Source organism: Emys orbicularis, chromosome 10 (genome assembly GCF_028017835.1).
Source record: "Emys orbicularis isolate rEmyOrb1 chromosome 10, rEmyOrb1.hap1, whole genome shotgun sequence".
NCBI lineage: Eukaryota > Metazoa > Chordata > Testudines > Emydidae > Emys > Emys orbicularis.
In genome coordinates this window covers 82,366,584-82,580,879 of record NC_088692.1, presented here as the reverse complement: position 1 = coordinate 82,580,879, position 214,296 = coordinate 82,366,584, and the positions used below count along the sequence as shown (strand labels likewise).

General features: G+C 41.6%; 2 protein-coding genes and 1 pseudogene across 2 annotated transcripts; 1 reads left to right on the top strand and 2 right to left on the bottom strand.

The window, feature by feature from the left end:
- The first annotated feature begins 400 nt into the window (after positions 1 to 400).
- Positions 401 to 4,524, top strand: LYSMD4 (LysM domain containing 4). The gene is made up of 2 exons (XM_065412682.1): positions 401 to 673; positions 3,871 to 4,524. The coding sequence occupies exons 1-2, from the start codon at positions 401 to 403 to the stop codon at positions 4,522 to 4,524; spliced, it is 927 nt and encodes a 308-aa protein (XP_065268754.1).
- A 10,548-nt stretch (positions 4,525 to 15,072) lies between these two features.
- MEF2A (myocyte enhancer factor 2A) lies at positions 15,073 to 160,445 on the bottom strand. Its single transcript, XM_065412847.1, has 11 exons — positions 160,368 to 160,445; positions 112,107 to 112,315; positions 96,517 to 96,720; positions 59,058 to 59,189; positions 58,855 to 58,992; positions 55,194 to 55,413; positions 46,404 to 46,463; positions 31,197 to 31,387; positions 24,181 to 24,307; positions 17,608 to 17,734; positions 15,073 to 16,831 (listed from the first exon to the last, which is right to left on the bottom strand). Exons 2-11 carry the CDS (start codon positions 112,158 to 112,160, stop codon positions 16,501 to 16,503), a joined length of 1,584 nt encoding a protein of 527 aa, XP_065268919.1. The 5' UTR covers positions 112,161 to 112,315; positions 160,368 to 160,445; the 3' UTR covers positions 15,073 to 16,500.
- On the bottom strand, positions 119,616 to 119,748 carry LOC135885228 (U1 spliceosomal RNA; annotated as a pseudogene).
- Positions 160,446 to 214,296: the final 53,851 nt, after the last annotated feature.

The window sequence follows — 214,296 nt, the reverse complement described above, 5'->3', positions numbered from 1 at the left end:
GCATGATCTTTCTTTCATCTCGGACTTATTTGCAATAGTGCTAAACTAGAATTTCTGGAATGAACCCTTATTAAAATGAGCACTGTAGCATCATGCAAAGTTTTTTCTGCCAATGATGAAACATTCTAGGCTTCATAGGTTGCGACAGTGACAGCCTCCCTTCCTGAAGTGGATACAAATGCCACTGTCAGTGCAATTGTTGAAAAGTGATGCGTGTTGCAGAGCATTCTGGTGACTAGATCAGTGTATCAGACGTGTACTGGCTTAATTGTGTGCATATTGCCAGGGTGCTGTGCTTTTGGTCTGTTGTCACTGTTCTTCAGGGTGGTGAATAAACCTGTTGTTTTATGACCAATACAACTAAAATGTCTGTTTTCTCTTACAGGCTTTAGTATAAAACATGAGGCTCTATGAGGGACGAACCAGATCTTTCCAGGCTCCTGTCACTGTCCATAATTATCCCAGCAGCCACGTTTATGTGTTTAGAAATGGCCGATCAGATCCAGATGAGTCATCAGAGGAGGAATCTGAATTCATGGAATTACGTCCAAGGGGCAAGGAGCAGCAGAGAAGCAATTCTTCCCAAGAGAGAGCTGGGGATGTGGTGCTACTGGAACGAGAGCTCACCGAGGGCGATAACCTTAACAAGCTAGCCCTGCAGTATGGGTGTAAAGTAAGAGCCGCAGCTAGATGATGCAGCTGCTTTAATTTCTTCCCTTAGTCTTGTCTTCATGTGTGTTTGTTTTGTAAGCACTTGTGTTTAGGGATATGTTATGTGTAGCTTAGTTTCCGTGCATACAGAGAGAGGCTCCAGTTGTCTGACACAGAAAGATGACTGCTTGTGTGTGTGTCCTGTATTTATTGATACCCAGGTATAAACCAAGGTGATGCAGGGTGCAAATAAGTCTTGTAATTAATAACACAAGGAAAGTGTATTCACTCCCACGCCCAGCATGACCCGGATTCCTGTATAATTCGGATGACTAAGTGTGTTACAGCTCTCAGGTAACGCACAATTATTATTAACTTGTTGAGGAGGACAACATCTGTACTGAAAAAGGGAAACGAGTGCTGATCGTAATGAGTTTACACTCTGTTAAGCAAACAGAACAATATACTCTGATTACAGAGGGATCTCATAAAACTGAGTGGGCAACAAAATGGCAGTTTCAATTCAATGTTGATAAGTGCCAAGTAATGCACACTGGAAAAAAATATTGCAACTATACATATACACGGAAAGGTCCAAATTAGCTGTTACCACTAAGAAAGAGATCTGTGAGTCACTGTGGACATAGGCGCCGACTCCGTGGGCACTTTGGGGCTGGAGCACCCACTGGGGAAAATTGGTGGGTGCTGAGCACCCACCGGCAGCTCCCCGCCCAGCTCACCTCTGCCTCCCTTCAGCGCGCCACGTGCCTGCTTTTCCCCACTAGCTCCCAGCGCTTGCGCCGTGAAACAGCTGTTTCGTGCGGCTGGGAGGGAGGGGTGAGGAGGGGGAACGAGGCGTGCTTGGCGAAGATGTGGGGTGGGGATTTGGGGAAGGGGTTGGAATGGAGGCGGGGCAGGGAAAGGGTGGAGTCGGGCCGGGGCTGTGGGTGTGGGGGTGGGAGCACCCACCGGCCCTGGGGAAAGTTGGCGCCTATGACTGTGTATAGTTCTTTTAAAAACTAACTGCCCCCCGGGACTCCACCCCCTATCCAACCCTCCTGCTCCCAGATGTCCCCTTACCGTGATGCTCAGAGCGGCAGGACTGGCTTATTGGAAAGCCTGGGAGGTGGGCACAAGCCATGCAGCCCGGCAGGAGCGGTGGGCCAGAGTGGTCCCCACGCGGCAGCGTGGCTGTGGGGGACAGCAAGGGAGGTCTGGGGGTTAGCCTCCCCGGCCGGGCGCTCAGGGGCCGGGCAGGATGGTCCCGCCAGCCGTAGTTTAGACTAGAGGTGGGCAAAGAGATTAGGGCTGTTTACCTTAGAAAAGAGACTACTCAGGAGGATCTGGTAGTCTATAAAATCATGAATGGTGTGGAGAAAGTGAATAGAGAAGTGTGCATCCTGCATTCTCATCTCCTCGCCTCCTGTAGCCAGCTGCCACCTTACCTGTGCTGATTGCTGGCTTGTGTCTCCAGTGCTGGCTATCCGCCAACTGGCAAAGAAAAAGTCTTCAAGTGTCCATTGAGCATCCACTGCATTGACAAAGGGACTCCTGCTGCCGCTGTTGTGAAGCTGCTGGAGGGCTCCCTGTACTGTATTTACATATTGTTGTTTAAAAATGAGTCTGTGCCTTGATCAGGCAATGACGATGCAGCTGACGGTGCATATTGGCTCATTCAGGAAGAAAAATGGGTGTTGTTTTTTTCTTTAAGAGAAATTTACTGAGTTCTTAGACTGATTTTCAGTGCCAAATGCATATACAAGTGTTAGTGCAGTAATGTGCCTAAATGCTAAGAAAATAACACCTGGAAAATACTGTCCCGAGTGCTGTTTCTGCTGCTGGGTTTATTGCAGTTGGTTAATTTGTTACATTGCCCTTCTGTCCTGTCTTGTCCTTTCTCTGCTCCCCCCACTTGTTATCTTGAGGCACCTTTGTAAGCCTCCCCCAACTCAGGTTTGATGGTGTCCCTGGAAACTTGACACTAATGCTCTTTTCTCAGGCAGAGCATTCACCTTTTGCGAGTCACCTTTTCTTGCTGCTTGAGGACCAGAACCAGGGCCCAAGTTTGAGCATCACATTAGGCTGCACTTGTGGTTTACTTTGTTGCCTTTTCATCTCTCCCATGATGTCCCGAGGGTCCAAGGTTCCACAGTGTGTATAGTGCCTCCTACAATGACACCCAGTAACTCAACCCCAAGGTTTTGTTTCCCAGGCAGTAACCAGGCCTGAATTCTGTTCAGGGCCAATTTCGGACCCTTCTTATAAGTTTGGTAGTATTGATGGGTATGTGAATGCTAGGTTTGATCATTATAATTTAGATTATGGGAGTAACTAGGAGCTCCCATTCGGTTCAGGTCCCTATTATGCTAGGAGCTGTATAGACACAATCCCTGCCATGAGACATGAATGAAAGACAAAGACATAGTGGGGAATAAAAAGCAGTGGGAGGTTCTGGGTAAACAAGAAATCATGTTACTGGAGAGATTATCATCCAATTAATTTTTCCAGCTGTGTGCTGTTATCTGTATTAATTTGATTCTCTCCATCCACCACTATGTCATGCCACCAATCTTTGCTTTTTACTCTATTTAGGCAATTACAGGGTTTGGGGGGGCAGCTACACAAGGGATTAGTGAATCTCAGGTGCCTAACTCCCAGAATCAGGCCCTACTAAGTCTTTTTGTGAATCTAGCCCTAGGAACCAAAATCCCTTTGACAGTCAACATGCAGACATCATTTTTGAAGATGAGATGTAGGCTCCTCGGTCAGACAGACATCACAGCACTGAGAACAGCAATACTTAAATATTTTTAAATATCTGGGCCTGACTGTGTCCCAAGGATTTCCCCAGCTGAGTTAAGACAGGAACAGTAGAAAACCTAGGGATGGGAATGACAAAGGTGAAGACAAATACAACTGATGGTTCCTGGAGACACTACTGAATGTGTCTTGAAGGTTACAACTTTCAATATGTGAAGGACTGTAACTTATAAGATTCACTGGGGGTCTTAACCTTGCTAGGAAATCTCTGACTGCAGAGTCAGAGGGCTGCAAGAACAGTGTTAGGACAGTGAGCCAGACTCCCCAGAGCAGCAGGTTTCAGGCAGTGTTTGTTTTCACTGTTGACATTTTGTATTTTCCTGGTTTGTTCTTGAGTCAATATTGGTAAAGGATGGTGATGCCTTAGGTTTACGTGTTTCTCCTTCCTGAATTCCGTAGGTTGCAGATATCAAACGTGTCAACAACTTCATCTGTGAGCAGGACTTGTATGCTCTGAAGTCTATCAAGATTCCAGTCAAGGCCCACGGGGTGTTAACGGAGACCAGCAAAGAGTTAAAACCTCCTCAGAATGCTCCTTCCCAGGCTGGAATGACACTGATTGAACTACCAGAGCCTGATGATGGAGCCACCAGCAGCAACTATAGTGAAAGCAGATACCTGACTGACTACTTTAAGGGGATTGACCAGACCATTGAGGATGTAGTGCAATCCAAAGTCCATTTAAATGCAGATTATTGCATAGAAGCACCAAACTGCCCACCATCAGGTTCAGGGGGGCAAAAGAAGCCCAATAATGGTGCAGACTGTGGAATCCAGTGGTGGAATGCAGTTTTTATCATGCTCCTGATAGGAATAGTCTTGCCAGTATTTTATATTGTCTATTTTAAAACACAACAGACTGGGGCAGCAGCCCATACCTCAAACACAACCTTTACCTTGAATAGCTCAGCTCATGAATTGGGGGGGAAATTGTCACAGCACCTACCAGTCGTGGAAACCCCCAAAGCGAAGATACAGCCCAGTACTGCCTCACCGCCCAACACTGATACCCATAAACCAGTAACTCTGACCCTACTGGATTCAGGTGGCTAATTTTTTTTTTTTTAAGTGAGCTAATGATCTTGACTGAACATAGGGTGACATGTTTTCTCTAAATGAATAAAGATGTTTTGTAGCTTACCAAGTGCAACAGACATTTGCCTCTGCGTTTATAAACGCTTCCAAGGGAAAGTAGCTTGCCCCAGCTTACTCTCAAGAGTGGCCTTGTCTAAAAATCTGAACTAGGCAGACACATCGCAGTGTGTGCTCTTAAATATTGTATGGGTTATTGATTGGAATGATGCAGTCTAATAGCACATGAGAAGACACATTTTATATGGACGGAGCATTTTTTCCCCCACAAAACAACATTTTTCATTCTCTGGCAGAACCGAGTGGGTCCTGCATATTTAACCCTACGTATGCCTTTATAGCTTGATAGACTAGCTCTGGTACATGGCACTATTAAAACTAAACAGGACACTTGCTACCTCCATATCCCTTTACTCTTATCAATGACAGTATTAAGCTAAATTGAGCTAGAATGACCGAGGGTCTGAGCCTGCTGTGAGCGCCCTGGAGGCAAGGATCTGCCTGTGCAGGGAGGCCCTGTGACTTCATTAGGGCTCCCTGCAGCTACCTAGTCAGGCCAGAGCTCTCTGCAGGAACTGGTCCTTAGGTCGGTTATTCCTCAGTAACAGCCTTTGCTCAATAGTGATAGCAAAAGTTCTGTTCAGCCCCACAGTCCAACCTGCCAGCAACCTGTAGTGGCCGACTTGGCCTAAAGGCATCTTGAGCCTAGCGTCACTGGGCTGGCTTCGTGGACTAGTCGGCAATCCCTTTGTCTAGGCACAGTGAGCCATCTCAAGCACTGCGTTTCAGTCTAAACAGGGTATCCTTGCTCTTAAGAGTTTAAACTAGATGGGTCAGTGAGGAGTTTTCCATTCTGTACAGTAATAAAAAGTCAGGGGAAACAACCCCCCCCAGCTATTTTAGGAGTTCATGAGGAGCATAACTTGTACAAACCTGGTGTAGGCTAATTTTAGGGATTTTTAGTGCCTGTGTAGAGAGTCAGCCATGTTTCTGATCACCCATCTCCATCCTGAAATAAGGTCTCTTGCGTGAGTACACATGATTGTGACAGAGCCTAAGATGTTCTTGACGCATGGAGGCCCACAGGTTTCAGGTATATTTTTCAAAGATTTGTTTACAGTAAATGCTGAATGCGCGGAAAGGTTCCTTACAGTATATGCGATAAATGTGGATGAAGACTAAGCTTTGGGTTGTTTGAATCGGCAGTAAAAACCTCTTAATTAGTGTAGCCATTTTAAAAATAAATTCAGAACTGTTTCTCATGGCTAACCCCTGCCACATAAATTGACATTTTGAAGTTGTAGAATTGAACATACTTAAGGAAACATTGTGCATAACATAAGCAAAATCCCCATAACATATTGCCTAAATATAAGCTAACTTTCAGCATAGAGCAAACTTTAAGGATGTTAGACTTTCCCCAGGCCTAGACACGGACATCCCAGGAAGTGCAATTATAATACATTTGTTTACCAGCCTGATTGTCTTAAATGATACTAGCTGAAATTATGATATGAAAAGTACAAGGGTGCTGAATGCAGAAGGTAGCTGGGTTCCACCCCCACCCCCACCTAACTGGAGGATGGTTATAGAATTAGTACTGTTGTAACAGGGTACAAATCACAGATTAATAAGATGTTCATTAGAAAATACATAAAGGTTTAAAGCAAACTACAGGGAAAGTTTTTTTCTCTCTCTCTTTCAAACACTCAGATATAAGAGTCAATAGTTTTAGATGTATTTAATAACACAAAATTAAGCAGGTAAAGGAGGAAATGATAGAAGACTGAAAAATAACTTTTGAAATGGTTTGTCGAATTAAGGAATTGCCTGCTATTGTCTTGCCACTAGAGGGCACTGTTGTCACAAATACACAAGTCCATGAGGCAACGTGAAGGAAATTCAGAGCTTAAATTTATGAGCACCGTGGTTAGTACTAACCACCTCTGTCCCAAATTAAGGTTCTGAGATGGGTGTTGAAGTTAAGAGAGAGAAGTTCTGTCTTTAAGATCGATTATGTCTGTAATAAAGTCTTGCTGGCCTGAGACAAATGCATGGACAGCATTTGTGTTTATAATGACTCAGATGAAAAATGTATCTGAAAAACGAGCTTCTTGCTGCAAAGGGAGCTGGGAGGTACAATGCATAAAGTAAACAGCCCCTTCCTGAGTTACAGTGTTAAGTCTCGGTCCTGATAAATATTTTTCCTGCAGCAAGTAGGAAGCTCTTGTCGGGGGCTTGAGGGAACATAAAAGAAATGACCATTTTTCTTCTGTGAAGGAAAACTGGGCCCTTCTGTAGGTTCATATTACATTTTTAAATGAAGAAAAATTCAATAAAAACACCATGGGAACTATCCTGGACTGCTGTCTGTTTCTTTAGCAGCATATTTTGAACTACACGCTGTTGTTTAATGTTGCAGTTTTCCTTAAAAAGAAAATCGAGTTTTAGGACAGAACGGTGGCCAGACACTGGTCAGATTAAGCATTTGTTTCAATTATAAACATTTACTTTACAGGGAAACATAATCACAAAGAAGGCAGAGTAGTATGGCCATTAGTTGTGGGACCAAAATATCCAAGCATATCCAGTTCCACATTGCAGAATGCTGGCTAAAAATATTAAGTGTTTTTAATATGTACATTCCTGTTCACTACTGAAGTGGAAAACATAATATAAAATTTAAATCTTTCACTCTAGGAGGCAGACTAGAATGTTGAAAGTTCAGCTCTGAAATGTGACTGTAAAAATCACCCTTGTTTACTGTGTTTCCTTATCAAACACGTTAAGTTTTCAAGATAATCCATCAAATTGCCACCCATGATTAAATTCAGCCTGGGACTGGAGAATCAAGCTGGATTCCTCCTTTGTCAGATAGCAACACTTAAAATAAAGCATTTGCAGGCTAATTGTCCCCTCATTGATAACCTGTGCCAGCAGGGCCCTTGCTTTCAGGGAGTTACACGGGTGAAAACATTTGGAAACCAGCGAACAATTCTGTTGGCACACAAAGAGGACCAGAATCCAGAGCAGACGCTCTCAGCCATGTTGGCTTAGCAGGCGTAACAGGAATAAAAAGTAATAAACTTAAACCAGTGGTTCTCAACCTGTGGCCCCCAGGCCACTTGCAGCCCAATCAGCACACAGCTGCGGCCCATGTGACAGCCTCAGGGCCAAACAGGTAGTATTGGATGCGGCCCACAATGGTAAATAGGTTGAGAACCACTGACTTAAACACTGAAGTCAGCACGGCTGAGTTCAAGGTGCACGGGGAGCTGAGCTGCTGATTAAGGTGGTGCCATTTTCACAGAATTGCTCTTTTGGGATCATAATCCCAGTTCATAGGAGTCCGTGTGCCATGCCTCCCTCCCTGCCCCCATGACCAATCTATGTTATAATAAAAGCAAAGTCTTTATCTCCAAAACCTCAGAGCTACAAGATAAAGAAAACTGCTATCCACCACCCCTACAAAAATGTATTTAGAAACAACTAAACAAACTTGCTTTGCCTGTCAGTTCTAGCTGCCTATTACAGCCTTCCTTAGCTGTGACAATTACATGTTCACCAAAATCCATGTTAAGAATTGTTCAGCGAAGCGTCACCTGAACAGCTTGTTCATGCCCCTTTGGAGGGAGCCCCTCTAGGCACTACACACCTGGGGAAGAGAATTACCTGTGCTTCCTCCACCACTGCAGAGCAGGAGTCCCAGCTGCACATCTTAGAGCAGTGAGTCTCAAATTTTTGTACTGGTGACCCCTTTCACATAGCAAGTCTCTGAGTGTGACCCCCCCCTTATGAATTAAAAACACTTTTTTATATATTTAACACCATTATAAATGCTGGAGGCAAAGCGGGGTTTGGGGTGGAGGTTGACAGCTTGCGACCCCCCCCCCCCAAGGGATAACCTTGTGTCTTAGAGCATAGACTATCAGGGTTGGAAGGGACATCAGGAGGTCATCTAGTCCAACTCCCTGCTCAAAGCAGGACCAATTCCCAACTAAATCATCCCACCCAGGGCTTTGTCAAGCCTGACCTTAAAAACCTCTAAGGAAGGAGAGTCCACCACCTCACTAGGTAACCCATTCCAGTGCTTCACCACCCTCCTAGTGAAAAAGTTTTTCCTAATATCCAACCTAAACCTCCCCCACTGCAACTTGAGACCATTACTCCTTGTTCTGTCATCAGCATGCGTGTAAGGGAGCCACTATGACTTGGCTACTTCCCCTCTAGGCAGCTCAGTTAACCCCATCCAAAGCTGTAGTCATGACATACCACATGTGAAAGCTACTGCATGTGTTGAGAGTGCAATTTGCAGAGGCTCAGCGCGCTGGCCAAACAAAATACCCTGAGACCATACAAAGGCACTTTGCCTCAGCGAGGCTGGTTCTGTGCTGCCAGCTTCAGCTTTTGATGCCCCGCAGTTTTCGCTTCAGTTGCCTTCACTTTCGGGTACTCAAAACTAGGTAGGAAAGGGTTTTGCTCACACGTCCTAGCAAAGGTAATCGTTAGGCAGAGGCAATGAGAGGCCCATTTCAGCATCAAAGCCGCACGCTTTGAAAAGTTAGTGGCAGCTGACGATAGAGTAAAATGGAAACTGTTAAGCAATCACAATTGTAGTCATTACTGCTCCTGTGATGACATATTTTTATGTTGAACGTCACTATGTTCATGCATTTTTAAAGCTACTAATCTCATAGGCTTAGGCACTGCATCCCTTTGTGCCTGAAGTCACAAAAATGGTGGTTTGCTTCATGACGAGAACGGCACATCTGGGTACTGAGCAGCATTTGGCTGAGCTGAAGTTTTACCATCAGCTGAAAACTAATGTACAGTATTAAGCTCCAATCCTCATCGACTGGTGTTTCCACATTTGGCAACATACTGATTTTATTGCTCTTAGGCAGAGGTGGCCAACCTGTGGCCCCGGAGCCACATGCGGCTCTTCAGAAGTTAAAATGCGGCTCCTTGTATAGGCACCGACTCCGGGGCTGGAGCTACAGGCGCCAACTTTCCAATGTGTCGGGGGGAGGGGTGCTCACTGCTCAATCCCTGGCTCTGCCCCCTCCCCTAAGCCTGCCTTGCCCTCGCTCCTCCCCAGAGCCTCCTCCCCACCCTGAAACAGCTGATCAGGATGTGTGGGGAGGCGCTGATTGGCAGGGCTGCCAGTGGGGGGGGGGGGGAAGGGTGCTGATGGAGGGCTGCTGACGTATTACTGTGGCTCTTTGGCAATGTATGTTGGTAAAGTCTGGCTCCTTCTCAGGCTCAGGTTGGCCACCCCTGCTCTTAGGGCTGCAGAGGCTACAACCCTGCAACCTTTCATTCACTATTTCTGAATCTGGCCATTACAACACACAGTTAAAAAAAGAGAGCGAAAGTAGCCCGTACAGCAGATCAGCCTGTGCTAGCGGTGGTTGTCAGTTGACCAAATTTGATCAAATATATTTCAGTAAAGCAGTAACAGTCACACTGCAGGTTTCAGACTGCAGTGAATTGCCTGGGAATGTATTGCTGGCAGGGACGAGGTGATTGTCACAGGGCCATTAACTACAGCGTGTCAGTAATCCCCAGATAAGGCTTTACTCCAGTGTTATCACTGCTATTAAAGAAAACACAAGTAGGTGGGTGACATTATTTCACTTGGGATGTGCTGGGCATTGCTATAGTCTTAAGGCCCTGTATGTTAGCCATCACTCACTACTGCAGTCACCTTTTATTAGTCACCAGGTTGTGCTGTATTTCCCGACAGGTCAGCAAACAAGTGAAAAATGCAGATCAAGCTTACTGGAAACATTCTATAAAGAGATGGAAGATCCCTTATCTACAAAGGTACTCAAACTGGTGTCTTTGCAATACTAACCTGGGCCCAAGGAACAATGTTACAGTAACAAGCTGGAAGTGATAAGATAAGCATGTCATCACCTCCACGTTAATGCCATGTGTGCTGTAAAAAATAATCAACACAGTGGATTTCCCCCCCATGTGCATGGTGGACAGGTGAACTGTCTAGACTACTCAAACCCATCCCACAAATCACAGCCAAAGACGGCACATTGCTCACCAACCCCTCTGCCCCCCCCCGAAAGAAATGACCTCATGATGTAGTCTCTTGCTACCCAGGAGTCAACAGACCCCCAGATGCATTAGGCCGCTGCAGAAAGATGAGCAGGGAAATTTCTTACAAGACTATAGCCAAACATGAAAATGTTGCCTCCATTTTATGAGCCTCCCAAGCCCGTTTTAGGTTTCCAAACTGTAGCAAGCATTGCTAATCCAGAGCTTAATACAATTGTGCTCAGTTCAACATGCGTTACAATCTGCCTTAACGCTTGGATACTAGAGTCGTTAATACAGGCGACTGCTGGTAGCTGTGGCATTGATTACTATTTAATTCTATTACTAGGTGCCACTTTTGTACTCAACACCTGCCTTTTCATATGGTGACATGGTCATTTCTACGATCACAGTTGTTTGACCAGGCCTATTGCACCATAGCATCTGACTGGATAGGACTCCTAGCACACAGCAGAGACAAAACCAGCTTTAAAAAACCATCAGAAAGCCTAGAGCAAGGTACTTGTGGGAGCTAACTAGGAAATAACAATGAATTCATTTTCAGCAGCTGTAGCCGCACTTTGAATATTTTTAGCCATAAGATTCAACCAGCTTCAAAACCTGCCAATAAGAGCCCTCCGCCAGAGTCAGGAATTGTAACTAGCACCCAGACTCCAGCTTGTAATGGAATGTGAGAGCCAGAAAAGCTGTTGCTTGGGCAAGATAAATTAGGAAAAGGAGAAACCGAAGCGGTTTTCAGTGGTGACGTGCAGAATTTAGCCCAGTGGGACAGATAAGTTTTTTTTTTTTTTTTTTTTGGAGGGGAGGGGGGTTTGGGTGCAGGCAGGGGCTCCCTGTGAGAGATTCACAACCAAGCACCGAACCTGAAATTGTGTGATAGGGCTCTTGGGAGAAAGAGGTTTCTCCTGCTTTGTTAGCGGAATTATCAGTAGCAGGGAGTTGACTGCTTGCCAATTGACCATTCTTCTAGCCCAGCACCAGAAGTTGTCCATGGTTACCAACAGTTGTGAGCTTTCACTCCTCCATTGCTAGGGCTGCATCAAGCTCTCTAGGAATTTGAGGCAGCAGCAGAAACCCAGGGGAAGCAGGAGGAAATGAAATGCAGGGTAGAGCTGTCAGGGTACATGGGCAGAAGCTTCCAGAAGAGAAGAGAAGTCTGGAGCATTGGAGGGTACTGCTCTAGGGATGAGTTCCAGCGGAAGGGAAGCACAGCCATCAGGAGAGCCCACATTTTGTGGTGCTAAAGAGGAGTGGCACCTAAAATAATCTGCGGAACGACTGGAGAAGTGAGGCAGGGATAACTGATGAAAGCAAGGCCACTGCCACCTACAAGGAAAGGGTGAGCCAGCAGTAGCCACAAATATACCTAATAACATTTCTCAAGGGGAGCTAGAGGCTAGTACACGTCACCAGATATTATTATTTCCAAAGCACATTTAATTCTTCATGGGAGGGGTTTTTTTTTTTTTAACCCCGTCCCTCCTCAAATGCATTAATACTTTTTTATTTAAATATATCAGCAACCCAGCATTTCTGAGCATCCTTATCAATGCCAATCCAGTATGCAAGCGCAATGGAAGCGCAAACATTAGGGGAAGGAAATATGCCCATTTCAACATTACAAAGGAGTTATTTAAATTATGAAAATTTCATTTGCACCAATTTTTGTATTTGTCGATTCATAAAGTGTTATTCATATTTTACCATATTTCTTTTATTATATGGATTTATGTCAAAACTACTCTTAATTCTGGCTGCAATGAGAAAAATATATGGATGGATATAATTCTATCAGCTTAAGAAAATCCATCCGGATGAAAATGGGTCCATGATTCTATTACCAGGTGCTCTTTAGAATCAAGCTGAAAGTATTCTTTCAGGCACTAGGGAGAAGGAGAAATTGCATGATAAAAACACTATACTCTGCAAATACGACAGAGTCTGGAGTACACAGTAAAAGCCAGTATTTTTACTTTAGTGAATGCAGGATACAAATATTTTACAACAACTTCTAGCATTTTCTTAACCATTTGATAAAAAGTTCACTAGAATATTTATTGTATAATGAAGAAAAACAACACATTCAGGGAAAAATTGAGATTAACTTATTTTTTTCTTAAAAGATTCGTCTCAAGGATGGCAACAAAGTCCAGCTTGTGCCGCCAAACGGCTTATCATCATTAAACCGTGAACAGCTTCTTGTGTGAACTGTTGACTACAAACATTTACCAAATACATAAATCTCTTTTAAAAAAGCCATTTTAAATATAGCAAAGCAGTGTTCTCTTGCACAGCAAAGTGAAGAAAGTTTCTACTAAGAAGTAACTGTTTACATTTATAAGTCTTTCTTTCACATTCTAATTTAACTTCTTCCCACGATCAACTGCTAGGAGTTATTATGTTCCTTATTTACTATATATTTCTTGTGCGCATAATAATTCAGAAAAGTTTTTGATGCATTAGTGTCCTTTACAATAAAAGGAAATGCTAAAGCATTTTTCTCCAACAAACCCCTGATTTATATATATATTTAAATACTATTAGTTAGAGCTCAAAGATGATTTGTCATTTTAGCAGGTACAACTCTCGTGAATCAATACCAGCCAAGTAGGTTCACACTAGATTTGATCTATCTGCAACCCTACCTTGAACTGCATTTATTAAATTTACTTAATAAAAAATGCTATATTGATTTTTTTAATTGCTGAAATGTTCTCCTGTGCTGTGTCCTTTCTTCTACAAAACACTTTTACATCTCCTAAAAAAAAAAAAAAAGTATGTTCCAAACTTACACGATTAGTGTTATTAAAAATCTGAGTTCCCCTATGATTTTCATGGTGTGGACTTCTTCCACAGATAGATGGGATGTTGTTGCAGAGACTTATCTACTGGAGTCCATTACAGGGCTATGGGCAACAGGTTAACAGTCTGATCCTCAATTCCTAAGAATTGCACAAGTTTTACATTAGTCAGTTGGTGTGATTTAAATACAAACTCCAAACCTTATGTAACATTGTTTTAGAAAACAGTAATAGTACTGCTTACAAACCTGCATAGAAATAAAGACTATTGACATACAGTCAGCAAAGCCATCTCATAAGGCACACAAGAAAATAGACAGTAAATGTGAATGCAGAACTCCCACTCAAATGTACAGCAAAGTTCATATACGTGCATAAATAACAAAAAAAAAATCACATAACTTTTCAAAGCATTAAAGGTTCCGTGAAACGGTAAGTGAACTGAAATACTTTGGAAATGCAGTTTTCATTTGAAAATTGAAATCCTCTGTAGGCTCTTCTGTTGCAGTGACTACTCTAGTTTCAATTTACTAAATGTAGATTAATTTGAAAGGAAGTCAAAGTTTGCCTCAAATGTTTTAAAAAATTCTGTAATTTTAAGTTACACTGACAACACAACAGATTTAGTCTTGAAATCCACCTGTAGTACATTTGTTCTTGGATCATTCCGTGTACAAGCAGATGTCAAGGAGATGGCTATACACATTGGATTTCCATTTCTACCTCATGTTTTTTTTAATTATAGCATCAACTGAGTGACGTTACTAGAAAATTTCCTTAAAAAGTGTTGAATGCCCAAGAGAAAAATGTTTCAATAAATATATAGAATTAACTTCAAAGAGTTTTGTGTGACACATAAAACAACTTCAATTTTTCCCAAAATCAGAGTGGCTAGTAGTTAGATTTATGTTTCTTAAAAGTCTACATTTTATTTTGTTCGTAGTGAGGAGGGATATAATAATATTGCATACACAGGATGACAAGAGTAGTAGTAGGGATTTGAAAGCACACAGAGTTTTAACTCAAAACATAAGTTAAGCACATACTTACTAAAGCAAAGCGAATGGTGTCAGATTTTTGGCCCCTCCCTTAGCGACTTACTCTGTACAGATCCAGTTTTAAGTAAATCTTTGCCAAACTTCAATAGATTAGCAATAGCAATATCAGTTTAAAAGCAGAGATTATGGTACTCCTAACATCCCTGAATGATGGGAGAATTTGCTACTGTATTGCAGCTAGATCTTGCAAACCCTTACTCTTGCATTAGTGAGCCTGCTTGCATGAGAAAGAATTGCAGGATCAGAACTTTAGCTACTAACCAGATACACAGCATGTTGGGCATTTGGATTTCTTGCTCAATTTTTTTTGAATGTTAGAAGGAGACATGAGAGGATTTATTTCCAAAGCAAATGTTTTGTCCCAAACCACTTACCACTTACAAAACCTTTTGTGCTCATCTGATACGTGTTATCATTTCCCTAACATAAGTAATTAGGTCAAGTTTTTCCACTGAATATTTTCTCACAAGAGGCAGTTTTAAAATAATGCCTTAAAATGTGTTTTAACAGATTTTTAATATTTATGTGGGATGAACTTAACACCGGATTTTTGTTGGTTTTTTTTTTTTTTTGCCACTTTGCTATTTATATACATATATATAAAATGTATAATGAAGCTTAACCATACAGCACAGAGATTACATTTTAACGGCACACATTCACCACCAGTGAAGGGGACAACCCCTTTATACATCCTCTGAAAAATCTGGATAATAATATTAATAATAATTAAAATCCAAAGAAAGTACAGTATATTTAACAAAATAGTAAATATTAAACAGTGAATACTCTACTTAATAAGGACCTCGCCTTTTTTCAAGTTGGCGTCAATCCACAAAAATATACTTTTTAATCTGGTGAACGTACAATACATAGGTACTTACACCAAAGGTGGTATATTTAAGATGCTATATACACAAAGAGTTTGGCTCAAATTTTAATTTACATATAGAATAATAAGTGTTCATGGCTTATTTTTCCCCCAACGTTCTGCCTGCAAGTTTTTTTTTTCCCTCTTCTGAAAGCAAAAAACTAGAAAGTCAAAATAACAAGATAAAACTATACTCTACAAAAAGCTACATCATACAGCTTTGGCTTATATAAATAATTCATAGCAGAATGTGTCCAAAAGTACTGTATATAACTTTTATATATAGTCTTCAATTCATAAGGGTATTGTTTTCTTTAATATAAAATATACATGAGCTAATCCGTTTCTTTCTATATTTTTCAAAGATAGAACGTAAAAAGAAACTTTTCAAACATATTCCAATTATAACTTAATATATTAATTTTATTTTGTTAATGCTCTATTTTCTAGGCTATTTTCTGAATATTTCATGCGAGTTCTCTATGTCTTCTCTCTCTCACACTTTTTTTTTTTAATTAAGAACCACTTCTTTGACCCAATACATTTTTTTTGCACGTGCAAAACAGGTTTTTATACCTTCAGCCCTTCGCCATGCACTCTCTGCAACAGAGACCCATGCCAGGTTGGGTAATATAAAGGACATTTTATGTACAGTATTGCTTTCTTTTTCCTGCTTTTCTACTGCTCTGCTGCTATAAAGCATTGTTTCTTAACTACAAGTAACCATACGGCTTTAATAAAACACATGGGGACATTACTACAGGGGAGCCCTCTTGGTTTCTGCAATCTAGTGTGGCAGGATTATAGGTGGGTACAATGTTTCTTTGCAGAACAGGTTATATTATTAAAACAGCATGTCCGGGTAAGTGCCAGACTAGACCAATACCTATAGGATTGTTTTGTTATATTTTTACCATGGGACATCTGCAGCTATACAAGGAGTTTGTAGTAAGTGCCTGATGATTTTGTGTATGCTACATACACTCGCACATATATATACACATGTGAAGATATATATATATGCATGTATGTATATACATATAAATATATTTATTTCATGTCCTTCTTTATATATTTAGATATGTCAGGACAGTTCACTGTGATAACACAAAATAGAAGTGGCAATGCTGAAAGTTTATGTTGCCCATGTGTCCACCCTCATTCGTTTCACTGATGGGCTCTCTCTATCTTCTGTATTTGGTGGTCTTCCCAACCCAACAGGTGAATGGAAATCACTTCTTGGGTCCTCCCGATCACTGCCATCATAAGAACTGCTGGAACTACTGAGACTGTCAACAGGGGAACGACCCATTTCCTGCCGTGATTGCTGCTGCTGCTGCTGCTGCGGAGGGAACCCAGATGGAGTCACACGGTCCCGTGGAGGTGAAATTGGTTCGGACTTTATGTTGATGTTTTGGTTGGTATTAATGGATAAATTTGAACCCTGAGATAACTGGCCTCCAGCACTGGGGAAATAAAAAAAAAATGTTACAATTGATATTTATATTTAAATATTAAGCGTTGTGAAATCTTGTAGCCCATACTCAAACTGAATCCAAGCTAAATACAGAAATAAAAAACATTTATTGAATGCTTAGTGTAAGACTCAAAGCTGAAAATTGTGAATTAAAGGTGTCCCAAATCCTGAACTAATTCACAGAGAGCTGGTATTTATTACATACCTTATTGTTCAGGAAGCCCCAGATGAAGCATAACCAATCAGGTTAAAGTGTCTTTTAGCAGGAAGAAATGGATAAAATTTTAGATACAATTGTTCCATTAGTGCTGTGCTCTTCCGTGGAACTTGAGTGTCCAACTACTCTGTGGTTTGTTCTTATGTATTTTATTTGTGTTTAAAGGAATTAAGACAAATAGAAATGTTTAATTTTTTGAAATGGGTGTCAAACTTTCAGGTAGGTGTTTTCTTGGTAATGTTTGCAGAGTGGTGACGTTTGTCAGCATTATTACTTACACAGAACCAGCACTGTGTTACATACTGAACAGACAAATTGGAAGGCAATGTACCTCCCCCCCCCCCCTTTTTTTTTTTTTTAAACTACAGTAATTTCACAACCAGTGAGCTTACTGGCAAACACATGAAGAATGCACATACGTGTGCATTGAGGGAGAAATTAAAGTAGAGTCTTATTGAATAGTGTCAAATGCAGGATTATTCATTTGTAATCAAAGTAGCAGATGTTCCCAGTTGGGTGTGGTAAGTTAACATTACAGATCCACTTACACAAGAGAGCTAAGGGCTGCTTGCCCTAGATGGTGCTGTTGCCAGGCAGATACCTGTCCTAAAGACAGCATTCCTGGGGAGTTAAAGCCCTGCAGGGCAGACAGGTCTGCACTAGTCAAGGAGTAATCTGAAAAAGAAGCAAGAAAAATAGTTTATACTGTGTTCAGTTATAAGAACCAACGTTTTAGCTCCCTGTTCAAATCAGCTACAGGCTGATTATGCAAAAGGATCCAAAAGGGCAGACCCTTTCATTTGTGTAGTGTTCCACTGACATCATAAGGGTCTGCTCACACAGATCCCTTTGCAGGATCATGGCCTTAGAATGCTCTTTCTTCTCAACCCTGCTTCCAACTCCTAGTTGCTATTGCTTGGTTTGGGTTTATTTACACCAATAAATATGACAATACATGTATTTCATCCAACAGGTCTTCTCCTATGCATAAAAAGAAAATGTTCATTACTGTGCTGGTTTTACCATGTACATTTCTGAATATTTTGCTCTGTCCAGAAACTTCTAAATAAAATAAAAAAGTGGGCATTAAGACAGGCCACTAAACCAACTGAAATAATTTATCATCATCAATCTGGCATAAGAGAAAACCTGTCTTGTGTTCAACCCTCGACACAGTGGGAGAGCCAGATTCTTTCCTCCGATCCAGCCCCTCTGCTCTGCTCAGTATATGGCCAGCTGAGAATTCCTCCAAGAGAGGCGACATCCCAACTGGTATAGCCAGCTCCTGTGCCACATTGTCTTCTGCCACTGGTGTAGGGGGCTTGGCTGGATCACTATTGTGTTCTAGCAATTCTAAACTGGTAAAGTGTCTCATAGAGATCAATGCATGCTAGCATAAGTCAGAGCAGCCTCTAGGCTGCTCTAACCTATACTGGAGCAGGAGTTGTGCAAAGCAGATAATCAGGGAACCTAGTACCATCTTCCTGAGGGCCTGTCCCCTTCTCCTGGGCCAAGTGGATGTTGGCCCAGAAAATAATCAAATCCTGTAACTATAGCTACTTTACAAAACTGCTATGAAAATGTACCATCTAAGGGAAAAAATGTACTCACCTGCCTTTATCATAGTGATGGTGATAATGTAAAAGCTTTTTTTTAAAAAAAGCTAGTTCAGCAAAAAACAAAGCAAAAAAAAAATCTCAAATCACAACATTCATCTCCTATGGCATAAGGAAATATTTGCAAGACATATCTAAAGCTCTAAAAACATCGCTGGCAGTCTATAACGGATCAAACTCCTTTTCCACCATAATTCAGTTTCATTCTTATATTCATGTGGTATATAACTGATGACTTAGTCAGAGCCTAAAAACTCAAGTATTCTTTTTATATATAGCAAGAATGTGTCATGCAGTTGGATATAGTTTTTATATGCTGATTGAGAGGAACACTGTACAGTTGTAATCAACAATTCAATTATTGGATTTTTTTTTTTGCCAGGATATAATGCTTAGATAGTTCTCGCTGCTCATTCACACATAGGAAGTTATTTTCAGTTCATCATTATCACTTATGCTTTCCTTTCAGGTTTTAAAAGAGAAAGCTTCAAACATTTCTCTGCTCTTAATCACTTTGCAATACAGTTTCCTTAATATAATTTCTGATCTCTTGTGAATGAGACAAAATGTCAGGAAGAAAAAAGTTACTTTGCATTGCCACAAGAGATTAACTAACAATTTACTTAAGCGGCATCTTTCTGGAGACTTACAAATCAGATTTATACATTGACACCTGTCTGAAATGACAGTCAGTTACTATTTATAGTTCAATTTCTCATGAGATCTTTTCTAGGACTACACAGTCTAGTGTGACTGATTTGGAGCTGCTCTGTAATAATTTATGAATACTGTATGTGCTGCTTGCCTGATTGCTGGAAAGCTATTTACTGTATGCATATACTGAATTAATTCAGTAAGAGTCTGTCTACATGCAGACAAGGAGCAGGTCAATAGCCCAGATAACAGCCTCTCAGCAAACAAGGGCTACTTGTTTGCTACTGAATTTAGCTGCTACTGAATTTAGCTGCTACTCCCGATCCCTGCTGAGTCCCCCAACCAGTTTCACCAGGCTCAGAAAATTCAAGAGAAAAGGATTTAGGCCTGGAGTTGAACACACTCAGCGAGAGCAAGAATGAAGGAGAACCCATAAATTAGACTTACTGGGGTCCCTCCTCATGAAGATGGTTAGACAGACATGCATGTAGACTTTTTATTGTTTTAAACCCCTTTTCTATTAGGCTTTCTTCCTGCTGTTAAGGGGCACAGTATTCAGTGCTAGTCACAGCTTCTGCAGGTACCTGAACCCAGTCAGACCTGTTGGGGTAAACACCGTGTTACTGTGGGCATCCTGTAGCCCAGGACCTGCTCTAAAAGTGGGAGAATCATGGGACTCCACCCTAGTGAGTTAAAGACACAAGGCCTCCTACCTAAGGGGTCCGAGCAGCAGCCCTGTAACTACGATTTGTAGATCAAGTGGGCTACGGATTTTGACTCTAGAGCCTGCACTAACGTTCTGTCAGTTAAGGACTTGTCCCTTCAGGGTGCAACAGCTGATACACTGTATATGCCTTGGAAGATGTAAATCATACACTCACTGCACAATTTGTCTCTCTTAAATCCAGGCCTGGGTATCTCTTATAGAGTAAAAGTATGCCCAAACGTTGTCATCTACAAACACGACCACATTCAGAAAAAGCTTAGAAGTAGTACTTTTCTGATTGTAAATTCTAGAGACATTCTGTATTGGATTTATAGCTATATGTGATTAATACCCAAACCGTGGTGAAAGAGTATGCTTGTCTGTGCAGGTACTTATACCATACCCTTCAATGGGGTATTAGATTGCTATTTGCATACAGATAAAGGAAAAGAAGGTTGGATTTTATTATTGTGGGTCCTATATTGGACAAAACGAGATACAGATTTAAACATGTAATAGCTATCTTCCACGATACTATTGTTACATTAATGTTCTGTGAAATGTGGAGGTATTCCATGTTGTAGCTTTGAAAATCTCATCTTCTGAGGCAGAATGAAATTTCAGCTACCATTGCTGCCAGAGTTCCAACTGTATGAGTCTGGACATATTCTCAAGGTATAATACTGCTCAACAAAAGCAACAAGAAATCCAAGTTAACTAACTAGAAATAGCTCTTTTGCACACAGGTTGATCTCTAAGCTCTGTCTGCACAGGAAGTTAGACTTGATCTGCAGCCATGATCTTAAGGGCTGAATTGCGAAGACACCAATTTGTAAGGATTGTCCAGCTACATAAACTGTGGAACACACGGTGAATGTGACCCTCTGTCCCTATGTCTCTTCAGAGAAAAATAGGTTTAACTCCATCCTATATCTAAAAGGTAAGGAGGAGAGCCATCACCGTCTGTCCCATCCATGTCCCCAAAGGACATTACAATCTCTTCAGACCTCTGAAACTTCTTTCTCAACAACTTTCTCCTTCTCACCCAGAAGCATCACTAAATGCCAAGAGGTCCAAATCTGAAAGCAGCATCTGGATTCTAGAAAAATGTGCACTGACAATCTCCAAGTACTTCCTGACTTAAAAGGATTCACATTTGTATTAATCTTTTGTTAGATTTCCAGTCCGTTGCACTGGAATTGATGCAATTCGTACATGCTCAAAGGTGCTGCTAGGTGAAGAATAACGTGCTACATGAGTCAAGAGCTCCAGCGTCTCACACAGTAGAAATCTTAAACACGGTATGCCCTACATCAGCGTTTCCCAAACTTGGGACGCCGCTTGTGTAGGGAAAGCCCCTGGCGGGCCGGGCTGATTTGTTCATCTGCCACGTCCGCAGGTCCGACCGATCGCGGCTCCCACTGGCCGTGGTTCACTGCTCCAGGCCAATGGGAGCTGATGGAAGCGGCGCGGGCCGAGGGACGTACTGGCCACCGCTTCCAGCAGCTCCCATTGGCCTGGAGCAGCGATCTGTGGCCAGTGGCAGCTGCGATCGGCTGAACCTGCGGACGCGGCAGGTAAACAAACTGGCCCGGCCCGCCAGGGGCTTTCCCTACACAAGCGGCGTCCCAAGTTTGGGAAATACTGCCCTACATTATTGTAGTGAAAGCCTAGTGTTGGTTGGGGAGTTACCAGAGATGCAGGCATACCGACCAACCAAGAGGACACCACGTGAAAGGATCTAAATGCTGCTGATGGGCTTGGAGGGGGGGGGGGGGAGGATACACCTCCTCTCAAGTTTTTAAGCTGTAGCCTTCTGAGGGGGCATTTCTGCATAGCCCTGACATTGGGCCTGGGGTTTTAAGGTCTCAGAAACAGGGCCCTTCTGTTGGCTTACCAAGAAGCATATCCCTAGCTGGATGACATTTTTTTAACATCTTTAAAAAGGACATAACCCTGGCCCTGCTGTATAAAAGGAGGTTTGCTCAGGCTGCGATTCACTTCAATGGCAACTCTCAACATGCAGAGCCAGGGAGACTGTTGTGATGAGATCCTTCTATGAGGTACAGGAGAAGGCAGTTTGATAGCCGAACAAACTAAACAGCTATCTGTGCATTTCTTTTCTCTTAATTGCCAGTTTTTCATCACAATGACTCTGCAAGGCACCTCATTAGCACTGAAATCTGTCTGCATGGATAAGAATGTCAATTTCTGGAGAATTTTTCACATACTGATAAATCCAGAGTCCCCTTACAAGGGTAAAGAGAATCTCTTCTTTTTGACAGCTTTATTCCTCTTATCCATTGAATTCAATCCCCAGTCAGCAAGATATATTTGCACTCAATAAAACTCAAAGACGTTAGACCTCTAACAAGCTGGGACTGGAATAAAGGTAAATGTTTGAGATGGGTGTGCTGCTCTGCATCATGGATCCCCAGAGGGATTTCTTTAACATCAGAGTCGGGATGAAAACTTGTAGGAAAATAAACTGAAATTGCAAAGAAACAATATTTATGATAATGCATAGTAACATCTTATGCTTCAGTCATAAGGTGATTGATGACAAGGGTCAGGAAAGAACTCTATTCCCTCCACCATGTATATAACTGCACATTTAGGTAAGTGCACTGTGATTTTATTTACCGTGCCTAAATAGTCAGATATCTGCTACTGCTAAAGGCAGGAAGCCTGGTTTTATAAACCAATGGTCTGATTTGATATGGAAAAGCTATGCTGATACAGAGAATGTTCGTACAATGAAGGAAGTTTTACTATAGAACGTGAGGTTCCTTTAAAGCTTAGGTCTTTTTGTAGCAATTGTCACAGAGGGCAAGAATAGAATTGCTGTGTTTGTGAGATGTGTTTGCTCTGTTCAAGCGTGGCTACCATATGTCTCTAACTGAGCTTCTGAGGAACTGATAGCTTGAGATACCATCCTCATGCAACATCCACATCCAGCAAGATTATACCAGTTTAAGGTTTAAGAACAAAATTTTCCAGTTAGAAATAAGTTATGGATGGTACAAGTACCACATCTATCAAATAACCATCTTTTTCTTCCCCTCAGAAATATTATACCCATTTCACATCAAACACTTATATATCCCACACAAGAAAACTAAAGTGAAGTTCAGGTTGTAGGCACATGATATTGGTTTGACTGCATACTACTTTTCAAACACAGGCACGTTAAAAACATTACAAAACCAGAAAATTCAGAGTTAAGATTATATTACCACAACAAGCCACAGAACACAAGAGATGTATCAAACAAAGCAGTGCCAATTATTTACCATACTCATTTGACTGTATGTTTCATCCTCATCCTCTATTCTTTGTCTATATCTTCAAATTGTTAAGGCCTTCAGGGCAGGGATTGTCTCTCTCTGTTTGTACAGTGCTTAGAACCTTTAAGGCACTGCCATAATATAGATATGTACTACTACTACTATTAACAAAAACAGAGTCACTTTCAAGTTACAACTCCTGAGTGAGCCAAAACAGACTAAGCACTTCAAAGCAGGGATTGTTTTGTTGTGTCATCTGTATGAACCCTGAGCATCAACTATATTAACAGAAAAAGGCTGTGGAAAAAAAGACAATAGCTGCATTTATATAGACAGAAGCGGGATACTAATACAACTCAAGGACTGTGCTGAAGTTGTAAGGGGATTTAAAAACCAAAAAAAAACAACGGCCAAAACTGTGTCAAAATTTAGACTAGTTGGAAGAGTAATAATGAAGGAATGACCTATTCCAACCATGACACCTTGTGGGACTCTTTTAAAACAGGGATTTGGGGAACATGGACTCCTGAGGGTTTCCTTGGGAAAGGCTGAAAGGCCTTTGCTTTGCTCCAGAAGTTCCATCCTTTATTCATAAACCTCAAGGGAACTCTGAGATCTCCAGACCTCAAACCACTAGTAAGGACACTGGATCATCTATGTATGTTTCCGTATCAGTAACACTTCTCACAAACTAAAGGCTAATTTTCAGCTAATAAGAAAGAGCCCTCACCTAAAGTAAATATTCAAGTAAGATAAAGGGTCTAAAACATGTAAACCTTCTGAGATTCAGAATCATGAAAGCCTTAGCTGCACCTATCAGGTAAATGGTAAGTTAAAAAGAAAAAAAATGACACTTACCAGTGTTGTAGGCGGTAGGCATGGCTGAATACACCAGTCCCTGAGGAGGCAAGCTTGGAGTTGTCACAGACACCACAGGGGTAGCAAGAGCCTGGGTAGACTGAGAACTGCTTATCCTTTGGGTATTCTGTAAACGATTAAACACAAAAAAACATGTCTTGTGGAAGTCAATTACAACAATGAATAGAATGTGTTAATGTAAAAGTAACATTCAATTACAACGTGTCCCTTTTCACATTATTTTGGGGATGAGAACAGTATCTCCTTTTTTCATGGTCGTGGATTTTCTTCTACAAAACATTTAAAGGGCCAAAAACTAATTTTGTTTTAGACTAATTTAAAGGAGCATAATTAATGCATTAGACTTGCGGGTATATTCTCTTGTTGTGCATGCAGCTTTCATTAATGTCAATCTGAACAATGTGATAGCACTTAGAGGAAAATGCACTCCTTTAGAGTGTACAATTTTCAAAAGCTCCTGTCCGGAGTGATCTAGGAGGGTAAGTCCCATTTTCAAAAGAGTCTTACACTTAGTCCCATTGACTTTTGGTTGACTACTAAGTGCCTAAGCCACATCTGAAAATGGGACTTTCAGGCGCTTTTGAAAATTTACCCTAGAGCTCCCACTGTTGCTTGCACAGGTGTGGTTGCACCGGTCCTAAAAGCAACAGTGGGAGAGTTCCCTTAAATCTTCAACGTTGCCAAGACCTTAACGGTAGAATAATATTGTGGTTCCCCTGGTTGTGGGAACTGAAAGTTTACTCATTAGACTGCACATATATTTCAAAACACATGCCTTTTGTGTTAACAAAAACCGGTTGTGCCTTCTGATATGAAAATTAGTTAAGCTCATAACTGTAGAAGCTCTGACTATCCTGCCATTTGTAAGTGAATAACTCCTATGGCCATCTTAATAATACTCTATATGCCACAGTCTTGAGTTAAAATTGGTGACGAACAAATTTGGATTAGGCAGTTAAAAACTATTTGCCATACTAAACATTTGATACAAAAGGCTTTACTTAAACATTGTGATGGATGCCTTTTAGAAAACAAGGCCACTCCATCACTGGCATGCCATATTCTTTACCAAGGAAGCCTTAATTTTTTTTTTTTAATTGCCAAGTCAACACAGATTGGATGTGACAAAAACAGGCCATGATGTTGTTTTTCTTTTTAAAGAAGATTTATTCCTAACTTTTCCTAAGGAATTTGAACACCCTTCTCCTTGCCATCATGTACTCAATTTTAAATGGAATATTTAAGATTAACAGACCTAAGTTTTAGCTTTTTTAAAGAAAAATAAGTAATACTCCCAGACTTAAAAATTATATATATTTATTTGATCCCAGAACAGCAGCTTCACAACTTCTTAGCTGAAGCACCTGCCAACAACAAAACCACCACCCCTTCTTTGTTTTCTTCTGATCAAGGGTGGCATATGGGTATTTCACTATCCCTGATTCTCTTCTCCGCTCTGTTCTTGAGAGAACACATATTATAGAAATGTACATGATTCTTGTTCTCACAAGAATGAAACACAGAGGCAGTGCTGTGTTTATGCAACTCTGCAGATCAAAACCAAGAGGACTGATTTGAGGGCTACCAACCTGGTAATTGTAGCTTGACAGTTTAAAAAGAGTACAAGGCATGCTCTAGCTACCATTTAAAATGTACTATATTCTTCTACTAGCCATTCTTATTACTTTAAACACAGGGAAAGCTTACAGTCCAAGGGCGTTATGTTAATGCTTCAGAATTTACAGTATCTGATCAAACTCTGGGGTTCTAGTGTGATGTTAAAAAGATAAAGAAAAGGTGGCATTCAAAGATGAAATTATACCATTAGTAGTGATGATGGAGACTGGATGTATAGGTTATATAATAGTGGATACTCAATGTATGAAATCATTGCTGGCATAGCATTTTGCCAGCCCAGTAAGAAGGATCAAACTTGTCTCCTGTTCCAAAAACCTTTTCTTCCTCCATTGATTGTAGGAACAACTTTGTTCAAATATGTTTAATTCATGTGCGAGGAATGCCTATTTTGTCTGAATCTTAGAGAGAGCTTGACTAAGAGTCTAGTAACTACTACTCGAGGGATTATGTTGGTGTCTGTGTTAAGCAGGGACATACTGTAGGTTCAGGATGGAATTTTCAAAAGCACTTAAGTGACTTGAGGGCAAAACCCATTTATTTTCACTGAGATTTGTGTTTGTAAGTCACTTAAGTGCTTTTGAAAATCCCACTCTGTTACAGTAAGAGACTGGGTTTATCTTTTATGAAGACATGTTATTAGACCAGATTTTTGTGTCTGTAGAAAATAGACCTTTTCCCAGAGGTTTCTTGGATAACAACCTGTAAAGTTGGGACTACTACATAATGGAAAAGTTAGAGACATCTACTAGGAAACTATCCAGGTTCCAGGGATATCCCCAGGGGAGTTTTTGGGGGTATTTGGGGCTATTTTCAGAGGCAATTTATACCTGGGTATTTGATTTGGGTGTGTGATTTGGAAATATAAGATTGCTGAGAAATTTTACTTTTTGTCTGAATTATGGATTCCAAGCTTTACAGACAGACACTCATAAAATTTTTCAGAACCTTATTTCTGGATGGGGATAATTTGCTAGAGATAATGGAAGGAGAGTATCAGAGGGGTAGCCGTGTTAGTCTGAATCTGTAAAAAGCAACAGAGGGTCCTGTGGCACCTTTAAGACTAACAGAAGTATTGGGAGCATAAGCTTTCGTGGGTAAGAACCTCACTTCTTCAGATGCATCTGAAGAAGTGAGGTTCTTACCCACGAAAGCTCCTCACTTCTTCAGATGGATCTGAAGAAGTGAGGTTCTTACCCACGAAAGCTTATGCTCCCAATACTTCTGTTAGTCTTAAAGGTGCCACAGGACCCTCTGTTGCTTTTTGGAAGGAGAGTGTTATAGTTATATTAGTCTATAAACTAGGGTCTCTAGCCCTTCTGCCTTCCATCTAGTAAATGTGTTCAATTCTGGTCATGTAGAATTTCATGTTTACTGCTAGGATATGGAACTGTATTTCAGAACGCATTATAATCCATATAATGAATAAAGTAGCATTCCCAGGGTCCTTTATTTGCTAATTTAAAGTGGCTTGTTTGAGGAAGATTTTGCTTTTTCCAGTTGGTTGAATAGGATTATATAGGCATGTCGAATTTTTATAACCACTAGAGGGCAAGCGCTTCCTACATTATTCATATTCCAGAATACTACATCTAGATTCCAAACAATTTATATTAGAAGAACATGGCAACTCTAACAGTTAAAGAACATAAACACATCTATAATGAAAGTGATTTTGAGTAAGACTTACAATCACAGATATATATATATATATATATATATATATAAAATAAATAAAATGACCTGGTTAACTATTTTATGGATTAAATTAAATCCCATATTTCTTTGTATTGAAAAACAGATGCTTTCCCACAACACTGAGAAAAAAAATGTAACAAATGGAATAGCTGTTAATTAAAACATTTACACTCATCCTGTAACTACCAACATTTTTGGATAGCTTCAAGTATTAATTTTCAAAAGTAATTTTTTCCAACTAACTCAAATTTAGGAAAACAATATAGGTAAAGTATCATCCAACAGCATGCATTCACCAACTTAAAATATAAAGAAACTACTGCAATTTTCATGCTTTCATGCAATTAGAGCCTCATATTAGCAACAAGTCCATGTGCAAATAAATCAAAGCATAGGTTTATAAAGATCTTGAAACTGATCTACAATTGTAATCTGATGCAGAATTTTCTGCAATTATTGTTGTGCTATAACACCTAAAACATTTGCATATTGCTTGGAAAAATAATCTAGAACTCTCATGAGTCAAGTTATTTTTAGTCTTATACTTATTTTCCACAGTGAACACCAAAAGATATCATGTTTTCTGAAAAACAGCAATTTCCTTTCAAAAACAGAACATCTTTTCAGTTGAAAAGGGTAAAATAATTAGTTTGCAATTCCATATTCCTTGTGGTAAACAGGGAACCCCCCTTTGTGGTTTGATCATCTCGTAAAGCATGAAATATATCCAACTCTGTAAAAAGGTGACCTCACCAGCAATGATGTAATCTCCGTGAAAGGAGGAGAAATAACACACAGCGTGTGTTACAATTTGAGGAACTTCAGGAGTGAAGTAATTTTCTAAAAATATTTCAATAATTTTGGGGACTATAAAAGGCATTTAACACTCGACCCCATCAGAACAAGTACCCTGTGTGCATGGACAGTTACTGAGTAAGGCTCTGTTCCAATGTTCCCTCTAAGAAAAACGGTTTCATAAAAACATAAATTTATAAATGGAGAATGCTAGACTTTGGCTGTATTTGCACTTTGCAATTTTTGTGGGTTTTTTTATTTGGATAAAACAAGTACATTTCTCTGCCACAAAGGGAACATTGGTATAACTGAGACCACGTAGTATGACTTAAGCTTTCTTCACTCATCAAGCAGGAACCCAAACTCACCAACTCCAATTCATCCTCCTCCGACTGTATTCAGCAAACAAGAGGGATAATACAGTTACTAAGAAAAGCATTGCTTTCAAAAATAAAATAAAATAGTCATGTTTGTGCTTCAGGATTTATTTATTGGTTTGTTAATATTTTGAATTTATCGTGCGATTATGTAAACACCGTTACAAAGTACGTGATTATATACTTACTATATACACTTTGGGTCAATTAATAAAAAGAGTGTTTTGATGCAGGAATAAATACTGTGGCAAAAGTTGTGTTCACAACTACAAAAGGTTGTTTACAGATGCTCTGAAAATTAGCATTGGCTGAACTAGCAAGAGCAAGGGCACAAGTATTCACAGACATCATATATGGACACAGGTGCACACCGGTTCTATTATGGTTGAACTGATCAGATGAAAGTCAACTGCATAGGCACGTATTTTTAGTGCACCAATCACCATGACATCTAGGCATCTCTACTCTTTACTTCTCTCCCTTCTCCACCAGACAGAGAGAGAGAGAGAGAGAATGAGAATTTAAGGAGAGAACATTAAAATTGCTTTTTAAAATATTTCCCCCTGTATTCATTTTTCAAAATAATTAAAAGCACAAGTCTCACATTAAGATTTAGCAACATATTTCTTTATGAATGTGCTCTGTAATTTGTGCATTTTTAGAAAAACCTCAAACATTTTAATAAAGGTGTTAAAAAACTTCTTTAATTAGGACTCTGGCTACTTACATTGATTTTGCGTGATTTAGCTCTACCATCAATAGCAAAAGTAAACACTTGTGGAATCTTAAACATAAATAAATAAATATTGTATAAAGAATGCTTATACTGTTTACATCCTATGCTCCTTTTGGCTACTTCCATATGGGGAGGATTCATAAACTGAATATATGTACCGTATATACTCGTTCATTAGCACGTTTGTTTATAAGCCAACCCCAAAATGGATAGGTAAAAATAGCAAAAACTGAATGACCCTTTCATAAGCTGACCCTATATTTCAGAGGTTGGAAAACTTTGGCTCCCGGTCCGTCAGGTAGGCCGCTGGCGGGTCAGGACGTTTTGTTTACCTGGGTCGTCTGCAGGCATGAAGCCCCTCAGCTCCCTGTGGCCGCGGTTTGCCGTTCCCAGCCAATGGGAGCTGCAGGAAGTGGTGCGCACTTCCCGCAGCTCCCATTGGCTGGGAACGGCGAACCACGGTCACAAGGAGCTGAGGGGTTTCATGCCTGCAGACGCTCCAGGTAAACAAAACTACAATGTATTAGATCAGGGATCGGCAACCTTTGGCACGCGGCTCGCCAGGGTAAGCACCCTGGCAGGCCGGGCCGGTTTGTTTACCTGCCGCGTCCGCAGGTATGGCCAATCGCGGCACCCACTGGCCGCGGTTCGCCGCTCCAGGCCAATGGGGGCGGCGGGAAGCAGCGCAGGCTGAGGGATGTGCTGGCCACCGCTTTCCGCCGCCCCCATTGGCCTGCAGCGGCGAACCCTGGCAGGCCGTGTGCCAAAGGTTGCCGATACCTGTATTAGATATTCAATTCAATGATTCCATAGAGTTTAAAACCATCAAATTTTGGTGTAGACCCGTTTATAAGCCGACCCCCGCTCTTTGATGTGTCACTTTTTTACCAAAAATATTCGGCTTATGAACGAGTATATACGGTACTTAAATGATTATGAGTTTGCACATAAAATATAGAGACTGATATCAATGACTTCAGCCACACAAGGTTGAAGTAGAAGCTGGATAAGACTTCCAGAGAGAGCCGTGCCAACCTCAATACCCTCTGCTATATCTAGAGGTAGGTTGAACAAACATTGCTGATGTGCTGAAAGGCATAGTGGCTTTGTGAGATGCACAAACGATGAGACCACCATTCATTCTCGTGTCCTCATTCAAGATTTTAACTCCAAATATGGGGAGTGAATGGCTATTGTACTAACACGCTAAACCAAATGAAGGTTCCTCCCACATAATCATTTTTTCTGAGCCACATGTCACAACTCACCAACACTGCAACCTGGGAGAACCGGACAGAACTCTACATCGAGGCCCCTCAACACAGCTCAGTAATCAGCAAAAGTTGCCATTGCTGAGTGGTACAATAAACTCTTCCCTCACCCCCTAAAAACCAAACCACTAAAACCCTCAGTCCTAGCAACGGAGGAAGATTGCAATCAGGACAAGAAACCAAACCAAAGTCTCAAATATAGCAACCTAATTAACCCAATGTAGGTCAGCTCATTATTCTGTATTTATTAATCCAATGAAAGTAAGAATATCTTCTCCCTCTTTTTTTGCGAATACTGTCCAAGATGGCAATCTGCACTTGAGTTGTGTTCTTTTATCAGTCAAGTCTCCTACTACAGGGGTGTTTCTAAGGTGCCATCTCCATAATGCCTGAGATGCCATAGTTTCACTTTCAGCAGCACTCCTTTTGCACCCCTTGGGCATACTGTATATTGTATACTATAGAATGAATGGCCCAACTTACCAATGGAGGCATCATGCCCTTGCTGGAAGGTGGGATGACAACACGAAGGTCTGGTTTGCGATTGTTCATTCCAAGATTACTTCCTCCGGGTGGAGGCGGAGACTTCGTAGGCATAACTTTGCCTAATCCATTCCCACCACCAGTGGTTCCTAGCAGGCTTGGTGAAGCTCGAGAGTTAATAAATCCATTTCCTAAAGTAGGAAATATAAAGCAATGCACCTTAAGACTGAGCACAAGCAGTGTAAATCCATAGTGCAAATGTACCAACTCCACATTATTTTTAGACAAAAGTTTCAGTTGCAAATATTTCACAAGAGTCTAACCCTTTTAGGAATAATTAAGCTACATCCTACATTGTAGAACAGAAAAAGCGAAGTATCTTTCACCAAAAGATCAATATGTAACGCTGGTGTCACCTCAGGGTGTGTTGTGGCAGCTTAAACGCTGAGGAGTGCACACTGTCAGGAAAGTGTGTTAAAGCCATCTGTTCATTAATTTAGCCTTTGAAGTTCCTCTAGGCTGCTGTAGCAACAAAACAGTATCTAACAAATGGGCCTACACCCCCCCACCCCCACCCACACACCCCACAGGCAGAACATGAATTACAGTGTGCTGTTGCTTATAAGATTTTTAAAAAACAGCCTACAAACTCTTTTGAGATTCTTTCGTAAAAATAAACAAGTGTACCTTACACTGCATAAAAGACATTTTCAGTATCTCAATTAACAAGCCTTTAAATTGTAGCTCTATGTTTTTCCAATTTGCCCGTCACCTTTGAAAATACATTATTTTAGCAGAGAACACTTTCTGGTAAGATGATATGAATCTGATAAGGTACTTTTATACAGTATTTCTCCAACAAGGAAGATGAGGAGAAACTTGAAACAAGTCCATTTCCTTAACATCCACCTCAGCCTACACACACACTCTCTCTCTCTCTCTCCCCCTCCCTCCCGTCACCACTAGACTATGTACAGGTCATTGCCTATGAGGTGCTGACTGTTCCCACTGAGGTCAATGAGAATGGAGAGTGATCAGTATCACAAAGGATTCAGACCTTAAGTTATATTCAAACAAGTCAGTGAAACAAGGAATACCAAATTTTGAGACAACTAACAGCAGAAGCATTTCTAATTGTTTTCCTGTAACATTCATCAACAAAACAGCCAAGTGCCTATCATGCTAATTGCAATATATTTTTCAGGCAACTTTTTTGAAGATTTCATCAGAACAATTTTGCCAAATTTATAGCAATGGTCCTCAGAAAACACAGATTTTATTCAGCCATTAATGAAAAAATATATTAAGCTGAAAATGAGAGAAATTTACAACAGGGGAAGTGAACTGTGTGGTTCACACTTCAGAACCAGTATATGTATAAATAAATACAATTCATAATAAATTATGTTTATACTAACATTCCAGTTCTGAAAGTGCTCTTTATAGTCACAATTCAGTGGCAGGTCTATTACCCAAAAGTTTACTGTGTGTGAAATTTTCTTTTAATAGCCTGTAGCACCTTACTGGCATGAATATTATACTATCATTATAATTTGAATAGGCCCCTGTGCCCAATTCCATTTTATTACAGTAAGTACATGTTAATTTAAAGGCATTTAAAATAAGAAAATGGATAGTTTCACATTCCTTTCTCTTAAGCAAAACTCCAAATGCCTATGAAGAACAATGAAGTGTATTAACAGGACAGCATGTCACAACGTCTAAGTGATTGACAGTGATGCATTATAAAGTAAACGTGTACAGTATGCTAGCAATTTTATTTAAACAGTGGAAAAACAACAGGCTCTTATATATGAATGGTAATCAAATGTTCTTAAAATTTATATAATCTTAATAAGATACCTTATCGATAACCTTTTTTTTTCAAAAGGGTGTGTGAAACTTTATGAAATTATTTTAAATAAAATAAATACAATATCGCTGGAACTTGGAAATCCAAACATAGAAACCATAAACATCCAGACACGTGCATAAATGGGCAGTAAAGACACAAAACTGAGTAGCACAAACTGTGGCCCTCTCACCTTTTTGGTGGATTTCTTACTGTGCCAAGAGTCTATGACTGGAACTGTACCAGCCTCTTACATTCCTCATGTATCACAAGCCTACGGAGGGTCCAGAGGACTCCTCTCCCAAAATGGCTATGGGTGTGGCACGAAAAAATAGTTTGTGAGGAAAAAAGGGAGGAAAAAATCGATTTTTCAGCTAAACAACACTTAAAACAGAAAAGCTTTCCACTAAAAAATTTAAAAAATGGTTTTTGAGGAATAAAATGGGGGGGGAAAATCAATTGTTTGGTTACAAATGCATTGAAATAAATTTTAAAACCCCCTTTTTTGGCTCAATAATCAAAAATAATTTAATATAATATTCAACCATCTTTCCACAAAGGTTGTGGGGGATCGTGAGAAAAGTCTGACTCTCTCTTCCCATGGGAAGAAGAGCCACTATTGTACCGCTTCACCAGGGAGGGAAAACAGCCTTTTTTCTCCCCTAGGTTAACAAAAACCATTTGTAGGCTTCTCCTGCAAGTACGGCTGGGGTGATGAAACAGAAATTGGGGAAATTGGGGTGGTTTTTGGAGGGGTGGGACAATATTTTAGGTAAGTCTATGGATTTGTAGTAGATATTGGGTAAAGTTGGTGGAGGGTTTTGTTGGAAGTAAGGAAGGGGTCTGAAACTGGATATGGCTATAGGTTTGGTTGCTTGGGGAAGAATGGAGGAGAGTTTTTTGTAGTTGGACAGGGACGGATTGCTGTGGTTGTTGCAAGGTCTGAGTGAGGTGAATCCAAACACAGTTTGTATGTGAAATTACTACAGGGAGTGGCTGGCTGATGGTTGCTTTAACTGGTTAGGGACACTGGAAGGAAGCAGGAAATGGCAGATACTGCTAATGTGAAGGAGACGTGGGCTGCAATCCTGGTGCTTAAGTGAGAAGTAACCATGGTTAAGTAAGGGTCCTTAAAGGAAAACAAGAAATGGAGTCTTGGTGAAAGTTTTAAGCATGCTTGAAATTAGGAAACATGCAATGTGGTAATGTTAAAACTCACTGACAATACCTGATATTTATGAATCAAAAGACATATATATGAGCATTATAGACATGTATGTACACACACAAAGCATGCATCTATATTTTATACTATATACACACACAGTCACATCTCTGAATACACAGGTGATGTAAAACTAATTCACATTTAAAGTAAGTGGGGGAAAGCACTTCAGTTTCCAGAGTAGGACATGAACAGAAATCTTATTTAACATTTATATTACAATAGCACTCAAGGTCCCAATCAAAATCAGAGCCCCACTGTGCTAGGTGTTGTACAAGCAAATGAAGACGTGGGCCTTCTCTAAAGTGTTTACAATCCCAGGTCCCAACTCTGCAAATGCTTCAAGCAGGTGGATCTTTGCACCTGCACAGAATCCCAATGACTTCTATGGGGATCTGCCCACACAGAGTGGCTGGCAGAAACTGGGTCTAAGAATAAGATACATACAAAGAGTGGAGGAACAACGATACAATCAAGTATGTATAATATTTATACACATATATACCTCTGCAATCAAAAAATATACTAAGTGTAAACTACCTCTGTGTGCCCCGTCAAACCAGTTGGCTGATTTCATTCTGCTGTGGCATGAAATCTATGACTACCAGAAAACAGAGTGCCCAATGGGTGAAGTTGACGTAGATGAGCGGCAGGTATACCAGGGGACCAATTCCATATATTCTACCAGAATCTATGCAAACCCAGCAAAACCCAATGAAGGAGGGAGGGTGATTAGAGGTGTGGCACGCGAACAGTCAGAACACCAGTGCAGGAATGCAAAGAGGTTGCGGTTCTTGACTCCAGCCAGTGGTTAAAACAGCAACAGCAGATGAGTCACAGGATTGCTTTGTGTTTTGCCTAGTGGTTAAGGGATGAATTTAGCATAATACAGGGGACTGTGCAAATTTAATCTTTGTGCCATGTGTGCATGAAAGAGAAATTTCACACAGTAATATAAGATTAATTGGGAGTACAATTAAACAGATTTGAAAACAGATTCAATTTTAGTCTTCTAAAGGATTAATCCTGAAGAAAAATTATTTGACAACAGTGTGATTTTGACGTGACAGTACCCTTTTAATGGTACATGGAACTATAAATACGACCTTTGTGTCTCAGACCATTTTACTCAGATAATTATATCAGCATACTACACATTCAAACAGCTCCTTGTTATATTGTAGCTTGTGTTTTATTATATATTAACTAGCAGTGTTTTATCACGCATTAATATTTTCAATTTAACATTTGATATGGGATGCTTCAAATTTCTGTGATCCTTTTGAATCTCTATTTAGAGTGATCAACACTATCATTGTAAACAATGGGCTTTTGTATTATTCATCCATTTTCCTTTTCGTGTATAGTATAGTTTAGTCTATTTTATGAGGCCATTTCCTGCACTCTGTTTTCAACTATTTTGGTAGCTCATGTGTTAAATCTGGACTGTTTCTTCTTCCACACCCAATACAGTCATTTCCTGTAGCCCTTATTACAAGACTCTGCCAGTCCTTTAGAGAAGATTTTATGCTTCTAATGGTGCTGTCAAAAACAACAAACCCTTTACCACTGCATTCTCTGTGGAGTATCTCACCCAGCAGTGGGGTAGACAGATTCAAAGCACTTTGCCATTTTAAATGCAAAACATAAAAATGTTTAGAAGAGTATTTTGTTTAGGGAGGGGAAAAAAGCAACAGAATACCATCACATGTAATACATGCATTGATCTGTCTGTATCAAACAGACTCCACTGATAAATGTTTTGTGTGCTTGTTATAAATAGCATGTAAAGAGTGCAAAAGTGACATTAGTTAAAGATCCTGTATCAGAGTTGCAAAAGTATTTTAGAATAGATATTCCTAATTTTTAATTTAGGCAAAACATTCTTTTGTTGTTAAGAATCCAACAAGCTGCGCTACTAGATATAGTACAATGTAACCCAAGAAAATCAAATTATAAGTAAGGAGTGAAAGGGGAGCTAAAAGCAATATTTCTTTGCACAAGATCAGGAGCCAGAAACAGATAATGATTACAGGATGATGTAAGTGTCTGGCAGTTTGCCAAACTGAAGCTTTAGTAACCCTATATGTTCCATTTATTATTTTGTATAAGGAAAACTGCATTGTTTCCTTCCCATCCACAAAAGACCTTTTCAAATCCAATAATTATTTTTTTAATGGATGATGAAGTTAAAAATGAAAATGGTGGGGGAAAAAAAAAAGATTTAGAGCTACAATAGTTTATTTCCACTGGGGCAGTTTTATTAAATTTTCATTTATCTCAACTCAGACTACTATAGTACTTTCAAAATACCGCAAAAGTAACAGACCATTACTACCAATGCATGTTACCCTGCTTTTTTGGACAGGAAACAGGTTTTAATTTTGAGGTACTTGCTGTACTAACACTAAATGCTCAAAATTCCTATTCAACAACGGTACACCAATTCCTTCAGAAACTTAATACAGACTAATCTCATTTATTGTCCTACAAGATCCAAGCATTGTCCAAGATTCATTTAAATCGGTGAGGCTCATATTTCACTACATAAATCACATCAGCTGAAACAATGAACACACGTGGCTGAAAAGTACTCTATGTTCTGATTACTACTCTAAGCATAAATTATAGTCTTTGATGTCATTAATCTTTTATTGTGGTTCGGCTTCAGAGAAATGGACTTGTTGTATATGGTTTGGAGAAGTTAATCATAGGCAATCCGCTAAACAATACAAGATCAGATAATCTCATACACATTTTTATACCTCAAACAAATATGACATACCATTGTCCATATCCTAAAAAAAGCAGTCGACATAAGTGAATTTAAAAAATATCCACATTAAATCAACTAACCCAAAATAGTGTTGTAGCAAAAAGATATTTCAATATTTTTATACAAGTAATAAATATTCTGGGAGAAAAAGCTTCAGTATCAAAAACAAGAAAATTACTAAAATCAGCACTTGTCAATGTCATCAATGTGGCCATTTCAAATAAAGACAGTTCCAGTAAGGTAATGAAAGTAATTAAAAACAAACACACACACACACACACACACACACACACACCTCCCACCACCACTTCCTAGCCTCTTGAAGAAAAACATTGCAGGGATGGCAGACAGAAGCTGTAGTCATAGGAGTGGTACAAATTTCAGCTCTCATCAAGAGGGAAATATCTATACTTATATTTCACTGCTTTTAAGAAGTGTATGCTTTCCTCCATTTGTGGAATGGTGGTATTAGGACAACTCAAAGTGGAAATAAATATACTTTGTATTATCACTGACACTTAAATACTAGTGATTAGAGAAAGTATAGCTCTAATCATACCATTAAGACACACCTCTGCCATTAGTGGAAGTGTATGAAAAAATAATTTAGGAAGGACTTACATCTTTAAAGACAAGACTTTCAAAAATAATGATGGGTTTCAGAGTAGCAGCCGTGTTAGTCTGTATCCGCAAAAATAACAGGAGTACTTGTGGCACCTTAGAGACTAACAAATTTATTAGAGCATAAGCTTTCGTGGGCTACAACCCACTTCTTCGGATGCATATAGAGTGAACCATATATTGAGGAGATATATATACACACACATACAGAGAGCATGAACAGGTGGGAGTTGTCTTACCAACTCTGAGAGGCCAATTAAGTAAGAGAAAAAAAACTTTTGAAGTGATAATCAAGATGGCTCAGTACAGACAGTTTGAGCAAGTGTGAAAATACTTACAAGGGGAGATAGATTCAATGTTTGTAATGGCTCAGCCATTCCCAATCCCTATTTAGCCCTGAGTTGACTGTGTCTAGTTTGCATATCAATTCCAGCTCAGCAGTCTCTCCTTGGAGTCTGTTTTTGAAGTTTTTCTGTTTTAAGATAGCCACCCGCAGGTCTGTCAAAGAATGGCCAGACAGGTTAAAGTGTTCTCCCACTGTTTTTTGAGTATTATGATTCCTGATGTCAGATTTGTGTCCATTAATTCTTTTGCGTAGAGACTGTCCGGTTTGGCCAATGTACATGGCAGAGGGGCATTGCTGGCACATGATGGCATATATCACATTGGTAGATGTGCAGGTGAACGAGCCACCGATGGTATGGCTGATGTGATTAGGCCCTATGATGGTGTCACTTGAATAGATATGTGGACAGAGTTGGCATCGGGCTTTGTTACAAGGATAGGTTCCTGGGTCAGTGTTTTTGTTCAGTGATGTGTGGTTGCTGGTGAGTATTTGCTTTAGGTTGGGGGGTTGTCTGTAAGCGAGGACAGGTCTGTCTCCCAAGATCTGTGAGAGTAAAGGATCATCTTTCAGGATAGGTTGTAGATCTCTGATGATGCGCTGGAGAGGTTTTAGTTGGGGGCTGAAGGTGACAGCTAGTGATAATGATAGTAATAATGATGGGATCTTCAGAAATGCCTAAGTAACTTAAGGAAGTAAGTCCCATTGGCTTTGAAAGTCAAGGGGATTTGGGCTTCTCAGTAAAGTTAAACACTTAAATAAGAGACCTGATTTTCTAGAGCAGGGATTGGCAACCTCTGGCACGCGGCTCGCCAGGGTAAGCACCCTGGCGGGTCGGGCCAGTTTATTTACCTGCTGACGCGGCAGGTTCGGCCGATCGGGGCTCCCACTGGCCGCGGTTCACCGTCCCAGGCCAATAGGAGCTGCAGGAAGCGGTGCGGGAGAGGGATGTGCTGGCCGCGGCTTCCCGTCGCCCCTATTGGCCCGGGACGGCGAACCGCGGCCAGTGGGGGCCACGATCGGCCGAACCTGCCGTGTCAGCAAGTAAATAAACTCGCCCGGCCTGCCAGGGTGCTTACCCTGGCGAGCCGCGTGCCAGAGGTTGCCGACCCCTGTTCTAGAGCAGCGGTTCTCAAAGCCGGTCCGCCGCTTGTTCAGGGAAAGCACCCTGGCGGGCCGGGTCGATTTGTTTACCTGCCGCGTCCACAGGTTCGGCTGATCGCGGCTCCCACTGGCCGCGGTTTGCCGCTCTAGGCCAATGGGGGCTGTGAGAAGCGGTGCGGGTGAGGGATGTGCTGGCCGCTGCTTCCCGCAGCCCCCATTGGCCTGGGGCGGCGAACCGCAGCCAGTGGGAGCCGCGATCAGCCGAACCTGCGGACGCGGCTGGTAAACAAACCGGCCCGGGCCGCCAGGGGGCTTTCCCTGAACAAGCGGTGGACCGGCTTTGAGAACCACTGCTCTAGAGTACTGAATACCCAGCAACTCCCATTTTTTAAAATCTTGGTGTTACAGCTGTATGGTAAGTTGAGAGGCTGCACTTTCAGAACCATTTTATATTTAAATGAAACTTCTGGGAGAGACAAAAACCAACTATTCAGAAAGCCGCAAAAAAACAAAACAAAAAAAACCACTTATAACTTATTTTTCTGACAGCTTTCAAATCTGAATGCAATCAGCCTAAGAGTGGAGCAGAGAAATTAGAGGCTGAAAAGGTCTGTTACATCATCTGTCCAAACCCTTTCAAAGCCTGGCTTTTCACTACAGCAAATTGTAATGCTTTATTTGGTCTCAAGTATGGCTCCTAGTTTTCCATGTACTTCCTTTATTTTACTGACACACCACGATTAGATTTACATTGGAACCCGATTAAACACAAGACAAGTTCACGGTCATCTCAAACATTTGCATAGCAAATGTGAACTGCACTTCCTTTTTCTTTTAATTTCTTTTAACCTCACCATGGCATCTGGTGACATTTTGTTCTTTGCCCATGAGAAGAAAAGACTTGCAGTTTCTAGCCATCACAAGCACTGGAATTGGGTCACCAACACATTTTACACTGTATGAATTAGTTTGCACCTAATGAACACAGTCTGCTAACTGCCAACTTTTTCTCTGAAATGGAAACTCCACAACAGGAAGAAAAAAAGAAGCCAAACTTAACATACATTTTTAAGCAGCTATAATCTGCCAAATGAAAATGTTTTCACTAAAAGGTACACCAGCAACATGTCTCTGCCAAAATACATTTCTACTACTCTTCAATGTTGAAAATGGCTGAACCATTTTTTCTAAGACTTTAAAAAAAACTTGCCCCAGCCTGTATTAAATTTTCATATGAAATGCAGAACTTTGACAAAATTCTGAGCAACTGAAAGCAGCCCTCTAAAATGAAAATGCTTGTTCAACCTTACCTACAACTATTACTGTATGCTCCACCTACAATCAGTCTTACAAAATGGTTGTGAAATTTGCCAGCCCAGACACATCTAATTTGCCAATCCTTACCATGGTGATAGTTTTACTCGCCATTAAAAAAAAAAAGCTGCTGTCCATGCAGGGCCGGCTCCAGGATTTTTGCTGCCCCAAGAAGGGGAAAAAAAAAAAAAAAGCCGTGATCGCGATCAGCTCTACCGCCGCCGCTTCAGTCTTCGGCGGCAATTTGGCGGCTGGTCCTTCGCTCCGAGAGGGAGTGAGGGACCTGCCGCTGAATTGCCGCCGAAGAGCCGGACGTGCCGCCGCTCTCCGTTGGCCTCCCCAAGCACCTACTTGCTGGGCTGGTGCCTGGAGCCCGCCCTGTGTCCATGGACAAACAGAATATTAGAAAGCTATTGTATATCTGCATCTTTTTTTCTCTCAGAGGTTGGCAGATTGCTTGTTGAAGCAATCCACATCAACTTCAATGTGGGAAAATGGGAGGGGAAAATGGGATGGGAGGGGAAAATGTGTTTGGGATAAATGTGCAGCTCTTTTCTGGATCTTCCTTGCCTTTAGTTGAACTGAGCCCTAAGTGAGCCAGGATAAGGTATCAGCTTTTACCCACAATCACCTTCAAGGGTTTTCACAGTTGGATAAGAATATATAAAATGATGGTTTATCTGTAAGGCTTGGCGGGATTCAATTTTTATTTTTTACAATTTTGATGGATATTTATGTTTATTTTTAAGCCTTTTTTCTATTTAAATTTTCACAGTTGTGCAAAACTATTGATTTTAAGGATTTTTTCCTATTTTTATTAGCACCCATCCACTGCTCTTGGTGCCGATCCCATAAATGAAAAGTCACAAAATAAACAAAGGCCTGTCAATAAATATATCTATCTCAGCCCTCCCTATCCCTCAACAGCCTTAAAGAAGGGAAAAAGGCTAAGCTTTTTGGAAAGCTTTCATCAATAACTGTTTAGAAAAAATATGAACTATCAATAATCAATGTCAGCTAATTAAAACAATTTTTAATTAGCTGACATTAACAACTTGTCACAGTTCATACCTTAGTTACAGTGGTCCAAGCTTCAACAGGCAAGTTAGCCAGCTTATGCGCTGGCCACTTTGTGTGTTTGTTGCTGGGCTACAATTAAGAACTCTGGGACAAAGAGGGTTAATTTACGCCAGCCACTCCATTTCAAAAGGTATATAGCAAGTCATAGCAGGATATTGTGTACGAATGGCTCAGTGATATGGCATCATCTGAATGTTTCTGAAGTTCTGCTGGAGATACATTTTGCAAATCCCCCACCAACACAAGAGTTGTACAGTCATCATGTAGTTTCAACTGTCATTTGAGTGAAAAACTTCTGAGCAATGGGGGGTTATATTCTGGAAAATAAAGATGATGACCACCATAATTTGTTACCATACACCAGCTCCTTAAAATGTTTACTTTAGGATCCAATCAAAAAACACTAAGTCATTAAGAATGTTCGTGAAGTTCATGTAGGTATATGCAATACTTTAACGCAGTATATTGTTTTCGCTTAAGGACAATTTCTAATTCACATCTGTAGTATCTATAACACTCAAGAAGTGGTACCTATAATAGGATATGGCCCTTAGTTTCATAGCTATGCTACACTGTTTTTTGCTGAGTGCATGAATGAAGCTCAGAAACTTGAGGCCTAATTTGGGGAAAAAGGACTGAATCTAGTCCTAATAACATAGGACTGTTTATAAGTAGGTCCTTTTCTTAATAAGCTGATCTCTGAAACACAGGAGAAATCACTAGCTGGGATCCCATCATGTCTAATTATAACCTTGCTCTTCATTTCCCCACTAAATTAAAAGGTTTCTTTCTTAGAATTTTTTTCTTAGAATTAAAAGGTTTTCATAGAATTTCTTGAGCTTCTGTGTGCATGAAGGAAACATTTGTTGCATGTGGCCCAAGGTGGAGGCAGAGTGGAGAGTCAAACCAGCACTTTTACCCTACTAATTTAAGCACTACTCATTTATAAACTTCTTGAGCTCTGATTTTTATCTGGGAAGATCTTTTTTCCCCAGTTGCCAGATTATTATTTGGCCATTACTTATATGAGTATCTCCAGTAGTTTCTCTGATTGATAACTCTTGCTATGTTCTATTTCTGGGGCTGACCAAGTATGTTCCCGAATTGGTCCTCAGCCACCAAATCAATATCTTGAGATGGAAGAAACACCAGGGAGCCAGATGATTGGTATTTATGTTGCCTTCCTGTAATATGACAGAATGGAACCTGGATGTCTCCATGCCATTACTGCATAAATCTGAAATCTGTGTTATATTTTATGCAAGTAAGAAACTCTTATGAATGTAAGACATCACTACAGTATTGTTGTTAAAATACTAATTTGGGGCACTCTGGTTTAAAGGAGCTCCGCAGTATCATAAAAATGTAGGGATGAAAGGGAACTCAAGAGGTCATCTAGCCTAGTCCATCCCACTGTGCTGAGGCAGAATTAAGTATACCTATATCACCCCTTATAGATGTTTGTCTAATCTGTTCTAAAAAACCTCCAACAACAGGGATTCTACAACCTCCTGAATTTTACTATCCTTATAGTTAGAAAGTTTTTCCTAATATCTAACCTAAATCTTTCTTGCTGCAAAGTTAAGCTGATTACTTGTAGTCCCACATTCTGTGGATCTGGCGAACAATTGATCACCATCCTCTTTATAACCACCCTTAACATATTGAAGATTGTTTTCCTCCTGGGTCTTTTTTTCTCAAGATTAAACGTGCCCAGCTTTTTTAAGCTTTCCTCATACGGCAGATTTTTTAAATTCCTAATAATTTTTGTTGTCCTCCTCTGGACTTTCACCCATTTGTTCACATCTTAAAGTATGGTGCCCAAAACTGGACACAGTACTCCAGCTGAGACCTCACCAGAACCAAGTATAGTGGAACAATTACCTCCCATGTCTTACATACGGCACTCCTGTTAATACATCCCAGAATGACATTTGCCTTTTTTGCAACAGCATCACGCTGTGGATTCATTCAATTTTTGATCCACTATTACCCCATTTTTTTCTGCAGTACCACGACCTAACCAGTTATTCCCTATTTTTTATTTGTGCAAGATATACTGTAAATACTCGTTCATTAGCCCATTCGTTTATAAACCGACCCCCCAAGATGGTTAGGTAAAAATAGCAAAAACTCTATGACCCTTTCATAAGCCGACCCTATATTTCAGGGGTTGCAAACTTTGGCTCCCGGCCCGTGAGGGTAAGCCGCTGGTGGGTCGGGACATTTTGTTTACTTGGAGCGTCTGCAGGCATGGAGCCCCTCAGCTCCCAGTGTCTGCGGTTTGCCGTTCCCAGCCAATGGGAGCTGCGGGAAGTGACTGATGCGACAAACACTGACGGCTTTACTGACTTGTATTTGTTGTCTTTCGACATTTGCAGAGCACGCAGACGAATTCCAGTTCTAGTGACAATGTACCCATTTTGTCGACATTCAACATTCGACATTCAACAACCCAATTACTGAGATCTTTCTCTAGCTCAGGAAATGAAGTGCACCTCGTTGGACATTTTTTCTTGCTTCTTGGCATGTCTTTTAGTGTTTTATTTTTTCGCCATTCTCTTACTTGCTTCTCATTGATACAGAATTCACGAAAAGCGGCGCAATTATTGTTTGCTTCTACATATTGAACAACTAAGTTTGAATGCTGCATGATAAGACGACCTTTTTCTTTTGATTTCACCGTTGTTCATTTTAAATACTAGTATGAAAATAGATTATCGTAGTTATAGATTTTGTAGGACTTTATATAGGAACGTCACCTGCTTTATCACTGTCAAATTATTATTGATCTTTGTTTATTTCAAAGCAGCCCTGTAGATAGCTTGTTATCCCTACAGACATGCCAATTTCAATTTTATTAGAGATTCCATCGATTCTGCACGTTATATTTTCATATTGGCTCGAGACTAATGAGGTCCATTGGTAGAAATGCATGAAGAGATCAAATTACACAGTAGCGGACTGACACCAGTGCTATAGTACTATCGTTCATTGCATTTTTCTGATTGGTTTGTAAGGCATAGCATTTTGTGAAATGCATGGGTCAAATGTCATGCAGATCTGTGGCACTGCTCTTTTAGTATTCCTTTCAACCCAATCTAGTCCACTAAACAAAGCGTTTGCAACTTTAAAAGGCTGCAGTATTGACATCAATAAATGGGTCAGCAAACTTTGGCTCCCAGCCTGTCAGGACGTTTTGTTTACTTTGAGTGTCTGCAGGCATGGAGCACCTCAGCTCCCTGTGGCCGTGGTTCGCCGTTCCCAGCCAATGGGCGCGCCACTTCCCACAGCTCACACTGGCTGGGAACGGCGAACTGCAGCCACAGGGGCTCCATGCCTGCAGACGGTCAAGGTAAACAAAACGACCATGTATTAGATATCGATTACAATTATATTCTATAAAGACATGTAAAGTATTACCGTATATACTCGGTCATAAGCCGAATATTTTTAGTAAAAAAGTGACGCATCAAAGAGCAGGGGTCGGCTTATAAACGGGTCTACACCAAAATTTGATGATTTTAAACTCTATGGAATCATTGAATTGAATATCTAATACATTGTCGTTTTGTTTACCTTGAGGGTCTGCAGGCATGGAGCCCCTCAGCTCCCTGTGACTGCTGTTCGCCGTTCCCAGCCAATGGGAGCTGTGGGAAGTGGCGCGCCCATTGGCTGGGAACGGCGAACCACGGCCAAAGGGAGCTGGGGGGCTCCATGCCTGCAGACCCTCAAGGTAAACAAAACGACAATGTATTAGATATTCAATTCAATGATTCCATAGAGTTTAAAATCATCAAATTTTGGTGTAGACCCATTTATAAGCCGACCCCCGCTCTTTGATGAGTCACTTTTTTACCAAAATATTCGGCTTATGAACGAGTATATACGGTAATACTTTACATGTCTTTATAGAATATCATTGTAATTGATTTCAGACCAATTTTCTAATTTTTTAAGATCATTCCGAATTCTAATCCTGTCATTCCAACCCCTTCCAGCTTGGTGTTATCTGAAAATTTTACAGAAGTGTACTCTCTGCTCCATCATCCAAGTCATTAATGAAAATATTTAACAGCACTGGAACTGACCACTGCGGTACCCCACTTGATATGTCCTCCCAGTTTGACAGCAAACCATTGATAACTACTCTGAGCATGTTTCTTCAACCATCATTTGCCCACCTTATATTAATTTCATCTAGATCTAGTTTGCTTATGAGAATGTCATGTGGGACTGTGTCAACAGCCATACTAAAGTCAAGCTATAACCATATCTACTGCTTCCCCCCATCCAATAGGCCAGTTACTGTGTCAAAGAAGGAAATTAGGTTGTTTTGGCATGATTTACTCTTGACAAATCCACACTGGCTATTACTTATCACCTTACTATCCTCTAAAATCTTACAAATTGATTGTTTAATAATTTGTTCCAATATCTTTCCAGGTACTGAAGCTAGGCTGATGGGTTCCTTAAGTTCCATGAGAATTTATGCTTAGCAAAATATTTATGGTTTCAGTGCGAAGTCTTGAAAGGGGTGGGGGGAGAGGGAGGAAAGAAACATGAAAGCAAAAGCAGCAAACACTACTGTGAAACTCATGGCCATAAAAATGGAAATACTATTAATTACCTGGAATGGGAAAATAAAGGAAGTTAAACATGCAGTTTACAATATAGTAAAGTGAAAAATGCAATTTACAGACTGAAAAGGCTAGTGGTTTTTTTTTTTTTAATATATAAAGGAAAGACGACCGATCAATCCATCAGCTTACTTCTGTTCTGATTCAAAGACACTCACACTTTTTTTTTAAACTAGTCCGAATCAGAAATCACTCATAAGTGAATGCACACTCAAGAAACAAAGTTCAAATAAACCATGGTACTCTACTTACCCACTGGACTGGTACCAGCTCCATTTGGCACTGTGAGATCTGCCGTACCCAAAATACCACCTAACAATTAACAAAATCAAAGATAAAGCTGATCAATTTTCATTAGTACATGTACTGTACTAATGTAATGTACTGTATCATATTAAAACATTTAATAACAATAAGCAGCAGCATAAGAGGAGACGGGAGAACTGGCTGCTCCGTGAGGAGGAAACTGGCTGCTGATCACCTCGGTCAGTAGACAGTGCTCCACCCTGGTCCCCTATCCATAGAGATCAAGAACTGGTATGCTGTACTGGCAACAGGAGGTGAAGAGCAGATACCAATGGCTGATGAGGAGCTGCCATTCACCCCAAAGTTAGGAAGCTCACTGCCACTGCACCCGAGAAGAGGAGATGTATTGTGATGGTGGACAGGGACTCCCTTTGAGGGAATACAGGCATCCATCTGCCGATCTGACATGATGTCCCGGGAGGTGTGCATCTGGAGCCCTCATCTGAGATGTTACGGAAAGTTGCAGATGCTCATACATCCTTCTGATCACTACCCTATGCTGCTCATCCATGTGGACACTAATGATACTGCCAGGTCTGACCCTGAGCAGATCAGCAGTGACTGCAGGGCTCTAGGAGTGAGGGAGGAGTCAGAGTCAGGGGTGCAGGATGTGTTCTTGTCCATCCTCCTGATTGAGGGTAAGGGCCCAGGCAGAGGGACATCCTGGAGATGAATGCATGGCTATGCAGATGGTGTCTACAAGAGGACTTTGGCTTCTTCAACCACGGGATGCTGTTCCAGGAAGAAGGTCCGCTAGGAAGAGATGGGGTCCACCTGACCAAGGAGAAGAGCATCTTTGTGTATCGACTTGCCAACTTAGTGAAGAGGGCTTTAAACTAGGTTCAATGAGGGCAAGTGACAAAAGCCCACAGGTAAGAATAAAAACAGATGACCTTAACGGGGGGGGGGGGGGGAGGAGGAGGAGGCATGGACAATTACAATAGGGTCAAAGGAGCAACAAAAGGAAATCAGTGGGGGAATCTGATCAACCTTTTAGATGTCTGTGCACAAATACAAGGAGTATGGGGAATAAACAGGAAGAACTGGAAGTATTAGTACATAAGCTAAATTCTGATTTAATTGGCATCACAGAGACTTTGGGGGATAAATTTCATGACTGGAATATTTTTATACAGAGGTATAGCTTGTTCAGAAAAGACATGTGGGAAAAAAGGGAGGATGGGTTGCATTGTACATAAAAGATGTATACAGCTGTTCTGAGGTCCAGAAGGAGGTGGGAGACAGACCAGTTGAGAGTCTCTTGGTAAAAATAAAAAAATTAAAAATAGAGGTGATGTCATGGTGGGGGGTCTGCTGTAGACCACCAAACCAGGAAGAGGAGATGGATTGGACATTTCTAAAACAATTAATAGAAATATCCAAAACAAAAGATGTTGTAGTAATGGGGGACTTTAGCTACCCAGCCATCTGTTGGGAAAATAATTCAGCAAAAGACAAAATTTCCAAAAAGTTTTTGGAATGTACTGGGGACAAAAAAAAAAACGGTTACTCACCTTCTCATAACTGTTGTTCTTCAAGATGTGTTATTCATGTCTATTCCAATCAGGTGTGCACGCCGTGTGCACAGTCGTCGGAAAGTTTTCCCTTACCAGGTCCCTTCGGGTTGGCTGTGAGCCCGCTGGAGTGGCGCCTTCATAGCGCTCAATAGACGACCCTGCCGACCCGACAACCCTTCAGTTCCTTCTTGCCATCTACTCTGACAGAGGGGAAGGAGGGTGGGTATTGGAATGGACGTGAACAAGACATCTTGAAGAACAACAGTTTTGAGAAGGTAAGTAACCATTTTTAATTCTTCGAATGCTTGTTCACGACGATTCCAATCAGGTGACTCCCAAGCTCTACCCCAGAGATAGGGTCGGAGTTAAGGAATGCCGAATGCTGCATCATCTCTGGCGTGTTGGGTGATAGCATAGCAAGAGGTAAAAGTATGCACTGATGACCAAGTTGCTGCCCTGTAGATCTCTGGTATTGGGACCTGGGCCAGCAACACAGCTGACGAAGCTTGTGCCCTTGTGGAATGTGCTGTAAGAGTTGGAGATGGGACCTTGGCTAATTTGTAACGTGTGCGGATGCAGGATGTGATCCAGGAAGATATTCTTTGAGATGAGACTGGGAGTCCTTTCATCCCGTCTGCTACTGCCACAAACAGTTGGTTCAACTTCCTGAACGGTTTCATGCGCTTGATGTAGAATGCTAGCGCTCTCCGAACATCCAGTGAGTGCAGCCTCTGCTCTTGGGTATTGGTGTGAGGCTTAGGATAGAAGACGGGTAGAAAAGTGTCTTGACCAGTGTGCAGTTGTAACATTACTTTGGGAAGGAAGGCTGGGTGAGGCCCGAGCTGCACCTTGTCCTTGTGAAAGACCGTATAGGCTGGGCTGGAGGTCAGCGCCTTTAATTCGGACACCCGCCCAGCTGATGTGATGGCGACCAGGAAGGCTACCTTCCACGACAAATAGAGCAGGGAGCAAGTTGCCAGCAGTTCAAAGGGGGCCCCTGTGAGCTTGCAGAGGACGAGGTTAAGGTCCCATGAGGGAACCGGTTGTCTAATCTGTGGGTATAGGCTTTTCAAGCCCTTGAGGAAACATCCTACTATGGGGTTAGCGAACACAGAGTGTCCAGATGCTCCCAGGTGGAAGGCTGAGATAGCAGCAGAGTGCACCTTGACGGATGACGTTGCTAGGCCCTGCTGTTTGAGATGCAGAAGCTACTCCAGGATGAATGGTATAGATGCCTGGAGTGGAGTACCATTGTTGACGGGGCCACGCTGGGGCCAGCAGAATCACCTCTGCTTTGTCCCTGCAGATCTTGAGCAGCACCTTGTGTACGAGTGGGACCGGTGGGAAGACATACATGAGGCAGTCTCCCCAGAGTAGCAGAAATGCATCCGTGATCGAACCCGGGCTGTGTTTCTGGAAGGAGTAGAACACTGGGCACTTCCTGTTGCTCTGGGTGGCGAATAGGTCAACCTGGAGAAATCCCCACCTTTGGAAGATGGGATGAAGAACATCTGGACGGAGGGACCATTCGTGGTTGCAGAATGATCTGCTGAGGTGATCCGCTAGCTTGTTCTGCGCTCCTGGGAGATCATTCACCTGGAGGCATCCTGAGTGGGCTATGCAGAACTCCCCTAGTTGGAGGGCTTCTCAACATGGGGGGAGGAACGGGCTCCACCCTGATTGCTGATGTAAAACGTAGCAATGGTGTTGTCCATCATCACTGCCACACTTTGACCTTGCAGCCGGGACTGGAAAGTTTGGCATGCCAGTCGCACTGCTCTGAGCTCCCTGATATTGATATGAAGGTGGAGTTCATCCTGCGACCACAGGCCCTGTGTTCGGAAATCTCCCAGATGTGACACGTCCGTTAGTAGGGACAAGGAAGGCGGTGGGCTGTTGAAGTTGACACCTTCGGATACCACATGAGGGTTGAGCCACCAATGTAGAGACTCTAGTGTGTGTCCTGGAACCGTCACTACCGAGTCCAGCCTGTCGCGCCATGGGCGGTATATCTGGGCGAGCCACGCTTGAAGGGGTCTGAGCGTCGTTCTGGCATGCCTGACTACGTAAGTGCAGGATGCCATGTGTCCGAGGAGACTCAGGCATCCCCTGGTGGTAGTGGTCGGGGAGTGCCTGAGGCTTTGAATAACGTCTGGAAATGGGTCTCTGGCAGGAATGTCCTTGCCTGTACCGAGTCCAGCACTGCTCCAATTAATTCTATTCTTTGGGACAGTGATAAGGTTGACTTGTTCACCTTGAGGAGTCCCCCCAATCTCTCGAACTTGGACCTGACCAATCATACGTGAGACTTTATCTGCTCCCTGGTACGGCCCCTGAGCAGCCAGTAGTCCAGGTATGGGTATACCTGCACTTGCCTCCTCTGGAGGAAGGATGCTATGACCGACATGCAGTTGGTGAATACTTGGGGGTCTGTAGACAGACCAAATGGGAGGACCGTGAACTGATAGTGTTTGTGGTTGACCACAAACTGGAGAAAATGTCTGTGCGCAGGCCAAATGGCTATGTGAAAGTACGCATCTTTCACATACGCGTACCAGTCTCCTGGATCCAGGAAAGGGATAATAGTGCTCAGGGAGGCCATGCAGAACTTCAACTTCATCATGAACTTGTTGAGTCCTCGCAGGGCTAGGATGGGTCTGAGACCCCCCTTTGTCTTGGGGATTAGGAAATAGCGGGAGAAGAATCCCTTGCTCTTTAGCTCCTGAGGAACCTCCTCCGCTGCTCCCATGGCGAGGAGTGCCTGCACCTCCTGGATAAAGAGTTGCTCGTGAGAAGGGTCCCTGAAGAGGGATGGGGAAGGAGGGTGGGAGGTAGGGAAGGAGCAGAATTGGAGAGAATATCCCATTTCTACTGTGCGAAGGACACAGCAGTCTGATGTTATTTGGTACCATGCACGGTAAAAGTGGGACAGACGATTCAGAAAGCATAGACATGTGCGCCGTCCTCGGGCGTCCCTTCAAAAGGCCTGTTTAGATCCTGATGAAGGTTTGGACTGGCCTTGGCCTTCCCCCGAGGTGGGGTTGGAAGGTTTGCATATGCCGTTCCTGCCCCTTCGCCTATAGAAATCCTGCCTCGGCCAAGGAGAATATGGGCGCTATTGTTGCAGTTGGGGCTTGAAGTGCTTGTGTTGGGTTGCTGGCGTGTGCATTCCCAACAACTTCATTGTCGCCCTGGAGTCTTTCAAGCTATGCAGCTTGGAGTCTGTCTGTTTGGAGAACAGCCCCGCGCCCTCAAAGGGGAGGTCCTGCAGGGTTTATTGTAACTCCGGGGGTAGTCTGGACACCTGAAGCCATGAGGTCCTCCTTATGGCTATGCCTGAGGAGAAGGTATGGGCATCTGAGTCCACAGAGTCTAGGGATGCCTGCAGCAAAGTCCGTGCCACCGCCTTCCCTTCCTCGACAGTGGCTGAGAACTCAGACCTAGAGTCTGGAGGGATTAGCTCTTTTACTAGAGAGCATGCTGCAGGTGCAAAAACAGATATTTGTAGCCCGTGGAAGGGACAAAGTATTTTCGTTCCACATCCCTGGCGGTCGGTGGAATCGAGGCTGGTGTCTGCCACAGATTCCTGCCACAGATTCCTGATGTTGGTCTGAACTGTCTTGATCAATGGCAGAGCTACCCGCGATGGACCTTCGGGAGTAAGAATGTCCACCATGGGGTCCTCGGCCTCGATCACCTCCTCTGGTTGCAACCCCATGTTGCGGGCAATCCGCCTCAGAAGGCCCTGATGTGCCCGATGGTCAGTCATTGGAGGGCCCGAAGCTGAGGCTCCTGCCACTTCCTCGTCAGGGGATGAGGATGAGGTGGCTGGAGGAGGTAATGGGTCCTCCTGTACCTTCGGCTCCCTGACCTCCTCTTGGACAATGTCTGCCCCTGTGGCGGCCATAGCTGAGACGACTGTAGTCTGAGCCTGTGGCTGGTCCTGTGCTGGAGTAGCCTCGGCAGCGGCCTGAGGCTGAGGGGGCAGCTGGGACTAGGTGGCCTTGGATCCCCAAGGTGTAGGCCTGTCCCTGGCAGAGTAGGGTGGTTGATGTGCCGACGCAGCTGACCATGAAGCCCCTGAAAGGGAGCCCTGGGGCTGATGGTAAGCCCAGGGAGTCAAAAGGGCCATTGTGCAGGGGGCTGCCAGTACAGCTGCCAGATCGGCTGCGCCTCCCTATGTCACCTGTGCGACCTATGCTGACTATGCCTGGATATTGTGAGTCACCGTCAGAGTCCAAGGAAGTGGACCCTGAACGTGATGACCAAGGTGGAGCTGAGGGGCCCTGCGCAGGAAATTGGTGCCGAGCCGATGAGGCAGGAGACCGGTGCCGTAGATTGGCGAGTATCCGGTGCTGGCAATCAAGGAAACGATGTTGGTGCCAGATATTGGTGCTGACTTGGTGCCGGTGATCGGTGCCAGTTGTCTCTCGGTGCCAGGGTTCGGTGCCAGTCCACCCTCGGTGCTGGAGAGGGGGAGCGTCTCGGCGGTGCTGGAGATGCTCTGACTGAGCACGGTGCCGGACAGCGGTGCCACGGCGAATGCGACTGTAAGAGGTGCCGCAGATGGTGTTGAGCCAGGGACTGTGAGCGCCGCATCATGGCCGGTTTACCTCTAGACGGTACCGGACGTATCGGTACTGGAGGTTTGTCCCTCAGAGCTGGGGGCTGTGAAGCCATCATTTCAATAAGGTCTCTGGCAGCTTCAAAAGTGTCCAGGGTGGAAGGTGGCTCAAACTCCTTCACCTGGCACTGCCCTTGCAGCAAGTCACCGTGTGCTGGACTCAACAGTCCCTTCCGGGAAGCCGAAGTTAACGGCAGAGGCTTGTGTTGTTTAGGCATCAATTCCGTTCTGAGGTGCGCCTGTGCATCACGACAGTCCCGTGGCTTTCCTAGCCAGTGAGCACTCTCTATCAGCCCTCTTATGGCACTTGTGCGGCACCAGCGAGGTGGAGCAGTGCCGGGGCGCTGTCCCTGGCTGCGGTGCTGGGGAGCGCCAGTGCCAAGGGTCTCTTATACTAGAGTCATTACTCGGCACCGTGTCGCACACCGATGCCACAGCGCTCCATACTGATGCACTCAGTGCCAGGTCCTGGCGGTCCGCAAGTGAGCACTGTTCCAATGGCCATTACGGACGGTAAGAAGGAACTGAAGGGGAGTCGGGTCGGCAGGGTTATATATTAAGCACCATGCCACTCCAGGGGGCTCCACAGCCGACCCGACGGGAGCTGCTAAGGGAAAACTTTCCAACGACCGTGCATGCGGCATGCGCACACCTGATTGGAATTGATGTGAACAAGCACTCAAAGAAGAATTTTTGTTCCAGAAAGTAGAGGAAATAACGAGGTGGACAACAATTTTAGACTTGATTCTGACCAACAGGTAGGAATTGGTAGCGAATCTGAAGATGAAAGACAATTTGGGTGACAGTGATCATGAAACAGTTTGGCATGATATGATGAAATAATATATTTCATGATTCTATGGAAAGGAAGGAATGAGAGCAGCAGAATAAGGACAGTGGACTTCAAAAAAGCAGACTTTAACAAACTCAGAGAATTGGCAGGTAAGGTCCCTTGGGAAGAAAATCTAAGGGAAAAAGAAGTTCAGGAGAGCTGGCAGTTCCTCAAAGAGACTATAAATCAGACACAACTGCCAAACTATTCTGATGGAAAGGAAATTTGGGGAAAATAGTAAAAGGTCAATATCGCTAAAATATCAGTTCTTTAATGACCTGAAAATCAAAAAGGAATCTTATAAATATGGAAATATGGACAAATTGATAAAGAGTACAAAAGACCAACTGAAGTACGGGACAAAATATTTAGGCACCTGGAGGATAATAAGGTTATAAGGAACAGTCAGCATGGATTTGTCAAGAAAAAATCATGCCAAACCAACTTAATTGTGATAGCATTACTCATGTACTGGATAAGGGGGAAGCAGTAGACATGATGTACCTTGATTTTTGTAAGGCTTTTGACACAATCCCGCATGACATTTTCATAAGCAAATTAGGGAAATGTGGTCTAGATGAAATTACTATAAGGTGGCTGCACAACTGGTTGAAATACTATACTCAAAGAGTAGTTATCAGTGGTTTGCTGTCAAATTGGGAGGGCACATCAAGTGGGATCCCACAGGGGTCAGTCCTGGGTCTGATACTATTCAGTATTTTCATTGATGACTTGGATAACGGAGTAGAGAATATGCTTATAAAATTGGCAGATGACACCAACCTGGAAAGGGTTGCAAGCACCGTGGAGGACAGGTTTAAAAATCAAGATGATCTTGACAAATTGGAGAATTGGCCTGAACTCAACAGAACAAAATCCAATAAAGACAAGTGCAAAGTACTCTGCACTTAAGAAGGAACAATAAAGTGCACAACTACAAAATGGGGAATAATTGTCTAGGTGGTAGTACTGTTGAAAAGGATCTGGAGGTTATATTGGACCACAAACTGAATGAGAGCAGTCAATGAGATTCAGCTACAAAAAGGCTAAAATGATTCTGGGGTGTATTAACAGTATGTAAGCCACAATAGGTAATTGTCCCTCTCTACTTGGCACTAGTGGGGCCCCAGCTGGAGTACTGTGTCCCATTATGGGAACTACAATTTAGGAAAGATATGGACAAACTGGAAAGAGTCGAGAGGAGAGCAACAAAAATATTAAAAACTTTAGAAAACCTGATTTAAGAGGAAAAGTTTTTAAAAAAGGGGGCATATTTAGTCTTGAGAAAAGAAGACTGGGGGGGGATGGACCTAAAAACAGTCTTCCAATACATTAAGGGCTGTTATAAAGAGGATAGTGATCAATTGTTCTCCATGTCCACTGAAGATAGGACAAGAAGTCATGGGCTTAATCTTCAGCAAGGGTGATTTAGGTTAGGCATTAAGAAAACCTTTCTAACTCGAAGGATAGTTAAGCTCTGGAATAGGCTTCCAAGGGAGGTCGCAGAATCCCCATCATTGGAAGCTTTTACAAACAAGTTGGACAAACACCTGTCAGGAATAGTCTACATTTACTTGGTCCTGCCACAGTGCAGGAGGCCGGACTTGATGACTTCTCGAGGTCCTTCCAGTCCTACATTTTTATGATTTTATCCATTCAAGAAATCACAATTACAGCATACAGTTTTGCTAGCTTTTCATAATGTAAGCTTTATGGGAATTGAAGGGGAATAAAGAAGAAATGTAACACTACTGAAGTCTTACCTGCATTGCCAGTACTTGGCGGTCTCTGAGGGGCTCCGGGTGATACATTTCGATGTAATGTGGCCTGAGGTGGGGAGAGCATGGTCGTGTCTGTTAATGATGAACTGGCTGCCAGTGATGGGGATACAAGGGAACTCCCTGGGTTACTGTAGGTTAAAGTATTGGGATTGGACACTGGAACCGTAACAGACATTGAAAAGTTCTGGGGAGGCAAGCCAGGCTGAAAACAAAAACAAGAACATATTAATATTGCACAGTAATGTTTGTCAAGGCTATAATATTGAGATAAAGTCAGATTAATTATGTTAGTTTAGTAATTTTGTATCACTGTAAAAATGCACACTTATAAAACATCCACTCTGAAGAGACTGGTATTGTGATCTACAGTACTTTAGATAAAGATACATTTCAATAAGGTCATTTATCAATGTCGGGTATATTAAGAGCTACAGTTTGTAAACATTAGACTGGAGATATTTTATTGATATTCATCCATTAACTTTAATCAGAAGTATGCCATTATTTAACATTTGATTCCTGATACCAGAAAGCCAGTTGTAAGCTATACATTTTAATAATCAATGAATTTGTTGCATCCTCAAAATGTAAGAATACATAAACATGCACATTATAAAACAAAACTGAGTCAGTCATGAGACAAAAGAAAAAAGTTAGTAATGGTATATTTTTTCTGACAATCTTGACATTGAAATTAAAGTATTACTATTGTTATCTATCTATAAAAACCCACAAATACTTTTTACAGATTAGAAAATTCAGAAGTGAAGTAGGTTTATTCCAAAACTGATTAGCTGATTTTTCATCTGTGTATGGGTAGCAGAGTAATACATTCTATAGTATACAGAATTTACCTGAATACTAATGAATTTCTGTAAATTAGTGATATGTTAGAGTGCTAATTATTTGAATATAGAAATTTTGATTGAATCTTTATTTCTTAGTTACATACATTCTCAATATAAAAACATTTAATACCCAATAAGCTTTAGAAAATACAAGGATGATAACCAAATTTTTCGAAATCATAATTTTATATAATTAAGAATTATAATTATCTGTTAAGAAGGCACTCTCCATATGTAAACATCCATCCAATAAGCTGCATTATTGATATTTTATTTTTACATGCAGGCCACTTCAAAGAACTTTTTAATATCTGACAAATTATTTATTTTTGCACTAAATTTTTAAACATACACTACATTCAAGCAGCACAAGGCAACACCTTCAACGATTCCAAAAATGTAACCAAGGCAATGTATAGTAATATCCTTGTACGTGTTTCTTTCTACGTAGAACAGGGTTTCTCAAACAGGGGTTGCCGCTTGTGTAGGTAAAGCCCCTGGCGGGCCGGGCCGGTTTGTTTACCTGCTCCGTCCGCAGGTCCGGCCGATCGCGGCTCCCACTGGCCGCGGATCGCTGCTCCGGGCCAATGGGGGCTTTCCAGCAGCCCCCACTGGCCCGGAGCAGCGATCTGCGGGAGCCGCGATCGGCCGGACCTGCAGATGGGGCAGGTAAACAAACTGGCCTGGCCCGCCAGGGGCTTTCCCTACACAAGTGGCAACCCCTGTTTGAGAAATCCTGACGTAGAAGCACCCAGTGATAGCAACTTTTATTGCTACAATGAAGACCCACATTTCACGCTGCCAGCCCATTTAGTGGGTAGGCTTTTAGATATGACCAACTACTTCACGCTATCTGTCTTTCCTCTCCTTTGACAGCAGTCAGCACAAAGTCTTTCATAAAGGCAAGGGGACTATTTTTTGTTATATGATCCACGGGTATGGAAATAAAACCATAACAGTTATAAATTAACCATATGTAAATAAATGTAGGGAGCTCTAAAGTTTACAATTTTAATCAATCATTCTAATTATGGGAACTTTTTCAGACTGGAATTCATGGCACACAGTAGAGCCAGAGAAATTGACCTGAAAAGCTAATGTTTCTATAAGAGGCGGCAGCTTAGAGACTATACTGGAAGACTGTGACTACTCGTGAGAACTCAGACCTAGAGAAGATGCCCTGACACACCACTTCTCGATATCTAAAGTTTCAAGTTGATCTAAAGAACTATCATTAGGATTCAGGTTCAAAGACACAACAATGGCCACTGATGTAAACCCTAGAGAGGATTCTTCAAACTGGCAACGAGGGACAAAAGATATTGCCTGTGTACAAATATAGAGAGCCTAATGAAAGAACTAATGCTGAGTATCCAGACTGACAGTACACAGTTAACCCAGAGCGATGTGGATTAACAAAGGAATTACTTCCATTACTGGAGAGTCGGTTGGGGACTATAGTCACCTCTTGTATATTAAATCACTCAGTTTCCATGCAGATTTTAAGAGGAACCTAACCAGTCCACTTTTTAATTGCCACAAGAAATCCAATGATGTACAACTCAAAAGATATAGCAGAGCTTCAAAATTACTTTCATTAGGAGGCAATATTTTTCTTTGGCATATTCTTCAATTTCTGATTTATTCTATAAAGCAAATTAATTTACTTTTAAAAAGGAATTAATATGACCCCCAACCCACCAAACACACACCAATAAATTACAACAGTGGCGCCTAAACTTCTTGAACCATGAGACCCCCTAATTCCTCTCCAAGACCGATGCTCCAGTAAACCAGTCCATGGCCCCTAGAACAATCATACTTCTATGTATACAAAATTGTGAAGCGCAGTAGGCAGTCTTGTTGGTGCTGATGTGAGGACTCAGGCCCTGGCCAGGTCTGCTTTTGGATTTGATAGCTGTAGAATGGCCTGTGGGAGGGCTTCTGACCATACAAGATATTGGGTAAAAATTTCAAGAAGTGGCTATGGGGTTTAGGTGCCTAAGTCTATTATCAAAAGTGACTTAGGCACTTGAGGATGAGATTTTCTGAAGGTATTTAGGTGCCTAAAAATGTAGATAGGCAGCTAATGGGATTTTAATGGGGGTCAGGTGCCTTACTGCTTAGGTACTTTTCAAAATCCCACTAGGCATCTATTACTTCTTTAATCACCTAAATACCTTTGAAAAAAAATCACACCTGTAGGAGCCTATGTGCTTACATCACTTTTGAAAATAGGACTTCGTCTTTTAAGTCAGGTGCTTTTGAAGATATTACCCATTGACTAATTTACTATAGGGAGAATAAATTCTCTGTATAAGGGCATCTTCCCAGGAAATATTTTTAAGCTGTTTGTCATTTGTTGTAATCTTGTTCCATTGCAGAGGGGTAAAAAATTTAAAATCTCTCTATACAAGTTATCTTACATCTCAGGATAAGAGTCCATCCTAGCTTAAAAAAAAGAAAAGAAAAGAAAAATGTTTTAGGCAGCAACTAGAAAGGGGGGTGGGTTCCTGAGAGTCAGGAACATCATAAACAAGTATGAAACTTCAGGAGCACAGGAGGGGGAGCTACAGACCCCCTGGGAAGTTTAAGAACTCCTAGTTTACATGATAGTTTCACATAACTTTCAGAATTTCTCTCACATACACGCATATGCATACATAATGAATAGGTATTTCTGCTTCATAAACAATTAAACCATCTTATCTTTACTGTGCTATTCAATGGTAAGCAAAACATTGTGAAAGTTCTCATGCACATGATAAAAACACAAGCCATTCTTTAGTACTCACTGCGACTTTATGATTCCGCATCATATTATCAAACTCTTCATTAATTTTTTTATATTTTTCTTCTGTATGTGGCGTGAGCACATATGAAGTGTCAGGGTCCGGGCTGTCACACCCTCTGTGTTCCTTCTTGTTCAGAGCCTAAATAATGAAGTTAATAAAAAGAATCAACAAATAAAAAGTAGAGGTAAAATAAAAGTACTTACAGGGCCTCGCTTGAAAATAAAATCACTATCTTCATTTAGTTTGCTGTATCTGTCCTCCGATAGTGGACTGTGCTCAAAGTAATCGTCAGCATCAGGGCTCTCACAACCATTAAGGCCTTTTTTTCTTAAAGTCTGAAATACAATTGGAAAATTCACACACAAATAATACTAATTTGCCAAGACTTTTTGTAAGCTGAATCATATTCAGAGCCACTGAAACTACATAAAACGGTCAGAAACGCAACTCACTTTAAGAGACAAGCTAGGCCTTTCAAAATAAGTAGCTCCACAGGGCACCATGATGGAAGGTGCACTTTGAGGCATAGCCTCTCCGAGCTCTGATCTCATGGGTAACTATAACCCAGGGATCGGCAACCTTTGGCACGCAGCCCACCAGGGTAAGCACCCTGGTGGGCCGGGCTGTTTACCTGCCGCGTCCGCAGGTTCGGCCGATTGCAGCTCCCACTGGCCGCGGTTCGCCGTCCCAGGCCAATGGGGGCTGCAGGAAGCGGCGGCCAGCACATCCCTCGGCCTGCGCAGCTTCCCGCAGCCCCCATTGGCCTGGAGCGGCGAACCACGGCCAGCGGGAGCCGCGATCGGCCGAACCTGCGGACGCGGCAGGTAAACAAACCAGCCCGGCCCGCCAGGGTGCTTACTCTGGCGGACTGCGTGCCAAAGGTTGCCGATCCCTGCTATAACCTATCATTACTTTGGCCCCCAGGAATTCCATGACCAGCATTTGTTTTAGCTATCTGCTGATGTAATCAAGCAGTTTGATATATACAACTAACGTTGAAGGCTACAGCAAGAGGTTAGAATCGTTAGTGGTAATAAAAAAAAGTACTTCCCATATTAGCACAAGAATTCAGTGCAGCAGCTTTCTTCCTTTCTTTTTTTAAATAGTGTACTCTGTAAGGAGGATGTTATGCCAAAATAAATTATTGGCCTTGTATTAATAAAACATCAATGTTGGCTTCCCAAATTTTCTATTCTCACTAGAAAACAGTAAAATTAACTGTGTAGAATATAGTGAGTAAAATTTCCAAATGAATGCATTATTGAATGGTTTTAACAACATATGTAACAATTTGCCTGATTAGTTAAGGCACATACTTTCCTGGACTTCAGTCACTTAGCATACAACATGAAAAAAAGTATTGCATAGAACATGACAATCCAAGAAGAACAATGCTCAAAATGCAACCGTTTTTATTTTGCAATCCCTTTCTAAGACACTGCAGTTTTCCAAATGTAAGCTTTTTTCACGTGCATATCTTCTGCGGTGACTTAATTTTAATGCGATTGCTTTGTTGGGACTTTTCCTGTTTACTAAATATGGACCTGCATCAACATCCCCTTAATGTACATGTCTCCCCACTACACAGCTATGAAATCAGCTACCAAAAGACAGGTTTTTGAACTTCAGGTCTCTTGCCTTTAAGATCTTGAAAAGTATATTCATATTCTTTAATGCTTATTTTTCCTTGGTATTATAAGTTCAGAAAATCCACATAGCAAGCAAGCTCATTTTTTTGTTTGTTTTAAATAGAATCTCAAAGTTTTCCACCTCTAGGAAGAGCTTATTGTTAATAGAAAATTTGTCAGTGAAATATAATCATAAACATTTAAATGTCAGAAGTGTGTGAGAGAACAGTTGTGCAGAGAGAATCTTCATTTGGACAGACAACTTATCTTTATCCAACTTGTCTTGGTCTTAAAAATAAAAACCCAACCCCACAGAATTAAAATCAGAGCTACCTGTCATTTCATGTACCATAGAGGTATTGCATTCTCAAGGCTTTCTAAGCAACCTGAAAGGTATTTGGTTCTGTCACCATTTGAATTTCCATTTAACAATTGACAGTGAATCTACTTTTAGAAGAAGAATCTCAGTACAATTATTGGTTATGTTTTTTTTAAATGTTATCTTCTTTTTTCTGATTAATAAAAGTATATATCAATTCTTTATCAAACAGAATAAGGTGCCCAGATCGAATGGTGATAGGATCCACATTAGCAGCTTGGTAAGCAGACAAACTGTACAATTATCTGCAATTGAATTTCTTCAGAGAAATGTTCAGTTTATGCTATGAATAAAGCTAGAAAATTGTGTACCTATTGCACTTCCACTAAAAATAAACATTTTTACTTAGTATTTTGTTCGTAAGCAACAGATTGCTTAATTTCACTTCCTAATGGTAAGGCAATACTTTACAAAATTCAATTATGCAATATGAGATTCTCAAAGATCACAGGTCATCAATGGCGAGATATAATTCCTTCTCAAATTACTTGGCATGTGCTGTGTATCCCACGCACACTGTCTGGAACTCCCACAAAAATTTAATCACTAAATCAGCATATGGGGGGAAACAGGTGTAGCTTTTTCTAACACCTGTCACAGCATTGATCTCTGCTGGTCTAACCAATCAGGTGGACACTTACATGGACTTAGCCATACAAGGACCTGCTGTTTAGGACTCTGAAGGTCGGAGACTGTTATCCCTCCCAACCCTTCTCAACAAGTTCAGGCTGTCAGTCCTCTACACTTTGGTATCAGCAGGGAAAATGTTAACACAGTATAATCTGGATTACATTTAACCTTTATAATCTATAAATAGAATTTGAATAGGTTACGTCTGTACATGGATCCGAATATACAAACTGTGCCCAGCACTCCTTTAGGAGCAGCAGTAAAACATGTTATAGTGAAGTAGTATGAAATATATAAGTAAATTAGAAAAAGGCAGCCTGCAAGAAATGTACAGTGGATATCTGTGTGAACTCCAGCCTACATTTTATACTCTATTATTTAAATCTTGTGAGAGTTTTGATTTTTATAATATTTAAAATTATTTTGCCAAATGTTTTATAGTAATTACACTTAAAATCTAGGAATCTCATAAGTGTCTTTCTCAGAATGCCCAAATAATCAGTACAGCTTAAGTGGAAACTTCAAAATTTAATTCTCTCAATGCATACCCACCAGTGCTGTCCACCAACACTGAAGTTTAGAAATTAAACTATTAATGTAAAGTGTACATATTAGGCTAAATATATAAGAATGCATTCACCCTTTTTTCAATCGTTATTTTTTATTCTGATAGTAATGGAGTTAACCCTGCCTTGACTCATGAGGAAGCAAAATGCCTCAGTATCTCCACTTTAAGATTCTGGAAACCTTCACTCCAGATGGTGTTCCTGTCATTGTTGGAGAACTTAAAGCTATGGTTCACTATTACAGATAAATCCAAGTCTGTGTTTGATATCCAAAGCTCTGTTTCTTTATCACCAAAACATGAACTGTCACTTTGAGGACCTAACTGACATAAAAAGACTGTCTACTTTATCACTATTCAGTAGCATAATAGTAAAAAAAGTTTCTCCTGTATGGCTGGTACTAACGAGTGGAATGCTGTAATCTGTTAACAAGTCCAGGCGAGGCCTGTGGGAGACAGGCCAGCCTCAGTTTTCTCACAGGCTACAAAGTTAGACATGATAACAGGCTCTCGCTCAATAAAAAACACAAAGGTCATGACTACTGGGAATCAAGCTGTGTGTATGCAGGAAAGAAAAATTCCATAAACAAGTGCTGGCTCCACCCTCCATATTTTCTGTGCTAAAAGTTATTACTTCGACACTGAATGTAAGTAAGTGATCCTCCCAAAATTCTTTCCTAGATACGATTGCGAAGCCTGAGAAATGTGTAGACCCCTGAAAATAAAGCATGTTAAGAAAAAAATCAAATAAGACCAAATAATCTTTGGGTAGCATATAGAGATGGGGTCACACACACAATGTGTGCATAATACTAAACATAAAATCAAAGTTTTTGCAGTTCACGATAACTAGAACAAAAGAGTACTTCTTATACTGGTATTTTTGCATACACAATTAAAAATTCTTATTAGAGGGAAGGGAAACATTTCATTTCATGTTCTGTAATGGAATGTTTAAGCATCATAAGGAAAGAATACTAACTCCTATTTTCTGGATTATTTCAGGAGTATATCTGGTCCTTGCAATAAATCTGTAGTATTTTCATTTTCTTTGTTGGTTCCCAGACAAAGATTTCTGAAAACCTTTTCTGATGGTTGTTTCCTAATCCACTATGTTGAGCTCCAATAAATATGTGTTTGTAGCTTGGATGTTACTCTGGATCATTTATTCGTTGATTAGATCAGAGAACTACAAGATTCTTGTCATTAGAAATTCACCATGAGTATTTAGAAGAAACCATAGCAGGTGTGGAACCTGTATATACATGAAAATTTAGTGAAAACAATAGCTTAATTGTGTTACAAATAAAGACATTGTACAAATGCCCCAGCAAGCTGTGATAAATGCTGATAACAGAGTGACTCAGAAGTTTTAAAATGGCTTTGTTCCACCATGTAAAAATAAAATATGTAACTAAATGACTGATGGTTTTGTGTTGATTTTCTTGTAATGACTGGTATGAGGAAACACCGTATGAGGATGTTAATGATGGATTAACCATAAAACATTCAAAAGTTATGTTTAGACAGCAGTACAAATGTTCCAATATTTTGCTGAACCTTTCTCCAACATTTTACTGTAAGCAAAATGCTTCTGATACTTGCTAGATAGAACACCTTGGTCAATTCCCCTACCGGAAATACACAACACGGATAGCATCAGTGCTCACTCCATGCCTTGCAACTTGCCAAAACTCTAATCTAGAGGGTTTCTCACTAAGCATAAAAATAATTTAGTTTCCCTATTCAATCCTGGATTATGTTGCTAAAATTTACAAGAATGCCAATTAGTATTAATTGCAATGGTGATATTTATGATGTGAATACCAATCCAGGAGGAAGTGGACTGACCGTTATAAAAATGTAATTGTGTTCTGGAACTACTGACCTGATTTTAATCAGTAACATACATGCAAAGGCTGTGGGTTTGTAATTCCTAGAATCTAGTCCCTAGAACCATCAATTCCCTCCAACCTGAGCTCTGGGATCATCTCCTTCCATCTCCCATTCAGACCTTTCCACCATCCCTTTAAACTCTATCCTCACAAACCCTTGCCCCAACAGTGAGGATGTGTGACATCCTCACTGTTACTACCTATCACAGTTGCTGGCAGATTTATAACACCTGCAGTGTCCACAACCTCCTTTTAAATCTTGCACTCTGAAGCTTTTTCAGATACACAAAAATTCACTTGTGCTGTTTCCAAAGCAAAATCTCTGAAGTTCACAGAAATGAGAAAAGCAACGACTAGTCCCCACAATTAGAGGATGCAAGCCCAATAATGAATCAAATGAGTGGCGAGGAGAGGAACACTGGGACCCTGTCAAATCGCAGAGGCACACATTTTTAGTGCTTTGTCCAGTCCATTTTTAATGTTTCATTTGATGAGACTTTCCCTACTTTCCCTGTGAGATTTATTTTTACATATGGACAGCTATGATAAAAGAGAGTTAAGGTGCAGAGTCAATCATCCAGAAGTTAAGAATTCCAGGATTAAGGTTGCCTGCACATACCTCATCACTGCCTTGCCCTACATCACATCCTATTTTCTAGAGTACTTTAGGAGTATATCTAGTCCTTACAATAAATCTGTACTATTTTCATTTTCCTTCTAAGTTTCCAGCCAAAAGATTGAGGCTCCAAGTGCATGGTCAAATAAGAGAGACAGAAATTAATTCCTCTTGGCTCAGTAACATGATGCTTCTGTCTGCACAACTCAAAATTACATTGGCATTCCTGCAACCATATTGCATTGCATATCCATTTTACTGTCTACTATCACTACTAACACTTTCTGTACTACAATGTCACATTTCTCTCATTGAATGAGTGTACTTCAAAATTATTTTTGATTTTATTGTATAGCTCCATTTTTCTTGATTAACCTCATTATGTTACTTTCCACAGTTTTGTGCTTTTTAATAGCTCTATGTCTGATAATATTTCTTCTCTGTCCACAGTGCCACAGTGGTGCTCATGACTCCTCCAGCTACAGGATTAACTGCATTTGTCATTTAAAAAAAAAAAAAAAAAAAAAAAAACTGTTTACCGCCCCTTTGAGATAATTAAGATGTTAATCAGGACCAACCCTAATAACAATACCTTTAGTACAGTGTTTCCCAAACCTGGGACGCCACTTGTGTAGGGAAAGCCCGTGGCAGGCCGGGCCGGTTTGTTTACCATTGGCCTGGAGCAGCAAACCACTGCAAGTGGGAGCCGCGATCGGCCAGACCTGCGGACGCGGCAGGTAAACAAACCAGCCCGGCCCCTTGCTTTCCCTACACAAGCAGCGTCCCAAGTTTGGGAAACACTGCTTTAGTATACTAACGAGACAAAATTACCCCCATAACTCAATGAAAGAAAATCTTTTTTCTACGTTAGTAATCAAAATGTTACATTCTGGCCTAAGCAAAAAATGTGTCTTAAATAGAACTAAAAGCAGGTCACAAATGCTTGTAAACCTACAGGACAATGAATGATGCATTTAATTTCGCAACTTCTGTATGACTGCCAAGACTAGAAGCTTCACTGAAATATATAAACAGTGTTTATACAAAAAATTAAATTAGAACACAATAAAATAAACTAGATAAGTAACCAAAGTACTGCTTTCACAACAGTTACGTACCACCCTTGTAATTGAAGACCTTGACTTCTCAAAAGATGAGGTCTGTGATCCTTTAGTCAACCAACATCTAAAAATAAACATGCTTTCCCCCAACCAGACAGACAAGAACATATACTAAACAAGTCCTGAATACTCAACTCATTATTCTAAAATAAAAGATGTATTTTCCACATTTTAATTTTTCCTCAATTTCTAGCAGTACTGTAATAGAAAAAAAAAGTTTTTAGTATGTAAATTATTTACCATATATTGCCCAGAATATCAAGGTATCAAATAATTCTAGGTAAAGTGATGAAATACAAAGAAGTTTGGTAATGATTACATTCTCTGATCCAATATTACAGTATGTGGAAGAAAAGTTCTCTCTAGGATTAATTAACGGATACAGTGTTTTATAAAGAAATTAACAGGTCCGAAATAATAAGTCATAAAATACCAGAATTGGCCATTTGTACAATGATCCTTTATATTCCACTGTAGATAGAGCTATTCATCAATCTTCGATGCAGGAAGGTATACTGCTTGAAAGCTTATCAGTACCCCTGCTGTATGCCACTGTCTAGCAAATGAGAGTTTCTTGTTCTAAAAGCTGGAACATTTCCAATATCTGGCAAATTTTAACCTGTATCTCTGGCTTTCCAAGGATTAAAGCTAGCTGTCAAATTCCACTGAGATACAATAAAGACTGCACTCAGGATTCAAACCTCTGTTTCTAAAAGTAAAGCATACTGACAGTTTTATAGTAGATACTGTATGCAACTTAACTATTAGCTTGAAGCACTTTTGTTATGAAACATACATCAATGTAAGCGAGATACCACAAACAACTGGCCGCGGTTCGCCATTCCAGGCCAATGGGGGCTGCGGGAAGCAGCACGGGCCGAGGGATGTGCAATACAGTAGTATTATAATATGATGTACTACTTTTACATACTTGTTATAGATTAGCGGCTTCCCCGAGAGGTCGATTTCTACCCGCCGATTCAGGCGGGTAGTGTAGACCTAGCCTTAGATAACTGACCTCTTCCCAATTGTACAGGAGAAAAGGGCATTTTTCATCTCCAATATAGCAAATGCATTAAACGTTAAGAGTACAACAGTTAATTTGTTAGGTGTTGTAATTTGATGTTACCCAGTCTAACACTAACTAAATGCTGCAATGCCCAGAAGATTAAAAAGGGGCACCGTTTTTTTCTTTTTAGAAGCAGAGATCTAGACAGTTACTATCAAGAAGAAAATGTATAAATATTGACACTAATACATCCCTGTTAAGTAGCTGCTCCACAGGTATTATTGTTATTAAAGTTAATGGGAAAACCAAAGATGGAGCAGCTACAGAGAGGTTGTTTATGAAATAGTTCATTTTAACTGACATGTATCAGAAATTGAATGATGGTTTAAATGCATAGGGTAATAGAAACCTAAGTTCAACTCCCAGCTCAGCCACAGACTTGCTGTGTGACTTCAAGTAAGTCACTGAAATCTACTTTGTGCCCCAGTTCCTCAACTGCAGACCGACCTCACAGGAGTACTGTGAGGATAAATTCATTAATGTTTGTGAGATTCTCAGGTGTTACACAATGAGGGATATATATCTATATCTATAGATCTATAGGGAAGTGAGGGTATGTCTATACTTACCTCCGGGTCTGGCGGTAAGCAATCGCTCTTCTGGGATCGATCCCGGAAGTGCTCGCCGTCGACGCCGGTACTCCTGCTCCACGAGAGGAGTACGTGGAGTCGACGGGGGAGCCTGCCTGCCGCGTGTGGACCCACGGTAAGTTCGAACTAAGATAGTTCGACTTCAGCTACGTGAATAACGTAGCTGAAGTTGCGTATCTTAGTTCGAAGTGGGGGGTTAGTGTGGACCAGGCCTAAGAGTAAAGAGATCAGAGTTAAACTAAGAAATGCTCTCATACTAAATGTGAGATCGAAATTGTAGAGAGGAAAGCTGTTCCAGTGGTTAGAGCTATGGCCTACACTCAGGAGACCCAGATTTAATTAACCACTCTGCCATAGATTTCCTGAGTGACGCTGGGAAAGGCACGGCTCAGTTTCCTATATGTGACATGGGGAACATAAGAATGGTCAGACCAATGGTCCATCTAGCCCAGTATCTTGTCTTCTGACAGTGGCCATTGCCAGGTGCTTCAGAGGGAATGACTAGAACAGGTAATCATCCAGTGATCCAGCCTGTTGTCCACTTCCAGCTTCTGGCAATCAGAGTCCATGGACACCCACAGCATGGGGCTGCATCCCTGACCATCTGGCTAATAACTTCCTGGAGGATAGGTCCATCAATGGCTATCTAATTCTTTTTTGAACCCAGTTATAGTTTTGGCCTTCACAACATCCCTGACAACAAGTTTCACAGGTCCACTGTGCGTTGTGTGAAGAAGTACTTCCTTTTGTTTGTTTTAAACCTGCTACCTGTTAATTTCATTGGGTGACCACTGGTTTTTGTGTTATGTAAATAACACTTCCTTATTCACTTTCTCCACACCAGTCATGATTTTATAGACCTCTATCATATCCCTTTTTACTCATCTTTTCCAAGCTGAAAAATCCCAGTGTTTTTCTCTCTCTTCATATGGAAGCTGTTCCATACCCTTAAATCATTTTGTTACCCTTTTCTGTACCTTTTCCAATTCTAAAATATTGTAGTATTCAAGCTGTGAGTGTACCATGGATTTATATAGTGGCATTATGATATTTTCTGTCTTATTATGTATTCCTTTTCCTAATGATTCCTAACAGTTAGCTTTTTTGACTGCCAGTGCATATTGATCAGATGTTTTCAGAGAAATATCAACAATGACTAAGATCTCTTTCTTGAGTGGTAACAGCTAATTTAGACCTATCATTTTGTATGCATAGTTGGTATTATGTTTTCCAATGTTCATTACTTTGCATTTATCAACACTGAATTTTATCTGTCATTTTGTTGCCCAGTCATGCAGTTTTGTGAAATCCCTTTAACTCTTCGCAGTCAGCTTTGGACTTAACTATCTTGAGTAATTTTGTATAATCTGCAAATTTTGCCCACCTCATTGTTTACCCCTTTTTCCAGATCATTCATGAATATGTTGAACAGCACTGGTCCCAGTACAGATCCCTGGAGGACACCACTATTTACCTCTCCTCATTTTGAAAATTGATTATTTATTCCTACTCTTTGTTTTCTTTTAACCAGCTACTGATCCCTGAGAGGATCTTCCCTCTTACCCCATGACTGCTTACTTTGCTTAAGAGCCTTTGGAGAGAGACCTTGTCAAAGGCTTCCTGAAAATCCAAGTACACTATATCTACCGGATCACCCCTGTCCACATGTTTGCTGACCCCCTCAAAGAATTCTAATAGATTGGTGAGGCATGACTTCCCATTAAAAAGCCATATTGACTCTTCTCCAGCAAATCATGTACATTTATATGTCTGATAATTCTGTGCTTTACTACACCTCTACCCAGATATAACGCAACCCGATATAATACGGTAAAGCAGTGCTCCGGGGGGGCGGGGCTGCGCACTCTGGTGGATCAAAGCAAGTTCGATATAACGCGGTTTCACCTATAACGCTGTAAGATTTTTTTGGCTCCCAAGGACAGCATTATATCGAGGTAGAGGTGTATAATTTAAACCAATTTGCCTGGTACTGAAGCTAGACTTACCCAGCCTATAATTGCCAGGATCACCTCTGGAGCCTTTTTTAAAATTGGTGTCACATTAGCTATCCTCCAGTCATCTGGTACAGAAGTTAGTACATACCACAGTTAGTAGTTCTGCAATTTCACATTTGAGTTACTTCAGAACTCTTGAGTGAATACCATTTGGTTCTGATTTATTATTTTTTAATGTAGCTATCTGTTCCAAAACTGTCACCTCAATCTGGGACTGTTCCTCTAATTTGTCACCTAAAAAGAATGGCTCAGGTTTAAGAATGTCCCTCACATCCTCTGCAGTGAAGACTGATGCAAAGAATTCATTTAGCTTCTCCGCAACAGCCTTAACTTCCTTGAGTGCTTCTTTAGCACCTCGATCGTCCAATGGCCCCACTGATCGTTTGGCAGGCTTCCTGCTTCTGATACACTTAATTTTTTTTCCTGTTAGTTTTTGAGTCTTTGGCTAGTTGTTCTTTAGATTTTTTTTTGACTACTTTTCACTTCACTTGCCAGAGTTTATGTTCCTTTCTAGTTTCCTCAGTAGGAGTTAACTTCCAATTTTTAAAGGATGCCTTTTTGCCTCTAACTGCTTCTTTTACTTGGCTGTTTAGGCCCGGTGGCACTTTTTTGGTCCTCTTATTGTGTTTTTAATTTGGGATATACATTTTATTTGATCCCAATACTTCCTTACCTCACAGGGGCGTTATGTGGATAAATACATTGAAGATTGTGCAGCACTCAGATGCTAAGGTGATAGGGGCCAGACTTGCAGAGAGAAATACCTGCCACTCAAACTGTCTAGTTTTCTCTCTTGTTTGGCCTTCATTGATTAAAGTAAATTTTCTTCACAAAAAATGGTTTAGTCTTTTATGAGGTCTAGGGTCTTCCATAAGAGAAGACATCAGAAAAAGAAGTTTATCGTATCAAACATGACTTATCCAGGTTGCCATGAATTAGACACCCAAAGAGCTCCTTACAGACGTTTCAGTACTAAGTGCCTATCTTGTAATTTCTAGATAGCTGTGCAAATCTGCTCCTTGCATAAACTTCTGATTCTTTGCTCAGTGACCATTCTAAAACAATAATATAGGATAACTTTTCAGCCAGGCTGAAGGCCTGGCCTCCATTTTCCCCACAGCAGGCACAATTTCTTTCTGCAAAATGTGCAGGCATATTTTGCATCCTCAAATGAATTCTGTATGAAACTCCAAGTTACTTGCCCTTTTACATACCTTATTGTGAATGTAAGCGTGTCTACACAGCAAAGACAACCTGCGGCTGGCCTGTGCCAACCGACTTGGGTTTGCAGGGTTCGGGCTGTTTCACTGCTGTGTTGACTTCCGGGTTCAGGCTGGAGCCCTACCACCTTGCAGGATCCCAGAGCCTGTACTCCAGCCCAAGCCCGAAGTCTATACAGCAATGAAACCACCCCGCAGCCCTAACCCCAGGAGCCCACGTTGACTGGCATGAGCCAGCTACGGATGTCTAGTTGATGTGTAGACATACCCTAACAGTACACTTATCATACAATCCAACAAAATACATAACACAGAAATTCACAGGGACTGAATGTAATGGCCACAAAACAGGAGACTCCAAGTTAACAGGTGAAAAAACGCAGTTAATTCAGTATAGGACATTTCTTGAGCATCAGTGGATCTCATCAGCACTCCATGCCATCAATCCACCCACATGTTTTTTCATCCCCAGGACAGCCTTATACCTAAACCATTCTGCATCAAATCTTAGAATCAAAGGACAGGAAGGGACCTTGAGAGGTCAGCTAGTCTAGTCCCCTGCACTCATGGCAGGGGTAAGTATTATCTAGATCAGGGGTCGGCAACGTTCGGCACGCGGCTCGCCAGGGTAAGCACCCTGGCGGGCCGGGCCAGTTTTATTTACCTGCTGACGCGGCAGGTTCGGCCGATCGCGGCCCCCACTGGCCGCGGTTCGCCGTCCCGGGCCAATGGGGGCGGCGAGAAGCGGCACAGGCGAGCGATGTGCTGGCCGCGGCTTCTCGCCGCCCCCATTGGCCCGGGACGGCGAACCGCGGCCAGTGGGGGCCGCGATCGGCCGAACCTGCCGCGTCAGCAGGTAAATAAAACTGGCCCGGCCCGCCAGGGTGCGTACCCTGGCGAGCCGCGTGCCGAACGTTGCCGACCCCTGATCTAGATCATCCCTGACAGGTGTTTGTCTAACCTGCTCTTAAAAATCTGCAATGATGGAGATTCCAACACCTCCCTGGGCAATTTATTCCAGTGCTTAACCACCTTGACAGTTAGGAAGTTTTTCCTAATGTCCAATTTAAACTGTCCTTGCTGCAATGTAAGCCCTTTGCTTCTTGTCCTGTCATCAGAGGTTGCTTCTTGTCCTATTCTCCTCCTTGTAACAACCTTTTATGTTCTTGAAAACTTATGTCTCCTCTCAGACTTCTCTTCTCCAGACTAAACAAACCCAACTTTTTCAATCTTCCCTTATAGGTCATGTTTTCTAGACCTTTAAATCCTTTTTATTGCTCTTCTCTGGACTTTCTCCAATTTGTCCAATTAAAGTCAAGATATACCACATCTACCACTTCCCGAAGGCTTATTACCCTGTCAAAGAAAGCTATTATGTTGGTCTGACACGATTTGTTCTTGACAAATCCATGCTGACTGTTACTTATCACCTTATTATCTTCTAAGTGTTTGCAAATTGATTAATTATTTGTTCCATTATTTTTCTGGGTACTGAAGTTAAGTTGACTGATCTGTAATTCCCCGGGTTGTCCTCATTTCCCTTTTTATAGATTGATACTATATTTACCCTTTTCCAGTCCTCTGGAATCTCTCCTGTCTTCCATGACTTTTTGAAGATAATCGCTAATGGCTCAGATACTTCTTCACTCAGCTCCTTGAGTATTCTAGGATGTATTTCATCAGGCCCAGGTGACTTGAAGACATCTAGCTTGTCTAAGTAATTTTTATCTTGTTCTTTCCCTATTTTAGCCTCTGATCCTACCTCTTTTTCACTGGCATTCACTACATTAGATGTCCAATAACTACTAATCAATTGCTACTAATAAAGAAGTGCAATTCACTAAAAAGATCTGAAAGAAGAGAGTCATTAAAACTCAGGGTTGTGGGGTTGGTTTTTTTGTTTTTGTTTTTAGAGATACACACAAGTCTCAGATTACCAGAAAAAAATCTCAATACGAAGTTTCCTTTCATAGCCAAATCCTATTCCCAATTTGGCCACTGACTCGTTAGCCATAGGAACAAGTTAACAACCTCTGTCAAACCTCAACTTTCCTGTCAATAAAATGGAGATAATACTGAGCTTCATAAAGCACTTTGTAATGCTTTTCATCTGGGAAATCTCAAAGAGGCAATAGCACAAACTTTTCAGAAACTAGTTTGGGAAACACGATTTGTCTAAACAATCTGAGTCTTTTCTAAGTAAAGCCCCCTTGTGCATAGATTTTAAATAAAATTCAATCTACAATGCAGACACTTTGGTTTTTCCACTAGGTTTCACAATACCATGTTAAGCTAATGATTAACAAGTTAGTTTATTTATCTTGCTATTCTTCTAATAAGGCTGAACCAGTGTCTATCAATGAAACAGCCACAATTCAAACAAGTTTCTTTTAGCAGCAACCAAGAAACAGGCAGGTCTGGCTCAACTCTCATTGAAATGCATTAAACAAGGTGCTGTACATTCTAATATCTGACAAGTGCACTATTTCAATGCCTGAAATAGATCTTCTGCAATTAACACTTTGAATAATGAGCTTTTCAATGATGCACTATTGGATATAAACTTAGCTACAAGGTCATACTTGCCAAGATTTGAACTGTAAATAATCAAGACAACAAGAGCAGAACCTTTTAAACTCCATCAAAATATCATGAACTTTAGTGGGGTAGAGAAAATAAAACACAAACTAAAAATAGGAAATTTTCCTCCTAAACTAAAATGTCTTACTTCCTATTAGAGATAAATTGGTAAATATGACAATGTTGGTTAAATGTTAATTTTTAAATTGAAATTTATCAATAGTCTTGGATGATAAATGTAACTGATAATTCATATATTAACAGCCTGTCATTATGAATAAATTCAAACTCCCATATACAGTAATTACGTTATTGGATTCTGCAAGAATGGCAGGTCAGGAAAAAAGATCTGATTTCATATAGCTAAAAGAAAAATGACACATGCATGGTACTTTTGACCACTGGTATGTACCTATTCTATTTCTTAGATATTATTCGTGATTATTTAAAGATGACATCGCAAGCGAATAGTACAACCAGTTATTCTGGGGATTAATGGCACAATCTCCACCTGCCAAAAAAGTATGAAGGGTGGCATATAAAACTGACAATGTTTCAAATTGCATTCGGAAATTCAATAGCATTGCCTATATTAGAACCAAATGACATCTAGACAAGGAATGCTAAGCAAGGAATATTTAAAGATGATCCTTTTCTTCCTTTAAGTAAACATTAATAGGATTAACGGTGCATCTATACAAGGCTTTTTGATGATTAAGTGGAAGCTTTCACCTTATCTCAAAGTGTGCATAAAAAAAGGGATGCCAATGCACACTTCATGCACACTGAAAATTCTTTTACAAAGGTCAGTATTATGAACTAGGCTCAGATCACAATAAAAAGAGGACTGCTGGTAAGCAGACTGTTGGTGGATAAAACAGTTGTCCATATCACAATAATTACCACCACAATTGACCCCTTTTGTGTAAGTCTATGCATGGAAACTGAACTGCACTTCTACCTCCAGAAATGGACCCTGGAGGAAAGAAAACAAAACAAAACAAAAAGTTGAGGCATGTTTCAGGATGGTGCCTAGAAGCTTGCACCACCATTGCTGGGTCTGTAACCACTCAATGGGTAGAAAGAATTACTGAATCATAGAAACTAGTGATTAGGATGACCAGACAGCAAATGTGAAAAATCGGGACGGGGGTGAGGGGTAATAGGAGCCTATATAAGAAAAAGACCCCAAAATTGGGACTGTCCCTATAAAATCGGGACATCTGATCACTCTACCAGTGATGGAAAAAAGACATAGAAAACAGTCTTGAATTAGCTACGTGTCTTAGTAATTGTAAATATATTAGTGCAGATTTACAATCCCGGTTTGTCATTCAATTAGTAATATAGTTCTTTTTTCCTCCCTTCATAAGTTAAGCTATGCAACCCTTTAACCGTTTTAGTAACTCTTTTCTGAACATTCACCAGTTTTCTAATCTCTGATAATGACATGGCTGCAACTGACAGAAACGTTCCAACTGTGGTTGCACCAAAACCCTAACAGAGGGGGACTATTAACTCCCTGTTTTGGATGGTAAATTTCTGAGTAGGAGGTCAAAAACTGCATTGATATCTTTTGCAGCTATATCACATTCCTCAATTTGTCAATATGGCAACCTGCACTGCTCTAGAGCCATTCAGTTTTTTTGTATAAAATTAGATGTATAGCTTTTATTGAAAATAACTAATACATTATCTGAAAATACTTTGGGGGTCTCAATTGTGGTGAAAATGTAAGATAAACTGGGTGTGAATATTGAGACTGGGCCCTGAGAGAGTTGAGTTAACAGCACATCTTGAGTACATAGTGAGGCCAAAGGCTCCCTAAAAAGGTCAGTAGAAAGAAGACAGCTACTGTGGTTCTTCAAGATGTACTATTCACATGGATTCCATGTCCCACTCTCCCTTCCCTGGCTCCCTATAAAGTCCTGCTTCTCTGGAATTCTGTATTGATGAAAGAACTGAGGAATGGTTGGGCTCACTTTGCCATTTCTACCCCTCAGGGTTATGGAAGGGACAAAACATTCAGGATGCAGGTGTGACCCCTCAAATGACACCACTGGCCAAAAGAATCCAATCTTGGATGCATGTGCAGTAAGAGCGGAATCCACATAGACAATCAATCATTCAAAGTAGCCCTGGTTATTCTTTATTTATGAATGATAAAAAAAAATGTCTGGGTTTAATGGGTCAGTTTAAAAGCATGTTTCAATTCAGCATTTTTGAGAAATACCAGATAAATAGGATATTATGGTCTACTTATTTTTAATATATATCATTTGCTTTTAAACACAAGTGGATTCCACTTGTCAGCTACAATAGCCATGGACAAGGATCATGAGTTCCACACTACACCATGCATTATATGGCTGTTTATAGGCCATCGTCTAAGTAAAGTCTGGGCTACAAATATTAAACCCTCATTTGAGAAGTTGCAGAAATAACAAATCTTCCTTTAAGATGTCCAGTCATACATCCAATAAGCCAGGTGACATCCTAGCACATAAAATGTAAAAGAAAATTAATGTAATTCAATTCAATTATTTCATTACAGAAAAAAAAAACTAGTTTTATCCTGGTAATGTTTCATTTTCAACCTAAATGATGATTAAAATGTACATGTTTAAGCAACTGGGTGTTATTCCAAATGATTTATGCATCCTGAAAGGAACTGTACATAACTCACTGAGGAGACCCTTAATCAAGAGTATGACAAGTACATGACAAAACAATGTAACCAATCCTGTACACTATACTATTTTGTAATCTGAAATGTTAAACAATAACTTGGTTGGATCAGTAAAAAAAATCTGGTACAATGCCAGTTTTAATTTAACCTTTTCCTCAAATACTGCAGTTTGTGATTTGTTTTCCATCTACTCAGGACTAAGTGATTAACAGACTTAAAAAGATTATTCAAATTTGGATCTAAAAAGCAAGTAATATCAAGTAGACTTTTCATACTGGAAAGTTAAATTATGACGAAATTATATAAAATTTAATTCATAGCACGATAGCAGGAATTTTCTGTAGTCAAATATGCAAGTGGTAAGAGTATTCATGACACAATCATCATCTTAAAAATAAAATCCTCTAGCAGTAATGGAAACAGATTTTGCTCTGGCTGTTATGAACGTTCAATATTTTGCATTATTCCAATTAAAATTACTTATAGTACATTGTAAAGGAGAGTACAGTACAGTGAAAATGAAGGGTGTTTAAATGGTTTTGTAATTAGATTTTAAAACATTCTTTAGATTTAAGAGGTATAAATAGCTCACATCTTTACTAGCTAATATGGTTATAAGTTTAATGTGATCTTCATGAAAATGCTATGTCATCTACAAGGATAGCATGAGCCAATAATTTGAAACCATAATAATTAAAAGTAATTTAAAATTAACTAATAATTGCAGAATGTTCCTTGCAGATAGCGATTCACCTTATGGAGTAAACTACCCCTTAGTGTTCCATTTAACAGGGACTTGCCCCACACCAGCATGGAATTTGGTATACTTTAAAAAATGGTGTCTGTTAAGGTCTCAAATATTCAAAATTTTAAGATCTGGACCAGACCTCTGGAAATTTGCTAAGTATACATCAAGCAATAAATATTTAAGGTAGGGATGGGAACCAAAACCAAATATTCAGCAAATTATTTGAGAAAAAGAGAGTATCATTTGTATTCAGAAAAATGTGCAGAAAGATTGGTCCTGTGACATTGATCACAAGGGTCAAAAACAGTGTTAACCAAGGTCTAGGGTTTTGTACATAGAGACCTCAGCCTGCTTAGTACCAGGGCAAACACACCATTAAAAATCCTTTTCCCCTTTTATTAAAGATAAAGAAAAGAAGGAAAACAGTTAAATATTTGAAATGTAAAGTATTAAATAAAGTTTTCATTTTAACATCCCTTGTTCCCCTTCTCCACAGCTAGAGAGAATTTTTAGAAGGAAAACCCCTTTGTTTGATAGTCTCTTAGCTAGTATTGAAGATGGCAAGAACTGTCTTTTTTGGGAAAAGAGAAGAAGTTAGTTGAAATGGGTTGCAGCTGCTGTTGTTGTTGCTGCCATTAAAATCTGATTCCATTTTATCCCAGGTGGTGTTTAGGATTCAGCTGGACCTGGTAGAGATGGTGATGTTATCTGGGTCCCCCTCTCTCTGGCCTGTTCTGGTCAGAATATTTTGCAGGATTATGACAACAAAAGTTCAGGGTCCCAGGAGATGGTGGGGGTGGCAGCCATGATGGTGAAGCTTGCTTAAGTAGCCTCCATCTGTTATTTCCCCCCCAAGTCTCTTTCTTTAAGGACCCCAAAAAGGGTATAGTGGGTAGAACAGCCCCTCCCCTCATTATTTTGGCCACCAACTAGGCCTAGTTTCTCACACACCAATTTGGTTCATTAATTTCCAGACCCACATTTTCTTGTTTACCAAGCATGATCTCAAAACAGTCCTTGAGTTATATCAGTACGCCTTTTTGTTTGGACTAATTCCTTTTTTTTCCCAGTTTATAGCACTCTTCATTAAAAATAACTTGACCTACTTTTCATGGTTAATTCATAAACAGCCAAAAGTTATAAGTAAAGCTATGATTTAGTCATGGGTATTTTTAATAAAAGAGTCATGGACAGGTCACAGGCAATAAACAAAAATTGTCGGCATAGGCACCGGCTTCCTCCACGCCCGGGAGACGCTCAACACCGTCCCTCGGCCCGCGCCGCTTCCAGCAGCTCCCATTGGCCTGGAGCAGCGAACCGTGGCCAGTGGGAGCCGCGATCGGCCGGACCTCCGGACGGGGCAGGTAAACAAACCGGCCCGGCCCGCCAGGGGCTTTCCCTACACAAGCGGCGACCCAAGTTTGGGAAACACTGATTTAGAGGAACAGAACTTATCCTATCTATGGATTCTAAATGACTTAGCAGCAGATGTTGTTAATTCATTCTCCAGCAGTCATTCTTCCCTCTGAAAGTTTGTTTCTGCTTCCAGTAAAAACAAGTTCGAGTAACAAGCCAAGGAAGCTGAAGGTAAGGTGCAAATCAATGTAATCCCAAATACTATATAAAATATTCCACATCCTGCAGAGGAGGATACAATTCAAAGACAAACTTGACATTTCTAATTTTTGCTTTTAAATTAGAAATAGTATTTTAAACCAGAGGGGTGGAATGAATATCTATCTAGGCACACAGACGTGCCCTCAAAAGCAGTCAAAATGTGCATGAACTATAAGAAAAAGCAGCTTCATTCCTTTAAAACCAAGTAAATGTGAAAATTCTCTTTTCTTTAAATTGAAGACAAAAATACAAACATTAGCTTCATGTCAAAGGTGCAGCTACTCTATCTTTGTTATCTCTACAAACATTAGTCCAGATGCTGGTTAGGACAAGCAGAAACTGTAGCTTCAGATTATCTGGAGGCAAATAAATTAAAATGTGATTTGTCCAAACATGAAACAACAACATGAAAAGAGAATGCTGTATTTTTCATCAGCCTAGAGCTGTTGTTTTTTTAAAATCTATTCTACTTTTGGCAATTCTCCATATATCAGACATCAGGTAATACAAAATGACATTATCTAACTGGCAACAAAGAAACTTTTTTCTAACGGTGTCAGCTTTCCTAAAATCACGAATGATCTGTGTCATTTTTAAAAAACATGTCAACGTTACTTAGTCATCACAATGCCAAAAGAAACAATTTGCGCAATGCCAACAGAAAATGAAGATGCTATCTGCATGTTTTACTTTTAAAGTGGATAAATACAACAACGTGATTTTATGGGAAGATCTGAAAGTTAATAAAAGACCTTAGTTCATATTTAAGAACATCATGAATGAACTGTCTTTCAGGCTCTGGATATTTATAAATGTAGGACAACCTATCCACAAACACACAAAAGAGATGTAGTTTCTCTTTTTCCAAAATATTTTTAAGTTTTGTCATTATGAAAATATTTTCACCTTGCTTGGAAACTATTTCCCCTCCTCTAACCTCATATGGAAAAAAATGTTTCGTGATCTGGGATTTTATTACAATAGACATCACTGGAAAAAAATAAAAATTAAACAAAACAAAAACACAGTTTGGAGAGTACTGAATGTACAAGCTACTTCCCACTGAATTATGTTCTAAAGCCCTCTTTGATTTGGTCTGGTTTTGTCTCATTCCAGGTAAACTTCTCTTGGCATACCGATCACTGCTCTACAGCCAAAATGCTTCTGAAATAAATGTAGTCAAACTTTACTAATTCTGGGTCACTGAGAACGAAAATGATGCTTAAAATTGTTGATTGGCTCTAGTTTTCAAGATATGCTATTGGGTCAGTATATACGACCCTTGACTTGGGAATGGCGGAGGATAAGTGAGTTATAAAGGGAAGGGATCTCAATTTAAACCAGAAATGACTAAAATACATCTTTGACTGGATCTATGAATAAATCTATGACTGGGTTTGGACAGTACTTGCTTTTTAGGCAAAACAATGAATGATGCAATCTGAAGCTGGTATTGCATCATACATGATATGAATTGCATCATGTTATTCCTAGAAGTCATGGATGATGCAATCATAACGAAGCTTACATCACTCTGCTGAACAAATTGCCCTATATCAGCTCTAGAAATCATACAGTGTCGTGCTCTCTTATTTGTCAGTGTTTGATTTTGCAAAGGGACACATTTCTGTTTAGCCAAAGTGAGCAGAGATGCCTCGTACTTGTGTGAACAGTGCAGATAACTTCTGCTATGTTTGTGGTGAAGTGACTTTTGCATCACAAAAGCGCAGTATAACCACTATGGTTAAGAAAGCCTATCACCTTTATTTTGGCTGCAAAATTGGAGATCAGGACAAGAGGTGGGCCCCACACATATGCTGCAACACTTGTGCAACAAATCTTCGCCAGTGGTTGAACAGGAAAAGGAAATCTATGCCTTTTGCAGTGCCAATGATTTGGCGAGAGCCAACAGATCATACCAGCAATTGTTACTTCTGCATGGTGCCCCAGTTGGGAAAGGTGTGTCAAAGAAGGAAAAGTGGACTGTGCATTATCCAAACATTTCATCAGCTATACGCCCAGTACCCCACGGAGAAGGACTGCCGGTTCCTGATGCACCAGAATCATTCTCACTTGAGTCAGACGAGGAAGAGGCTGAAACTTCTGGTCCTGAACCATCAATGTCACAGGACCCACATTTTCTCCCATCCTCCTCCTCTGAACCACACCTCATAACACAAGGTGAACTGAATGACCTTGTCAGGGATTTGGAACTACCCAAGAGTAAGGCAGAGCTGTTGGGCTCCAGACTACAGCAGTGGAATCTCCTGGCAGGTGATGTTAGGGTTTCCATGTTCCGTGACCGTCAAAAGGATCTTGTCCCATTCTTCTTCATGGAAGGTGATCTTGTAGCCTGCAACAACATCGATGGTGTGATGGCAGCCCTCAACATCGTTCACGATCCAGATGAGTGGAGACTGTTCATTGATTCATCGAAGAAGAGTCTTAAAGCTGTTTTACTGCATAATGGCAATGTTTTGCCATCAATTCCAGTTGGTCATGCAGTCCATATGAAGGAAACCTATGACAACATGAAACAACTTTTGAGGTGCATAAACTATGACCAACATCAGTGGCAGCTTTGTGGCGAATTGAAGGTTGTTGCTCTCTTGCTTGGTCTGCAGACTGGATACACAAAGTACTGCTGTTTTCTCTGCGAATGGGATAGTCGTGCAAGAGATTCCCACTACATCAAGAAAGATTGGCCACTCCGACAGTCATTGGAGCCTGGGAGGAAAAGTGTTCAGCATCCACCACTTGTTGAATCAAGGAAGATTTTGTTACCACCCTTACACATCAAGCTGGGTCTGATGAAGAACTTTGTCAAGGCCATTGACAAAACACAAGCAGCTTTCAAGTACCTCCGTGGAAAATTTCCAAGGTTAAGTGAAGCTAAGATAAGGGAAGGTGTCTTTGTGGGTCCTCAGATTCGTGAACTTCTTCGAGATGATGCATTTGACCATGCACTGCGTGGCAAGGAAAAGACGGCATGGAAAGCCTTCCAGTTAGTGGCAATCAATTTTCTCGGAAACAACAAGGCAGACAACTACAGGTTGTTGGTGGAAAACCTCCTCAAGGCATACAAAAGCCTTGGTTGCAACATGTCACTAAAGATACATTTTTTGCACTCTCATCTAGATTTTTTTCCACCGAACTGCGGAGCAGTGAGCGACGAGCATGGCGAGCGATTTCACCAGGACATTGCAACAATGGAGAAACGCTATCAGGGCAAATGGAGCCCATCAATGCTTGCAGACTATTGCTGGACAGTGACAAGAAATGCTCCATTTAATGAATATAAGAGACAAGCCAAGAAGCGCCGAGTAGACACTGAATAGGACTAAACTATGTACAGAATAGTTTTTTGCCTTTTGTTTCATAATAAATTTTATTTATATAACCCTTTTGCTGATTTTTAAAGTGTTACATAAACAGGACAGGTGAAATATTATCATGTAAAGCAACCATAAACACATGAAAAGACCTAGGTTTACAATTTATGATTAAAACTCTACTATCTACATAATATACATAGACATAAAATGTAAAAACTTAAATATCTTAGAAACAGTAGCCAATCAGTTATTTTAATTGTCATGTTTGAATTCAGCACATCAAAATACATAATAAATAGCACATTTTATCTCTGAAGCAGACGACTTCTCAAAAATTGTAGACCAGTGTTATGGACAGCTGGGCCATAATCGCCAACATATATTGCAAATATTTGCACCAAAGTGGATCTGTTCAACCTCAAAAAAAAATTTTTTTTAATCTTGCACACAAAACTACTTTTACATAATTCTGTAGTGAATCAAGACAGATTGGGCTTCTCTCCAAGTTAATCAGAAAGCCTTCATGCTTCCAGGGCAACATACCCATAGATTCACTAAGTGTTTGTCACTTCATTCTTGCTTCTGATAACTATTGACACTATACTTTCTCAGAAGGGTGCTAAAAAGTAAGAATTCCGATTGTATCAACACTATATTAATATTTTAGTCTCAGTTATGTAATTATGTTTTCTACAATTCGATGCAAAAGTTTTTGCAAAGTTTCCTTCTCAACATTTTCATCTTTTTCTTTCTTTCTTTCATACATACATAGAATCATAGAATATCAGGGTTGGAAGGGACCTCAGGAGGTCATCTAGTCCAACCCCCTGCTCAAAGCAGGACCAATCCCCAACTAAATCATCCCACCCAGGGCTTTGTCAAGCCTGACCTTAAAAACCTCTAAGGAAGGAGATTCCACCACCTCCCTAGGTAACCCATTCCAGTGCTTCACCACCCTCCTAGCGAAAAAGTTGTTCCTAATATCCAACCTAAACCTCCCCCACTGCAACTTGAGACCATTGCTCCTTGTTCTGTCATCTGGTACCACTTAGAACAGTCTAGATCCATCCTCTTTGGAACCCCCTTTCAGGTAGTTGAAAGCAGCTATCAAATCCCCCCTCATTCTTCTCTTCTGCAGACTAAACAATCCCAGTTCCCTCAGCCTCTCCTCATAAGTCACGTGCTCCAGCCCCCTAATCATTTTTGTTGCCCTCCGCTGGACTCTTTCCAATATTTCCACATCCTTCTTGTAGTGTGGGGCCCAAAACTGGACACAGTACTCCAGATGAGGCCTCACCAATGTCGAATAGAGGGGAATGATCACGTCCCTCGATCTGCTGGCAATGCCCCTACTTATACAGCCCAAAATGCCGTTAGCCTTCTTGGCAACAAGGGCACACTGTTGACTCATATCCAGCTTCTCGTCCACTGTAACCCCTAGGTCTTTTCTGCAGAACTGCTTCCTAGCCATTCGGTCCCTAGTCTGTAACAGTGAATGGGATTCTTCCGTCCTAAGTGCAGGACAACCCCAAATTGTATCGAATTTTGTAATTTTTCCTTTGGATTATTCTTCAGCAGTTGTTCACTTAAAAGACAGTAGTCTTCTTAACATTAAAAAAAGGTAACAAACCAATATATGATTATTTTACACCTCTTGAAAATTACTTTTATATTCTGCAAAAATAATTTGATGTAGTCATTTCCCCCCCAATATTATGCATACATCCAATATTACCAAGTAGTTCCGTTTAGGACAACCTATAACTGAGTGTAAGGTGTAGCTATATCAGCGGGAGAGGCTCTCCCACCAACACAGCACTGTTTACACCAGCGGTTAGGTTAGTATAACTACGTCACTTAGGGGTGTGGATTTTTCACACCACTGAACGATGTAGTTATACCAGGGGTCGGCAACCTCTGGCACACGGCTCGCCAGGGTAAGCACCCTGGCAGGCCGGGCCAGTTTGTTTACCTGCCGCATTGGCAGGTTCGGCCAATCGCGGCTCCCACTGGCCGCGGTTTGGCCGTCCCAGGCCAACGGGGGCTGCGGGAAGCGGCGCAGGCGAGGGATGTGCTGGCCGCGGCTTCCCGCCGCCCCCATAGGCCTGGGACGGCGAACCGCGGCCAGTGGGAGCCGCGATCGGCCGAACCTGCCGACATGGCAGGTAAACAAACTGGCCCGGCCCACCAGGGTAAGCACCCCTGAGTTATACCAATGGGTCTGTAGTATAGACCTACACTATAAATCTTTTGAATATTAATTTGCTAAATAAATTGCAATAGTTCAGCGTTCTAAACTGTACAGCTATATAACTGTTTGCAATGTTGTTGTAGCCATGTTGGTCCCAGGATATTAAAAAAAGAGATAGAATTTCTTATTGGTAGTATTACCTCACCCACTTTGTCTCAGCTATTCTATAGACTAACTTACATGATCAGATTTACTGGTATAACCAATGGGAAAAGTGTTCAAAAAAGGAAACAAATGTAAGGCCCCAGATTGCAAGCTGTTTCTTACCATTATTTTAAAGACTCAAAACTATTCTTGATCAACTTCAGTGCCAAACAGATACGTTAGTTCAGGGGTTCTCAAACTTAATTGCATTGCGACCCCCTTTTGACAACAAAAATTACATGACCCCAGGAGGGGCGGGGGGGCAAAGCCATGGGCCCGGGGGTGGAGAAGCTGAAGCCCAAGGGCTTCAGCCCCAGGAAGGGGGCCTGTAACCTGAATGCCGCAACCCAGGACTGAAGCCCTCGGGCTTCGGCCCATGGCGGTGGGGCTTGGGCTTCAGCCCTGGACCCCAGCAAGTCTAAGCCAGCCTTGGCGACCCCATTAAAATGGGTCCCGACCCACTTTGGGGTCCTGACCCACAGTTTGAGAACCGCTGCATTAGTCAAATATAATTTCTACAACATTACACATAATATTCTACGTTTTATTTGCCTGGTGTTCTCCAAAGCACTGTGTCAGGTCAACATGGAGATAATTTTGCTTGATAGTGCAAAAAAAAAAAAAAAAGAGTCTGCAACTGTAGAAATGTAACCTGAAATATTTACATACTGTATTTCAGGAATTTGTTCAGTGGCACAGTGTTCCAGCAATGACAAAAAATAGGGGTCAACAACATAGTTCTGGTATCTATAGACAGGTGATGTGGACTTCCCCATTGCTGCTGCCACTTCTTGGTACCCACATTTTTTTTCCCCAAAAGAGAAAAGCGCTTCTTGACTATGTTTTACCAAAAGGGAATGTTTCTGTAACATCTATTTTTCTCCCCTTTACTTATATTACTTCCTCCCTACCTGTGATTTTTTTCTCCCTTTCTCTTCCTCCCTGGCTGCTTAGCCTCCTGTCACTCCCATTCTTCAGCCCTTCTGTTTTATGCTAGTGTTTTTAAGAACTAATATGTCAGAGCTTGGTGGAATAACAATATTTGATAGGTCTACACGACATGCTCAAGGGAGATACACATCATAATACTAAAAGGAATCTGGATTGAGTACCCATGGTGCAATCCCAGCGTAGAAAGCACTTAGAATCATAGGACTGGAAGGTGCCCTCTAGTCCAGCCTCATGCATTCAAGGCAGGACTAAGTATTATCTAGACCATCCCTGACAGGTCATTGTCTAACCCGCTCTTAAAAATCTCAGATGACGAAGATTCCACAAGCAGCCTAGGCAATTTATTCCAGTGCTTAACACCTTGACAGTTAGGAAGTTTTTCCTAATGTCCAGACTAAACCTCCCTTGCTTCAATTTAAGGCCATTGCTTCTTGTCCTATCCTCAGGGGTTAATGAGAACAATTTTTCTCCCTCCTCCTTGTAACGTGTGCATAAACTACACAGCATAAATCAGACGTCAAAAAAGGAAGCTACTGACATATTCCTTATAGCTCTAAATTATAAACAATAGTCTTTTATATAACAAAATATGCTTTAAATACAAAGCCAAGAACTCCCCACCTACATAAATATGCACCTACTGTGCAAAACATTTCATTGCAGAGATACCAACTACGTTAGTGAAGTAAAAAAATGACACTCTCAGCTTGTAAAGCTATTTAAAAATACACTCTTGTCCAACTTTGGCAGCATGCACGAAGTTCTACTTTCAGAGAAAAATAAATTTCAACAGATAAAATTAGTCAACACCACTGAATTTATTAGTTTTATGGCTATTTATCAACTATGAGTAAATCATGAGGATAACAGAAAATGTGAACTGACTCCCAATCCACAGAATCTCAGTGAAATCAATGGGCTATAAATCATCAAAGAATTTGGCCACTATGTACAAAGAAGATGCTACAAATTACCGCATGACATGAATTCCATTCTGACTATATATATGTAGGAATTCATCACAGCTACAGTGCACCCTGGAAGAAACTTGCAACTAAAGAAAGGTGTTTACAAATATGAAGAATATGAAAAGAACTTTTAGAGGGCTCCCCTTTCAGGCATTAGTTTTCTTTCCATTTCTGATTGAAGTTGCATTTTCATACTATTAAAAAAAATGACTAAAAATTGACTCTTTGGCCTTCTTTTTGAAATACTGTGAGGCTTCTCTTCTGAAACATTTCATTGGCTGGTTCAAGCCTTATCACCTTTTATGCAGATTACATTAGTTGACATGAGCTATCACTCGTTCTCTGACTCCTTGTTTCATTTACCTCTCACCTCATGTAGCATCTCTGAATAGATTTGATGGAAAACCTATTGCTTGGCACACACAAAACAAGACTGGACATAACCAGTAAGTATTCAAAAGAGGGAACAATCCGACACTGGAAGGGAAACAGGACTAGTGTACTCAAGGTCTTTTCCATTTTCTCTTTTTTTTTTTTTGGCAGAGATTACATTATTTTTGAAAATGTAGGGTTTTAAAATATTTGTCTACACAAATATTTAGTTTACGGCAAGCAGAGAAGTGAATTTACCTCACACTAGCCTGCTGCAGACTAACTCTCCCCATAGATCCTGATGACACATTAATGGATTATTAATGCACTTGTGTCTACTCCTGTTTCAAAGAGGACTAGACCAAAGTGCATTAACGAACTATTAATGCACTTCAGAGCTTGGTCCACAGAGTCAGTCCACAGCAGGCTGGGTGGGGCAGATTTACATCCTAGCTTGCCATGAACTAACTGTTCATGAAGGCAAGCCCTTCAGAGTTTTTTCCATCAACTTCACCCAAATGCAAAAAGACTATGGAGTTCTTTCAAGTACCCTCAAAATATGGCAAAAACATACTATCATCACATAAAAAGGTAAAGAACTTAATTTCAGTGAGTGTGTTGGTTACCTGTATCCAGGGACAAAAATCATAACAAAACAAAACAAAACAAAAAGAGGCTGGTAAAAACAGGAACACTACACCTAGCTTTTTCCCTAGCTTTCGGCTTGTAACCTTAGTGTTTCCACACCAACTCCTCTGTTCTCTACAGTGTTACACTTGTCCTCAGGCACACTCTTCATCTAGCTGTGGAGGTACATCTGCTTGTTTATGCTGCAGGCTTTGCATGTGCAGATGAGATCTGAAAACTGCACTCAAAAGCCATGACCTTACAAACAAGTCTTTTAGTGCACATGCTGTTTTTCATCGTAAGAGAATAGATACTCGTAGTTCTTGATAATCGAAGCATGACCCAACGTAAAATGTATACTTCTCTTTCTACACACTAAATATTAGTTTCAGAGCAGTGGCTTGTTTGCACTATTTTAGGAAATTGCATATATGTGCACATCAGCTTGCTTCCAGTTAGCATAACAGTTAAGATGTATCTACTTTTTTCCCTTCAGCAACAGCAATGGCAATCCACAAGATAGTAGGTTTGCATCCATGTATTATTTCTATCAAAAAAATCATTAATGCCATGCAAAATCATCACAGGAAAAGCATTTCCCATTACATAAGAGCTAAGATAATTTACACAAACATCAAGATCACCTTGATTTATTTCAAACCAGGAAACAAATGGTCCTGTGATCATTATTCTAGTATAGCAACATTGTATAAATTAAACCAGGGGTCGGCAACCTTTGGCATGAGGCTCTCCAGGGTAAGCAATCTGGCGGGCCGGGCTGGTTTGTTTACCTGCCGCATCCGCAGGTTCGGCTGATCGTGGCTCCCATTGGCTGCGGTTCGCCGCTCCAGGCCAATGGGGGCGGCGGCCAGCACATCCCTCAGCCCGCGCCGCTTCCCGCCGCCCCCATTGGCCTGGGACAGCGAACCACGGCCAGTGGGAGCCGCGATCGGCCGAACCTGCGGACACAGCAGGTAAACAAACCGTCCCGGCCCCCCAGGGTGCTTACCCTGGCGAGCCACGTGCCAAAGGTTGTCGACCCCTGAATTAAACTATACCAATTAATGTAGATATACATTTTTATGATAGAGATTGTTGTACTTTTGCCACAGTTATTAAACACCCATGCAGAATGTCCAAGATAAATAGATCTACTGTGTACTTCAGAGTAAAGAAGAAGAAAACAAGGAAACACGACATGGGACCAACTAAGCACTGAAGATGGAGCAAAGATTAAAGATTAACTAGACATGTCCCAAAACCTAAACAAATACTATACCTGAGTTTTTAATTAGGCTAATGAAGAGCTTAGCCATAAGGGAAACTGTATGAAAAAAGAATTTGTGGGATTTCACAGAAGATATTCCTTTCTTTTTATGAGACTAGAAAACAATATTAACATCATATGCTTTTATATAAAGATTTTTTTTCCTTTAGGTGAAGCCATAAGTATTCCAAGGCTGGAGACCGGATAAAGAAACAAAGCTTACTTTCCCTTTTCCCATATGTGGCAGTGGCAAAAGCCACCCACAAATTAATAGAAGATTTACAACTCAGTTGTAATACCATTCAAGTGAGACCACTGAGCAGAAGAATAATTTTTAGTGCAAGTCAGTGGTTTCACCCTTGGCAGCTTCAGCATGAAACAGCTCCAGGTGGTTGGAGGTATGGTGGTTGCAGCTACAGGTGATCACCAGTGTCATTCCATTTGCAACACTGGGAGCAAACCAACAACTAATAATGGGAAACTATGTTCCCAGAACTCTTCTTTTCCTTAGCCAGTCAATGATGGGCTCCCATGAAACAGGAAACTGCTATATGCCAATCACTACAGAGGCAGCACTCCATAGTCCTGAGCAGAGAGAAGTCAGTGACTACTTTCAAGCCTCCTATGTTCTATTCTTACTCTCTCTCTAAACTGTTGCCCAGTGAGTGTCTGTTGTCACAGTCTAGACACACCAGTTAATCTGTTCCTATCAGCAGAACTCCACTGGGCAGGGAAGGGAAAGAGAGGGAAAGGGAAAAGAGAGACTCAAAGGGAGGGGGAAGATAAATGGGGAGAGAAGGCCATGGGAAAGAGCTAGTAGAGAAGTCAAGAATTTGGGGATAAGCACATTGTTAGAGACTAAGGAGGAGGAGAGAAGTGAAAAGAAAAACTAATGAGAGAAGAGAAAGATGAAGAAAATACAGAGGGAGAGAGAAAGGACAAAAACAGGTGAGCCATGGCAATTTGCCACGAGTACGACTATGTTTTAGTCACAGAGGTCACGGAAGTCACGGAATCCATGACTTTCAGTGACCTCCGAGACTTCAGTCTGCGGTGGTCGGAAGCTGCAGGGTCCCCTGCCACCCATAGGGGCAGGAGCTGCAGGGTACCCCACCTCTGAAGGCCCCTGGAGCTCCAAGCCGTCATGGGCAGCAGGGGAACCCCCAAAGCCGCTGCAAGCAACAGAGAACCCCACAGCTCCCGGCAGGGGTGGGAGAGAGGAACCCGCCCAGCTCCCAGCCACCGCGGGCGGGGGGACTCCCCAGCTCCCAGCCCCCCACGGGTAGTGGAGGATCCCCGGAGCTGCAGGCGGCAGGGATATCCCGCAGCCCCCAGCTGCTGCAGGCAACTCTTAGCCCCTGCACAGCTGCCCCGGTTCAGGTGGTGTGGGGACCCACAGATCCCCATTTTGTCAGGGATATTTTTAGTAAAAGTCATGGACAGGTCACAGCATCCGTGTATTTTTCTTTTTGGCCCGTGACCTGTCCATGACTTTTACTAAAAATATCCATGATAAAATCTTAGCCTTAGCCATGAGCACTAGGGAATAGCATAGGGATCTATGCCCAGCTATTAAACAAAAATTCCTAGTTCTCAGTTCAGAAATCAATGTTTTTCTTCCAATTATTTTATGTATAACCCTCCGGCAGTGCAAGAAGATGCTCTCTGCTTAATTTTAGTTTGTTCTGGGTAACAGTTCTTCCAAGTCCTGAACTCAGGTTTTGCAACTGTAAGAGGAGGAGAAAGTGCCTTTCAAATATTTTGTTTTTAATCTATTTTAGGCAAATCATTCAACAGGTCACTAGACAGAAGATTTTCTTACTGGTTCTGAGTACATACAAGGCTGAAAAGCAAGTTGGTGTTGGACTGGTTGGCTCCCTCCCCCAGTACTGAGATTGAACTGCATTACATACCAACAATGCAAGGGGATAAGGCTGATCCCGAGGTCATTCTAAGCCACAGCAAATATAAGTCATAATTCCTTACTCACCAAACTCAAGTAGGCAAGTGAATTTGTCAAGTGTTAACTTAATTAATTATATATTAATATATAAATAAAACTGCAGAACATAACGTAATTGTGTATATGCAATTATAATTTAATATGTATAAAACAGAATTGATTTATATGAAATTATATTTTTATATTAAACTCATATGAAATGTTTCCCAGTTCTTCTTAAATAACCATCTCAGTATCCAGTTTGAGCGAGATTTTTGGTTACAACTCTGCTTCTGGTGAAGGGACAGTTAGGAGAACCACACTATTCATTTCATGTCGTTCTTTGAAATGACTGTACATCACCTCAAAATGCTTGAAAGTCAACATAATTTCATCTCTTTCGTGACACTACAGTATAAACAAAAGGTGATAAGCCTTGTAGGATATAAGGGCAGTTTCACCTCTTGAATGTGGAGGAGCACGAAGACCTGGAATTTGCCATTTGATACTAAAGCAGAAGTATGAACTAACCATTTAGACACTGCATTTCAAAAAGATCAAATTTCATATCAGTAGCCTGTAAGATACCTAACAGAGCACTGGTACCCTTTGGCCTTGAAAAATGTTACTACAGTGACTTCAAAGCAATGAATTACTCATACACATTCCACAACAGGTTAGGTCAATTACTGTAGAATTTTCAAAAGCACACAACTGAGGTAGGAACCTAAGCTCCAATTTCAAAAGTGACAATCCTTAGGTGCATTTCTGTTGTAGCCGTGTTGGTCCCATGATATTAGAGACACGGGAGTGAGGTAATATCTTTTACTGGACCAACTTCTGTTGGTGAGAGACACACTTCTGAGCTTACACAGAACTTGGTCCAATAAAAAAATATTACCTCACCGAACTAGTCTCTAACTCTTAGGAGTCAAAGTCCATGGGACTTAGCCTCCTAAGCATCTATGTCACTTTTGAAATTGAGACATAAGGCTTGTCTACAAAGTGAGATAATGCACTCTACCAGGATTAGATTTCTAAAGCATACTAACGTGCTATGTATTACTTGGTCAGTGTAGACCTTGCTGGCGTGCGCTAAAGGTTCTCTACTGCAGTGGTTCTCAAAGCTGGTCCGCCGCTTGTTCAGGGAAAGCCCTTGGCAGGCCGGGCTGGTTTATTTACCTGCCGCGTCCGCAGGTGCGGCCGATCGCGGCTCCCACAGGCTGCAATTCGCCGCTCCAGGCCAATGGGGGCTGTGGGAAGGGCGGCCAGCACATCCCTCGGCCCGCCCCACTTCCCGCAGCCCCCACTGGCCTGGAGCGGCGAACCACGGCCAGTGGGAGCCGTGATCGGCCGAACCTGCAGACACGGCAGGTAAACAAACCAGCCCAGCCCGCCAGGGGCTTTCCCTGAACAAGCAGCGAACCGGCTTTGAGAACCACTGCTCTACTGCACAGAACTAGAGTAAAGTGCGCTATGGAACTTTTAGTGCACACCAGCAGGATCTACACAGACCAAGTAATGAGCAGCACGTTAGTGTGCTTCAGAAATGACACCCAAGAAGAACGTATTACTGCACTGTGTAGACATTCCCTTAGAGGCTTTTGAAAACATTCCCTGAATCACTAGAGCTTATCTCCAAAAAACACTACTTTTTTTTTTGTAAACTGTCTTTTATACAAAAATCCATCATAGCCAATAACAAATTTCTAGGCATCAAATACTGAAAAATCACCTTAAAGGAAGATATTCGGAGGGTATTTGCCAACATAACAGAGTAGCCAAATAGGTGACAATTGTTCTCTTTTCACCTGTTTTACTCGGGAGAGAAATAGCTTTCAGATCCATTGGACCAAAGCATTGTTTCCCAAACTTGGGACGTCGCTTGTGTAGGGAAAGCCCCTGGCGGGCTGGGCCGGTTTGTTTACGTGCCGCGGACGCAGGTCCGGCCGATCGCGGCTCCCAGTGGCCGCGGTTCGCCGCTCCAGGCCAATGGGAGCTGCTGGAAGCGGTGGCCAGTACGTCCCTCGGCCCGCGCCGCTTCCAGCAGCTCCCATTGGCCTGGAGCAGCGAACCGCGGCCAGTGGGAGCCGTGATCGGTCGGACCTGCGGACAGGGCTGGTAAACAAACCGGCCCGGCCCGCCAGGGGCTTTCCATACACAAGCAGCGTCCCAAGTTTGGGAAACACTGGACTAAAGGATTTTGGATACTTTGGTAGCTAACCAGATTCCTGACTGCAGTTCATCTCTCCTTTGTTAAACTGAATTAGCAAACATTTCATCTTCAGTTCAAACACTAATTTAATACTGCGATAACAGTATCAATTGTTTGTAGAAAATTAAATTAAAGATAAATTACAGTGACAAAGTGGCAGATTTAAGATAAGAAAATTCAGAATTAAGGCTTTCACTTTGTCCCTTACCTACAATACTGTGTTTTGTTATTGCAAGGAACTATATATTTTTACTTCAGTTGTGCAAGTTATTGCAGAACATATGAGTTACAGATCGCGAAGGTTTAACTATGAAATTCTTGGCTTTTGTCTTTTTCAATCAGGCCAGCAACATCAAAAATAAAACAATGGCATTTGTGAGTATTTTTATTTTTTTTTGGACAGGATAGAAGAGAACAAATAATTTTCACTATGGTCCATATATAGTCTGGTAATCTTCCTGATCAGACAAAATGCAAACAGTAATATGATTCTTTCACAGACATAATAGAGGTTTCTTAAAAGTGCTTAGACCATTGTTTTCATAATGAAAATGAACATAACCATATTTAGAAGCATAATATACCATTTCTGTGACAAGTTCAAGAGCTGCCTTCAAACTTCAGCTCCTCAAGGATAGGTTTTGGTTTCTGATTAAAAGGATGTACTGTTTACCGTTCCTTTGCACTCAACAGTGGCTGGTTACTAAGTTGCCCTACAAAAGATCAGTTGGGCAATCCTAATAACTCTCACACTACAAGAACAAGGTGACACCCAATTAAATTTAAAGGCAACAAATATAAAGCTGAAAAAAATGTTTTTTAAACACACACTATATGCAGGATTAAACCATGGAACTCATTACCACAAGATTACTGCACAATAGCAGGGGCAGCTATGAATGAGGTGGAATAAAGGTCATTTGGGAATGGGAGATGTTGGTGAAAGATTGTGAACTCTTGGGGCATGGATTGTCTTTTTTTGTGTGTTTCTACAGTGCCTAACATACCAGGATCCTGGTCCATGGTGCTACGGTAATACAGTAATAAATAATAATTCCCCAGGATCTCCCACTTGGAGCTGCTAATATCTGAACTGCCTTGGAATGGCTAACAACCTTTTGTGAAATATATTCTGTATTTTTTAGGGGGAAAAGAAGATGAAGCAGTAAGTTAATGGCGTAAGAAAAAAAACTATGTTAGAATACCACGATGCATCTGAAAATCATAAAAATAAAAAGGCGTTTAAGATTATATGAACTTTCCCTCAATTAAGCATTTTATACATTAAAGTTAAGAGAAAAGAGGCTCATCCTTTTATTTAAAGTTTAACCTTGTGGATTTAGACCACAGTTACATGACCCCAGAGCTCCCACTCAATTCCATGAGAATTTACTCAAACATTATGTTAGTGCGCATGGTATAAATAGCTAGATACAGTAACTGGAATACAAAAAGGGACCTCTGAAATAGAACAAGCAGGATATTTATTTCTGTATATCCTGAGTATTTTTTACAGCCTTCCAGGAACAAGTCTCATCCAAATCAAGGCTGAAGTTGAGCAATTATTTGTATGTTGGCAGGCAAAACTATCCCACCCATCCCTCACCTGAAAAATTATCTGTTAATTGTCTAAGTAGCAACACCCAAGAGAGGTGCACGGTAATTTTAGGGGATGAATTCAATGCGTCTCAGATCCCATGTTAAGAATGCAGCACTAGCTGATTTTAAAAAGCCAGGCATTCCCTCTCCCCCCCCACCCCACCAATGTTTTCCCTGTGAACGGAGCATGAAATTCTACACTGTCCTGAGAGACTTTTCATAACAGAACTGAATATTAAACTACATAATATAACTTTTTTAATCTATTTTTTAATCGGGAATGGATCTCTAGGGAAAGAGGTCAGCCTACCTTACCTACCTCTGATGATCTTGATAATCCATCAATATGGATAATATCAGTTTTACTGGCCAGACGGGAGGAAGCAATTACTAGATATTTGTGTGAGCAACAGGAAATAGAGATGGCTATAACTGCATAGGGATGCATGCAGTTCTAGGGGTGAAAAACTCTTGAAAGGATATACATTTGCAAGATGACCCCTCAACTCGGTTTCTTTTAATTTTGCTAAAAGTGCGTCCAGGAAGGGTTCAGAAGATATCATTTTAGAGAGATTCAGAGTCCAGAGGGCTGATCTAAAGAGGCTGAGGGCTGTGTTTCGTGTAGGGTAGTGTTGTGTATAGAGGACAAGGAAAAGTCCCTAAAAAATTAACTAATCTAGCTCTGATAATCTAAGAGCTACATAAAATAGAACTATAGAAAAGGCACTAATGGTCTGTAGCACAGACGCAGACACAATAAGAGGCTCCTTGTATGTTATCTGCAACAATAGAACTAAGGGTTATATTTTCTTACCCCCTGCTTGTAATTATATCGACTGTGTGCATACTTTATTTGTGTTAACCCAAAGATGTAATAACTGTTTCCTCAAACCTATCCAATAAGGTTTGTATTGTCAGTATCAATGAATTATAAAGTTCATTATACAAGTCTGGTAGATTGACATCTTTCCCTTGCTGACCAACTGAGATATAAGACTGTCTCCTGAAATTTTTCAAATTTTTCTTAAAAGAAAATATGAAGAGCTTGTTTACTCCCTGATTTTCTGCTACTATGAATTCTGTTTGGAGATGGATCATAAACAGGACTAACTTCTTAATAATCTTGTGGGTTTACAACAGAGTCAATCAATGGAGCCAAATTATGTATATTAATCAGCATTCCAAAACTGTCTCCAGTAGGCAAATAATGCGTAAATTTTGGCTAGAACATTGGCACTTCAAATTTCAAATGAAGCACAGACCAAATCTCATCAGGTCTGCTGGTAGCTAATGGTCATTATGCAGCAGTGTTTGGGATCCTCACTCTTCCTTTTTTAAAAGCTTGAACCTCTTATAACAAACTCCTAAAGGGATTGAATCCAGCACCTCTGACTCTAAAAGCATGAGCCTCTAGTGCTTGACCTAATGGACTGAGTCCATTAGCTTGGAGGCAGCAGCCAAATCAAGTCTCCATATATGGTCTAGCCACTAGAGGGGGACAGAGAGAAATGCTGTTAGCATGTGTTACAAGACAACACTATTAAACTTCACTTACAAATTTATTATACACATTTAACCATTACTTCCTCAAACAATGAATGAGACCCAATTTTATTTAAATTGTAACATTTATGTTTGTCAATATATTGTTTCCAAGAACACTGGATTCAATTTTTTTACCTAACTTGTTTTCATTGTTTGAGGATCTTTCTTTCTCATTAGACATTTTAAATATATAATCCTATTTTAAAAGATTAATGCTATAGAAAGTTTGCAGGGAAAAATAATAAAAATGACAGTTATTTAAAATGTAAGAAAATTTTCTTTAAAGGTACAGTAATACTAAGACTACCATAAACCTACAGTAGTGGAATGCTGAGAAGCTTTATATTTTTCATATTGTGAACAAACAAGGGGACCAGGTTCCTCAACATTCTGATTGTTTTTATCCTCTCTTTTGGAACATAACAGGAAAAATACTGAAAGGCTAAAAAAGTACAAAAATAGTTTTAATCCAAATTAAATAATTTATCAATACATGTTGCCATAAAAATAGATTTAAGACACTTCAATAATAAAACACATAGTTGTGTAACAGATAAGACAACAGACCAAATTCTGCTCAGTTACACTTCTGCAATCTTTTGAAAGTAGTGCAGTTACAAGTGAAGCTGTGCAGAACTTGGCCCATTAATATCAAGGAAAGATTTGCTAGCTTTTATAAGAATTCAGCCACACTATGGAAAGGCTACAATTGAAAGGAGAATCCATAGTTTCTATTACTATTTAGTTTAGACATTCAACCAGAAAGTGGGAATTGATGAGTTCTCATAGTAGTTGTACTTTAACTATTAACACAGAAGCAAACAAATATTTGTTAGTAAATATTCACATTATTGGATTACTGTGGAAACGGTCATTCTTTTCACCACCAAATGGGACATTAGCTAGAACTGAGAAATATAGAATAATTGAAAAATAGCAAATCATATTTTATGACCACTGTTTTTAAAATGCTTAGTCAAAAATATTTTACTTAACATACTTTAAACAGCCCTCTACTGCTTTACACTTTGCCAAAACAAATACTAGGAAGTTAAGAAAACTGATCATCTTTTCAAATTGTTACCTCAACGATATCCGAGTTGGTTCTGCTCTCATGGGGTTCATTGTATTCTGTGTATTTGAGTAGAACTTTGTCCATATCAGTGCTGGCATACTGAAAGAGTTTGTTAGAGCTGTTAAAAATGATGAGTGCTATTTCACAGTCACAGAGCACACTAAGTTCGTATGCCTTCTTCATTAATCCAAATTTCCTCTTCGTAAAGGTCACCTACACAAGAAAGAAGAGTGGAGGTTTTTCAAATACCAGAACAAAATTTTGAATGACTATAATTAACACATAAAAATTGAGTGTCAATTGAGAGCTGGCACTTTAAACTTCCAGTAACAAGACATCTACTATAAGCATGCAGGCAAGTTTAACATTCACGGTGAATTCTCATTTCTCCTACTCAAATATACAGTCACGACATTAACACAGTGTTATACAAATGAAACAGAAGCTGGTGGGAACAGTATCTTCTACAAAAAAATATAACTATACAAGAGCCAAACTCTATTAATTGTAATAAATAAAATTAGTCAGAACTGCTAAATGGATCTGTCCCCAGAAACAGTGGAGCCCAGATATATTGAGGGGGTCATATTTGGTGAGCTCTTTATAACTGATCCATGCAGTGACATTATCCACTTACCCCTCGTTGTCACTGAAAATTAAGATTTTAATTAGGGCTGTTGATTAATTGCAGTTAACTCACACGATTAACTCAAAAAAATTAACTGCGATTAAAAATACAAATGTTTTTCTACATTTTCAAATATATTGATTTCTTTTAAAACAGAATACAAAGTGTACAGTGCTCACTTTATATTATTTTATTACAAATATTTGCACTGACAAAATGCAAAGAAGGTACCAAAGTGAGATCTAAAAATAGCAACAGCACTAGACCCAAGGTTTAAGAATCTGAAGTGCTGTCCAAAATCTGAGAGGGGCGAGATGTGGAGCATGCTTTCAGAAGTCTTAAAAGAGCAACACTCAGATACAGAAACTACAGAACACGAACCACCAAAAAAAGAAAATCAACCTTCTGCTGGTGGCATCTGAGTCAGATGATGAAAATGAACATGCATCGGTCCGCTCTGCTTTGGATCATTATCAAGCAGTACCCGTCATCAGCATGGAATGGTGGTTAAAGCATGAAGGGACAAATGAATTTTTAGCGCATCTGGCATGTAAATATCTTGCTACACCGACTACAACAGTGCCATGCAAACGCCTGTTCTCACTTTCGGGTGATATTGTAAACAAGAAGTGGGCACCATTATCTCCTGCAAATGTAACCAAACTTGTTTGAGCGATTGGCTGAAGTAGGACAGAGTGGACTTGTAGGCTCTAAAGTTTTACATTGTTTTATTTTTGAATGCAGTTATTTTTTGTACATAATTCGACATTTGTAAGTTCAACTTTCATGATAAAGAGATTGCATTACAGTACTTATATTAGGTGAACTGAAAATATTACTTTTTTTTTTTACAGTGCAAATATTTGTAATCAAAAATAAATATAAAGTGAGCACTGTACACTTTGTATTGTGTTGTAACTGAAATCAATATTATTTGAAAATGTAGAAAACATTCAAAAATATTTAAATAAATGATATTCTACTATTAACAGGGCAATTAATCGTGATTAATTTTTTTAATTGCTTAACAGCCCTAATTTTAATATACATTATGGAAAAGCATAGAAAGCAGAACAAAAGTTGACAAGATCAAATGCCTATATGCTGATTTTTATATCCTTTTATATTTAAATACTCTGAATATACATTCACTTTCTTTGTTCAGTATTTCTTATTCTTTCACTTATTTTAGAATAGGAACTGCAAGCACTTTGATAAATAGATAGGAAAAATTCTCTCATTTCATGGTAGCTTTAGTGTAAGTTCCTCTATACCCTCAGCTATTTTGGAACAGCAATTCCCTTCACTCAAAGAAACAGATATACAGACAGTAACCATTTACTAGGGGAACCTTGGATTATGGAACAGCCATGCTGCAGTATATTAGGGCAGGGGCCCTTTTTATATCACAGGTCAGGTACTTAGATGAGGTAAAATGCTGAAGAAAGATTTAATCCTAGATTTACAAAATACAAAGGAAAATTAATGTTTTTTATAGAGCATTAATGTACCAAGAATGTCTTCAAATAATCTGGTGTATTATAGGTAGTTGGAAGGCAAGGGCAAGAGAACCACCACCAAAACTAATACTACTTCTAATCTGGATATTCTTGAATTGAGGACCAACAGTGACTTAGTTTTATCTCCAGTCTTAAGAGAATTCAGTGATCAAGGACTCAAGCGAAGGCAAGTCACATATAAACATTGGTCTTTCTCCCTTCTTACTAATCTAAGAGCTATTCTCTACTATTGCCTCACCTCAGACTGTGCATAGCTCCCCATTACAATTAAACTCAATAGATAAATTTTGTAATATGTTTTTATTATGACACATATTGAAGTTACTTTGGCAAGAGCATCCTAAATTTAATCTACCATATCAAACTCATTTTATGTATACATTTCTACGGCACATTTACAGTTGCACAGGAATACTTTTTCTTGGACTAGAACTGAATATTGGCACCAAATGCACTCATTGCACTATGATGATTTTGGGAAATGCAGCTGGTAAAAAGAATTACTTTTCACCAGCTGCTTTTTTTGTTTGTTTTATTTTTTAATCCTGAGTAGCAAGTGTCATCTGTCTCATCCTCTTTTTAACTCTTGGTAGAATTAAACAGACTGATAACTTTAAGGCTAGAAACATGAAAAAAAAAACAAGATGACAAATTTCACCACTAAAATCTTAATGCGTGTCATACAAGACTATTTAGGAAATATTAAAAACTGTCAAACATATGTTTCCACATGTTTTTGATTTGGATACATTTTCTAGGACAATTTTCAGTGAAGTATCTCTGAACATCTCTAAGCATCATTTTTAGTGGATGAGAACAAGTAACTACTGGATTGAAAAATTCTCCTCCAACCATGCTGAAAATGTATACCAGCAAAATAAAAAACAAACATTTTTAAACAATAAGGTATACATTCTCAAAGTTGTGTTCTGAGATTTAGTTGCATGATCTCTATTGACTTCAGCTTTGGGTAGGTATATAGATGCCTGATTCCTGCTGAAGGGAAGGGGAGTACAGAAAACAAAAGAAACATTAAAGTATCATAACGCCTTTCTCTCCTTAAAGCTGAACCTTGTTAACCAAAATACATAGCTTTCTTTATTTTCAATTTTAGGCTACTTTAAGAATATATTTTTCATCAGTGGAAATTCATTGCTCACTTTCTCTTATGGTTTACCGAAAAAATTAAAGGAAATGTGTTAAAAAAGCAAGATTTACCAAGTCTATCAAGTGCTCTGAAGAAATACTCCCACACTATATCATATTCCTCAGTACATAACATAAGACCAGCCATACTGGGTCAGACCACTGGTCCACCTAGCCCAGTATCCTGTCTCTGACAGTGGCCAATGCCATATGCTTCAGAGGGAATGAACAGAACAGTGCCATTTTGAGTAATCCATTCTCGATTAGGGTACCTCACAGCTATAGCCTGCACTAGTTGATGGCCATCAATCATCATATACTTCTGCCATGTTAAGAGTTTACAGACTCCACTTTGTACGTATAAATTGCTAAGTTTCAACTAGCAGTCTGTCACAGGGTAGCTGGCTGGAAGGGCAAAAACATGAAACACTATCCAATACTTTTGGTTTGCCAATGTTAATTGAAGCCTCAATCCTAGATTAATACAAATTCAGCTTGCCAACCTATACTCATTATCCCTAAATCAGCTCCCACATTCTGAACATTGTAATGGACTTGCCCTCAGACCACCACTTGAAGATGAAGCAGTTACACCAAGGTAGTTTTTTTTTTTTTTAAACCTAATGGACAGACCTGCCAAAAGTAATTTAACTCAGTGTAGAGTATTTTACCAAATGAAATGCTATCATGCACCTGAAATTTTAGCTCAAATTCAGAAACAACAGAACTTCTGGGCTTCCAAATGATACCATGATCAAGCACTCAACACAAACAATTGCTGGAGAATGAAGCAACTCTCCAAATAATTTTGTAATTTAAAATAAAATGTATTTCATTCAAATCAGATCACTCAAAGAATATAAGATTAAGTATTTCAAACAGCAGTTGGCTTCATGTGAATTTACTTCAGAAAGACATTTTTCTTTTCAGAAGTTCCAGAAGAAATTAGGCACAACTATAAAATCTTTGCTTATATATTTTACACAAGCTTGCCCTTCACTTTTAAAGTGAGGCAATTCTTCTGGTCATTTTCCTTCCTCTTCCCCCCCCCCCCCCCCCCCCATCTCAGTGAAAAATAAAAGTATGTTCAAATCCCCAAACACATGAACAAGAAAGAAGGACACCTAAACATAGATTCATAGATTCTAGGACTGGAAGGGACCTCGAGAGGTCATCGAGTCCAGTCCCCTGCCCGCATGGCAGGACCAAATACTGTCTTACAAGCCAATAAGGAAGCTAAGAATGCTGGGTAAAATTTTCAGAAGTGCCTAAAGCCCATTTAAAAAAAGTAACTTAAGAACTTATAAGCCTGGGTTTTAGGATATTAAGTGCCTCAATCACTTCTGATAATGGGCTTTAGAAACTTTTACCCACTCAACACTGCAGCCCCTTATTGCAATACCGGTATACTAAGCCAATTTTGGGAATTACTTCATATTCCTGAACCAAAAGACACAAATTGTGAAAATGCAATAGGCATTTTTACAAAAGTGAAACAACTAATTTATAGATTATGCATACTCAACTACCAATATGATGACATACATCAGAAGAAAAAAAATCTTACTTACATATCACATATCAGAGATGCTGCTGAATTGTGATTTGAATGAGTGACTGCAGAGTTGTAATAATTTTACTCTGAAATGGCCTCCCTTTTGCAGTGGCCCAAAAGCCTTGGTCAAGTCATCTAGCTGCTCTTCCATCTTATTTTCCCTCATCTGTAACATAGAGATAACTGACTACCTTACACGACTGTTGTGATTCATAGATTTTAAGGTCAGAAAGGACCACTGGGCTCATCTAGTTTGTTCTGTGGAACACAGACCAGAGGACTTCTCTGAATTAATTCCTGTTTGAACTAGAGCAGACCTTTTAGAAAAACAATCAGTATTGATACATACATACACATTGTCAGACAAAAAGCTATGGTAACCATGTGACACCATGCAATAACCAGGAGTATGATTAATGCGATTTAGTATTTGTGGTCTATTAAATTAAATTTTTTAAACAAACATTTAATTTTTTCTTCTTACTCACCACCCCAATGGTGTCACTACCAGGAAAAATTAATGTTGTCATGGTGTTTAACTATGCATTCCGAAATCTTAATATGTTTGGCTTTCTTTTTGAAGTTTGACCATAATACCAAATTTCCTGGGTTTATAATGTCTGGTTTCAGAATAACTACAACTTACCTTTAGCTTTTTACCCCACATTACCATTATATAGTTTCAATTTAACTGCATCGAAATATGGTGTGCCTGTAAATTTTTCAATAAGATAACATTTCATAAGTGAACACTAAAAAAACCATGAGGATATTATCAGATGATCTTTCCAATTATATGAAGTTATGAAGTATGAACTGTGACAAAGTTCCTCCTCTATCTTGGTGGGTCCTGCGCTTATTGGCAGATTTTCTTGCCTCAGAGATTCACCATGTGGGTTGGGGAACAGCCTAGAGACCTTCCCCTCTGGAAGAACCCACAGTCCAGGTCAATTGGGAGGTTTGGGGGGGAACCCGGGCCCGCCCTCTACTCCGGGTTCCAGCCCAGGGCCCTGTGGACTGCAGCTGTCTATAGTGCCTCCTGTAACAGCTGCATGACAGCTACAACTCCCTGGGCTACTTCCCCATGGCCTCCTCCAAACACCTTCCTTGTTCTCACCACAGGACCTTCCTCCTGGTGTCCGATAACACTTGTGCTCCTCAGTCCTCCAGCAGCACACCCTCTCACTCTCAGCTCCTTGTGCCTCTTGCTCCCAGCTCCTCACACTCGCACCACAAACTGAAGTGAGCTCCTTTTAAAACCCAGGTGCCCTGATTAGCCTGCCTTAATTGATTCTAGCAGCTCCTTCTAAATTGGCTCCAGGTATCCTAATTAGCCTGCCTGCCTTAACTGGTTCTAGCAGGTTCCTGATTACTCTAGTGCAGCCCCTGCTCTGGTCACTCAGGGAACAGAAAACTACTCATCCAGTGACCAGTATATTTGCCCTCTACCAGACTCCTGTACCCCACTGGTCTGGGTCTGTCACAGAACTTTAAATCATTTGTACTTGAATTTTTATGGCCAAATTCATTTGTATGCTCTGGCAGCTTTATGCCACTCTGGAGCAGCACAACACATCCAGAGCATACTGTCCAGTTAAGCTGCTTTCATAGCGACTTTGCTTCTTCAAAGCTGTCAGACTGTATGGAACAATTTTCCCCTCCCCCATGTCCTCCCAATTCCCACTGCCTCTTGTATCTTCCTGCATTCCTCTGAACACACCCCAGAATCCATCTCCCTTCTACACGCCACACTTCCTTGCACACTTCTCCATCAATTGTGACCCCATGTGCTGTCTGGAGACAGAGAGGAACACGAGGAAGATGTGAATTACACCAGTCATTTTAAGCAAGGGGAATCTGTGGCCTCAGTCACACTGTGAACAATGGGAGATGGCAGCATTTTGAAAGAGTCCATAGAATTCTCTGAGGTAGAATACTATTCTTCAGCATTTGCTGAAGGAGAAACTTTCAGTTATCGATAATGGGGGGAAATTACCATTAATTCCAACTAAGCATTTTAAAAATGTAGCCTAGGCACAAGACTTCAGAGAGTTAATTGTAAAGGGAAATTTGAAGAGTTTATTTTACAATCTCTGGGGATAAAAACAAGCCTGACACCAAGTACTACATACCTTAAAGGACCCATTTTTTAGTTAATTTTAACAAACTAACAAATTTACTTTTAAATCCTCAATAAATTCATTCTACACTCTGAGTAAGTATTCTGAGGAGGACAATGTGCTGTACATTTCATACATAGCAACAGTTTCAATCCTTGCTTTAAGTACAAAACTCAACTCAACTTTAATTACGGAGTTGCACTGGCATTGCCATTTTACAAATTCATAAGCCACTACACCTTATGTTTAACAGCTGTCAGAATAAAAATATTGACATGTTAAAAATAAAAACATGTTTTCCTTGGCTCCTAGGGTTGGTTTGTTTTTAAATTATTGGTATCTACATTTCATATTGAGCAAGCCTGTGTAAAACAAATTATTTGGAGTGACAAATTTGAGTTTTCTGTGGAAGCTGAGTGAAGAAATTGTATCAACACACCCTCTACATCAAGATATTTTTCCATGAATAAAGCTCTGTTAGTGCTGCCTCTTTGCTGCCAACTACACTGTAAAATACATTCCGTACTCTCGATATCTCCTGGTGGGAGGTAACATTAAAGGAAACAGACAGACATCAGATCTATACAGAACACTGCCAATAGCCATTTTATTAAAACAATATATATATACACTTCATTAAAATGGCTGTTGGCAACATAACCCAGTGTCTACAGTTTCCTATAAAGCTATAAAATAAAGTGTTCATGTCCATCTGAAAATCCATTGCAACATATGTCAAATAAAGTCTCTGCAGAGGGCTTATGAATTTTGGAAAGCTATTCTTATTGTAGTTGCAGATGTTAGCAAGCTACGTGAAATGGAATATACTTGTCAATGAACTTACTGTGGCTGACTTATATATTCAAACAGACAATGATAAAAGCAGGGCTTTGGAGCTGTGCTCCGGCTCCGCTCCAGCTCCAGGCAAAAACCTGCAGCTCCACTGCTCCGAGCTGCTCCAAGCTCCGCTCCAAAGCCCTGGATAAAAGCTGGAATTATTACTCATTGTACCTGCATGCTTTTTCTAGATGAAAGATGTAGCAGCCTGACATTTGTTAAGACTACTAAAGTACTGCCTGTGAGGTAAGAGTTCTAACCAACTAGAGAGTCTTCCTTCCATTTCACCATTTTATTGCAGTGTGTCTAGTGATTAGAACACAAGCCTTTGGGTCAGACTTCCCTGGAACCCAGTTTTTGCTTTTCCAATGAATTGACCTTGTTCCCCAGTTTTCCTCATCTGAAAGATGGGTGCAACTCCAGCCCCAGAAGGCAAGGGTAACATTGAAGTTTAAATGTTTGGCTATCATTAGATTAAGGGAATATATACAAAAATAGTATTCCACTGGTTTTATTTAATTGCACCTCCTTGTATAGACATAATAATGCACCAAGCCTGATTTGGAACCTCAAAACAGCTGCTTAATTATTCTTTAAAATGAAGCAATAGAAGGAAATGAACAAGGGAGGTGGAAAGAAATAGATACACAACAGAAAGTGAAACAAAATGAAAGGAAGGAAAGGGTAGTGACAACAACACATGTTTCTGAAGGATTCTGTATAAGCATTACTTTTGGAAAGCTTTAGAATAACAAAATTACAGGAAACTACTTATGTTAGTAAACAATTTTCACTATTTTAAATAGAGACCAATTGTAAACACTCAAATGTGTTGTACCGGATAATACCTTGTCTTTATTCCCCTCTTCCCAAAATGAAGTTTTTGATGCATTTGGGTATTTTTGGGGGGGTTGGGGTTTTTTTTTTTGTTTTTTTTTTTTAAAGGTCATGCAAGATACACCTTGCAAAACAGTAATAGCCTGCAAATTAGGTAAGCATCAAGCATCAATTAGAAGTTATGATCTAGTCATTCTTCCTAGATCACTAAATTTCATGTGATCCAGATAACATAATTTACCATTAGGAGAATAATTATAATGGCACCAAGCAGGACTGCTATAGGTTGAGAGTGAATTGTTTTTCCCATTAGAACCCCTGATTTTTCTAGGCTCATCTTAGTTTTAAATTGCATCATGATGAAATTTCACAAACTATTAGATAAATTATATTTTTAAAACTGAAAATTGGTTCAAGTTCTTCAAATATATGTGTCATACAATAGTAATTAAATATTAATGGCGGCACTTATCATAAAAACCAAGCAGCTTTATGGGTGGTGCAGCTCCATTTTGTAGACAGTCAGATTAATATAAATTAAGGTTGTCATAATAGGTTTTTTCCATCTATTACAAATTTTGTTTTGTTTTAAATGCTGTACTTTTTCTAACTATCATAATGATGGCAATTGTTCCCAATAGGACACAGATGACAACCAATGAGCTCATGAAAATAGTACTACTTTAACACAACAGTGAGTAACCTTGATCTAGATTTTCACTATTTCAAGATGATACTAAGAGTTATTTCTAATACAGAATGTCTTAAAGTGACTTACAACATTAACATGAGCACAGAGACCACATTTAAAACAATGTCAACAAAATGGCAAAATAACATTCCATTTAAATGTATGAAAATAAAGATAAAATATCAGAATAAAATTAGTCCATTCAAACTTAAATATTGTGACATGGTCAAATTTTTAGTAGGGCTCTAGAAATATATCCTTGTTGAATGCAGGATTTGCCTATGAACAAGTACTTGCAAATGGCCAGTTAGACACACAATCACCCAATTTTTGCACTGCAAAGTTGCCTAGTATCCAGATATTAATATACACATCTGTTTCTGTATAAAACACTTCAATGTTCTTAACATATTTGGGGTAATTTCTTTGGATTTTAAAGGCCCAGGAAGCCAGAAGTATTTTCTAATCAGATTCAGCCTCACTGTGGAAAGGTTACATTGGAGAAATGTTTAGTTCACTAATGTCTATGCCAGGGGTCAGCAACGTTTGGCACGCGGCTCACCAGGGTAAGCACCCTGGCGGGCCGGGCCAGTTTATTTACCTGCTGACGCAGCAGGTTCGGCCGATCGCGGCCCCCACTGGCCGCAGTTCGCCGTCCCAGGCCAATGGAGGCGGCGGGAAGCCGCGGCCGGCACATCCCTCGCCGCTTTCCACCGCCCCCATTGGCCCAGGACGGCGAACCGCAGCCAGTGGGGGCCGCGATCAGCCAAACCTGCCGCGTCAGCAGGTAAATAAACTGGCCCGGCCCGCCAAGGTGCTTACCCTGGCGAGCCGCGTGCCAAAGGTTGCCGACCCCTGGTCTATGCCTATGTGTTTGTGTCTGTGTTTGTGTTTAAAGAATACAGCATTATGCATCTGAAAAGTTACTCAGTATTGTAGGACCTTCTAATAAATACTATATTTTTCAATGTTTTACATACATATACTGCTTAAAGAATGCTGTTGAAGCCTTAACCGATAGTTTTCCTTTGCTATTTTATGTCTCAAGGTTAGAAATCTATTAAAAGGCTGTTAAGTTTAATTTTCTTTTTATGCATTTTTTAGATGGAATAAAACTTAAAGCTACACTAAGATAAATATAATGCATGTGATCTTAATTCTACTAATCCAATGTTTAATTTGTACACATACTTATTTGAATGTGTATTTCCAAATCACACACATTTAAATGAACAATTATTTGAAAGGTGTTTAGTATAAGCAAACAGGGTGGGGGTAAAATCAGACTTATCCAAAAAGATATACTGTGTGGAGAATTTGACAAAATAGTTTTAAGATCTGTTTTACAAGATTTATGCCTAGCTACAGAAAAATAGAATACTGAGCACCACCCATAAATCTATCCTATTGAAGCACTAGACAGTTTCAGTGTCATTCCCAGGAAATCCTACTTATCCAGCCAGGATCTCTTTAGTCTGGGGGGAAAAAATAAAAAAATTGCCCTGAAAAAAACAGAACAAGTTTTAGACAGAGCTCAAGTGCTTCCTGCTTCTAGATCAGGGCAAAAATACTCCAAGAACAGTCTTCTGGTATTCCAGCACCTCCACTTTCAGCCAGAACAAAGCTGTTCTTGGAATAGGGGAGGAAGAGGCGAGGGAGTAGAGAATGCCACATTAAACTTCCCAAAAGCGGTATGGCAGAGTCTTGAAGGGAAGGAGGCAGGGATACTTCCATGCACATATGCCCTCTCTTGACATGCAAAGAGAGTGAGCTTTTCAATCGTGTTAACTCAACTGAGTTACAGGCAGTCCTCAGACTTACGACACAATTGGTGCCTTACAATTGTGTCATAAGTCGGAACGTCGGAACTCAGAACCGCAATCTACTCCACTGCGGGATCAAGCATCATAAACTCGAAACCTATAGTCATAAGTCGAATCAGGATGTCATTGTAGAAGCGTCGTAAGTGCCATTCGTCGTAATTCGAACGTCATAAAGTCGAGGACTGCCTGTATTTTAACTCAACTGATGAAAAGCCTTGGTAAAATACAGCATAACAACACTGGAAGCTGTTTTACCTGTGTTGTAGTAGAGGCTCCCCCCAGTTCTAAAGTCTAATTAAATTATGTCAGATGGTTCTCCTCTATCCAGTAATTTATTGACATGTTCAAAGATTTCTAGTAGATGAGACAGGATGTTTCTCTACAAAAACCATGCTGGTTGGACTCTTATCACATCATGATTTTCCAACTGTTTTATTATTGTATTTTTAAATAATCATTTCAACCCATGTACCAGGTACAGATGTAAGACTTATTGGTCTATAATTCTTCAGATTACCCTACAGCCTTTTTTAATATAGGCATAACTTTTGCTACCTCCCAGTTCTCCAATACAGTAGCTGTTTTTAAATAAGATATTGTACACTTTTGCTAGGAGTTCAACTACTTCATAATTAAGCTCTTTCAGAACGATGGAATTTACAGTTCCTGGCCCAGTGACACTACTTTTTTTAAAGTATCATTTGTTCCAGTACCTCCTCTTCTGACACTGCAAAGATGATTACCAGAAAAACAGCAGGTCTGTATCTTTCTGCTGTTACTCTTTGTCAGACAGAAGACAAGCTCAACAGGGTTTGGGAATATTTGCATTGCCTTGAGAGGCTATGTGGCTCAGTAGATAAATTCCCACATGTGACCTTGGGCAAGTCACTTCACCTTTGTTTATCTTCTCACCCACTACCTTCTCAATTTAAATCATCAACTTTTCAAGGTAAACACCATCTCTTACTATGTGCTGGTACAATGCCTAGCACTCTAGGCCAGGGTTTCTCTAACTGGGGTCGCCGTGGGCCGGTTTGTTTACCTGCCCCGTCCGCAGATCCGGCCGATCGCGGCTCCCACTGGCCGCGGTTCGCTGCTCCAGGGCAAAGGGGGCTGCTGGAAGCGGTGCGGGCCAAGGGACATACTGGCCGCTGCTTCCAGCAGCCCCTATTGGCCCGGAGCAGCGATCTGTGGCCAGTGGGAGCCGCGATCGGCCGGACCTGCGGACACGGCAGGTAAACAAACCGGCCCGGCCCGCCAGGGGCTTTCCCTACACAAGCAGCGACCCCAGTTTGAGAAACCCTGCTCTAGGCACTACTGTCATGCAAATAATAGGTAAAGATTCAACTTGTAATAACAAATCTGAAATGCCAGAATACTAATTCCTTACTTCTAAGTGTCCTTTTAAAAAAGTGATCTGTTTTTCTGATGTTTACAAACCATAAATATTCCACAAAACATGTTCATACTTTCTTAACACAGGAAGGTTAACAGGTTCTTCAAAGTGATTCCGGTATTGATTAGTGAAGAGGTTTGATAACAAAAGTAACGTTCAGTTTGATATCTAATTTACTGCACTTTATTCTCTTCAGCTTAATGAATATAAATGCCTTATAGCTCGTGTAAGCAGATAAGACTTCTTAATTACTACAATGAGAATCTCATGTTAATTATAATCCCCCAGAGTAATAGTTAGTTTGTATATTCTGTTTTGAGCTCAGTGATAATCCTATATAAAAAGAAACACTTCTGAAGAGACAAAGGATTTTCTCCCCTGTGAAGTTATAAAACCAGGCCAGTTAAGTAAAGCACTACTATGCTCTATTCATGTTTCTAATGCATTAAACAGCCACATCAGAATTTAATATGCATGTTCATGAATGATTTGCTAGCTAGTTATGATAGAGAAAGAAAACAAACATGGCAGTTAACTACTGCATTACACTCTCAGGTTACAGCAAAATGAGTCCTACATTCCTTCATTATTTAGGTCAAAGAAATAGCTTACTCAGAACCCACATTCATATATACCATATATTCTACGCCTCATGTGGCACACTGGTATGAGATGGAATACGATGTAGGTGAACTGAGTTGCCTGACTACAAGAGTTACTTTAGCATGGAGCATGTGGAAAAAGGAGAAATCAAGTCAGAGTCTAGCCTTGCACCAAAGCCTAAGACATTTTCCTTGTCACTAGAACAAATAGCATTAGAGCCAACTGAAGAGGCCAGCCAAAAGATCAGCCAAGAAATTAGTCCGAGAGTCAGAGCTTAGCCATCTATATTTAGCATCAACAAAGGCAAACATACAAGTGGCTAATGTTTGGAACATAAGCAATACAAGAAGGCAGGAGCCAACTAGTCTCCCATGTAACAATAAATCTTAGATTGCATTGCTTTTGAGGTAAAGAATCTAGAAAAGTATTAGGACTGAGAGTATGGCTTATTCATGGTTATACAAGAAGCAAGGTTGGTTGGCACAAATTTGATAGCAAGAACTGAGACATAAGTTAACTTAGAACTCTTCTAGGATTTCAAACAAGATGAACAAAATGAAAATGAACAACCAGAAGTCATTAGTGTACTTTAATATGTGTACTTAAGTGATTTATCTACATCTAAACATATAATAGTTGTGTGATTGCAGCTAATCAAACACAACCTTTGGCTTTTGTTCAAGTTCAGATGGTACCTTCCTTGCTATTTATGGTCAGTGTAATTTCTTTGTAATGTTTACGTCTAGGACTATCCAAAAAAGTTTACAAGAATCCTAGATGAACCCCCCAAAATTAGAATAGTTAAAAAAAACTCTAGTGTAACTGAATGAGTGTGTGTGTTCTCCCCACTTACCACCCACCCATTAGACAGAACTCCATTTGGGTTGGGGAAAGTACCACACGTGGTAGGAGTACCACAATAGAGAACCTAAACTGAAGTGTTTAACTGGAACACACTATGCAACAAGTTGTACCAATCATAGCATGAACAAGAATTTTCAGCTTCAGTTTTATAGTGTTGTATCTGTAGTAGTGTTAGGCTGATTTATGAAACTGCAATTTCTTAAGGATCTCCAGGGTAGTGACAGGGTGAGGAGGGGACTAGAGTTGAAACCGGATATCACCTTAGGGCTCATCTACATGAGAATTTTTGTTCCATTATACCAGTATAATTATACCATTATAGCTAAGTCATTATAGTTATATTGGTATAAAATCTCTGTGTGGACAATCTTATTCCAAAATAAATGTGGCTTTTTCAGTTTAGCTTAAAGCACCTCCAGAAAGTGACAAAATTAACCGGGAGAAGTCCCTTTCATACCAGACTAAGAATGTCCATGTGGGAGTTATACTTGTAAAATTACAGCAGTTAAAATTCACAACTTACATTATACCAGTATAAGTTTCCCATGCAGGCAAGCTGTAAGGGTTGCCTAAAAGGCCTACTCACCCTTCCCCAGGCTCAGAACCTACTGCCTACCTAGAAGTCTATCATACTGGTTCAGACCAGTGATCCATCTAACACAGTATTCAAAAGAGGTGCCAGAAATCCTGCAGGAATATAACTATGATAATTCTGGATATTCCTGTTATTCATACAAATGTCTAATCCCCTTTTGAATCCCACTTTTCCTCAATGACATGCTGTGGCAATTAATTCCACAGGCTAACTGTGCGTGGAAAAAGAATTCTTTATCAATCTTCTATTTGCCACTTTTTCAATCTCACTGAATGCTTCCATGTTCTTTTATTATACAAAAGTGTGAACGGAAGTAACTAATCTATTTTCACTATACCATTCTCAGAATGAAAGCACACACAGTTCAACATACTTTTACTTGTAGTCATGCCTTTTTCACCCTTCAATTTTTGAGGAAATTATCCCCTGTGGAGTTGTTTACTTCAGAGACACAACTTGCAATCATATGCATGTAAGCAGGGATCAGCACAGTATCTAAAATCATAGTTGATGATTGGATACATGTGTTTCACCTACAGGCAGCATATCCTTTCTGAATTCGTGTAATAAGGAGACAAACAACTGCAGCTACAAGATAATTAACTACAAGGGTTGCTCTTTCAACAAAATAGCAGTAGCATAAAGAAAAACAGATTTTTCCAAACATCTTCAAACCAGTCTATCAGCATGCAAGTCCCAGTGTACCATTTTAGGAAGACTGTTAGTTATACAGCAATTGTAAAACAAACTGACAACTATTTCTTGCCAAATAAATATTGCAATTATCTAAAGGCAAACATTAATATTAATTTGTATTCTGGTAATGCCTTCAATGTGCTATCCACAGAGACAGAAAGACAAAGCCCACGGTCCACAAAAAAAACAACTTATGTTACTTGGGTGAAAACCCATGTACAACTTTTCCACTCCCATTTTTAAAAGAATTTATCATGAACTTGTTCATGTGGAAGCTTTGTTTCTCACCTGTCTGTTCCGTTCGTCCATTATTCTTGTGATTTGTATTTTCTTCCTCCCCATTTTCACTCTCTCCTTTTCTTTCCCTTTTTACAATCCAAAAACACACTAAATCCAAGAATTCTCACTCTTCAATATATTAACACATGGTACACAGTTCTTTTCCACTGTTTCGTCTTCCACCCGATGAAAAGGTTGCTGCTTCTTGTTACAAAAACCTAAAATAAAAAGAAATACTGAAATAATTTTGTGCCTTCTATATTTTCAAAGTTACAGACAATTTCACATCAAAAATTGTGTTTGCACATTCAAAGCAATTCTTGTAAAGATGAACCAACTCATCTCTCTCTCATCAGACATCCTGTCCATTACTATCATACCAAGCAAAAGCAAGTGATGACTGTAAATTAAGCATTTGAGCTGTTTCACAGAACCTACGGCCAAGAGTCAAGTGATCAGTGATTTTGGGTCCTCCACTTGGACATGTTTAAAAAAGGACTGATTTTCAGAGGGTGCTCAACACTCTCTGAAAAAAAATAAGTTCCTTTCAAGGTGTCTCCAGTTGAGCAGTCAAAAACTGGGGCACCCAAAAAATTCACTTCTGAGAATCATCATCTAGGGTTTGGGGAAATTTAACCTTTTTTTTTTTTTAAAGGTAACTTTTTCAAATATTTGGCCACAGACATGATAACCCTTTAAGTTATGCTCTTTGTAAAATTTATATAACCATAGTGCAGAGATCAGCAATCTTTGGCACACGGCCCACCAGGGTAAGCACCCTGGCTGGCCGGGCCGGTTTGTTTACCTGCCGCATCCGCAGGTTCGGCTGATCACAGCTCCCACTGGCTGCAGTTCGCCGCTCCAGGCCAATGGAGGCTGCGGGAAGCGGCGCGGGCTGAGGGAACGTGCTGGCTACCGCTTCCCGCAGCCCCCATTGGCCTGGAGCGGCGAACTGCAGCCAGTGGGAGCTGTGATCAGCCGAACCTGCGGATGCGGCAGGTAAACGAACGGGCCCGGCCCGCCTGGGTGCTTACTCTGGCGGACTGCGTGCCAAAGATTGCCAATCCCTGGCATAGTGTCTTGCTTAAGGTTGTTTGGTGTTATTTCACCTTTTGAACAAGCAGTCAATCTGAAAAATAAATTTTCCATCATTATTCAAGCTCTGACTGTTGGAAACAAAATTTAAAGGTTACTTTTTTAGCCTCAATTAATTTCAAAATTCAAATCATGTCTCTTGCAACATTACTGTTTAGAGCTCCTCAGCACACATAAACACAGGCCCTGCGCTTCAAAGAGCTTATATTTGAGCCACAACTAATAATTTATAGAATCAAAATACATAGGCAAGAAATCATATCAAACTTGCTGGTAAGGTGGTCAGCTAGGGAAGGATTAAGAATAGGTACTCTGCTGCAGAAATTATTTTGCCAAAATATGTTGTCAAATATAGGGAAAGATTAAAACAATTAGGTAAGAATTGGAGCAATAGATTAAAAATACTCAGATACTACAAGGATGAGTATACCTAAAGAAAAAATTTAAAAAGATAAAATGCAGTAATAAAAATATAAAATGAAAAAAAGGCTTAAAAATAAAAATTGAAATAGAAGGACTAAGATTGATATTAAACTAGTAAGGACAAATAGCTAAGGACTAAAGCCACTTGGTTTTATTTTTATTTAGATTGTTACTTCTTCGGGACAGGGGCTATTGTATGCCTTTGAAGCACTATCATGCTTTTGAGTGCCATATAAAAATAAATCATTTTTGGTATCTTCATCCACCACTACAATTTAATTTCCCCAAAGGATTATTTCACAAGTATGGAGATGCTGATGAATAGGTGAGAAAATCTCAAGGTTATGTTCACTACAGTAACTTGCAACTTTTCACACATCTACTAACAAGCCAATTACCAACAACAAATCCTCATGTTTAGAAAGATTTGCAGTGGATGCACACAAAACTGAAAGGGCGACAAAGTCAGACACTTAAATATTTTACTATCACACATGAACAAATGATTTATTTTTTAAGGACCAAAGCATTACAAATAGACAATTACCTAAGTCTTGGAAAACCATGCATTAATACTGTAAACTTTTGAAGATGCTTCTCCCCCAACCCTCCCATTATCAACTAAACAGTAGGATAATAGAAGACAAAGTAACAGGAGACCAGTGGAAAACAGATTTAACTTCTCCAATATTAATTGTGTACTACAATGTATTACCCAACTTGTTGTTTGCAGTGTCTTTGTAACCATGATGGCCCTAGGATATCAGAGACACAAGATGGATGAGGTAATATCTTTTATTGGACCAACTTCTGTTGGTGAAAGAGACAAGCTTTCAAGCTACACAGATCTGAAGAAGAGCTCTGCGTCTCTTTCACCAGCAGAAAGTGGTCCAATAAAAGATATTACCTCACCCACCTTGTCTCTCCAGTACCCAGCTTGTGTAATTCAGAACAAAAAACTTGAACTTGGGTACAACTCATATTCTGAAGACCTATTAGTTGGTATGTATGACAAAGAAAGGGGTCAAAATAGTCGTAGTATTGGGTTTGTAACCTTCTCCAACCTTCCAATCCAAAATACCTTTTGAAATTGACCCCTACGTATATTTTAAGAGGACTGTCACAAATACCCTATTCTTTTAGCCACGTTTAGAAAATGGTGCAACCATGCCACAAACCATCTCACAGTTAATAAGTAGTGAGAGAAAGAGGCGATTAGTCACAGACTGCACTTCACTATGTATTCACCCTGTGCAGAGTATAGAATCATGACATTCCGATGCTGACACAGCTTAAAAAGGGGATGGGGGAATATCGCAAGAGCACAAGATGTCATTTTATATTTATTTGACATCAATGACGTCTCCCTTGTTAGAATATCACTGAATGCCCAAAAGACATGGAAGACAATTTATAATTAGCACAAAGAGGCACAAAGACTATGTTAGGCCCATTGCTTAAGAGGATAAAACAGAATCTCCCTGTATGCTATGGGTTAATCATATTTCAAATAATCGAACTGTGGAATATCTATAAATTTGCATCACTGTCACATATTCTGTACTGCACTTTAAGAAAACAGTATTTTCTTCCAAAGAACTGCTGCTGAAGACAACTCACTAAATCACAGTTGTGACCATAAAGTCACTTTGGTATATTCCTGTATCGTGAAAAGCTTCTCCCTCCCATGCCATGAACAAAAATTTGGGCCAAGTAATAATACTGAAGTTAAGTTAGCAGACACATATCCATAATGCGGGAATTAAGGGTGCGGGAGGTGCTACAGCACCCCAAGGTTTTATGCGGGGTCCCGGCAGCCAGCTCCAGCCTTGGCCCCCTTACCCCTGTCCCGGCCCCTCCCCCCCCCCCCATTCCAGAGACACGGCCCTACTCCTGGCCCCAGTTGGGGGGCAAACAGGGGTAAGAGGGCTGGCTTTCAGCACCCCCACTATTAAAAATGTTCCAGCGCCACTGCACATATCTATGGTCAGAGAGCACATTATATTTCAAACAGAGTAAAAATGAAATTAACATCAAAATCCCAGGAATTTCAAAGTTAAGGTTGCATTGCCACAAGTCATAGAACCACACCCTAGCAACTACTACTACCTCGCCTCTGTAGAAAGGCAACAGAAGTGAAATTTCACACTGACATGAATATCAAGCATTCCATAAAATAAAATGGTCAGTGTAAGCAAAGAAGAAAAACTGCAGTATTTTCTGCTTCAACCAGAGAATATTACGTTTGCAACTCTAGTGGGACAAAATTAATATTAGAATAGTTTTTTGAGTATGATCTCATGTGAAACTGATCTTAATTCTGAGTCTCCTAGCTTTCTACTTTTCTTGTTTTAATTTAACATTTTTAAAAACAATGTACACTAAAAACACTAATATCTTCACTTGACGACCAACACAACTGGTAGCTAAGCAGTCTTAAAATATAGTGTGCCATAGGCAAAAAATCTCTGTCAGTCACATGTTCTCACTAACGTTGCAATTGTTTTCTAAATGCTGGAGGGATGTATCACTCTAAAACTAACTAATGAAATCTGTGCTATTTAGAAAGATGATTTTAATGATTCAGCAAAATCAAACTACACTGGCGCCCATACTGCTGCCCATTTAAACAAAACTGTGAAGACCGAGGTCAAAATTAGATAAGTTTAACAAAATTCTTATTTCAAAATTATTGTCCTTGTTTTTCTTCCTTTCTGTTTTCTCTGAACTTGTACTTTACCATCATGATTCCAGATTATACTTGTCAATGTACAACTCCAATATCCCAGTTTACTATAATGTACCACATTACACACAAAGAACAAATAAGACAACTTCAGATGATTTGCACAACTCAAGGTTCATAAAAACAGTCATTTATGTGGAAATGATCTTATGGAAAAGGAGTTTTTCTGTCAGTGTAGGAACATCACCTTCCTGAATGAAGCTATGTCAATGGAAGCCCTCTTCTGTCGACATACCTACGTCTACATTGGGTTTTTTTTCCAGTGTATCTACATTGGTCAGGGGTGTGAGGTTTACTTCAAACGCATGATTGATGTAGTTATGCCAATATAACCTTTCAGTTTAGATCAGCCACAGTCTCCCTCAAAAGACTTCCTTTATGTGCTAAGACTAATTCAAAAATTTTAAGTGTCAGGTCAAAAAGCGGTTTGAACAGGGTGTAACTAAAAAAAAAAGTTAAGATTTTGCTTAAGTACAAAAAATTCACTTTTGGACTGAGACCACGTATGAAACATTTGAATCTGAAAGGATATTTTTTTAAACACAGACACATATTTATATATATTACTTGGCCACGTAGTTCCAAAAATGGGAAAAAACTGGGGTAATTTGTTATTTAATTTGCTGGCAAACTCACCATTGATGGTGACAGTTTTCAGTTTCTGAATTGATGTGTTACACAATGATTATTAAATGTAATTACCTAACATGTTAAAAAATGTGATATGTTCCTATGTAAGTACTCCTGTAAGGACCAGATCAGCACTATATTAACTTATTTTCACCTTAAGGCAATTATGGAGGAGAAAATGAAAATGGTCAAGAGTTAAGATACTTTAGTTTTTAAAAAATCATTTTTAGAAATATTTTCTAAATTCAGGTCATTTTTATTAGTTAAAAGTATTGTCAGAGTTTTCTATATTATATAAAAACAATAATTCTGCCATCCAAAGTCAATTGGATCCATGCTAGAATGGAACTCTGGAGTGCTCACAAAGTCCCATATTTCAGATTCTTCAGTGCAGGCTGAAATTTGGCTATACTTTCCCCACTGCTTTACAGAAGATCTTTCAAGTAAGCCTGAGCTAGTGAAGGAGATTTGCTTCAAAAATGTTTTAGTGGATGCTAACTAGAGCCTTGCGTGGGATTATTTTTTAATCCAGCTCCCGCTATTATGGCAACGGGTCCTGCAGGAGCTGTGGGATCCCAGTCCTGCACTATACTAGTCCTGTGAAGGGCTCTACTGTGAGCAAATAAGATACAAGGTCATACTGCAGCCTATTCAGGCACACTCTGCTATTCCAAGAATAAAGAGGGCCAATATTGGAGAAATCCATATAGAGAATTTAAATAAAGTGTATTTTCATCTCTGTAGCATGTCTTTTCCATTACTAGAATTTATCTTTAAATGTTTTATGCTTCATTTTGGCCCCACTTATGGCAATAAATTCAGCTTTTGATGACATTTAAACAGGTCTCAACAGGTTTTATGTGAAGTTGTATTCTCTCTAGCCTATAATTTAGAGTCCATCTCAGAAAACCTGCTTAGGAAACGAATGGAGTCAGTAAATTGAGAAAGTAGACCAAGGAAAAAATGAACCAATTACAGATGTTGGGCCAGATTCTAATCTTAGATTGGGATAAACCCTCAGTCCCACTGCTGTCATCAGTTCTGCCAAAACACTTGCACCATGTGATAAGAATAAGAGAGCAACAAGAATGATAGGTTTCAGAGTAGCAGCCGTGTTAGTCTGTATCTGCAAAAGGAACAGGAGTACTTGTGGCACCTTAGAGACTAACACATTTATTTGAGCATAAGCTTTCGTGGGCTATAGCCCACGTCATCAGATGCATAGAATGGAACATTTAGTAAGAAATATATATACATACAGAGAACATGAAAAGGTGGATTCCAGTTCAGGTGACATGATCACATGTCACTGTAAGACTTCATTACCCACTTGCCAGCACACACGTATACAGGAAGACTTACAGGTAAAACAGAGCCATGTGCAGTCAATTCAAGAATGATAAAAGGTCTGAAAAATGTGTCTTACACTGAAAGACTATAGAAGCTCATTCTATTTAATTTATTCCAGAAATGGTTAAGAACTGGCTTTATCATAGTCTACATGGGGGAAGAGATTTCTGAGAGTAGACAGCTCTTTAATCTAGCAGAAAAAGGAATAATGAAATCCAATGGCTGGAAGCTGAAGTCAGTCAAATTCAGACAAGAATTAAGGTGCAAATATTTAAGTGAGGGTAATTTAGCCATTGGGACAACAGGATGCAGTGGATTTGCCATTACTTCAAGACTGGATACCTTAAAAAAAATTATATATATATATTCATTCTATAGCGAAAAACAGAAGTTATGGGCTTCATGCACTATTACTGGGGAGGTTCTTTAGTCTGTGTTATGCAGGATGTCAGACTAAATAACTAGAATAACCCCTTCTGGCCTTAAAATCTATGAACACCTATGTGGCCTTTTGGCACAAAGACTTATGAGACCCTAACCTTTTCTACTTGTTCTGTGGTTGTTTTTTGGCTCATAACTGTTTTGTACAAATTAAGTTTCAATTAAATAAGTTTATACTTTGGTTAAATGAGAGTCAGCCACGAGAGATGATCACCACCACCTGAGATTATCACTGTCCTGAAAAAGTACAGTTCTTCCAACCAGAAGGACCAGCACCTAAAGAAAAAATTAGTTTCCTTTAAAGGGATCTAGCAAAGCAGCCTGTTAATTAATATTCAGAACTGAATAAACTTAGAAACAATGGGGCACTTAAGAGACATGGGGTTAAAATTTGGGCAAGACACATGCATATATACTTAAGGTTTTGGCAAAAACACGTGTAGTTTTACTGAGGAAGCAAAATGATCATGAAAAACAGAAGTCGAAACCTTGCAACCCACACTGAAGGATTCTGCTTTCTGTGGTCACATTTAATGCATGCAACACAGATTAAACTATGTACCAGTGTTCCCCCAAACAATTTTTTTTATCCCCATAATTGTTTATTTGCACCCATGATTAACACATCTGGGCACATTACAGAAATTGTAGAAGTGAACAACCTGCCAATAATTGGAAAAAAAAAAAATCAAACCCATCCAGACCCCAAGACTACAACCTAGGGACAGGATTGGCTCTGGAACCAAATTGAGGGGAAAAACAAAGTGAACAAATGCCTTTTGCAACAGGACTTAAAACCCCTATCATATTCAGACTATCGTTGAACTGTAGGGGGCAAATTATGCAGTTGAGTTTCCTGCATTTGGGGAAATGGCAGGGGTCAGCACACCCGCAGTGCAATGGATGATCCTCACCCTGGGAAAACCACCTTCGTGATCATGATGTCTCCCCCTGCCAGGTAAGTATAACTCTTGTAGTTACAAAAACTTGCTCTGAATGTGCCCCAAGGCAGTGCTATTGTCTGAAGTCTATAGACAGCTTCAATACCTCTAGAGAGATTATTTGTTGCTTAAGACCTAAATTCTGGACCCAGGCATAACCCAGCTAACTGGGCTCCACACTAGATGTTCCTCAGAGTCTGGGAGCAAGAAATCCTTCCTTTAGACCATTGCATATCAGCAGAGACACTCTATGGGTTCTACTTATGCTGTACGGGTCAAGTCACCTCCCCATCATTTTCTCTACCACTATGCGGTGAAGAATGTCCCAAGATCCGCATGCCCGGTCACCAAATCCCTTCTATACAGCAGAGCAGGGAACCATCACAAAGTGAGCTGTACAGATGATGTGAGCATGCTTGCATAATCTTCCCCAATTGTGCTCCACTTCATCCACCAGAAAAACACTGGTTCTACTACAAGAGAACAGTTACAGAGAATGGAACAGTACTAATCCAAGACTGGTGTGAACTGCCTATACTCACCTCAGTGGAAATTAAAACTATGCTACTCATTTACCATAATCTCTCAATAATTTCCAGAGGTTTTGATCGGCCCATCTCAAAACAAACCTCCATACACTTAAGAGCACTAGCAGTGAACAAAAGAAAAAAATTCTGGCTCTTGACATTCTGGATGAGTCAACAGTTCATTGATGGTATTTTCCTCTATCTTAAAAGGGTAGAATATTCTTAGTAAACATCCAAAAAAGACTATTTTCAAATAATTATCCTTTTCTGAAATTATTCTGAAGTAGTCCAATATTTTCAGGCTCATTGAGACACTGTGGTTTGATGGCATATAAAATACCTTCAATGTTATCTGATTAAAACAGCACTAAGCAAATGGATCACTTGGAATTCTCCTCTTTCAGTGGTCTTCATATTTCAATACAGTCACTTCAGTGAAGCACTGGCTTTAATTACTACTAACCTGGATCTCAGCATTTTTCCATCTTAACGTCTCATGTTTATTAAGCATATTTTTCTACCCTGTCCCCTTCATTTTTTGGGTAAAAACTTGCATGTAGAAAGGGACCAGCACTCAGTATCTGACTATACTGTATATCAGGTCAAAAAAGCATTGTACACTAAAATTACAATACCTATTTTGTGCCAAATTCTCAAATGATGTAATCAGAATAGCTCCACAGACATATATGGAACTGAGTCAGATACCACAAGCTGAGGATCTTTAATCACACATAAAATGGGACATTCAAAATTAAAAGCTTACACAGCAACTAACGCTGCCCCCTTCCATATATGATTTATATATCTATTTAGATAGCCCAATGTATAACACTATATTTAGCTGGATATATGTGCATTTCACATTAGAAAGGATGTGGACCTTTCTTATATTTTTTGCCAGATAGCAATTCGCTTCCAAGGGTTGTGTGATCAAGGAACAAAAACCCTCTTGCAATGAATATGCACACGGAGCAAAATTAAAGTTTCTATAAAAACTAACAATGCATTTCCCCAGTTTTTTGGATTAAAGTTATCAGCCTGAATATTCCACTGACAATTTGTTTTCATATAACATTTCCGGGAGGGGAGGGATGGGAAGGGGGAGAATACGACAGAGGAATGAAGGAGGAAAGATGGAAAACAGGATTTAGTTGCAGGCTGGCATGAAAAGTTCACAAGGAGCAAGCAAATCCTGTATGCATGTTTAGATTTGTGTTTGCTAGTATAATTTCAGATGCTGGTATGCAATACCTCAGTAGTCAGAAAAGTGGGTATAATCAAAAGGATAATGTTATTCTTTCTCCCCCCTTGCATGGTAATACATAAATAGAGCAAAAGACTAAATTCTAACTGTACTGCAAATCCTAAGCAAAGTTCATTTAGGTTAAGTTGCTGTATTTAGCAAAGGCAAAATACACATGCTACCTCGTTAGAACATTATCCCTGAGAGGATCCAGTTGTGTTTAGCATAGCCAAGAGGTGTCTCTCAAGAAGGCTGTTACATTATAATGAATTAATGAAACTGGGAGCCAAAGTGCCATCTGTAGCCTATTAATGTTGCAAGAGAGCCTTCTACAGATGGACTACACTACACTTAAAAAGGTACATAAAACCACAAATCTAACAAGTTAACAATGAGCGTAATTAAAACAACCACCAACATTCTTGGCATAAGGATTAAAGCTTGTGGAAAAGATCAAGTCTCTCTTAAAATTTTGTTGTTTTCAGTTTTATTGATTGTGCTTCAGCTCCACTGTAGTACGTACCACATAACCAATTCTCCAATTACGGCAAGCACACAGTGTTTCAGTTATTCCAAAATGAATACAGTGCATAACTGGCAAATTGGGCACAAAAACTATGGAGATATGAGCTCTAGACATAGATATATACATCAAAGGTATTTGAGTATGGGTAACTATCTGCATCTGCTGATTTTGTTCAAGTTACAAGGAAATTGTAGTGGTGAAAAAATAAGAAACGGGCAGAATCTTTAAGGAAAATTAGCAGGTTAAAACAAAAGCACAGGAAATTGTATTAGCATACCGCCTCAGTAAGCTAACTTTTTCTGGTACACAGGTGCAGGACTTCCCAAGAACAAGTGGAGATGTGAAATTTTTGTCAGGTGACTTATTGCCAGCAGTTAACCGGAAGTTCAAATAACAAGAGTAAAACCACCCATTCGGTATTGTCTAAATTGTGCATACTGTTGAGATTGTGTATTGCAGTTTACCAAGGTTAATACACTCATGAATTGATGCTCTTGTAATCATAAAAGTTCAAAGTAGATTTCAAGGGCTACATATTTTGGGGGCAAAAAAACTACTCCTTAAAAAAAACCACCAACCACAGTAATCCAAACAGCTTACTTGAAAATGTATTCAGAGTCTGGTTAAATGACAACAAGACAGTCATACTATTTAGATGTGAATTCTATAAACCAACAGACAAAACAACATAATGCTGAAACAGTCTTCACGCCACAGTGAGACATTTAGCAAACCATGAAGACGCCTACAGGTTCCTAACAAAAGATTAGTGGTAAGATTCTTCTTCTGTGGCTACGTTAACCACTGTACCAAACTCAATTTCTTCTTTTAAAATCTAGATGCTCATGCCGGAGCTCAAACCTCAAAACAATGAATGGAAAAACAAAAAATGTCATGACATTGAAAAGTCTAGACTTAATAGAAAATAAGACAAAAATGTGACTAGAGGAATGGAGATCTAATTCCAACTGCTTTTTTTCTTGTCTTTTACATTTTTAGTCATTTAATAGCTAAGTAAAATGCACACCATTTCTGCTATATTTATACATTTTTATTGTTTTGTATCTACTATGTACAAACTCATGGACATTGTCTGCTCATAGAACCTTATAATCTACAGCCAGATAGACAAGTAGATTAGAAGTCGAACAACTGTGGACAATTTACATACAAGTCAACTAAACTCAGCCTGAACAATATAGCAGGAGTAAGTTTTGAGAGGGACTTAATATGGCAAGAATAGGGGGTCATGTTGATGAGTTTAGGGAGTTACTTCTATGCAGAGAAGTTCAAAAAGCTTCTAAATGTATTTATACTAACTCTGTTGCATTGCCAAGAGTTATTTCTTAAATAACTCAAAAGCATTAAACAATATTTCTAATTAAAATTACAGTTAAAAAAGATAGTTAATACTTAAAATAATCTGGGCAAAAGCTGTGTCTTCCTTGGTGTCTTATACAGCAACAACCACACCCACGCGTCTGACGAAGTGGGTATTCACCCACGAAAGCTTATGCTCCAATACATCTGTTAGTCTATAAGGTGCCACAGGACTTTTTGTTGCTTTTAACCACACCCTACGTGCTCTACTTAAAATGACTCCATTTCTGTCTAAAGTGTAAGTACTTCGTTACATTTAGAAACCTGGCCTCAGTTAAGCAATGTATTACAATTTTTTCCCCTAAAATTTATGGGGGGAAAGTTTCTGATCTGTCTAGCTCAATTTACTGAAATTTATACACAATTGAAAGTTTTACTCAGTAAGATATTTTAAAGTAAGTTTTTAATTCCAAATACAATATGCTTGCATGTTTCTAAAGATTGGAGGCAGTCCTCTGATTAAACTCAAAACTGCTTTTAACCACATTTAGAATGAACTGCGTAGCAGGAGCATAATCAATTTGATTTTAATGAGAATGAATTAAAATACACAATGATTTGTAACGTGAATATGTTTATAGCCAGAACCTAGCTATATATGATATACTTTTTCCTTTCTTAAAGGATGCATTCTACAAATGTGTCTCTTTCAAACAATTACGTTTTATAGTAACAGGCATCAATTTAATATTGTTGTGGGTTTTATGTCTACAAAAATAATTTTGTTCAAACTTCATGTAGAAGTTAATAAAAATTCTGAATAAAAGATAGGTGAATATGATATTCCCTTTTAAAGTGGACTCTTCTTCCCAGAAAATGTAATTAAGTATCTTGGAACATCTCAACTTCCAACAAACATTTTTTCTCTTCATGACAAGTTGATGTCCGATCGTTAGGGCACAGGTCTGGAAACCAGAACTCTTCGATACATCTTACAACTCCAATTTCCCATGTGCCATTAAGCAAATCATTTCAACCCATCCATAAAAATGGGGATACCTAAATTGCAGTAGTCTTGTAATGTGTTTTGAGATCTTCATATAAAAACTGCTCTGAAAGTGCAAACTATGGGCTCAATCATACAAATACTTACATATGCTTAACTATACTACTGTGAACAGTCTCACTGATTTCAATAGTATTATTTATGGTAGTAAACTTAAGTACATGCATATTTACAGAATGGGGGCCTATGAGATTACCCATTATTGAACTGATTTCTGTAACGTCAGTTTAAATATCCATCTTTGCATCGATAACTAAGGATATTCCTATTAACAATACTGCAAGAGATGCTTCTAATTTCCATCTGTTTAATTTCATCATTTAGAAGCAATATTATTCTTATGAATTTATTTGAGACGCAACTCTTAACTAGCCTCTTTTATTGCACCCACTAGGGTATACTGTATACAGTGACATATTTTATTTAAAATATTTGTTTTGCTATGGACAACCTCAATTTTAAAATGATTTAAACAAGAGTTTATTTCAATATAACAGAAAGAAACAAAGTAACTTCAACTCTCGTTTTGCTAAATATAGTTACAGGTGAATATCTGAAATTCTTCTGTATTCTTGATTGTAACCTCTAATACACCCCCGCAAAGTTAAGGGAAAGGAGAAAAAACATGGGGAATACATATTAACAGTTTAAAACAGCTAGCTGAAGAAGAGAAAAATAGACAAGCATCTTATTTTTCTGGAAAAAAAAAATCTCTAAAAGTTTATTTTAAAATTTTGCAAATTAAAGAAGTTCTTAGACCCTAAGGGGGGGGGGAAAAGGGGTGACCTGTTTTTGCACGGAAATTCAGAAAAAAAATCCAAGGATTGTTAGCCATCATCACTTTTTACATTAACAACAAAACTTCACCATCATTAAAGAGTTCTTACAAAATTCTTTCTGCTAAAAGTCTACACTTCTTGGCATTCAAGAACATTACAATTAACTTTCATAAACTTTCTCTTGATTACATGAAACAAATGAATCTTCCAGATGATAGTTCTAATGAGAGAAGAGCACTTTATTTTTGGTCTAATAAGTCCATCAAAGAAACTGAGCATAGAGTATGATTCCATACCAGCTTTAATCTCCATTTTAAGGAGACCTGTCACATTATTTTAAATTATATTTCAGGCCCAAGAGAACAGTCTGTATAACTACTACGCTAATCTTAAGTGTATATTATGTGGAAAAAGAATAGCTACTTACCCTACAGTAACTGTGGTTTTTTGAGATGATGTAGACAATGTGGAGAAGATGTAGATGTACACTGTAGATGTGTATGTGCCTCATGTGAGAGAGTTCAGATTTTTTTTGAATAGCAAAATCCATCAGAACTGTGCATGCACTTCGTGTCTCCTCCTGCTCCCTACTGAGAGCATGAAGGGAGGAATGGCTATGAACCTCCCTCAATTCCCTCACCATTTGAGGCCCATGGTAGTTGAGACCTCTGAAAGCAGGGATAGAGAATGGGTTGGCATGGGATCCACAGGGATGACATTTCAAAGAACTACAGTTACTGTTTGTTCTTTGAGTATGTGTCAGTGTGGATCCCACTGTAGATGAGTAAACAGCATCCCCTCAGGATGATGAGAATGAGGAATTTCAGCTGCATCAACTGAACAGAAGTTGAAGTACTGTTCTTCCAAATTTGGCATCTGCTCTAGCCACTAAATCCAACACAATGCTTGACAAAAGTGAGCAAATTACACCACATTCTCACCTTGCAGATCTTGGAAACTGGCACATTTCTGAAACAGGCTGACTATATCACTTGAATTCTGGTGGCGTGAACCTTGATGTTTGGTGTGACAGATACACTAGCCAACTGACTGCAAAGCAAAATACAGAGGATATTGAAATGGCTAACACAATGTAAGAAGATGCCTTGAACTTCAGAACACTTGGATATAGCTATAAATATATGGGGCAATAGGCTGAACAATTATGTAATAAAGCAAAGTCCTGGATACATATAATTTCTTTCCTCCTTGTGCAGAGTGTGGCTGTAGGAAGACAACAGGCAGCTTGACTGACTGGTTCAGGTGAAATTCTGAGACCACCTTAGGAACCTTAACACACCTTAGGAATGAAACTCAGGTGAGGTTGCAACAGTCTTGTTCCTATGGAATGTTGTCAATCATAGGCACCTGAAGCACACTCACTCTTCAGGCTGCTGTAATAACCACTAGGAACACTGTATTCGGAGGGAGGTGGTACAGGGGGCAGTTTGACAGAGGTTTGAATGGAAGCTCCAAAGGTCTCAGAAGAAATAGATTGAGGTCCCAGGCAGGGACCTCTGACTAGTGGGTGCATAACAGCTCTTTAAGAAACTTTGATACTATAAGGTGAGAGAAGACCAAACATAATTGTACAGGTGGATGGCAAGTTGAAATCACCGTGAAGTGGACCTTAATAGAGCTGAATAAGAGGCCAGCCTGTTTTAAATGCAATATGTAGACAAGGATCTGTAGCAACGAGGCCTGGACCAGTCCAGACCATGATGGGCTGTCCGTATCAAGAACTTCTCCATTCAGATGAATATGTTAGTCTGATACAGAGCAGAAAAGCATCTATCAGAATTTTCTGGACCTGCAGGAAGCAATCTCCATCTGTGGCACTCAACCAGCCAACAACCATGCCATCAGGTTCACTGACTTCAAGTCACAGCACAGGTCCCCCCCTCCAGGGGCTGCGGCCCTGCTCCCGGCCCCAGCTCCGGGGAGTGGGGAGGTGAGGACAGGGGCAAGGGGAGGGCATAAGGTAAAAAGTTTGGAGACCACTATTTTAAAGTCATCTCTTGACAGGGTGGGTGCTGGTGATGCTGCTTTGCCGAGTGATAAGGAGTATTTCTTAGGGAAGATGGGGAGGGAGATCATTGTCCCTCTGTTATCTCCTGTTCTAGTGTGGCTAGTCTAGCCAACAAAGCGACCAGGAAGTGTGATTGTTTCTTTTTTCTGGACATGTGGGAAGGTGATCTGCTCCTTGACACATGGAAGTACTGTCCCCAGTAAGGCCAGTATGGACAAGTTGGTATATTGTATGGGTATTGGCCAGGTTGTGGCTGGCTGCCCTAGTGCCATTCATTGCTCCATGCTCATTGGGTTGACACTCTGAAGTGAGGCTCCCTGACAACCTCATTGGGTTCTTTATTCAATGGCAAGGGAGAGGGTTCCCCGCTTGACGCCAGAGAGGAGGGAAGGAGGAATACATCTTTCTCAAGTGCAGCATCAAGGGATTGTACAGAATTCATAACAGGTCCATGCTGGCTGCTTCTGTGATACTGGGGGTGATATGGATGCCTCTTAGAGATGGGCATCAGTATCAAATTCAGTGTCTGGCTTCTTGTTATGCCTGATTTCTTAGCTGCTTTGTCCTTATAGTGCTGCCCAGTCTCTCTCTCTCACTCTCTCTCTCTCTCTCTGGGAGTTCCCCTTGGTCTCAAAGGTACATTTATACTCACAATGGCTACAAGAATCAGTATCCCATTTACAGGGAGGCACAGGTGCCAGCTTTAGTGCCTGAGTTGGGGCAATCAGGAGGGGAGCTGGCATGGTCAGAGCCAGAACTACCAGCACCAAAGCTGTGTCTAGGCACCGGAGACTTTGCAGATATTGAAATGGTCAGTATAATCAGTGCTGACTCTGGCAATGTCATCTTTGTGTTCTTTCCACTGCCCAATCCTGGAGTGTGAAGAGTGCTCAAAGAAGCGCTGATTGATGCTAGCTTACCTGGCCTCACTCTGGTTGTAACCAATGACTGAGTCTGAAGTGACCCACATGGACTGCTCAAGTAGATGTAAATTGAACTGCGTGTCCCTGAACATGTGGGTCCTAGCAGTGAAGGACCTGCACACAGACAACTTACCTGGGAATGTGGCTCTCTCTTAGGCAGAAGAAGCTTCTGCTGTGTCCATCCCTGAGGGAGGTGATCAGTCCATTGCAGGACAAGCATGGTTTGAACCCTGAGGGTTTGGACTTCGTCAGAAGGTGGGACAGTTGACGCAAAGTGCTTCACCCCACTATACCAGAAGGGGTGGAGGGCGCAGAGTGGGAATGTCAACTGATTTTTTTCTTCCTTCTTTGGAACTTCCCTTAGAGAAAGAGTGTGAAGACAGAAATCACCAAACGTGAAACAACCAATCTAAGATCTTTGATGCTTCGCTGGGCCTCATCTTGTTGCAACAGGTGGTAAGAGAGAACTAAGGAACGGTCACAGACGTTCCACCCTTTAAGCCCTCACATGGGAGGCACAGGGCACATCAACAACCCCAAAGGACACTGCAATTCAAAAAAAATCTGATATCTGATAAGTTTTGTTTTAAATTTCCTAATTACCATAGTCTACTTTAGTAATAAGTGCCATTTGAGTCAACCTGAAAAAACAAATTGGATGATAATTTAGCAGAAGTGAAGGTACCACATGGCATTACAGGCACACAAAGTGTAAGAAAAAAATTATATTTACGCACATGCATGCAGGAAAAGTGATTTCTATACACTAAAATCCAGACTTCAATTGTATTTTTACAGTGTATTTTACCTACTCCATCCATATCTTTAAATCCCAAGATTTCTGATAACATATGAACATGTAGCTAGAAGATGAATCACAGCCAATTATAAAATACAGAGTTTCTATACAAACACACAGTAAGAATCTTCTCAGAGCTATCTCCCCCCTTATGTCCTCTGGCCTGCAATAAAGCTCAACTGTTGTGAATATGTTTTGAAATAAAGAATGAGACACTGCGGACTGCTCCTGGCCTGGAGGAGACTGCACTCCCTTCTCTCTTCTACATGCTGGTTTGAAGAACTATAGCAGCTGAAGCAATGAATGATGACGGGTAGCCGGCAACAGCTGAGATACCAATGCCCCAGTCTTCAATTTCACCTGCATCAGCAAAGACAGAGCCTAGAAGGGACAGTATGACTAGGGCCTGACATGTTCAGCTGCTTTATTACTGCTGTCACTATTTTTTTGTATGTAAAAAAAAAAAAAACTTTTTCCCTCTCCCTCCACAAAATATGCAGATCCTTTGAATATACTGTATTTATTTTGAAATATTGGGCTAACCCTCTTCAATTATCTACAGTTAAAATGCAGGCATTGCCATTCAGCATAGACACATAACAAAATTTAACTCCAGCTACATAACTTAGTGCAAGAAACTGTTCTTATCCATCCCATCCCTTCCCTTCATAGTGTTACGTAGCTCTGCCCACTCTCCCCATTGCCTTAGAAGTTTTGTATTACTGGACTAAGCTAACACAATTTAGATGCATCATACAAAGCCTACTACTGGGAACAGCTCTAATACAGAATGGAGCTAAATCAGGTTCCTCTGCACATTGCTCATCCATGCCAGAATGGCTTTGGTAAAATATTAATTGTTGCAGTAGGTGTTCTAGATGAAGCTTCCCAGAGCTTCCTAACTAGCATGTCCTACTTCAGGGATATCTTTCTTTACATACATACACTTTAGGAAGGATGATTTTTATTTTTTTTTTAAGTTTTTTTTTTTTTTTTTTTTACTGCAATCAGCTATGGCCAAGTACACCATAAGAGTACTTGCACACATTCAGTCAGTGTAGCATTCCAAAATTTTATTCATACTTTTATTGTGAAGAACCTTTCATGTCAAATTAATTGAGACAAGTGCTATGATTTGGCTATATTAATCGGAAAAAATAAATCTAAACCTCATCCTAAATACTTCGATAACAACCATGCTCCTCAGGATTAAAGTGTGCCTGGGGCTCTTGGAATACATCTTGCAGTGATGTTCCAAAAGAACAGGATGTGCAAAATTTCTGAGGACCTAAAGAAGAGGGCCAATATTTTCAGTTCTATTTTGGTAGGTGGAAGAAGATGAAAAGAGACCATGAGAACCCCTGAAAGAAGACTTCTAAGAATTGCAGTTAAACAAGGACCCAAAGAACTATTCAATCTGTACTTGTCTTTAAGAGATCCCAATAGAAAGCAACTGTCTGCGTAAGGTTACTTAGAACCAGGAATGCTTACTTATGGGCTCTCTCCTTGAAAGAGGAGGGAGAAAAACCTACTGGCCTTGCAACCTTCTAGAAAAGTTGAGGGGCTCTAACACAGCTGAAGAATTTGATGAAGACAGGATCCTTTCTGAAGGTAGAAGAAACTTAATGGAGCTTACTATTGACTTATAAATGCAGCAATTGTATCCTTCAACTCATTACGAACCAATGCCATGAAAAACGCAGGCAGAAAATGGCTTACCCTGGAACTGGGAGGGATATAGGCGGTTGAACTACAAAATAACATGGAGCACCAAAAACTGACAACTCTGACTTGCAAATAGTTCAGTGGGAAAATCCCCCACCCAATCTCAATGGAAAAGTAGGGGCAGAGAAAGAGAAAGTTATGTTGGTCAGACTGGCAGGGGAATGAAGAGCCCAAAGGAGAGGGGGAGAGCACATGCCTGAAAATGTCAGGGCTGGGCCCTAACTCCTCCTTGGGCACTCCACTTACCATTGGTAAAGTGTGGAGGGAACAGGAGAGTTGGTTGGCCAGCGTGCCTCCCTCCCCCACATCAATCTAAACCCTTCCCAGGCTTTTATGGTTCTTTGGTTGCTCACAATTTGCTGCCAGTTTCCACTGCAGATATAGGCTAAAAAGGCCAGCTCCCAGCAGTAAATGAGACCCAGGATTTCACTGGTCTTTGAGACTGTAGCTAAAAGGGAGATAGTCTTCAGATAGAGGTCCCTTTTTTGGAAACCTTTACCTCCCCTCTTGCAAGAGCAGAGGATTCATTAGAGCTGAGTTCAAGGGGCAGACTAAGGAGGGTCTACCATGAGTTGTATGGTGGAAGCCTTGTAACCTTGACTACACCTAGTTAAATGCCTGGTATGAGACACACGAGGCCAGGCGGGGAAAGGGGAGTTGGAGGAGGGCATATAGCACTCCTCCCAAGTGTTAATAAAGTTGCAGTTTGATGCTTAAATCCATCCCTGTGTCTGTCTTCATTAATCTGCATGTTGTGATCAAATACAAGTAGAACCCTGCTACTGTACGCCAAATGGTGTGATCACAGAAGAGTGCTGATATAATCATCAGGTTTTTAAACCTGTTACCGATTGACAAAACTTTTTCCACAGCACAAGTGATTTAAAAACCACAGATAAAATATTGATGTCACTTCTGACCAGGGGCGCCGGAAGAAGAGGCGGCCAGGGTCCTCCCACTTTTTACTGGCTGTAAGGGCGTGCAACAGGGAGAAGGGGTGGAGAGAAGTGAGCAGGGGGTAGTCTCGGGGGGAAGAGGCAGTGTGGGAGCAGAGTCTCGGGGCAAGGGGCAGCACAGGGGACCACAGTTCAGGCGCCTATGGCCCCCCCACTCACTCTTAGAGCACTTCTGCCACTCCTGATTCTCACTGTCAGTAAACTGGTTAACACTTGTAAATTGGTCAGTACTGTATTCACAGTGGAGTTTTGGTAAATTTGAGATATATAAACCTTTAATCTTATTACACTTCTTTGAAAGCAGAAAATGTACATAACATTTCTCTCTGCACAGTATCAAATAAAATTGTGATTAGTTAGAACTGCAGGAGACATGTAATTGGCACTTACAAAAAATTTAAAGTGTAAAAGAAAAAGAAACTAGCAACTATGGCTGTCAATCTCAGTTAACTCAAGCAATTAACTCAAAACAATTAATTGCAGTTTTAATCACACTGTTAATAATAGAATAACAATTTAAATGTATTATAAATATTTTGGGTGTATTTGAAAATGTAGAAAAACAGAATACAAAGCATACAGTGCTAATTTTATATTATTTTTATTACAAATATTTGCACTGTAAAAAAGATAAACAAAAGAAATAGGATTTTTCAATATGCCTCATACAAGTACTGTAGTGCAATCTCTATTGTGAAAGTGCAATTTACAAATGTAGATTTTGCACTCAAAAACAAAACAATGTAAAACTTTAGAGCTTACAAGTCCAATGTTTAGCACAGGGATCAGCAACCTTTGGCACGCGGCCCGTCAGGCTAAGCCCCTGGCAGGCCAAGAGGGTTTGTTTACCTGCAGCATCCACAGGTTCGGCCGATCGCAGCTCCCACTGGCCGCAGTTTGCTGTCCCAGGCTAATGGGGGCTGTGGGAAGCGGCACGGGCTGAGGGATGTGCTGGCCACCGCTTCCCGCAGCCCCCATTGGCCTGGCATGGCGAACTGCGGCCAGTGGGAGCTGCGATCGACCAAACCTGCGAACGCTGCAGGTAAACAAACTGGCCCGGCCAGCCAGCGGCTTTCCCTGACGAGCCGCGTGCCAAAGGTTGCCAATCCCTGGTTTAGCATATCTGGCACATAAATGCCTTGCAACGCCAGTTACAATAGTGCCATGTGAACACCAGCACTCACTTTCAGGTGACATTATAAATAAGAAGCAGGCAGCATTATATCCTGTAAATGTAAACAAACTTGTTGTCTTAGCGATTGGCTGAACAAGAATTAGGACTGAGTGGGCTTGTAGGCACTAAAGTTTTACAATTTTATTTTTGAGTGCAGTTAAGTAAAAAAAAAATTCTACATTTGTAAATTGCACTTTCAGGATTAAGAGATTGCACTATAGTACTTGTATGAGGTGAATTGAAAAATACTATTTCTTTTGTTTATCTTTTTTACAGTGCAAATATTTGTAATAAAAAATAATAAAGGGAGCACTGTACACTTTTATTCTGTGTTGTACTTGAAATCAATATATTTGAAAATGTAGAAACATCCAAAAATATTTAAATAAATGGTATTCTATTTTTTAACAGGGCGACAAAAACTGATATTTTTAAATCTCACAATTAATTTTTTAAATAATTTGACAACTCTATTGGCAACACAAGTCTAGCCACTCATCGCAACTGTATCAAGAGTCTCATGATATTTGTAGCTTTTCTTAAATATCCAGATGCTAGAATGGTGTTGAGATTCTCAGGTTTCATTTAAAAAAAAAAAAAAAAAAAAAAAAAAAAAGTTTTTAGCCCTGATGCCCCCCCCCCCAGGCATGTAATTTGAGGGCATGTCACACTAGTATGTCACCCACATGGACCCTCCTGGCATTCACTAAGACATTTCATAGTGCACATTAACGTAGCATTGTGAAAGGGGACTACATTAATGCATGCTAGGAAACATTTTAGTGTTTGCCAGGAGGGTCCATGTGGGCCAATTAGGGTGTGACATATTACTGCTAACTAAAATTTAGAACCCTCTGGTACAGACTACAGCACTGTGTATGTAGATAAGCCCGAAGAGGAAAGCCTATCTAATTTAGCTTTTAGTGAAGTGTAAGATTAGATTAGACTAAATAGGCACATCGCCTGTTTGTTATTTTACAGTCCCTTCTTCTCTAATGCTTTGTGCCAATTAAATAACATATTTAAGTAAGGTTTTGGTCAATATCACCGGTCACATAAGGTATGTGCCTGAAACCCCACTCAGTTCTGTAGGGTGATAAGTGGATTGTACACACAACACCGTGTACTTGGGTCCTCGTCTAGGAATGGAGGAATTGCAAGATTTCACCCTCAAGTCAGGTGAGAACAAGAGGCCCACTCCTGTTTTGCGTGCCTTGAGACAGACCAGAAAGGTGGGAGAGGTGCAGTTGGGCCCGCAACTATTGCACTTATAGAATATACTCCCAATTAGTTCACTGAGAAGCTGTCAAATTATTCCTTAATCAGTCTGCAGCGATGAATACTAGTTTGGTGTTATCTAAGAACCCAATGTCCCTTGAACCAAGATATACAGCAGGGGTCGGCAACGTTTGGCACGCAGCTTGCCAGGGTAAGCACCCTGACGGGCTGGGCCAGTTTATTTACCTGCTGACGCAGCAGGTTCGGCCGATCGCGGCCCCCAGTGGCCGCGGTTCGCCGTCCCGGGCCAATGGGGGCGGCGGGAAGCCACAGCCAGCACATCCTTGCCCGCGCCGCTTCTCGCCGCCCCCATTGGCCCAGGACGGCGAACCGCGGCCAGTGGGGGCCACGATCGGCCGAACCTGCCGCGTCAGCAGGTAAATAAAACTGGCCCAGCCCGCCAGGGTGCTTACCCTGGCGAGCCGCGTGCCAAACGTTGCCGACCCCTGACATACAGTATCTCACCTTTACCTTACAAAATGAAGAAAACTAATTCTATGTTTTAATTCTAGCAGTTTTATTTTAGTTATTATGTTTGTTACCTAATTTTTTTTTTACTTAAAAGCTATATTCCTGGATATGCTGACTACAACTTTTTTTTACCTCTAAAACTAAGTATTAACATCAACATTACAACTTCTCTCCTTCATAAGAATTTAGTTGCAGAGAAAAACTTAATACAAATAGAATACAATTTTCTCACAAATAATCCTTTGCAGAGATTATGCAGTGCCCCTGCACCCACCAAAAAAAAAAAAAAAAGCATAGATTTTCCATCAGAGTGAAACATTTGTCAGTAATTACTACATAAACAGAAGCAGAATGTGTGTCTGTGTATAGCATTTCTTGTCACTTCATCACAGAATGATGACACTATTAGACCAGATAAGGTATCTTATTTGCCAAGTATTAACACAGAAGGGGAAGACTTTGCTGGTAAGTGGCGGGGAAACTATGAATATAACTTGTATATTACACCAAAGAAAGTCAGTGCTTAAAGAGGTCTAAAAAGTGGAGGGTCTATCACTCCCATATCTGCCTATTCCCCTGCCCAGCAATTAATTCTGTCCCTGAAGCCTCAAACCAATCCTATCCCCGCAAAAAATTTCACCCCTCCAGCCTTATTGTTACTCCTAACGTTCTTCACATCTGTCTCCCAGGTCTGGGGAGGCTGCAACAGGGTCCCCTGTCCCTTTTCCCAGGACAGGTGCAGCAGGATGGAAGAGGGGGCAGATAAGAAGCAGAGGAGACATTTTGTTGTTCACCAGCTGGAAGGGGGAGTATAGCCAGCCTGAACTGCTGGGATCTTTCTGCAGCCATCCCCCAGCAACCTGGCTCATTTTTTAATAGTGCTATTACCCAGCTCCACAATTCAGCACACTTTAAGCACTGAAGAGAGTGGAGTAGTGTTGTGACTGACTTTTAATTCAATAAAGAACATGGATTTTAACATGAATGCTGCAGTGCTTTGAGAATAAATTTATAGGAAAACCATAAAGATGCTTACTATTTTTATTATTTTAGGATGCTTAATAACTTGATTTAGTTTAAAAGTTGTGGATTTTTTAAAGCCTAACAGTCAGGGAGCAATCAAATAGTATCATCCTAATATTATTAATTTGATGAGGTTTTAAAAATAATGTTATGGCGTCATAAACCTGGGTCATATTTGTATTTGCAGATACATATGTAGCCTGTGCTCAAGATTTTTTTGCTGCTGTTCTTACTGGTGGTTGGTTGTTTTTGGCACAAGAACACAGGAACCAGGCCTTTTAAAAAAACAACCAAAGATTTCCCCACCCTATTTCAAGAACTGAGATTCAACTCTGCACGTCTCCATACAACACAACTGTCACAAATGCAGAGCACCCAACTGAACAATAATTTGTTCCATATTTTGTCCGGAACAACCTGACCAGTTACAAGCTCAATAATCACTATTTGTTGAGCAATAAAACTTTTATGTTAGTATTTTGATCATTTCAAAACTTATCCATCTTGACAAATGCTGTGAGGAAAGTCTTAGATTTTGATCTGCTATAAACTGCATTACTGCATTAAAATACAGAAAACAATGCATCAGAAGATTGCAATGCATGGCACTCAACCCCACCCAAAACCTTATTGTCACTTTAAAAGGCAAATAATTTTATAAACTGATGGATTCTTCTTTTTGCAAAGGGAAAATACTGTCAATAGTTGGCAAGGAAGCTAGTCTGATCCAAAGTAACTGAAGCAGTACAGTGACTTTGAGGGGTGAAAAGCTTTCAATGCACAGCATGCTAGGTTTTTCAAGATAAAATTCAAGTGTGCCAAACAACTGATATCGCCTCGGTAGAAATGCCAGATTTTTCATGCCATCTGATCCAATACAAATTAAAATAGTCCACTCCAGTAAAATTTAGCTTAGACATTGTCAATATTTAACATTAACTAAAATGAAAAATTATGCAAATGGACAAAGCGCATTACCACCACGAGATGCCAACTGATAAGAATTTAAATACTTCCAGCGGTCATTTGTAACATTTCTGGCTGATTAAAAAGGAAATGCTTGATAATTCTAGATGTTATGAATGGTTTTTCAATAGCCATCAACTTTGACACTTGCCATTAGACTTTATCAACAATACTTCAACACTAATTTTAGACTCTGTGTGAAAATTTAACACCTGTACAACCCTAACAGAACTGAGAGTTAGATTAAATAAGAATTACATAGATGTAACTGCACCTAGATGCTTGATTTTATATATTATATCTACATATATAGTAAGAACAGATGGTGTGATAAAAATAGTGTTTTCCAGCAGTTTTGGAAGTCTGAATATGTATCAAATTTTGGAATATACACTTTCAGTACACAATGCGCCCAGTGTAGTAGTAAGGAGAAATGATAAAATTCAGTTCTGTAGGCAGTTCAGGATACAAAAATCTGTAGTTTTATCTGGGCTTGCCTTATTGTTCTCATGAATAAAGTGCAAATGAAGCAATTAAGACAGGTTAAGTATACACACACACTGCCTTTTTCAAGCTCAGTTGACAAGACTTTCCAGCTCCCTCTTCCTTTAAGGATAACTCTAAAGCCCCGAGAGGCAGTTCTGTTACAAAACTCCAGCATCAACATGAGAGAAGGGCAACTAAGTGGATCATCATCCATTTTGAATCCCAAATTAATGCAGCCAGAAATATTTATGTAGCAGACAAAGTAGGGAAAGGAAGACAGCCGAGGAGAAAATAAAGCGTACACTCTGTTCAGCCTGCTAGTCTTTCAAAGTAGCAGCAATATAATATAAAAGTCCTCAATTTTCTGGGGCATGGGGCATTTTAGGCCTCTCTGTCACAAGCTATATGGGAAAATATATAGAGTTATTACAGAAACAAGGTGTATAAGGCAATATCTTTTATTGGACCAACTTCTGTTGGAGAGAGAGAGAGAGAGAGAGAGAGACAGACAGACAGACAGGCTTTTGAGCCACACAGAGCTCTTCTTCTGTTTGTCTTTCACCAACAAAAGTTGGTCCAATAAAAGATATTGCCTCGCCCACCTTCTCTCTCTAATATCCTATGACCAATATGGCTACAACATCACTGCACAGGATTATTACAAAGTAGGTCTTTTTACATGTAACTTGAACACTATTCCAGAAGTAGTCAATGAAACATTTTATTGATTCTTAATGAACATCTGCATATCGCATTCCATTTTTCCCCTACCAGACCACTGCCTCATTCAGTATGCAAACTGGTTGTTAATGAGTCAGGGTTGTGTACTGAAATGAGGCTTAGGTGAAGAGGAATACCATATTTACTGTAGAACCTGGATGGTGTTTTATAGTGAGGCAGTATAAAGGATTGCAGTGGTATAAGATATGGGGCCAAACACTGAAGGATAAATACTAAAAAGTTCCCTCCATCAGAACATCACACAAACTACATGTTGAGTGAGGCGGCAGACTGGCAAAAAAACCCAAAACACAACCCCAAACCTTACATGAAGGGACTATTGTTCACTGTTATCTAAATCTTTGACTGTGGCCTCCGTTGTCCCCTCTCTGGAAAGGATTCTGCCTCCCGCTCCAGCAGCATATGGGCGTCATAATCAGCCTTCAAGAAACAGGGAAGAATCTCCTCAGTACAATTCCTATGGTATTATGGATGGTATGCCAGGGTAGAGCCCACAGCACATTTCACTACATGCATTCTGACCTGAATATATAGTCAGCACTAGGGAGGCTACTGCAACTTACAGCTGCTGTTCTAAGTTACATCAGGGACTGTTTTGGTCTCTGGGAAAGCCCAGAAGAGTCTTAAAGCAAACTTGAGACACCCTCCATCACACTGGGCCGTACCTTCTGTAATGGACTTTCAGGGTGTGCACTGCACTACCAACCAAATCTGAAAATGATTACAGTAGGCTTGTATACCCAAAATGTTCCAATGGACAATATTTTCTTTATATATAGAATGGAAGTATAATAAGGAAAGTGACTTTTGGAATTTCCCCACCTCATAACAGGTAGACTGCCACTTATATATATATATATATATATATATACATACACATATATACACACACACACACACACACACACACACACAGCACAAGACATTCAATCCTAGGTTGCTACTCACAGACAAGAAGGCTGCATGCTGATTCCCATGTTGGGGTACATTAAAAGCAACTAAATATCAAGGCCCTAAAACTGAGACACACCTCAAATCGCAACACAGAAAAATTCCTAATGAAGATTTTTTTTATAATGATTCACAAACAAAACTGGACTTTGAATGAAAAAGGCATTTGTAAACCCATGTTTAAAGAAGATAAGAAATGTTGACATTAAAGACTCGTGTTTTCCATAACTCCCCCCCACAAATAGATTAAGCGGGAGGATAATATACATTGAATGAGATACTGAAATATAAAAAAGGATCGATACATGGTAAGATTAAAAGCTTTGTTAGTTATATTTTAATGATCTGTGATTATGGATAATGGAGTATACACAAGGTGGCACTTAGGCCAAGGCCTTGCCTAACCTGAGTGTGTTTTTGCCAATTTGTCTTGTATATAAAATTGCCAAATTGTTTAAAATAACACTATTGCTGGCAAAACAGGTTATATGTCATGTTGGAAGATGTAAATAAGAGGTACACAAACATGTAATAATATATAAAAAAACAAAAATCTTTTTTGGGAAGGCTCAGGAACAGGGTGACACAGAATAACATGACCCAAAAGCTGCAAAACCAGTAGGAAAAATGCAGAAGTTGGGTAACTGAAACTTGCACATGCGTAATATATGTATTACCTGACACCAAAAGGATTGATGTGTTAAAAGCCAATTGGATAAAGATTAAGTAATTTGTAGTATGACTTTAATATATTTCTATAAGTGAACAGAGCCCAAATCAGAGTCACACCAAACCAGAAACTGAAGGATCAGACCAGGAGATCAATAGACCATGGAGAAGTATACGAAAATTTCCCAAGGCCCCAGAATGTGGTAACTTGGGTCCCTACCAATTGCATCTTGTCTGTTATTTGTCTGGCATAAATATATGTTCAGACATGATAACTGAAATAAAGGCAAAAACTGATTAAGCCTAAAATGGTGGACTTGTGATCCAGTTCCCCAATTTTAACCCAACACCCATCTACTCAGTATTATCAGAAGACCACCGAGGTTATTTCTGGAAGAGCTAATAGGGCCAGGTTTTGGAACTGAAATTATTATATGCAAGTATACATCAAATGGAAGTTGAGGTGTTGAACTACATTTTAGGCAACGAACAACAAATTAAATATGCAAAGAAAAGTTGGAATTTGTTTACTTTTTAGGTTTACTGGCTATTGTTAAATTTGTGATAATCTAAATATAAAGAGTTGTCATGGTTACTTTTCACCTGTTTTATAATCATGCATTTTAAAGCAGAAAATTATTGTAAGTAATACATAAGATACTTACCATATGTTTAAACAAAGGAACATAGTTAAAAAAGTGCTAGGTGCAGAGTGGGCTGTAGATTATCATTTCTTTTACAGGAATACCTCAAATAGTTTTTCAGTACTCTTCTGATGAAGATAAGAACAAAAGCTAAAACAGGAATTCACAACTTGAAACCACACGAGAGCATGTGATCAGACATACCCTCCTAAAGATGCAGGTGCACTGCCAGCTACATAGGTCTCGCTATTGAATTTAAAGTCATAACTAAAGTAGCTTACGTGTTATGCTTGCAAGTTTTTTGAGGAACTGAGCTAAGACAGATGGCTTTGATAACATTTATTAAGAGTTACTATCCATTAAAAAGAAAGAATTGTGTCTCATTTAGCTACTATAATTAAGCAAGGTGTGTTTCCTGACCACCCATGAAACTTAAAATTGGACAAAACCCAAAAGGTGCTTTGTCCACATGGATCCCACTAATAGCACACATGGTTCCACGTACGTATGTTTGAAGTCTTTTAGCCAGCAGTGTGTGTTGGGGCTGCACATGTGTTCCACATGTCCTTGCGCCCTTTCATCTCAGACTCTAAGAGGAAGTGCAGGCCCATCTACTATTCAGGATCTCTCGCAAATTCAGGAACCCCATATGTATTGGAGGACTCTGAAGTAGCAGAGAAAGAGGAATGGTCATGGGATCCACACAAAGCATCTCCAAGTCTGGTGGTGTTTGGGGTTTTGGTTTTTGTTTGCGTTTTTTGTATTGTATTGACTTCATGCATCTGAAAAAGTGGGTTTTTTACCCACGAAAGCTTATGCCCAAATAAATCCATTAGTCTTTAAGGTGCCACCAGACTCCTCATTGTTTTTGTGGATACAGACTAACACGGTTACCCCTCCAATACTTTTGTATTGTCCATGTGTAGCCCACTGGTGGTGACCAGCAAGCAGTTCCCAGACCTGAAAGGAGAAGGGTCTGAGAAGTCCTAGCTAAATATATTGTCGAACCACTCATGAACTTGGCATCTAACCTAGATTCCAGGTCCAGTAAGTAATGTTTTGAAAATGTACCGACAGAGCTCCTTATTATCATAATTCCTCATTTGGGACTGTCTATCCTCCTTAACGAACTCTCTCCGGACTACAGAGTAGAACTGAAGGAAATCATGACAGAGGGATAGTTCAAAGCCATTCACTCTCTTCAGGCAGAAGGTTTCTTGAATAGTGTTCTTAAAATAAGTGGATGAAGCCACTTCACGTATAGTAGAATGGGCTTCACTACCCACAGGAGGGGAAAGTCACTAGTCTGCAACAAATATGATCCACCTGGTGCAGGGACTTGGGGTTCGGGTGTCCTTGGCTGGAAGAGAGAAGGTCTGGGATGATCAGGAGAAGGATCCAAAAAGTGTCTCAGACTGGCATAACACGTCTATGAACCAGAAATGTCTCACCCAAGAGGGCACTATGAGGATAACTGTGGCTGCATCTCATCTGATCTTCATCATCATTACTCTGGGGATCAGAGGAACTAGACAGAAGGCATACAATAGGTCTCATGATACCCCCCAAAGGGGCAGGAGAGGAAGGGAGAACACACACACAAGGGAGTGGGGGTCCATAATCAGGGATTTGTGTGGAACTCTTGGCCCATCCATCAAATCTGCTGCTTATTGGTGGGTATGCAGAGTAAACAGAAAAGAAGCTTTTTCTATGGGAAAACGAGGGTTTTTTATCAGGTTCAGTAGAGCAATATGGTCTCTGCTGTGGCTTTTGGCATGACCGGCCTTGGGACCTGAATAGTGTTCATCTGGTAACTGAAGTGCAAAGCCCTAGGGAACAAAATGTAACCCTAGAGAGCGATGGGCATCATCTGTCTTCATGCTGAAGCTTTCTGGCCCCTCCCATGGTAGGTCCTCTATAGTGGCTCGCAGCTCCTTTGAAGTGCCTGAAGAGTACAGCCAGGAAAAGTATTTCATTGTCACAGCTAAAGCAACAGACCCAGCTGTTATATCTGAGGCACCACTTCTGCCTGAAGAGAGTGAATGGCTTTGAACTATCCCTCTGTCATGATTTCCTTCAGTTCTACTCTGTAGTCCGGAGAGAGTTCGTTAAGGAGGATAGACAGTCCCAAATGAGGAATGCAATGTAGCTTTGTGGAAGACTGTTGTTAGAGACTGTTTATACAGACAACAACTATGCAAACAGCTTGGTATCACCCATTTAACCAGGACTAGTGTTTTAACCATGCTACCAAGTTGTGTTACAACCCTGTAATGAAATGCTAACTGAACTCCAAACAAGCATAGAGATAAGATACATGGGAAAGGCACAAGAAAAGACGCTTCCAAATCCAGCAATTAAAGCTCTAAGCACAGTGGGAACAGAACTACAAGCACAATTTGACATTTGTTTCTAGGAAGGTTCTAGCACAATTTCCTGACCAGCATGGACAGAGACCCTATGACTAATAAGTATATTATAAAAAGAAAAAAGATACTACAAACTACCTTGAAGAGGAAAGAAGCCGACAGTCTGGTTTGGTTAGCACATTTTTAAGAAAAATCTCCGCACTGCTCAAGGCAAGCATGTTAGAACCTTGCTATCTATAACTGTGTTAAACTACTGTACAAAGTAGGCCTTTTCTACAGCATACTCATTGTCATAAATTTCTCCCTGTCACTAACACCAGTGCAACACTGCTAGCTGCTATAAATGGAGGAGTGCTAGCATAAAGGTGGTGCTGGCAACCGATGGCATTTTAAACCACTATCATCTGAATGGAGCACAGGGTATAGTAGTAAGAATGCCAGTGTGTAATCTACACTATTCCAGCGTTACCATTATACCATTGCTGTAGCAATGGTGAGACAATTTCACAAAAATCTCAGAGTAATCACTGTCCATGGAGTAAGGAAAAGGAAGTTTAAATTGAGGATTAAACTGTTATAAAGATATGCACTGACTTCAGATGAAAGTTTGGCCTCATCTAAACTGGTCTTAAAATAGAATTTAGCCATTAGGCTTTAAACTGCAACTGAATCAGATTCCAGAACCAGATGAAGCAGTATGGTTTAATAATTTTTTCAAGTTCCATTCCGTGAGGCCTGGTGAACATCAGAGTAAATTTTTGAAAAGTTTCTCACTGTTGTCATCACCAGTTCAGCATCACCAACATTAGCAATGTTGAAAACCCTATGGAGGCTGGATTCTGGCCACCAGTATTTTAAGTTTCATGTCATCTAAACCAGTGCTTCTCAAAGCCGGTCGCCACTTGTTCAGGGAAAGCCCCTGGCAGTCTGGGCCAGTTTGTTTACCTGCCCCGTCCGCAGGTTCGGCCGATCGCGGCTCCCACTGGCCGCGGTTTGCCGCTCCAGGCCAATGGGGGCTGCGGGAAGGGCGGCCAGCACATCCCTCGGCCCGCGCCACTTCCCGCAGCCCCCATTGGCCTGGAGCGGCGAACCGCGGCCAGTGGGAGCCGCGATCGGCAGGTAAACAAACCGGCCCGGACTGCCAGGGGCTTTCCCTGAACAAGCGGCGGACCGGCTTTGAGAAGCAATGATCTAAACCCACTCGGAAGTGGTTTAGTTGATACTAGGGCTTTGTCTACACTAGAAAGGATTACCAGTATAGATAAACTATACAGATTTTAAATATGTCCATTGCCAGTATAGTTTATACCAGTTCTGGGAACAAAATAAGCTACACAGGCAAAAGTACTTGGCCAATGCAACTAGGGTTTTCACCAGCATAGCTGAATTGGTTAGTAATGTAATTGTTTTCATACTCCTAACTGACATAGCTATGTCAAAACTTTGATGTACAAACCAGGCCCAGGGCTCCCACTGTCGTTGGTTACTGTGATTAAATATTTAGAGTCTCCCTAGTGTAGGCAAGAGCTTATAAGAAGATTTTACATGAATAGCGTTTAAACACTGTTCCTTACTACTCACTTTCCAGAGCAGAAGAGGATACACAATAGCTATTCTTGACAAGTGTCACAAAACAGTACAGAAGCCGGGAGAAGGGATTTTTTTAAATGGTGATTTAAAAATCTAAAATTATAATTTGATGCCTGGACGCTTTTCTATAGGCAACGGAAAGCCCTACATATATAAATACTGCATTTTAATCTTTAATGTCTTTTGAAGTATCACATTTGTAAATGCTACACAACTACCATAAGAAATAACTACATCTCTACCCCGATAGAACGCTGTCCTTGGGAGCCAAAAAATCTTACCGCATTATAGGTGAAACCGCGTTATATCGAACTTGCTTTGATCCGCCGGAGTGCGCAGGCTCGCCCCCCCTCCGGAGCACTGCTTTACCGCGCTATATCCGAATTCGTGTTATATCGGGTCGCATTATATTGGGGTAGAGGTGTATTACAAATTTCCATTTTATTCCATAATGGAAAGCTGTACTCTAACTTGATTTCAGAAGATTCAGTATTTATTATTGATTTCTTAATTTCATATTTTCTGCAAATGAAGCTTTGAATCACTTGAAAATAATGCCAATTACAATGGATAGGTACAAATAAACCCCTTCTAACACATTGATGTTGGCAAGTAACCTCTTTCATTTTTTCTGTGAAGTAAAATAAGCAAACTGTTTTTGTCTAGATTCTTTTAACTGACAGAAAAAGCAGCAATGCAAATACAGTTGCTTACAAACTGAGCCTGATGTATAAAATGCATTGTTGTCTAATGCAGTGGTTTTCAAACTTTTTTTCTGGCAACCCAGTTGAAGAAAATTGTCGATGCCCGTGACCCAACGGAGTTGGGGATGAGGGGTTTGGGGTGTGGGAGAGGGCTCAGGAATGGGGCAGATGGTTGGGGTGTGGGGGGGAGGGCTGCAGGCTGGGGCCAGGAATGAGGGATTCAGGGTGTGGGAGGGGACTCTGGGATGGGGCAGGGGTGCGGAAGGGGATTGGGGTCTGGGAGAGGGTCAGTACTCTGGGCTGGGGGTGCAGACTCTGGGGTGGGGCCAGGGATGAGGGGTTTGGAGTGCAGATGGGAGCTCCAGGTTTGGGGCGGGGTCAGGGCTGGGAGTGCAGGCTCTGGGCTGGGGCCAGGGAAGAAGGGGTTGGGATGCAAGAAGGGCCTCTGGGTTTGGGGTAGGCTCAGGGCTGGGCAGGGGATTGGGACGCAGGGTTGGGGTGCAGGCTTACCTCCGGCAGCTCCCGGTCAGCAGCGCAGAGGCAGGCTTCCCGCCTGTCCAGTCACCGTGGACCGTGCTGCGCCCTGGAAGTGGCCAGCAGCAGGTCCAGCTCCTAGGCGGAGGCGCGCAAGCAGCTCCACGCCTCTCACCCGCAGGCACCAACCCCCCCTCCCAACTCCCATTGGCCAGGAACCAGCCAATGGGAGTGCAGAGCCGGTGCTTGGGCAGCGCGCAGAGCACCGTGGCTCCCCTGGCTATGAGCCGGACCTGCTGCTGGCCGCTCCCGGGGCACAACGTGGTGTCATAACAGGTAGGGACTACTAGTTTTTACTGGCCGGCCGCCAGAGTCCCTGGGTGCTGAGCAAGGCAACCCAGTGCCTTGCATTCCGCGACACGTACTGGGTCATGACCTAAACTTTGAAAGACCACTAGACCAGTGGTTCAAGTACAGGACTAGAAACACGAGCTCACAAGTTTAGCTGTGACTGCTATTTACTCATGCAATCTTGGTCTAGACATTAATTTTGTGTCCGCTTCAAAGTCCAAGTTATGAAATAATACTTTCCTAGGTTCAATGACTGCTGTAAGGATTAGGGGTTGTAACGTTTTATCTTCAAATACTTTCTGGTTTTGTTTGTTTTGAATTAAAGCCCTACAATTTAGTGCAGAAATAGTATATCATTTATCTTATGTTTACTACAAACAACAGAAAGACAATCAAGTCAGTATTTTGATTGCAATGTCTGCAAAGAAGCAAATGGAGAGAGTCAACTGCCAATTCCTTCTACCTAAAAGCCTTCAAAGCTTTGTAAATGCTTTTGGAAGCTTCTTCCTGATTGTCTTGCCAAAATGCATGCTGGCAAATCAGCTAGACATGTTACAGTTTCCTCTGTGTGAAACAGGCTTTTAGGAGTCGTATGTCCTCCACTTCACATACTTAAGCCATTCTAAAAGCCATTTTGAACCGCTCTACTACTCAAAAAGTAGCTGCTGTATGTTACAAAGACACAGTTCATAATTAATTTAAGAGATTCTATAGTGGTATCCTTAAGCTTTAAGAGAACAAATTCATCTATTTCTTAATGTGCAATGCAGATTTAAGACAACTTATTTGAATTAAAAACACAGCATTAATAGCTATATAACATCATTAGATTTTGAAGTACATCAGTAACACTATATACACAAATGTAAAGAAATCAATTAGTATGAGAGAGGGAAATAGTTGTAAGACTGAGGCTGAACTTCTCAACACAATAATAAAGAACTCTCTTGGCAGCCAACCAATTTCCAAAGACAAGCTACAGGAGGAATTTACTAAGTATGAGAGAAAGCTGCAGCTATGGAAAGATGTTAAGTAGAGTTATTCATCTTCATCTTCAAAGATTTAATTCCTAGAAAGTAAATTCCTCCTGTAGCTTGTCTTTGGAAATTGGTTGGCTGCCAAGAGAAAAAAAAAACCTGAGTTTTCCTGGGTGCTATTTTTCAAACAACAAAAATAAGCCCCAGAAGACTATAAGGCAGGGGTCGGCAACGTTTGGCACGCGGCTCGCCAGGGTAAGCACCCTGGCGGGCCGGGCCAGTTTTATTTACCTGCTGACGCGGCAGGTTCGGCCGATCGCGGCCCCCACTGGCCGCGGTTCGCCGTCCCGAGCCAATGGGGGCGGCAAGAAGCCGCGGCCAGCACATTGCTCGCCCGCGCCGCTTCTCGCCGCCCCCATTGGCCCGGGACGGCGAACCGCGGCCAGTGGGGGCCGCGATCGGCCGAACCTGCCGCGTCAGCAGGTAAATAAAACTGGCCCGGCCCGCCAGGGTGCTTACCCTGGCGAGCCGCGTGCCGAACGTTGCCGACCCCTGCTATAAGGATACACATACCTCTGTACAATTTATCACATAGTTCCTACCTATCCTCCATCCTAACATTATTCTGTAGGAAAACTGAGCTCAGGTAAGATTGAGCAATATAATGTTTTTTTCTGAACAGTAAATGCATTTGAGATTTCCTCATCTCTTTCTAAAAGATAACTTCACATAAATAAACACTAGTTTATTACTAAAAATGTGAGGGGAGATGAACTTCTTCCCAAATTGCAACCAATTAATACTTCCTGAACTATAACTAGCATTTTTATTTGTTGAGGTACTACAATGGACACCACCTTCTCTCGGAGAACAGTAGCAGCCAGTGACCGTAGATCCAATGTATAATGTCTACTGAACATGTAAACATTTGACCAAGTGGCTGCTTGCTTCATACAAAGAGATTATAGAGACTCTTTCACCAAAGAATGTGTATGCCAATCTGGTGAAGTATACTCTAATTCTCTCTGGAAATGTTCAAGTCCTTTTTCTGTAGGTTTCTATGATGTATGATAAACTATTGGGCAAGAAAGTTGCTTTTCATACCACTCAAAAGGAAAAGGATGAATAAAAATGTATGTTACATTTAATAAAGTAGTATCTTGAGTCTAGTTTATAGCATCTTCTCTCTTTCTCCCTTATATTTTAGCAAGGTATAACAGGAGAATATTGCCTTGAATGCTATAAAATACAGAAAGAATTATTCTTTTAATTAAATGCTTGATATGTTCAGAGTATTCTTTGTATCAAACACAGAATTTCTCTTCTAGAGTTAATGCTCCAATATCTACTAACAGATCAGATTAAGATAAACCAATTATTCCAGTGAAGTCTCTTAAACTATTAAGATCAAGCAGAAGAGACCATTAAGAATTAAAAACAGTGGAGTAAGGACAAGAGAGAAATGTGACCTCAACATCCCAAAAAGGCCACGGAGATCATAAATTTAAAAGATTCTTCAACTGGTAGCAAGATAGTTTTATAGTTCAGACAGCGACTCCAGAATTACAGAAGTAGGAAAAACTGAATAGCCTACAAAACCAATCAAGAAGAAAGTATTGAGGAGAACCTATTCATTAACAGCTTTGCTTCCTCAGAAATCACTAAGAAAATTAGTCATTCAAACCTTGGTATTAATAAGACAATGCATCAAGAGCCACTGTAAGTCTTCAAGGATTGGCTACTGGATGTTATCTTCATGAATGCAATACTGGAGACCATAAAAGGAGACACAGGAAGTCTTCAGGGAAATGCAGATGCAAAGATTATTCCTTAGTCCACACAAGTCAATTTGCTGTGCAAAATGTGTTCTTGTAGTTTATACGATAATCTTCTCAGAGAGACAGATGAAGAAAAGCAAGTTAAAATTGCTAAAAAAGCATCACACGAGAACAAGCCAGCATCTGCAGGCACACTGAAGTGTTTCCATAGAAAAATACGTAGTAACCAATATATACAAGTAATCAAAAGGCAAGGAGATAACATTTTAAAGTCTGAACTGGCCAATAAATTATGAGAGAAGCTACAGAAAGTTGAATAATAAACTAAGGGCGAAAACAAAAAACCTGAAGAACATGGGTATGAATCTTACTGATTTTGCTGGGAAAAGTTTAAAACCTTAAGATTTTTGGGACATACTATTAATAGCAATAGCTGTTTCTCAGGATTTAAGAAGATCCTGCATGGCTAGACAGATATCAGGCATTTTGGCTGTTTGATACAAAGAATAATTTTATTCCTTTTTGCAAGTGCATAAAATAAAATAAAATCCCTGCTCCCAGCTCCAAAACTACATATTACAGTGATAAACTTGGCATTCTGATGTGGGGAATGTAGCAGGTTGTAGGAAGCAGCCATTATAAGCCACTGAACTACTACGCTGCAAGAACTACATAGGTGAGGGGAAATTCTCAGTATGGACACTGCAGACTGTAGCAGGGTGGCCTTCCACAGTTGTTCCTTATGGGCCACCATCTCTCCCCAGCAACCCTAAGCAGGGCACTGATAATGAATTCAAACAATAGTCCCAAAGGAAACATAAAATGGAAGGGTCTTTTGCCCTACTTAGGCTACCCTTCCACCCTACTCTCTTGTAGAGTGCTTGACCCTCCAGATTTTCTCCCTGGAGGCCACGCTCCAATCCAAGCACTGACCCTGAGGGGTTCTTCTCTGGATTCTTTCCCCCCCTCTCGCCACACAGGCTGGATTCTTATTCCCAGTCTACCTCCAGGCCATCTGCCTGGGGTTTGGCCCTGTCCAGGATCTACCACAGGAGCCTCCTTCTCTCCTGCCATCCTTTTCCTTCAGGGAGAATCACAGAAGGCAACACCCCTCACCAACTGAGCACTACCAGCCCTTTACGGAAGTCACCTGACTTCTTCCCAAGTGGGTCTGATAACTGACCTAAGTAATTTGATCCCTAGATAACGAAAGTCAACTGGGGAGGGGTAGCTGATCCATTATAGGCCAGGCTGAGCCTGACTCTCCTTAAAGGAACTGCCAGCCTGTGACAGAGACATAACACAGGGCACAAAAACTGCTAACAGATTCTCTCCTGGGGGAAGCATGTATATTTAATGTAATTAAATACAGCTACTATTTAATTCACTTTGAACACATTCTCATAAATAAATAGGTATGTTGTGGACAACAAAAAGCTGCCAATACACAACCAATTTAAACACTTTTGCCAGCACTTCCAGTTATGACATTTAAACCTAACCAACACAAACACACCAAAAACAAGCTCAATTAACACTGAACTGGCTGTAATAGGAGTATGAATCCAGTCACCCTATATTTGTGATTTTACTTCACGATTTTTCACCATTTTGATCCAATTAACTGTGACACCTTTCTTCACAAGAAGATTTAAGAGTAGAAATCTGGCTCCTCAATTTTAAATGCTACAAGAGAAGGAGCAAATTCAACATGTTCAACCAATCACATTTGAACTTTTTGTTCCTATTTATTATGCACTTAGCCTTTGACATTTGCATTTTGGACTAGGCACATTAACTAAGTAAAGGAAGAGCACTATAGTGTCTCCAAACCACTTTTCAATACTGGACTTGTATGGTTAATTATATCAAGCCAGATTTTTTTCTGGTGTCTGACAGCGGTCAGCTACTTGTAATGTGCTGAATCCCTTTGATTCCTCCTTCAATTGCTCTTGTAAGTTTAATGCCTCTTTGTAGTGTCCCTGGCTAAACAAAACGTATGCCAGTTGTGAGCAATTTTGTGTTCTGTGCAGATTTCAAAGTACTATGGCAGTTGGACCTAAAACATAGAAACACAATCTAAGGTACAGCACAACATTAATGCAAACTACGCACCTTTTAAAGCATACCAGCAGGGTCTATATGGGGCAGTTAGGGCTCACCATGTTAGAGCACTTTACAATTCACACCCCTCTCGAGCACTATGCCACACTGTGTAGACAAGCTCTACAAGTTCCATCAAGCATCACTGGGAAGCTGGAGCATTTTTCAATCAGCTAACCTTGAGGCTGATGATAGCTTTGGAAGAAGTTTTGTACTTCCAGAGTGTGCTTTATTCCATTTCCTTAGCAAGCGTCATACTTCACACTTATAGACAGGAAGTAAAGTTTTCAAAAGCACTAGACGTCCCATTCTCAAACGAAACAGCAACACTTGGGAGCCTAAATCACTTAGGTGCTTTTGAAAACTATACCCAGCATCTTCAATCACTTAAAACACAATATTTTAATACATATATAATCAACAGCATTAAGTAAGAGCTATATGCTTATGGAAATCATTGGGTCATTTCCCATTTTTGACCAACCAAAACGGATTTTAGTTCAAGATAATTCTTTTAGTTTGTCCTTTAATCTTCCTCCTTTTTATTCATTTGCAGCATATAATAACACAGACCTGCAACTTTAGGTCTTGAGGAGTATATCCATGGCAAAATGATTCAATGATTTCCCATTTGCAAGATCACACTCAATGTAGTATTCTTTCAATACAATAGTTTCAGTTGATGGAAAATCTGATCTTGAAGAATCCAAATACATTGATTTATGCACATCTGAGCTAAGCACAAATGTTTTCTATTGCTACTTAACTTTTGACAATATTTACATTCTAACATAAGAGGATTACTTTATCATTACTTCAGTTGTAAGTAATGGAACCATTTCCCACCACTTCTTTCAACTTCTGGCATACTGAGTCAGATAAATTAATACACTGAAATTTGGTCATCACTACATACTAATCCTCCATTTGTAATTTCACTGCTGCTATTCAGATCAACAGCTTTCACATTTACTAGTTAGAATGAGAACCAACCTCTCAAGATTGAAAATTATTATTTAATAGCAACCTTTTAAATCATATGCCTTGCACACTATCCAGAAGCTTTAGATTCTAATAAATCAAGCCCCCAAAATAGTTTGCAACTACATCCATACCCCTCTCCAACATCCAGTGACAGCTGATTTCACCTACAAGCCACACCCCTCTCAATCAGAGATTTCACCCATTCTCCTTCCCCTCTAAGCATCTATGCAGTTCTACTACTTGATTGCTCTCTAATAGGCATAACAAAAATATTGAAGTTTTCCATCACTTCCCTTTCAATTTGTTAAAATAGTTGAAGTCTTCCTATTTAAATGAGTCTCATGTTTCTCAGTTCAAAAACTTGTAAATATTCCAGTGAAATAGAAGTTCAAAAACTGACAGCCTACTAGGTGGGGCTATCCATGGGGGGGAGGAGGGTAGTGTTGTGAAAAATTCAGAATTTAGTGTGTCTAACTTCAAAAGAAAAAAAAAACACCAACTATGTATTCCAGGTCCCACTACACAGTTAAAACCACCTATGGTGGGGGGGGGGAGGGAGAGAAGAGGGGTTTTTCCATTGTGCTGTGAGAGATATTCTCCCATCTCACCAGAGGCATTTTGCTGGCAAATATGGGTATCAGTTTCTGCAGAATTTAGGCTGTAATTTAAAGTTTCTACCCCATATGAAAGCAAAGATAACTTCTGAGCCATTAACCAAATACAACACCAGTTCATTGCTGTCCTCTCCACTTTGCAAACAAACAGCAGCAGCAAAGCTATTCATAGCTTTCCCAAAGAGAATACTGCAATTAATAAGACTCTGGTCAGTTTCACTGTAGATCAGAACCATATGAACAGGAGTGCATAAATAAAGTTTTGGTGAAGATGTAACATGGCTGTTAGTTGTATGTACAAGTCTGTCGCATCTTAGGCGCATTTAACATATGCGATTTCAGCTTTACGTGGTCGGCAAAAACAAAAAGAGAAAAATAACAATTTAAATACTGTTTCTGTAGTGTGGGCGATTCCGCCCGCCATTACACTCAATGCAATTTTGACTATACGCGATTTTCGCTTTAGGCGCTGACTGTGGAACGTAACCCCAGCGTAAGATGAGACAGACCTGTACCCTGGGAAAAGCACAACTAGTAAGCCTCTTATGTCAAACTTGCCAATGCAGTTTCAAATTAAAAAAAAAAAAAAAAAAAGATATGTGAACAGTTCAATTGTCCAAAACCAAGAATACACTTTCCCGTACGTAATTCTTCAGAACCTAGAATATTTCTCTAACAAGGTTTCAAGTGCCTTTAAGTTTGAATTGAAAATGAAAGCATGCTGCTCTACAGTACTTAGGTTTTCCTACTATATTATCAACCTTTACCAAATACACATGAACAAAATAGGTATTTTTAGAGACTTATATTCTTGAACACAAAAGCATCAATGTGTTATTGAGAAGTTCCTTAGGACGCAAGAAATATCTTCCATTCAACTCACCTAAGAAGCAACATGAAAGAATGCACGTTAAAAGAAGAGATGTCGTCTCTGGCTTAACTGGAAAAATTCAAGATAGGCGCAATTATTTTTCTCAAAAACCATTGCAAGGGGACCAACCAGTAGATCACGCTCATAAAAAATGGAAGTTATACATTACTTCATTTTCTACAGAATACATAGTAACTGGAGGAATAAGATTGCTACACTACACACTGGGAGTTTGTTATACAGTTATATCTGAACAGCCACTTAAAATAGACTTAGGTTGCTTTCCCCAAATAACACTGGCAATAAGTAAGACAGTTCAGGAAGTTAGAGAATTAACTTTGGAAAAAGAGTGTATTGTTAAAATTAAGCAAGTTCCAAAAAAATCAAAGACCACATTTTAAAAAAAACTTAAGGGAAAAAGTCTAAAATATTAATAGGTGGTTTCAGCTATGCCACAGAAGGGATTGACACCTTTGGAGGCTTAATACATTCTGCATAAATATGGGAAATATTTTAAGCACAATTTCAGTTTAACTATACTTCAACAGCATTTTAGCTAGCCCATTCAAGTGTAAAAGTATAATTAGGCAGGCCAAAAAAGAATTTGAAGAGCTGCTACCAAAAACAAATATCAAAAAAAAAATTAAGAACTTCAGAAGCAGAAAATCTGCCAAAAAATTAGTGGGGCCACAGGACAATCAAAATGCTAAAGGAGCACTCAAGGAAGCAAAGGGCATTGCAGAAAATCTAAATGAATTCTTTGCATTGGTCTACACTGCTGGGGAGCTGAAGGAGTCTCCCACATCTGAACCATTCTTTTTAGGGGACAAAAAAAATCTGAGGAACTGTCCCAAATTGAGATGTCAACAGAGGGTTATAAATTAAATTCAAGTAAATTAAACAGTAATGAACTACTAAATCAGTAATAAGGATCAAATGGGATTCACTCAAGGGTTCTGAAGAAACTCAAATATGAAACTGCAGAACTACTAACTGTGGTATGTAATCTATCACTTCAATCAACCTCTGTACCAAATGACTGGCAGATAGCTAATATGATGCTGATTTTTAAAAAAAAATGCTCCAGAGGTGATCTTGGCAATTACAGGCCAGTAAGCCTAACTTCACTACCAGGCAAACTGGTTGAAACTATAGTAAAGAACAGAATTATCAGACACATAGATGAACATGATATGTTGGGGAAGAGTCAACACAGCTTTTGTAAAGGGAAATTATGCCTCTCCAATCTATTAAAGATTCTTTGAGGGGGTAAAAAAAATCTGAACAAGTATGATCCAGTGGATATAGAGTACCTAGACTTTCAGAAATCCTTTGACAAGGTCCCTCACCAAAGGCTTTGGGCAAAATAAGCAGTCATGTGATAAGAGGAAAGGCCCTTGCACGAATCAGTAAAAAGATAAGAAACAACCGACAGGATAAAATGGTCAGTTTTCATAGTGGAGAGAGGTAAATAGCAGGATCTCCCAAGGATATGTACTGGGACCACTGGTGTTAAACGTATTAATAAATGATCTGGGAAAAGGGGCAAACAGTGAGATGGCAAAGTTTCCAGATGATAGAAAAATTACTCAAGATAGTTAAGCTCAAAGCAGACTGTGAAGAATTACAAAGGGATCTTACAAAACTGGGTGACTGGGCAACAAAATGATGGATGAACTTGAATGTTGATAAAAGCAAACATAATCCCAACTATACATAACAAAATAATGTAGTCTAAATGAGCTGTTACCACTCAAGAAAGATCTTGGAGTCACTGTGGATAGTTCTTTGAAAACATCCACTCAATGTGCAGCAGCAGTCAGAAAAGCAAACAATGTTAGGTACCATTTGGAAAGGGATAGATAAGACAGAAAATATCATAATGTCACTATATAAATCCATGGTACAACCACACTTTGAATACTGAATGCAGTTCTGGTTGCCCCATCTCAAAAAAGATATATTAGAATTGGGAAAAGTACAGAGTTAGGCAACAAAAATGATTAAGGGAATAGAACAGCTTCCATCTGAGGAGAGATTAAAAAGACTGGGACTGGTCAGCTTGGAAAAGAGACAACTAAGGAGGGATATGATAGAGGTCTATAAAATCACGAATGATGCGAATAAGGAAATGTTATTTATCCCTTCACATAACACAAGAACCAGAGGTCACCTAATGAAATTAATAGGCAGCAGGTTTAAAACAAACAAAAGGAAGTACTTATTCACATAACGCACAGTCAACCCGTTGAACTCATTGCCAGGGGATGTTGTAAAGGGCAAAAGTATAACAGGGTTCAAAAAATAAAAGATAAGTTCCTGGAGGATAGGTTAATTGATGGCTATTAGCCAAGATGGTCAGGGATGCAAACTCATGCTCTGGATGTCCCTAAACATCTCACTGCTAGAAGTTGGTACTGGATGACAGGGTATGGATCACTGAATACATTTCCCTGTTCTCTCTCTCTCTCTCTTTGGAGCATTTGGCACCAGTCACCATCAGAAGACGGGATATTGGGCTAGATGGACCATTGATTTGACCCTGAATGGCTATTTTTATGTTCTTAAATTAGTAATTCCATTAGCCCCTTCAGTACCATTTAACATATACTATAAAACCGGAAAGGAAAGAAGATGGAGAAGAACCTTGTGCACTTTTTCTGATTATTTGACCAAAGCCAAACTAACCACTGAATGTACCTAATCTGAACAGAATGCAGCATGCAGCAAAATTCCCACTACTCAGCATGAGTGTAGATTCTAACATACTTTGTTCTATCTCTTGATTTGTTTCATTCAGAAAAAATAACTACTACATATACGTAGGAACAAAAGGTCAACAATTTGTTTTGTAAAGATCATTCAACTGTATCTGTACAAGTGCATACGTACATCCACTTCCCCAAACAAAACACTAAGTACAGAGCATTAACCTTAACTTTGAATACTCTTGCTTTTGTCACTGTCACAACCTACATGTTAAAAACTATATTTAAATGTGCTGGTTGTATATTTTGCCTATTTGTTCATATGCAATATGGCTGTCATTCTACGGAAGTCACACCAGAAGTGTTTTTTCCTCCCCCCAGGAACAGCTATAGTTTCACTGTGACCTCAACACAAAGAAGCTGCATTTCCTCCCTCTGCCACCACCACCACTGCACAAAAGAGTGAGAGAAGGAAATTTGAGCATTGTGCCCCCTCTTCAAGGAACGTTCCTGAGGAAACTCAGAACCACCATTTATTAAACACAGTTGATAACTGGTTCTTTAAAGAGCTTTAACATATTGGAACTACTCTGTAGCACCCAAAACGAGATAGGTGCTTTCCAAACAAAAAACAACAAAACCATAGATGACTTGTCAACTACTAGCAAAAGTTTTTTTTTTTTTTTAAAGTCTTACATTGTACAGTTTCTGTAAGAAATTAAAATATTCTCTAAAAAAAACAAACAAAAAAGTTTGTTTTCCTGATAAATGGACACATACTATGTACAGTTTTTCAGTTTTAATGAAGGTGCATGTTTAGCACCCAGGTGAAACACACAAGCTATACTGCACAGCACACACATGACCATTATGGGCTGGCGCTGTCTATAGAAGCAAAAGGATTAACTGTATTCCAGACTAGTTTAAGTTAACATGGTTATGCAACAAACAGTATTACACTAAACTACTCTTACAATTGTTAGAGCATTCCCCAGCCCCTCCAGATGTGTTTTATAATGTATGGCGTGACTGGGACAAGGCAAGGTAGTATGGCATGATTCCTGACATTGTTTACACTGATTTACATGGCATTATTGGTTTGGAATCTCCACTTAAGTTGTTAGCATCACCCTGTGTGTTGTGGGACTACCCGGGAATCCTGACCAACACTGTGGTACAGTAAACCTGTAAAAGCACTGAGGTTGTCACTAACTGGTTTAAGGTAAATCCTATGGAAAGACGAAGGATATGTCTGCATTTGAGCGGAAAGGTGATATTCCCAGCTCGGGCAGATGTAAGGTGCTAGCTCAGCTTGAGCGAACACCTAAAAATAGCAGTATATCCAGAGTGGCATGGGCGGCACGGACTAGCCACCCAAGTATATACCCAGGGGGCCAGGCAGGATTGTACTTGGGACTGCTAACCTAAGTGATCACCCATGCCCATGCACACACAATGCTATTTTTAGGTGCTAGCTTGAGCAGATCTAGCGCAGGTACATCTGTACAAGCTGGGAATCACATCTAGCTCAAAACATAGATGTAACCTAAGCCTGCACCATCATTCAAATAAGGTTTCTAAACAAGTTCTAAGACTTGTGCTGTTACAAACTGATTTGGCGACTTATAATATAACAAACATTATTTTCTTCAAAACTATTAGTTGCAAAATGGCCAACGCCCTAGTACTGCCATGTCAATCCTATGAAACATTTCACCTAAAGCCTTCATTAGCATCACAGAATCATCGAAAAGTAGGGTTGGAAGGGACCTTGATAGGTCATATAGTGCAGTCCCCTGCTGTATTATTAGACCATCCCTGATGGCTCTTTGTCTAACCTGTTCTTAAAAACCTCCAATGATGGAGATTCCACAACCTCCCTACATAGTTTGCTCCAGTGCTTAAACTTCCTAAATGTAAGGACATTTTAATGTCTAACCTAAATCATAATGAATCAATTTATTTCACCCTTTCCTTTCTAGGCATAGGAAATGGTATTGTGTGATTATAGAGCTGTGAGGTTTAATGTTTGTATGCACTTTAAGACTCTTGGATGAAAGATTGTATATAAACAGGTGGGTAAATATTCATGAAGATTTAAATACACATTTAAAGCATCCAGAGAAATAAAGCTAAAGCATGATTATATTAAAGACTTCTATGCTTCTATTGTAATTATACAGTTAGTGAATACTATCGTCAGAAATGGAATAACAGAAGTCAGAAATGACCTGGATAATCTATTTTATCTCCCTGCCAGTGCAGGACTGTTCTCTATATTAAATTTTCCCTCTATTTTTGCCTTGCTATGTCCAATTCCATCCCATCCTCATACTAAACTATTCTCCTCCATTGTTGGACTTATGCCTTTTCACCCCACCTTCATCTCCATTTAATCAAGTGCATATTTGGCTCTTTTATTCTTTCCATAAGTCACTTCCTTCTATCCCTCTGATCAGCGTGCTGCTTTCCTCTTAAATCCTAATTTATAAATCTTTCCAGTAACCCTGACCTGAATACAAGACACTTATTTCTCCAACTGTATAAAGTTAATATAATCCCTAAATATCAATAATGTTTTGTTTTCTTACACCATCAGTTTCCCTATTTAGGGTTCAGTAATTTTGACAAATATTTCAATATTCAGCATTTTTAAAATATTTATCCCACCAGATATTGTGCTATTTAGTAACTAAATAAATTCTGAAGTCGTGCATTACAAAAAGAAACACACAACTATAATATTTCTCAATTGGTACATTCTCTAGACAGTATAATTCTGTACATGTTATAGTGACTAAATAAAACTAGCAGAATTTTAACTGGGAAAATATCCACATTTCTCACCCAGACACAGAAGAAACAGGATTTTGTTGTTGGGTTTTGGGGGGTTTGTTTATTTGATCTTTGATTTTTGGACGAGTCACTGATCAATAATAACAACAAGGAGTCTGGTGGCACCTTAAAGACTAACAGATTTATTTGGGCATAAGCTTTCGTGAGTAAAAACCTCACTTCTTCGGATGCATCCGAAGAAGTGAGGTTTTTACTCACGAAAGCTTATGCCCAAATAAATCTGTTAGTCTTTAAGGTGCCACCAGACTCCTTGTTGTTATTGTAGATACAGACTAACACGGCTACCCCCTGATACTTGATCAATAATAAGTTTTCCAATCTTGCATATCCTATTTAAAATCAGACTTATTAAAAGACATATCACAGACTGCTTTCAAGATCATTGCTCTGCCACCTTCTGTAAAAGTTAAGTATCTGCCAAAACTTCATCAATGAAAAAATACACACACTTAGATGACAAAACACTATACCTAGATTCTAGAAGTGCTCATATAGAATAATACCCTACTGAAAGGTTTCGGAAGCTTACAGATCACTTGTGCTATTACAAAATAATACTAAAATAAAATATAAGTGTTATGCTACAAAATATATATAATACCTGTTTTCATGCCAAAAACAGATTTCTGTTTCTGATACACTATTTCTCTCCCATTGTCTCAGAATTACTCCTCTGCTACCACTATCTACTTCCTGACACCCTTTACTTCCCATCTCATATCTTTCTTAAACAATGAGAAGATATGACCACTTATTTTGGCAAGATAGAACCCCAAGGATTGTGGGATTCACTGGTTTTGCCATTAGCCGCAAAAGCAGCCTCCCTTCTAACTTCTCCCTTTCTGAAGACAATTTCAATTTATACTGTTTGCACACCTTCACTGCCATATGTTCTCAACAGCACCCTTTCCTTCACCACCTTCCTCACCAGCAGGCACATCTCAAAAGCAGATAAAATGTATTGGAAAGTTTAGTTTCATAAACTAACCCCAGAAAAAACTTAGGGGACTTGCTGTTACTCATTCAGAAAGAGTATGGTCTCTTTCCTACCTTTTTTCATCACTTCTGGACAAAACGGATTAATACAATGCTGTTTGCACATAAACAACTGTACTCACATCTCTTCTTTCTCGGAGCTATCACACACATGAACAAAAACGAGATCCGCCCCTCCTCAAAAAAATTATCAAAACATTTGCCTTCTTTCACCGTAGAACTGTCTGAACAACTCCTCTTTCAACCCCCGCTTCCAGAAAATCCTCACTACTCTGACAGCATCTGATACACTCTTCTTCTGGACAAAAACCATCTCCCACCTTTGTGCGGTGCTGTTTACCCAGTGAGGCTTCTACCCTTCCAGGTAACAAACGAGCAGGTCAAAAGGTGTCGTGCCCCCCCACCCCATCCCACACAGGGAAGTTCGCCACTAGATAGATACAATTCGACCGCAGAGCTCCCTGACTGCCATCATGTACCCGCACCCACGCCCCTCCTCCCCTCTCTGACACCCAGCCCCCGAACAGGCTGCACTGGCCTGCTCCATCTTCTCCGCTGGGCAGGAGGGACAGGAAGTTCCCGAGAGGCCCATCAGTGAGAACAACTCGCCCACACGGGCGACACCCCCCCACTCTCTCTCACACCCGCACACTTTGGATTCCCGCTCCTTACTCGCCACCCACCCCCCGGGCTCCTGCCCCTCTTCGCCCCCGCCCCTCCCCGGAGCAGCCTCCCTCTCCCCCAGGGTGTCTCCCGCACACTGAGCCCATGACAGCTGCCCGCCTCCGCGGGACGGGCTGTCAGCGCGGGGTCCCTTCCTCTCTCCCCCGCCCCGGCCCCGGGGCAACCTGCGTAACCCCGCGTCTCTGCCCTCAGCCTCTCCCGCGACCCCGCTTCCTCACTGCCCCGCCCCCTGCCCGCCAACCGCCCCTGGCAACCAGCTTGGCCGCCCGCCCGCTCGCTCACTCACCCGTCCGTCCGCCGCCCCCTGCACCCCGCTACTGCTGCTGCCTCCTCGCCGCTGAGGCTCCTTGGGAGACACTGACACCGGCGCACGGATACCCGCTGGGCGCTATTTTGGGGAAACAAGGCACAGGCGGAGCCGGAACTAGTTTTTCTGTCACTCTCTTCTCAGCATCCATCGACCGACCTGTGGTATCCTTCCGCGCCACTGTCCTGACGGCTACCGCTGGGATACAGCCGGCCGCTCAGCAGGTAGGGAGATGGGGTACTGGGGAAGGCCTATAATCTATCCCAGGCAGAGGGGACTGACTGGGCCCTATCGACACAGGTAGCAACAGAGGATTATTTTGTATGAGCACAGGGAGCGGCGGGGTGTATGATCTTTACACCCGACCCAATCCGAACAGAACCGGAAGCTGATAGGCAGCGGGACAGAGTGACTGGAAGAACAGTCCAATCAGAGAGAGGAAGGGGGTCGGGAAGAGTAAAGTGCCAGTCAACCGGAGAGTAGCTGGTGCGTGGGGAAGTTATGGAACGCGGAGTTCTTGAATGACAGGAATAAACACCCAATCAAAGACAGAGAGAACGGGACGCACCAACCAATCAAAACTGAGTACTGGGCAGGTGGCTTGGAAGGAGGCCTTGGCGGTGGCTAAAGCCCTTATAGGGAAGCGCATGCGCACAAAGGACCCTTCGTCTTCTCTATCGCTCTTACTTTAAAGCAAGTGACGCATGTACGTGGGGTCCGTCGCCCATGCAACAAGAAGCGCATGCGCAAGCAGCCCCCTCGGGGCTGGGTTTGTTCCCTTGTTTGCTTGCCCCTTTAGGCGCTAGCTGTGTGGGGAGCCGGCCACGCCTCCTTCCCCTCATCACAGCCCCTCTCCAATCACACTGCCCCTTGTGTACCCCCGCATCTGATCACGCCCCTCACCCAACTCTGTCCAATCACAGCCCCCTGAGCCCTCCCTCATCTGACCACACCCCCTCTAGGGCTGCCAACTTTCTACGGGCACACAAACCAGCACCCTTGCCCCGCCCCTCCTCCGAGGCCCTGCCCCGCCCCTCCTCCGAGGCCCTGCCCCGCCCCACCCCTTCTTCGAGGCCCGGCCCCTGCTCACTCCATCCCCTCTCCCTCTGTCGCTCGCTCAGGGCCAGGGGCTGGGCTGGGGCAGGGAGTGACGGCTCCAGCTGGTGCCGCAGGCTCTGGGGTGGGGCTGGGATGAGGGGTTTGGGGTGCAGGAGGGTGCTCTAGGGTAGGATTGAGAGGTTCGGAGGGCAGGGAGTTGGGGCAGCGAGGGGCTCCGGGCAGCACTTACCTCAAGCAGCTCATGGACGCAGCAGCACGTCCTCCCTCCGGCTGCTACGTAGAGGTGCAGCCAGGCGGCACTGCGCACTGCCCTGTCCCCAGGTGCCGCCCCTGCAACGCCCATTGGCTGCCGTTCCCGGCCAATGAGAGCTGCAGGGGCAGTGATGGGGGCAGGGGGAGCATGTGGAGCCCCCTGGCTGCCCCTACGCGTAGGAGCCAGAGGGGGAACATGCCAGCTGCTTCATGGGAGCTCTGGTGCATGGCAGCGAGCAGGAAACCTGCCAGGCCCGTTTTGTGGCGCCGCCAACTGGACAGTCTGCTGACCAGAGCCGCCAGGATCCCTTTGTGACCGGTGTTCCAGTCAAAAACTGGACACCTGGTCACCCTAACCTCCACCCTCACACAGCCCTCAACCAGTCAGACTGGCCCCATGCACTTCCTCAGCTAACCACGCCCCTCACCTCACCCAGCTCCACTCCAATCATACCCCCATCCAACCACACCCCTCATCCTCACACTGCCCCTTTTGTGCCCCCATCTGATCACACCCCGCACCCAGCTCTGTCCAGTCACTGCCTCCTGTGCATCCCCTTATTAGGGTAAACAGAGGTCCTGTTTTGGCCACGACAGTCCCTTTTTTAAGCCCTATCCCGCCTGTCCCAACTTTTTTCGCAGAAGTGGGCATTTGTCCCATTTGCTCTTGCCAACTTGATCAGTTAGAAAGAGCAAACGGGACAAATGGCCACTTTTGTCAAAAAAAGTGGGGTGCAGAGGAATGTGGGGGGGCAAGTGTCAGTGCAAGACCCACCCTGCGTGGGAGGCAGGGCTCAAGGGAGCAGTGATGCCAGCGTCAGTCTCACGTGAGGGGAAGGCAAGAGTAGGGCGAGTGGCTTGGGCCAGCCCCGCAAGGGGTCCTTAAGTGAGCAGCTCAGTCCAGCCCTGCGGGGACATGAGTGGCTCGGACCAGCCCCATGCGGGTGGAGGGAGCTCAGGCGAGGGACTCAGACCAGCCCCACATGGTGTCCCTCCCGTTTTCCCTTTCAGAAATATGGTCACCCCACCCCTTATCCAATCACACCCCTCACCCTCACACAGCCCCTGTCCAATCACACTGGCCCCTGCACACTCCTATCCATACCTAGCATCGATTTTGTCGAGGCCTGCTGACTTGAATACAACTAAATTATCTAAATACTGTTTAACCTCCTCTTTCCCTGTGCTGGGTCATGAAAAAATTAATTAATTAAACCACAGAGGTCATCATAGATCAATATGACTAATACCACTAAGTAGGCAGGCAGCATCATTCTGCACTAGCTATAAATTTCCAAGAGGACTTCCACAGTTGTCCCATGAAGACAAATATATTGGGATAATCCAGTCTGAAAGGCATAAAGCTGTGGATGACTAAGGTGAAATCCACATCACACAGTAAAAAGATTGCTACCTTGTAAGCCAAATGCAAATGGTAAAAAGGAACTTCTGGCCACTGCTTCCACTTAAGAATCCAAGAGTAGATAGGGACTCTAAGATCTGAACTTTGCATTGTTTGATAAAGGGTAGGTAAACCAACCACAAAACAATCAGCCAGCATCTCCTCCACACACACACCTGAAGATACTCCTCATCTATTCTGCACTGAGTCTGAACCAGCTCCTGTTTAATCTATGTCCCAGTGCCAGTCAGGAAAATAGGAGAAATTTCACCAAATAGGGCAGCCCCGATTCTTTCACTATCTTCATAGGAGGAGTAATGGAACAAAAACCCACAGAACATCACATGAGAGTGTTCATAGGGCAAGTGAGTAATTATCCAACAGTACTCCTTCTGGGATGACTCTTGAGAGGTAAGGAGAGAATCATCAAGATGCAATTCTATCTACCCAACATAGGATTTACAGGCAAGACAGAAAACTCATGGTCAGTGGATCAAAGACTACTGCTAGATCAGGGGTTGGCAACCTCTGGCACACGGCTCGCCAGGGTAAGCACCCTGGCGGGCCGGGTCAGTTTATTTACCTGCTGACACGGCAGGTTCGGCCGATCGCGGCCCCCACTGGCCGCGGTTCGCCGTCCCAGGCCAATAGGGGCAGCGGGAAGCGGCGCGGGTGAGGAATGTGCTGGCCGCAGCTTCCCACCGCCCCTATTGGCCTGGGACGGCGAACCGCGGCCAGTGGGGGCCACGATCGGCCGAACCTGCCGCGTCAGCAGGTAAATAAACTGGCCCGGCCCGCCAGGGTGCTTACCCTGGCGAGCCGCGTGCCAGAGGTTGCCAACCCCTGTGCTAGATCAAGAACCACCAGTGAGACAAAAACCCTCCCTTTTTGACCAAGGTAACTAGTGCAGTTTCTGTGCCATTTATACAAATATGAACAAAGGAATGGAAACTACACAAGAAAACTATGAAAAGAGATATATATTTGCTGTGAACTTGTCCTAATTGTAAATAGATAACCTCACAGGTTATTGGTTGTGGATCTCAGTTAACATTGTTTTTCAGCAGTTATAATGGCAATAGAGCTTTCCCACCACTCTCTACTCCAATGCATTTCCACTCAATCAGAACTCTTCTGGACTTCAGGGTCTGTCTAAGTCATCCTCCCTGATTTATTTGCCAACAGACTCTTATCTCATATTGTAGAACCATCAACCCAAAAGTAAACATTCTAGCCTGGGAATTACCTTTACAACACCTTATGTCACCTCTAGAGCATATGTGATGTTTTAAACAGCTGCTTTTTCACAGTGTGTTTCACACAAAATCTCCCAGTCTCTGGCTCTTAATTAATATACCTAATGGCATTTGTTTTATTTATTTTTTTTAAATAAAACAAACAGGAATTGTAAAGTCACAAATAAATTAGATGGTGTGTAGCTTTATAGGTATTTGTCAAATAATAAAAAAGTTCTAGAAGAGGCTAAAAACAACATGTGTTCTACAATCCACAGGCCAAATTTAATAAACTTAAATAAAGTTAATGGAGATATTTACAAAAGGAAGGCCACATTATCCCACTCAGGTACATAAGATCGCTTGTATAGGAATGCTGTAATGTGGGTGTATGGTACATTTGTCAGATTGGAGTTACGGGTAAAAGTTCTCTTTCAAACATGTCCAACTGTGGAATCAGAGATATGTTGTTTTGAGTCAGCTGCTCTGTTTGACCTCCTAACATCAGGTATTAAATGTCAGAAATATTTGTATTGCCTACCTCACGCACTGCGTTACCGACCCACATCCCAGGAAAGCTTGTGATATTTAATATGTTCTCAAAATGACAGAATATTGGTTTCTCTGGGATACTCACACTTCTGCTGGGACTTCTGCACCATTTTGCATGTTAACATGAATCAACAGCTGGGTTTAAGAGAGATGATATAAATAGCAGCATCATGCTGAAAGCAAGCTTCTTGGAAAGTACAGAAAAAAATACATTATTTAATGCACCCTGACATTTGCTTTTCCTCCCCTTATTCCTAAGCTGTATTTCTGTACACACCCCTAACAACAATTGCAAAGAAGTTAACTTCTTCACATCGACATAACAAATGGTGCCTGAGCCTAAGAGAAGATGATATCCAGAGCAGTTTACCTCCCTTTAGCCGCACAGCTGGCAAACTGTACACACTAGGAAAAGGAGTAATAATGTAAATGGAAATTTCAGCTTCCAACAGGATTTCAGATCTACAACCTTTGGAATTTTATTTTCATGGTTGCTCTATGTAGCTTCAGAAACTTCTGCTTTTGCAATATCTTTCCATTCATTAAACTGCCGCTTGCAATTAAACATTCTGACATAACATAGCTGAGATTCCTTGGCAACAACTTTAACCAGAGGTTTTCAAGAGTTTCCTTCAGACGGCTTTAAATTTTCATATCCTCATGAATGCTTGCCACCTTCTTTTAATAACTTGAAAAAATAAGCCTCTCCTAAGGAAGTTCATTGTTCCTATATTTTCCCAGCACACATGTCCTGTTTTTAGAAATGTGGGATGCACATGTATATTTATAGAGACAGATGTGTAAATATGCATATTATAACTTTACATCTTACACAGAACACTAGGTAGGCTAAGTAGATCCAAAGAAAAATGGTTATTACAGTTTAATATTTTAGCCACTAAACTACTTTTTTCCTTCCATAATATTTGATCATTTCTACATTTTTCAAAAATTCATATTTACTGCATCATTCAGACACTGCAGCTTTTCATCTAATATTATATACTGGTTAAAATATGTGTACTGCTGCAAAAATAAATGCAACAGTAAACTGTCTGTTTTTAAAATTAATTAATTTTTTTAAGAGGTACCAGCAGCAGGAGCTTGTCCTTCCTCCAAACTGGTAGAAATTTCATTTGAATTTTTAAGATGCTTAGATACAATTTACCATTTAGAAGCCTATAGAAATGCATTTTGCAGTTATCTCTAATTTGAATTTTAAATAAGCTAAGCAAGGATTCTCTATGCTAAAACGGAACTCTGAGTCGCTTAATCTGAAACAAACTCTTAAAGGGACACTGTCAGTTTAAGAATTGTGCTTCTGTCTAGATTATAAAATTACTAGATTTGAGAGATTAGAGAAAGAATGTCCTTTTTGCCAGTGTGTTTAACTTCTATATTTTACAGCACTGTGCGTATATAGTCAGTTTCACTGGTTCCCCTGTATAGGCCATTTTCCCTGTTTGGAAACAATAGGAAAATGTGGTTTCAAAGTCACAAAAACACACAGAAGGATGCACTGTACCTGAAACGTTTTTTAAGCCATTTTTAAAAAACTGACTATAGAGTTCAAGTTGGTGGTGTCCCTTTAAGCCGCGTGCCAAAGATTGCCGACCCCTGTTGTACAGCTTGTACAAACACAGAACAAAAAGACTGTTCCCACCCCAAACAGCTTACAGTCCAAAGTCCGTGGGAAAAAATAATCTAGTGGTCCCTCTCCCATCCCACTCCCCAAATGCCCTGCTGTGCCAACCTGGTCTGAATACACAAGGAGCTCACCTTGGCAGCATGGAGGAGATACAGCTGCCTCCCTGTGCTCTCCTGTCCATCTTCAGGGCTCACGGGTACAACAGATATTCTGTGGCATGGAGGGCTTTTTAAGTGCCCTCTGCCAGGGGATGAATTTTACCCACTCTGATTTTCTGTATCTGAACAGGATTCTATGCAATACTGTATAATTCATCATCCACAAGAGGCCACACACGTGGAGTACTAGAAGTGTGTTATCAGGATAGTTGAGTGTAGGAGGGAAAGCTGCTTGCAGTGCTAACTCCAGATTACAATATCATCAGCGTCATTATCTGGAAAATATTTGCAGTGATGTGTTTGTACATCTCAGTCTGGAATTCGGCCCATGGCATTTGCAGAAGCATTAGTGATTTCTTTAATGACCCTTGCAAGCCCTCTGCCTAGTCAAAAGCGAAACGTTAGTATGTGAGGGCTTACCGCTAAATAGGCACTGCTGCAATCGATGTAGTGGTGTCGATTTAGTGGGTCTGGTGAAGACAAGCTAAGTCAATGGCAGAGCACTCTCCCGTTGATGTCTGCACTCCAGCTCCCCAAGAGGTGGAAGGTAAGTTAGCGGGAGAGCGTCTCCCATCAAAATAGAGTGGTGTAGACACTGCTGTAAATCAACCTAAATTCAGTTATGTAATTTACATACATACATAATTTACATAACTGAAGTAGCGTAACTAAGGTCGACTTACAGCTTTAGTGTAGACCAGCCCAAAGAGAGAGAAACCTTGAAAACAGCAAAGAATGAGGTGCTCTGTCTGGATCGAGTGATTTCTGCAAATACATGAGACTAGACTAGAGCTGCCAATCATCAAGGCTGCCTCTCTGTGACAACAAACATCTGAAGTATTGGAACTTGAAGTTAATCAGAAGTTATTTATTTTATCATAAAGAACTAAACTGTAGGCCACTGCTCTTGGAAATATGTTTTTCAACTACCCCTTACTAGACTATATTTGCGCTCTTTAAAGCAAAATAAATGTTATGTATTTAGCCTTACTGTTAACCTTAACACTCTGCTATTACAGTCAATGTTTGTACAGCCTCTGGTACTGAATTACTCATATAAGCCAAATCCTTTTCAGGAATTTTTGAGGTAAGATGATCTAAACCACATCTTTTGTTAATTCAAGATCAAACGGAGTATGCTTTACACATATTGTGTAGTCAGCAAGAGCATATGGATTTCAGAAAACATTTTAAAATCAGGTTTTTCAAGTCACAGTTGAATGAACCAAGTGATTCCTTGAAAGGGTTATCATTTAAAGAAGTAAAGGACCAAGCTCAATACTAGTGTAAGTTACAAATAAGGTAGGAGTAGGAGTAATGTGCACGTCAGAAGGGCCAGAGAGAGGACTGTATCAGGAAAAGCAACTAGCAATAGTATGTAAAACAAAACAGATTCCCCACCGACTTTTCCTTATATCCTACCATTAGTTGCCTTCCATGCTACACCGCTTTTCTTCTCCCTTAGGTTAATATGATATACTAGTGTTACCCATCTAGGGCCAGATCCTGATCTGTTACCCTGGTGTAAGTTTGGAGTGACTCCACTGCCTGGTGAAACAGAGTAGAATCTGGTTGTCCCTGATTGCCAAGTGAATACAAGTTACGTTGTTTTAACACCCACCTATTTATCACCCAGGATGCCAGACCTGTAATTCATATCACTCTCTCAGTTGTGGTGCATGAAGCTAAGTACCAGTTCTTACTCTGTTTCTGTGTACTGCAGCTTTAAATGTGTGGAGGAGTGTCTGTTTCTCTGGTGTGTTATGAGGCAGTTCCAAAATGAGACACACACACTGTGCTCGCTCCTGTAGATTTTGTTCGTTCTTCTGTTGTTTTCCTTTTATCTTGAGGCTGAGAGTACATGCTGCCCTTTGTGCATGGAAGACATAAGTAATGACATGGCTGAGTCTGTCCCAGAGATTTCCACAGGAGCTGCACCCATTTTCAGCAGGTCTGAATATACGGCCCATTGATCGACTAGTGTCTTTACAAGAACTAAAAGTGATTCCCTTCATTCCTCACTCTCTTGGTTCATTAATTGCTTCGCATTACTAGCACGAACAGCACATTTCAAAATGCATTTCTCTCCTGGGCTCTGTTTACTTGTTATTGTAGTTAAGTGTCATTTGAAATGCTGGGTGATAGCTTACTGTGCCCTAGATAGTGGCATTCTCAAATATGATTTATCATATCTGAAGGAAAGTACACTTACATCTGTAGTAAAATGAAGAAAAGTCATGGGGGAAAGGGAGTTGAAACAGTTCTGGCTATAAGGGGGATTGTGGAATTTGACATTTAGGAATGTCAAGGGAAAAAAACAAAAGTGAAGAAGAGGATTGTTCACATGAACTGTGTTTGAATATTCTGCACAGGCCACTCAGAAGTAAACACAAGTAGCAGAGAATGCCACACGTGGTTCTGACAGCTTGCAAATAAAATTTGTGTGTGTAATATTGCCACTTTTGAGGTGATGTTTGTAGTGTCTTGTACTGAATTATTCACACAATCTAAATCCTTTTCAGTAATTTGAGGTAGGTCAATAGCACAGCTTTTGTCAATTTAAGATCAAACATACCATTTAAAGATATCACACAGTAAGCAGCAGCATGTGGATTTTAGCAATTGTTTTTAAATCAACATGCTTTCTGATCAGTAGTTTAATTAATCAAACATTTCCTTTAGAAAGTGATTCATTATTTCTATCAGCTAAAAGTCAACAGTGGGTGGAGTCTCGCCATTGACTTCAGATGGGCCAGGATTTTCCCCCAGGTATCCAAGCTCTGTTTAACCAAAACTCGCTCCTGTTCAGACTGCAATTGTGTCCTCCATACATGAGGCACATTCTCAGGCACTCTCACAGTGAGCTAGAACGTTTAAAAACCAGGGATCTAGGTATGAGAGCTTGCATTCCGTGCACAGCATCTCTCAGGGACATAAATATAAAGCTCCTGCTTCATTTTGGAAAGATTTAACGTTAAAGAATAATACACAAGAGAAGCTTTTCAGGTGAAGCAATCTGGAAAATTAAGAGCATCAAAAATGTTAGGAGCAAAAATGGACTGAGTTTTTCTCACATACCTATATCTTCTGACCTCAGAGTCCAATGGTAGCAATGCAGAGTCATCTCCCACTCCCACAGAACTTCATAGTGACAGCCAAGTTGGAACTCAAATTCTTCTGCTCCAAGCCACAGGGTCTCTGCCACCCAAAATAAATGAGAATCTCAGTTAGCTCTTGGTGTCATAGGCCATGTCACCCAGAGTTGAGCAGTTTTGAATCCATCCATAGACGGCTAAAGTAGTGCACATACACATTAGCTAGCTCATTGCAATCTCTGAATGTCTTTTCTAATGTCTATGGACCTTTCATTCTGTTCAGTGTTGCAAAGTATGGCAAGTTAGCCCTAAAGGTCAGCTATTTGTGTCTTTGGATGTTCTATAAGCCACTATGCCATACACACATGAACACCTTAGACTTTTCTACAGGAAGACCATCATCTTGCACCCCTCACAGATGACTACCTTCTGTTATTAGTTCCCAAATGCTCAGACTCACAGTCCTCTTTCAACTCTATCGCCATATAAAGTTATAAAGAGAAAGAGACATGGCAGCAATAACTTGCAGTCACTGGACTCCCACTTTCTGATCAGACAGTCAGGAGCAGAGATACTCTGTAGTTAGTGTGTGCTACCAAGGTTCACCTACAGAGTATACTCAGGACTGTTTTAAGAATGGTTAGAACTCATCACAACGCTCATTAGGGCTCCTTAAGTTTAGCTGATCACGAATTTTTCAGCCCACAAGAATCCAAACACAAACTAGAGGACAGATACACTTTTCTTAGCCCTTCTCCCCATGCCACAAACAAGAAAAATCACAAAACTACGAAGTCTAAATTTCACTGCTCAGGAACATGTCTTTCCATCCCCAATGACTGTGCTTGCTAGTTGTGTCGCTAGATTGCACACTCCTCAAGGTGAGGACTTTGACCTCACATCTGTCTGTAGAGCATCTTTCACACAGTTGGGGCTGTTACCAAAAAGAGTAAGGGAAGACTTATCAGCAACTTCCTGCTCTAATACATTTGTTCTGGGCCACAAATTAGATCCCAATGTTCTTCAGATTTTTCTGCAGCTGAAATTTCTCATGGGGTCTATCTGTTCAGGAGCCATCTTCACTAAATAGTTTTAGAGGTAAATTAAGAAAAAGTAGTAACTGCTAATTAAGTCCCAAGAAGAATAAATGAGCCAATGTCAGAAACCAAGGAACAGAATTTGTTTTCCAGTCAATTCTAGTGGAATAGCGTTTTCTCTGCTCCCTGACTTTTACAGAGGCTCAGTTATTCTTATGCCACTCCATTGCCCTATTTTTCCTTCCCAGAAATGAAGTGCTGACTGGTATGGATGGCACCAGGAGGCAGTCACAGTTGAGGCAAGGAAAGCCTGGATTTTATGTCCCAGAAAGCTGAAGTAGCCATGATGCAGAAATGGTGACAGGAGAATGTACTGTTACAGCAGCGGGGAGGAGGGGACCTAGATTTTATTTACCACTGGGACCTTGCAGCATTTGGATGGGATTTTTAAAAAAATATATGACTGTGTGTTAGTGCTCACAGCACAGAAATCTGTGTTATAGCTCCCAGGTTCAAACCCAAGCCAGGTTGCAGTTAGCCATCTGACATCTGTCGGTTGATCTGCATTAGAGGATGAGGGGGAGGTTCAGCTAAGAGACCCAGGCTTGGGTGTGGGGGACATGGATCACGACTTCCCTCTTTGAGGCAGGGTCTTTAATATACATGTGTGTCCAGCACCTAGCAGAATGGGGCCCCGAACTCTGATTGGAGCTTCTAGGTGCTTCCACGGTACAAATACTCATCATCCCACCCATGCAGCCACGTGTATCTGTGGAGGGTGAAGAGAGAAGCTCAGTTTCCATTGCACTCAGAAGCGTGGCACATTTCCCGAGCCCTAGATTTGTGTGGCCATCATTCAAAACAAAAGGCAGAGTCCATCAGGCACCAGCTACTATCGCAGATGGTGCCTCACCTTCAAAGCTAATCGACAGGAAACAGCTAGTAAGACAAAACAGAACGTGGTCTGTGCTGCTTTGCGATGGGGTGTGAACTGTATCGTTAATGCCAGACCCAGCCCAGGTTGTATGCCAACATCTGCTAGCGAAGACTACGGTCAAGGCCCTGGTAACAGAAAGCCCACTGACCAAAAGCCATAAGGGGCTCAGAAGTGGACAGAGAGGGGGCTGGCCACGGCAGCCAGTGGATACATTGACTCAGAGGATCACCTCCCCCACCTTCTGCTAGCTGGTCTCCTCTGCACTGCAAACAGGACTGAAAGCTGTCCCCAACCACTGGAAACCCTAGTGTGAGGGCAAGGAGCTGCAACACTGCTGGCTGCTCCCTCAGTGAAACACTCCTCCCTTGGGCAGAGTGGGATTAACTGCTACAAAGCAATTTCTGCTATCCCTCCCTGCAGCAGCTTGAATGGTCAGCCCTTGCAGCAGCGGCTGCTTCTCCCACTGTCTTAAGTTGTACAGCACCAGGCACACTGAAATAAAACAAAGGAACAATAAGAGTGCAGTAATAAAACGACTAATGCAATTTAAAACACAGGCTCCTTTCCAGGGGAACAGCGCAAAGCCAATGTTTGGAAGCCACTTTCCCTTTGAAATAACTTCTCTCTTGTTAACATCAGCCAAGCCTTCTGCTCATACATAATGCATTTGGCCTCTTTTCTCTTGATTACACGGTAGTGTCAGATTCCACGTGCTGCCTCCACAAGGCTGACTTTCTGGCTCTCTCAGAGAGAGCAAGGCCAGCATGGATGCTTGCAATAGCCACTATTCTCATTAGGTTCAACAGGGGTGGCTGTCTACTGTACATTATTTAAAGGGGTCAGACTCCTGACTTCCCCCCCCCCAGAGTTTTGATTGTAATAGCTCAATACACATAAATACTGCGAACACACACTAACAGTAAATCTGGTTTGCTTTAGCTTGTCATTTCCACTCCAGATTTCTAAATAGATGCATGAATTAGACAAATCTAGTGCTGAGTAGATCATGAGTTAATGTGCATACAAAGCAGCTATATGCAGAGGGCACGTGATTAAGAGCAAACCTCTAGCTCCCTACAAAGCCAACAAGGACACTGTAAGGAATTCAGTTTGTCAGTAGAAACCAAGAGGTGAAAAAAAAAGTGTCTTTGATTATTTTAAATTAAACTTAACATGTTGAGATGTGAAAGCAAGACTGCTGCTTTGCTGTTAACCACCTGCTCTCTACACATGGCAACTGACTACAGAAAAACTGAGAGCTTTTATGCCTCAAACTAGAAGGCCAGGAATTGTTAAACTATAAACTATCATATTTTAGAGATTAACAAACTTTAAACATAGATGGCCAAGCTACTAATACAATTTCCATACTCATTACCATGACTCTCTCCATTTCTCCCCCACAGCATTCTGTCTTATTCAACAGGACCAAGAACCTGTCTGAGGTGCCAGAAGTTATTCCTTTAACCCTGTTTGGCTTGGCATTGGTTGTATGGAAAAAGGCAAATATAGTGCCAATCTATAAAAAGGGGAATAAGGACAACCCAGAGAATTACAGACCAATCAGCTTACCTTCAGTACCCAGAAAGATAATGGAGCAAATAATTAAGCAATCGATTTGCAAACACCTAGACGATAATAAGGTGATTAACAACAGTCAGCATGGATATGTCAAGAACAAACCATGTCAAACCAACCTAATAGCTTTCTTTGACAGGGGAGCAAGTCTTCTGGATAGAGAGGAAGTGGTAGACGTGGTATATCTTGACTGTAGTAAGGCTTTTGATACTGTCTCACATGACCGTTTCATAAACAAACAAGGGAAATACAACCTACATGGAGCTACTACAAGGTGGGTGTATAACTGGTTGGAAAACCAATCCCAGAGAGTAGTTATCAGTGGTTCACAGTCAAGCTGGAAGGGCATAATGAGTGGGGGTCCTGCAGGGATCAGTTCTGGGTCCAGTTCTGTTCAATACCTTCATCAATGATTTAGATAATGGCATAGAGAGTACACTTATGAAGTTTGCAGATGATAGCAAACTGGGAGGGGTTGCAAGAGCTTTGGCAGATAGGATTAAAATTCAAAATGATCTGGACAAACTGGAGAAATTATCTGAAGTAAACGGGATGAAATTCAATAAGGGCAAATGCAAAGTACCCCACTTAGGAAGGACTGCCTCAGAAGGAGCACTGCAGAAAGGGATCTGGGGGTCAGAGTGGATCACAGGCCAAATTGAGTCAACAGTGCAACTACTATTGCAAAAAAAGCAAACATCATTCTGGGATGTATTAGCAGGGATGTTTTAAGCAAAACATGATAAGTAATTTTCCATTCTACTCCGCGCTGATTAGGCCTCAGCTGGAGTATTGTGTCCAGTTCTGGAAGTCACATTTCAGGAAAGATGTGGACAAATTGGAGAAAGTCCAGAGAAGAGCAACAAAAATGATTAAGGATCTAAAAGATGACCTATGAGGGAAGACTGAAAAAAATGGGTTTATTTAGTCTGGAGAAGAGAAGACTGAGGCGGGACATGAAAACAGTTGTCAAGTACATAAAAGGTTGTTACAAGAAGGAGGGAGAAAAATTGTTCGTTAACCTCCGAGGACAGGATAAGAAGCAATGGGCTTAAATTGCAGCAAGGGAGGTTTAGGTTGGACATTAGGAAAAACTGCCTAACTATCAGGATAGTTAAGCACTGGAATAAATTGCCTAGGGGGGTTGTGGAATCTCAGTCACTGGAGATTTTTAAGAGCAGGTTAGACAAACACCTGTCAGAGATGGGCTAGAAAATACTTAGTCTTGCCATGAGTGCAGGGGACTGGACTAGATGACCTCTTGAGGTCCCTTTCAGTCCTATGATTCTATGCACTGTTACCCGTAGGAGCAGGAGTTTACAGAAATATGTTTCATATTTCCCAGCTGTGCATCTTTCCTTCTCTGCATATATATACACATGGTCTATTAGCTGTCTACAGCTTTGCCCATCTAGTAGGCAAGTTGCCTGCTCACAAGCTGTTCCAACTGTTGCCCTGGGGCATATGCCAAGGCCAACTCCTCTTCCAGGAGTGCTTCTTTTGTGCTAGCACTAAAGCTTTAAGACTGCATGACTTCTCCCCACATACTGCTGACAATAATCTGCTATAAAGGAGTACATGGACACCAGGGAAGCAGACGGAAATGAGTTCCTCCTGGGTACTTACCATGGTTAATACCCACCAGGTTGTATTGCCACAGCCACTTTGGAGGTGTCAGAAAGTGCATCACAAAGGCAGCGTGTGACAAGAGCATAAGATCCATAGTAACTCTGGGTAAAGACAGTCCCATGAATGACAATGGAGAATAAACTGAGCCACAGAAACAGAAGGAGAGGACATAGCTGGGCCTACTGAAGGAGTGAGTGTAAGTCCAAGTGGGATACCCAAGGACTCTTTCACATAAGGAAAATAATTTTACCTGTCTGTTCTGCTTGCGAATCAGTCCTGATTGCGTGTGTGAAACCTGGCGCTAACAATGCCTCAAACACATTTTCAGCCTCCTGTCCACGTTCAGCATGAAGACAGGAGCATTATCAGTGAAGCAAAGACAGCCATCATTATAGCCCTGCTTAAAATAGGCGAATGTTTATGTTAGTGAAGAGTGACAGCTAACAGTTTCCTCATTACAGGGAGATCTAACCAAAATGCAGTGTAGTATGCCAAACATTGCACTGTGTAACAGCATGTAAGCAGGCTCTGCACTGCTCCCAAGGTAACTCGCATTGCCCATGTAAACTCCTCTTTGGGAGGAGATTGACACTTACAACTGATACAAGCAAGAAAGAGAACCTTATTCCTAATGTTCTGTCACAATAGCTCTCCGTTAATCCCTGGACAGGTACATTTGATCCCCAGGGGACATCAAGCATTTCGATTCTCCTCTCACTTGTGTAAATTGGAGTAATTCTGTTAACTTCAGTTGAGTTACTCCCAATTTACAATCACGTAAGTGAAAGGAGACGTAGGCCCAAAGTATGTGTTCTCCAAAAGTGCAGTGACTAGACCTAAATCAAGGTTCCTCCCCATAGCGCTGTCCACTGAAAAAAAAAAACAAAAAAAACACTGAGACCTTTAAACCTTTCTTGGCTCTCAATATTCAACAGCCTCCCAGTCAGCTCCCAGCTTCCCAGCTCCTCTTCTGTAAATATTTGTGGTTTCCATTATTATTTGCTAACTAGATTATGACGTGTTCTGCACTGAAGTCTGCAGCTTCGGGGCCTTTGTGAGGTTTCCCTCCTCTAGGAATTTCACCGATTAATTACTGCTGCTTCCAAGTCACCATGCCAGCTGATTCTGTGTTATTTTAATAGTATATGCATGTCCTATTTAGCCTGAAATATAAAGCTAATCTTGTTTCAAGTCCTCAAAGAAACTGCATATTTCACAAAGTTTCCTCTAGTGATCCTCTATTTGGTGCAGAGACATGAGTCAGGACACCTGGGTTCTATCCCCCCCCTCTGCAACTGATGCACTGTGCAGCCTTGAGCAAGTCGCTTGAAATCTCTCTTTGCGTTTCCTCATCTATAATACTTACCAGTGTCACACGGCTCTTGCGAGGCTGAAATTTATTAGTGTTCCTGAGGTGCTTTGAGAGCCTCACATGGATGGTGCCACAGAAAAGCGAGGCATTACTTTTATTGCAGTAATGTCCAGCTTTACTGGGTTTGAGGCCCAATTTTTCTCCTTTGATTTTACTTCATCTCCTCCCCATCTTGCATCTTTTTTCCTGCCACGGGAACAATGAGCCATTATGCCCAGTGCAGCAAGTTCCCTGCCGAGACACTGCTGGTGACAAGACAGTCGAAGTTCCTGTGAGTTCCAAGAGCCCCTTGCGCTCTCAGAGCCACAGCCAAGTGGATCCCTGGCACAACATGCTGCAGGAAGAGCTTCTCTTTCCAAGTGATGTCTGGAAGATTGGTCCAGTTTTTCTTAGCTGAAGCCACAGGAAATGGCTTTAGTTCTGTGATTACATAATTCAAATGATCCCACCAATGAAAGAAGCAGATGCTGCTCATTTTTCTTACTTGCCTGTATCAGTGAAATAAGTGGTCCAGCTCAGAATATAGCCCAAGGGTCTGATACTTTTCACCACATACCCAGATGAAGGGGAGCTGGAATGGGATGAGGGAGGGTGGTGAACACAGAAGAGGGGACAGATTTTGTGGCATGCCCCACCTGCCCTGGGGAGCCCCCACTTTGCCCAAAGGAGGAAGATGCCAGGCAAAGCAGCAGTGCCTGTAAGTGGCACAAGTCCCTTTGGCACCCCTCAGATAAGAACACCAGTTACCATCGGGGTGTCTGGCACACATGGTGTGGGTACACAGGGCCATCCTTTGAGGTGGCTCCACTACTGGCTGTGATTTAAGAAAATGCTTCAATGCTGTGTAGCCAAATAAGCAGGTGAATGGGCAGCAACAGCAAAACTTTACAGGCCTGTCCCCCCCACTGAAAGCTTTTAGCCTTTGGAAGAAACAGCCCAGCCTGTTTTCTTAGCCCTGTAGCACTGAGTGTGGGGGAGACTTCTTACTCTAAGGTTACCCCCATTACGTATCTACTCCTAATTTCCTTCTGGGGAATCTGATCAGCCTGTGGGCTCCAAATCAGACTCGGCTCAATCCTGTAGCCACGCAGGGCATGGGGGGAGTTCACCCCTTGCATGGCAGGTAGGGCCACTGCACCTTTGTTCAAGCTTTAAACAAGTCTCCTAATATTGAGCAGAGATTCCTTGGTTTCCCACAGCTGCATATTTGAATCACATTTTCCAAGTTGCAGTTCAGTTTGGAGCACTGTGCTGGCTGTTCTATTGAACCTCTCTCCTTGCCCCATCCTCTGGAGTTCATTTTCTGGGCTTCTTTTGTGTCCCATATTGTTTCCTTTGCTCTTGCGATGGGTGTGGCACTTGCGATCATTGTTGTTATCGCTTTCATTCTGTGTCAGAAGGCGCCATCCAAATACTTGGACGATGCACTGTTGATCGGCAGTCTCCTTACCTCCAGGTTACTGCAACTCCAGCCACCTGGGAGTGAATGCAAGTACCACATAGAGATGCTACAGCTTGTCCAGCACATAGCAGCCCCCTCTAACTCAGCAAAGGCTGATATGAACATATTGCATTAGTGTTCTGGGCACTCCACTGGCTTTTTATTAATTTCCAGACCAAATTCAAAGCTGAATCTCATTTGACAATGGCCTGTGGAGGTTAGGACCTGGTTATTTCAGAGACTGCCTTGCCAGCCACCAAGACAGCTTTTCTCTACAGGGAAGATGCAGGTAGAGAAGACCAGAATCAGGCTTTAGGGAGCAGGGGACAGAACATTCGCAATAGCAGATCCCCAGCTTTGGAACGCCTCCAATTGCACATGAACTTGAACATATTCAATGCTTAGCACATTATTGCTAAAGGCATCACTCAGCAAACCACTGCCACCCTCCCAGGGCCACCATCAAGTTAGGAGTGTGAGAGGTAAGAAGGAGGAGGAAGAAAGAGAGGGGGGAAAAGAAAGAATTAGAATTAGAGCTGCATGGGATTTTTCTATCAAAATGTTTTTTCAAAGGGAAAATGCAGTTTCTGCAAAAAAATCAAAATTTTCCTCAGGAAAATTTTAATTTTCCCCACATTTTTAAATTTTTCATCACAAAAATTGAAATGAAATATTTTGTTTCAGGTTGGGTCAACCCAAATCAAAATATTTTTGGTTTGTAGAACCAAATTGAAACCTTTAGTTTTGGGGTCAGTTCAATATTAACCTGTGTTTGTTTTAGCTGCCATGATGCCCCATGGGAGTTGTAGTTTGGGTGCCACATGCCCCCATTCTCCTCTATGGGCCGGACTCCCTGGCTGGACTACATCTCCCATGATTCACCATTAGAGAACCCTGGATTCTAGATTTAGAATACAACCCAGAACTTTTTGATAACAGTTCTTTCAGCCCTGGGGGTGGGGAAAGTGCATTCTGGGCTGCTACATTATTTATTATCCCACCACACAGGCCAAATGCCCTTTAAGACAAAAATACATGTAAATTTCCCTGGACAAAGTAATTTTTAAAAAAGCCCTTTATAATTTTATTGCTTTAAAAATCATGCTTTTCATTCTGTGATTCAGAATGTTTTCTTTTATTCAATTTAAATATTTTACAACAGAGAAATATATGAAAACATGAAATAAAATTAGCTATAATTATTACTTTATATAAAGTAATACATGGGAAACAAAGTGACACAGAGGTGAAAATTCTTATACAACATCTGGGTTAAATAATAAGCACCACACTGACTTCTAGCAAGTTAGTATCTGTGAGGTAAACAGTGATCAAGGCAAAGTCACAACCAGTGTTTTGAGCCCAGAAGTCAATACCTGCCTATATTCCGAATGTTGTTGTTAAACATTTCTGAAAATCTCTCCACCAGAGCCATACATGAAAGAGTTTCTCCTTTGAAACTAAGGAGAAGAATTCCATAGCTTAGAATTTACTTCTTACAATCCAATAAGGAAGCAGAATTGTGTCCATTGTCCATTGAGGTAAAATATCTTTTTCTCTGGACTCACCTCAAGTCTCTCTAGTTGCCCTCATTAGCAAAGAGGAACTGCTACTACTACTAACAAAGCTTTCTGGTAGGGACCACAATATGCCAGGGGCGCTCTATACAAGCACATGGGAGGGCTCAGGCGCTGTCCCAAATGAGAGCACATTACTGGGGGTTACGAGGGTCTACAACAGGCTCAGTGGTAATTTTGAGCAAGACACTGCATCGCTCTGTGCCTGTTTCCCTGTCACAAAGTGTTCTACATCCGCTAACGATAGCTGTTTTATATCAATCCAAGTTATCGTTATCTTTATTATTATTCAATCAGATGGGTTAACGTTGTTCCTGACTTTGGTGCCATTTACCCCGAAGGGATAAGCAAGAGGAAAGAACCCCCAAAACGGATGACTTGCACACATGCACCATCTCAGCCATTTTCAAGGCAGGATTTTCTTGTAGAGGTAACAATAAATCTTAGAATTGAATGCTGTCAATTATCAGGTGATAAAAACAAGTTATGCTAAAAATAGGCACAAATTTGAATTGCTTGGAAAGGAGCTATTGGGAAAGATGTTCAAAGATCTAGATGGCTTTAAGTTACACATGCTGTTCTTTCCAATGTAACTCATCCACTCATTTTAAAATTCTTTTCCTATTAATATTTTCATACAGCTAAGAAGCATAAAGGATCCCGTATTTCTTCAGAATAGCCCATCCTTTCCTGACATTCGTAAGGTACCTTCTCATACATTGCTGCTACTGGACAAGAATAATGTCTATTCTGCAACAAATGACTGGGTCTCACTTTTATGTGTCCCTAATATGATATTTTAGGTCTTATTAATGCTATTTTAATCCACATTTTATTTGCAAAGGAAGCAAATGGTAGTCCTTTGATGTCACTTAATAAAGAGAGGTCCAGGGGAAAAGCTGTCACTCATTCTTATTGCTCACAATTCATTTCTAAGAGGTGTTGTAGACTTCCAGGGAAAAGTTCTCTCTTTATAATGAGAACGGTATTGAAAATGCTGGTGCCACATTATTTGTGCCAAGCTCAGAACTAGAGATCTAAGTAATATTCTAGGGCTTGCAACTGTACAATAAAATCAATGCTCGTACCAAATGAATAGACCACAGGATGAGGGGCACGCACATCTTAAACCTGACATGCAAGAGATAGAGTGCGGGGGGGTGGGGAGGGGGAAGAAATATAGGGACAAAATTGCCTGCTCACCACCAGTTACCTGTTGTACTTTGCCAAGCTTTATTACTGTTACGTTATTATTTGTGGCGTGCCAGCAGCATGCGAGGTACTTTACAGACGTGCACAAAGAAAACTTCCCCGCCCTAAGGAGCTTATGCGCTGGAGAGACAATGTGCAAATGCAGGAGAGGGGATGGGAGGAAACAAAATTGGTCGGATGGAGCAGAGAAGCACTTTCTTGGTAACTCCATTCTTGGTGGATGGGGTAGTGGAGGAGAGGGAAGGTTATAAGACCTCTTTGGAGAAATGAGCGGGAAGGAGGCAACTGAAGGGAGGAGACGATGTAAGCATGGCAGACTGGGTCAGGAAAAGGGTCAAGTAATATAGAGCCTGGCAAGAAAAGACAAAAGGGTGAGAGTGCATGAGAAGCACTCACTTGTTCTGTGTTTGTACAGCACAAGGAGCCCAGATTTTGCTTGGAGCCGATAGGCGCTACTGGAATACAAACAATAAAGACTAATAATAAGGGGTGTGGCTTGTGCAAAGCAAAGGGGGTGAGGAGGAGGAGGAGGAGGAGAGCACAGAGAGGGGAGCCAGGCAGTGCTAGGCCCTGAACGTGAGGGTGAGGGGAAGCCACTGAAGAGATCTGAGGACAAATGCTTGGACGTGGCCAGCCAGGTAGATGATTTTGGCAGCACCATTTTGGACAGGCTGGAGGAAAGCCAGGTGAGAGTCAGAGGCTGGGAAGAAGAGGCTGCGATAGCCAAGGTCAAACCCAATTGGGGCAAGCTCCAGGGGTTTCATTGTGGGAACGGATTTGTCTTGCAGTTAATTCAAGGTCAAGCTGTGGGACTTGTTAGGGCTACATTAGAAGGTTAATACAACAAACCACCACCACCAAGCCTCTATAGACCAGTGGTTCCCAAACTAGGGGCATGGCTTGTTCAGGGTAAGCCCCTGGTGGGCCGGGCCGGTTTGTTTAACTGCCGCATCTGCAGGTTTGGACGATCGTAGCTCCCAGTGGCCGCGACTCGCTGTTCTCGGCCAATGGGAGCTGCAGGAAGCAGCGCGGGCTGAGGGATGTGCTGGCCGCCGCTTCCCGCAGCCCCATTGGCCTGGAGCAGCGAACCATGGCCAGTGGGAGCTGCGATCAGCCGAACCTGCAGACGCGGCAGGTAAACAAACCGTCCCGTCCCACCAGGGGCTTACCCTGAACAAGCCGCGCCCCTAGTTTGGGAACCACTGCTATTGACAGACTGTATCACCAACTATTGTCTGAGTCCTCAAGGCTGCCACAGAAAGGGCCATTTATCATAGTCTGAGAGAGGCCTGTTCAGTACTGATAGGAGTCCAGGGCCGTCCCTACCCATATGCAAAGTATGCAGTTGCATAGGGCACCAGGAAATTTGGGGCACCAAATTTCCTGGTGCCCTACGCAGCTGTGTGCTGCTCCAGCCCCTGCTCTGCCTCTTCCCCATGGTCCCGCCCCTGCTCCGCCCCCCCCTTCCCACCCCTGCTCTGCTCCAGCCCCCTCCACCCCTTCCCCAAAGCCCCCCCCGCTCCGCCCCCCACCTCTTCCCGCCCCTGCTGTGCCCCAACCCCGCCCCATTTCACCCCTTCCCCTGAGTGTACTCATCAGGTGGCGGTAAGTGGAGCGATGTGGCCCCAGCCCACGCCGCCGGCTCCCAGCCGCGGCTCTGGTGAGTGCTGGGGGGCAGTTCCCTCTGCCCCCCAAGTCCCAAGGCTGGGAGCCAGGGGAGTAGAGCAGAGTGGGCTGGGGTTGGTCACTCCACTTCCCGCCGCCCCATGAGTGCAGGGTCGGGCCTGCCCTGCACTCACCGGGCGGTAGGAAGTGGAGCGACCTGGCCCCAACCCACTCCGCTCCACCGGCTTGTGCTGAGGGGCGGTTTTCCCCCTGCCCCCCAAACCTGCTCCTGCCCCCCTGTGGAGGCCTGGGGCCACACCCACACCCACCCATGGGGGGGCTGCGTAGGGCAGCAAAATGGCTAGGGACAGCCCTGTATGGGTCTAAAATTATTCTGGTAAGTGATTTTCCATTTTCCAGCTTCATATGAAGTGAGCATTAGCAATCAGACGACTCCCAGCCTTACACAGCTACAAGGGCCTACCTCCGACTCTCCTTGGATGCATACATCTTGTTTAACGGGAGCTGCAAACTCGCATCAAGGGAAGAACAGACGACAAGACAATATAAACTAATTCAATGTTCTTATTATGCATCAAGGTGTGTTTGAGGTCCCATTAGTAAAAGGAACAGCATCACGTGCTGTAGCTCAGTAGAAAGAACCAAATTAACTGCTGAAGGTTGCTTCCTCTCTGCTGTTTATTCATTAACTGGGTGTGGGAATTTTGAAAGCCAAACACATTGCTAATGATCGAGGTGGCCAGGGCCTTCACATAGCTGTCCGAATGCCTGCAAGAGAACAAGTCCCGAGTGAAGAGCAGCTGGCTCAAACTGAGCCTGTGCTACTCCCGGGGGCATTCTGCACCAAAAAATTCAAAATTCTGCAAATCTTCTTTGTCAAAATAATACTACATAATCATGCCAGTTTCCATTATTTGGGTAATTTATTTCAGAATACCTGTCAGCAAGTATATCTGTAACAATATAGACAAAAAAAATTCCCCCAGGAGTAGAGTTAAAGAAACCCCTATGACAACCCAGTTCCTGTTTCTCTGCCCCCTTTCCCTCCCCACAGCCCAGCTTGGTGGCCAGACACCCACAACCCCTCCCTCCCAGAGCCCAGCCACGGGGCCCCCCCGGCCCAGACACAATTCCCCACCCCCCACAGAGCCCAGGGATCCAGAGGGAGAAACAACCTGATGTTCGGTCCCAGACTTGCACAGACTTTCCTGTGCACCGCCCTCTCCTTCCCTCAGGCCATGCTAGGAACTGCAGCTGCCAGGAACCCTCTAGCTCCCCCCCTTGCCCTCCCCCCACAGTGTCTTCTATGGGCAAGCTGGGCTCTGCTGGGTCCAGCGGCCCCGAGTTGCGATTAGGAGCACTGAGGCCCATTTCTGTGGGGGAAAGGAAATTCAGCGCGCACTTTACTTTCTGCAAAATTCTGCACTGCGCAGAATTCCCCCAGGAGTATTGCGGAAAACCAAAGAGATGCTGGTGGGAAGGGGAAATGCCAGAACACAGATCTCTCCTTCCATCCAAGAAGTCTGCCCTCCATTTTTTCAGTGTAGAACAAAGCTTCAGGGTTCTGCTGGGATGCTCAAAGTAGCAACAGTAGTGAGAAAAGCTTTCTTCCACCTCCCACTCTCTAGAACCTATTCTTACTCCCAAAGATGTGGCCAAACTCAACCAACCTCTGGCAGCGGAGAACCCAGTCTACGCACATTCAGATTTGTCCTTTCACCCAGTTCTTGCCTGGAGCTCCATCCCTTGTAAGGCAGCAAAAGACTCCTTCCCTTCCTGCCAAGGCTGAGAACTGTTAAACCAGACCTCTCCCCCCAAAATTGCATCTCAGCCGAGCCATGGCTTTAGTATTCTAGACAAGACGAGTCAAAGGGGGAGCAATGCACGAGTGTACGAGGCTGGAAGCCTTTGCCCACATCTATATACATTAAAAGCCTCTTCCAGTTCAGTGCTCTGAGAAAAGAGACCCAATAAACTGCCTGGCAGACTGGTCACCCTTCCACTCTTAAAGCAAGGATACATGACATCGGGCTAATGATAATTCTGTAGCACATCTGACCAGCAGTCATTGTATTGGCAGCGTTTCAGCCTCCAAAGACTGCAATCCAGCTCTCTGCTTGGTAACTGGCTTGTAGCTGAGAGAGACGTGCACTTTGCAGAACAGCCAGTTCCTTCGCCTTCCACCTGTCACTGAAGAGAAAGGAGGGTTCTTCGTTTGTTATTCTTGAAGCGCCGCAGTTATAGGCTGGACACTGGGCTTACCGTAGATTCGTTCGGAGAACATGTGACCCCTGCCCACATGACAGTGCAATCCAAAGCTTTAGACATACCGCAGCTATGCAGTAGGTTATAAAAGCTGCGCTCCGTTTTCAGAACCACGTACTAACTGAATGGTTGATACTGCACAAACAGGAAGGATGATCCAACGGTTAAGGTGCTAGCATGGGCCTAAGGAGACCCAGGTTCAGTTCCCTGCCCTGTATCAGACTGCCTGTGTGACCATATTAAAGACTGTGAGGGGATCAGATACCATGGTAACGAAGGGCCATATCAGTTAGATAGAAAGAACATTATCAGCTGACTTCTCTTCTTCTTGGCTATGTAGTTGGCATTCTGAAACAAACCCTTACAAGGCATAGACTTGAGACTGGGAGTCTCTGTCTCTCCGCATCTGTTACAGGCTATCTAGCATTCCTACCTACCCGTTCCACAACCAGATTTCCATCAGTTGTGATGTACCAGTTTTCCATGTATCAATATTGCCACCCGACCTACAGTTCAAAGTACACCAGACTCCTTGCTAATAGGTGGATCTAGTCAAATCACGTTGCCCACAGGGACCAATTTAATTTTCCATCACCTGCTGCTCCCCATACAACAGCAAACAATGACAATGGCTAATTGCAGCTGCTGGCAGCTTCCAGCATGGAGTGAAATGCCTCTCTTCATCCCAGTTAATTTTAGTACTTAATCTAGTACTGGTCTCTTTGAAGCAACTGAGAGACCCCCCTTGTATTCCAATGGGGCTGGGATTTGGACTGCAGGCATTAGTTTTGATGTCACGGATAGCTGCCCAATTATTGCTTTTTCACCACCTCCATGTTTATACCACTGTGCTGGGAGAACAAATGCAGCAGGTTCACTCCATATGAATATTTCCTTTGGCATCATCCGCATGGAATTGACTCTCCTCCCTTGGGTCCTGTGTTTTACTGAGAGTTTCACATTCAAACAACTGCCAAATCACAAAGCAAAACTCTGGTGTATAGGAATAAGGTAATATTCCTTTAAGTAGTTTACGAGTCCTCTCAGTAGCACTCACTGTGGTCTGTGTTTTAGAAGCCACCAGAAACCAGTCAGAGCAGCAGTATGTGTGTAGCTTAGCCTGGAGGGTTTATGTATATTTAGTACACACGGTTGTTTCGGGCCTGGCTGTGCCCCGTTTTGGTTTCTTCATGTTGTTACTGGTGCAGCAAAAGACACAACAAACACTCCCTGAAAACAGGTGGGGGTTCACCTGGAGAACATGCAAAGCTACACATTTCACACAGCTAACATGGGTGGGGCCATGTTTGCTCAAGGCTGAGCCCCGGATCTCTCTAAAGATTCACGCGCCTCAGTGAGGTTTCTGACAGATCTGGTCTGTTTTGTGTAAGTAACACAACAGGAAGCCAGGGGAGTTTCAGGTCTGTTATGAATATTTCTCACACTTCTGTTACCAATACTGATTGTAATAATTTGGCTAATGTATATTTCACACCCTGCCCCGTGCTGGACAGATCACAACTGCCCTACCGTGCGTCATAGGCACTATACTACTAATAGCTAATTGAGATTCTCCTATAGAATGCAGTGTTGTTGCAGCCATGTCAATCCCAGGACATTAGACAGACGATGTGGCTGAGGCAATATCTTGTAGTGGACCAGTTTCCGTTGGCGAGAGACACAAGCTTTCGAGCTCTTCTTCTGCTTGTCTCTCTCACCAACAGAAGTTTGTCCAAGATATTACCTCACTCACCTTGTGTCTCTAGTTCTCCTGTAGCTCAGGCAACAAGGCCCGTGTTTATGGAGCTGGAGGATTCCTTGTAAGCTCTTTGGGGCAAGGTTTGTGTCTTTACAGCTCCTGGTCCATGATTAGGGCTTCCGAGCGCTATGGTAACACAAATGATAATAATATCCAAGTTGTTGCCTGTTCTCTGTGGTTGCAGTGCACAGCAAAGTGAGAATCATGAATTCCCAGGTGGCATAAAGTTGTTCCAATATATATCATTTTACTACACATGCACCACTCATATCACAAATCCAACAGATAGTAAGTTAAACAACAGGGCTCCAGGCAGATTTCCTATTTCTCAAGCACCCATCACCGCATTATCTAAACGCTCGTGGTACAAAGTCTCTGATAAGCCTTGGAGGCGGCTCACAGTGCATCCAGCCCTATCACCAATGTGCTATGAAAGGAATGTCATGGCAAAGTGTTGCTGAATCACAAGACAGAAGCCACCCTCATGTTTACAGCAGTGTAGGAAATACCGCTTGACAATAAAAGCACGACGGGGGAAGGGAGCAGACCTTGAGAAAACTTACTTAGGCTTCTGGCTCCTATGCCATCGAATGGGTCAGTTATAGCAAAGGTTTGCTTTGAGAGGATGGTTTTGGGAAGGTTTCTCTCATTCCTCAGCAGGCAGAACTGACAGCCGTAAAATGGCAAAGGATGCTTGCCAAGTGCCAAACTGAGTAAACAGAGTAACTGCAACCCCCAGCATCAAACAGTGAACTATCAACTCACAGTGGCATGTGTCATTTTCACATTCAAGTTGCTACCACACAGTAGGAGAGAAGCTCAAATTGTTTTGAATGTACGTGTCAAGTCAATCACATTGACGGGCAATATTGGAGTGAAGTAAACTCTTGGCAGAAACCCCCACGCCGCCCACGCTGTAACATTTAACTCTGCATTGACAGACCAACTCCAGAACTTCATGGGGCACTGCAGAGAATTTAGCCTCGCAGCATCCCTGCAGAGTGGGTAACAAGATCATTATGATTTCCACTTTACATATGAATTGAGGCAGATATGTTTATTGTTATTTCATAGAATCATAGAATATCAGGGTTGGACGGGACCTCAGGAGGTCATCTAGTCCAACCCCCTGCTCAAAGCAGGACCAATCCCCAACTAAATCATCCCACCCAGGGCTTTGTCAAGCCTGACCTTAAAAAGCTCTAAGAAAGGAGATTCCACCACCTAGGTAACCCATTCCAGTGCTTCACCACCCTCCTAATGAAAAAGTTTTTCCTAATATCCAACCTAGACCTCCCCCACTGCGACTTGAGACCATTACTCCTTGTTCTGTCATCTGCTACCACTGAGAACAGTCTAGATCCATCCTCTTTGGAACCCCCTTTCAGGTAGTTGAAAGCAGCTATCAAATCCCCTCTCATTCTTCTCTTCTGCAGACTAAACAATCCCAGTTCCCTCAGCCTCTCCTCATAAGTCATGTGCTCCAGCCCCCTAATCATTTTTGTTGCCCTCCGCTGGACTCTTTCCAATATTTCCACACCCTTCTTGTAGTATGGGGCCCAAAACTGGACATAGTACTCCAGATGAGGCCTCACCAATGTCCAATAGGTGTAATGCAATTTGCATTACAGTAGCACCTAGATGACCCAACCAAGATCAGGGCCCCATTGTGCTAGGCGCTGTACGTATCCTTAGAAAGAGACTTAGCTCCTACCCTGAGGAGTTTACAGTCTATACTATAAACAGCCATAGGGTAGAGGAAAGGAAATCTTATTCCATGTTCCTGATAGAGAAACTGAGGCACGGAGTTTAAGTGACTTGTCCAGGATGTCTGGGGCAGAGCTAGAAATTCAACCCAGATCGCCTGAGCCCAATCAACTGCCTTAAACCAAAAGTCTCCGATTTAAGTGACTTGCACAGCCACAGAGAGAGGCAACATCAGAGCTGGGATGAGAAGTCTGGATCTCTCAACACCCAGCCTTGCCCTCAGACCTCCAGCACATTTATTTTGCTTCTCGACAGTCTATGATCCTTCCTCCATATGTATTTTAGCTATAGCATTTCATCATGTAACACATTGGCACATCTGGATGAATAGCGTATCATCGGATTTTCCCACCTGTCATTAACAATCATAAAGCTGCCCTAAGCCTTGTCCTCTTCCCTGCCAGCTGTACAGCAGTGAAGAGGAAACAGACTAGGGGAAAAGGTGGAGTGGTTTGATGGGCTGAAGGAAGGGGGGGATGGAGAAGTGTGGCACTCTTTGCTGAAAGAATCCAGGAATGATTATATTCAAATCATTTAGGCCTAAGCAAGATCAGGGAGAGCAAGGGCTACAGAGAACTGAAATCTAGGTCACATCCGATCACAGCAGCACAGTTGCTATGTTCTCAGCAGCAATGTCAAGCAAGGGCTGGCTGCAGCAGGGACCTTACACCCCCTTAGCTGAATCATTTTCAAATGCATTTTTGTAATCTCCCTTCATTAGGGTACATTTTGAAGCAGGACCGTGGGGACACGTGGTCCTCAACCAGGATGTATAATTCAGCTATAAATCCAAAAGATGATTCAGTAAATGGAATTTCTATGGGGTAATTGAAATGGTTTATAGGCTGGCAGGCAGGATTTTAACCTTTTAACAGTTCCCTTCTCGTTCCTTTGAGTTTTAGATATTTCTCAGCAAATTTTGTTTCACGTCCACTGTTGAAAGATACAAGCTGCTCCCTATAGAAAATGGAAGCATGGAGTCTGCTGCTATTTTAATGTCAACATACCAGTGAAAATTTCTTTAACATCTATCACTTTAACTGACCTTTCTTTTAGTTAAGATACGCAGACCAGCCTCCCCCCCAAAAATGGTAAAAGTGGCGGGGGAGGGAGGAAGTAGGACAATGCACCCAAAATCCACTCCCTTCCCTTTTGTATTTAAACAGATCCTCTGTCACATTCCTCTCGCTGCCTTTCCTCTACCCGAACAAAACAAAAAAGGGAAAGGGGAAAAACAGAAGCCAAATAGTCAACGATCCTACATTTCTGAAGATCAAAGTAGAAGGACAAATGTTCATAGACAGTTGAAGGGCGTCATTCACTCTATGATGCTCGGCTTGAAAGACCTTCATGAGGTAGCTCTGACAGGTCTGCCAGACATCACAGACCCTCTCCCAGTGACAGCTGGAACAGTAACAGCTGTGCAGCCCCAGGGAGGGTCAGAAGAGAGGCCCAGCACAGCTGCAGAACATAACGCATGTGGGAGAATTTTGGTGGAGGAAGGGATATTGGTAAAGACTTACTCCCCCCAAAACAAGTGGCCCGCCTAGCAGCATGCTCAGAAATGGACTGTTAATAGAGAGGGCCATCTGAACGGAGGTCTGGTCCTTAACGTCTGAGGGCATTTGGAGCCAGGGTTTTGATCAGGCCCATGTTACAGGTCCAGTGGCAAAGTTTGGATGTGGATCCCTCACACCTGGAGGCCTGGTTTGAGCCCATCTCCGCTAGTTACATGGGTGAGTTAGTTTTAAAAAGGAATAGAGGTTTATATGAATGCCAGCTGCAGCAGCAAGGATAAAATTGCAAGAGCTTTCCTCAGTCTTCACACCTCAGGTAATAGGATTATTGCCAGGTGACAGCAGAAGATGATTCCTCACAATGGCCTTGCAAAATTAGGGAAAACATTCATCCTGGCCTAATGGCTTTGAACAAATGCCCTGGCATGCTAGTGTCAAGTATCGGGGGTAGCCGTGTTTGTCTGTATCCACAAACAACAAGGAGTCCGGTGGCACCTTAAAGACTAGCAGATTTATTTGGGCATAAGCTTTTGTGGGTAAAAAAAACACTTCTTCAGATGCCTGGAGTGAACATTTTCAATGTTCACTCCAGGCATCTGAAGAAGTGGTTCAGTTTTCACTCCAGGCATCTGAAGAAGTGGTTTTTTACCCACGAAAGCTTATGCCCAAATAAATGTTAGTCTTTAAGGTGCCACCAGACTCCAGAATTTTTGTCTGCCTGCGAGTGTCACCCTTTAGCACAAGCCCTCGTTTGCAAGTGAATTTCACCCTATGAGTATCATGGGAGATTTCGACCTTCCCTTGAAGCATATATTGGCTACTGTCAGAGACAGGGAATAAGGAAATGGACCATTAGTCTGTCCCATGGCAATTCTTGTGTTCATGTTTCTCAAAGACATTGGTCCAGAGATGCAGGGGAGAGGAGCAGAGGGGAAGGCAAGGGAGTGTTATGCTTATGTTAGCTAGTTTGAATTTGGAATTCTAATCAGATGAACTAAGTAACTTTCAGTCTAATTAGGAGAACAGTAGGGTTTGTTCTTAATCCACAACCATTTAATCTTCCGTCTCATTAATTGTGCAAACTGCTTTATGAATATGTAGATCTGGCAGGAAAAAGATTCTTTGACCTTGATGACAATGATAATGCACATATAAACTAGGTGTGCATTTGCTTTTCATCATGTTCACTTTATTATGTAGATTCAACAATTTCGATGGCTCTAAATCAGGTTACTGTGAGTTACAGGCAATCTGATAACCAATTAGAACTGAGAATTCTGATGAGCCATGGAATAAATTGTAATAAATTAGCATGGTATTTACAGGGAAACTTCCTCCTGTCGATTTGCATGCACGTAAAAATGTATCTGGCAAAAGACTGGAGCGTGCAATATAGTGTCAAAAATTTGGGGATGGAGAGGAGAGGAAATATGTTTGAGGAACAAAGGGTTAATTCCAAAGTAGAATTTAGCTAAAAAAAATTTAGGCAGTCGTATATTCACCTTCTATCCATCAGATTCAACAATTTTGGGACCACGGGTTATTGAATAAAAGTAATAATTTGAATTAACTGATTTTGTCAGAGGGTTCCATTAAAAAAAAATGCACAGACGTTGGTCAGTTATTGTGATAGAGGAATGATGTACCGGGGGCAGGGAGCATTTCCTCTTGATTTTATTAAATTTTTCTACTTGCACTAAAAGAAAATATTGATATGGCCAAGTTCTCTGATTTTTCTGATGAGATTTTATTAGCATTCACTCTGCTTGTGTCAAGCATCTTCGCCCCATCGTCTTGCTAATCCACTGAAGGAGTAAGTGTAAAACAGCACCACAAGAGCAACAGCTGCACTGCTTAAAGATCCTACTGTCTCCCAAACATCTGGTTTAATGTGTGTCTGAATTGTGTGGTCTGTTAAGGGTGTTCAGCACATGCCAGGAGACAGTTCCCTGCAAGAGTGGGGCTTAAAGGCTCGATCCTATTCCCATTGAAATCAATGGAAATCTTTCCCTTGCCTGCAGTGGGAGTTGGATTGAGTGTGCAGGGACCAGGTCTTCCCCCATGGGAGTATTCTTGCTTCCATAGTAGTCAATAGCAAACCCCCCCTACATTAGCCTCTCTATGTAAGTGCAAGCACGCTGCTGATGCCGATGACACTAATATCATGCTTGCGTATAAGTAACGTGCATTGCAAAGTTTTGTTTTGTTTTAAAGACAAACTTAAAGGGTTAAAGTCCTGTCAGTTCTAGGCCAAAGACAATAGTTTATATTTTATTAACAGTTTCTCTACTTTGAAAGCTTTTTTTAAATAGAGCATTTAGTTAAGTGCAGATTCAGATTCTGATCGATATGCAAAATAGACCCTTCGTTCTACCCTGCCACCCAGAATTTGGATCTGAACACACTGACTTAAACTGGACTGCTGTTTAGCTAGAGACCAACGTTTCCAAATTTGGAAGCCTAACGCTAGGCACTGAAATCCAGATGTGGAGGCCTAAAGAAGCAGCTTGATTTTCAGAGGTGCTAGGAACCTGCCACTCCCGGGGCAGGTACAGAAGTGGCAGGTGCTCAGCGTGCCTGGAAGTCAGGCACTTATTTGGGTGCCTGTACATGGAGTCAAAGGCGCTTATGTTTGCTAGGCACAAACATTGTGAATTTGGCCAAGGGCCATTTGCAAAATTTGGATGTAGGTTCCAGTTACAAACAGCCCCAACGTTTTCAAGGTAAGGGCGGTTTGGGTCGGGGCTTTGGTAAGGGCCACTGTTCTCTTTAGCTGCTATGGTCAAAGCACCCCCACAAAAAGCCCAGAGCAAAAGCGCCCTATTAGAATTAAGCGTAAAAGCCCACAGGCTGCAACTTGGCGAAAAAACCCACAAGGCATAAAAAAAAAAGTTAAAATTCACTCCCCCTCTCCCCTCCCCGCTTTGGCATCTTGATGTGCTTCTCCTGCCCAGGGGAGGAGTAATAGCCAGTAGTTCTACATAGTCACAGATCCACATGTTAAGCCTCAACTGATATTAACAGCAAGGTGGAAGAAGCCCCCACACAGCACAGCTCTGCGGCCCATTGGAGAACTGTACACACATGTGGGATTTCAGTATCAGTTCTCCCCGCTGCAGCAGAGCCACATCAGTCCTGGCACTTTCAAGACTTGCCCGTCTAGCAGTCTCCAAGCACTCCGGCTGCTGTGGAAGGGATGGCCACAGGAAGACCCAAACACCACCTAGTTCCAAGGCTCCACTTGTATTTGGAATCAAACAAAGCGAGCCCATTTGCTGTATTTCTTTTCATTCCTGGAGCGAGTTCGGGCTCAAGCGTTTTAACTGCTAGTCAGTTGTTTTCTGCTGACATAGTTTACATTCCTCTCTCGTCTCAAATAACATTTGGAGCGCCTTGCCAGAAACTTGCAATTTAATGTGTCTTGAACAGGGAAGAAAAAAATATTCTGGCTAATATTTTTCCATTACCAATCAAAACAATCCAATCTACATTTTAATCTACAATAAAGACAATGATTTCTGAAAGTTGGGTTATTGGGTCATGACCAAACACTTGTACCTTAAACCTTTCTTCACAAATATATTTTTGAGTGGATGTTGACAAAACGATCATTCAATATTTTCAGATACAGCTTTTGAAACTGTTCAGCTTCTAAGACCTAGAGTTTTGGTCTTCCTGCACAACTGATTATGGGCCAATAATGCACATTTAGAATCTTTCAAGTACCATAGAATCATAATGCAAAAATCCTTATTCAGTCCTGCTTACATTTTCCATTCCTGGTATCTCCACTGTATTTCAGGGGAACATCTGCCTCTTGCTTTATGCACGTTACAGTGGTTGCCACCAAAAAGCAGCCAGTATTTATCACACTGTGGTTTTTCCTATATTAAGGATAGTAAATGCCACAAACACCATGATCATGTCAAAATCCAGGGCCCCTCCAAATGCCATGTGAAATACCAAAGCAAGAGTTTATTTCTTGTGTTTAAAAGTCAATTCTCATTGTACTTATTGTCCATATCCAACTCAACAGCACTGCCGTTGATAGAAATAATTTCCTAAGATTTGCTTGTTTTTATCTCCACTACTGCAGAGGTGCCATCAGAATCTCTCAGCATTCTAAGTAAGAGTGAGGGAAAAATTAGTTCAGAAGAGAACCATAAGCTTCCCCATGGCCCCCCAAAATTCTCTCTTCCTATTTCTAGAATTGGATCGTGAGCAAACTTTAAGGTGCTGGAATGTTTGGCTTTACATTTCTGGGTACCTGACTGAACCAGAAGGGCTGAAATACCCTGAGAAAGTCTATTCTCGTGCGATTTCTGGTGGGTACTGGAACTGAAAATGATGGAAATCTCACAAGAGAGTCAATTCCTGAGTGACCTGTTATTAAGTAGTAGCACAAATAGACTGTCGTAAAAGCGTAACACATGCCATGATAATTATTACTTATTACTTGTACTGTAGTAATGTCTGGGAGACAGTTGTGGACCAGGACACCATAAGTAAATCTACCGTTGTATAGTAGTGCCAGCTACTGAGTTCTGGACAATTACCGCAGAATCTCTTTGTAAGGGATGCCAACATTTGGATGCTTAAAGTGAAGCTTTCGACATTTCCCCTATCACTATTAGTACCTCTATCACGACAGACAGCACTTACATATCTCAGTGGTACCTTAGAGAGATTAGATGAAACAGACTATTTTGGGGTTCCCTTCAATACTCAGTAGTTGGAAGAGATGATGGGAAAGAAGCTAGTGGGCAGAATTTGGCTCAGTAACTTCCTAAATAAAAGCACTTTATCTAACAACATAGGGATTGTGCAGGGCTCATTTTCCAATAAGACTCAGGCAGGTTAGATTACCCTAGAACAAGATAATCTCTCAGTAGATCTCCTTACAAAGTTCCCTGTCTCTGCCCTTCACTGGAAGCAGAGCATAAAACGTGGGAATGAATCACTGCTGATCTTGGCAAAGTACCAGCGCTCCCTCCCTTTTCTCCACTTTGGAATAATCCCAATTTTCCAAAAGGTTTCAATGAATCCAGGATTTAAGTTTGGCTATAGAAAAAATAAAGCAAACCCATAAATCTCAGGATTTAGAGCAGCAGGCACTTTGATGCATTTAAAACAATTACAGGGAGTGTATGATCTTTCTAAAAATAACTTTTTTTTTTAATTTAAGTGATTACCATGGGCAAAGCTACTGTCAGAACGTAGGAGGTGTGCCCTCCAGCATATCATCGTATCATATCTCTCAAGACAGACATGTGGGACTAAATTCAGTTCTCAGTTACATTAGTCCTAGCTCCATTAGAATCAACAGATTTAGTCCAGGTTCACACCAGCAAAGCAGAGAAAAGCCAATCTGACTCTGCCATTTGTATGATCATTAACATACTAGCTGCAGCTAGGCAGAGCTAATCTAGAAGTGGGTGAACGAAGAATAGTTAATGAAAGGATGAGGATAAAATATCTTTTTGTCCCAGGACACTTACATTTGTATGATGTAGCTTATACACCTTACACCCAGGAGTCCCTAACAACCATTTGATCTAAAGTAAGACCAAGAACAAAAGATCAGGAAAGAATACAAAACATATGTTTGCTTAAGCCAATCAGAAAGCACCAAGTCACAGCAAACAGCTGATGCTTCATGGCACGAAGTGTCCATTGGATAAAATTTATAGAATGACAAGAGAGTCAAGGAAGCATCGTTTCTCTCTGATGCCAACAGTGTTTTTTGTGATGAAGAAGAACCAGTACATACCATATATCAAAGGGGTTTTCTTTTGCGATCCTGCAGCCCAGGTAACAGTGCCCTGGTGCAGTAGCATTGTGCAAGAAACGCAGAGGTGGACAGACCGGGTTGTCTCAAGTGTCAACGCATGAGAGCATCTAAAAAAAAGTTGTGTGGTGGGGGGTATGTCTACACTGCACACCACTGGCAGCGGCCTCTAGGGTACGTGTAGCTACACGCTGCAGTGAAAAGCAGGCTGTGTCCACACCGCAGCGTATAGCTATGTGTGGCAGTGCAAGGCTCCAGCATTGGGGAGTTGCCAGAGCCCTTCTCTGCTGGCTCCCCCAGCCAGGGCTGCTCTTCACCGCAGGAGCCTTTCACCACACCGCCTCACCCCTGCCCCTGTGGTGAAGAAAGGCTTCAGCAATGGTGAGGCAATGGGACACTGCGTTGCTAATAACAGCAGTGTGGATGGCGGGAGGCATTGCTTGGGCATGTAGAGAGCCATGTAGAGTCCAGGCGTATCTGTACTCACCTAACCAGCGCCTCACCATCTACCCTGCTACTTATAGCCATGCTAGGAGGCGTGCAGCATGTGGACTCGACACGCTGCCATAAACAGCATCAAGATACTCTGCTTGGTGGGGCAGGTTTTGGGAAGTCCACTTAATGGCACCACGCCAGCTGTATGCTGCAGAGGGCAGGTCGTCAGGTACTCCCAGCGCAGAGGGCTGCTTTGAGGGGAGGAGGGAGAGGGTCTGTGGACCCTCATACACATAGATCCACCAGGATATTGGTGTAAAACCTACCACCTCTCTGATGCTGCAACAGGGGCCAGAGAGCCACTCCCCAGCCTGGGAAGAAGATTCTGTCCACACCAACCCCCAGTACATTGAGACAGGAAGGGGAGCTCTTCCTATGCTCTCAGCACCAAGGCAGGGAGAGGGGAGGGGGCTGTTCTGGTTTAAGCAGAGGAAAGTTAGTTGCCCTCTTCCCCTAGTCCCCGTACTCTGTCAGAGACCCGCTACAACTCATCAGCACCCCTAGTCCATTTCTTATTTATTTAAAATCCCCACTGTATTAATTTTCAAGTCAATATCATGATTTTGGGGTCCCAAGTTGTGAATTTTGTATGCTAAGGGTCAGCAATACCACATCACGTTCACCGGACTCACATCCCAGATGCTTCAGGACACACACATGGTGGTCATTTCAGCGAGAAGCCACCACGGATAAGCACGCAGTTGGGTTATAGGATGTACTGTGTGGAAATCATGAAAATTAGATGCTTAGTTCAAAGTCCAAACTGATCTATTCCAGACAATCAGGATGATTGTTATTGGTGCAATTGTTCAAGACAAAGCCGGAGAATGACTCAGTCACGGCAACATTATGAGGGAAGATGTCTTGATTTAAGAGCATAGGCCTCACTAGATAGTGGGAGGGAAATAGAAGTCTCTTACTGTTCTGGTGTATCAAAAGGACACTAATGAACCATCAGTTCATAGAATGACCCTGTTCTTCATTTCAGAGCCAGACTGGCCTTTTGTGTTAAGGACACATAATGACAAGAGAAAGAACAAACAGAAAGAACCACTTCCTCCTGTCCAAAGTAAATTGTAAAATGAAATCATTTAAAAAACTACAATATTCTGCCCTACTTTAAGCTCCACATATGAACAGATAAAAAGTTTTTTTTTTCCATTGGCAAAACTGAAACAAGGTTTTGATCCTCAAAGATCTCTTAATAATCGCTTTTCACTTCAGTTCTTTTCATTATTTCAAACATTCTTGGAGACAGCTAAAGTTTTTTTTTTTTTAAACCTTTTTAACTTTTCCATGTTTAGGCCATTTCTTTGCCTACTGTAGCAATATTATGGACAAGCCATCAATCCTTCACTCATATATATACATAAAATCTGCATTAACAAAGTCTGGGAAAGTAATTGTCATTTGACACCTTACATCGAAGGTAGCAAGCTCACAGTATCAGCCTTTTCTTATCTTTTCCAATGCATTACAGTTTCACAGCTGATTACATATTTTTTCTTTAAAAAAAAAATACGTTGCTAAGAAACTGCCCTGCATCAGAATTCTAGATCTGAACCACCTCAACATTTGCAAAAAATTGGATCTGAATCCAAATTTCAAGTTTGGCCCATCTCTATATGGCCTTGGAGCAGAACTTTTGAAACAAAGCTGGCACAGAAAAGAGTGATCTTGCAATATTCCCAGCCCTGCTAACGTTACTAATATACTTCTGCCTGACTGACTCAAGATAGTTGATAAAGGTTAGCTCAGCATCTGAACTGTTGGATGCTTAAATGAACTCAGACATAGAACCTCTTGAGATTTGTCCAGCAATAGAAATACACCCTTACTATAGTTCATTTTCCACTAAGTGCCCATTCCTGGCTTTAGGCACTTTAACTCTGAGGCAGGGACTATTTTTCTAGTCTGAGTTTATACAGCATCTAGCACAATGGGGTTCTGGTCCAGAACTGGGGTTCCCAGGTGCTACAGTAATACAAATAAATAATATTTTTAAAAGGCACAATGTAACACAACACATGCGATGAATTGCACACACACAGTATTGCAATAACACTCCCCCATCAATGGCCCCACATCTAACCCCCTCACTTCTCTCCAATCATCTCCACCTCCACTGCCCAAGGAGAAGGGAAGAGCTTTGCAACATGTTCAGTAGGTGAACGAGTCTGAGGCTTACTAGACCCAGGCAATGGGAGTTGAGGAGCCTTCAGAGAACATGACACTGCTAACAATTCTTTCCAGTTTGAGCACCTCTGCAGATCACCAGGGTGGTAAGATTACAGGGGATGAGAGAGACTCTGAGGTTGTCAGCTCACAAACCCATTTAGGGTTTGATAGGTTAAAACCTACACCTTAAAACTCCACCTGGGAAGATACACACAGTCAATGAAGCTTCATGCATTCCATGCCTGAGGCACCACTTAGCAAGTGGGCAGCTCCATTCTGCACTAGCTCCATCGGCCCCATGAAGAGTACCTTAAAGCATTCTTGGTCACGCTGGTAACTGAGCATCCAAAGATTTTACAAGGTTCTTGTAAAATCAAGAACCTTGATTTTAAGGGCAGGTGCACTTTCCCAATCAGGCATGCTCGTATAATCCTCACTAGTTCTTCCAGCTGCTTCTTCATACCGCCAACGTTGTCTCTGTCTTGGCTGAGCTAAACTTCAGCCAATCTCATCCAAGTCTCATTTTCATGGTCTTGTGGGTTTGACACTGGGAGTCAGGAGATCTGGTTTCAGTTCCAGACTCTACCACAGATTCCCAGTGAGACCTTGGTCAAGTCACTTAGTCTCTCCATCTTTAAAAATAACATTTCCTGTCTCCTGCTCTCAGCTTGTCTATTTAGAACGTAAATTCTTCAGGGCAAGGACTGTTGGTTACAATATGTACGTGCAATGCCTAGCGCATTGGGGCCCAGGTCAATGTCTGTGCTACCATAGTACAAACCAGCATTTAGACACTGTGTCATCTTCACTGTATTAGATAGCGAAAGACACAGAGCTGAGTGTCACCAGCATACTGAGAACACAACACCCAGTGATGCTTTACAAACCTTCACCTCAGACATTGGACAGAGTAACAAGATAAAACCCTCCTCAGCAATTACCCCAAACTACTGTGACCTCTGGGATCTCACACACAAAAAGCAGAGCCACTCAATAGTGACGCCATCCAGCCCTGCTAGAAACTCCAGCTGTGTCTGCAATGCCCGTAAGGTCAGCAATCCCAAAGAGATGATAGATGCGAAGGATCAGCTGGATCCTTTCTCCTTGTTCATTGCTACACGTTCATTGACCAGCACCACCAGTGCAGTGTCTGTCCCTCACCAATGCCTGGAATTTGACTGAAAGGAGTGAAGGGAAACTGAGGACTCCAGGTAGCACCAGAGCTGCCATCTTCACAACCAGATTTCCCAAGAAGGGAAGGCTGGAAGTGGGTCGTGATATTTAGCTAGCGTGTCCGTGATGGTTCCTTGCTATATCTTCCTTAAAGGCAGCCCCTTTATTTCTCCCCACATTCACATGAATTACTCATTACAGATAAAAAGCAACAGAGGGTCCTGTGGCACCTTTAAGACTAACAGAAGTATTGGGAGCATAAGCTTTCGTGGGTAAGAACCTCACTTCTTCAGATGCAAGTAATGGAAATCTCCAGCCTTGCATCTGAAGAAGTGAGGTTCTTACCCACGAAAGCTTATGCTCCCAATACTTCTGTTAGTCTTAAAGGTGCCACAGGACCCTCTGTTGCTTTTTACAGATTCAGACTAACACGGCTACCCCTCTGATACTTCATTACAGATAGCTGCCCTTTTAAAGCGTAACACCCCCTTGCACTTAATCCTATATCTGACACAGCCTGCAGTTAGGTTCCTACCCTTTAACTGGGTTTCTATTGTACTGGTGTCTTTACTTCTTGCAAGCTAATTACCAGTTTTGCCCTTCACGGTGCACGTTGTAACATTAAACCTTGTTTTGCTTGGCTGGCAGAGCTGGCTTTTAGAGCAGCTGTGAGAAAAGGACCCCTCAGCCGATGCAAACAAACATGGCTTTATTTTTAATTTGTGAACTAAAACAAACGCGTTATGTTCCCGGCTGCAGAGTGCACGTCAATCCCAATAAAACCCGGCACCGAGAAAGGAGACTTTGTGGCCCCTCTCTGGGTCAATTGAGAGAGGACGCTTGGTTTTACTTCTAATACCGCACATTGATTAGGACAGGAGAACCTTTAAACTGCCTGCATTTGAAGCAGCCAGAAGTCTCTCTGACTCCTCTTGATTGAGCCCTGGGAAATCTGAGGCCAGCTGTGGCGACTGCTGTATCCATTTAAATAAAACAAATAGCCTAACAGGATACAAGAACTCTACTTAGATCCAGCGGTGGCAGGCAGTGTATATACAGTGTAGATTAGACAGCTAGCACTGACAGACTGGAGCAGACCAATGGTCTGTCTTGACCAGTATCCCATCTCTGACGAGAGTTGTATCAGATGCTTCAGAGGAAGGTTTAAGCCCCTTCTAATGGGCATCTGTACAAAGGACAGCCTTGGGAGAAGTTTCTTCCTAACCCTAAGCAGTTAGTGGTCAGCCTACGCCCTGGAGTGTAAATTGTCAGAGTCCTGCTCAATTTTTGTCCTAGCTAACGTAATTGTGGATGACATCCATCGTCGTCATATAAATCAAACTGATAAACCGACAGCCATGGAATGAAAATGCAAATGTATTACCTCATTCCCGTGTGGGTTACTGGCCTTACGCCAGCACTGATAGATGGGCTGATGACATGCCAACTCGACTGGCGTCACAGAGGCCTCACTTCAGACACAGCCGCAATAATAGGAGAAGCCACAGCGGACTGAGCGTGGTGTGCGACAGCCAAAACCGTCAGTCCTCGCTCAGGAGATGTACAGTTCTAGTGATGGATGTCAGCAGTTGGGGGGGGGTTCTTGGGACAGCAGTTCTGGGAACCACGGAAAACAGATGAGAAGCAAAGGCTGGGGTGAATTGCAGCTCCAGCTCTCATGTTGCTCCTGGCTCGGCAGTATGCTTCAAAGCTTTGTTGTTTTATAGTGTAACCAGGCTTAAATCAAATGTTTGACTAGTGAGTGCTTCAAACTGCATCAGCAATCTGGGACCATTGTTTCAGAAGGGGTGGCCAGGAGCTTGTATCCGATAGTGCCTAGCTAGCTACAGGTCTCTACTAAGGGGGAAATCTCAACAGGTAAATATATTAGCATTTGCCAGGCTGCAGCACTATATATATATATATATATACATATACATATACATATACATATATATATATATATACATATATATATGTATATATATATATATATGTATATATATATATATATACACATATACATATATATGTATGTATATACATATACATATATATGTATATGTATATATATGTATATGTATATGTATATGTATGTGTGTATATATATATATATATATATACACACACATATATACACACACATATATACACACACACACACACCAGGAGCAAGAAGTCAGGCAGGCGAGGAAGACACCTGAAAGTAGGAGTTAAAATGAAAACATGTCCTGTGGTAAAAGCACTGGGCTGGGACTCAGGAGACATGGGTTGAGTTCAAGGCTCTGACACAGATTTCCTGTGTCACTTTGGGAAAATCATTTACATCTCTCTGTGTCTCAGTCCTCTCATATGTAAAATAGGGATAATACTTCCTTGGTCTTCCTTGGTTCTTTGGGGGAGGGCAGGGATAGCTTGGGGTTTGCGCATTGGCCTGCTAAACCCAGAGTTGTGAGTTCAATCCTTGAGGGGGCCATTTAGGGATCTGGGCCAAAAATCTGTCCGGGACAGTACTTGGTCCTGCTGTGAAGGCAGGGGACTGGACTCGACTCCACTCAATGACTTTTCAAGGTCCCTTCTAGTTCTACACTTCTATGATTGCTTCTGACTATGTGTAATGTGCATGTACAGTACTGTATAGCATCTTGTGGCTCTAATCTCATCTCAGGCCTCTTACACACTACTGCAATACAAATAATAATGGGCATTGGTAAGAGTGAAGCAGACATGGACCACAATTGCTAAGAAGAATCACAGTGAACCAATGATTTTTGGTTATATTGTGGTGGTAGAGCAACACTACAGCCTTACTGCAGACCAGGTTGCATACCAACTCCTAGACCATGGCAGTAGACTGAACAAAACAACCCAAGATAGGGCTTAAATGGCAAGACCAGGAGATTTATAATTCTGGGCCCAGTATTCAATGACTGAATTAACCTCCGGAATTAATGCCCTCAGGAATGGCAAAGCCAGTCTAGACGACCTGTGTACTGAACAAATCACTTCTGGCCAGAAATAAAGAACTGGCTCCCCAATTTTTTTAAGAACATGCTCAACCACATACATAAGCCTCAAGATCTGTCAATGAGCATGTGTTGTGGCACTCCTGAAGCCAGGGAAGGATGCAACAGAGCCAAAGAACTTCAGGTCTATGTCACCCACTACACACTGTATGAGCGTCTCATCCTAAATCACTTACCACCACTTGTTGAAAAGCATCTAATCCCAGAGCAAGCGGGATTCTGCCCAGGCAAGTCGTGCACCTGTGAAATGCTGAACATCACTCAGTACATCGAAGATAGCTTTGGAAAGGGCATAGTAACAAGCACTGTGTTTGTCGACCTATCAGCAACATGCAACCCAGTAAATCACTGAAAGCTCTTCACTAAAATACACAGCATGATGGAAGATCACCACCTCATAAAAACGGATACAATGTCTACTTGAGAACCGAAATTTTTATGTCGAACTGTGGGAAGCAGAGCCGATGGTGGCAACAGAAACGTCCTGCCACAAGGCAGCATACTCTCGCCAACACTCAACATCTACAATAATGATCAACGGATCCATCTCGGCACAAGTAGTATTATCTATGCCAACGACCTACATGTCTCTGCCCAAGCCAAGGACTCACCGAGATTGAAGCTACATTAACCTCGGCACTGGCTGGGCTCTCAGACTATTACAATAAAACAATGGTGCACCAACCCATCCAAAATGCAAGTGAGTCTCTTCCATCTTCGTCATTGCGAGGCCAATAGACAACTTAACATGGTCTGGAATAGGGTATCACTTGCTCACTTCAGGATACCTACCTTAGAATGATGCTAGACTGCACTCTCTCCTTCAAGGTACACGTGGAGATAATGAAAGGCAAAGTTAGCGCCCAGAACAAAATACTTAGGAACCTGGCAAATTCAAAATGGGGAACCAACCCAGCAACACTGAGAGCCACCGCACTTGCATATTGACGACCAAATACACATGTCCGGTGTGGGGAAGACTGGTTCATGTAAAGTAGCTGGTCCCTGCACTGAAGGGTAGTTGTTGCTACATCACAAGATGTCTAAAACCAACAAATGTGAACAACCTTTATGTGCTCCACCAGATGTTAGGAGAGCAGTCACCAGCAAAAGGGAATAACAACAACAGGTTGAAGATACCGGACACCCGCTACCTGGCCTCACTGCAACAGTTTGCCACTTGAAATCATGGAAAAGCTTCCAAGCCACAACAAAACTGCTTAAAAAAAAAAATCGGACTACTCTACAACTGCAAATGTGACACAGGTGGCTCCAAATACTCGATGACATTCCTGCTGCTTTGCTGAAGATGCGGAGGAGGTTTGGTCGACCTGGAGATGTTTAAAATCGCCTCCAAACTAGAGTTGGCAGGTCAAAAGTCAATGTGTGGACGTGGGGATATTCCAATGACCCAGAGACATGTGACTGTGGTGAAACACAAACCATGCCACATCTCTTGGTCTGCTGGCTCCTGGAGGAACCATGCACCATGGAAGACCTTGCCAGGACTACAGACTGGGCTGTAGCATATGTCTAACACTGGAAAAACCTATGATTGTGGTGGAAGGACACATGAAGACACTGATTTTTTAGGAAAATGCCCAGTGATCATGTTGGGCTCGGAAAATGACCTTTGCAACAGAGAAAGGGCTAGAAAGGGGAGGAGGGGCACTGAGCCTGGATTCTTCACCAGTCCCTTCTGTGGAAGTTTCACAATATCTGGAGATCATTTCTAACAGGTCCTGTGTGCTGCTCCATATGGAAACTCACACATGAAGCCTAACCCTAACCCATTTTCAAAAACTGCTTTTCCAAAGTTCTTTCCTGTCTCTCAAAAAAGGCAGCTTTTCCAATGGAGCTCAGGTTTAAAAAAAAAAAAAATCCTACATAGCTTGCGAGATGAAATAATCCTCCAGCACTGTTCGAAACTATTCAACAAACCAAAGCTATCCAAACTCCAGGGTTTGGGGGCAGGTGTAGAAAAAAAAATTGCTGCCGTCAGGTTGAAGTAAAGAGAAAATTAAAAGCACAGAAAAGGCTTGCTTGTGTTAGCAGCGAGAGAGACAGAATTAAAGCTACAACACAGTTACTATATAAAGCATGTGTTTCCTCCCTCCTCTTCTGCAGCAGTAAGTGCCACTGGAAGATGATTAAGGTACTCAGGGGAGGATTAAGACAGGATCCTCAGGACTGTACATGGTTTGGGGCATGCACTGTGTTTGTACTGCACTTCACACTGTCCCGGTGTATTCTAGAGGCAATATAAATAATTAGCAGTAATCCTTTGAGCCCCCTGGTTTATTTGTGCTGTGGGATAAAAGGCCCTGCAGAAATATAAATTATCGTAACAGCCGTTCTTCTAGCTAAGATGGTGGATGCACCACTAAGTCCCGGTTAGTTATTATTTATGTTGTGCAGCTTGTGAGGTGTAACAGCTGAACGAGCTTTACAATATCAATGGGCTGTGGGGAGCATGATCTTGTGCACAGTGGTGCTAGAACAATTTTTAGAGTGGGGGTGCTGAAGGCAAGAACCCCGTATTTGGGTTATTATTACGACTTTAAGCCAGGGGGTGCGGCAGCCAGGGCCGGCTCCAGGCACCAGCCGAGCAAGCTGGTGCTTGGGGCGGCAGCTTGTAGGAGGCGGCATTCTGCCCAATCCTAGGGCAGCACGGCCGCTTTTTGTTGTTGTTGTTGTTCCGCTCCAGATGCCCTGTAGGGGGCAGCGGCGCGGAGGACGGGAGCGCCCTGCAGCAAGCCTGGCAGGGCAGCCCGCGTCCTTCCCTCCCAGCCGACTGGAGCTGTGCGGAGCCCTCCCGGCAGGGGGCACAGCGGGAGGGGTCGCGTGATAGCGCCCCGCTGAAGCCCTGGCCGCCCCCCTTCTCTCTCTCCCCCCGCTCCTTTCCCATCCCCCTGCTAGCCGGGGCACATCTGCAGGGCAGGGAGTCCCCCTGCACCCTGGCTTCGGCCGCGCTGCAGGGTTTTTTTTTTTTTTTTTGCTTGGGGCAGCCAGAAAGCCAGAGCCGGCCCTGGCGGCAGCACCCCCAGCATCTGTGCTTGTGCATGGCCTTTACAGTGGGTAATTCCACCCCAAAGTGCAGCAGTGACTTTAGGAAGAAGGCTGTCTGCCTGCTAAAGAAATGATCCCTTTCACAAGCCCCTAAGAGGTTAATCTGACATCAGCTCTGTCTGTGTAGACGTCCCCCACTGCTGCACCACAACCTTGGGCTGGAAAGCTGGCGAGGACATGTTAGTACTGCACCAGGAGGTTCTGTGAATTTCATTAAGTTTTCCATCTGCCTGACATGTCTCCAGAAAGCCATCTACGCAAGAGAACAGAGTTAGCTTGTTGCTGCGCAACCTATTGGAGTCTCTCCTTTCACACTGACTGCCAAAGCACAACTCCCAGATTGCTGATTCTGATCTCACTTGCACCAGCAAACTGGCGAGTCAGAAAAAAGTAAGTCAGGCTAAATCCAGCCCTTAGACTCTTGGGGCAGCTTCTGGAAACCAGCGGCTGGCAGGGTCAAGGCCCCAGCTCCAACAGCACTGAGCCTGCTTTCTCCCTTGTCTCGAACTAAAGTCAAGAATAGACATTCCCACTGCCTTCCCATAAAGCAGCATAGCTCGCTTTCTCCCTCTGAGGCTGGGCAGTGTCTCTCTTACATGACTAGGTTTGCTGGCTGCAGCCTGGAGAAGCTATTCCTGGACTGGCTCTCTGAGTTGGCACTTTCAGCTGGTGCTGTGGCGTGGCCTTAGCGTGTGTCAGAGATTCTTGGTTTGGGCTTTGAGGGAAGCTGCAGAACAGATGTGATGGCGCGCCAGGGACATAATCAGCAGCACTGGAGTTAGTTTGGAACAGGGCATAAAAATATAACTATACTGAGTTCACTCATCTTGCTGTTAATCAGACTTTGTAAGGCTATCTTGATTCCCTACTGAAAGCAAACTCACCCAAATATTCAGAGGTTTATACCGACACTTCGGAACGGCAGCTTTCATTCAGAGAGAGTTTGCAAAGTTCTCTTAGCAAAGCACATTCATTAAATCTTACAACTTCCCAGTGAGGGGGGTAAATTGTCATGCCCATTTTTAGAGGGCTAAGCTGAGGTCTGGAGGAGTTCGGACGTGCCCACAGTGACAGACAGAAACAGAACCCTGGAGTCCTGACTCCAACGTCCGACCTGCGCTCTAACCACTGGCAGTCAACCCCTCTCACTGTATAGAACTCATTGCTGAATGGCGGGATGTCTGTCACCTCGTTAACAGTGTTTCAGGCTTGGGAAAAAGAAAAAACAAAAGTCAAAATGTTGAAACTGCTTTCCCTGAAGCTCCCTTTGACCATGCAAACATACATCTAGATAGGATACAATCCTGCCCTCTTTCCTTATTTGTCTCCTGGACCCACAATGGCACTATACAGATGAATAAAGCAATCAGAATTTGGTGCAAAAAACTTGGTCTTAGAGAGATTCAATGTTTAGAAGAAGCGGTTATAATGAACTTTAATACAGACGGCAAGCAGAGCACTGTTGCTGTATCAAGGGCCAGTTGCCACGTAAGCAGAGGTGGCACTGTACGACTATCTACTCCAACTTAAAATTGCGCATTGGTTTAAAGTCGTATTTTCCTTTGATGTTTTTCTCACCCCGCCCAGGGACAAAAATAGCCAAAGTGAGAAAACAGCCCTCTGTTGCCAACTGTAAACCACACTACCCAGCAGCAGTCTCTGCTCTACAGTATTCTAGCACTGGGCTTTGAGAACTTTTTATGCTGCATAAAAAAAACCACAGAATAGAATAGCCTATTAAAGCCTTCAGGCAGCTCAGGCCGAAATCACCACGTGTCTCTGTGCTCCTTTGGCTGCAGACAATTCATCTCTCTATCACTGCTCATTAGGGGAGGAAAGTGATGGTACATGTGGCAAGGCAATGTGAGATGCAAATGAGACTGCAGCATGGCTAGTCAGGGAAATAAGAGTGGCAGGACCAGTCCCTTTTTCATGCTATTGAATGGGGCCAACTCTTTTCAGGACTCATGTGTTCTCATGTCTTTAGACGCTGAACCAACTTTGCAAACGACTCCTTGCTTCCGCTAAAATAACCAAGCTTTTAATTGAGGCTATTGCATTTACTTCACGATGAAATATCCAGCCCAAGCACTTCACAGACCAACATGAGCCCCACTGGCAAAGTTCCAGTGGGAGCCAGATCAGGCCAAGAGTGCACGCATGAACGTGAAACATCAAGAGCAGTGTGGACAAGCCAAGGTAAATGGATGATGTGAACAGCATGAAATGCAAAGTCTCTGTTTCTAACCCAAGATAGGCGGAGCCCTCTTATCAGACTGAGGCACATCTGTAGCTCTTTAAGCACCTAAATTGGATAGATGTCTAAGGATAAAGTCCTCGGTGTTAAAGGACCTGGCCTCTGTGAGTTTTACCAATGACTTCTCAATCTGTATTAGACCTCCTTGCCAAACATACCAAGCCCCAGAACGGCCCCAGCCTCAATGGGCCATGAGCTCTCCAAGTTTGCCAACTGCACTCCTGCAGCATGACAAAACTTAAAGCCAGACTCCGGGATGCGGAGAGGAAGTTGACCCCTCACCCCATGGGGAAAAATGCCTTCCTAACCCCCAAAAGTGATTAGCCAAAGCCCTCAGCATTCCAGGGCATCCAGCCAACACACCAGATGTAGGAAAGGGCAGGGAGCGGTGGGGCAGCAACAAGCATCTGGTAGTTGCTGGCCTGGGAGAAGCACCTTGACCTCATCAGCAGGGGGGAAGGGCCAGTCAGGATCCTCTCACCAAGCAATAAAGGCCTTTGGGGGGGAGGGCGGGGAAGAGGTGTCCAGGGAGCCACCTGAACCCAAGCCCTCACAGCTCCATGAGGAACTTGAAGGAAAGGGAAGGAGCTTCCTTTGCTCTTCCCGGACACACTGGGAGGAGGAGAAGGAGAAGCAGAAGCTGTCTCAGTCTTACCCCGCATGGCCAGGTGAAACCCTGCCCCGTGGCCTGACTGCTTTCCCAAAGGTTTGAGTACGTGGTGAGCCAGCACTGAATTGTCCAACAGGTAAGGGTGATAGTGATATGCCAAGCTCTAGTAGATCGTTTGGTGTCATTCCAATGGTGTTAGGTATTCACACCCGGTGATGGCTCTGGTTATAACCCCAATCATTAAACTCTGACCACCTGCTTGTCAAACAATGACAAACTTCCAAACAATCGCTCCACATACAACGCTGGCCCAGGGACTCTGCCTAAGAGAAAAATGGGGTGAGGGTGGGAGTGGGGTGGCAGAATACAGATCAGGTGGCCTACTTGGGTCTTTACTGTGGCCTTAAACTGTCTGAAGGACACAGTCATGGATCATTTTAACTCATTAAGCTGCTTATGCCTTCCCTTACACTTCAAGATGGCATTAAGCTATAAAGAGCTTAGTAATACATCTCCAGAAAGCTCTCCTATGTGCTTACACCATACACGGCACATATGCTGCGCTGGTTGAGTGCATTTCCTTCCTCCATCAACAAGCAGACCTGAATGTGAAATCCCACAGGCAGCAGAAGCAAGCCTTTCTGCAGGAGAATACAATGCTTCACCTGATACTGTCACACAGTTGGTGCTGGTATGAAGGGAGCCTGATGCCTCTATGGACTGCAGCAGGGTGCTCCATGACAGACAGCTCAAAATGAAACTGCTCGGTATGAAGCACATTTCAATTAGAAATGGTGATGTTTTTCACTGCCATGTTCCCATGTCGACATTTTCCAGAACTTTTCATTCTGTGAAAAAGTTCAACATTTCAACTGTTTGACTAGATACAAACATCCTAATACTGGAATTTCCCTGAACAAAAGTTCCATTTTCCAACCAGCTCTAGGCAGGATGCTCGGATTGAGATACTTACTTTAAATAATCAAGATCTCCTTGCATGAAATGTAAGGGTAGCCCAAAGCTACAGTGTCCCAGTGCTGCTGTCTGAATTAACATTGCCTGTGACAGTGTTTCATTTACATTCTCCCTGTTGTTGCTTCTCTCAGTACAAGAGCCGGGGGAAGTCTGAGTTCTGTAGCACAGTAAATGTGCAAACGTTAATAAGTGGTAATGACACTCACTGCTTGTTCAATAGCATCTCATGCTAATAGCTAGGTAGAATTAGAGAACCAATACTTCTGATCCGATCTTTGCAGCTTGGACCCATCTCTGCCAAGAAAAGCAGCAAGCTGGAGCACAGCAGCTGTTTAAGAGCCACCAACGCTGCAGTATAGAAAGGCCGTTGGTTCTGTATGGACTTGGAAGATGACTGCCAGCTAATGAATGAGCACCATCACTTCCTAAAGTATCTGTATTGTCTTTGGGGAGATTCCTGACACTTATGCTACTGGCACCAGCACATAATGTCCCCTACTGTGAATAGGTTTGGAAGGAACTTTGATTGTGCCTCTAACCAGACTTCTCACAAGTCCCATAATGTAACATAGTGCTCAGAGTCACTGCATATATTGCACTCAATCTCCTCCCTAGCGATTGCCTCTCTGATGCAGGAGTGCCACTTAGCATCTATTTAAGTGGTGCACTGCTGTTTATCTTAAAAACAGCTGCTCAGATACAAAGACCTGTTAAAGTCAGAAAGTCAGGATCTGGGGGCCAAACTTCTCCAAACTGTGAGATTTGTTTGAACCTGGTTACTACTACAAATTATTGAACACCCAGAAGTTCTCATAACTAGAGAGAGCACATGCAAAGTGAAGCGCATGAACAAGTCCCTTGCATTTTGTGTTCTGACACCTACGGGGTGTTATGGAAAGGGCAGTTTGCTGGGATTCTTAACGCCGAACAGCTAACAGACAGCATGAGGATGGTTCATATATGGCAAGAAGAAGGGGGGGGGGGGAGGGGGAAAGCTCCTTCTTGCACAGCTCATAGACACACCTGAGAATAAAAGTGTTGAGTTTGAGATGTATCTTTGATCACAGTCAGGCTAACCTAAAAACTGGAAATACTGTGCCCATCTTATTGGGAAGAGAGTTTACCCTACACTAACCAGGAGATACTGGGCATGTATGCAAAAACCACCTGCGTGGGTGTGATGGGGTATATACCTCCTCAGAGGGACAAATGCAATAAAGTGACCTGAAGCCACTTCACCTAGTGGGCTGCACCTAGAGGGGTGTCAGTCATAAATGGTGGTCAAGCCCAGCTATGGAAGGGGTGGGTCCTTCATGAAGGAAGAAGCAACGTGCTGCCGGAGGAAGGGCCAGAGAGCAGAGGCAAGTGAGAGACAAATGGGAGTTTTCTTTTTTGGACTGAGGGAAGCCTGGGAGATTGAATGCTGAGCTGGAAACATGACTGGAGACAAGAGCCGACCAGAGACTGCAGCCTGTTTGAAACCCTGGTATATGGAGAGAGTGACAGTCCCTCGGAAGTGGGAGTCAAGTCCAGGAACTTGGATTGATGCTAGGATGGTTTGAAGCTGGGGTGAGCCTGCAAAGTAGGCAGTGACCAACTGAGCCCAGCTAGGCTGAAGATTCAGTTGTTTTGCTGTGTCCGGTTGGACTTTAAGTAAAGGACTTGGAGGCCCTGCGATGGTTTGGACTCGCACCTGATTTGGCTACAGGGCCAGATCACATTATCAGCTAAAACAGGCCAAAGATGGTATAGAGAAAACTGAGACACAGTTTTTGCAACTCCATATCTGGCCACCAGAGGACACGTTGTGGGGAAATTTTGCCACAGTGGGATTTAATTATGTATTTGTTTTTAGATAATGAACTTCAATCTGGTGCCATTTACAGATTCTGTGAGGAAATAGGGGAGTTTACAGTACTTCCATAAATCTAGCCAGATAAAGCTAGCAAAATATTGGATTTTCCATTGCAAGAAAGCGGTCTATATTTTTTCAAGAGAGCAGTCATATAACTTGAAAAAATATTAATTTATGTAACCTGACAAAGTCCACTGAAATGACAGTGAAACATTTTCAATACTCTGCCCATAACCCAGTGTATGGTGTTTGTTTTTGGTTTTTTTTTTTTTAAACTAAAAGGAAGTAGTACTGCTTTGTAAACAGAGCCAGAATATTGAGGCGAATGGAACTGTGGGACAAAACATGACATTAACGTCATCTCTAAGGAGCCACGCACTACAAAGGCTGTACTGCAACACGTGACTATATTTGTGTGACAGTAAAGAGGAATACTATAAAAGAATGACATGAAATTTTCAAGTATGGAAGACCAGTTTATCTGAAATAAGAACCAGCTCAAACGCCCACTCAAACTTCAAACTGAACCTTAAAAGGCAATGACTGTTGCTTAATAGAGCATGGGACCAGCCGGATTTTATGGCCAGATCTGCCATTGACCTGCTGAGTAACCTTGACCAAGGCACTTAGGACCAACTTTGAAAAGGTCTTTAGGCACCTATCTATGCATATAGGTGCCTAGTAGGATTTTCAAATCACCTAGGTGCCTAACTCCCACTTCATCCCACCTGTAAAAGGAATAATATCAATGGGTTATGAGGCTTCATTGTGAACAGCTGGACCTGGCCTTTGTGCTCACAAGACAACCACATGGGAGGGTTCAGCTATGGAATTCGCGTCCCCACTTGGTCCAACAAGGCCCTAATTGGCTGACATTAATTGCACTTTGCACAGTCTATCTGTGACAGCATCCAGGTTATTTGCACCTCTGCCCCCTCTGTGGTTTGCCCAAGAGCGTCCCTTTAGGTCTCAGGCCTCCCATCATTACCTCTCTTCATCCCTCTCCTTCCAGATTGGGGATTTAGACCTGCAATCTCCCTGCAATTCACTGTAACTGTCCCAGCAGGTCTGACCATAGTCCAGCACCTGCCGTTCGGCTCTCCCCCAGGGGCTATGCCAGCATTTACCAGCAACCACCCAGCTTTCACAAAGCACAGAACATTTATTTTAGGACAAAAGCATTACAGAGGAAACATAGCATAAAACAGCCTTCACTTTTCAATGCTTACCAAGTGTCTGCCATCTCCCAAGTGGAGACCCTGGCAGATCCAGTCCTTCAAACCCTTCCAGCAGGGTTTTGCCCTCCTGGTTAATCTCATCAATTTTCAGATCAAAACGGGGGATGCTAAGTCAGCTCAGGCTGACCCTTTATACCAAACCCCCATCCTTCATCTCCTGCGCCACTTCAACCTTGTCTGACTCAGTCTATGCAATTCCCCTGCCTCCGCGGGTGGTGCTTCTCTGGAGTTATCTATCTATCCCAGGATTTGCAGTAATTATGCCATTGATTTTAGTGCCTGGAGGAAGATAACACTCCCCCTCTCCCCCGAATACCATCCCTGCCTCACAAAGATACATATAACACTGATAGATAGAAGTTTATGAATAATCTCTGTGCCTATAGCATCCGGCACATCTCAGTAGAATAGCCTTTTGACATTTCCACGCTTCTGAAGTCTCACATCTGTCACATTATCTATTCACCCGTTGCTCGATTTTTCCAAGGTGCTGATCACCTGTAACTTCCATTGACTTCACAAAATTCTGTTGAATGCTCCGTGCATCTGAAAATCAACGGTGGCTTGAGTTTCTGTTGTGGTTTGGGGAAGCTATTTTTAGATAATGTATTTTTTTTAAATGACACTTTCTTAGATAGCTGCATCTTACAAATATGGAGTGTGTGTGTGTTAACCATATAGTACCGCATTTAAAGATGTCTGTGAGTCAAGCTCCCCCTTCATTACTTCAAGCATCACTTTTGTTTCACTCTTACGGAACATTCTGCCTTTTGCTCAAACTGCCATATTAAATCACATTGGGGGAATGCATCAAAAGGGTCATTTTGCTGAAAGCTCCAATATGACATTTGCTAGAATATTTTTTCTATCTTCTGTCCAAGATGTTTCACCTTTTGCTCTCCTCACAACCCTCTCCACATGCTCTGTATGGGAGACCCTCAGCAGCAGCCACTCATTCAGTCAGATGGATAGGCAGCCAGCCATGATTGACAGGGGACCTTGCAGCAAGAGTCTGTCAATATTGACATTCCTCATTACCATGCAAAATAGCATCAGGGTGCTTGAGATGGTGCCAGTCCCCTACAGCTACCTAGGAGGCACCCCCAGAAAATCAATCACTTTGGTGGTATACGGAGACCAAGGAGTTCCTTTTAGTTTGTGACTCAAGCAATGTCTTGCAAAAGCTCAGGTCTGTGGCTAGGTGGGAGATGTCTACACCAAGCAACAGCTGCCCGACGAGCATGTTTCAAGGCTTCACTTTTAGATATTCAATGCTTTAAATAACACAGCACCTGTCCTACTCGGTGGGGGGCTTGTTGCGGTCTCCCTTGTTGTGGCAGCTGAGAGTGACAGAACTGACACAGTTGACCGTTCCCAGAAAGAATCATGAGAAGATGAATAGGTCTCATGCAGAGGGAAGAGACAGGACTCCATACAATATAGAAGGGATTCATTGAGGCTGGGGGGATAGACACTCTGGTTGTCTGTGGCTCTCTAGCTTCCAGAATCACTACACAGGATCCCCCTAAATACTGACAAACACAACAGTCATGCTCTAGTCTAGCCAATGCCTTTCCAGGTGAGGGCCTGAGAGTCTCCCCGCAGCACAGGCTAGCTCATTCAGCCACAGTATACATGTTGTTTCAACTTAAAATGTCTATTTATGCCAAGTGTTTTTCATTGCAAGGGTCAGGGATATTTGGTTCTCTCCTTTTGTTCCATTCCAATTTATTTGGGACACGTCCCATGGCAAATTATGGTTTTAAGGATTTTTGTTGATTTGTTAAGGGACTCAGAGACCATCAGGCTTTGGGCACACTACTCTGTAAATTTACCTACATCTCAGGGCTGCAGTGAGAAATAGATAGTTATCTATCCGAGAAATAGATAGTTATCTATCCAAATCTCTAAATCAAACTTATTACCCAGTAGACATTAATATAATTTGAGTGGATCATACCGTAATCCCTCTAAGACACTGATTAAAGATAATTTAAGAGTAAGCAGTCACCTCCACTACGTAGGTTTCATTTTCACAGCAAATGTGCTAGTATTGACATAACGCACAGTGCAATAATTCAGTCAATATTCAACTTTAATAACTTCATAAAAGATTTGGAGACAGC

Excerpts from the sequence above, each read along its gene's own strand:
- LYSMD4 (XM_065412682.1), top strand. The coding sequence starts at position 401 with ATGAGGCTCTATGAGGGACGAACCAGATCTTTCCAGGCTCCTGTCACT. Across the intron at positions 674-3,870 it reads CCCTGCAGTATGGGTGTAAA|GTTGCAGATATCAAACGTGT; the intron begins GTAAGAGCCGCA and ends TGAATTCCGTAG.
- MEF2A (XM_065412847.1), bottom strand. The coding sequence starts at position 112,160 with ATGGGGAGGAAGAAAATACAAATCACAAGAATAATGGACGAACGGAAC. Across the intron at positions 96,721-112,106 it reads TGGACGAACGGAACAGACAG|GTGACCTTTACGAAGAGGAA; the intron begins GTGAGAAACAAA and ends TTTCTTGTGTAG. Across the intron at positions 55,414-58,854 it reads TGCGGAATCATAAAGTCGCA|CCTGGCTTGCCTCCCCAGAA; the intron begins GTGAGTACTAAA and ends TTTTGTTTTCAG.